The sequence below is a fragment of the Lissotriton helveticus genome, chromosome 12 (assembly GCF_964261635.1).
Source record: "Lissotriton helveticus chromosome 12, aLisHel1.1, whole genome shotgun sequence".
In the NCBI taxonomy this organism is placed as follows: domain Eukaryota; kingdom Metazoa; phylum Chordata; class Amphibia; order Caudata; family Salamandridae; genus Lissotriton; species Lissotriton helveticus.
Window position 1 is genome coordinate 910,006,609 of NC_136073.1, and position 288,358 is coordinate 910,294,966.

The 288,358-nt window shown below is 45.3% G+C and overlaps 1 protein-coding gene across 1 annotated transcript; it reads left to right on the forward strand.

Moving 5' to 3' along the window:
• The first annotated feature begins 63,626 nt into the window (after nucleotides 1-63,626).
• Nucleotides 63,627-191,986, forward strand: LOC144798201 (struthiocalcin-1-like). The gene is made up of 5 exons (XM_078668948.1): nucleotides 63,627-63,720; nucleotides 157,689-157,804; nucleotides 168,971-169,111; nucleotides 187,374-187,500; nucleotides 191,867-191,986. The coding sequence occupies exons 1-5, from the start codon at nucleotides 63,627-63,629 to the stop codon at nucleotides 191,935-191,937; spliced, it is 549 nt and encodes a 182-aa protein (XP_078525074.1). The 3' UTR covers nucleotides 191,938-191,986.
• Nucleotides 191,987-288,358: the final 96,372 nt, after the last annotated feature.

Genomic DNA, 288,358 nt, shown 5'->3' on the forward strand with positions numbered 1-288,358 from the left:
CCCCTTCGGGGCTGATGACGAGCTCAGCTCGTCATGGGCGTAACCTGCCGTACGCTGATGACGAGCTGAGCTCGTCACGTAACGCGGGTTTTTGCGAATCGCAGCGTGCAGCGGGAAAACCGCTAGCGCGCATGCGGTTAAACAAATAAATAAGGGGCTTATGGTCAGTGCAGACCTTGAAAGGTAGACCTTAAACAAAGCCACACAAATTACATGTCAGGAAATAAAGCTGCAGCATTATCTTTATCCGGAGGTGCCGTGGCAGTGCCGATGGCAGTCTGGGCTCCTTCATCCGTGGCATCTCAGAGTATAACGCTGCAGCATTATCTTTACCCGGAGGTGCAGAGGCAGTGCCCGCAGCAGTGTGGGCGCCTTCACCCATGGCATCTCTGGGTATAAGGCTGTAGCACTATCTTTACCCGGAGGTGCCCTGGCAGTGCCCACAGCAGGGGGGACTCCTTCACCAGTGACATCTCACCGTATAAGGCTGCAGCACTATCTTTCCGCAGCAGTGCCCTGGCTGTTTCCTATCCTTCTCTGGGGTCTCCTCTGGGCAGTGCTATGTACAGTGCAGTTGGGCTCCAGCAGTGTAGGGCATCTCTGAGCAGTGCCCTGCCCTGGCTACTCTACGTCTTCACACAGGGCTGTCTCCTGACAGTCACAGCAGTCCAAGATGTCCTGAGGTCAGGGGGTGTCTCATTCATTGCTTGACAGATCCCTGGATCTGTGATATAAACCCTGCAGCACCAGGGCCTGCCCCCCTCTGCATTCATTATCTGCACAGGCAAAGCGAAAGACACAAGCGCCTGAAAGTGTCGAGGAGCACACGACAAACCGGAGGAAGCTGGGAGATGCCGGTGTTAAACTCAATTGTCTGGATTACTTCCTACATGTTTCTAAACCTCTGCATCAATAATTTCAAAAGTATGCTTTCTTGGCTTTTACTCAGTTTTCTCTCCCCTCCCTCCCTGTACCACAGCTGACCTGTCAAAAGGGAGAGAGTGACAGTGACCTGGAGAAGGCAGAGAGTGGACAGTGACCTGTCGGAAGGCAGAGAGTGGACAGTGACCTGGAGAAGGCAGAGAGTGGACAGTGACCTGGAGGAAGGCAGAGAGTGGACAGTGACCTTGTGGAGGGCAGACAGTGACCTGGAGGAAGGCAAAGAGTGGACAGTGACCTGGAGAAGGCAGACAGTGGACAGTGACCTGGATGAAGGCAAAGAGTGGACAGTGACCTGGAGAAGGCAGACAGTGGACAGTGACCTGGAGGAAGGCAAAGAGTGGACAGTGACCTGGAGAAGGCAGAGAGTGGACAGTGACCTGGCAGAAGGTAGAGAGTGGACAGTGACCTTGTGGAGGGCAGACAGTGACCTGGAGGAAGGCAAAGAGTGGACAGTGACCTGGCGGAGGGCAGACAGTAACCTGGCAGAAGGCAGACAGTGGACAATGACCATATGGAAGGCAGAGAGTGGGCAGTGACTCGGTGGAAGGCAGAAGGTGGACAGTGACCTGGTGGAAGGCAGACAGTGGACAGTGACCTGACAGAAGGCAGACAGTAGACAGTGACCTAGCGGAAGGCAGACAGTGGACAGTGACCATGTGGAAGGCAGAGAGTGGACAGTGACCTTGTGGAGGGCAGACAGGGACTTGGCGGAAGGCAAAGAGTGGACTGTGACCATGTGGAAGGTAGACAGTGGACAGTGACCTGGCGGAAGGCAGACAGTGGACAATGACCATGTGGAAGGCAGCGAGTGAGCAGTGACCCGGTGGAAGGCAGATGGTGGACAGTGACCTGGTGAAAGGCAGACAGTGGACAGTGACCTGGCGGAAGGCAGTGAGTGGACAGTGACCTGGTGGAAGGCAGACAGTGGACAGTGACCTGGTGGAAGGCAGACAGTGGACAGTGACCTGGCGGAAGGCAGTGAGTGGACAGTGACCTGGCGGAAGGCAGACAGTGGACCTGGTGGAGGATAGAGAGTGGACAGTGACCCGGTGGAGGGCAGACAGTGGACAGTCATGTGGAGGAGGGCAGACAGTGGACAGTGACCTGGTGGAAGGCAGACAGTGGACAGTAATCTGGTGAAGGGCAGACAGTGGACAGTGACCTGGTGGATGTCGGACAGTGGACAGTGACCTGGAGGAAGGCAGAGAGTGGACAGTGACCTGGCAGAGGGCAGAGAGTGGACAGTGACCTGGCAGAGGACAGACAGTGGACAGTGACCTGGCGGAAGCCAGACAGTGGACAGTGACCTCACAGAAGGCAGACAGTGGACAGTGACCTGGCAGAAGGTAGAGTGGACAGTGACCACGTGGAAGGCAGACGGTGGACAGTGACCTGGTGGAGGGCAGACAGTGGACAGTGACCTGGTGAAAGGCATGCCCCACCCAGAGGAGATGTGTTTTCAAGCCAATAATCATAGACACAACAATGGAATTTTCAGTTCCATCTCTGCGTCTTTCAATGAAGCTAACACTAAAAGCTGCAACTCTTGCGGCAAATGTTTACCTTCTCTAGTGGGCACATTTTTTGGCACATGTTTACAATCTGTGATGGGCACCTTTTGTGACACAGCTTGGCATTCAAGGGGAGTCACCTGTTGAACAGGTTTGCATAGGCATCTCATGTGACACATGTTTACATTCTCTGGTGGGCACCTCTTGTGGCACATGTTCACATTCTCTCGTGGGCACCTCTTGTGGCACATGTTTACATTCTCTGGTGGGCTTCTTTTGTGGCACATGTTTACATTGTCTGGTTGGCTCCTCTTGTGGCGCATGTTTACATACTCTGGTGGGCACCTCTTGTGGCACAGCTTAGCACTCACGGGAGTCACCTGTTGAATGGGTTTGCAAAAGCATCTCTTGTGGAGCATGTATACATTCTCTGGTGGGCCCCACTTGTGGTGTCATGTATTCCTATAGGTTCTGAATCGATCCCCCTATTCCTGACCCTATTCTGGTTAAACAAACTAACAAGTTAACTAGCAGTCAGCCCATGAGGCAGAAAACCCCCATGATGCAGATACCGTTATCTGACGCAGTCACACTACAGCACAGGAACGTGTTATCTGATTAGGTCATAACGCTTGCGATCTAATTAGACAAGCGACATTCCTCCAGCCCCTGATAAGGCATACGGAGTTCTCATAACAAATCAAACCTATGACAACCTGGAAAATCCGTGCGGCCATTGTTTTGATTTCACAGAGAACTTCAGCAAAAGAATGTGCTAACGACCTGGTCGTATGACATCTTTATTGACGTATCTATGTCCATCCTTACGTCAATCTCGGCACCTTAAAGGTATAAATATTACCGATCTTGCCCTATGCAAACACATGGTGGTGACGAGACGGAGCAGCCATACTTGCCGAAAACCAGAGCAGAGCAGACCCCGCTGGCAACAGCCCCGCCTTCCTGACGCGCTGAGAACGAGACGCGCTGCTTTCTCCTGCCGAGAGACCCAGCACCGGCGCTTCCGGGTAGCCCTCGCAGGCAGCCTGGAATATCGAGACCAGAGAGAGAGATACCATCCCTCATTCATCCTAACTTCCAGGTACAGAACTGAATAACCCCTCACAGAGAATTCTTAAGTTAGTCACTTGGCAAAAACCAAACTTAACTTAAACTGTAACTTTCTATTCCCGCCCACGCATCAGGCTTAGGTCAGGTACACGGGGTAGGCGCATTTAGAAACACCAGTTGAGTACGTTTAGTCAAATGTATATGTGTATGTAATATATTTTATTCATTTTAAACATCATATGGCTTAGAAACCATATCAATGTTTTTACAGTATTATTTTATACTATTGCTTTTAATGTATGCACTTTACTTAACTATAAGTATTGCAATAATATCGATCCATTTCTCTTGTATGAGAAAAGAGACTGATCAATAAATAACACCTTTTTATTGAACACGCCCGTCTCTTCCTTTTCTCTACAATCTGATGAGACTAAGAATGCACGTACTGACTGAGTAAAATAAATTGCCTTTTGTTCACACGACTCTCGAGATATACTCTTGATTAGGGGAGAGCAAAGTTGTCATGTTCTATGGTTGTCAGAAACTAAATCCCTTCTTGTCTAATCAGGGAAGTTAAGTCCTACCTGAACATTCGAGAAAGTTTCTAGTGAACTCTGAGCTAAGCTGGCAAACCCAAAACTTTAAGTCTAATATCGACAGTAGTAGACCTAGTTAACGTCTGATCTAGGCCTTTACTATTGTAGGTATTATTCCAATGCGCAGAGCTGATGATGATAGGAACTACACTACATGGCACCCAACGCGTTTGGAAAGGGCGATAAAACTAACGTAAGACATTTAGAGTAACTCAGTCGTGCTTTCTCACTCAGACTCCTTTTCCCATAATACTCCAAAGACGTCTGGAGTGGGTGAAAGGTTATATCCTCCAAAACCTCCTCCAAAACCTCGCAGGAGGGAACTCCTATGTATGGTTTTTGGTATAGTCAACGTTGAAGGATACACTGTTCCAAATTATTGTGCATCTAATCCTTTGTTTCCATAAGAAACCTGATCTGCAAACAAAAGAAATAACCATCCTGTCGGTAAAATGGACAGTGATGAAGAAAGAGAGACAGTTAGAATAGCAACTGAACTCGCAGCAGCTGATGCTACTATGCAAGACGCAGACCCGGAGATAATACTCATCCCGGTCATCAAAAGGAAATCTATAACCATAAAACTTATAGAAAATGGACTGACACCTAGAGGTGGTACAGTCATATTCGTAATTGAGGCACACGAATATCGGCAGACAGAGGTATACTATTCATGGATAAATTTTCCAGCAGCAAATCCTGTAACAAAGTACTTCCACTATTACAAAATAGAGGAACCTCCTGAAACGTGCACTCCTTTCGAGGAGGTGGAAGTACCACTCAAATTTCAAGAGCATTTGCTCTTATTTGATGGCGCCCTAAAACATAATAATCACATCACCAGGCTCGGTCCTTTAGGTAGACCAGGAGCAACGTGGCCGGTCCTAGCCGGATACACACCACATCCAGACATCGAAAGAATGCCTGCACCAGAGCTTTTAACACAGCTAAAACAATTAATAAAAATACATAGACAATTAGTCCAGTATGTGATGCGGACTTCAACAATTCAGCCAGCAATTAAAATTCCACAGCTGACCCCTCACCAGGGGAACACAAATAAAATTACACCACAGAACATCCAATCCTGCCTAGGTAAAGTACCGGCTAAACGGGAACAAATACCATTCTGGTTGGCACAAAAAATCACCCAAATAGAGGCGGTGTTTCCAGACACCACCCCGCTAGAAAAACACAGGATTCTGACTATCTGTCTTCCAATGGGAATCGCACCACACATTGAGGACTGTGACACTTGGGGTACAGTCTTTGCTTCCATCTACACAAAAACGCACGGTGTTCCATCCATTTCGGTAATACCAGATGTGCTAAAACAAATTCAAGACGAATACGGTCCAGAACCTGCTTTAACTCTTGGTATGAAATTACTAAAAGACTTCAAGCAGATCTCGGCTATATTATTAGCCAACATAAAGGGAGAAGCAGCAAACGTGGCGATCCGCCAGAGGTTAAAAGAGACAGATATAGCAGACCAACCAGCTGAAATTGCCAGAATCATAGAAAAATCCTATGAGGAACTAGGTAGAGATAGTTTAGGTGGAATACCAGTAAAACCGCAACTGACTGAAAGTCCTGAAAAAATATTTTTTAATAATAATTCACCAAAAAAGAACTGGGATGGAAACAAACAATCCAATCCTAAAGAAAAGAAATTCCAGTCCAGGGGAAGGTCTCCTAGGCGAAGGGAGAAATCTCCGAACCAAAGACACAGGTCACCTCAGAGTGACCCCTCTGGGAAAAGATATAACCTTAGAAATAGGGATAATATAAAAAAGCCTGATAGATATCAAGACATTGATACACGTCCCTCTCAATCTTTTCAGACTTCCTCGCAGAAATCGGAAAGAAGAGGACGATCAGAACAAAGAGAAGAGCACGCCAAGTCCAAAGACAAGGAACCTGCTCAGCTAAAAAAGAAATTACAATTTCCAAAAAAGAAGGTAGCCAGCATTAAAATAGTTAACAATGCCGAGAATTCTGAGGACACAACTGAAAAACGGAGAATGGGCTCAGACAATGCTAGACAGCGCAGCAGAAGTGAGCATAGCTCGCAAAGTCCTTATGAATCATCTGGAGACAGTGGACACGAATGAATATCTTCAAGTGGAAACTGCAGACACCAGAGTTAGCAAACCTCACAAAATATACGAAATAACATTGCGTATAGAGGGGGATAAGACTAGAAAAATAAGGGGACTATTTTGGGATAATCTCTCCAAGGGCTATGACATCCTTCTAGCTGAAAAAGACTGGCCACCAGAGTTTGTCAGGGAGTGCCCTCATGGCGAAGAAATAATTATGCCTGCCTTCTCAAATCATATCCCAATTCATAAAAAATACACACTTGCTAGAAAGTGGGCAGTGGCTCTAGCTCCTGCTTTATATAAAAATCATGTAGGATGGGATGAGGACTCTCCTCCTCACAAAATCCAGTTAAAATCACAACCTGCTGCACAAAGGCAGTACCCAATTAAGCAAGAAGCTAAAAAACAGGTAAAAGAAATACTAGATCAGCTAGAATACCAGGGGGTGATTGAAACTTGCACCTCACAAATGAACAACCCTTTGTTTCCGGTCTCCAAACCAGACAGTTCATACCGTCTAGTTTTGGATTACCGACACCTTAACACATGTTGCAAAACTTTTGCAGTGCAAAACTCGCATAGTGCCGCACTAATGAATAAAATAGTGCGCAAAAAATACAAAACAACCTTAGACATCTCTAATGGATTCTTTTGTCAAAACATAGCACCGGAGAGCAGATATTTAACTGCATTCTCAATAAATGGCACTCAAAAACAATTCTGTCGGTTAGCCCAGGGGTACAAGAACAGCCCGGGAGTATTCTCAGCGAGAGTAATAGAATTACTACAAATATATGATGATGAAGCATTATCTTATGTCGATGACATTTACTTAACAGATGATGACTTGGATACTCACTTGAAGAGAGTGAACACCATAATACTTGGGTTCGCAGCAGAGGGTTACAAATTCAACTTTAAAAAATCCAGAATTGCCCATCTGACGGTCCTATTCTTAGGATATGAATTATCAAGTGAAGGCAAAAGCCTGGCGGACAATTTCCTAGAGAAATGTGCCGTAATCCAAGCACCTAGAACACTAAAAAACCTACAGTCAATTCTAGGCTTCCTAAATTTCGGAAGAACATACATTGCAAATTACGCAGAAAGGGTTAAACCCCTTTATGATCTGATAAAACCAGATTTTAAAAGATCCAATTGGACTCAAATACACACAGAAATTCTGAGATCCTTACAAACAGACATGCTAATTAAAACAAAATTAGAAACACGTGACAATACACGCAATCTTGTGATTCGAGTCATCCCAGGGAGATGCGGATTCACATACCTGACCTCTAATGAGGGAGATAAGGTACCAATTGCATTCAAATCACACTTGTACACTAAGGCTGAAATGAAATTTAGCCCAACGGAAAAAATTCTAACTGCAACACAGACAGCTATAGCAAAAGAACGAGCCCTGGCACAAGGTAAACGAATAATAATCGTGACACCTATACCAGCACTAGAGGCTGTAACAAAAGCAAGCATTCCAAATGCTAAAGCGCTCCATCCAAGATGGATACAATGGGCTAATTCTCTTGCTGCAACAGATGTGGCATATGAATTTGATCCTAACTTAAAAACACAAGAATTTCTCCAATATGAATTTGAATGTCCTCCGCCGACCGAAATTCTGCCTCTAGAACATTACGGCTGTATAATATATACAGACGGATCAGCACAACCCGCAGTAGGGGGTAAACAAGCTTACAGTGCTGCATGCGCGATTGTTAAAGGTTGTTGGCACGAAGGGAAATTTAAACCAACCCTCACTAAAACACAATCTCTAGGAGATTGTACAGCTCAGCGAGCTGAACTACTGGCATTCAAGATGGCGCTTGAAAATACCGATCGAGAATTCCCCACACTCATAGTGTGCGATTCGTATTATTGCGTTCAGTCTTATAATGAATACTTGCAGATCTGGCTTCAGAATGGTTTCAAGGATGCGAAAGGTGGCACAATCAAGCATAAAATGCTCTGGGAACAAGTAGTTCTTTTACAAAAAGAACTACCAAAGACTCACGTGATACATACACTGAGTCATCAACGTGACGGCGTTCACGTTGCAGGGAATTCATTGGCTGATGAGGCCGCGAAGGCAGCTGTGCAAACGGCTTCCGTAGCTGCCATCACCCGGTCAAAAACAAAAATAGACAGCGAAATATTACAAGCTGTCAGCGCTTCAGAAAAGGATTCGATAGAAACACTCCCGAAAGGCTTTCCAGTAAAATACTCATACATAACTGATGCAAACAATGTTCCTTTTGCTCGAATCCCTGGAGTGGGGGATAGGGCAATTCCAAACATGGAACATAGGTTAGGACTGATAATAGCGGCACATGAAGGGCTTGCTTCTATACATGCTGGCGTCTCAGCCACAGTATCATTATTAAAACAGAGATACTGGTGGCCACAAATGAGAAGACAAACAAGGAACTATGTTCTAGAGTGTGAGATATGTCAAAAAATGAAAGTATCAACGGTGAGACGTCCAGCTCAGACGCCCCTCCTAATCTCGGATAAACCATTAGCCTGTGTTTACCTAGACCACTGTGGTCCCTTACAAAGGGATGGTAACTATAAATATATCTTAGTTGCAGTGGACTCATGTACGAGATTCATATGGATGTGGCCCCAGCGAACGGCTGACGCCAGAACTGTTATAAAAGATTTGCGAGTCTTTATCGGCACATACGCAATTGGCGTGCTGCATTCAGACCACGGTCCTGCTTTTAGCTCTCGGGCTTATAAGGAGGCCATGGTCAGCATGGGCGTGCAATTGCGGTACTCTTGTCCATTTCACCCTGAGGGGAACGGAATTGTTGAAAGAAAAAACCGTGACATAAAGCAATCTATAACGGCAAAGGTATTAGGTTCGGGAGCTGGGTGGGTCAAACATCTAATAAGTGTCCAACGTAGTCTAAATAACTTGCCAAGAAATTCTCTGAAGGGATTCAGTGCGTACGAATTATTATTTGGAACTAGGATGTTGATCTCTGACATTGATAGTCAGACTTCAGTGGTGAAAGAAAAAAGCTTTGATATCAAAGACCGTTTGGCTATTTTACAGGACTTAAACAAAACAAGAAAAGACCTGAGCAACATAAAGTTGAAACAACAGCCAACAACCACTGAAGAACCACCACCTGTCCCAGCAAGACCTGTCTGGATTCCAAAAGTCGGGGATCTAGTCAGGGAAAAGATCGCGGTAAAGAAGGAATTTGGGCCTTCTTACAGAAAAGCAGTTCCTGTCTTGTCTGTCAACGGGACAAGATCAGTTGTACTACCGCCACTTGCTGGTAAAAAGGAGAACCGAGTTGTATCCATCGACCTGGTAAAACCACAATCATGTGGCCGATAACAAACAGTAGGCCAAGTGGACTCCCAATAAGTAGCAGTACACCAAGGTTTGCTACCAGTACAGAGGTCCTATCGAAGAGGCTCATCACATTCGAAACGCCTACAGAAGAACAACAAGGACTATGCAACAATGCAATAGAACTAAGACCTCTGAAAACCCAAATAAAAACATTTAGCAGAGACACACCAATCTATAATGAAGTACCGAGTGAAAACGCAAGAAACAGTAATCCTGAAGCAATTGGAACAATTGACAGAACTGCATCCGGCTACTTCATAAACTTCGATGATTCCTCTGAAAGCCTCAGTGAATCAAAGACACAGCCATCATCAAAATCCTTTAAAGATAAAGCTAAAGAACTTTTGAAACAACTAAAAGAAACATATCTGATTTCTCCATGGATTGAATTTTGGGTGGGTTTTGGTGCATTTATCCTCATACTTTGGCTCATCATGATACTAACTTTGGGACGCTTCATTGAGGGAAAATATGCTAAAATGGACACAGCAAGTCAGAAAATCAACTTGATCCTCAAACCACACACATCTTCACACGTCGAGAAAAGAGAACTTTCTTCAGTCAACTTCACAGCCAATCCGATACCGGGTGGGGTAGCATGGGACAACACTGACTACGAAATCTACGGTCCGGTGGAAATCCTGAAATATCCACACCAAATTAAGATCTCATTGAGTGACTTTGTAAAACCGAACTCATTTGCTGATGATTGGGACTTCGAAAGCATTAATAATATGATGTCTGACTTAGTAATGTCTTCTAAATTTACCAAACATGATTATTTGCAGGGTTCTACAAATTATGATAGTATGTATTGCTACAACCACTATGGTAACCATTTTTTACATAGATCTGCACAACCTAGAAATGTTTTAAATTATAATCAATGGGAACATTGTGCAACTCCTCCAAAAGGAAGCTCAAGAACCTTCTATGACAAATATTCATACTTTTCAGGTTTTAACACAAGTAATGCTGAAACATTTTATTTCAAATTGTCAAACAAGACAGGGACCAAGACCATGATAACCAACACAAAATTGATATATTCAGATTCATTCTTTGAAAAAATGAATACTTTTGGTTTTGATTATTGGGACAAAAATGTTGAATTGAAAAGTGTTTGGGGTACAAAAGATTGGCAAGTACAGGGTATAGAATCACTGTTTAGAGCCTGCATGATCCCAGAACAAATTATATTTTTAAATGACACTGTCCAACAAACCACCTGTCTTGGCTTAGCCAAAATCAAAGACTTAAATAAACCGTCTACTCCAAAGCCAACAACGTTCAGCAATAGCTCTGATACAGATGAAGAGATAGACGTAAACCATATATTAAACCAAAACAGAACACATCCAAATTGGAAACAGTGGTTGATCTGGCCCACAGATACAAATAACTGTCAAGACAGATTCCTGAACAAAACACAGGGGTTCAAAATGACCAGGCCAGACCCTAGATATCCCCAAAGACATCACCCAGGGATAATAACAACCTACAGTGTGGGCAAATTGTGCCTTCAATGGCTACAAACTTCCACACTGGCAGAAATTAAGCAACACCTAACTTTACTTACTGATGGTGCTGACTTGCGTGATTTCATTATGGGACCACGCAAACAGCGTCAAAAACGTTTCATAGCAGCCTCTGTATATGCAGCATACAATGAGGCCTGGAAGGTTACTCAAATTGAAACAGCAGAGAGAATACGGGAAATTGACCGTATTAATTTGGAAAAATCACTTTCTGTAGTGGACAATGGGTTAATGACTCTGTCCTCCAGAATTTTTTCTTTGGACAGCATTGTGTCTTCAGCAATCGACGTATTATCGCAAGACTTACTGTTGTTACAACACGGTCAGTCACAATTGCGTTCTATTGTACAGCTTGGCTGGACGTTACAAAATCTGCGTTCAGGCTATGTGCCTTGGCGTTTAATCAACACAACGTCATTATTCCAAATCTTTAACCTTACTGATAGACAAATCAGTATGGCCCAGAAGGGTGCTGATTATACAATCCTGAGCATTGAGAAACTTGAGAGATTACCAGTGACAATGTCAGAACGACCTGTCAGTGAATGGATAATACATGGGATAATAAATATTCCAATCTCAACCTTCAGGTTTCAATACTGCCAAAAATATATACAGGCTGGCATGTACGAAAAATTGGGAAAGGGGTACATTAAAACAACATGGAACCTGCCCTATTCACATGCATGTGTCAGTAATAAAGGACAGAAAGTGTTTCTTAGTGGCAATAATTGTGCGATGTCACTAAGCGGCACGCTTCTGTGTAACGGAATTAGTTTGCATGGAGCCTGTGAAGGGAATTCATACAACCTTTCATGTCACCAGCAAGGCGCACCTGCAACTGAGATAGAACCATTCTTTCAAAGACTCTATAATGGGAGTTACATTCTAATTGTAGACCGCAGATGCTGTAGTCTTATGCCCGGGACTCCTTATCTCGTAACTACGACTGCGAAGGTCAAGTGCTGCGGACGCTCATTGTTCCCCAGCTCCTTTCCAGACAGGGAGGCAAGGGCATGGCCCAATTTGAAAATTACTTCTATTCGAATAGATACTTTAAGCAGAATGAAAACAGTGCTTCTTCAGACGCCTACAAGGCTCACGTCATCAAAAGAAACGTATGATCTACAAGTCGCAAGGACGACTGCAGAGATACATTCATTGTTATCGACTAATTCCCCCATACATTTCGCGGAAATCCTTAATGAAATCTTAAATATTTCTGATACCACTGGGGTCTCAAAGGTATTTAAGACAGTATTTTCAATGGCATTAACACCATTCAAAGCCATACTGGGTATTTTTCCAGATTTCGTCCATTCGATTTTTGGCGGACTTCCCCTGATCCTGGGACTAATTGCAGGAATCCTATTCTTAGTCCTTATTTTTCGTTATGGCAACCCATGTCACAGACCAAACTCTCGCGACAATGGAAGAAACAATCCTAGCCATTGGATACCGGGACCGGATAACAAAAATCCTGGGACTTTCCCGGCTTAGAGACCTGAACATGACTTGGTTTCTATCATTTCGACCAATGTGGCAAAGATGTGTTTTACCTGTATTAAGGTGTCTGCGGAGAAGAATGCGCGTTAGACACATGTCTGACGCTACAATCGGATGCGCCAATGGATGCAGAAACATTGTTGAGCCCAATAAAGGTTCACGCTTTGTGCTGCCCTCAAAGGCTACCAATCCTGATGACGGCATTCGTGGAAGCTTCACCACTACGATTGATGGGTGATGAAGTTCAAGATGAAAGCAGCATCGATCAGGTACGACCTTCTGTCAGTAATGCAAATCAGAATGTCAATGGAGACAATCATGCGCACGAATGCATGGTTACACCTATTTCCGAGTTAGTGGAACTTTCCCATGAAACTGTTGACAGTTTTTTCGAAAGCCTAAATGCTATGATGTTCTCACCAGAGCAGAAATAGAGACTTTTGAGCAAACTCGCACACGGCGTTCCCTGAATTCGGCCTTCAACTTTAAAAACAAAGTCACATGAACTATTTTTTCTCCAGTTCACGGACAGCAATTTTTCAGCAGCCCCAAAATGTTTTTTACAATTTTTCGGGACACTTATCTTCTGCTTAAAGTAAGAAACTATTCCTAGAGAACTAAGATTTCTATTATTGAGTATTCTTTATAGACATTAGCTGCCCGCTGGTATGTTCATAAATATTTTATTATGTGATGGAATGGTCTCGAACCTTTTTTCTGTATTAAGAGCCATTTCATGTGTAATTTCTCATATACCAAATAGCATTAATGTATGAAAATGCGTAATTACTTTGGCATTATTCTACAGCTTAAGTGCATACAATACATATAACTGCAATTTTTCCGTATATTTGAAAGTTTCAAAATGCATTTATGTATTTTGGGGTGGTAAGGTATACACACTACTCTATAGTATGTTGTACTATGTTATACTATGCCTAGATTAGTAAATATGTCCATAGTTAGCGTGGAGTGGGTGTCATGTATTCCTATAGGTTCTGAATCGATCCCCCTATTCCTGACCCTATTCTGGTTAAACAAACTAACAAGTTAACTAGCAGTCAGCCCATGAGGCAGAAAACCCCCATGATGCAGATACCGTTATCTGACGCAGTCACACTACGGCACAGGAACGTGTTATCTGATTAGGTCATAACGCTTGCGATCTAATTAGACAAGCGACATTCCTCCAGCCCCTGATAAGGCATACGGAGTTCTCATAACAAATCAAACCTATGACAACCTGGAAAATCCGTGCGGCCATTGTTTTGATTTCACAGAGAACTTCAGCAAAAGAATGTGCTAACGACCTGGTCGTATGACATCTTTATTGACGTATCTATGTCCATCCTTACGTCAATCTCGGCACCTTAAAGGTATAAATATTACCGATCTTGCCCTATGCAAACACACGGTGGTGACGAGACGGAGCAGCCATACTTGCCGAAGCCCAGAGCAGAGCAGACCCCGCTGGCAACAGCCCCGCCTTCCTGACGCGCTGAGAACGAGACGCGCTGCTTTCTCCTGCCGAGAGACCCAGCACCGGCGCTTCCGGGTAGCCCTCGCAGGCAGCCTGGAATATCGAGACCAGAGAGAGAGATACCATCCCTCATTCATCCTAACTTCCAGGTACAGAACTGAATAACCCCTCACAGAGAATTCTTAAGTTAGTCACTTGGCAAAAACCAAACTTAACCTAAACTGTAACTTTCTATTCCCGCCCACGCATCAGGCTTAGGTCAGGTACACGGGGTAGGCGCATTTAGAAACACCAGTTGAGTACGTTTAGTCAAATGTATATGTGTATGTAATATATTTTATTCATTTTAAACATCATATGGCTTAGAAACCATATCAATGTTTTTACAGTATTATTTTATACTATTGCTTTTAATGTATGCACTTTACTTAACTATAAGTATTGCAATAATATCGATCCATTTCTCTTGTATGAGAAAAGAGACTGATCAATAAATAACACCTTTTTATTGAACACGCCCGTCTCTTCCTTTTCTCTACAATCTGATGAGACTAAGAATGCACGTACTGACTGAGTAAAATAAATTGCCTTTTGTTCACACGACTCTCGAGATATACTCTTGATTAGGGGAGAGCAAAGTTGTCATGTTCTATGGTTGTCAGAAACTAAATCCCTTCTTGTCTAATCAGGGAAGTTAAGTCCTACCTGAACATTCGAGAAAGTTTCTAGTGAACTCTGAGCTAAGCTGGCAAACCCAAAACTTTAAGTCTAATATCGACAGTAGTAGACCTAGTTAACGTCTGATCTAGGCCTTTACTATTGTAGGTATTATTCCAATGCGCAGAGCCTATTGGGATGATAGGAACTACACTACAGTGGCACATGTTTACATTCTCTAGTGGGCTTCTTTTGTGGCACTTGTTTACATTCTCTGGTGGGCGCCTTTTGTGGCACATGTTTACATTCTCTGGTGGGCGCCTCTTGTGGCACATGTTTACATTCTCAAGGGGACACCTTTTGTGGCACATGTTTACATTCTCTGGTGGGCACCTTTTCTGGTACATGTTTACATTCTCTGGTGGGCACCATTTCTGGTACATGTCTACATTCTCTGGTGAGCACCTCTTGTGGCGCATGTTTACATTCTCTGGTGGGCACCTCTTGTGGCACATGTTTACATTCTCTGGTTAGCGCCTCTTGTGGCGCATGTTTACATTCTCTGGTGGGCTCCTTTTGTGGCACATGTTTACATTCTCTAGTAGACACCTTTTGTGGCACATGTTTCCATTCTCTGGTGGGCATCTTTTGTGGCACATGTTTATATTCTCTGGTGGGCACCTTGTGTGGCAAAGCTTTACATTCTGTGTGATTCAACTCTGTGGAGCAGGGTGGCATTCTGAATGGGCACTTTGTGTGTCTTAGTTTCTGGGGGAGGGTTAGCTCTTGTGGCATAGGTTTGTACTGTGGTGTGGGCAAGTCCTGTAGACAGGTTTGCACAGGGGCGGGGGGGATTCTGCAACACAGTAGCTTTTGGGAGCGCTTTTATCCAGACATCTCTCTCTCCCTCTATCTCTCTCTCCCCCTTTCTTTTTCTCTCCCTCTCTCTCCCTCTATCTCTCTCCCATTCTCTCTCTCTTACACTCACTATCTCTATCTCTCTCTCTCCCCCACTCTCTCTCTTTCTGTCTCTCCCTCTATCTCTCTCTCTCTCTCTCTCCATCTCTCTCTCTCTCGCTCTCTTTCCATCTCTCTCTCTCTCTCTCTCTCCCTTTCTCTCTCTCTCTTTCTCTCTCTCACTTCCATCATCTATCTCTCTCTCTCCCCCTCTATCTCTCTCTCTCCCCACTCTATCTCTCTCTTTCTCTCACTCACTCTCCCTCCCCCTCACTCTCTCTCTCCCTCCCTCCCCCTCTCTCTCTCCCTCTATTTCTCTCTCTCCCCCATTTTTTCTCTCTCCCCCCTCTCTCTCTTCCTCTCGCTCTCCCTCTCTCTCTCTGTCTCTCTCTCTCTTTATCTCTCTCTCCCCCGCTCTCTCTCTCCCTCTCTCTCTCTGTCTCTCAATCTCTCTCGCTCTCTCTCTCTCTCTCTATATATATATATATATATATATATATATATATATATATATATATATATATATATTACCTACTGGCGGTCGCCAGTAGGTATATATAGTTAGGATTTTTTCTCTATGGGATTTTTGAAAATTCTATGTCTAATAACTTTGGCGTTTGTGGACGGAATTGGCTGAAATTTTCAGGAAAATGGAACATTTTGTTTCTGAGCAGCCCCTGAAAATTTGGGGGGGGGTTCGTCAAGGGGGGGCCGAGAAAAAAGGGGGGTCCCAAAACGCGTTTTTCCCATGTTAATTTCCATAGGGCGGTTGGCCTCACTTTTAGCCCGAACGGCTGAATGGATTTGCACGAAACTTGGCAAAATTGTAGGGACTGGTAGCCCGATGTGCCTTTGCTAGGTCTCAATATATGTGCTCCAGTGGATTTTGAGAAATTAACGTTCAAAAAAAGATATATATCTGTGACAGCGCTCCGGGCAGCGCTCCGCTTCGCGTACTTTTCGCGTTACGGAGCTTTGCGAAGCGAAGCTGATTGGCTCTCCCGCGTCTGTAAACATTCCAAACAGTCCGTAGCGGCCGCCATCTTGTCTCTCGGTAGGATCGAGAGACAAGAGGAGGCCAAAGCGAAGGGGCAAATGACCATAAGGGGGCATAGTAGATCCTCCCTGACCCCCTAGGTTTGATGTGGAGGTTTTAAAAGGGCCCCGCGGGGCAAAAAAAAAAAAAAAAAAAAAAAATCAAACGGGTGAATGGATTTGCATGAAACTTGGCAAAATTGTAGGGACCGGTAGCCCGATGTGCCTTTGCTGGGTCTCAATATATGTGCTGCAGTGGATTTTGAGAAATTAACGTTCAAAAAAAGATATATATCTGTGACAGCGTCCCGGGTAGCGATCCGGGTCGCGTACTTTTCGCGTTACGGAGCTTTGCGAAGCGAAGCTGATTGGCTCTCCGGTGTCTGTAAACATTCCAAACAGTACGGAGCGGCCGCCATCTTGTCTCTCGGTAGGATCGAGAGACAAGAGGAGGCCAAAGCGAAGGGGCAAATGACCATAAGGGGGCATAGTAGATCCTCCCTGACCCCATAGGTTTGATGTGGAGGCTTTAAAAGGGCTCCGCGGGGCAAAAAAAGAAAAAAAAAAAAAAAAAGAAAAAAAAAAAAATCTTTTTTGGTGGGGTGCGCCCGGTTAGCGTAACGGGAAGCGGACTGGGGAGCGTACTACAAGGAAACAAGAATGATTGACTTTTAACTTATTGTATGTTTATAGACTTTTTTGTAACTTTTTTTTCTGCTGAGTGACGTCTCGGCCTATCTCCACGGGATGCAGTCCCTACCATCTCGGCGTTTAAGCCCAGGGGGACCGGTAGTGTGGGAGAGATAACGTCTGTTAACGTTCGATTCGAAGGAAATCAGGAAGTGTTGAAAAAAATTGTCTGCGCCATCTTGCCTTTTTTCAAATGCCACACTTTTGTCGTGCACGGCAGCCATTTTAGATGCCTTGACCAGACCCACTCTCTGCACGCTGTCGATCCTTAGCATGGCTCCCCACCCTCGCAAGCATCTCCCCCAGGCACTGGTCACCCCCGCTCTCTGTCTTATGCATGGGCAATAAACCTCCCCCCATCTGCGCTGTTCTTCCCTGAGAATCACACTCTGTGCCCGCCCGACACCTCCCTTTCGCCCTATTCACTACCGCACCCTCTGACACTCCTCTTCCTCTGTGTCCGATTGTCCAGGCCGGTCCCAGGCTATCAGGTAGCCCTGCAGATGTATTTTATGGCCCCAGCTGTAAAGAATCACCCCTCTTCAAAGGAGTTACAGTAGATCAAGGCCCCCACCCGATGAGATCCGTTACACCACACATGTTCCTACTATCTGAAAACCATCCTGTATTGTGATTGGGGAGGGGACCGAGCCTGAAGCGGAAGATTCCAGGGATGCCTCTTTGTACATCAAAGTTTTTACAATTATGTGTCACATTAAAAATATATAGCACTCCAACAAAGTAGTAGGATTATAAAACTTTAATAACTTATAAATATAAACAACGCAACAAAAACAGTAAAAACATTTAAATATTTTTAGGAAAAAAGGAACAATGGTCAGTAGCGGTCGGTTGTGCGAATAGTCCCAAGGCAGCACAACGTTCTGAGTTCTGGACGGCACCCAGGTGATGTTGACTGGGTGCCGCACTGGTTTTGGGAATCCTACAATGCTGCTCCGAATAACGGCGTGGGGCATCCCGGGGGGTGGCTCGTCAGTAGCGGTCTGTTGTGCGAATAGTCCCAAGGCAGCAGAACGCGCTGAGATGTGGATGGCACCCAGGTGATGTCAAGTAAGTTGCCGCACTGGTTTTGTTATCCCACAATGCTGCTCCGAATAACGGCGTGGGGCGCCCCGGGGGGGGGGGGGGTGAGGCGGCGTGAACGGGCCTCCCCAGGTGGAGGCTCGTCTGCTGTAGTGGGGCGCCCCTTTACCGTTTCAGTTGCCATTCCGCCCGCTTTTGGTACACTGTGTCAAAATCCGCCATTCAGCTGAGTTGCGCCCGCTCTTGCGGTGCAGCGATAGGCGGCTGCCACAGGACTCTCAAAATGGCGGCAGGCTCTTTCCTTTTTGGGCCTGGTCCACTGAAATGACCCTGGGACACCTTGGAAATCGGACGCTTGTCTGCTAGGTCTTGGACCCCATTCTCGAAAGCGTCCCCTCAGCCTTGAGGATTCTACAAAAGTCTTGGGGGCCCCCGACTCCTGCAGGCTTCCGGTGGGGAGCGGCTGCCATGATTGCTCGCGGAATGATCACGACGGAGCCACGAGATGGTGGTGCTCTCATGCTGACGCCAGCTTCAGTCTGAAACATCCAGAAACAAGGTGGGGCTTTTCATCCAATGAAAAGTGTTGTTTTTAGGTCATATGATCAAGCCTTCCATCATTAGGAAACCAAAAGTAAAATGAACCAATGAAAACTTTTATAAACAAGTCACATGACCTGTTATGCGGCATAGGGTATAAAAAGCGTAGAAAATCCGTTGGCACGTGAGGCGGCGTCAGTAGCGGACCGATGTGCGAATAGGCCGAAGGCAGCACAACGCGCCAAGATCCGGATGGCACCGAGGTGGTGTCTAGCAAGTTGCCGCACTGGTGTGGCCATCCTACAATGTTGAAGGTCGGCGTGGGGCGCACCGTTGGCCTGTGAGTTCGCGTCAGTAGCGGACCGATGTGCGAATAGGCCGAAGGCAGCGCAACGCGCCAAGATCCGGATGGCAACGAGGTGGTGTCTAGCAAGTTGCCGCACTGGTGTGGCCATCCTACAATGCTGAAAGTCGGCGTGGGGCGCACCGTTGGCCTGTGAGATGGCGTCAGTAGCGGACCGATGTGCGAATAGGCTGAAGGCAGCACAACGCGCCAAGATCCGGATGGCACCGAGGTGGTGTCCAGCAAGTTGCCGCACTGGTGTGGCCATCCTACAATGCTGAAAGTCGGCGTGGGGCGCACCGTTGGCCTGTTAGATGGCGTCAGTAGCGGACCGATGTGCGAATAGGCCGAAGGCAGCACAACGCGCCAAGATCCGGATGGCACCGAGGTGGTGTCCAGCAAGTTGCCGCACTGGTGTGGCCATCCTACAATGCTGAAAGTCGGCGTGGGGCGCACCGTTGGCCTGTGAGATGGCGTCAGTAGCGGACCGATGTGCGAATAGGGCCAAAGGCAGCGCAACGCGCCAAGATCCGGATGGCAACGAGGTGGTGTCTAGCAAGTTGCCGCACTGGTGTGGCCATCCTACAATGCTGAAAGTCGGCGTGGGGCGCACCGTTGGCCTGTGAGATGGCGTCAGTAGCGGACCGATGTGCGAATAGGCCGAAGGCAGCGCAACGCGCCAAGATCCGGATGGCACCGAGGTGGTGTCTAGCAAGTTGCCGCACTGGTGTGGCCATCCTACAATGCTGCGCCGAAAGTCGGCGTGGGGCGCTCCGTTGGCCTGTGAGTTCGCGTCAGTCAGTGGGGGTTGTTTGAGGATCTGACTGCATTGGAAAGCAATGTGATGCTGTGCGTCGCCCCCAAGATGAAGGTTCCTCGGCTGCAGTGGGGCGCCCCTTGGTGTTTCACTCACTATGCAGCTGAGTTGCGTGCGCACTTGCGGCGAATAGGTCGAAGGCAGCACAACAATATTTTCTGAATAGAAGACACCACAAGGCGCTGAGATTCGGTTGGCACCGAGGTGGTGTCTAGCAAGTTGCCGCACTGGTGTGGCCATCCTACAATCCTGCTCCGAATAACGGCGTGGGGTGCCCGAAGGGGGGGGGGGGGGAGGAGGCGGCGTGAACGGGCCTTCCCAGGTGGAGGCTCGTCTGCTGTAGTGGGGCGCCCCTTTACCGTTTCAATTGCCATTCAGCTGAGTTTCGGCCGCTCTTGATGCTACAGCGACAGGCGGCTGCAACAGGACTCTCAAAATGGCGGCCTGTTCTTTGGATTTGGGCCTGGTCCACTAAAATGGCCCTGGGACACCTTAGAACTCGGACGCTCGAATTTTTTTTCCTTTCCTCTACATGCAAAAAAGGTAAATGCCCGGTACATTACCTGCCTCATCTGCCACGACGAACTCTCCAGAGGAACCGAAAAAAAATATAGTTATGGTAACTATACCATGCATCGTCATATGGAGAGGTGGCACCGATTAATTATAGTGCTGCATAAAAGAGAGATTTGGAGGAGAACCCCCGACCTGCCAGTACATTCACCAAAGAAGTGGCACTGACAGCATCAGAGGCAAGGGAAACGGTCCCAAATATTCAGAAGAACTTTGGAAAGATTAAAATGACATGTTTGGATTGTGGCAAATTAATTTCATGTGGACAGATGAGTGTTACTCTAATAAATACAGCATATGAACATCATCATAGTCGATGGTTGGTAGAGACATTTTGACTATATCCTGGACCTGCCCGTCCTCGCCCAAAAAGCGCCGGAATAAATGGGACTCGTAACTCCTTGTTGTGTACTGGTTGCAGAACCTTGAAATCACGAGATACGTATACAGTTTTGAAGCACATGGCGGGCGGGGACGAGAATTGATTGAATATTTCGACATCCCTATTGATATTAAGTTCTGATGTGTTATTGATTACTGTACTATTGAAAGTTCGAATTAACGTCACCCATGGTACTTGCCCGCAAATGTATATCTAGATAATTTTATTGTAACTGTCTCTGTCGTATTTTAATTATTAAATGTACGTCCACCGATTCCGCAACTGTTAGACACCTTAGTTCTTGCAACCTAATGGCCCGCCCGTTACGTTCCTCTACAGTGTAAATGTCTACTCATCATATACGATTACAGTTTGCTCCGTGGCCGGCCCACGTGGTTATAGGCCCGTATTTGTATACTGACGTTTTCACAATAAAGGTTTTTAAAAGAAAACATGGTAGTAGTTTTTACATTGGTAAAGTTTTTAATAATAGTCACTGTTTTAGAATCAGTAAAAGGCAAGTGAAATAAAGCAGTCCAATTACATGAAGGGTAAAAGGTATAATACGCAGGAACGCAGTAAAGATAAATGGTCAAGGGCTGTTGTGTTTTCTACTCCTGCAACATAAAGTGATCGATAAGAATCTGATATTCAGGCGTATCGGCGACTAAGACAGCAGGCCGAGCCTCTTTTGCTCAACGGCTCCGTCATGGGACGAAGAAACGCCCTTTTTCTCGAAAAAGGAATATATTTTACTTGCAGGACAGTTGTAAATTTTCCGGGAAAGTACATTAGCCTGGAACATTATAACATATGTTTAAGAAAAAATAATGTTCGAAAGTAATAAAAAGCGTAATTTTTAGGTCATATGACCAAGCCTTTCATCATTAGAATAAGAAAAGTAAAATGAACCAATGAAAAGTTTTATTAACAAGTCACATGACCTGTTATGCTTACGTTACGCGCTGCGCGCCGCGCCCCAGATCGCTTCCGGGAAGCTGCGCTTCGCGCACCGGAGCACTTCCGGGTGCCCTAACGCGGCGCGTCATATGACGCATTACGCGACAACGCAGGTCCAGAATATAGTCAAAATGTCTCCATCCAACCAGCGGTCGGAACACAACCCCTTTCAGCAGGCTAAATAGTTCTGTTAAATGACAACAGAAGGGACAGGCAACAAGAACCATCAGTCAAAGAGGGGAGGGGAAGTTCTTCTCTACCGGGTCACGTTGGGGCGCTACCGGAACTGATCGAATTGGTAGTCTACAGTGTTTCTGGATGTTTCAGACTGAAGCTGGCGTCAGCATGAGAGCACCACCATCTCGTAGCTCCGTCGTGGCCATTCCACGAGCAATCATGCTAGGCGCTCCCCACCAGAAGCCTGCGGGAGTCGGGGGCCCCCAAGACTTTTGTAGAATCTTCAAGGCTGAGGGGACGCTTTCGAGAATGGAGCCCAATCTCTAGCAGACAAGCGTCCGAGTTCCAAGGTGTCGCAGGCCCATTTTAGTGGACCACGCCCAAATCTGAAGAGCCGGCCGCCATTTTGAGAGTCCTGTGGCAGCCGCCTATCGCTGCACCGCAAGAGCGGGAGCAACTCAAGTACATGGTGAGCGAGACGCTGTAGTCGAAAGAGCGGGCGGTAAACAGCTGAATAGCGGAAGAGGCACAGTGTAGCAAAAGCGGGCTGAATGGCAACTGAAACGGAAAAGGGGCGCCCCACTACAGCGTGTCTTTAGGTGAAACGGATTGTGGGACAAGGTGAAGAATGGAAGAGTCACCAAAAGGCAAAAAGTTCCGCTTGACCCTGGGAGCCGGCCACCTATGTCGGGGGCGATCTCAGGCCACACCAGGGCAACACGACTTGGGGAGGGGGCCGGAGCCAAGCGCCCCCTCCGAGTCCGCGCCATGACACCGTCCCTCGGGGGCCTCCGTCAAGCGGTTCAGGGAGGCACCGCATCACATTGTTTTCAAATGCAGTCACGTCCTCAAACAGCCCCCACTTACATTAAGAATAGTGAAGCTGAAGCAAGTGCAAATAGGCTTCAGACAGTGTTACAAGCACTCCTCAAAACATTGAACCATCAGAGTGCATGAGTTTCATGCTCGATCGATTGAGCTAGCCGGATCGGGCAACAAAAAGTATAAAATAGTTATGTAAATAGTTATTTAATAAAATGTTTTACCCTGTTACTTTGCTGGTGTGTTGTATATATTTGTAATATTTGCATAGAGTTTATCGTTATTTTGGGCGGGGTGGGTGGCGGAGCCGAGCTGTCTTGCATACATCATGGTGTGGAGTTCAGTTCATGTCACTAGTTTCGTATTTCTCATGAGGGGTTGTTCCTAATGTTTCTATTTTAGCGAGGTCAAAAAGAGATCCCATTAGTGGCCTACTGATTTTGCTCGATTCCTTTTGTTTTTTTACATGATTTTTCGCTATCTGCAAAGACTAAACAGAGTATTGCGACTCTGTGCTTGTTTGTAAATAGAGAATGAACCAAAGAGAACCAATTCTAAAACAGTAAATGCTTGGATAACAATCAATCAAATGGAGAGAGAAGCAGGCACGACGGATTACAACGGGGGCAAAGGCCTGCGTTAACTACCCTTCACTATCTGCAAAGAGAGAGTACTCCTAATAGAAATGAGGGGGGGGGGGGCAGCATTCAAAGCAGATCAGTGTGCATAAACACGAAAAAAAAAATTCTTACCACCTACTTGACATTCGACAGCTTATGATATTTGCTATTAAAAAACCATTGAAATTCACTGAAAAAACCATAGGTTATAGACCATATATAGTTAGGAATTAGCATTTACAAAACCTTGAAAATTCACTGAAAAAAACATAGGTTATAGACCATATATAGTTAGGAATTAGCATTTAAAAAACCTTTTTTTACTCACACAAAACCATTGAAATTCCATATATAGTTAGTTGTACTAACTATATATCGCGCACCCGCAATCCACTGCTGATCATGTCACATATTACATCATTCATGACATGGTCAGTGACATCACTGATGACATCACTGATGACATCTCAAATGACATCACTGATGACATCACTAATGACATCTCAAATGACATTACTGATGACATCACTGATGACATCTCAAATGACATCACTGATGACATCACTGATGACATCTCATTTGACATTACTGATCACATCACTGATGACATCATTCATGTGATAATACGATGAACCTCTTCAGACTCTAATATAACCTTAGATACACTCAGTGTAAACAGACACTCACAGACTGTCACTCATCCATGGAGTTACTTATACACCTAGTCAGTCATACAAAGAATCAATCACACTTCCATTTCCTCAACTATACAGTTATACACACCTTACTTATTCAAACATATACTAACACATATGTACTCTCTTTTACAATCCCTGATACAAGTTCACAATCATCCATACAGCCACTCACACATTCACTGGCTCTTATGCACAGTTATTTATATATGCCAACTCTCACATGTACTGTGTTTTACATATGTACTTACTTTGACATGTAGCACTGAGATATCCATTCACTCACCAATACACTGATGCACACAGTCAACCACCCATACAGCTGTTTCCACGTGCACTTTTGAACTCATACATCTAGTGAATCAACTGCTCACACATCTATGCACAGAGTCATACACTTCCCAGCCACCCACACACACACTCAGTCTCCCATACAAATACTTGAGCAACCAATCAATAACCCATATACTTACTCATATAGCTACTGATCAACACATGCAGCAGTTTACAGTACAACAAACATAATGATGCACAAATTAACACAGTTCAGTCACTAACCCATGCACTCAGTGAGACACATTTAACCACTCACTCATACAGTCAGTCATGCACCTACTAAATCCTTCATCCAGACACTTCTACATCCACTCATTCTTCAATATGTAAGACATATTTTAACTTTACAGAAATACACAGTCACTGGATGTTGTCATCAGTGATGTCATTTGAGATGTCATCAGTGATGTCATCAGTGATGTCATTTGAGATGTCATCAGTGATGTCATTTGAGATGTCATCAGTGATGTCATCAGTGATGTCACTGACCATGTCATGAATGATGTAATATGTGACATGATCAGCAGTGGATTGCGGGTGCGCGATATATAGTTAGTACAACTAACTATATATGGAATTTCAATGGTTTTGTGTGAGTAAAAAAAGGTTTTTTAAATGCTAATTCCTAACTATATATGGTCTATAACCTATGGTTTTTTCAGTGAATATATATATATATGTATATATATATATATATATATATATATATATATATATATATATATATATATATATATATATATTAATACACATTTCTATCTACATTCAAAAAGAGAAATCAGGGCAGCATTGTATTAGATCACACACAGCTCCCACTATCATGGTTTATGCTTCGTGGCACTGCAAACAACCTCTGCTTATACCAGGTGCTAGGAACACACAAAGTAGCATTTTCAGTACTGAACAAACTATGCTCTTGCCCTCATGGGTGGAGAAGTGTGACTCACTGGTTAGAGGAGGCAGACCCTGAAGCAGAGGTCAGACCTAGGACCAGGGTTCAATTCCCGACGCGGCAGGGTCTTGAGCCCAAAATGTCCACGGACTTGATAATTCTCGCTTCAGTGCCTACTCGAATCGTGGGTTCACACTCTGCAACTCTGGGCATTAGCTTGCTTAATCTCCACTACGCCCCCCCCCTCCCGCGGCGAGATGCCTGGCTTTTACCTTGGGGATGCCCAGTAGGGGTTATCTCACAGGGAAAAAGCCAGGACGGGTTCCCAAAGCAAGCGCCTTGAGACCTTGCGGTGATAAGGCGCTATATAAGAACCTTTGACATGACATGACACATGCCCTGCACCAGTTCTCACCTCTCTCTCTCTTTACAGGGGTCCGCAGCTGGAAGTATTCCAGTGATCCAGATTCTTTCTACTACGTTTGCAAGGAAGGGCTATGAAGGAGTTTTGAACCAACAGGCGCGAGGAAGCTGAGCTCAGCCACTTTTAACTTGGTTTCTCTGTGTTTTAGGCTCCTTTTGTTGAATGTCAGCTGTGTTTTCATTTCTCTGTCTGTCCTGCACCAATGCAGGAACACTCTGTAATATTTCATGAATAGTGTGTAATCTGATATCAATTTAATTTATTGTGAAGTTAACTAGTTGGGCCAGGTGGAATAAAATAGATTTGCTGAATTGTGGCACTTGGGGGGGGGGGTTTAGGAGAATAGGTCAGGGGTGCAACTCAGCATCCTTTTTATATGGCAATCTAGGAGACCCCTATATTGTTGGGTTTTTCAAAATGTCAGACTGACTGGGTAGTGGAATTGGAACAGAGGGTTCAAGCAGTTATGGGGCGAAGTCGTTGTCGCTGTTGCGAAGATATACGGCACATCAACCAATATAAAGTTCTTCACAGTGCAGACGGGACTTTGATTAAGTGATGTCTCCTAGAAATAATTATAAGCCTGTGTAGTGGACTTTCCCGAAGACTCTACTAGAAGGAGTCCTCTTTGTTGTGGGCTAGATGCACAGACCACTGAGAAGCTGGTAAATCTTCACGGTGCTTCAAGTTTATCCAGATAGAACTCCTTGATGCTCTAGGAAGCGGTCAAGAGATCCATCCATGCAATTTGCATCATTAGTGGGCGGTGATTGGACGAATGACCACTCAGACCTAGATGCATGATAAGTTTGGTTTCTTCTGTAAGAATTAAGAGGGACTTCTTGATGGAATGTAGACTTCTTGATGGAATGTAGAGTTCTCGATGGACTATAGACTTCTTGGTGGAATCTAGAGTTCTTGATGGAATGTAGAATTCCTGATGGAATGTAGACTTCTTCATGGAATGTAGACTTCTTGGTGGAATGTTGAGTTGTTGATGGAGTGTAGAATTCTTCATGAAATGTAGACTTCTTGGTGGAAGTTAGGCTTCTTGGTGGAATGTAGACTTATTGATGGGATGTAGAGTTCTTGATGGAATGTTGAGTTGTTGGTGGAGTGTAGTCTTCCTGATGGAATGTAGACTTCTAGATGGAATATGGAGCATTCATTCTGTAATAGATGTTTCTTCAAAATGTACAAATACTTTTCTATCATTTCACAACTCCTTCAATGCTCTTTCGTGTAGAATATGTGACTTGGTTTGGAATGTATATGTCATATTTGTTACTTTAAATCATAGTGAACTAGAAAATGTCATGTATTTTTATTGCAGAAAATCAATAGATGCATTGAAAATAAGTTGTGTGCTGCTTTCATTCTTCCCATCTAAATGCTCTGACCTTCAGTATCAACTCAGAGGAATAGGGTGGAGTATTTACCACATGTGATAAATTCTATTACCCCAAGGTTTGATATTAATCTTATGTGGTAAATACCATCGTTTGGACTTTCCAGCATCAAAATGAGGCATACCATGCAGAACCTGTATTTACACACTGAACTCCACGCGTTTTGCCTTTTAATGGGCTTTATTACTTAATACCTTCCGGCAGCATGACCTGTCTAAATTTTTCAGGGAAAGCTGTGAGGATGTGATGATTACCTGACAAGAGGTCATTCCAAGCCATGTACAAACTTGTGCATATATATATATATATAAGTTTCCACACAAACAATCCCACTCTCCATGTCTTGCAGGGGATGTTGTGCCAATGGAAAACCACACATCCTTGTTCCCAGTAGAGCGCTGAGGAAATGGAACAATAGTCTCCTGTTCTGATTACCGCATATTTTCACCAGTTACATTGATTATGAATAATGCTGTAATACTGCACGGCTTCACCGAGTTACCACCAGTAACAGAGTGACGGTAGAGACTGCGCATGAATGAGATAAGATCTGCAACCAGTGTGTGTGGTATTTGCAACGTTGTTCTGCACGTTTACCCACGTTATTGTCCTCCGGAAATCAGGGACATCGTTATCAATATGTAAGGTAGCGCAATAAGACACTTTGCGGCATGACGGGTAAAGGGCAGGAATGCTCTATATTTAACATGATATGGCGTATTAAAGGACCGCCAGGATGCTCCTTTCAGAGTGGCAGTCAGCGCTTTATAAATACCACATTACATTACAAATTCCTGCTTTTTCCAAGCGTTGGCGCACAATGGGCTGCCTAGTGCCAATGCATTCACTCTTGTACCATACTGTACTATTCTAGTAGAGAGCATGGCAACCCGTAGGCATCCCGACCCTGTTACAGACATATTGTGAGCTAATCACACTAGTTACTCAGCATGGGTTAGTTCTTAAATTGCCATCTTTTGAGGAGTTTTCGGAAGGACAGCTCATTGTCTGTTGCCCGCAAGGCTGAGAAAGAGAGTTCCAAAGTTTGGCAACATCAAGGCTAAAGGACGTCCACCTCTTCTGGTTCTTCTAGAGGGGGAACAGGGGCCAGGTGTGCGTTGGTTGATCTAAGTGTCCTGTTAGGGGTATAGGGGGCAATGAGCTGGCATGAGGTAGGAGCTCCTTGTGAATGGAGGGCTCCATCATAGAGCACAAAGTCTTGAATTTTATTGTTTGGACAACTGGGAGCCAATGGAGATCTGCCATGCCTTTCCTGGCAGAGGTGTGTCTGGAATCCATAGCAACGTACCTGCCACTGCATTTTTCATGATCTCTAATTTACAAATAACTGCCTTGGGTGCACCTGGTAGAGCAAGTTGCCTTAGTCCAGGCGGTAGAGGATAAGTGTCTGGAGCACCAGCCTCCTTGAGGTCTGAGGGAGCAGGTTAGGTATCTTGCAGAGCATTCGCAGGATTCCGAAGCAACTTGCTGAGAGTTTGGTGGCCTGAGATCCCTTGATTTATCCAACCATACCCCCAAACCTGTTATAACCATTTTGGGGGTGTGGGTCGAGGCATTCCAGTCCACCCAGGGTCCACTGTGGAGATGTATTTCTTCCAAGTATCAAAAGGTTGGTCGTTGATCCGTTCAGCTTAAGACATGATTTGTTCTTCCAGCTGGCTACGAGCTCCAGACATGGTCCCAAGGAGGCGGCGGCAGCAGGATCCAGGTCTGAGGCGAGCAAGAATACCGGCTAGGTGCCATCTGCGTAGGATACTATGGAAATGCCAAAGGGAGTGACGAGGTCCGCTAGAGGTTGCAGGTAGAAATTAAAAAGCGTGGGACTTGTGGATGATCCCTGAGGGACTACAAAGATAAAAGGGATTATGTCAGAAAGCAAGACTTGTCAAGTACCCGGAAGGAACTGTGCTTCAAGAAGGAGCAGAGCAGAGCTGGTCCTGGGCTTTCCCTGACCTCCAGCCACATGGAACCTTTTTTAGAAGGATATTGTTGTTCATGGTGTTGAAGGAATGCGCTTAGTTCAAGAAGTATTATGGCTACCATGCCTTATTGTCTAGTCCCCTATTTGCATCCTCCACTACCGCTAGGAGGGCAGTTTCGGTGCTGTGTTTGGACAGAAAACACGTTTGAGTATGGCGTAGGAAGTTGTTGGCCTCGATGAAGTCTGACAGATGGCTATTGACTTGTTTTTCTAACACTTTGCTAATGCCTGGAAGGAGTGAAATTGGTTGGGAATTCACCAGACATGAGGAATCTAGGTTTGGCTTTTTGAGGATTGTTTTGACCATGGCATGTTTCCATGCCAGGGGTACCATTCCCTTCTCCAGGGACAGATTAACCCTGTCAAACAGAATGGGAAAAATCATTTTTGCCCTGAGGAATAAGATCCTGGAGGCAGGGGGATGGGGGTGCGGGATCTAGTGGGGATCCGGATTTAAATTTGCTAAAAAGGGTAGTGAAATTTCATATGTTAGTGGGAAAATTCTGAGAGGGCAGAAGAGCTACTTTTCTTACTCTTGTTAAAGGAATTAGCATTCAAGACTTCCCCCACCACTTGGCAGGAGAGGTAGATATCCAATATTTTATTTTGAAAAGAGGTGGCCAAATCTTTTCACCTATCGATTGAGGGCTTTGGTGGGTGGGCCATTGGCCATGTCTTCTAGCAATGGTTTGGTGATTTTAAACATCTCTCTAGGGGAGTTTGCTGCCACATTGATTATCTGGTTTCATCGTAGTCAGCCTGGGCAGTTTTTATCTCTGAGTGATAAGTCCTTACAGTTTCACAGTATTTTGTTTTGTTGTATTCTCCATAGTCCACAACCCATTCCCTTTCTGCAGTCTTGCACTTTCTTTTGAGTGCTCGTAGGTGGGGGGTAAACCAGGGGGGAGATTGACTTTTGTTTCTCAGAGTAAAAGTTTTCCTGGGAATAGATTGATCTAGAGAGTGGTTTTTCCACTCTGTAATCCTACCATTCGTGACGTGTGGGTCAGAACCCAGGAGGGGTGTGATTTTTCTCAGGAAAAGTTCCAATCTTTGTGGTTTTATCTGGAACCGGTGTCGGTCTTTCCAGACAAATGGCTTGTGGACTGCAGGTGGGCAAGGGATAGTGAGGACCACACGAATCAGGAAGTGGTTAGACCAGATCATGGGCAAAGGATCCAATACCTGTAACTAAAGGTTGTTGGTGAAAATTGGGTCTAACAGGTGAACCTCTGCATGAGTAGGACCCTGTACTCTTTAAGTGAGTTGGATGTTGGTGATGTGTTGCAGGAGACTGGCTGCTAGGGTGTTTGAGGGCTGATCAAGATGTGAATTTAGATCCCCCAGAGCTGTGAGATGGGTCTTCCTGATTGTAAAGCTGCCAAGGACTTCCGATAAGATCTAGGTGAATGGACTTGCAGTGTCAGGGAGCTTATAAATTAGGACTCCGGAGAATGTGAATGTGGGGGGCATGGAAATGGCGAATCTCAGACTTTCGCAATTGGAAGATGGCGGGGGTTCGGTTATACATGAGAGTGTTGCCTTTAGCATGACTGTGAGTCCTCCTCCCTTCCTGTTTTCTCTATCTCTACATGTGATATAATAGTCGGGGGTAGGTCCTGGACAATGTTTGCTCCAGAATCCTCTTGGAGCCTGGTTTCGGTCAGGAAGATCACATCAGGTTTTTCGTCTTCTAGGAATGAGAACATTTCTAGATTGCAGTGAGGAAGGGATCGACAATTTAACAGGAGCATTTTCTAGGCACGTTGAGAGGACTGGTGTTCTTGGATGTAGGTAAAGTAGGAGGAGTGTAGGCGCAGTACTTAAACTTTAGGTTTCCCCAGTCAGGTCAATAGAGTGGAGACATTTGTCATTGTCGACCCCTCCTAAGTCGACCAGTTGCTGTGTGGGGTAAGTGACCGTGTGGGCGCGGAAGGGTGTGGGGGGGGGGGCTTGCCTTTGGTGCACCTTCAGCGTGCCCACTGCCCTGCCATCATTTTAAGTTGTTGCTGATAGAACCACTAGAGCGCTGACCTGCCTGGCAGCTCTATGGTTTAGTATCCCAACACAAATCTAAGGTAAAGTGCTCAGTGCAATCTGACTCCCCCCCGTAATTCTAGGAGCAATTGGTGTAATTTCAGTCAGTTTTCACCCACAATAACCAAGGTTAAAAGCGAATTAAAAAAGAAGTTTAACTCCCCCACACTCCCCAACAATACTTGGTTCAGTTTGTGCAAACTCAGTCCATTTTCCCCCACAATAAAATGTTTTAAAGCGGAATAAAAACAGTTATGAAAAAACAGCATGATGCATTTTCCTCTTTCTATGTGTGCGGCAGAATACAGCACCCATAGAAAGAGGAAAAACAAGGAGAAATTAAGATATTACTCCTTGTTACGTCTTCCATGCGGTGGCGTAGCTTTATGGCACATTCACAGGTCTACCAGTAATGATACATCTTGGAATGCGTCAAAATTCATGGGTGTTGCGTTGGAACCCACAAACCACCCATGGAACGCCTCCCTGGGGCAGAGTGAGGCAATGCAGCAATTTTCACTACCTTACTCCAGACTGATCAAACCACTCGGCCATGCCAGGTGGCCTTGTGTGGCTTATAAATCACACTTAAGGGTTGCCTCACGCTTGCACCCTGTAGTGTGGTGCAAACGCCATGCAATCCTTTGATAAATAGTGCCCGTAGTATCCAGCGACAGCCCCACACCTATAGCATCCTGTTACGTTGCGACCACATTCGGTTACAACTCCGGATTTGTGGCCCACTTGCATGTATAAGCATAAGGACGCAGCAGAATATCTCTCTAAGAACTGCCAAGATATGCACTAGGCGGTGAGTGAACACGAGGACGTGGTACTAGATCTGATCCAGGACTGGATGTTCGGCTACACAAGGGGTGGAAAAGATCTGGATTATTTAATTAGCTACAGAGACCTTCTTCCTAGGGTGCCACTGCAGTGTATGTTGTCCTTTTCAGTTTCTCTACTGTAGCAAAGCCTGCTGTTGCAGCTGTAGATACTCTGTGGACCCCGCTAGGCCCGCTCTTGCTGGAATGGTGCCTGTGCGGTCGGTTCAAAGAAGAAATGCATTACAGGCTCTGCTAATATGATGCGACCGAACAGGGTTCGGTCGCACTCGTATGCTTCACATTGCAGGCATGCATTCCGAGCAGAATGCATGCCTGCATTGAGAAAAGCAGGGGTGCAGTTCATCCCTGCACCCTATGGCCGGCGCCCTAAGGTGCCTGCCACCGGGTGCAGGGATCCACAGAGGGGCACCATAGGTGCCCCCAGGCTGCCATTCGGCACCCCCCAAAGACAGTTTCCGACTATCTTTTCGTGCCGGACAGACCGGCACGAAAAGGCAGTGATAAACTGCCATCGTACTCCCTCGGTCGTAAAGAGGTGACTGGGGGAAGGATTTCCGATGGCAGACGGGCTCTCCGAGCCCGTCGTAGGCCATCCAAAATTCCAAGTCGAATTCCATTCTGACCAAGCCCATCGGAATGGCTCGGTCGGAATAGAATCCGGCCGGCACTGACCGATTCAGTCGGAAGGGCTCTGTTACCATTGGGGGTCTCTGGTTGGCACAGGTATGCACTTGTGACAAACAGGGACCCTCTCCTCTAGTCAGGGAAAGGGAACTACTCCTCAGAATAACCCCTGCTCACCCTCTAGGTTGGGTGGCGTGAGCAGACAAAGCTAATCCTCAGGGCGCTAAGTTAGTTAAGCATTTATGACCACATACAGCAAACATAATGACCCATCACAAATGGACACCAGGCATAAGATTTGTATGAAAAATACGTAGGCTTTATGTAAAAATAGGTTTCATATGTAGGCTTAATCACAAGACCAATATAACATTATGCAATTGAGGCCACAAGATCTAAAAGAGGCAACAGTTCTCTAGTATGGAAAGGAAATCTTTCAAGTTCTTGAATATTACTTAGTTAGCACAGTCCATTGGTTGGAACACGGTCCCCCCACTTACTCCAAGCGGGTCTTGACCTCGTAGCACAGTTCGGGCTGGTTTGGGCACTGCGAAGCGCGCTGGCGTACTCTGTGCTGGACAGAACAAGAAGGCCTATTAAAGCTCACGCGCCTTGCGGTACGGAGCGTACGACGCGGTAGCTTTAGAGCGAGGTACGAGTCGCAGGGCAGCCGTATGACTTGATCGTGATACAAACAGTGATGGGGGAAAACAGAACGTTGCGGACCCCGAGTCCGTGGCGAACTCCGGCAGAAATTGGAGTTCATTGGTGCTGTACCTGTGTGTTCGCGGCTTCTTGGACGCGACGTTCGCTCCCACACGGCCCTCCTCGCGGTGGGCGAGTCGTACTCCTACGTGACACGCCTGGGGGCGGACGACGATCTGGAGGCTGGTCTGGGGCGGGAAAGACAGGTGTAGAGGTGGCACCTAGCAGCGGGTACGGGACTTACCGGCGGCTCAACGGGTGCGGCGCGGCCTCAGCGGGGGCGTACGCTGTGAAGCAGCGCACATCAGGGGTACGAGCTGTACCTTCCGGCTTACGTAGTGTCGGACAATGCGAGTGATCTCCCCCAAGGTCGGAGCGGTGCGCGAGGCGGCCGGAGCGCTTTTCAGCGTGCGGGCGTTTCTCGCCTCCCAGAGGCTCCGGGCTAGGTTCTTGCGGCTGGGCGACCAAAGTGTGCGGCTCCAAAGGAGGAGGGGGAAGCAGGGTGCGGGCGGCCCAGCGGAGCGGGGCACGGCTCAGTGGCGAGCGGTGCGGCTCGAGGCAGGAGGGCGGCCAGGCACGAGTTGCAAGGGGGGTGAGCGAGGCACACTTTGGCGGGGCTCCAGCGGCTCGGGACGATCAGACAAGTCCCCACGACTTGGCAGGGAAGGCACAATAGAGTCCACTGTTCCTGGGACTCTGTTCAGGGGGCAAGCTCGAAATCAAGCCCTTGGAGATCGTTTCAGGCACAAATATAACAAAGTCCTTTCTGGTCTTTTCCTCTCCTTCCTCAGCAAGGCACCACTGCAGGTCAGTCCTTCAGGTCAGGGACAGTCTTTCCTCCTTCAGCTTCTCTTGGTCCTTCTAGTCGGGCAGAGGTTCTTCGTGGTGAAAACTGGATCTACTTTCTTAGGAGCAGGGCTCCTACATGTATACTGAAAATCCTTTGTTCTTGTAGGCCAGGGGGCCTGAGCCTAGTTCAGCCCAGTTTTGGAGCACTTTGTTTCGGTGACTCTGGATTCTTCTTTCAGGGTGCAGGGCAGGGACATCAGACGCTCCGCAGGAGGTGGAGCCAGCATTGTGGTGGCAGAACACAGCCCTAGTCAAGGGGCACTCCTCCCACCCATCCAGGGGGTAATTCCTCTATTCACCACCTGGCAGCCCAGACTGCCCCCTGGAATTCCCCAGCCCTGTCACTCACAGAAACCAGACAGCCAGATACACATCCTAGCAGAGGCGGGCTGAAATGGTCAGGCAAGCAAATGCTAACTTTCTAAAAGTAGCATTTGCAAACACAGGATATTAAAATAAACTTTACTAGAAGAGGTATTTTATTATTCTGAGTTCAGGCATACTAAACTAGACTTTCTACCATGTTCCCTGAGCCTGCTGGAATTATAGAGCGGAATAATTCCAGCAGCCCATTCTGGCCTATGAGAACAGGTAGCCTTACAATAGTGAAAAACGAAAATGACTGTAATTCACTATTAGGACATGCCACACACCTCAGGGCTTGTCCTACCTTATGCTTACAATGCACCCTGCCATAGGGCCTACCATAGGGGTGACTCACATGAAGTAAAGGGAAGGTTTTGGGGCTGGCAGGTGTGTGCACTTGCCCAGCCAGCATGACAGTACCAGACTGCACGCAGGTTCTGCAATGGCAGACCTTAGACACATTTTAAAAGGCTGCTTCTGTGGGTGGCGCAACCAGCGCTGCAGGCCCACTAGCAGTATTGGCATTCACAAGCCCTGGCACTCCTGGTGCACTTTACTGGGGACTGACAGTAAATCAAATGAGCCAATCATGGAAATCAATTACAGGTACACTTTACATTGGGAGCACTTGCACTGCGGCACGGATTGGCCGTGTCGCAGTGCCCTGACCAGCTAACACCAGCAAAACATCTGAGGCACATCAGCAAAAAGTGGAAAGGAGACTCACGCCAAGGTGCCAGGTCTAACAGGCTCCGAACATGGTTCGGAGCCCTTCCGACCCGAATCGGAATCGGCCCCATCGTATGATGCCAGAATATCCTAAGCAGCCCAATTGGAGTTAATAATAGAAGATCTACACCCAGTGGAGTGATAGTTGTGTAAACTATAGTTGAGACACAATTTCTTTCAGGCAACTTTTGTCAAGAATATTCAGAACTATCCAATGGTAAGAGGTAAAATAGAAAATTGTTTTGGAGTATTTATCAAATATGGAAACAGTGTGAAAGGTGCCCAAATTAGTACTAGGTCAACTCAACTCAGGTGAACTCAATTTACCTACACTTCAGAAGGATTCGAAGTTTGACAAACCTTTTTTATATTTGAGTTGAGATGGCGCTGATCGCCAAATCTGCCTTCTCAAGTTGGTAGGCATCCAAAACTCACATTTTAAGTCTAGCTGAAGACAGCTAGGCCAGCCCCCATCAGCCATTGTTGTATATGGGTCTGCCACTGGTTAAAGAAAATGTCACTCACATTTTGGAACAGCCATGGAAGGGCGGTTCCACAGAGGGGCGCGTGTACTGGTCTCTTCGATGTGGCCTGGTTCACAACTCTCTCTACTCCGGCAACCCTAGGACTCCACCCTCTCTCTGTGTGTCGTCCTCGTCACTCCTGCAGTAATGGACAAAGGGTCTATCAAGGATCCATGGTAACTCCAACGCATGCAAGCAGGGACTCTGATTGGCTACTACTGGGGAATAGTCCCCATCTGCGTAAGCATATCCTCTGTCACTTTATGTGCTGGTTTATAAAGCTCACTCACACTCATCCTGAAATGAGTCTCGTGGGGCAATCAAAACTAGAACAGGAAATACGTCACACACACAACAAATCAGGGGGCATATTACCAACAACTAGCGATAATTTTTGTCTCTAACTTGTTTAGAGACAAAAATTATCGCCGCACATCGGCGATTTTTATCGCAGATAAACCTTGCTATTAGCAAGGTTTATCGCAAATGCGATAAAAAACGGCCGCAATGCATGAATATCGCTGAAAAGTCAGCGATATTCATGCATTATCGAGCAAATGCTCTTAGCCACATTATCCACCACCCATTGGATAACATGGTGAAGAACTGCTCAGGGCAGGTGTTAGCTTTTGGAGATATTCGCGCTTAGCGCGAATATCTCCAAAAGTTGGTAATAGGAGATAGCGATGTTAGTGACTGTTTCCAGTCGCTAACATCTTGGCACGCCCACTTTGCATGTCATTAGTGATAAATATCACTGACATGCAAAGTGGGGCCCAAGATGGTCGCTATCTCCTATTAGCTGTCACTAACTGGTGTTAGCGACAGCTTGGTAATAGGGAGATAATTTTATCTCCGCTTTCTTGGCTTTTAAAGCCAAAAAAGCGGAGATAAACCCCCTTGATAATATGCCCCCAGATTCCTTTCCGAGTTTCAGCGGGAGGGAGTTTCTTCACCATATTTGATTAGTAAATTATATGGCAAGTGCAGGGTGACCAGGACATACTGCCTTCATTAAGGACAGCTAAGATACTCTTTCAAATTCATAGAAATAAGGTCAGAGTTCTTGACAGAGACCGGTCTGGCTGCTGCATTTTGGAATCTGCTGTTCTTTTGGGTTTGGCTTCTTTGGGAGACCCAGTTAGGTGAATTGCTGAAATCTGACTCGGAGGGTGTGCCCCTGAATATTGAATCAACAATATTGAAAATAAAATAGCAACAGATTAGTACATCTAGATTCTCCTCATTTAAATCCACATATATGTACCTACACAGTACATATATCTTCAAGGTACATAGATTAAGAGGTATGAATACTACTGTGTCCCTCAATATTCTCTCATTGGCGTTAATCCGGCACCATATTGTTGGTGTTGATACTCAGTAGTACGGTCAACTGGGAGTGCATAACACATTTAGTACCAGGATATTGAAAGAAGAGATTTGGAAAGCTATAATGCGTGAATGATTCATAGGTGGCGAGAAGAGGATGTTATGACTATGTGACGAGTCATTGATAGTTGGGAATCAAGATTCATATCTACATTTCTGGCCATGGTGACTGGGTTTGGACAGTTACCAATAAACGGTGGCCAGAGATTGGATTCTGAGCTACTCAGAGAATTGCTGGTCAACAACATTTCAAACCAATTAATATTCTTTCAACCAAAGACAATGTCCAGTGCTTACAGAAGAACCCCTGCTGTCCCACTCCCTTCACTCTTGATGCCAAACTGAACCTGGGTGTCATCCCCTTACCTGTAGAAGAATAAAGCTATCAATGTGCCAGAGGAGCTCAAGAGCAAAGGAGAAAGAGATGGTCTCTGGGAACCACTGCCCACAATGGCCTGGTCTGTGTCCTGAAGAATTATCTGAATCTGTTGGAAATAAATTATTGAATCCAGACAATGAAAGAGGCATTTTTACAACAGAATGGAGAAGCGTGGCGTTAAGCAAACATTGCTAATGCCACGCCTCTCCATTCTGAAAATGCAGGGATGCGCCAAATTCACAAGAATGCGGTGCACCCCTGCATTTCCCCTAGCTCTGGCGCTGAGTTCAGCTGCCAAGCGCCAATGTAGGCATCTTTGCACCATAGTGCAAGGGTGTCTGCGTTGGAGGAAATTATTGTTTATGTGCAAGAAGGGCTCCCTTCCTGCACATAACCAATCATTCATGGTGTTTTGAAACTTCTATATGTGCTGCTTAATGCAGCAGACATAGAAGTTACCAAATGTGTTTTTCTATTGTTTATGTGCTGGAAGGATCAATGGCAATTTGCTGTTTCTTTGTGCGCTGCACAAGGCAGATACCTCTCCAGATATCAAAACCATTATCAGCCAATTTTCCACAGTACTTACTGACAAAATAGGTTTTGAGCACCTAATTAGACTAAAGCCAAATGCTCAACCATACTAAATAAGGTTCAACCTTTACCCCTGAGTGTTAGGGGTGATTCAAAAGAAAGTTCTCAATGATCTCTGTTCAGAAAGAATCATTGTTCCATTTGATTCTTCCTCTTGGGTCCTTCCCATTGTTGTCATACGGAAAAAAATCTGGGGAAGTTAGACTTTGTGCTGACTTGTGCTCCTTAAATAGTAAAATAATTGTAGACTGTCATCCCCTCCCCAGCATTTATGACATTTTGGCTGGTCTTGGAGGTCCAAAATTATTTCCCTAATTGATTTGCACTGAGCCTATCATCAAATTCCCCTTAGCGCCGAGTCCAGGAGCTGACCATCTTCGTGACTCCATTTGGTGCATTCAAGTACCTCAGGCTTCTAATTGGCGTGGCATTCACTGCTAATGTTTCCAGAGATTTATGGAGACACTTTTTAAATAAATTCCTGGAGTCCAAGCTTACCAGGATGATATCCTTGTGCATACTAGCAGTCGTGAGGCCCACAATATCACTTGGTCCAGAGTTCTCTCTAAGCTCAGCACAGTGGGTATGATTATCAGACACAAGACATTCAAATTTTGTGTTCAAGAACTTGACTATTTAGGACACACATTGTTCTCAGAAGGTATCAAACCTAAATTTTGGTTAATCAAGGCTTTTCGAGATGATTTGCCACCCAAAGATAGGGATGCCTTACATTAATTTTAATGGTTAGCTGAATATTATGCTCGATTTGTGCACGGTTATGCTCAAATTGTGGAACCCTTGACAGCACTACTTAGGAAGGGTGCTAAATTCATATGGAATAAAGAGTTACACAGTGCTTTTGATAGGGTCAAAGTCATCATTGAGCAGGCTCCTGCATTACAACAATTTCAAGACGAATAAAAAAAAATTGATTGCAGATGCAAGTTTTTCTGGGTTGGGTGCTGTACTTAGGCAATGGGTGGGTGGCAAAGAACACACCATTGCATTTGCTTCTAAAACTTTACAACCTGCTGAAACACGTAACAGCACCATCGAAAAAGAAGTACTTGCTTGTGTTGGGCAATACATAAGTTCAAATCATACATTTGGGTGGCGAATATGATATTTTTACAGATCACAAACCACATATGCACATTCTCAGCGGTGGTGGAACAACGCTTTTACCACTCTAGTATGCTTAGTTTCTACATTACAAGAATATCATTTTATTATCAAAAATCTTCCTGGTGGGAAGAATTTCAGAGCAAACTGCTTATCTCGCATGTCTTTGGAGCGTGAAGAAAATGGTACAGAAGATACAGAATGTGTGTTTGCAGCCTTGGATGCTGTAATGGTATGTGCCCCCATCTCTGAATGCACATGGAGAGAGGACTATGATAAAGATCACATCCTTAATAAAGTCAAAGAATTCATTGTTGAAGGTTCGCCAGAGAGTAGAACACTTTCTGGTGAAATTAAACAAAAATTATTTCGTGGCCACTTAACATTTAGTTGCTGATGAGATGGTAATGTGTCATGATCTGTTCATTCCTCCAGAAAGTTTGCGTAAGGAAATTATCCAGACAGCTCATCATGGTCACCTTGGTAATAAGCCTGGGAGTAGCCGGCGTAGTGCCTCCAAGAGCATTTCCACAGAGTTTGAAAAAAACTCTCTGGAAATACTCCTCCCCCTCCCCCCTCCCAAATTAATTAAAAATGAAAAAAGAAGGCACTTACCTGCGTGGCTGCCTCTTGCTCTGCCTGACCGCTCTCCTTCCTGCTCCTCACTGTCCATCTCCTATGAAAAAACACTACATTGTGCGTCTTATGCTTGTGCATGGGCTCCGCCATGGAGGGGAATTTTGCCTAAACTCTGCGTTTGGAACAGAGCGCGGAGTAGGCAAAAATCTGCAAACTCCGTTGGCGGAGTGGAGTTACCCACCCAGGTTATGCAGAGAGCTTACTCTCTCACAAAAGGAGGCACTACAGGTCCAAAGCAGGCTCTGACCAGCAATTCCGGTCATTCCTTGCCACTTCTCAACCTTGAAGTAGCACATTTCTAAAACTAGCGTGTTTTGAGATGGGAATCCCCCACTCACACATAGAAAAACACTTTAGGGCGTGTATACACATAGTCTGAAGTATACACCCACTAGTTTTAACCACACACACGTATTTTATCCGTCCTGAAGAAAGCCAGCTTAGTCATAAGGCACTGGCTGAAACATGTTGACATATTCCAGGATGTGGGAGGTCGTAACCCGCCTCTAACATCCAACAGCCTTATTTTTAACCGCTGACGGTGACCCAGCTATTAAAGTATAATTTGCCTCCGGGTACTGGGATCCCCGCCAAGCCGTTTTTAAACTCACTTTTCATAACACTCTTCACCGCACACTCAGCGACATACCTGCTCCGCTGTAATCAGGCGTCGAAGCACACCCGGGACACGCTAGGTGTCACTGGGTGGGCCCGATGATGAAGCATGCCACCAACTAGGTTGGTGGGTGAGGGCTTCATGAGCACACCTACCAGGTGCCACTAACCCGTGACTAAGCATACTTGAGTCCTTGAACTAAAAATTAATTTAATTTTTGTTATCTTTACCTATTTCGAGCTAGTCTCTTTTTGATTAACTACAGACCATTACAACACCCTTACATCCTCTACCTGATGAAGTTGGGATGAAGTTGATTTTGACTTCTCTGGTCCTTAGGAAATCTTGTCTTCTGATAGCAAGTTTTTTTTTATTAGTAGATTATTTTTCAAAGTGTATGTTGTATTGGTTTTGTGATAGTCCCACTACCGACAAGGCCATAACATTTTTAGAACATATTTTCAAATTGGCTTTCCAGCAAAGTTGGCCAATAAGTTGAATCCATAAACGTAATTAGATCCAGGGTTGAGACTAAACAAAATAACATGAAACTTCATTTTGATTCTGGGAGACATTTTAAAAATATAAGATTGAAGGTGGATTATTGGGTTCTGGTCAAAAATCCTAAAAAAGTGATGAAAGGTGTGCCTAGGTACTCTTCCCATGCACTTGTCAGTCAGGTGAGCAAAGGTTCTGCTCTTTTAGACAACGGGTTGGTGGAACAAAAGGAATTTCCTTCTTGTCACTGATTCACAAGCAGACATCACCATGAGACATCACCAGTTGGTTACATGATACTGTTGCCCCAACCCTGTCGCAGGCCCTATGATGTCTAAAGATGTTTCTACTTCTCCCCAGGAAGTCCCGTTCCCTGAGACTTCCTTGAATGAAGTCACGACCAACAGAGAGAATGCTCGGTTGAGGAAATTACCTGGTAAACTCAAGGATGATGTGCTGAATTAACCACGTGCATTAGGTTGGAAAACAAATGCTACATTCTATGCTTTCCTGCTTGTATTCTGCATATCTCTGTAATGCATTGTTGAGTCTTACGGCCGCATGCGCAGGTGGTCTGAGCGCTGCGGCGTTATAGAGACTCGGGACACCAGTTTATGATTACCGCGTGGTCCGGACTGCTCTTGCCGGCCAAGCCTACTTTATTTTATACTCCCATGAGTGACGTAACACGCCACGCATACGAACCCTTACGTGCGCAGCTAACTAAACCGCTAACCACGGTCGCGAACATTACATTCCTTTTAACCTTTATTTAAACAAACAATAAGCATATCAGTCATTCGTGGTTACAGTAGGAAAAACCATTACTGGGCCATCCGGCCTTTTACCAGTCTGATGGGTCGAAAGTTCCTGATCAGCCCACGGCAAAATCCGCCAGTCGGGAGGACGGGGACGGATTTCTTCTTAGCCCGTATCCTGCTGCTTCTCCCCGGGACGGGACCCTCCGCGGGGTCTCTTGAGGGTATCCCCTTGCACCCCAGGGGTTTTCCGGGGACCGGGAACTGCTGGTTCTGGGAGTTTCCGTGATTGCGGGGCTCGCTGCCATGTCCTCACCCAGGGCATCACTTTCATCCCCTCCTGGACTGTTGGGTCCCTCGGGTTGGCTGGACATTTCTCTCTCTGGTTCCTGCCCTTGGGGGCTTGGGGAGTTCGGGGAGGCTTTCTTGAAGAAGGATATATTGCGTGTGACTGTTTCCGTTCCTCTTTGAGCTGTCACCATGGTGCCTGTGCGGCGCATGACTGTCCATGGTCGGGGGATCGAATGGGAGTCAGAACTTGCTTCCTGGATATCTGTCTTTCACGTAGACCTGGTCCTATTCTAGGATTGTCGGTTCTCTGGCCCCTCGACGAAAACTGGCATAGTTATTAGACCGGGTTCTGTTGGATAGAGTCTTCCTTGGGTCGACGTTGGTTGGGGTCCAGTTTGGGTTGCTGGGAATAGTGTCTCTGACTACCCGCCCCATTGCCGCGGGGCCTGGAGCTGCTTCTGTGGTGCGATGTGGAGTGAGCCGATACTCTCTCAGGAACGTGTAGATGGCTTTCTCCAGGGGGGCTTCCTCTGCATGGGCAATTCGGATCACTTTATTCAGCGTGCGCATGAACCTCTCTACCTCCCCGTTGGCTTGAGGCCAGCGGGGGGGTCACTTTCCGGTGATGGATTCCCCAGTCCTTTAGGTATTCTCCGAACTCTTGACTCTGAAACGGTGGCCCGTTATCCGTCTTGACTCACTCGAATATGCCGTGCGTGGCGATTGCCTTCTCAAATTTTGCAATGACCTCCTTGGCAGTGAGAGTTGTTACGACCCCCACCTCAGGGTATTTGGTGAAATCGTCTATGATGACGAGTATGTATCTTCCATCAGGGAGGTGCCCAAAATCTGCACTGACGCGTTCCCACGGTCTCTATGGGTTGTCTTCTGTGATGACCGGGGGCGGGCGTTCGGGTTGCCCTGCGGCCTGGCACCATCGGCATTCTTTGACTGTCTGTTCTACTCTGGTGTCCATGTCCGGAAACCACACTTTGGCTCGGAGCCTACTCTTGGTCTTCACTATGCCCTGGTGTCCACGGTGTGCTAGCTCGACTGATTGCTGGGTGAGGCTTTCCGGCATCACGATCCATGGTCTTCTCAGTAGGCACCCTTGGCTGTCGACTGACAGTTCGTCTTTAACCCTCAGGAATGTCTCCAGGGAGTTTCTTGCTTGTGGTGTCCTTTTGTTTAGGTAATCTTGAACAGCCTTCCAGTCGTTGGCTTGTAGGGCCTTCATCACCAGCTGGAGTACTTCATCATTGCGAGTTGCTTCAATGATCATTTCCAAACTCATCGGCAGGGGCCTTTCCAGCACGACTTTCACATATTCCTCCGTTTCTTCTGCGTCTGCCTTTTCCACGTTGGTGGCAGCTCGGGGATGCCTTGAGAGGTAGTCTGCCGGGTTTGTCGCGCCGGGTTTGTACTCTACTTGGTAATCATATTCCTGTAGTTGGAGAATCTACTTTTCAATTCAGGGCGGCGGTTTGGACACTGACCCTCGGAATAGTGGAATCAGAGGTTTGTGGTCGGTTGACACTGTGAATGGGTGTCCATATACGTAGACGTGGAAGTGTCTGCAGGCCCAGTGGATCGCAATCACCTCTCTCTCCATCTGGAAGTATCGTTGTTCTGTTTCGGTCAACGACCGACTGGCATAGGCGATGGGTGCCCAGTCATCCTCTCCTTGTCGTGTGTCAGCACGGCTCCCAGGCCGTAAGGGCTGGCATTCACGGCTATGTTGGTAGGCTTTGCGGGGTCAAAATATGACAGGGTTTTGTCTGCCGACAGCGCGGCATTTGTGTCCCGGAAGGCTGTGTCCTGTTCTTCGCCCCACTGCCAGGGGGTGGTGGCTTTGGTGAGCTCTCGGAGGGGTGAGGTGAGGTTTGACAAGTCCGGGATGAATCTCCCACAGAAATTCACCATCCCCAGGAAGCTTCTCACTTCTGATATGTTGGATGGAGCCGGGGCTTCCTGTACATCTCTCACCTTGTCTGGGTCGGGGGCTACTCCTTGATCCGAGAAGGTGTATCCGAAGAAGCTGATCTTGTTCTGGAGGAATTGACACTTCTCGCGGTGCATGGTCAGGCCCGAGTCCTGGATTCTCCGTAGCACGCCTCTCAACCTTTGGTGGTGTTCTTCCATTGAGTTTGCATATACCAGCAGGTCGTCGCTGACGTTCAGGACTCCCGGGAGCCCGCTCAGAACCTCTCGGATGGTGTTCTTGAAGACTTCCGCGGCACTGGAGATACCGAAGTTGAGACGTCGATACCGTCTGAGGCCCACATGGGTGGAGAAGGTGGTGATGTAGCGGGAGTCGGGATGAAGGGGAAGCTGGTGATAGCCTGACCTGAGGTCCATCTTGGAGAACCACTTTGCTCCGTTTAACTCCCCTAAGATGTCATCGATTGTGGGGGTAAGATGCCGTTCCCACTTGACTGCCGCATTGGGTAGGCGAATGTCCACACATATGCGGACCTGACCAGGCTGCTTGGGCTTGCGCGCCACCACGATTGGAGACACCCACGGGGTAGGCCCACTGACCTTTTCAATGATGCTCTGTCGTTCGAGGGCTTCTAGTTCTTCCTCGACCTTCTTTCTGAGGTGGAATGCTATTCTTCGAGGTCTGAGGGCGACAGGTTGGATGGACTGGTCAATGTGGAGTGACACCTCTTTCCCTTTGAGGCATCCGATGCCTCGGAACGTGTCTTCAAACTCTTCTAGTATCGTGTCTAACTCCTCTGCTAACACGGCCATCGCGAATGATATCAGTTGGAGTTCTTCTGCCACCTGCCCGCTGATGAGCATTCCACTGCCCTCCTTGGTGACATAGACGGTCGTCGGGACCTTCCTGTCTTGGTGTTGCAGTTCCGTTTGGAAGCAACCGATCAGGGGAATTGGGGTTTTCTGTCCGTATGCGAACACCCGGATCCTTGCTGCTTTCAGAGTCGGTTTGTCTCGTAGTTGGTTGTACACGTTCGCCGCCATGAGCTCAATCGAGGCTCCAGTGTCGATCGTAGCTCTTACTTCCTGCTGGTGTATCCTTATGCGACACTTTGGGAGGCGCCTCTTCCTTCTCTGCGGTTGGTCAATGGCGAACATTTAGTGGACCGGGTAGTCATTGGAATCATCGTCCATGTCTTCACTGTCCTGGCTTTCCCTTATGGCGTGAGCGGCCTCGTTCTTCGGCTTCGTGGATCTACACACCGCTGCAAAGTGGTTTATCCGTCCGCACGAGCTGCATCTGTTCCCGCGTGCTGGGCAGTCTTGAGCGCGGTGGGGCTGGCCTCCACAGTATCCGCATTCTTTGCGCTTTTCTTGTGGCTTTTTCCCTCCAAATTGACGTGACTTTGGTCGGACGACATTGACTTGTTCGGCCGTGTTGACCTGTTGCGCCTTGGCTGGCCAGTGGAGGGCCACCTCCATGTGTGACTCCCTCGCTTGCGACAGTTCTTTGGAGCGCCCAAGTTTCAGGATGTCTGCTAGCGGCTTTCCATCTTCCTGCAGGATCTTCACCCTCAGGTTTCATGAGTAGCACCCTTGTATTATTTGTCCTCGTATCTCCTCTTGCTCATCGCGAAACCCACAGGTGCTGGCGAGTTCTTTAAGCCTGCCGTGGAATGCGTCGATCGATTCTTCGGCTTCCTGTTTGGCCTGGCGGAATATGAACCGTTCATAGTCTTTGCTGGCCATGGGCTCGAATTGTGCATTGAGCGCATTGAGGAGCGTGACGTAGGTCTTTGGAGTGGCTTCCACTAGGGTCTTATAAATCCTGTGGATATCCTTCCCTCCCAGATGAAGGAGTAACGCCCTGCGGCGTTCCCTTGCAGTGCCTGCACCCTCAAAGTAGAACTGCAGACGCTCCGTCCAGTCCTTCCAGCGCGGCGCCAGGGACGCAGGTGCGCCGTCTACAACAAATGGCTCTATGGGGGAAATTGCTGCCATTTTGGCACGTAGAGCGGCCTAGCGTGGGGCCTAGGACAACTCTTGTCTGCCGCTCCGGTTCCGCCACGTGACTGGGCGGCCCCCTTCGTGTGCGTGCGGCTGGGTTGTCCACTCTGGGGCCTCACGCCCTGGTAACAGCCTCCTCCCCCAATTGTGCAGGGACTAAAGGTATTAGCATCACTCTGCAATTGCGCTGGGGGCGGTACTCACGCCACTTCCTCTTGGGCCAAGGCGCCAGCTGCGCTGCTCTGGGCACACCACGCCCATCGGCCGCCCTCTCTTCTGGCAGGAGCAAGACAAAATCCTAAGGTTACTACCATTCTGGTATTCACAGAAGGCACTTACTCATTCCCGTATTCACAGAAGTTAGGAGTCCTAACTTTAGGACCCCTAAATGCCTTCTGTGAATACCGAAAGTCTTAAAGTTAGACTTTACTACTCGAAAACTGAGAGAAATCCTAACTTTAAGACTTTCGGTATTCACAGAAAGCATTTAGGATTTTGTCTTAAGTTAGTTCTGTGAATCACGCCCACAGACACCAAATCAACAATAAGATCAAGGTGAAAGGCACGAAGCGCCAACTGCAGGCATCTGGTCTCACCTGAGTGGGATAAAGTCAGAAGTTCAGGCTGACCGGGGTGGAGCGCTGGTTGGGTAATGGACCAGGTGCGGATTGATGGGAGTTGTACCTTCTGTCCTTGGTGCGGGGCTGCACAGTGCTGAGAAGCGGAGCTCTGTGCCGCACTGTGTCCGGCCCTTTAAGCCGCCACTCAGGAGCTGCGCAGTGCTGCGATGCGTGGCCCTGCATTACGCTGTGCCATGCTGCATTGGATCGGTGAAGCGAGGTGCTGCGAAGCGAGTCACTGCATCGTTCTGCACTGTGCTGCATCAGATCTGGTGAAAGCTTCGGTTGAGCAGATCAAATCAATCCATCTAGGACCCTTGGAGTCCCTTCTGAGGTCCTGGGTTCATGACAAGCAGGCCCGGTCTTCCTTCTGCAGAAAGAAAGCAAGGGCAGCGCTCCCTCTGAACCTTCTCAGGATCAAGAGAGATCTGATGAGAAGTTCTCGGGTTCCCACTTTCATGCTCAGTGTTAGCCTGTGGTTGGGGAACACCCCCTTTGTCTAACCCTAAATTAGTTCTGTCCAGTTCTTCCTTTTCTCCTGGGTCTGGCTCCAACATGGCTACTGAAACAGAGAGCAGGCAGGGCAAGGTGTAAGTCAGAAAGCGGCGGGGTACAGTCCTCGGGCCACCCTTTGAGGGTCAGGAAGGGGCTGAGCACAACCACAGACCCTAAGGAGAGGAACACCCTTTCCCTGCACCCAGGGCTTTCATGTCCCCTATCTGGGAGGAAGACACACAACACCAGAGGAGAGCCAATGCCAGGCATGTGACCCTGGACACTGGCAGAAAGGCCCATTTGGTTTAGGCAGGAAAATTCCAACTTTCTAAATAGTAAGTGAAAATCTCACTTTACTATTAAAGAGATTTCAAATTACAATTCAAGTGAGCGGAAGAAGTATTTCTTTAGCTAAACTGAAGACATCACTGAATAAACGTATGAAGGTTACCCAGTGTTAGTGTATTAGGAGAGCTAGCCTTGCTACCGTGAAAAAAAACTTTGGGGGATTTTGACTGCCAGGATATACACAACTCAACTGCATGTGTGCTACCTGTTGAATACTACGCACCCTGCACTATGAGCCTTTAGACAATACTTTAGGAGTGACTTATAAGTATTAAAAAGAAAGGATTAAGCCTGGCTCAAAGGTTTATTTGGCCAGGTCGCAAGAACAGTTTTAAAGTTGCACCCACAGGCTGCAGGGAGAGGCTGAGACATGTTGTGCGGCGCTACTTTAGCGGGAGACACAATGATTGGTTCAGAGCACTAGTGTCATGTAATGTACAGGCCCTGGTGCATGTTGCACCACTTTACTAGGAATTTATACATACATTACAGATGCTGTTCAGATGCACACCAATTGTAGCATGTTTAGAAGAAAGAGCACAAGCAGCTTATCACAGGTTAGCCAGGTGTAGAGTCCAGGGACTTAACGCCAACAAAAATGGGTTCAGCAAAAAATAGGGTGGGGAAGGCAAAAATCTGGGGGAGTAAAGTGCAAAAGATAGTTCTTTCCAACAGCATGAAACCAGATAAGAACATGAATTTGCAAATCATTTTGGAAGAGGACTTGCTGCCTCTTCACCTGTTACAAGAATTCTTGCAGGGCACAGACCAGCAGGGGAGCTGGGTGGCTTACTAGCCAAGAGTAGTTTCTCAAACTCTTCTTACTCTAAAGATTTAAAAGTCGAAAAACTTGACACCCGTGCCAAGTAAAGTACAGGCAGATTAAAAGACTTGAGACCTAGTTCAGACGCAGAGGAGTCTTGAAAGCCTCGAACTTTGTCGGATAAATAACTAGATGCGCACAGGAGCTCTTGTGACACGTTGCCGCCTCCAGAATCTTGGGGCATATTACCAAGGAATAGTGATATTTATCGCAAAATGCCCTTAGCGCACTTTTTTTTATCGCTGCCTATCGCTGGATATGTTAGTGAAGAAAACATGCTATTAGCAACGTTTTTCTCCATTGTGCTAAAATCTCCAGCGATAGCGGCGAAATGCGTGAATATCGCTGAGAATACAGTATTCATATATAAATTTCACATATTAGCGACAAAATGCTCTTAGCACCTCTAATTGAATAACATGGCTAAGAACTGGTCTGGGCAGGTGTTAGTATTTTGAGATATTCACGCTTAGCGCGAATATTTCCATCGCTACGCCTGCCTTGCTAATAGGCGATAGCGACGTTAGCGACTGCTTTCAGTCGCTAACTGGTTGGGTACGCCCACTTTGCATGTCATTAGCAATAAACATCGCTGACATGCAAAGCGGGCCCCAAACCGCTTGCTATCGCCTAAATGCTGTTGCAAACATCAGTTAGCTTGCTAATAGGGCGATAGAATTAATTGCCTATCGCCCTGCTTGATAATATGCCCCCTTGTTTTCAAAATATGGGGGTAAAAGGTTTTTGAAGGGAGCACTTCCTTAACCTGACATCGCGACAGTCAAACAAGTCTTGTATTCTGACCGCCCCCCGCCTCCTCCCACCCCCATTGACACTCAGTCCTTCGCAGGGGTCTCAGTCCTGCAGGTGGCACTGCCTCCTCCCAGATCTGGACTCTGTTCAGTTTGTTCTCAATTCTGCAGAGGATGTGAGAGGCTTTCTCGTGCCTGCTGTTCGTGCACCAGGGGTCCAGGTCACTATATAACCATCCAGACCACAGGTGTTGTACACACACTGACCTCTGGCATCAGCAGGGGCACAGGAGACAGACTGGGTGGCTGCCAATCACGAACAAAGATAAGTGAGTCCCTCACGGAGAGCAAACACTGGACAGACATGAAGGACAGCAGCGCCTCCCTCCGAGTCTAGGCGCTGCTTGTATGCAGGTGTGAGCTCACGGTGGGGCACCTCTGCCCTTCATCCGAGCAGCGTCTCCTCTCGGATCCATGCTCACGGCCAGTGCTTGACATGGGCAGGTGCTATCAGGCACTCAGTACCTGCACTTCGTTAAGGTGAATTGGATAATACTGGCACTTCTCAGCACTTCTCCAACTCTTTTAATTGGCGAGTAGCAGCACTTCTCAACAGCAAACAGGAACTCTGGGACCCATCAGTAGCTGTACTTCTATATTTCCATTTAAATCGCTGCTCACTACTCGAGCCCAGCAGCAGCTTGCCAGGCACCGTGCCCTGGCACTGCCTTATGTCGTGGTGAGCCTCAGCAAGGCCAACCAGTGCTAGGGGTTCGCCCTTCTCTGCACAAGTCCTCAGACCAATAGAATAGAAGTTAGCACGGAAACTGGAATATAAAATAAAGAGTTTATTAAACCTCATGAGGTGGAACTACATTCACACAACACCCTTCGGTAGTGTATGAGGTAGCACACTGACTAGAAGGAGCTTGGTCATTTTATACCCACACAGGGGCTGAAAAGAAGGCGGTACAAGTATAGAAGAGAAGGTTTACATACATAAAAGGGCATACAGAAATGCACAGTCACCAGTTGGAAGGAGCTTAACAGTTTGCTAATAACTGTAAAAATACCCTGACAGTTACAGACTAAAACATGTGTGAACAGTTACCATGTCTTCTGCGCATATGCAGAGTAGCAGAGCCTAAGTATGGTCTGTCTATAAGCAGAGTACAAGGGTAAACAACAGCAAGGAAGGACAGAGCACATTGTGAGCACATGGCAGACAAGATGGCTGCCAAAAACAAAGATGGCTTCAGCTCAATGCTAACATCGATCGCTGCCAAATAACAACACTTATGCAAGACAGGCCTGTCATACAAATGCTACCCTGAGTGGAGCCTCGTGAGGCTGGCCTGGTCTCAGATCAGTAGAGCGAGTATATACTCTGTCAGTCGATCAGTAAAGAGTGGATTTGTTGTGAATCTATCTAGGACCCTAATTAAATATCCCCGATTTATGCCCTTACGTGGTTATAACAAAACATACCCTTCTAAAGGCATAAGAATCATGTCCATATTCAGGCATAGCCCATGCAGTCCAAATACGGCAAGGCTACTCCCATAGACTCCTAGAAAGCACAACGTGTTCTTTAAACAAACCAAGCCTCCAGCAGCCCGGGAATTCCCCCTGCTTTTGTTTTGATTTGCACAAGAACTCCTGGAGTCCAGAAAGAACTGTTAGTTCTTAGTGACGTCTTATGTCCAACCTTACGTCAAACACGGCACCTTTCAGGTATAAATATACCAAAGTTGCCTTAAGCAAACACACGGTGGTGGTTTGGAGCAGAGCGGCTATCTACTTGCCCGACGCCCAGCTGATGCGAGAGCCGAAGGAAGCCGACCCTCCCTTGACGCACTGAGAGAGACGCTGTCTTTTCTCTTGCCGAGAAATCCAGCTCCGGTGTTTCCAGTCACCTTTGGGGGTTGCTGGGTGATCGAGTCCTGAGAGAGAGATACAAGACCTCCTACAGTCTATAACCAAGGTACAGAGCTGACTAAACCCTTAAGAGAATTCTTGATTCAGATTCTTGGCAAAAAAAACAACTTAACTTCAACTGCAACTTACTTACTCCTTCCCACGTATTAGGCTTAGGTCAGGTACACCGGGGTAGGCGTATATTAGAAGCACCAGTTGAGTACGTTAGTCAATGTTTTTATGTATGTATATATTTTATGCGTTTTAAAGTATCATATGGCTAAGAAAAAAATATCAATGCTTTTACAGTATTATTTCATAATACTCCTTTTACTGTACGCACTTTACTTCATGATAAGTGTTGCAACTGTGGCAATTCATTTCTCTTGCATGAGAAAGAAGACTGCTCAATAAATAACACCTTTTATTGGAAACGCCTGCCTCTCTATTTCTCTGCACTCTGGTGAGACTAAGCATGCACGATTGACTGAGTGAAATAGTTGTCTATTGTTTTCACACGACTCTAGAGATACACTCTTTATTCTGAGGGAGCAAAGTTGTCATGTTTATGCGGTTGTCAGAAGCTAATCCCTTCTTGTCTAAATCAGGAGAGTTAACTCTTTCCTGAACATTCGAGAAAGTTTCTAGTGACCTCTGAGCTAGCTGGCAAACCAAATTAAGTCTAACATAGTCAGTAGAGACCTAGATGACCTCAGTCCTACGTCTAAACTGCTGTTTATGTTATTCCAATGCGCAGAGCCTATAGGGAAAATAGGAACTACACTACATGGCGCCCAACGTTTGGTAAGGCGATAATCTAATGCAAGACACTAGAGTAAGTCGTGCTTTTCACACGGACCCCTTTTTCCCGTAAATACACCAAAAGACGTTTGGAGTAGGTAAAAGGTTAATATCCGCCGGAACTTAGTAGGAAGTGATTCCTATGTATTAGTTTTTGGTCAACGTTGAAGGATACAGTGTTCCAAAATATTGTGCACCTAATCTTTGTTTCCCTTGAAACTTGATCTGCAACAAAAAACTTTCTGTTAGTAAAAATGACGGAAAGTGAAGACGAAAGGGAGGAAGCTAGATTAGCTGACCGAATGCCATAATTATTCTGGTAAATGTAAGAAAAACTATAACTAAAAAACTTATAGAAAATGGAGTATCATCACGAGGTGGTACAGTCATATTCGTGGTAGAGGCACATGAATATCGGCAGACAGAGGTATTCTATTCATGGATATAATTTTCCAGCAGCACACGCTGTGACACACGAATTCCACTATTACAAAATAGGGGAACCCCCGGATGAATACGCTCCTTTCGAGGACGTTGAAATTCCACTAACATACCAAGAGCACCTGCTCTGGTTTAATGGCACCCTAAAACATCAAAATCACATTACCAGGCTCGGTCCACTAGCTAGACCAGGAGCCACATGGCCGGTTCTAGCCAGCTACACACCACATCCCGACATTGAAAAAATTTCAAGCGAAGATCTTTTAGTTAAACTAAAAGAATTAACAAAGGCATATAGAAAATTAGTTCAATTGGCAATGGACGATATAACATACCTGCAAAAACTGAAAGAAACAGATATAGCAGAACAACCTTTTGAACTTGCCAGAATCATAGAAAAATCCTATGAAGAACTAGGTAGAGATAGTTTGGGTGGGAAACCAGTAAAACCCCAACTACTTGAAAATCCTGAAAAAACATTTATTAAAAATAATCTCAACACTCCAAAAAAGAGTTGGGAGGGTAATAAACAATCCACTCCCAGAGAAAAACGGTTCCAGTCCAGAGGAAGATCTCCTCAACGGAGAAATAGATCTCCAGAACAAGGAGGTAAGTCTCCCCAGAGGGAGCCCTCTGAGAAAAGATACAACCTTAGAGATAGGGGTAAATTGAGAAAACCTGACAGATATCAAGATATTGATACACGTCCCTCTCGATCTTTTCAGACTTCCTCACAGAAATCGGAAAAAAGAGGACGGTCAGAACACAAAGAAGAGCACGTCAAGTCCAAAGACAAGGAACTTGCTCATCAAAGTAAAAAAATACAATTTCCAAAGAAGAAGGTAGCTAGTATTAAAATAAAACATGCCGAGGATACTGAGGACACAACTGAAAAACGGAAAGTGGGCCCAGACATTGCTAGACAGCGCAGCAGAAGTAACCATAGCTCGCAAGATCCTGGTGAATCTCCTGGAGACAGTGGACACGAATGAATACATTCAAGTGGAAACTGCAGACACCAGAGTTAGCAAACCCCATGAATTATATGAAATAACATTGCGTATAGAGGGGACAAGACTAGGAAAGTAAGGGGTCTCTTTTGGGATAACCTTTCGAAAGGCTAAGACATCCTGTTAGCTGAGAAAGACTGGCCAACAGAGTTTGTCAGAGAGTGCCCTCATGGCAAAGGAATGATTATGCCTGCCTTCTCAAATCACATTCCAATTCATAAAAAATACACATTTGCTAGAAAATGGTCAGTGGCCCAAGCTCCTGCATTATATAAAAATCACGTAGGATGGGATGAGGATTCTCCTCACCATAAAATCCAGTTAAAAAATCAACCCACTGCACAAAGGCAGTATCCTGTTAAGCAAGAAGCTAAAAAACAAGTCAGGGAGATCTTAGATCAACTTGAATATCAGGGGGGTGATTGAAACATGCACCTCACAAATGAACAATCCTTTGTTTCCTGACTCCAAGCCAGACAATTCATATCGTCTAGTTTTGGACTACAGACACCTAAACTCCTGCTGCAAAACATTTGTAGTACAAAACTCACACAGTGCAGCACTAATGAATAACATCGTGCGCAAAAAATATAAAACAACATTAGATATCTCAAATGGTTTCTTTTGTCAAAACATTGCACCTGAAAGCAGGTATTTGACCGCTTTCTCCTGCATGGGGTCACAAAAAACAATTCTGTCGACTCCCACAGGGATTCAAGAATAGCCCAGGATTATTCTCAGCATGGGTAACAGAGTTACTACAAATGTATGATGATGAGGCATTATCATATGTCGATGACATCTATCTTACAGACGACGATCTGGAGACACACTTGAAAAGAGTGAACACCATAATACTTGGGTTCGCAGCTGAAGGGTACAAATTCAACTTTAAAAAGTCACGAATTGCTCATCTAACTGTCCTGTTTTTAGGAGATGAATTATCAAGTGAAGGCAAAAGCCTAGCAGACAACTTCTTAGAGAAGTGTGCTGTACTCCAAGCTTCAAAAACGCTGAAGAACTTACAATCAATACTAGGTTTCCTGAATTTCGGAAGAACATACATTCTAAATTATGCGGAGAGGGTTAAACCTCTCTATGAATTAATAAAACCTGATTTCAAACCAATTAATTGGAATCAGAAACACACAGAAATTTTAAGATCATTACAAACAGACATGTTAACTAAAACAAAACTGCAAACACGCGAAAACATACGCAACCTTGTAATCCGAGTCATCCCAGGAAGATGCGGATTCACGTACCTGACCTCAAATGAGGGAGATACGGTACCAATAGCTTACAAATGACATTTGTACACACAAGCTGAAATGAAATTCAGTTCAACTGAAAAAATTCTAACTGCGGTTCAAACTGCTGTAGCAAAAGAAAGAGCCCTGGCACAAGGTCAACGTATAATAATCGTTACACCAGTACCTGCTCTAGAAGCAGTAACAAGGGCAAGCATTCCAAATGCTAAAGCTCTACATCCGAGATGGATACAATGGGTTAATTCTCTTGCTGCACCAGACGTAGTATACAAATTCGATCCTAACTTAAAAACACAAGAATTTCTCCAATATGAATATGAATGTCCTCTGCCAGTTGACATTATGCCTCTAGAACATTACGGCTGTATAATATATACAGACGGATCAGCACAACCCGCAGTTGGGGGTAAACAAGCATATAGTGCTGCGTGCGCGATTGTTAAAGGTCGTTGGCACGAAGGAAAATTTAGACCAATGGTCACTAAAACCCAATCTCTAAGAGATTGTACAGCTCAGCGAGCTGAACTACTAGCATTCAAGATGGCGCTTGAAAATACCGATCGCGGATTCCCCACACTAATAGTGTGCGATTCATATTACTGCGTTCAGTCTTACAATGAAAACTTGCAGAACTGGGTTCAAAACGGCTTCAAAGATGCAAAAGGTGGCACAATCAAGCATAAAACGCTTTGGGAACAAGTAGTTCTTTCACAGAAAGAACTACAAAAGACTCACGTGATACACACACTGAGTCATCAACGTGATGGCGTTCACGTTGCGGGGAATTCATTGGCTGATGAGGCTGCGAAGGCTGCTGTGCAAACGGCTTCCGTAGCTGCCATCACCCGGTCAAAAACAAAAATAGACAGCGATATAATGCAAGCTGTCAGTGCTTCAGTAAAAGATGATAGAAAAACACTCCAGAAAGGCTTTCCAGTAAAGTACTCATACATAACTGATGCGAATAATGTTCCTTTTGCTCGAATCCCTGGAGTGGGGGATAGAGCAATTCCAAACATGGAACACAGGTTAGGACTAATTTTAGCGGCACACGAAGGGCTCGCTTCTGCACATGCTGGTGTTTCTGCCACAGTATCATTATTAAAACAGAGATATTGGTGGCCGCGCATGAGAAAACAAACTAGGAACTATGTTCTAGAATGTGAAATATGCCAAAGAATGAAAGTATCAACAGTGAAACGACCAGCACAGACGCCCCTTCTAATCTCAGATAAACCATTAGCATGTGTTTACCTGGACCACTGTGGTCCCTTACAAAGGGATGGCAACTATAAATATATCATGGCCGCAGTGGATTCCTGCACGAGATTCATTTGGATGTGGCCCCAGTGCTCGGCTGACGCCAGAACTGTTATAAAAGATTTGCGAGTCTTTATCGGCACATATGCAATTGGCATGCTACATTCTGACCAGGGTCCTGCGTTTAGCTCTCGAGCTTACAAAGAGGCCATGACCAGCATGGGCATTACATTGCGGTACTCTTCTCCCTTCCATCCTGAGGGATATGCGGTAGTGGAAAGAAAAAACCGTGACATAAAGCAATTTATAACGGCGAGGGTATTAGGTTCGGGTGATGGGTGGGTCAAACATTTAACAAGTGTCCAACGTAGTCTTAACAATCTGCCAAGAAATTCTCTAAAAGGTATCACTCCATATGAACTATTGTTCGGTACTAGAATGCACATCCAGGTCTTAGATTGTCAGACTTCAGTGGTAAAAGAAAAAACCTTTGATATCAAAGATCGTTTGGCTGTCTTACAGGATTTAAATGAAACAAGAAGAAGTCTAAGTAATGCAAAGTTAAAGCCAACAGCCAATGAAGCGAAACCACCTGTCACAGCAAGACCTGTCTGGATTCCAAAGATTGGGGATCTAGTCAGAGAAAAGATCGCGGTGAAGAAGGAATCTGGGCCTTCTTACAGAAAAGCAGTACCTGTCTTAGCTGTCAGCGGAACACGATCAGTAGTACTACCGCCCCTTGCTGGTAAAAAGGAGAACAGAGTTGTATCCATCGACCTGGTAAAACCACAATCATGTGGCCAATAATAAGTAGTAGGCCCAGTAGACTCCCAAGAAATAGCAGAAGACCAAATCTTGCTACAATCCAAAAGGTTCAAACTGAGAGACTAATCACCTTTGATAAACCTACAGTGAACAAAAAAGGACTATGCAACAAAGCCATGGAACTTGTGCCTCTTGAAACCCAAATTGCAACAGTTCGTCAAGAAACACCTGTCTACAACGATGTAGCCTCAGACTATGCTAATGAAACGAAGAAAAATGCAAAGACTAATGAAAATCCGGAAGCAATTCCAACAATTGACAGAACTGCATCTGGCTACTTCATCAATTTCGATGAATTTTCTGATGATCCAAGTGAGCATGAAGAAACACCAGCAACAAAAGCTTTCAAAGAAAAAATGACTGAACTTTTTCATCAACTAAAAGAAACATGTCTGTGTCCCAGGGGGGGTTCCTCTGGGGGTTGTAGCCCTTCTGTTCTATCAGCGGTAGGAGTAAAGACAAAGGTAGGGGCTTTAAGTAAAGACTTTAAAGATGGTTTTATTGGGATATAGGTCTTCCTCTGCATAACAGAAGCAATAGTCCGGTCTCGGAATCAGTCTTTCTAAGAGTTCATCGAAAACAAAGGTGGGGTTTGGGACGCATCCGTCGTTTACACCAGGGGGCTTCAGCCTTGTTTCTTCTCCGCTTTGCTGAATGGCGTAGTATGACAGGTCTACCGGCACCCAAAAGCAAAAAGACAGGCAAGAAGACTGGGGTTACTGGGACGTTCAATACGTACAGTTTTTAGGGAAGGGGAGTGAAGGAGTCAAGTGCTCGTGAATCACCCTAGCGTAGCGCAGTGCTCTTAGTGCTCGTGAGGGTAAGGGCACAAGGGATACAAGGCACTCCCCGAGGCGGTAACTATTCGGTAGGGACGCTACCACGTCCAACCCACCCTGCTACCCGGCCCCGTACCTTGTCAAGCCACGTTCCTCCCTTGGGACCGTGGCAGGGCGAAGCGCCGTAAAGTTGGCCTCCTGGCTTGTCGTCCACAGCGGGGCTCGTCTGGGGCTCGTCCTCCTTCCCTGTCTCGGTCGCGTTGCTCCTTCCGCTCTGCACCCCGTACTCCTCGAGGGAAACGCCGTCCGACGAGGATTCAGTACTTCCGCCTTTTGACGTTGCGCCGTATAGAAGGGGAGTGGCTGAAGTACTCGGCTCTTTCCAATTAAAGGAGCCGTGTCCCATTTCAGGAGGGGTCCAGTAGTCGTCTTTCTTTACGCTCCACTCGGTCTCAGGTAGCTGTGGGGATAATGGGCACGGTGAGAGGGGAGCGGCGGACCACCACTCCAGATCATTACGGGGCTCACCCAGCACCCCGTCACAGTCTGATTTCACCATGGATTGAATTTTGGATTGTGTTAGGTGTACTTTTCCTCCTACTTTGGCTCATCATGGTTCTATGTTTGGGAAAATTAATTGAAGGAAAATATAGTACAATAGACACAGCAAGTCAGAACATCAACTTGGTCCTAAAGCCTCACACATCCTCTCACATCGAGAAAAGAGAACTGTCGCCAGTGAACATCACAGCCAATCCAATACCCGGTGGGATAGCATGGGACAAAACGGATCATGAAATCTTATGCCCGATTGAGCTCTTGAAATATCCACATCAATTTAAGGTTTCCTTAAGTGACTTTGTGACACCAAGTACTTTCTCTGATGATTGGGACTTTGAAAATATTAATAATATGATGTCAGATTTAGTAATGTCAGCAAAATTTACAGAACATGATTATTTACAGGGTTCATCGAACTATGAAGAAATGTACTGTTTTAACCACTATGGTCATCACTATTTGCATAAATCTGCTCAACCTAGAAATGTTTTAAATTATAATCAATGGGAACATTGTCCAACACCGCCAAAAGGCAGTTTGAAAACATTTTATGAGAAATTCACATACTTCTCAGGGTTTAACAACAGTGATCCAGAAACGTTTTATTTTAGAATGTTAAATAAGACAGGAATGAAAACAATGTTGACAAATACTAAATTGATTTATTCTGAAAAATTTTATGATAAAATGTCTACATTTGGTTTTGAATTTGGGAAAAACAACATTGAAACAAAAACAATCTGGGGTACAAAAGACTGGCAGGTACAAGGTCTAGAAGCATTGTTTAGAGCCTGCATGATCCCAGAACAAATAATATTCCTGAATGACACCATTCAACAGACAATCTGTCTTGGTTTAGCCAAGATAAAAGACTTAAACAAACCGTCTATTCCAAAGCCCATACCTGATAGTAATAGTACTACAAATGTGGAGATAGACGTATCCCATATTTACACCAAAACAGAACAAATCCTGATTGGAGAAAATGGTTGATCTGGCCCACAGACACAAATAAATATCAAGATAGATTCCTGAACAAAACACAGGGGTTTAAACAGACCAGGCCAGACCCAAGATATTCCCAGAGGCAACATCCAGGGATAGTTACAACATACAGTGTAGGAAAACTCTGCCTTGAGTGGCTACAGAAATCCACACTGCCAGAAATTAAGCAACACTTGACTTTACTAAAAGAAGGTGCTGACTTGCGAGATTTCATACTGGGACCTCGCAAACAGCATCAAAAACGTTTCATATACGCCGGTATATACGCTGCTTACAACGAAGCTTGGAAAGTAACACAAATTGAAACAGCAGAAAAAATACGAGAAATTGATCGTATAAATTTGGAAAAATCACTTTCTGTAGTGGACAATGGGTTAACGACTTTGTCCTCCAGAATGTATTCACTGGACAGTATTGTATCATCTGCTATTGATATAATAGAGCAGGACTTACTAATGTTACAACATGGTCAGTCCCAATTACGTTCTATTGTACAGCTAGGCTGTACATTGCAAAACCTGCGTTCAGGCTACGTGCCATGGCGTCTAATCAACATAACGTCATTATTTTCTATCTTTAACCTTACTGATAAACAAATCAGTTTGGCGCAAAAAGGAGCAGACTATACGATTCTGAGCATTGAAAAACTTGAGAGATCACCATTGACAATGTCAGAGAGACCTGTCATTGAATGGATAATACACTGAACAATTACAATTCCGATAACAACTTTCCAGTTTAAGTATTGCCAAAAATATATACCAGCAGGCCTGTATGAAAGGTTGGGTAAAGGATACATCAAGTCAACATGGAATTTACCTTATAAACATAAATGTTATAGTGAAGGGAAGAAAGAGGTATTCCTTAGTGGTACACAATTGTAAAAAAATCACTAAGCGGTACACTCCTGTGTCAAGGTATTAACTTGCATGGAGCCTGCAAAGGGTCTTAAAATAACCTTTCATGTCACCTGCACGGCACTCCTGCAACACAGATAGAGCCATTTTTCAGACAACTTTCCAACGGCAGTTATGTTCTAATAAGTGACCACAGCTGTTGTGGTATGGTGCCAGGAAAAGCCTATCTCGTGAGCGTTAGTTCCATGGTCACTTGCTGTATGCAAGTATTGTATCCAAACAGCAATCCAGACATGGAGGCGGCAATATGGCCTTCTTTGAATATCTCTTCTATTCGAATTGATACTTTAAGCAGAATGAAGTCTGTTCTTTTACAGACAACTGTGCCTTTAACCTCGTCCAAAGAGACATATGATCTGCAAGTTGCAAGGACAGCAGCAGAGATACATTCCCTATTATCAACAAATTGCCCGGTGCATTTCATAGAAATGTTAAGCCAAATTTTAAACATGTCTGATACCAGTGGCATCGCACATGTATTTAAGACAATTTTTTCGGGACTGTTAGCACCCTTTGAAACAGGTCTGGGTATTTTCCTGAATTTTGTCCATTCTGTATTCGGCGGCCTGCCTCTTCTTTTGGGACTCGTAGCAGGAATTTTATTTTTGATCCTTCTGCTCCAATATGGCAAGCCAAGCCACAGACAAAACTCCAGCTACAATGGAAGAAACGATCCTAGCAATACGCTACCGGGACCGAATCACTGAAGTCCTCGGATGGCAAAGCTGAGAGATCTGAATACCACCTGGTTCCTTTCATTCAGACCAATCTGGCAAGATTGCATCTTACCTGTGCTTCGATGTCTGCTATGCGGAGAAGAAGGCGTGTTGGACGTCTGTCTTACACTACCATCAGCAGTACCAATGGATATCGATACTTTGCTAGGTCCGGTAACAACTCATGCAACGTGTTGTCCCCAGCTGCTACCTATTCTGGTGCCGGCACTCGTTGAGACTTCACCATTACGATTAGGTGGCGGTGGAGTACGAGATGAAAGCAGCACCAAACAGGTACAACCTTCTGTGAGCATTGCTGATCCAGACATCGATGATAGCAATAATTCTCACATATGCACAATTTCAGCATTTTCAAACTTGGTTGAACTTTCACCTGATGTTGTAGACCAATTTTTCGCAAGCCTGTCTGATATGATGTTCTCCCCAGAACAAAAAGAATAACTTTTAAAAACAACGAGCACACAGCGTTCCCTGAACTCTGAATTCGTCCATCAGGTTTTTTGATAAACGAGAAGTACTGAAAACAATTGGAACTATTTTTCCCCTGAAAACGAAATTCTTTTTTCCATTTCCAAAATATTTACCTATTTTTTGGCACATGGTACTCTGCATTAAGTAGAACTATTCTTAGAGAACAGAACTTCTATTTTTAGAGTTAATAGAGACAATATTTTACCTCAGCCTCTAGCACATGTACAGTATTGTATAAATATGTGATGAAATGGTCTCGGCCTTCTTTTCTGTATTCAGAGCCATTTCATGTGTAATTTTTGCAATTCATTCAGCCGATATTTATATATGCATTATCTGAATGATACAACTGCTTGAAAAACGTACAGTATAATACTCATTTTCGTGTATATACCATACACCATTTCAAATGCAATTTATGTATTTTGGGGTGGGTTGGAAAACACATGCATCGTTATATATTTACTATTGCTTAGTATTTTAGGAATGATTGGCATAATACGTGGAGTGGGTGTTGTGAATCTATCTAGGACCCTAATTAGATATCCCCGATTTATGCCCTTATGCGGTTATAACAAAACATACCCTTATAAAGGCATAAGAATCATGTCCATATTCAGGCATAGCCCATGCAGTCCAAATACGGCAAGGCTACTCCCATAGACTCCTAGAAAGCACAACGTGTTCTTTAAACAAACCAAGCCTCCAGCAGCCCGGGAATTCCCCCTGCTTTTGTTTTGATTTGCACAAGAACTCCTGGAGTCCAGAAAGAACTGTTAGTTCTTAGTGACGTCTTATGTCCAACCTTACGTCAAACACGGCACCTTTCAGGTATAAATATACCAACGTTGCCTTAAGCAAACACACGGTGGTGGTTTGAAGCAGAGGGGCTATCTACTTGCCCGACGCCCAGCTGATGCGAGAGCTGAAGGAAGCCGACCCTCCCTTGACGCACTGAGAGAGACGCTGTCTTTTCTCTTGCCGAGAAATCCAGCTCCTGTGTTTTCAGTCACCTTTGCGGGTTGCTGGGAGATCGAGTCCTGAGAGAGAGATACAAGACCTCCTACATTCTATAACCAAGGTACGGAGCTGACTAAAACCTTAAGAGAATTCTTGATTCAGATTCTTGGCAAAAAAAACAACTTAACTTAAACTGCAACTTACTTACTCCTTCCGACGTATTAGGCTTAGGTCAGGTACACCGGGGTAGGTATATATTAGAAGCACCAGTTGAGTACGTTAGTCATTGTTTTTATGTATGTTTATATTTTATCCGTTTTAAAGTATCATACGGCTAAGAAACCATATCAATGCTTTTACAGTATTATTTCATAATACTCCTTTTACTGTACGCACTTTACTTCATGATAAGTATTGCAACTGTGGCAATTAATTTCTCTTGCATGAGAAAGAAGACTGCTCAATAAATAACACCTTTTATTGAAAACGCCCGTCTCTCTATTTCTCTGCACTCTTATGAGACTAAGCATGCACGATTGACTGAGTGAAATAGTTGTCTATTGTTTTCACACGACTCTAGAGATACACTCTTATTCTGAGGGAGCATAGTTGTCATGTTTATGCGGTTGTCAGAAGCTAATCCCTTCTTGCCTAAATCAGGAGAGTTAACTCTTTCCTGAACATTCGAGAAAGTTTCTAGTGACCTCTGAGCTAGCTGGCAAACCTAATTAAGTCTAACATAGTCAGTAGAGACCTAGATGACCTCAGTCCCATGTCTAAACTGCTGCTTATGTTATTCCAATGCGCAGAGGCTATAGGGAATATAGGAACTACACTACAGGTTGACGAGGGAGCGTGCAGTGTACAGCCATTTCTTTATACTGAAAAACTAAGGCCCAGATTTACTAAGCCCTGGATGTGCCCTTGCATCACTCAAGGGGACTCAAGGCAACACAAAGGCTTATTTCAGATTTAGCATGTGACATAGGAGGCGGCTTGAGTTGGTTTCTTTGACTTACTTGGTGTAAATTCTGTGCTGCAGCTTGCTACATGATGCTTTAAATGATGTACGCAAGGTGGGTGTTCCCAAGTGTATCCCAACGCAGCAGTAATGCAGTGGGAATAACTAACATCACACTGCGTGACGCTACGTCATGCAGTGCAACGCAACAGTGGAATGTGTCAGAATGCTACGCATGGCCAGCGCAGTCACATGCGATGATGCAAGGCCATCAGCAGTAAAGGATCTTCCACCTAATGCACTCTGGCACGCTCTTCCAAGTCATGTTGGTAGGTATGTGCAACTGGGAGTTGGAGGGGGAAGTCAACAGTGACACAAAGGAGCAGATATTGCGACAAAGGTTCACCCGCATTGATCTCAAGGGGAGGGAGGCGATTTAACTGAAGAAGGAAAGTAGCCTGAAGTTGTTGAAGAGATAACTTCAAGTCTTCAACCAGCGATAGGACGGTCCAGCGCCATCCCACCACCCCTGAGACGGATGCCGGTTCGCCACATGTTTGCCTCTGGCTCTTTTCAGAAGACACAATCAGAAGCACAACTATTCCATCAATGTGCAGGCAATTGTTGACCAAGATGGAGTATTCACCAGTGGGGGAGCCAAGTACCCAGGAAGAGCCCATTTTTATACATTGTACCATAAATGAGTGCTTCCAAAGTGGAACGTGTTGAAATGGACTACTTATTGGTAAAAGCGTTTAGCTATTCTTTTCCATGTGGATGTGAAATACAATTGCAAACAACCAAATATAGTATCAATAAAGTCTTCCATTACCCACAGTAGATGTAATGAAACAAATGAGATACCAATTCCGTACCAGTGGTGGTCAATTGGACCATTATGTAATTCAACACAGGGAACCAAGCAAAGTTCATGCTCTCTGGTGCCTGAAAGGAAGATTGCGGAAATGCGCCAAATGTCTAAGAAATGGAGCATTTCTACTCTGTTGTTGCACGGGGGCACTGCGTGCAGCCTAGCACCACCACAGGCACACTTGCACCGTATGTATGGACTCAGAGGGGTATGCAATCATGTAAAGACCATCTGATCTTTTTAAAATTGTTTCAAAAGTGTATGCAATCTAAAACAGCAAAAATATAGGAAACTATTTAGTGAACCATGCAGAGGCAGTTTGTGTGTCTATTCATGTTTAAACGTATGTGTGTCTATGCACGCTGCTTCCACGGTTCTTCTTGCAATGGGAAGGCCTTGCATTGCAGGACAGTGGGTGTGTCCACACATCCATACATCCATGACATCTATTTGTCCACATTCATACTCACATCCCATAACTTTAGATTAATTAGACTATTAAAAAGAAAACATGATGTGTGCCCGGGTCTGCGGATATGCTTAACAAGAATTGTTACAAGTGCAAGTTCCACACTCAATACATTATTATTATAGGTCATGACATGTGCACTGAACCATATAAATGTACTGGAAAGCAACCACACCTCACAGCGTGTGTCTAAATGAATGTGTTACACACTGTTGTGATCTGCGCACACGGATAGATCACAGTTGATGTACAGTCTGGTAAGGTAGATAATGTGAAAATTGTCAGCCAAATAAACTGTGTAGGTAAAGGGAATTTTCATCATGCCATCAACATCTTTCTTAGGGTTGTCATACATGTACGTAGGGGTGTGATACAAATGTAGATTACCTCACAACAGTGCATGTCTCTGAGGTGTCTGTATGTTCGGTTGGATCAGACACATCACTGGGGACAAGAACACACCTATAAATAACACAAAGGGGAGTGTGTGCTGTTGAAGGAACACAAACTGGAGAAAGTAATCTCATCTTTCAACATGAATGACAGTTGTGGTAGCATTAATGTATACACTGCAAATATACACAAAACAGAAGAATCCATACGTGTCCTGTGTACTGATATGTCACACAGTGCTGTGTAGCTACGCAACTTGCAGAAATGTGTTGGGTTATTGCTTACAAAGTTGTGAAACTTACATCTGATGTAAAAGATATGCACTGTAAGAATAATCATAAATGAATTGCGAGCGATTATGTGTCAAACCATGAAATAAATCCATGATTATGACGTATGTTACATTATATCAGTACAACGAATGCACGAATGCACGAAAGCCAGTTTACTTCATCAAACTTCACATTTAACCCAGACGACCCACAGATTGTATGTAACATGTCCTGCTACCTCCAGCTCCAGAGGCACCACAAGTCTGACACATGCAAAACTACTTTCTGCCAGAGGAACAGAATTTGGCGGACGGAGTGTTGCAGCATGCTCGCCGGGAGGAGATACTTGTATATTGTGCCTCATTGCACTTGTGGCGGCAGAAGTGGATAGGCTTGACTGATATGGCCAGGATCACAAAGTATGTGTGGGTGTTAGTGCAGTAGTAACCCTATTAATGCACCCAGCTCTCTCATCTCAAAAAATATCAACACAAAACATACCTGACATAGGGCCTGATTTAGAGTTTGTGTAATGGATATCAAGTCCACCATATTACAACTGCCATAGGATATAATGCACCTGTAACACGTCGGAAAGGATATCCGTCGCAACAGTCCACCATATTACCATGGCCGTAGGATATAATGCACCTGTAACACAGCAGACGGGATATCTGTCACAACCGTCTGCCGTATTACAATGGCCGTAGGATTTAATGCACCTGTAACACATCAGATGGGATAATTGCTGTGAGAAGTTGGCCTGATATATGATGCTCACTAGTTCTAGTGATCACCTTGTATCAGTCCAAACAACCCTTATGGTGATTGGTTGTAAGTCAACCTTATAGACCAGCTATCCTAATGGTAGCATGGACAAAGCAATCTTAGGCTAAACTCTTTTGGCATGTGAAGCCAGCTGTTTTACCACAATATAACCCCTTGAATACCAGATGAAAGGACACCACACAGGTTGTTATGAAAATAAACAGTATATTTATTAGTAACAACACCTCTGAACTCTTTATGAGGTCAGAGGGCTAAGCACATGACAATCTCTTACGAAAAATACGACAAGTTGCACAAAATTACAATGGTGCCCTAGGGGCACGACAAACCATATACTAAGTAAGTGGAATGTGAAAGTCGATAAAAGGAATGGAGCTGTCCAGAGGCTGTAGGATCGATGGGACCACGCTGCACTAACCTCAGGTAAGTAATAGGAGGCCCACGGGATGCGTGTGCAGAGTGTGAACTCACACGCGAGATGCGTAACAACGACTATGGACAGTACAGTTCAAGTTAAAAGGTAAGTACGGACAATCCTGACTAGGTAGGACTAAAACGACTGTGGAACTGGACACTAGGACAGTTAGACTACCCTTGAGCACCGAAATGCTCTCGTTACCTCACCCACGGGCTGCGGGTGCATAGGTGCCAAAGATGTCCGGTGCGATCCAAGGGTGGATCAGTGAAGAAGAGGACCTGAAAGCAGAGGGGACAGTGTTCAAAGTCACTAGCCAGTGACCTGTGTGGAACCAGGAAGGAACAAGGTGCTGTTGTCGCGATCAGGTAAAGAGTGGACGCTTGACTCTGCAGCCACGTGGACCAGTAGGTGTCTTCGCGACCAGGATGGAGGCACGAGCTGTCCCACACAGGCTCTCGCTGTCGGCGGTGTCGGATCCGGAATTGGAGTCAACAGGCCTTGGCAAAGGCAACCCACGCGGTGAAGGAAAAAGACGTCTGGTGCGGACTAGGACAGTCCGGGGTGCCCCTCTTTTGGAAGGGAGCAAGGGCCAGTCTGGAGCAACCAGACCAGCAGCAAAGATTCAAAGGTTCGTACTCTAGGAGGCCACTAGCCAGCCGGCAAGTGACCAGACAACGTGTCAAGCAGCAAACAAGCAGAAGGGCCCCACGCAGATCTCGTGGAGGCTGGAGGGCTGATCTTCGGTGCAGGAGCTGCTCGGGGCTGGGGCTTCTCAGTCCCCAAAGCACTTAGTCGAGTTTACCTCGGGAGTTGTGCTGGAAGCGAAGTGCAGTTTCTTTCAAGATGGCCGGTCCCACGTGTCTCGTCGCACCCACGGATCTCAGCTGTGCTGCAGATGTAGGTTGAGGTCTAGGAGGTCTGGGAATCCGGGTCTCGTCGGGCTCTGAAGTCTGGATCCTGGAAGGAAGACGACAAAGGGAAGCCGCTGGACGCTTGATGGTGCCTGCAGTTGCAGGGTGGACACTCCTTGCCCACAAGGGAGATTTCTTCAGTCTTCTGTGGAGCAGAACGTCAAAGTCCAGAGTTTCTTCTTGTAGAGTAGTTCAGGATTAATCTAATTTGGAATGGGACCAGCTCCTACCTTTATCCTGCTAAAGGGGGCTGCACTACTGACTAGGTCCCTCCCCTGGGTGGGACCAGGAAGGGGGGTGGTTACACCCCCTAACCTTTGTCTGGTTTCGTGCCAGAGCTGGGGCAGGGATGCCCCAGCAACTGGTTTGAACCGGTGTATGCACAGGACACCTTGTGTGCCCCAGGCATGTCTCATTCCTTTCAGGCCTCCCTACCTCAATACACAAAATCCTGTCTGGGGTGGTGCTAGCACCTCCCCAGGCAGGAAACCATTTGTCCAAGTCTCCCTCGCTGGAAGGACTCCCAGCAGCAGGAGGTCAGACTTGTGTCTGTGGTGGCAGCATCCATTTTGTGATGCCAAGGCTCGAGTTAACTTTAACCAGGTTCACAGTTACATACATGTCGTGCCCCTCTAGAAGGGTGGAATGCTACCCCCGTCGCCAGAATTGGCAAGGGGGCAGTATTCCAATTCGTATGACACCTTACTCGACATGTTTTGATAATGTTATACCAGAGTTAGCATTTACTCGCGAGGTTGATAATGCACTTAAGAGTATATGGTATAGCATTATCATGGAAACAACTACAGGACTTGGTTCCGAAAGCTGTAGACAGGCTCAGCTCATGCTAGAGCACCATCTCACATAATTCCAAGCACTCTGCCTTCAGGATTGATAAGGCCTGCCATAGGAGTGACTGATAGGAGGATATGTGTCCATTTTAGGGTTAGATATAGGTATACTATATCTACAGCAAAGGGTGTTTACACCACCTTGCCCCAGCCGTCGTGCAGCCAGTTGTGTCAGTTTTAAATGGCCAGCCAGGGGTGGCATAATACATGCTTCAGCCCCTGGTAGGCCCTGGGTACACCTATGCCCTGGATACCTAAGGTATACTGTACAGGGTCTGATAAGGTGGCCCAGTACCAATTGGTAAATGCACCTAAAGTACATGGTTGTCAAATTAGAGAGAGAACAGCTAGGCTGTGGGTCTGATTAGCAGGCCCACAGCCAGGGAAAGTCATAAACCAGTGAAGCAAAAAGCAAAAATCCGGGGTGACCATAGGATTGCAGACCCCACTCTCCTACAATTGCCCCAAGAGTCCGCTGTATTACAACAGCTGTAGGATATAATGCACCTGCAACACAGCAGATCGGATATCCACCACAAGCGTCTGCCGTATTACAATGGCCATAGGATATAATGCACCTGCAACACAACAGACGGGATATCCGCCACAACCGGCCTCCATATTACAATGGCCGTAGGATTTAATGCACCTGTAACACATCAGATGGGATATCGGCCCCAAGCATCCGCCGTATCACAATGGCCGCAGGATATAATGCACATGTAAAACGGCAGACGGGATATCCGTCACAAGCGTCCACAGTATTACAACGGCCATTGGATATAATGCACCTGTAACACAGCAGATGGGATATCCGTCGCAAGTGTCTGCTGTCCTACAATGGCCGTAAGATATAATGCACCTGTAACACAGCAGACGGGATATCTGTCACAAGCATCTGCCGTATATTACAACGGCTGTGGGATATAATGCACCTGTAACATGGCAGATGGGACATCCATCACAAGCGTCTGCCGTATTACAATAGGATATAATGCACCTGTAACACGGCAAACAGGATATCCGCCACAAGCGTCTGCCATATTACAGCTGCAGTAGGATATAATGCACCTGTAAAAGAGCGGACGGGATATCTGTCACGTTTGTGATGGAGTATTCTGTGCACAGAAATGAAGATAATGAAGAAGACACAAAGGATATATAATTGCCATGCTGCCTCATATAAACTTAAATGTATGTGAACACAGATATTCTAATCAAGCGAGTACAAATATGCAAATCAAAGCACATTTACATATCTACGTCAATACACTCTAATATACAAATGCCTATCTGCAGCCATTCACAGGCTCACTTCAAGCAGGGCACTATCACCTGCCTTTGGGGTCCTTGGGGTCTACAGTGCAGTTGCATTGAGCGGCGCTCTCTTTGGGGAGGAGCTCTGGGGCTACAGTGACACCAGCTTATTACCAAGAACAGAAAACAGGTTCCGAAGGTCACTATTCCATTTTCCCAGTAGCACCTGTCTGCTTCCTCTGAGGCTGGATCTGAATATTTAGAGGGTGAGAATCCTAAAGTGTTGGATTAGTCTATGGACAACCCCTGGGTTGGCTTCTTACAGAACGGCCATTAACGAGGTGATTGCTCTTGACAAGAACTGTTCCATGCCTTGGCTTCAGGCGGTTAAAGAGCTCCGCCTTAGTTAGCACCTGTCTGAGGTGTGGAAAGACTTAGGGCCTTATTTTTGAGGCTTCGCGTCAGTTTTGCTCTGCTGTTGTGTCAGTTTTTGTGACGCAACGGCGACGTAAAACATACTCCCTGTTGCGTCCTATTTACAAAGTGACGCATCTAAGGAGATGCGTTACTTTGTAAACCCCTGTGCTACATTATACCTGCGCAAGGTATAATGTATGCAGGGTGGGCGTTCCCACGTAAGTAAGCCTCATTGAAGAGACACCAACCCAACCCAACACCAACGACATCCCACCGTCACAAGACCTGTGCGACTCACTGGCCACCTTCTTCTATCGCAAGATCGCAGACATTCACGACAACTTCAACGCCGTCATCACCCCGACAACTGCAGGCACCACGCCCCCACGGCCACCACCCACAACAACCGCATGCTCGCCTGGACCAACATCAACAATGACGGCACCATCAAGATCATGAACACCGTCCACTTCGGATCCCCAGAAGACCCCTGCCCACACCACATCTTCAACAAAGCCAGCAGCACCATAGCACCCCATCTCCGGACAACCATCAACATCTCCTTCAAGACAGCGACCTTCCCTGAGACCTGGAAACACGCAGAGATCAAAGCCTTACTCAAGAAACCCAAGGCGGATCCCAAGAACCTAAAGAACTTCCGACCCATCTCCCTGCTCCCGTTCCTGGCAAAGGTCATGGAAAAGGCCGTTAACAAACAACTGACTGCACACTAAAAGCACGCCTCCATGACGCCAGAATCCAAGAGAAGGCCTTGGACTGGACCACCTCCTTCCTCACCGGGAGAACCCTGAGCGTCCGCATCCCCCCCCTTCCTCTCCAAAGCCACCAAAATCATCTGCGGCGTACCCCAAGGAACATCCCTCAGCCCAACGTTGTTCAACGTATACACGGCACCGCTTGCCCACGTCGCCTGACGGCACAACCTAAACATCATCTCCTACGCTGATGACTCCCAGCTGATCCTCTCGCTCACCTAGGACCCCCACACCGCCAAAACCAACCTTCAAGAAGGAATGAAGGCCAACGCCGACTGGATGAGGAACAGCCGTCTGAAGCTGAACCTGGACAAGACGGAGGTCCTCATCCTCGCTTCCACCCCCTCAGCCTGGGACGACTCCTGGTGGCCGACGGCACTAGAAGCACCCTCTACACCCTCCGACCACGCACAAAACCTGGGGTCATCCTCGACTCCACCCTCTCCATGACAAAGCACATCAACGCCGTCTCCTCCTCCTGCTTTAACACCCTCTGCATGCTTCGCAGGATCTTCAAGTGGATCCCCACCACAACTAGAAAGACTAGAAGGACGGTCACCCAGGCCCTCGTCAGCAGCAGACTGGACTACGGCAACGCACTCTACACAGGAGTCCCGGCCAAACTCCTGAAACGGCTCCAACGCATCCAGAACGCCTCTGCACTCCTGATCCTCGACATCCCGCGCCGCAGCCACATCACCCCTGTAGGAGAGTGGGGTCTGCAATCCTATGGTCACCCCAGATTTATGCTTTTTGCTTCACTGGTTTACGACTTTCCCTGGCTGTGGGCCTGCTAATCAGACCCACAGCCTAGCTGTTCTCTCTCTAAATTGACATCCATGTACTTTAGGTGCATTTACCAATTGGTACTGGGCCACCTTATCAGTCCCTGTACCCAGGGCCTAGGTGTACCCAGGGCCTACCAGGGGCTGAAGCATGTATTATGCCACCCCTGGCTGGCCATCTAAATCTGACACAACTGGCTACATGACAACTGGGGCAAGGTGGTGTAAACACCCTTTGCTGTAGATATAGTATACCTATATCTAACCCTAAAATGGACACATATATTCCTATCAGTCACTCCTATGGAAGGCCTTATCAATCCTGAAGGCAGAGAGCTTGGAATTATGTGAGATGGTGCTCTGGCATGAGCTGAGCCCGTTTTCAGCTTGCGGAACCAAGTCCTAATAGCTGTTCCATGATAACGCTATACCATATACTCTTAAGTGCATTATCAACCTCGCGGTTAAATGCTAACTCTGGTATAACATTATCAAAACATGTCGAGTAAGGTGTCATACGATTTGGAATACTACCCCCTCGCCAATTCTGGCGACGGGGGTAGCATTCCACCCTTCTAGAGGGACACAACATGTATGTAACTGTGAACCCCGGTTAAAGTTAACTCGAGCCTCAGCATCACAAAATGGATGCTGCCACCACAGACACAAGTCTGACCTACTGCTGCTGGGAGTCCTTCCAGCGAGGATGGCCTGGACACAGGGTTTCCTGCCTTGGGAGGTGCTAGCACCACCCCAGACAGGATTTTTTTTTGAGGTAGGGAGGCCTGAAAGGAATGAGACATGCCTGGGGCACACAAGGTGCCCTGTGCATACACCGGTTCAAACCAGTTGCTGGGGCATCCCAGCCCCAGCTCTGGAGGGAAACAGGACAAAGGATAGGGGGTGTAACCACCCCCCTTCCTGGTCCCACCCAGGGGAGGGACCTAGTCTGTAGTGCAGCCCCCTTTAGGAGAATAAAGGTAGGAGCTGGTCCCATTCCAAATTAGATTATCCTGAACTATTCAACAAGAAGAAACTCTGGCCTTCGACGTTCTGCTCTACAGAAGACTGAAGAATCTCCCTTGTGGACAAGGAGTGTCCACTCTGCAACTGCAGGCACCATCAAGCATCCAGCGGCTTCACTTTGTCGTCTTCCCTCGAGGATCCAGACTTCAGAGCCCGACGAGACCTGGATTCCCAGACCTCTCCAACTTCTACCTACATCTGCTTCAAAGCTGAGACCCGTGGGTGTGACGAAACACGTGGGACCGGCCATCTTGAACGAACCTGCACTTCGCTTCCAGCACGACTCCCGAGGTAAACTCGACCAAGTGCTTTGGGGACTGAGAAGCCCCAGCCCCGAGCAGCCCCTGCACCGAAGATCAGCCCTCCAGCATCCACGAGATCTGCGTGGGGCCCTTCTGCTTTGTTGCTGCTCGACGCATTGTCTGGTCACTTGCCAGCTGGCTAGTGGCCTCCTAGACGACGAACCTTTGAATCTTCACTGCTGTCCTGGTTGCTCCAGACTGGCCCTTGCTCCCTTCCAAAAGAGGGGCACCCCGGACTCTCCTAGTCCGCACCAGACGCCTTTTCCCTTCACCGCGTGGGTTGCCTTTGCCAAGGCCTGTTGAGTTCAATCCCGGATCTGACACCGCGGACAGCGAGAGCCTGCGTGGGACAGCTCGTGCCTCCATCCTGGTCATCGAAGACGCCTCCTGGTCCACGTGGCTGCAGAGTCAAGCGTCCACTCTTCACCTGATTGCGACGGCGACATCTGGTTCCTTCCTGGTTCCACTCCAGTCACTGGCTAGTGACTGTGAACATTGTCCCCTCTGCTTTCAGGTCTCCTTCTTCAACAATCCACCCTTGGATTGCACCGGACATCTTCCTCCTGGTCGCCTGCAGCATCTTTTCTTTCAGGCTCCATTGACTTCAACACGAGAACCCAACGCACTTTGACACCTGTGCACCCGCGGCCCGTGGGTGAGGTAACAAGAGCATTTCGGTGCTCAAGGGTAGTTTAACTGTCCTAGTGTCCAGTTCCACAGTCGTTTTAGTCCTACCTCGTCAGGATTGTCCGTACTCACCTTTAACTTGAACTGCACTGTCCATAGACGTTGTTACGCATCTTGCGTGTGAGTTCACACTCTGCACACGCGTTCCGTGGGCCTCCTATTACTTACCTGAAGTTAGTATAGCGTGGTCCCTTCGATCCTACAGCCTCTGGACAGCTCCATTGCTATTATCGACTTTCACATTCCACTTACTTAGTATATGGTTTGTCGTGCCCCTAGGGCACCATTGTAATTTTGTGCGACTTGTAGTATTTTTCGTAAGGGATTGTCATGTGCTTAGCCCTCTGACCTCATAAAGAGTTCAGAGGTGTTGTTATTAATAAATATACTGTTTATTTTCATAACAACCGTGTGATGTCCTTTCACTTGGTATTCAAGGGGTTATATTGTGGTAAAACAGCTGGCTTCACATGCCAAAAGAGTTTAGCCTAAGACTGCTTTGTCCATGCTACCATTAGGATAGCTGGTCTATAAGGTTGACTTACAACCAATCACCATAAGGGTTGTTTGGACTGATACAAGGTGATCACTAGAACTAGTGAGCATCATATATCAGGCCAACTTCTCACATTGTTGCAGCGGTGGGATTTGAGCTTGCTGTTGTTTTTACCACATATAATCTTGAAATATCATTTGAAAGATCACATAAGGTACCTAGGTACATATAACAAGCTTAGAAATACTCTGAGTTCTACTGAACCATCTGTTGTAGTAGAAAGGGCCTAGCACACCCTGACTACAACTCTTAGCAAGGGATCAGTAGGAAAACCCATAGTGTAGGTAGGTGCATCACTTACACCTCACTAGAAAGCATGTCTACCCATGGAGAGACTTCAGAGAGTCCCCTAGTGGTTAGTGACCCTCCACTGGTCCTTTCCAGATATGCAGCTCTCAGTTTCTAGGAGATGAGACAATTGTGTACCTCCAGGAAATTGAAACAGGGTTCTAACTTAACACTCCCTTTCTGTTAGGTCTCTTAGAGACATATGATGCTAGAAAGGCTTCTAACACAGATGGGAGCATGCCAGCCTTAGAAGGTACTCTTGGAGATCCAGACCTCCCTGAAACAGAGAATGTAGAAGAGGAGGAGGAAGAAGAGGACCAGTCTGGGGATGAGGCAGACAATGGCTCTGTGATAGTCAGCAGATTCACAAGGGCCAACTTAGACCTACATAGGGAAGGATCTGGGGGACCCCCAGTACTGACCCTGAGCAGGCCTAACTTTGGAGTTAGGAGAGATAGATCTCATTCTAGGGACTCCAATAGATCTGTGCACTCTCATGCCTCTGCTCAGAGGAGAATGACTTCCCCTCAGAGGAGAGAGCATGAAGCAAGGATGAAGCAGGCTAATCTGAGGATCCAGAGGGAAGAACTTGCCCTTGCCAAAGAGAAGCTTGCCTTGCTAGAGAGCAACAGTTGAGTGGGGTAGTCCCCACTGGTGGCAGCAATATCCCTAGGAATAGAGACAGGAGTTTTGATAATAGACACCTGAGTAAAATAGTGCCCCCCTATAAGACAGGGGATGATATCCACAAGTGAATAACTGCTTTGGAGAGGGCCTGCAAAGTACAGCAGGTACCCCAGAGTCAGTGGGCAGCTATTTTGTGGCTCTCCTTTGAAGGTAAAGGTAGAGACAAACTCCTCACTGTTAGAGATGAGGATGCAAATGATTACCAAGTCTTGAAAACTGCTCTGATTGATGGGTTTGGCTTAACCACTGAACAGTACAGGTTGATGTTCAGGGATACCCAGAAAACTCAGGCTCAAGATTGGACTGACTTTGTGGATTGTGCCACTAAGGCTCTGGAGGGCTGGTTACTGGGAAGTAAAGTTACTGATTACACAGGATTGTATAATCTAATTATGAGAGAGAAAATCTTAAATAATTGTCAGAACCAGTTGTTGCATCAGCACTTGATTGACTCAGATCTGACCTCTCCCCAAGAATTGGGAAAGAAGGCAGACAGATGGGTCAGGACAAGGGTCAAGCAGCAGAACCAGAACCAGGGTGGTGGCCAGAAGAAAGCAGACCAGAAGGGTAATGAGAATAAGCAAAAGGACCAGAAGTCTTCAACAGGGCCCCAACAACCTAAGGAGGGTGGGTCCCAAACTTCCCAAAAGAAGAAGAATGATGGTCCTAAGAAGCCATGGTGCCAATACTGTAAAAGTAAGACTCACTGGTTTAGTGAGTGCACCAAGAAAGGCCAAACTCCTACCACTACTGTCCCTAAAACACCTGCACCCCTTAGTACAGTTAGTAGTGGTACTGTACCTCCCAAGGGTATAGCTGGGTTAACCCTGGGAACTGAGGTGGGTTCTGACTTAGTTAGAATTCCTACTCAGGCAGTTCTTGTTTGTACTGGGGACATGGATGTGACCCCTACTGTAAGTCCTAGTACTCTGGGCAAATACAGACAAACACCTTTAATTAATGGAAAAATGGCTCAGGCCTACAGGGACACATGTGCCAGTGTCACCATGGTGACACCAACATTTGTGGACCCTGACCAGATCATGCTAGGTTCAGATTACCTAGTGACCAATGCTAGCAATGTCACTACCAATCACAGTATGGCAGTTGTTAATTTCTCCTGGCGAGGGGTAACTGGCTCAAAAGGGTTGTAGTTAGTTCAGACCTCCCAGTAGATTGTCTTTTGGGCAATGATTTGGAATCCTCACTGTGGTCAGATGTGGAGTACAGGACTCATGTAGAAATGCTAGGTCTCTCCTCACATGTCCTTGCTGTGACTAGGTCACAGGCCAAGAAATGCCCAGCTGAACAAGTGCTGGATCCTAGAAGAATGGACCAGACACTACCCAAGAGAAGGAATGGTACGGTTAAGGCAGAGCCTTCCCCCCTGCCTCAGGTTGAGTTTCTTGGGACAGGGGGACCTTCCAGGGCAGACTTGAGGCAGGCCCAATTAGATTGTTCCTCTCTTGAACCCCTCAGACAGCAGGCTGCTGCTGAGGCTGCAGGGAATGCTACAGGTGCCCATAAGGTATATTGGGAAGATGGACTCCTATACTCTGAGGCAAGAGACCCCAAGCCTGGTGCTACCAGGAGGCTGGTCATCCCCTTGTCTCTTAGAGGTTTCCTTCTCACCTTAGCCCCTGAGATTCCCCTTGCAGGTCACTTAGGCCAGAACAAGACTTGGGACAGGCTTGCCCCACACTTTCACTGGCCTCATATGTCTGAAGACACTAAAGAGTTTTGTCGCTCATGTGTCACCTGCCAAGCCAGTGGCAAATCAGGTGGCACAACAAAGGCCCCCCTCATACCACTACCTGTGGTGGGGGTTCCCTTTGAAAGAGTGGGGATTGACATTGTTGGACCAATGGACCCCCCAACAGCATCTGGGCACAGGTTTATACTGGTGGTAGTGGATCATGCCACCAGGTATCCAGAAGCTATTCCCCTTAGGACCACTACAGCTCCTGTTGTGGCCAGGGCCCTACTTGGAGTTTTCTCCAGAGTGAGGTTTCCTAAGGAGGTTGTCTCTGACAGAGGTGCAAACTTCATGTCAGGATACTTGACTGCAATGTGGAAGGAGTGTGGTGTCAATTATAAATTCACCACACCATATTACCCACAGTGCAATGGGCTTGTTGAGAGATTCAACCAGACCCTCAAAGGGATGATAAAAGGGTTACCTGAAAAGCTCAGGCGAAGATGGGACATCCTTTTACCCTGCCTCCTGTTTGCTTACAGAGAGGTCCCACAGAAGGGGGTTGGTTACAGCCCTTTTGAGCTTCTGTTTGGGCATCCTGTAAGAGGATCCCTATGTCTGGTGAAGGAAGGATGGGAGTTACCTCTCAAAAAGCCTAAGCTTGACATAGTGGACTATGTACTTGGTCTCCGCTCCAGGATGGCAGAGTACATGGAGAAGGCATCTAAAAACCTTGAGGCCAGCCAAGAACTTCAAAAAGCTTGGCATGACCAAAAGGCTGTCCTAACTGTGTATCATGCAGGACAGAAGGTGTGGGTGTTGGAGCCAGTGGCCCCAGCAGCTCTCCAAGACAAATGGTCTGGACCCCATACCATCATTGAGAAAAAGGGAGAGGTCACCTACTTGGTGGACAAGGGAACTCCCAGGAGCCCCCACAGGGTGCTTCATGTAAACAGGCTCAAAGCATTTGTCAACAGGGAGGACATGGGCTTGCTCATGGCCACAGATGAGGGGCAGGAGGAAGAGAGTGACCCTCCCCCAGACCTGCTCACTCAGAACCCTGATGATGGATCAGTAGATGGTGTAGTCTTTTCTGACAGCCTCTCTGCCCATCAACAAGAGGATTGTAAACAGGTTCTTCAATCCTTCAGGCAAATGTTTTCACTGACCCCCAGTCAGACAAACTGGTGCACCCATGGGGTGGACACTGGTGACAGTCTGCCTGTCAAGAGTAAAATCTACAGGCAACCTGACCACGTCAGGGACTGCATAAAGAAAGAAGTCCAAAAGATGTTGGAATTGGGAGTCATTGAACCCTCAGAGAGCCCTTGGGCTAGTCCTGTAGTTCTAGTGCCTAAACCTCACACCCAGGATGGTAAGAGGAGATGAGGTTTTGTGTAGACTACAGGGGTCTCAATGCTGTCACTAAGACAGATGCCCATCCAATACCTAGGGCAGATGAACTGATAGACAAGTTGGCTTCTGCAACTTTCTTAAGTACATTTGACCTAACAGCTGGTTATTGGCAGATCAGGTTAGCTGAGGATGCCAAGGCCAAAACAGCATTTTCTACCCCAGGAGGTCATTACCAGTTTGTGGTGATGCCCTTTGGTTTGAAAAATGCACCTGCCACTTTTCAAAGGTTGGTGAACCAAGTTCTCACTGGGTTGGATGACTTCTGTGCAGCATATCTAGATGATATTGCTGTCTTTAGCTCCACCTGGGAGGATCACCTGATCCACCTGAGGAAAGTTTTGGAGGCCCTGCAAAAGGCAGGCCTCACTATCAAGGCTACTAAGTGCCAGATAGGGCAGAGTCAGGTTGTGTACCTGGGCCACCTTGTGGGGGGAGGCCAGGTTCAACCACTGGAGAGCAAGATACAGGCCAAAAAGGACTGGGCTCCTCCAACCACCCAGACACAGGTCAGAGCTTTCTTGGGCCTGTCTGGTTACTATAGGAAGTTTGTTAAAAATTATGGGTCCATTGTGACACCACTTAATGACTTGACAAGCAAGAAAATGCCAAAGAAAGTTCAGTGGACAGTTAGCTGTCAGAAGGCATTTGATGACCTAAAGCAGGCCATGTGTACTGCACCTATTCTCAAGAGTCCTGACTACTCCAAAACCTTCATTGTCCAAACAGATGCATCTGAGTTGGGTGTGGGAGCTGTTCTTTCTCAACTGAATATTGATGGTCATGACCAGCCCATTGCTTTTATAAGCAGAAGGCTGACCCCTAGAGAGAAACGTTCGTCAGCTATAGAGAGGGAGGCCTTTGCTGTGGTTTGGGCCCTGAAGAAGTTGAGACCATACTTGTTTGGAACTCACTTCAAGATTCAGACCGACCATAAGCCCCTCTTATGGCTAAATCAGATGAAGGGTGAAAACCCCAAACTTCTTAGGTGGTCCATTTCCCTACAGGGGATGGACTTTACGGTGGAGCACAGACCAGGGACTGACCATGGCAATGCAGATAGTTTCTCCAGGTATTTCCACTTAGAACAGGAAGACTCACCTGGTCAAGGTTAGTTTAATGTCCCTAAGTTTGGGGGGGGGTTATGTAGGAGAGTGGGGTCTGCAATCCTATGGTCACCCCAGATTTTTGCTTTTTGCTTCACTGGTTTATGACTTTCCCTGGCTGTGGGCCTGCTAATCAGACCCACAGCCTAGCTGTTCTCTCTCTAAATTGACATCCATGTACTTTAGGTGCATTTACCAATTGGTACAGGGCCACCTTATCAGTCCCTGTACCCAGGGCATAGGTGTACCCAGGGCCTACCAGGGGCTGACGCATGTATTATGCCACCCCTGGCTGGCCATCTAAATCTGACACAACTGGCTGCATGACAGCTGGGGCAAGGTGGTGTAAACACCCTTTGCTGTAGATATAGTATACCTATATCTAACCCTAAAATGGACACATATATTCCTATCAGTCACTCCTATGGAAGGCCTTATCAATCCTGAAGGCAGAGTGCTTGGAATTATGTGAGATGGTGCTCTGGCATGAGCTGAGCCCGTTTGCAGCTTGCGGAATCAAGTCCTAATAGCTGTTCCATGATAACGCTATACCATATACTCTTAAGTGCATTATCAACCTCGCGGTTAAATAATAACTCTGGTATAACATTACCAAAACATGTCGAGTAAGGTGTCATACGATTTGGAATACTACCCCCTCGCCAATTCTGGCGACGGGGGTAGCATTCCACCCTACTAGAGGGACACGACATGTATGTAACTGTGAACCCCGGTTAAAGTTAACTCGAGCCTCAGCATCACAAAATGGATGCTGCCACCACAGACACAAGTCTGACCTCCTGCTGCTGGGAGTCCTTCCAGCGAGGATGGCCTGGACAAAGGGTTTCCTGCCTTGGGAGGTGCTAGCACCACCCCAGACAGGATTTTGTGTATTGAGGTAGGGAGGCCTGAAAGGAATGAGACATGCCTGGGGCACACAAGGTGCCCTGTGCATACACCGGTTCAAACCAGTTGCTGGGGCATCCCAGCCCCAGCTCTGGCGGGAAACCGGACAAAGGATAGGGGGTGTAACCACCCCCCTTCCTGATCCCACCCAGGGGAGGGACCTAGTCAGTAGTGCAGCCCCCTTTAGGAGAATAAAGGTAGGAGCTGGTCCCATTCCAAATTAGATTATCCTGAACTATTCAACAAGAAGAAATTCTGGCCTTCGACGTTCTGCTCCACAGAAGACTGAAGAATCTCCCTTGTGGACAAGGAGTGTCCACCCTGCAACTGCAGGCACCATCAAGCGTCCAGTGGCTTCACTTTGTCGTCTTCCCTCGAGGATCCGGACTTCAGAGCCCGACGAGACCCGGATTCCCAGACCTCTCCGACCTCTACCTACATCTGCAGCAAAGCTGAGACCCGTGGGTGTGACGAGACACGTGGGACCGGCCATCTTGAACGAACCTGCACTTCGCTTCCAGCATGACTCCCGAGGTAAACTAGACCAAGTGCTTTGGGGACTGAGAATCCCCAGCCCCGAGCAGCCCTTGCACCGAAGATCAGCCCTCCAGCATCCACGAGATCTACTTGGGGCCCTTCGGCTTTGTTGCTGCTCGACGCGTTGTCTGGTCACTTGCCGGATGGCTAGTGGCCTCCTAGACGACGAACCTTTGAATCTTCAGTGCTGGTCTGGTTGCTCCAGACTGGCCCTTGCTCCCTTCCAAAAGAGGGGCACACCGAACTCTCCTAGTTCGCACCAGACGCCTTTTCCCTTCACCGTGTGGGTTGCCTTTGCCAAGGCCTGTTGAGTCCAATCCCAGATCCGACACTGCCGACCGCGAGAGCCTGCGTGGGACAGCTCGTGCCTCCATCCTGGTTGTCAAAGACGTCTCCTGGTCCACGTGGCTGCAGAGTCAAGCCTCCACTCTTCACCTGATCACGACGACGACATCTGGTTCCTTCCTGGTTCTACTCCAGTCACTGGCTAGTGACTTTGAATACTGTCCCCTCTGCTTTCAGGTCCTCTTCTTCACCGATCCACCCTTGGATTGCACCGGACATCTTCCTCCTGGTCGCCTGCAGCATCTTTTCTTTCAGGCTCCATTGACTTCAACGAGAGAACCCGACGCACTTTGACACCTGTGCACCCGCGGCCCGTGGGTGAGGTAACAAGAGCATTTCGGTGCTCAAGGGTAGTCTAACTGTCCTAGTGTCCAGTTCCACAGTCATTTTAGTCCTACCTAGTCAGGATTGTCCGTACTCACCTTTAACTTGAACTGCACTGTCCATAGACGTTGTTACGCATCTCGCGTGTGAGTTCACACTCTGCACACGCGTTCCGTGGGCCTCCTATTACTTACCTGAAGTTAGTATAGCGTGGTCCCTTCGATCTTACAGCCTCTGGACAGCTCCATTGCTATTATCGACTTTCACATTCCACTTACTTAGTATATGGTTTGTCTTGCCCCTAGGGCACCATTGTAATTTTGTGCGACTTGTAGTATTTTTCGTAAGAGATTGTCATGTGCTTAGCCCTCTGACCTCATAAAGAGTTCAGAGGTGTTGTTATTAATAAATATACTGTTTATTTTCATAACAACCTGTGTGGTGTCCTTTCACTTGGTATTCAAGGGGTTATATTGTGGTAAAACAGCTGGCTTCACACTATAAGGTTGACTTACAACCAATCACCATAAGGGTTGTTTGGACTGATACAAGGTGATCACTAGAACTAGTGAGCATCATATATCAGGCCAACTTCTCACAACCCCCCACCTGAGAGACCTGCACTGGCTCAGGGTCAACAAGAGGATCACCTTCAGACTCCTCACCCATGCACACAAGGCTCTCCACGACCTGGGCCCCAAGTACCTCAACAGCCGACTCAGCCTCTACACCCCATCCCGCCAGCTCCGCTCTACTGACTGCCCCCTTGCCACCGTCCCCCGCATCCGAAGAGTGAGAGCCGGCGGCAGATCATTCTCCCACCTCGCCACCAAGACGTGGAACACCCTCCCCATCCCCCTACGGCAGACCGAAGACCTCCTAACCTTCAGGATACTCCTCAAGACCTGGCTCTTCAAACAGTAGCAGCTCCCCCACCCCTAGCGCCTTGAGACCCTCACGGGTATGTAGTGCGCTTTACAAATGCTATGATTGATTGATTTATTGAAGAGATGCAGGGAAATCTATGAGATTTCATTGCGTCACTTCTAGGATGCCATTGCGTTAATATCTTACGCCTACCTCACAGCAGGTGTAAGACTGACGCAGGCCCTTTCACATGGGGCTTGCCCTATGTGAAAGGACACATTGCTGGAGTTGCGTCACTTTCGTGACACACTCCCGCAATGCGTCACTTTGGGGCCTACAGATATGTCAGAAAGACTGACGTATCTGTAACTCCTTGCGACATGATGCGTCATACTGTAAATATGACGCACCCAGCATGTCACAAGGAGGGCGAAATAATAAGAGACGCATCGCTGTTTTCACGCAGCAATGCGTCACTTTTCATAAATGAGGCCCTGAGAATGTATGACAAGATATGTAGGCGCTCAGATCAAGCGCCTCGAGTGGGACCCCATGCTTTCAGGAGTCTGGCGTGAACTTCGTTCGGAGGGTCTTCCCGACAAGCTTTTAACCCACAAGTGTTCACCCAAATATGACATATTTATGGATAGGATTATTCCGCATGCTGCTAAACCTTTTTAATTTTGCTTTAGAATTGTCTGCCTTCCCCTGAACATGCTGACGCCGAATGGAAGAGGAGAGAGGTGTCAGGGGGGTTTGTCCCTCCTGGATGGTGCTCAGGGGAGCGGTGATCCAGGCTATATTTTTCTGCCCAATGCACACTTCACCACGCACCGAGGAGGTTAATCCAATCTGTCATCACCTTGGTGTTGGGACCTGCACAGAGGCCTTGGGTATTCTTAGACATGAGACGCATGAACTTGGGGCCATATTATCAAGAAAGGGCAATACATTATCGCCTCTTTTATAGGCAGGAAACTGCCGCTAAAGCGGCGATAATGGGCTTGATAATAGGCCCTTGTGAATTCCCATTGAAGCCCAGGTTAACACCAGACCCTGGGCTTCAATGGGAATTTACAAGGGCCTATTATCAAGCCTGTTATCGCCGATTTAGCGGCATTTTTCTGCGCTAAAAGGCGGTATAATGTATCATCCTTTCTTGATAATATGGCCCTAGAAGTCTTAACTAGATTATCTATTATCGCCTCAAACCCACCTGTACCATCGGCGGGGACATTAATATGATGTTTCAGCCTCAGACGGAAATTACTTTTTTACCTTTGAGGTACCTATAGGTGGAGATTTGTCACTTTCTATTGCCTGTCTTAACTAAGAGGGTTTCTTACATATGTCATCCGATGACATTTTCTCACCAGGAGAAAGCAGGCGCCATGTTTTCATAAGGGTATTTATTATGACTGAGTTTCCTTGTTTCATTATTAGAGTAAATTGTGATATTTGAACATTTTAAATGTGTCTCCTGGTTATGGAAACCTTTCGAGCTCTTGCCAAGGTGTGCTCTCGAAAAGAGGTTTTTTTTTTATATATGGGCTCATGTATCTTTTATTTCAGGTGCAGCAGGGCTCACTGCAATATGATTCCATGACCATCCGTATGTAACGTTGGGTCATTACAGTATCATTCGATTCTCTACATGCTCTAGTTTTCTATGGAAATGTTGTGTTTAAATCCGGCTCAGCCCAGTCTATATAACTCCCCTGCAAGCTGCATGCTGTGTCACTATAATCTTTATTGTTTTTGGAAATCCTTTCAGCTTTCGATCAAAGTAACAGTGTTTTTTTTTTTTAGCTATGTGCCTTAACGTAATGTTATTCCAGGTTAAAGCACAAGGAACTTTGATATGATTCGTTGTTCGGTGTTATGTAACGTTGGGTTATTTTAGTAGCATTTGATTTTCTAAATGCTGCATTTATTTATGGACATACCTTGTTGTTTCACCCGGCCAAGCCCTGTGTATTTAATCCCCATCGATAGCCGCATGTTTTGTTTGTACAATACGTTTTATGGTGCTGCGTTTTTGTTGTGTTTTTGTGTGATTTTGTTTTACTGTATTTCTAAATGTACTTTTATGGTTATAGCTGTGTGACCAAATAAAGTTATAATTACTTAAGTAAATCAAAAAACAATAACAATATTGCCATTTGTTCAATTCTACGTCAATAACACATAAAATGTCAATGCATGATTCCTAATGATTTCTTAAAACTAAATTACAAGTGCCTTTGAATTATTAACATATACCAACAACAAGAGAGAGAGGGAAAGAGGCACTCAACATTCGGGCCAAGGAGGACACCGTGCGGTTTACAGCGGGAGTGTGCGCGTATAGAAATCCTATCAGCACACGATTTCCCCTCCCCTTGGACCCATGATGCATAACGCATTGCGTTTGCAAGCTCTAGTGGTCTAGGAAATCCCAGGAGGCCACATTGGAAGAACCGTGAGTTTTACCACCATCACTGTTCCACACGTCAGGGTGCGCCTTAGGGTCCTGATGAATGCTTAGCAAATTGTAATTATAAGCCGAAACATGTCAACCAATTCTGTTCACCATTTCGCGTAAATCGAATGGCTCTGTATCCGTTTCACTTGTTTTAACGGTCACAAGTTTGCCTTAAATAAATTAGTTTTCAGGTTAAAACCGGCTACCTTTTAAAATTGCACCACCTATCACTTTCACTTCCACCCCCACAAAAAACCTGCTCTGCTGTAATTCAGGCATCGTAGCACACCAGAGAGGCACTGGGCCTCTCTGGTGTGATCCTACAGTCACTCTTTTGTTGTTTCTAGTATAGTTGTATTATTAACACCAAAAACCATTAAACTGTGACGTTGACGTTAGTGTTTAATATCAGTAAAGTGTTGCTGTGCTTCTAAAACCTAAAACATTATTTACACTTATTAAGAAATTAGTTTGAATGTCCCGTATGTTAGAATGTCTTATAGCAGTAGCACCGCATTTAAACAGTTTGTCACTTAAAATCAAGAATTTCATAAATTTACGGTTGATCTGAGGATCAGATGGATTACAGCGTTTTGTTAGAGCCATCCTGCAGGTTCTGATGCTTCTGTCAGTAGTAATGTTTTTCAAAAGTAAAACGCGATGTACATATACAGACCAGGTGGACAATACCCTCCTTTACCTCACCGCATAGTCTGCATGACTGGCCGCTGTATTTCCAGGTTGGTTGGTCGTCCAGCGAAGGCACTGTACCACAACGGGCGACCATCCTTTTCTTCTTGAGGTGCACCGAGTATGTTCTGCGTAGATATGCTGCTGGTTTCAAGATGTTATAAGATTGTAGTACCATCCAAGGGTATTCAGACAAAAAATCGAGTCAGTAACATCGACTAACACAATTATCAAGATAGAAATATCGTGACACAGATATATCGGGAGAAAGAATCTCGTGGTCAAGAGTATCGATTTTACGGTAAGTAATATCGATTTTTTAAAATACAGAAGACATTAATATTGTTTGCAAAAATATAGTTTAAAATATTGTTATTAATTAGTGTTATGTATTTTAGTATATATTTTAAATGTATGTTATGTGATTTTTTTGTATAAGTATTGTTTATGTTTTAATACATGTGTTACCTTTTTTTTAGTATTAAATTTAATCTAATTACATTTTGTGTTTTTTTGTTCCGTAGCGGGTTGTGGGTTTATAGGGGTATAAGTGGGTGGAGTCGAAGATTTCTGTTGCCGTAGTATGGAGATTTTAGCTGTGGTTAGGGCGATTTATAAAAGAGGGCATTGTGGTTTGGAAAGGTGTGGTAAAGTTCGTAAATCATGCAGAAGAATGATCGCTGTTGTTAACGGTAAATCCAAAGGCAGAGTGTGTTGTAAAACCTGACCTATGTAGGACCAATAGGATTGGATGATAGGGCAAGAAGAGAGGATGTGGACTATGTCACAACCAGAAATAGCACATATCCAATAATTAGTATGACCAATGCCAGTCATGTAAAATATTAAATAAGCAACATTTCTGTCGTGCTTCTCTGACTCCTCTGGTTAAAGTTTCCAAAAGAGTAAGCCAGTCTTCATCGTTATATGTAAGCGAAAGGCGTGTTTGCCATTTGAGACGAAGAGCACATGATAAGGGTTGGGAGAATAAATGAAATGTGAATTTTGTATATAAACCAGAAATGACTCCTTTATGAGTCCTCCAAGAATATAGATAGAATAGGATTGGTGAAGTTTGGAGAGACCATGGGCATGCCCCCAAGGCTTTGGTAAGACAGAGATGAAGTTGAGTATAAATCATGAATTGATGCGATGGAAGACCAAATTCTCCAGCTAATTGGGTAAAGGGTTTAAGCTCACTAGTATGTATAAGTTGATCTACAGTAGAAATACCATCCTGTTTCCATTGGGGCCAGGAAATGGTTTTGCCCTTGACACGTATGGCAGTATTGTTCCATATTGGAGCTTTACTATGAATACGTGGGTTACAGCCTAAGAGGCGATGAGCTCTCTGCCACGTTTTACGCATTGAAGCCAATAGTGGATTTGCGAGGGTCTTGGCGACTAGTACCTATGGTATAAAGAACTGAGAGACCAGGTGCAGCGGATAGTAAATGACGCTCTACGTGCACCCATTGTGTTGTATGAAAATTATCTTGCAGCATGTATATGATGTGGGATATTTGTAAAGCCAAATGGTATTGTTCTATGGATGGGAGACTTAGACCTCCATGGGAATGATGTACTTTCAGTTTTTGTATAGCTAGACGGGGTTTAAAAAGAGCCCCAGATAAAGAATTTAATTTTAGAATCTATAAGGCGTTGGGAAGATAAAGGTATGTGAAGGGCAAGCATACCAAGAGTATAGAGAAAACGGGGAAGTGTGACCATCTTTACAGCTTGAACCCGTTCCCACATAGATAATCCTAATATTTTCCATTTGTCAAAATCCTGCTGCATCTGTGTGATCAGAGGACCGAGATTATCTGCAACCATTCCAATCGTTCCCTTGTTTACCAGGATACCAAGGTATTTTACTTGTGAGCGTTTCCAGTGGAAGGGAAATTCCTGAATGGCTGATTTAGTTGTACCATCGGATATTGGAAGTGCTTCACTCTTATCCCAGTTAATTTTATAACCAGAGAAAGAGGAGAATTCTTCTATGATTTGAAGCACTGAGGGCAGAGAACGTGGTAAATCAGTAATAGTGAGTAATATGTCATCAGCATATAGGTACATTTTCTAGTTTCCCACCGGAAGAGAGATGCCTACAATATCAATTGATTGACGAATTGCTGCTGCTAAAATTTCTAAAGCAAGAAGGAATAAAAGCGGAGATAGGGGACAACATTGACTTGTTCCCCTCGAAATTGGAAAGGGGTCTAAAAGGAAACCTCCACAATTCACTTGAGCGGTAGGGTGTTGTTATAATAACTGTACTTTTTGTATAAATTGGGACCCTAAACCAAATGTGTACACATATATTGTAGCAGGGTTTCTGTTCTCCCACAGAACTGTGCACAGAGGATTGGAACCTTAGCGAATTAGGGTGACCCAAAACTCACCTTAGTACCCAACAAACCCCTTACCGACCTAGCTACAGTGTCTCATTGGTCATAACCAACTCCCAATGTTTAGACAAACCAGATCATGAACTTACAAACCTCAGGTTATGTGGAACACATGAGCACTCTTTCGTTATACAATCATTTCAAACCAGAACATGGAGTAAAGAAGAACACGTGAGCATTTGAAATGTTTATTTACTAATGCCGTCTTCTCAGGCGCAGTATCTTAGATAATACAAGTAAACATATTATCAGAAACAAGGTTACAAGCATAGTTACTAGTCCATAGAAAGCGAACGGTGACAACATGTTACCATGCTGTAAATTAATAAGGGTTAACAACACCTATTTCTCACCCTCCCTAACTCGCATATTATATTATTAGCTAAGAAGGTCTCTTTGGGTTGAATTAGGGTGGGCCCATACCTCAGGATCCTAGATTGAAGAGATCACATCAGCATACACCAGCTCTCTCTGCATGCGAACAGCATCAAGTGTGTTTTTGTGCCTTAAGCAAAGCAATATAAAACCCGCCTCAAACCCAAAGTTGGCAGAAGCTGCACTTATGTTATGTCTATGAAGGCGCGAAGATCAGACCTCATAACAATTCTGTATCGTGTTGTTCCTGAAGCTTCAGCACTCTCTGTACAGACATAGTTTATTAAGCAAAGCTGATATCAGAGTAATAACATATTATTCTCATGTAAACCACAACGAACTACTAGGTTGAAAGCTAAATCAACAATTAAGTGTCGTGTGCAGAAGCAGCAAAAGGAAAAATGGCGTTTAAACATTTAATGAGCCTATGCTAACTTAACACATTATAAAGATATACAGTAGCTATATGACACCCCCCCATGATCCGAGGACGGATAAGATAAGATAAGGGCAACTTCATGAAAGCAGAGTTCAAGAACTGCGAGCCATGAAAATACTTTAAAAAATGTTAATATTTTGCTCAAGTCAATAGGTCTGGGAAATTAATCAATGTACTAAAAATCGCAAAAATATGTAAGCTGAAAGTCAAATGTCCGGAATTAAACCATGGAAACGTTTTTAGGACAAGACCGTATAAGCAAAATATGCAGCAACAGCCTCCAGCATGAAATCACCGTCTTCATCCGAAAACAGTTCAGCCATCCAATTCAAAAGTGGAAAAGAACATACGTGTTCCTCAAGTATAGGAGCCTCTATTACCATCAGAGGACAACTCAGTGGGTTCTCAAGAAAGCTCAGTTCCAAGAAATCCTGCGCTGCTGCGAATAAGTCCCAGGGACCCATTAGTCCATGCACCGCTGCTAAGGCCATAATCCTTTCGTCAGAACAAACCAACTCGTGAGTAGTGATAGGACTCATCAGCTGATTAAAATCGACGTCAGGAGAAACCGGTCCGCAGAGACACAAATCAATGGCCCAATCAAAATCACAACTCAGGCAGTGAAACACTGGTTGGACACAGGTGAAGTAGGAAAATCGAAACGATAATCCATATGCCGTGCTCAAAATCGCAAGTGGCAGTGTGCCAAAATATTCAAGCATCCGGTTGCGAAACAGCGGCAGCAGGGGCTGGGCGGCTTCTTCCACATGTGGGGCATCCATATTTAAGGAAGCAAAGTACAATTAGGACGCCTGCCGCTAGTGCCAGTAAAACCGGGAATCCACCAAACAGACTCGAAAAAATGGAATGAAAGAAACTAGGGATCACTCCAAATATCTTCTCAAATGAAGTCACAAGGCCGCTGCTAACAGTTTTAAAAAAAATGTGCTAGCCCAGATGTCGAGGACGCGTTAAAGATAGAATGTATCATTTCGCCAAAATGCAACGGTAAATCAGTATTTAAAAGGGCCTGAACCTCAGTCCGGGTGTTAGCTATGTGAAGCACGAAAGTTTCCCGAGCCGAACTCAAGACCACTTCTTTCTGGGACAATAGAGCCCTTAGTCTAGTCATGCCGTTGAACTCTGCCTTCAAGGTTGGTATGCGTGGCCAAATGGAAACCTCCCTATTTTCATGTGTGGGTGGGTACAGAACATTTCTGCAGCAAACGACACGTTCACTTACTGTTACCACATAAGCTACACCTTTAATTAACCCGCAACAATCTTCATTATTCAAAAGTAAATAACTCCCATTCTCCAACAAGGTGAAAGTCGGGGTGATTGCTGGTACAGGAGTGCCTTTTAAAACACAAGCCAAGTTTGGCCGGTCCTGGTTGCAAGAACCGTGTAATTGTTTGTGCCTACACATTAACGAGTGATCTGGAGTTTCTGTACATTCCTCCCCATTTAGATAAACTTCCTGGCCGTCCTTCAAACATCTATAAGTGAAAGGAAGGGACCATACTTCATGGAGAAAACCACTACCCAAAGGTTCATAACGACCTATGGCAACATATTTCATACAGTTAGTAAATTTATACAAAGCAAAAGGTAATGTTATCAGACCGTGGATAAGCCACGTTGCAGCTGAGGCCTCTGCCACAGAAAAAGGCAAGGACTCCAATTTCTCAATATGTAACATAGAAAAAGAAGCATCTCGCATAGAAAGCAAGCGTTGTTTGTCAGTTAAATTAAAGGGGGCAAAAAGAGAAGAAACATTCATGTAGCTCCATGGCACCTTGCCAGATTTAAGCGTTTGCAGGGTCCATGCAAACTGCATGATAGAACGCAATTGATTCTGACCATGGTACAACACAGATACTTCATCATGCACAATATCCACTACAGAAGACACAATGTTATCTAAAGTGTAAATGCGGGAAGAAAGCATGTTAATACTATTGTCTACCACTGCAAGCACTTTCTCTAGATTTGCTTGATCTATAGCCCTAAGTCGTGTTGCTGCCTCAATCTGTGATGTTTTCCAGATTTCATTGTAGACAGCATATATCCATCTTTTCGACCTACCACTAGCCGGGCCTTTTATGAAATCATTTAAATCTACATCATCATTTATTTTTGCAAGATGTAATTTAACTGCAGATAATTTAGAATGTTTCAGCCACGTTTGACATAATTTACCCACAGAGTAAGTTGTGACAGAATGCTCAGTTTCAAAACGTGAATCTGGTTTAACTTGAGCAAAGCCGTCAGACAAACCCAGAAAACGGCGCTGACAAGAATCAGCACTCTTGTGCCACACCAGCCAACCTTTTGGGTCTATACTGGATATGTTAAAGGAAGAATTCAGCAATAGGGTCTGTAAGTCCCTAATGGAAAATTGAGTATAATTACTCCAGCCTGAATATTCCTCTAACTCGGGGATAGAAGGAAAATTTAGTTTTTTAGCAGTAGCCAATCCAAAGCATGTCGTTTGTGAAATAGTAGAATTCAAAAACAAAATCTGATTTGAGATGAGACATGCACGGTGCAAAGCCTCAGCGCCTTGTACCTGCCAGTCTTTAGAACCCCAAACTGATTTTAGGTCAATTGTTTCCTTTCATAATTCATAACCGCCAACAGCTAGCTGATCAAGAAAGGACTTCGAATACAATAGTTTGGTATCGGTAAGTCTAACCTTGGACATAGGCTTCTGCGTCATTTTGAAATAAAAGGACTCGGGATTAGACTGATTGAAGTCAGTAAAATATGTGTACTTTTTCAAAAAAGTACTTGAACTGCCTTGTATAGGAGCCGGACAATGCTCCCATTGTGTATAATTCACAGTATTCCTTCTGGATGTTGTTTTATGCAAGAAGTGATTGCCAAAATGTTGAAAGCAAAACAAATCACCATAATTAGCAGATTCTAAATATAAATCTTCAGCATCAAAGGCAGCATAGTATTTCAAATCAGAAAACAAAGACTCTACGGCCTGAACATCCCAATCATCAGAACGTATGTTTTGTTTCACCACATCCCCCATATTAACTCTAAGCACGTTAGGGACATTAACAACTTCCGTAGAGCCATGAATTTGAAATCGAACGGCATCCCACACGATCCCATCAAGGACAGGCCAAGCAGTGATGTTAACAAATGTCAAGTCTCTTCTCAGTCTATGTGCAGAATGCGATGAGGAAAGGGGGGCCAAAGTTCCATTGAGATGGCGAATGCATGTTCTTTCCTCGACATAGTGTCCATTTACCAACCGGAAAAAATAAAATACAAAACCAATTGACATAAAAAGATATATCGAAAAAAGCACCAGCCAAATATATGTCCAAGGGGGAATCAAAAAATGTTTATTAAACAAGCTGGCATAAACTGCAAAACGAGAGGGTTTCTTCGAGGCAAGGGAAACAGAGTCAAATGAAAATCTGGATTCCGTGGCTAAACGTGCTTGCAGGTCAGGCATGGATAAATCAGTGGGATATGTATAGTCTATTTCATTTTGATCTGCACCGGGTAAAGTACTTAATAAAGGACTGGAAATCGCAGGTAATTCAATGACTACTTCAGTTTCATGATTAGAAGCAGTGGGCAAAACTGAATTTCTCACAATGGAAGGACAGGAAACAGCCGGTGTCATGCTAAGAAGAATCGGCCACTCTGTGTATCTTGACATTGTCAATTGAAATAAACCTGTTTTCCTTACGACCAGGAAGAGGTGGTAATACGACTGTTCTTGTGCCCTTCACTCCAAGCACTGGAACCGGAGCCCGATAGGAAGGACCAAATTCTTTCTTGTTATCGATCTTCTCACGAACCAGTTCTCCAACTTGGGGTAGCCAGCCGACTACCGGGATCTGCAATGCAACATCCGACGTGGAGGGCAAATGTTCCTTTGCAAGACTGTCTCTGGTCTTTTGTAGATTCTGTAAAACATTGCAATGTTCATCTGCGTCAAAGGAAGTGGCGCGAACCACACAGTCTAGACCGTCAAGGTCAGGGACGTACATCTTGATGCCAAAGAGCATTTCGTATGGGGTCCGCCTACCCAGAGACCTTCTAGGGAGATTATTAAGCGCACGCTGCACGCCATAGAGGTGGGTCAGCCAGTTTCTGCCAGTGCCTATAACTCGAGCTGTCAAAGATTGCTTTAAATCACGGTTCATTCGCTCCACTACACTGTTACCCTCAGGTCTGTAGGGAGACGAAAACTTGACTTGGACTCCCAACGAAGTCATGGCGTCCTTATACGCCTTAGAGGCAAAAGCCGGACCCTGATCCGAATGGAAGGTACCACAGGCAAAAATCCCTACAAAGACACGCAAATCTCTAATGACAGTACGTGAATCAGCGCTGCGATGGGGCCATACCCACACAAAGCGTGTGCATGAATCAACTGCTACTAAGATGTACTTATACGCAGTATCAGATGAAAAAGGACCGCAGTGATCTAAATAAACACAACCCAGTGGTTTATTAGAAATGTACAACTGTGTCTGTGGCGGACGCGTGGCAGTTGAAGGTTTAATCTGCTGGCAAATGTCACAAAGAAGGACATAATCACGCGTCTGTTTGTACAGTCCCCGCCACCAGAAGCGTTGTTGTAATTGAGTTACAGTGGCCGAGACGCCCACATGCGCAGACGCCACACCTTCATGTGCCGCTGTAATCAAGTCAGCCCTGCGATCCGAGTTGGGAATCAAACGTTCTCCAACATCAGGAATTTTTACAAAAGGAACCTTTTCGGGACTTAAGTGGTATGTGTACTTTGAAGGGAAACCCGTAGGATGTTTACCTCCCTTCTCAGTGGCAGCAACAGCCGCCAAGATGTCACTATCAATCTTAGTGCTGGACCTAGTAACAGCTGCAACTGAGTATGTAGACACTGCTGATTTCGCTGCCTCATCAGCAAGCGAGTTACCGACAGCGTGAACCCCAACACGCTGGTGGCCGAGAGTATGAATCACAAAAACGAGCGGCAACTTAGCCTTAAGTTCTGCTGATAGAGCGCGCGAGGCCACCCGACCAATATTTTTCGCCGTTTCCGGCTTCAGGGCCCATATACTTTCAAATCACCATATACATCGATCAGGTGACTTCACGAGCTCTACCAAGTTGATGTGTGTGTGTTCCCTGCTAATAATTTTCAGTGCACCCGACTTACCATCCACCGATGCGGGTACCTAATGACCACAATGAATCAGGGAGCTAGCTGTAAAAGAAAGGCAGCAAAATACAAACCCAAACAATAACATTCAAATACTGTTTAAATGACCACGGACAACTGGAAGTTTAAAATGTTTATCTAAAATTCATTATTTTCTTGCATGAGATACAGTAAAATAAGGCAATCAATAACCAAGATAACGTAAATTATATAGGCATAAAGAAATAATGACAGGGTAATCATTCAAATGTAATATGAAATGCAGATGGAAAATACTATAAAATCTCAGAAATGTTTAAGCATGGACAGTTTATGCATGAATAACTATGGGAGGGCCTATAAAGAGTAACACGCTTCACTTAAGGTGAATGGGCCTTTGAACAATCTAGGCAATGAAGTTCTAGACCATATCATAAAGTTACAAACTGCAATGCAAAATATAATTTCTAACCAGTGAGAAGACATAGGAACAAAATCTTTGAAAAATATGTAATTGACTTTCAATAGTTGCGGAAAAGCATGGAAAATGTAACATATGCAATGATGAACTTTATTAAAGCAAAAGTTAGAAATTCAGAAGGTGCAAGATTTAAGAGTTTCAGAGCAATATTTACCTAGAAAGGTGTGGAAACCAAACCCTGGCCACGGGTCAGTTAAGGACAGGAAACCCTCAAGGAAGGATACCCCTCAAAGGACAGCAGGTGCAGAATGGACACCCAGGACAGAACAGGATACCCTCGGAATAGGAATCAGGACAGGACCCTCAGGACAGGACAGCAAACCCTCAGGACAGGACCCTCTTTCAGGACCGGACCGGAACCCACAGTTCGGAAGCAACGCCTGCGCTCCACCCGCTCTGCAGCTATCGATCAAGACCCCGATTGGGTCAGCGAACTCCCAGCTAAGTGCTTTGCCAGCACTTTAAGGTTCAGTAGAACCTCAGTCTATGGTCAAATTCGGACAGAGTGCTTCGCAGCGCTCTGTATCTTCAGTCACCTATTGAGTGCGTTGGGTCAGTGACAGGTCAGCTAAACCAGACAAGTCGGACGGTTCACTAGGTGAACCCAGGGTAGATATACAGTTTGGGGTCAGTGTACCACCCCCCAATGTTGCAAAGTGTCAGAATCCTTCAATTTGGATTGGTCCTAAGGTAGGATTTGGGTAACACACCAATCACGACATAGAGTTTCAAGCCTACATTTGCATAATAGGGTACCGCCTAACTAGATTGGGGTTCTCATGAGAACTGGTGCAGAAATACAATGGCAACTTTAACATTGTTGCTCTGTGAGCACATATGATTGGTTCAGCCGAGTTTTCGGGTCGTTCTCAGGAGCATCTTGCTCATCACTGCCAACTGGCTGAGTTCCATCATTCAAGGTCTGGCTCTGCCTTGGCAGGTCGCGCAGGCGCAGAAGGACCTCCAAAATGGTTCTCGGCACAGACAAACCCCATTCCCCGCGGTACATAAAAAGTAAGCGAAAAACAAATTAATACATAATAATGTCATTATGAAAATACATCACAGGATTTGTACTTTTGACTCATCATCAAGAAATAAAACTATTGCATTTAAATGTTAGCTACATTGACACGGTCACAAGAGCAGTGGCACGAGCAGTACCACATGATAAGCACAGCTATGAATTACGCATGCGCATAATTTTCCCTCCACTTCTGCAGACGCGTCAGGACACGTGAGTGTGGCTGACACATGCGCAGTAACTAAATACAAGCGGCGGCCATTTTTATCAACACGAATTAATATAGTTAGAAAAACACATAGGCAAGCGTCATAAACTTCACTCAAACTTAATATAAATGTTAGTAAAACGTACATTGATTACCTGGTTATACATAAACGAGGTTCTTGACTTCGGCAAGCCGCAAAATATGCGAAGCTTTGCTTCATCAATCCCCTCTTTGATGATATTTACTATCATCACAAATTATAATGGAACCAGATGCCAACTTTCTTTCACACTTTATAAAGTTCTATCTCTTCCAGCAACCGTTCTAACTTTTCTCTCTCAGTTTTAGTAGGGTGAGAAGTCTTCACCTTTTTGTATATCTGATCATTCACTTCCTCTAATTCAATCTCATCCACACTTCGTTTCACTCCTCTGGCATTTACCTCGTGCTTTTTGGTGCGCTTGCGGTATTTACAGCATAAGAAAATGGAAAGTATAATAAGACCTATAATACCAATTGGCATCAGAATTTTGAACAATAAGCTTTTACCTATGCTAGCAAGCCAATGACCTACATTTGAGAGACCATCTACCAGTCTCTTCCAGGCACTATCAACCTCGAGTGGTTTGAGTTCCTTTGCCAAATTAGTAATGTTTTTCACATATCTTTTGATCTGTACGCTTTTATCCGGAATATAAGTGCAACAATGTTGCGCCTTCAACATCCGGCAGACTCCGCCCTCTTTCGCTAATAAGGTGTCAAGAGCAAGTCGATTCTGCAAAACCATTGATCTGATCGCAACCATTTCAGTATTGACCAGCAGAAATCCATGAGCTGTTTCAGTAGACAGCACATCCACTATAGTAGACAATTTGCAAATTCTGTGAGTGTTCAGAACCACTCCCACTCCAGGTATCAGTGCACTGAAAATACTACCCATAATTTCACCTATACTTTCTCTTTTACTACGCACTAAGCCATTAGTATCTTCATTGCTTCCAGCTTTCCCATTCACATGGTATATTTTCGGGAAGACAATGCCAAAGTAGCAGCTTCCATACCAGTGATCCGGCAATTTGAAATAAGCCTTGTCCCCACAAATATAATAAATTCCAGGAAACACAGGCTCTGACCCATTTTTGAAACCCCATCCTCCAATTACCTTGTAATTATGTTCGCATTCACTGGAACCAATGAAAACATTATTATAATAGCTAGTCTTCTCGCGGTGAAGACATAGCTTGCCTTTCTTTTCAAAATCCAGCAACAGAGCAGGACCCGCTCCACCAGATGAGGTGCCTTCCATGTTCTCTGCCCACTTTGGCTTTTTCTGACTTTCGTCATTAGCCTTCTTTTGAATTTTAATTCTTCTTTTCTCTGCCATGTTCAGGAACATCTTTTCCTGCTCACGCAAAGAACAAGTCAAGTTATCTCTGTGTGCGTCTGCTATGTCAATGTTACCTATAGTCAGAAAGTAGTCTCCCATATATCTTATGGTGTCACTTTTGGTATGTACAGGATTCAAGTTCCCACGTATAGGAAGTTCAGAAAAGATCACGTCATTGTTAGAGTAATAGTACTGTAACGGTCCTCTTTTGTAAAATAAACTAGCTAAAATGCTACAGGAGATTCCATATGTCAATGGCAGGTGATGGTATGTCACGCCTTCAGCCACAGAAGTAGGTAGCTTCATGCAGACATAGCAATCTTCAATTTCCATAGTCTCTACATAGTGTATTAACAAGTTTGCGAAAACATTTAAGTGTGTTTTGTTCTTAACTCCATGATAATGTAGTCCTCCCTCATCTGATGCTTCTAAGTTAAGTTTTGTTTGTCTCAGGGCTCTTTCATGTCTTGCTACACTCTGTGTTGTTAGCTCCTCACTGTCAGTATTTACAACTTCAGTAGGGACAATGTTAGTATCTTTACTTACAGCAAAGGGAATGAAAATTGTTAATCCTATCCAGATAACTATCAGTACTACTACACTACATATACACACCTTGCAACACGTCTTAAAACGGCTGCAACTAGGTCTACCATTCACTGTTGAATCAGACATTTTGGCTCAGAAGGAGTTTCTCGTCCCCTCTTTTTTGGCTTTACACAACTAGCTTACTTTGTGCAAATTCACGGTGGTTCGTCTTCTTCTTCAGCTGAGTACTCAGGGACGGGCTCTCCGTCGCTCACGTCAGTTATATCAAGATCTTCAAGTTCTTCCAAAACCAGTGTCCATTCTGGAGACTTGTACTTTTTGTTTTGTCTTTTTATTCGTTCACTCCTTCTTTTGGAAGAGTCTTCTTCTTGCTCTGCTATCCGAGCACTTCTTCTTGCTTCTGCACGTTTTTCTTCCACTGTTTTTATCCTTAGTCTCAATCTTTTTACAAACCTAGGCTCACGGTTGTTTCTTTTCTTTAGTCTCTTAGTCGGTACTTGGACTTCACTTTCTTCTCTTATTCTCTTGTTCTCTTTATCTTGTGGCAATTCTTCTCTACTTTCTTCTTCTACTTCCCCTATCTGGCTAGTTCCAGGGCTAGCATCAAATTCTTCTGCCTGGTTGCTAATCTGGCCTTGTTCAGGAATATTTTGTTTTTGGCTTTCGATTGTCTTGGTTTCTGTTTCTGTTTCCTGAACCCGTTCTTCTAACCCTCTCTGATCCTGTTCAAGCACTTCGATCTCTTGATTTTCTTCTGCTCGAACTATCACTCTATTTCTAGTCTCTCCTTTTTCTGCATCAGGTGTTAGCGGGGGTGTATCGAACACCTGCTCTGTCCCTGTCTGACCTTCTCCTTCCTCAGTTTTGATGTGAATCTCAAGCGGCTGAGGTTCTTCGCCTGTGCCTTGCTTTTCCTGACTAGTCCACTCTCTACCTTCACTAAGTCGCTCTCTTGTTCTGATAGGATCTTCGGTCAGATCAATCATCGGTATCCATTCTTCTGGCCATATGCTTGGCAGCTCGTCTTCAGCTACTCCTGGCTCAGTTTCCTGGACCTCTTCAGCAGGCTGGATTCTTGGCAGTTCGTAGTCAACTACTCCTGGGCCAACGTCTGCTGTTCCTGCAACCTGACTGGTGCTGGGCTGCTCGTTGCCAGCTGCTTCTGGACTGGCTCCTGCAGGGTCCTCTGCTGGTTGCCCTTCTTCTGCAAATTCTTTGTCTGGTAATACCTTCTGGGTGTGTCCAGCGTGGATCCACTGGGGAACACCTGCGACCTTCACTGCAGTGGTTGTTACCAGGATTACTTGGCGTTTCTTTCCCCACCTTGGTGCCAGACAATTGGATCGAGTGTGCTTCTTTATTTTGACCCAGTCTCCTGGAACCAAGTTGTGGAGAGGAGTCGTTGGATTGAGGATGCCGTCGTCTCCAATCTGGCGAGAGATAGAACGCACTTGGTCACCCAATCTTCTGCAGTATTCAAGCACCAAATCATCAGTAATACTCAACAGTTTGCTTCCTGGCACCCATGCTTGTCTCATCACTCTTCCCATAATGATTTCATGGGGACTTAGGCCTGTCTTGCGGTCAGGAACACTTCTCAGTCCCATTAGGACCAGAGGCAGGGCCTTCACCCAGGTCATGCCAGTAGCATCTGTCAGCTTTGCTAGTCTGTTTTTTATAGTTCCATTTACTTGTTCCACTATTCCAGAAGCCTCTGGGTGGTATGCACAATGGAGTTTCTGCCTTATTCCAAAGGCCTTACAGAGTTCAGCCAGTATTTCATTCTGGAAATGTCCACCCTTATCTGATTCAATAATGTATGGTATTCCGAATCTAGGTATCAGTTCTTTTAGTAAACACTTCGCTACTGTCAGTGCGTCACTTTGGGGAGTAGGGTAAGCTTCTACCCATTTTGAAAATACGCAAACAATGACAAGGACATATCGTTTCCCTTCACAACGGGGCATGGTGATGAAATCAATCTGTATCCTTACAAAGGGACCCCCTGATCTCCCTATCTTGCTCAGTTCAACCATTGTCCTCTTGCCTGGGTTCATCTGTTGACATGACAGGCACCTCTGGCAGAGGGACTCTGCTACCTTCCTGAACTTCTTACTGTACCAAGTCTGTTGAAATACCAGAATCATGGCATCCCTACCAATGTGTGATCCTTCATGTATTAATCTTGCCATTGTGCCAAGCAAGTGTCGGGGTAACACAGGCATACCAGTTGGGCCCAAAATCACACCATCCACACGTCTCGGTCTACACCCATCCTCCTTCCATTTCTCTCTTTCTTGCCAAGGAGCCGATTCCTGCCACTCTTTCACTTCATCCCATGTAGGCACTTCTTCAAACACCTGAAGCTGGCAGCTGGTTCCTGGCCCCCCTCGTTTTGGATTTACAATATATCGATCTTTGGCACACCATTGGGCCACTCGATCAGCATAATCGTTTCCCAGTGATACTTTGTCCATGCTCTTTTTATGAGCAGCACATTTTACCACTGCCAGTTCTTTGGGCAACTGGATGGCCTCTAAAAGGTCATGAACAACCTTTGCATTCCGAATGGGAGTACCTGAAGAAGTCATGAATTCCCTCTGTAGCCACAATTGGCCAAAGTCATGCACAACTCCATAACAGTACTGACTGTCAGTATACACTGTTATGCGTAAGTCCTTCCCAATTTTGCAAGCTTTTATCATAGCTATCAATTCGGCTACTTGTGCAGACTTGATGTTATATAGGTAACCTGCTTCTTCAATTTTTGTGAAAGACACTACTGCATAAGCAGCACTCAGGCCTCCTAGTTCATGTCTTAGACAGGAACCATCCACAAATAGTTCTTTATCATGTTCAGGCAATGGCACTTCTTTTATGTCTGGGCGTGGTTTAGTACTGAACTCTGTCAGGTCAATGCAGTCATGTTCATCATCATCCCCACCTTCTATTTCCAAGGGGTCGGGGAGTAAAGTGGCAGGGTTCAGAATACCGCACCTAACAATGCTTACATTTGCTGCACCCACAAGAATCCTCTCGTATTTAGTCAGCCGACTAGGGGTGAGATACTGTGTTTTAGTTCTGGTCAATAGAATTACCACTCCATGTGAAACATACACGGTCACAGGATGTCCCATGACAATGGACTCACTCTGTTCCAAACTTGCACAGGTAGCAGCTACTGCTTTCAGACAGCCTGGTAACCCAGCAGCTACTGGGTCCAAAGTGGCAGAGAAATAGGCCACAGGCCTTCTGGTCGTGCCATGTTCTTGAGTTAGGACTGACAATGCGCAATTATCGCGAGTGTCACAGAATAAGGCAAATTCTTTGGAATAATCTGGCATTCCCAGCGCAGGGGCTGTACACAGACAGTTTTTCAGTCTTGTGAAAGCCATTAGGCTTTCATCGTCCCATTCTACAATGTCTGGCATTCCTCTCGTGGTCATTTTTATCAAAGGCCTGGCTAAGACTGCAAATCCCAGAATCCATTGCCTGCAGTACCCTAATACACCCAGGAACATTCTGACATCTTTTTGAGTACGGGGCAACTGCATCTTTTGAATTATTCTCACTCTTTCTGAGGTGACTTTTCTGACACCCTTTTCTATTTGGTGTCCTAGATATTTCACTGATTTCGCACAGAACTGTAGTTTGTCAGGGGCCACTTTATGCCCTTTCTCACACAGATGATTTAGGAGGGCAATGGTGTCAACTACACAGTCCCTATGACTTTTAGACGCCAGTAGAAGGTCGTCTATGTACTGCACTAACACAGAGTTCCCAGGTAAGATTAGAGTCTCTAGACATTTTTTCAAGATCTGATTAAAGATAGAGGGGCTCTCTGTATACCCTTGAGGGACCCGGTTCCAACAATACACGTGACCCTCGAAGGCAAAAGAGAAAAGAAATTTGCTGTCGGGGTGCAGGGGTATCGAAAAGAATGCATGACATAAATCAATCACAGTGAACCATTCAGCATCCCAAGGAATCTGGTACAATATCACTGCAGGGTTCGGGACAATAGGGCAGCAAGGAACTACAATTTTGTTAACCTTTCTCAGGTCTTGCACTACCCTATACTTGCCACTAGGCTTTTTGATGCCCATAATCGGTGAGTTGCATGGGCTGCTCATCACTTCCTGTATGATGTCTCCTTCTAATAATTTTTGTATTTCCAGAGTGACACCTGCTTTCACTTCAGCATTCATTCGGTAGGGCCTAGTGTTAGGATATACTGCATTGTCCTTGATGGCTATCTGTATGGGGTCCACATCTTTCATCAACCCCACATCTTTTCCAGTGAAATCCCACACCTCTGGCTTTACGGCTTCCTGGAGTTCTTGGGGCAAGTCCTGCAGGGTCAATCTTTTAATTTCTGAGTCAGGTCTAAGTAACAATAATTTATAAATGCCATCTTCATCTGGGGTCTGTATTTCAACACCTTTTGGTGTGCAAAAGATGGTACAGTTCATTTTGCACAGCAAATCATGACCCAGTAGATTCACTGGACTGGTGTCACAGACGACAAATCTATGCATCTGTTTAAAATTTCCAATTGAAATCTCCATTGGTTCGGTAACAGGAGTACTAATCAATTGATTAGATACACCCACTACTTGGATATTTTCTCCCGAGAGGGGTAGGTTTGGAACGTCCACTGTTCTTACAGTAGAACGGGTAGCGCCAGTGTCCAACAGAAAGGTGACATCATTTCCGTCAACCTTTCCTTCAATATATGGTCCAGACTGGTCTACCGGCAAGGAAGCGCCAAGTACGCACTCCTCGTCCTCCCCTCTCAGGCCCCGTCAGTCCTGATCATTACAAAGGAAGGTATCATTTAGCAGATACTGCGAAGTTGCTGTATTTCTGTTCTCCCCGCTTTCCCAAACTTCTATCTCTTCACCCTCTGCCTGTCTTCCCCTGTATACCTGTTTAGGTGCTCGAGGCACCTGGACTGTTTTTACCTAGGGTTGAGTCTTTCTTGGTCTTTCTTTCTGCGTCTGTGGAGTTAAATCAGGAGTTTTTGCATTATCGTCTAATAATTGGGGACACTCGTTTCGCCAGTGTCCAATTTCGCCGCACTGATGGCAGGGAAATTTCTTCATAGCCTCTTCCCTGCTAAATTTGGGCCGGGGCTTTCCTCCACCCCCTCCCCCAGGACCTTTGTTCTCAGCATTTTTAACCATGTTACTCAATTGTTTTTCCTGCTGTTCTGCGAGCTTCACCTGAGCCCACATAACCTTTTCCTTAAGGGCCTTTTTCTTTTCTGCCATCTCGTCCTCGCAGTACTTAGCGTACCGCAGGACCTCATCCATTTTCTTAGTATGCCAACAGATTTTATTATCTTTTATCCACTGACAAATTTCAGGTCTTAAACCATTTACAAACCTGTAAATAAAGTGCGTCATGTCCTTCAAATCGATGTTATCAATACCACTGTATGTTTTAAATACCTGCAATAACCTCTCATAGAAGGAGTGCACTGTCTCGTCCCTTTCCTGTGTTGTTCTATCTATTTTTGTCCAATCAGTTTCTTTTGCGGGCACCTTTTCTTTCAAATGCTGAATTACCTGCTCATATTTTCGCATGACATCCTTTGATGGCTCCCCTGTTTCCTTATTTCTTGGGTACTCCTCACTGGGCCAGTCTATGGCTATTTTACACTGGGTCCATAAATCTACTGGAACCACAATGTCGAAAAACCCATCCAGGTCTTTCCACAGACATTTCTGTACCTTCACGAACCTCTCCACCTGCCTGTACCAGTCGACTGGTTTCTCTCGTAATTTTGGAAAATCGTTCGTAAAGGACACAATATCCTGCCTAGACCAGGGGACATGCACATATTTCCCTCCTGGAACTTCGCGCATGGGGCATAACTGCTCAGGTTTTTCTACCTCCCTTAAAGCAAACTCAGGAGTCGCTTGTCGAGAGCGAACCTCTTCCCTCTTTTTCGCCCACCTGCTTCTCCATCTTTCCACATCTCCCCATTTCTGCAGTACCCCCATTAGTTCTTTAATCTGCAACTTCTTCCCCGCCACATTCAAGTGCTCTATATCCTTGTCTGAGAAGTCTGCTCTGTACGGTTTCTGTAAGGGCTTGGATTTTGAGATATCTACCCCCATACTAACTGCTGTTTCGGTCAGTTTTTCGTGGAGCACTCTGGTGTTCCTTGTAAAGCTTTTACATATGAACGACAATTCTTCTTCAGAGTAGGTATTCAATCGATCCAACCCCACATTTCCTGCCATTAATTCTTCTATTTCGACCCTCAGTTTGTAGAGGTCTAAAGGTTTCGTTTGCGGAGTCTGTTTCTCTAATTCACGACTCCAACTCTCAATTTCATCCGGAGTTACCAGAGAGACATTCCTAGTACCTGTTGCTGACTCTAATTTAATTTCTTTTGTATTAAAAGGGTTATGCCTCTGCTGTATTCCCTTTCCGGTCGGTTTGTTTGGCAAGTCCAAGAACGCAACTTCAGACTCGCACTCACTAGACTGATCATCTATGATGATCGGTTCCTGTCTCGGGGTTGCCATGACTGGGGTCATAACTGGAGTAATCGGATTTCCCTGACCATTTCCGTATAACGGGACCACCGGTCCAATAGTTACTGGAATAGTCAATGCCTCAGGACTGGTATTTAACTGGGAAATTTTCTGAATTATTTCTGTCCTTTGTCTAGCTAGAGCCTCTTGCTCCTTTTCCACTAGTACCCTTCTTAAAGTTGTGTCATGTAATATCTGTGGGGTCAATGGAGGAGTAAAACTCGGGGCAGTAGGATGCGTTTCACTTGGTCCTCCCCCATAATTTGGTTTCGGGAATAAAGTTCCAGTATTAAAGGACCTGCGCTCTTCCCCATATGGAGGTTGAACAAAAGGCAGTCCTGAATTCGATGGTTTCTCTTCGCTTTCATACAAGGGTCTGGGAAAAAAGATTTTCGTACGTGAATATTTTTCTTCCTGGCTCGCGGGCACTTTGGGATATATATCCCTTGTTTCCGCCGGTTCGGGTTTTTCAGGATAGGGCAATACTTGACCACCCCCTCCCAGTCCCAGGGACCTGTCTTCTTCCTTTAGGAAGTGGCGTCGGGGAGCATCTCCTACACTGGAAGGTCGGGTTCCCTCATTGTAAGGTGGCGGACTTCTGGTACAGATGTCATCTATTAGTTCATCATCTGATTCCCCCAGGGCCCCCCAATGCTTACATTTTTCAGTACTTTTCTCACCCGCTCCAATGTTATGACATGCCGGCATCATGGGAAACAGACCCTCAACAATCATGCTCTGCCTCCACTGTTTCATCCTTTTATCCCTGGACTCCTGTTTCTGCCTGGGGTACCACTTGGTCAAACCCTTGTCCATTCGGGGTCTTTCTCTTTCAAAAGCCTCAATCTCCCATTCCTCTAATGCCTCATACTGCGTTAGTCTCGGTCTGGGATGCAATTCGTTCATCCGAGTCCTTAAATTAAATAGGATCCTACCATTGAAAGTACCATCTAACGGAAAAGCCAATACTCCGTCATCTTTTGTGTATTTCACCCAATTCTCCAACCACACACAGGTATTGTACCCTCGGTCAAACATCATGAATGAGGCAGGAGTATTAGGTGGTGGGACAAGAACACCTTCTCTAGATTTAATCGGTTTGTCCGTTTTAAAATAATTTTTCACTTTACTTATAAGGGACATTTTTCTCTTTGTTCCGTACATAATATCGTATCTATTAGTTTTCCACTGATCCCTTTCAAACCCTAGGTGCCTTGGATCAGGTCGAGTTCCTGTAGTCTGCGAGTGCCACATACGACTTCTACGCTAAACTTTGTTTACAAACTACCTCCAATCAGAACGCGCTTCAGAAATTCGTGGAACCAATGGGTGCGCGACTCTAAATAATCTCGGCCAATGGGTGCGCGGCACTAAATAAGCTCCGCCAATGGGTGCGCGGCCCCTTCGTGAGACAGTTCCCACGCTCCGGCGCTCACCCCTCCTTTACAATTCCAGCTCCGCTACCCGCCCGCTGCTTCTACCAATCCCAGCGCGGCACAGAGTGACGTCAGAGGCGCTTCGCGACTGACTCCCTCCCTTCACAAGGTAACGGAAACTTTCTTTCTTTTAAAGTGCTCAGTGCTTGGTTATTTTACAACAAATACACATCTGCCACAGTGCTCAAGTGTCTAGACAGAGAAAGAATTGTTTTACTGCAAGTAAACTACTTCCATTTACTTTTCACTTCCTGCGGGCAGATCCCTTCCGCCTACCCTTCACTCTAGCATCGGTGAACCTGTTATTCCCCTAAACTCATCCACTTCTTTCCGGGATATATTCCGAGTTTAAGGTTTCTCAGCGGACCCCTCTGCTTTCACGCTAGCTCCGAGGAACCTGCTACTCTTCCGATGTGACCCTTACTAGGTTACGCCACTATGGGAATTTTGCCAATGAACCCCGTTACTGTCATTTATTCACACATGTATTCAGAAAACCCTAGTTAGTGCTTCCCGGTTATCCTAACCTGCACCTAACTTTCCTCGAACCTGTGACCTCAGGACAATGGATTCTATTCACCACTTGCCCTTTCAATTCCCCGGGGAGTTTGGACAACACGGAACTAAACGGTTGACAAACGCATGGATTAATACATATAACAATATAAGAACAAGAATAATAAAAAGGCAAAAATTCATGAGTTTCAGCAGCGTATTCACAAGAGAATGATCAGGTCTCTTAGAACAGCCGCTCTTCTAGCAGCATCAATATACTAGCAGCTTCCGACTCAACTAGTCCAACTAATCCCTGCCTTACTCTCAACTAGTCCCTAACCATCCTCTAGCTACCAGAAAACTGATAGAGCGCGCGAGGCCACCCGACCAATATTTTTCGCCGTTTCCGGCTTCAGGGCCCATATACTTTCAAATCACCATATACATCGATCAGGTGACTTCACGAGCTCTACCAAGTTGATGTGTGTGTGTTCCCTGCTAATAATTTTCAGTGCACCCGACTTACCATCCACCGATGCGGGTACCTAATGACCACAATGAATCAGGGAGCTAGCTGTAAAAGAAAGGCAGCAAAATACAAACCCAAACAATAACATTCAAATACTGTTTAAATGACCACGGACAACTGGAAGTTTAAAATGTTTATCTAAAATTCATTATTTTCTTGCATGAGATACAGTAAAATAAGGCAATCAATAACCAAGATAACGTAAATTATATAGGCATAAAGAAATAATGACAGGGTAATCATTCAAATGTAATATGAAATGCAGATGGAAAATACTATAAAATCTCAGAAATGTTTAAGCATGGACAGTTTATGCATGAATAACTATGGGAGGGCCTATAAAGAGTAACACGCTTCACTTAAGGTGAATGGGCCTTTGAACAATCTAGGCAATGAAGTTCTAGACCATATCATAAAGTTACAAACTGCAATGCAAAATATAATTTCTAACCAGTGAGAAGACATAGGAACAAAATCTTTGAAAAATATGTAATTGACTTTCAATAGTTGCGGAAAAGCATGGAAAATGTAACATATGCAATGATGAACTTTATTAAAGCAAAAGTTAGAAATTCAGAAGGTGCAAGATTTAAGAGTTTCAGAGCAATATTTACCTAGAAAGGTGTGGAAACCAAACCCTGGCCACGGGTCAGTTAAGGACAGGAAACCCTCAAGGAAGGATACCCCTCAAAGGACAGCAGGTGCAGAATGGACACCCAGGACAGAACAGGATACCCTCGGAATAGGAATCAGGACAGGACCCTCAGGACAGGACAGCAAACCCTCAGGACAGGACCCTCTTTCAGGACCGGACCGGAACCCACAGTTCGGAAGCAACGCCTGCGCTCCACCCGCTCTGCAGCTATCGATCAAGACCCCGATTGGGTCAGCGAACTCCCAGCTAAGTGCTTTGCCAGCACTTTAAGGTTCAGTAGAACCTCAGTCTATGGTCAAATTCGGACAGAGTGCTTCGCAGCGCTCTGTATCTTCAGTCACCTATTGAGTGCGTTGGGTCAGTGACAGGTCAGCTAAACCAGACAAGTCGGACGGTTCACTAGGTGAACCCAGGGTAGATATACAGTTTGGGGTCAGTGTACCACCCCCCAATGTTGCAAAGTGTCAGAATCCTTCAATTTGGATTGGTCCTAAGGTAGGATTTGGGTAACACACCAATCACGACATAGAGTTTCAAGCCTACATTTGCATAATAGGGTACCGCCTAACTAGATTGGGGTTCTCATGAGAACTGGTGCAGAAATACAATGGCAACTTTAACATTGTTGCTCTGTGAGCACATATGATTGGTTCAGCCGAGTTTTCGGGTCGTTCTCAGGAGCATCTTGCTCATCACTGCCAACTGGCTGAGTTCCATCATTCAAGGTCTGGCTCTGCCTTGGCAGGTCGCGCAGGCGCAGAAGGACCTCCAAAATGGTTCTCGGCACAGACAAACCCCATTCCCCGCGGTACATAAAAAGTAAGCGAAAAACAAATTAATACATAATAATGTCATTATGAAAATACATCACAGGATTTGTACTTTTGACTCATCATCAAGAAATAAAACTATTGCATTTAAATGTTAGCTACATTGACACGGTCACAAGAGCAGTGGCACGAGCAGTACCACATGATAAGCACAGCTATGAATTACGCATGCGCATAACTTTCCCTCCACTTCTGCAGACGCGTCAGGACACGTGAGTGTGGCTGACACATGCGCAGTAACTAAATACAAGCGGCGGCCATTTTTATCAACACGAATTAATATAGTTAGAAAAACACATAGGCAAGCGTCATAAACTTCACTCAAACTTAATATAAATGTTAGTAAAACGTACATTGATTACCTGGTTATACATAAACGAGGTTCTTGACTTCGGCAAGCCGCAAAATATGCGAAGCTTTGCTTCATCACTGCCACTCGAACCCAGATCAGCTTGTGTTTTATTGTGCTACCCTTGGAATCACGAAAGTCATTCTGAATCCAAAAGAACAAGTTTTCATTGTAAGACTGGACACAGTAGAAAGAATCACTTACAATAAGAGTAGTAACACTAGGATCAGCGTACTCCAACGCTAGTAAGAGAGCACGAAGCTCTGCCAATTGTGCGGTGCAATCGCCCAGTGGCAATGTGTGCACTTCTCTGGAAATGAACTCATCGTCCAACATAGCACCGACCACAATGGCGCAAGCGGAAACGTAGGCGTGTTTAGAGCCATGCGCAACCTGCGCCGAGCCATCAGTGTAAATGATGCAATGGAAGTCCTCCAAAGGTCGCATAGCCAGAGGAGCAGGATGAACAAACTCATACTGCAAGTACTCTTGCGACCGTAATGAGGCGTCAAAAATAAACGTGACATCTGTGGACGTCAAGGACGCAGCCCATTGAATCCACCGAGGGTGTAAAGCTTTTGAATTTGGTACACTGGCTTTCGTGACTGCCTCCAAATGAGGACAGGGTGTTACAACCAACATGCGTTTCCCCTGTGACAGAGCGCGTTCCTTAAGAATCGCCATCTGCACAGCCGTTAAAACCTTTTCCACAGTGGGAAACCGCATTTCAGCCGAAGTGTACAAGTGTGACTTGTAAGCAATAGGTACTGTGTCTCCTTCATTAAAAGTGAGGTACGTGAAACCCACTGTCCCAGGAACAATTCTTATCACCAGGTTTGTGTGGTTATCACGAGTCAGTAAGAATTTAGAAGCGAGCAGATCAGCCTGCAAGGACTGCAAGATGGCTGAATGCTCTGGCAGCCAGCATGATTTTGAAAAAGTAGGTTGTATCAGAGCATACAAAGGCTTGATACGCTGGGCATATTCCGGAATGTATGTCCTCCCGAAATTTAAAAAACCCAGTACAGACTGTAACTTTTTCAGTGTTGTTGGAGCGCGCAACAGAGCGCATTTCTCCAAGAAGTGAGGAGCTAAACCTCTACCTTCATTGTTGAGCTCATAGCCCAGGAACAACACTGTGTACTCAGCAATGTGCGATTTTGCAAAGTTAAATTTGTAACCCATGTCTGCAAAGTTACAAATAATTTAATTTACTCGACACAGATGCATCCAAATTTCGTCGTCTGTGAGATAGATGTCATCCACATACGAGCAAGCATCTGTGTCGATACTCTCCAAAAGGGAGACTATGCGTGCGGTAGAAAATACCTGGACTATTCTTATAGCCCATTGGGAGACGCCGGAATTGTTTTTGGACCCCAGCGCACGTAAAACTGGTCCGTTGGGAGCTGAAGCTATCCAATCTATGGGCATAGAAACCGTTGGAAATGTCAAGCGTTGTTTTAAAACGCTTACGCACTAGACTATCCACTAGGGCAGAGCCGTGTGTATTCTGTACTGCACAGTTACGGCAATGCGAGTTTAAATGCCGGTAATCCAATACCAAACGATATGATCCATCAGGCTTGGTCACAGTAAAAAGAGGGTTATTCATCGGTGACACACATGTTTCAATAACTCCCTGATATTCCAATTGTTCAAGGATTTCCGCGACGGAAGATTTTGCTTCACGCCGAAGGGGATATTGAGGTTGAGGCTGCGGCTGAGACCGCAACGGAATTTCGTGGCAAGGAGACAATTTATCCCAACCACATTGGTTACGGTACAGAGCCGGTGCGAGAGCCCGAGCCCACTCTTCTGCAAAATGCTGCGCATGCTCTTTCGAGACAGTGTTCGCGAAACTGGGGAGGATTACCTCCTCCCCTCGCGGCGCCGCGAGCACAAATGGTGGGGGCCAGTCAGCCTCCGAAAGCAAAATATCATATGTAGACGAAAGACTTTCCCAAAACACCCCTTTTACAGTACGCTGTATGTCACCTTCAATTAACAGGACAATTTCATAAAGTCTCTCAGGGGGAGCAAGTCTCGTGTCTGCTGTTTCAATTACAACGTAGACATCAGTCGCTGTCACCCTCAGTAGTGGACGCAGCGCCTCTCTGACGATGGTAATCTCCGCCGCGCTGTCCAGCAAGGTCAGAGCCCACGTCAGATTCCGAAGCCGCGTTCTCACTATCTGTGGCATATCGATGCGCTGTTAAGGCTGCGACTTTCTTTTTCGCAAACTGCGGTCTCTTCGGCGTAGAATCTTCCTGCTTTGCTGCGCCGTCAGTCTGGCGGGGCTGGCCACGTCCCTGTTGGCCACCACGTCCCCTACCGCCTCCTCCTCCACCGGTCTTCGGGGCCGATGAGTCCTAAAAGGAACGAGGAGAGTGTTGATCAGAAACCTGAAATCGATCAGGTGATTTAATCATCGCGCGATCGCGCAAATCATAAACTTTTTCTGTCGGCGCAGGAACTTGTGGTGCAGGATAAGAATCCTGAGTCTGCTTTTGTTGCTTCCCCTGTGTCTGTTTTTTAGGCCAATTTTGTTTTTTGGACTTGGGTTGGACATCCGCCGCAGCAGACTGTCCTTGTGGTTGTTTTTTCTCCTTGACTGGAAAATATTTCAGACCTCTACTTGTGCGGCCAATAGTTTTATATGCAGCCACAACTATCTTAGCGAACTGTCAGGGTTTATCGGCATCGGGCAGAGCAGCCAAAGCATTCGACACCTGAAAGTTCACCGCATCTCCTTTAATATTGGAGAGTATGAGATCGCTTAAAATCTCAAAAGAACCACACAGGCGCATACCCAATTCAACCGCTGCCTCCGGTCCGTGATCATCCTGAACACGCTTAACGATCTCAGGCAGTGCGGACATGGACGGGGTGCCGAAACACCTCGTATAAACGGCCGCAAAAGTTTTTCCCCAGCTTTCACAGTCAACGAGCTCAGGAGTTAAATCCTTTGGTAAAGTGATCGTCAACATTCTATGTTTATCAGCAGGAGTAGAATTCGGAAACACAGCCTCCAGTTGGTCAAACTTCTCTGCAAGCCAGAAAGGGAAGTCATCGTTATCAACGGGACGCTGACCAAAAACCGAATTTACCATAACCGGATTCAGGCGTAAACTGCCACGGTCCGTTTGAACGGCCGCACCCCCCTGGGGACCTCCCGGGAGATGTCGACCTATGTATTGCACTAATGCACGAATCACAGCAATCGAGACAACGTGTAGTCTACGAATATCCACAAGGGGACAAGCGCCATGATTCGGGTGCGGGGTGAATCCACCCAAAGCAGGCCAATTTGTACCTGGAATGGAAAGTGGACCCAACCTCGCAGCTGACAAAGAGTGGGGGAGGGCGCCATCAAACCAAACGCGATGCTGCCAATGATTAATAGGTATCTCCAGTGCCCTGTACGGTGTATATTCAGCCGGTACAGGGGAGGGTGTGTAGGCGTGGAACAAACCAGAAGTTGCGTCCACTGCCGGAAACGTTACCCATGAGTAAAACAGTTCGAATGGGTACGCCGGATCTGCACACACCACTAAAATCACAGCCATGCCCTCCAACGGGACCTGGTATGTCTGTAGATGGGTGCGCACCGCAATGCGACTATGCTGCGCAATGGCCACAGCCACAGCCATGATTTCACCAGAACTACTGAAAAACAATGTTAACTTCGTAGCACAACTGGGTAGTAATTCAAGGAAACCGTTTAGAAAGATTCAAGCTTGAAAAAGACCTATTACAAAAAACAGGTAGGTTTCACCGACACCACCGTTTTCCGGAAACGACAGTGAAGGGGTTAAGGTTTGAATGATATACTACTCGAGTGCCATGATATAAGACCACCAACGGTTGGGCGCCATGTAGCAGGGTTTCTGTTCTCCCACAGAACTGTGAACAGAGGATTGGAACCGTAGCGAATTAGGGTGACCCAAAACTCACCTTAGTACCCAACAAACCCCTTACCGAGCTAGCTACAGTGTCTCATTGGTCATAACCAACTCCCAATGTTTTGACAAACCAGAACATGAACTTACAAACCTCAGGTTACATGGAACACATGAGCACTCTTTCGTTATACAATCATTTCAAACCAGAACATGGAGTAAAGAAGAACACGTGAGCATTTGAAATGTTTATTTACTAATGCCGTCTTCTCAGGCGCAGTATCTTAGATAATACAAGTAAACATATTATCAGAAACAAGGTTACACGCATAGTTACTAGTCCATAGAAAGCGAACGGTGACAACATGTTACCATGCTGTAAATTAATAAGGGTTAACAACACTTATTTCTCACCCTCCCTAACTCGCATATTATATTATTAGCTAAAAAGGTCTCTTTGGGTTGAATTTGGGCGGGCCCATACCTCAGGATCCTAGATTGAAGAGATCACATCAGCATACACCAGCTCTCTCTGCATGCGAACAGCATCAAGTGTGTTTTTGTGCCTTAAGCAAAGCAATATAAAACCCGCCTCAAACCCAAAGTTGGCAGAAGCTGCACTTATGTTATGTCTATGAAGGCGCGAAGATCAGACCTCATAACAATTCTGTATCGTGTTGTTCCTGAAGCTTCAGCACTCTCTGTACAGACATAGTTTATTAAGCAAAGCTGATATCAGAGTAATAACATATTATTCTCATGTAAACCACAACGAACTACTAGGTTGAAAGCTAAATCAACAATTAAGTGTTGTGTGCAGAAGCAGCAAAAGGAAAAATGGTGTTTAAACATTTAATGAGCCTATGCTAACTTAACACATTATAAAGATATACAGTAGCTATATGACAATATGAAAAAGATATGGCCATTCCACTCGATCAATTGCCTTTTCTGCATCAAGAGACAGAGCCAATGCATCATTCTGAAGAGATTTGGCGGAGTGGAGCGTATGTGCCAAGGTACGCAGATGGTGTTTAGAGGAACGTCCAGGTACAAATCCCACTTGGGTATGATGAATTAAAGAAGGCTAAAGTTTACGCAAGCGAGATGCGAGGATACTAGCTAGTATTTTGATACCAAAAGTCAGAAGAGATATGAGTCTATAGCTACTACATATTAATGGATCTTTGCCCGGTTTTGGGAGGACTGCAATGATCGCTTTATTAGATATACATCTGGTTGCTTCCTGAAAAGCTGTATAGAGACTGTCAATTATTTGTTCATATGACCAGCGATAGAATTCTGCAGGGAAACCATCTTCTCCCGGGGCTTTGTGATATGGGAGCTTAGTAATTGCTTGTAAAATTTCTTCTTTACTAATTTCCCCTTCAAGAAGTGCTCTGTCTTCGTCAGACAGAGAAGGGAGATTTACTTGGGAAAGAAAAGAAAGCATTTTGTTGTGGTCTGTTTGTGCGTCTGGGGTATATAATGATTGATAGTAAGAAGCAAATTCATTGACAATATCCTGTGGATGAGTTAATATATTTCCCCCAGATGTTTTAATGGCTGGGATAGCCATTGCAACCTCTTCTTGTCACAATTGGGCCGCTAGGATTTGCCCTCCCTTTTCCCCATGTTCATAATGACGTCCTTTCATCTTTTGTAAAGCATACTCAGCTTTGGATGTAAAAAGGCTGTTCAATGCGATACGTGCCTGCTCTAGGGACTTGCAATGTTGTAAGAGAGGTATTTTAATATATAATTGAGTGAACGTTTCAATATCCTGTTCTAACTCTTTCAGTCGCATAGGATTTTGTCTATTGGCCTGTGCCGCATCTTTCGTAAGTTGACCCCTGATGGTAGCTTTGACTGCAGCCCATAGGGTTCTGCTTGAATGCACATATCCCTGATTAAGGGAAAGATATATTTGAAGATGGGTTTGAAGCTGTGTTTCACAGAGAGGAGTTTTATAGCGCTGAATATTCATTCTCCAAGGTTTGCGTCTCGGTGTTGTCAGGCCTGTCTGAAGGGAGAATAAAACTGGAGAATGATCAGAGATTGATGCTTCTAAGATTTGAGATTCATGGACTAACTGAACAACTCTTTGTGAGATAAAGAAATAATCCAGTCTGGAGAAGGTACCATGAGTGAGAGAAAGAAAGGAATAGTAGCAGTGGATGTGAAAGGCGCCAATGATTAATCAGACCTTGATCTTCAATAATATCGCCCATAAGATCTCTGTCCGCTGCATTATTCTTGTCAAGAGGACCTGTTTTGTCGAGCACTGGATCTCTGACTAGGTTCCAATCCCCGCCTATCAGGTATAGGAAGCACCAATCTCGGACAAAATGCGATTTAATTGAAGAAGAAATACATTTTTTGTACCTGTTGGGGCGTGAACGGATCCTATGCAAAGGTGTGTATCTCCGATACGCAGTTTGACAAACACATATCTGCCATATGGATGTTCCCATGTTTTTGAGATTGTAACTGGTAAAGATTTACAGATGAAAATTGCCACTCCACATTTACGAATGGGGGTAGTGTCTGAGGATCTGTCTGTATGAATGCTGCTGTGATAGACTTTACCCACCCATTCTCTGCGTAATGTTTCAGATTCTGATGCTTCAAGATGAGTTTCCTGAAGGAGAGCCACATCTACTCCTATTGAATTTAGATAGGAAAGAACTTTTTTCCTTTTTATATGGTGTGTTAAACCATTTACGTTCCATGTTATAACCCGCAGAGAATGAGTAGTAGTCATACTTCAATTGGAAATCTAAACGCTTGAAAAAGTTAAGAAAGTAATTAACTAAGATGAAGGTAGAAATGAAGTACAGAGCAAGTGCAAGATTTAGTGAGTGAGTAATCCAAGGTATAGTGTAAAAAAAAAAAAAGGAGGGGGAGGGAAGGAAAAGGGAAAGAGAGAGAGTATTAATAGGATAACGTGTAGTATAAGGAAATCTAGTAGGAGAAAGGAATCTAAAGAAAAAAGATGTCAGAAATAAGAAAAATAAATGTAAAAGATAAAAGTATGAAAAACTAAATCAAAATGAAAGGAAAAAGAAGAACTTTAGCCGTGGGTCTGGGCTCACTAGAGCACCGCCGCGGGTAGGGCCCCCGCCAAGAGGGTTGAAACATGGTGAGGACTATGTAGGAGAAACAAAAGAATCTGAGCAGCCAAGTGTGTGTAAAGAAGAGAGAAAGAGCCAAGTATATAGAAAAGTGAGTGCTGAAAGGGAAGAGACGTACCCCCAGATTCATCAAAGTCCAGTTTTGCGAGTCCTTAATAGCGATTATTAAGGAATCTCTATTAAAGACTCGCAAAACGGGATGCATGTACAAATCGCAAAATTTATAGCGATTTCTACATCTTCCTTATTTGCGATTCGCTAATTGCTAATCGCAAATAAGGAATGACTCCCCATTCATTCCTATGGGCCAAAGTCCCATAGGAATGAATGGGAAGTCATTCCTTATTTGCGATTAGCAATTAGCGAATCGCAAATAAGGATGCGAATTCAAGGGTGCCAGGGGTGTCCAAAGGACACCCTGTAGCACCCCTGATATGTAAATGTAGACTGATGTTGCGCATATTTATACAAATAACAATCCTAGGCAACTATGGGGTCCTTAAGGATATTAGGTACAATGGCACAAAAAAAATACAGACACAACACAATTAGACTAATGCAGTGTACAGGAGAAATTAACAAAAACAGCATGAAGATAAGTATTAATCATTTATTTTAAAATATACATGACATGAAAAAAGGGATTAAAAATCACAAGTATATCACAGTTATAATCATAGAAAGTTTCAACATATCCATTCATATTCTAAATCAATAATCATGTGTAGATAAAAACAAATACAGTCATAAAAAACAACCAAGTGGGTTAATTAATAATCTCTACGCGTGTTTCGGCGTGACACACACCTTCTTCGGGAGAACCACTTGAAGATTCTAAAAATTCGTGGGGAAATGCTTGGGATACTAAGGAGCAAGTAAAATTATATGTAATGCAGGATCGGAACAAGGTCCTATCAGAAAGCTACTGTTTGAGTCAAAAATACTTGGTGGTCTGGTAAAGTGCTCGAAGTGAATTGGATTAGGATTGTTTTCACTACGCCCTCCAAGACCAGGTGAAACCTTATTGAGTGTCCGGTATAGGACTATCAGGAACAATAGTTTCGACAGCTATGGAACTAAAATACGGCTAAATATGTAAAAAAAACAGGTAATAGATACTTAGTCTGTGACGTAATAATATCGCCTCGAAAGAACCTTAGTAGGATGTAGGTTCTATTTCACATTATGGGTATGAAGGGCATGGATGGCCACATAAACCCAGTGAAGGTAATGTTCGCCTGAAGCACACGGAGTGTCTAAAGGGGTTCCGGTAGAGATCTCGACTGATGTTGCGCACACACATGTCCAAAGGACATGTGTTTGTGTAACATCCAACTTAGAAAAATGCACTAAAGTGCATTTTTCTGAGTGACCGCTATTTACCACGAAGTTACACTTCGCGGTAAATAGCGGCCCAATATTGCGATTTTGCAATTTTTAAAAGGTTCATGAATAGCATTTAAGGAATCTCTAATTGAGATTCATTAAATGCGATCGCAATTTGAGAAATCGCAATTATTTGCGATTTTTCAAATTGCGAGTTTATTATCCATTGATGAATCTCAAATGCCATTTTTGCGGGTTCAAACGGCCGAATTTTGCGATTCGCACCGTTTGCGCTCGCAAAAATGCTTGATGAATCTACCTGATAGATTGATAGAGTACAAAAGATATATAAAAATATATACATGAATACAATATCGCCTAAATACAAGCCAAAATGCAGAATAAGCTATTGATTATTAATAACTGTAATTAATATTTATTAAAGAATAAATATGCACATATGAAATAGAGTAAACTAAAACTGATATAAATATATGTATATAAAAGACGTATCATATTAGAAAAAATCTGTAGCATAAACTTGTATATGCACAGAAGTATAGATATTATAAGAGTGGAATATCTATAATTTAAGAATATAGAAAAGATTGAGGAAGAACTAATAAAAGGGAAATATATATATTAAATTATGTATTCATCCATGAATGTAGAAGTATATAAAAAGATGCAGTAATCCATGGATTTATAAGTAAAGGCATAATATGTGCAACTATTAATTGATAGGTAACAATATATGCGTAAATAGATATGTATATCAATAAATAGGTAACATTTAAGAACCAAATGTAGTTATAAACATAGATGTTATCTATACTAATATAATAAAGAGAGAGCCCAAACCTTTGAGGCAGGTAATCTCAGGAACCCCACCACCAATCACAACACCCAATACAGCGTTGGAAAGGGCAGTTGCAGCAGAAGGACATAGGCTATGCAGACGCCAACCATATACATTTAAAAGGTAAAAGAACCGTGCCAGCAAAGTAGTCCCTTGTGGGCGTGTCTGCGTTGTGCTGTGGGCGTGTGCTGGGGGCGTGACAAACGTTGGGGGCGTGTGGTACGTTCCGCCCTTCATGCCATGTCTCATATTGTGTGCTAATCCCACCCTACTCCCTTTAACTCCTTCCATGCTCATGACGGAATGGTACCGTCATGAGCATCGGTGCTCCTGTGCTGATGACGGAACCATTCCGTCATGAGGCCAGGGGCACGAAATCCCTCTGCTGCAGACAGCAGAGGGATTTTCTTTTCACCCCTTAGGAGCTGGGGAAGAGCTTCCCCAGCTCCCGAGGCCCCCTCCCTGGTTTCTGTTCAATGACGATCATTGAACACAAACCAAAACTAAAATGAGCCTTTAGGCTCATTTCAGTTTCGCTTTCTAAATGCTCAGTTGGCTATCTCAGCCCCCTGAGCACGTAGAAAGACAGGAGAGGTATCACCTTTCCAATGGTACCCCTCCCGAGTGGATCCCTGCTTGGGGATCGCCCCAGGAGGGCGATCCCCAAGCAGGGATCCACCCACTAGACACCAGGGAGGGGGGAGCGGCCTCTTGGGCAAGGGCCTTCACTCCCCCCATAAATAAATGTATAGTATTTAGTCTTTCTGCCCCCCCTGGGGGGCATATGGGGCAATAGCCCCCCAATCTGCCCCCCCCCGGGTGGGGCAGAAAGCCCACTATACACCAGGGAATTTTTTTGGTGGCACTTTTTTTAGGGTGCGGGCTGCACGAAATGGGCGCGCCAATGCCCCCACCCCCCGGCACCATTACAGCCTTTCTGCCACCCTGGGGGGCAAATGGGAGCAGTAGCCCCCAATTTGCCCCCCGGGGGGGCAGAAAGCCCACTATGCACCAGGGATTTTATTTTGTGCACTTTTTTTAGGGTGGGGGCTGCCCGAAACTGGCATGCCAATGCCCCCACCCTCCCACCACCATTACAGACTTTCTGCCCCCCCCTGGGGGACAGATGGGGGCAGTAGCCCTCAATCTGCCCCCCCGGGGGGGCAGAAATCCCACTATGCACCAGGGATTTTTTTGTGTGCACTTGTTTTTTAGGGTTGGGGCTGCCCAAAACGGGCACGCCAATGCCCCCACCCCCGCCACCAGTACAGACTTTCTGCCCCCCCCTGGGGGACAGATGGGGGCAGTAGCTCCCAATTTGCCCCCCCGGGGGGGGGGGGCAGAAAGCCCACTAGACGCCAGAGATTTTTTTGCGGGCAAATTTGAATTTGGATGGGCTGCCCAAAACGGGCATGCCTATGCCCCCCCCACAAAAATAACAGCCTTCCTGCCCCCCCTGGGGGCTGATGGGGCAGTAGCCTCTAATCTGCCCCCCCTGGGGGGGGGCAAAAAGCCCACTAGACAACAGGGATTTTTTAAAGCAAATTTTTATTAGGGTGGGGGCATTGACATGCCCGTCTTGGGCAGACCCCACCCTAATCAAAATTTGCCCCAAAAACTCCCTAACGTCTAGTGAACTTTCTGCCCACCCTGGGGGGCAGTTGGGGGCATTAGCCCCCAATCTGCCCCACCAGGGGGGGCAAAAAGCCCACTAGACGCCAGGGATTTTTTGAGGGGGCAAATATGAAATAGTGTGTGGCTGCCCAAAACAGGCATGCCCATGCCCCCACCCCCTCCCCGCAACAATTACAGCCTTCCTGCCCCCCCTGGGGGGCAGATGGGGTAGTAGCCCACAATCTGCCCCCCAGGGGGGCAAAAAGCCCACTAGACACCAGGGATTTTTTTTGGCAAATTTTTATTAAGTTGGGGGCATTGGCATGCCCGTTTTGGGCAGACTCCACCCTAATTAAAATTTACCCAAAAAACTCCCTGGCGTCTAGTGGTCTTTCCGACCCCCCTGGGGGGCATATGGGGGCATTACCCCCCAATCTGCCCGGCGGGGGGGGCAAATAGCCCACTAGATGCCAGGGATTCTTTTGCGGGCAAATTTAAATTTCGATGGGCTGCCCAAAACAGGTATGCCTATGCCCCCACCCCCTTCCCCACAAAAATAACAACCTTCCTGCCCCCCCTGGGGGCTGATGGGGCAGTAGCCTCCAATCTGCCCCCTTGGGGGGGCAAAAAGTCCACTAGACACCAGGGATTTTTTAGGTAAATTTTTATTAGGGTGGGGGCATTGGCATGCCCGTCTTGGGCGGACCCCACCCTAATTAAAATTTACCCCCAAAACTCCCTGGCGTCTAGTGGTCTTTCTGACCCCCCCTGAGGGGCATATGGGGGCATTACCCCCTAATCTGCCCCGCTGGGGGGGGGGGGGCAAAAAGCCCACTAGGCACCAGGGATTTTTTTAGGCAAATTTTTATTAGGGTGGGGGCATTGGCATGCCCGTCTTGGGCAGACCCCACCTTGCAAAACCAGATTGGTTAGTGATAGGTTATTTTGATGTCGCCTCCTTCGGGTTTGGGGCCCTAGACTGTCGCGGGTCCTTGAGCCACCCACGCAAGTGAGGTACCATTTTTATCAGGTGACCTGGGGGGACACTGGGCGGGAGGAAATTTGTGTGAGCCCAGTGGTGCCACGCATTCCCACACATAAAGGTGTGATAAAAATGTTTTTTTCAGCAAAAAATTGAGGTTTGCAAGGGATTCTGGGTAAGAGAACGTTGGGGGATCCATGCAAGCCATAGCTCCTTGAAAGCCCCCGGGTGTCTACTTTGTACAAATGTGTGGTTTTGGTAGGTTTTCCTAGATGTCCATCTAGCACGGGGCCAAATACCCAGATGACCACACTTTCAAAAGCTGGTGGGTTTGACAGAGTCAATGTTGAAGTCGCCTATGTCAAAACCTCCAGCTTTTGCTAGTGGGGACATCTGCGTTTTTGGCCCCATGCTAGACGGCCATCTAGGGAAACCTATCAAACCCACACATTTCTACAAAGTAGACACCCGGGGGCTTTCAAGGAGCTATGGCTTGCGTGGATCCCCCAATGTTCTCTTACCCAGAATCCCTTGCAAAGCTCATTTGTTGCTGAAATAAATCATTTTTTTCACACATTTTTGTGTGGAAATGCGTTACACCACTGGGCTCACACAACTTTCCTCCCACCCAGTGTTCCCCCAGGTCTCCCGATAAAAATGGTACCTCACTTGCGTGGGTGGCTCAAGGGCCCGCGACAGGCAAGGGCCCCAAACCTAAGGAGGCGGCATCAAAATAACCAAACACTAACCAACCTGTTTTTGAAAGGGGGATCCCATGAGTTTTTGGCCCGGGGCTCTGCGGTCATCTAGGGAAACCTACCTAACCAACACATTTCTTGAAACTACACACCCGGGGGAGTCCAGCGAGGTATGGCATGCGTGGGTCCCCCAAGGTTTTCCTACCATAATTCCCTGCAAACCCTAAAATTTGGTAAAAAAACCCACTTTTTCATACATTTTTGCATGGGATCTCCGTGCCGGTACAAATGTCCTACCGCCCAGTGTTCCAAAGGCCTGTGACTAAGGTGAGGTTACTGCCCAGTGTTCCCCTTGTTCTCCCGAGTAAAATGATACCTCATTTGTGTAGGTGGGCCAAAGGCCTGTGACTAAGGTGAGGTGCTTAATTTGTCAATCCCAAACACTACAATTTTTAAAAATTCATTTTTAGCCTGTTCTGCTTTGAGGCACCCACACAAGTGAGGTATCATTTTACTCGGGAGAACAAGGGGAACACTGGGCTGTAGGACATTTGTGCCGGCACGGAGATCCCACGCAAAAATGTATGAAACAGTGTTTTTTTACCTAATTGTAAGGTTTGCAGGGAATTCTGGGTAGGTAAACCTTGGGGGACCCATGAATGCCATACCTCGCTAAACTCCCCCGGGTGTCTAGTTTCCAGAAATGTGTGGGTTAGGTAGGTTTCCCTACATGGCCGCCGAGCCCCGGGCCAAAAACTCATGGGAACCCCCTTGCAAAACCAGGTTGGTTATTGATAGGTTATTTTGCTGTCGCCTCCTTAGGTTTGGAGCCCTTGCCTGTCGCGGGTCCTTGAGCCACCCACGCAAGTGAGGTACCATTTTTATCAGGAGACCTGGGGGGACACTGGGTGGGAGAAAATTTGTGTGAGCCCAGTGGTGCCACGCATTCCCACACAAAAATGTGTGAAAACAATGATTTTTTTCAGCAACAAATGAGGTTTGCAAGGGATTCTGGGTAAGAGAACGTTGGGGTATCCACCCAAGCAATAGCTCCTTGGAAGCCCCCGGGTGTCTACATTATAGAAATGTGTGGGTTTGGTAGGTTTCCCTAGATGGCCGCTGAGCCCCGGACCAAAAACTCATTGGAACCCCCTTGCAAAACCAGGTTGGTTAGTGATAGGTTATTTTGATGTTGCCTCATTAGGTTTGGGGCCCTTGCCTGTTGCGGGTCCTTGAGCCACCCACGCAAGTGAGGTACCATTTTTTCAGGGAGACCTGAGGGAACGCTGGGTGGGTGGAAATTTGTGGATCCACGCAGATTCCAGAACTTTCCACCACAGAAATGTGAGGAAAATGCATTTTTTTAGCTTTGCAAGGGATTCTGGGTTACAGAACCTGGTAGGAGGCAGTCGAGTCACCCTATCCTGAATTTCCCTGGGTGTCTAGTTTTCAAAAATGTATAGGTTTGCTAGGTTTCCCTAGGTGCCGGCAGAGCTAGGGTTCAAAAACAAAAGGTATTCTCTTGGCCAAAAAAGGGCACGATTTCACTGCGAAATTGAGTTGCGACCACGTTGTGTTTTGCTCTATTTCCTGTCGCAGGCACTAGGCAGACCCAGGCAAGTGAGGTACCATTTTTTTTGGGAGACCCAGGGAAATGCTGGGTGGGTGGAAATTTGTTGATCCACGCAGATTCCAGAACTTTCCACCACAGAAATGTGAGGAAAATGCTTTTTTTTGGTCAATTTCTTAGCTTTGCAAGTGATTCTGGGTAACAGAACCTTGTGGTAGGCAGTCGAGTCACCCCATCCTGAATTCCCCTGGGTGTCTAGTTTTTTAAAATGTATAGGTTTGCTAGGTTTCTCTATGTGCCGGCAGAGCTAGGGTTCAAAAACAAAAGGTAGGCTCTTTGCCAAAAATGGGCACGATTTCACTGCGAAAGTGAGGTGCGACCACATTGCGTTTTGCGCTTTTTCCTGTCGCAGGCACTAGGCAGACCCAGGCAAGTGAGGTACCCTTTTTTTTTAGAGACCCGGGGAAACGCTGGGTAGCTGGAAATTTGTTGATCCACGCAGATTCCAGAACTTTCCACCACAGAAATGTGAGGAAAATGCGTTTTATTTGCCAATTTCTTAGCTTTGCAAGGGATTCTGGGTAACAGAACCTGGTGGTAGGCAGTCGAGTCACCCCTTCCTGAATTCCCCTGGGTGTCTAGGTTTTACAAATGTATAGGTTTGCTAGGTTTCCCTAGGTGCCGGCACAGCTAGGGTTCAAAAACAAAAGGTAGGCTTTTTGCCAAAAAAGGGCACGATTTCACTGCGAAATTGAGGTGCGACCACGTTGCGTTTTGCGCTGTTTCCTGTCGCAGGCACTAGGCAGACCCAGGCAAGTGAGGTACCATTGTTTTCAGGAGACCCGGGGGAATGCTGGGTGGGTGGAAATTTGCTGATCCGCGCAGATTCCAAAACTTTCCACTACAGAAATGTGAGGAAAATGCGTTTTGTTTGTTAATTTCTTAGCTTTGCAAGGGATTCTGGATAACAGAATCTGGTGGTAGGCAGTCGAGTCACCCCTTCCTGAATTTCTCTGGGTGTCTAGTTTTTAAAAATGTATAGGTTTGCTAGGTTTCCCTAGGTGCCGGCAGAGCTAGGGTTCAAAAACGAAAGGTAGGCTCTTTGCCAAAAAAGGGCAGATTTTCACTGCGAAATTGCGGTGCGACCATGTTGCGTTTTGCGCTGTTTCCTGTCGCAGGCACTAGGCAGACCCAAGCAAGTGAGGTACTATTTTTTTTGGGAGACCCGGGGGAGCGCTGGGTGGGTAGAAATTTGTTGATCCACGCAGATTCCAGAACTTTCCACCACAGAAATGTGAGGAAAATTCATTTTTTTGTCAATTTCTTAGCTTTGCAAGGGATTCTGGGTAACAGAACCTGGTGGTAGGCAGTTGAGTCACCCCATCCTGAATTCCCCTGGGTGTCTAGTTTTCAAAAATGTATAGGTATGGTAGGTTTCCCTAGGTGCCGGCAGAGCTAGGGTTCAAAAACTAAAGGTAGGCTCGTTGCCAAAAAAGGGCACGTTTTCACTGCGAAATTGAGGTGCGACCACGTTGCGTTTTGCGCTGTTTCCTGTCGCAGGCACTAGGCAGACCCAGGCAAGTGAGGTAAAAAATTTTACGAGAGACCTGGGGAAACGCTGGGTGGGTGGAAATTTGTTGATCCACGCAGATTCCAGAACTTTCCACCACAGAAATGTGAGGAAAATGCGTTTTTTTGTCAATTTCTTAGCTTTGCAAGGGATTCTGGGTAACAGAACCTGGTGGTAGGCAGTCGAGTCACCCCATCCTGAATTTCCCAGGGTGTCTACTTTTCAAAAATGTATAGGTTGGCTAGGTTTCCCTAGGTGCCGGCAGAGCTAGGGTTCAAAAACAAAAGGTAGGCTCTTTGCCAAAAAAGGGCACATTTTCACTGCGAAATTGTGGTGCGACCACGTTGCGTTTTGTGCTGATTCCTGTCGCAGGCACTAGGCAGACCCAGGCAAGTGAGGTACCATTTTTTTCGGGAGACCTGGGGGAACGCTGGGTGGGTGGAAATTTGTTGATTCACACAGATTCCAGAACTTTCCACCACAGAAATGTGAGGAAAATGCGTTTTTTTGTCAATTGTTTAGCTTTGCAAGGGATTCTGGGTAACAGAACCTGGTAGGAGGCAGTCGAGTCACCCCATCCTAAATTCCCCGGGTGTGTAGTTTTCAAAAATGTATAGGTTTGCTAGGTTTCCCTAGGTGCCGGCAAAGCTAGGGTGCAAAAACTACAGCTAGGCACTTTGCCATAAAAGGGTCCATTTTTAACTGCAAAATTGAGGTGTGACCACGTTGCATTTTGCACCGTTTCCTGTCGCAGGCACAAGGCCGACCCACACAAGTGAGGTACCGTTTTTATCGGGAGACTTAGGGTAATTCAGATTTGTAAATCAACTGTTATTACCTATTGAGCTTTTATGCACTTCTCCCTTCCCAATGAAAGACATTGTGTAAAAAAAAAATCTTTTTGAAAAATGACCAATAATTCTCATGCTAGTATGAGTATTCCCAATTTTGAATATGTGCAAATATATACTGTTTCTAAACTCTATAATTTGTACCCAATTCAGAAATACATAGGTGTTTTTCATACCGATTTTTCCATGTATACATTTTCCAAGAATAAGTGCTCTATACCCAGTAAATAATAAAATACCATTGCAAGTTGCTGCTCAGTTTTTGGATCTGGGATCGTCGGGTTCTTGTTGAAACTACAAGTCCTATATATACCCACAACCAGGACGGTCTAACGGATGTAATGGTATATTGCTTTCCAAGAGCTGTCAAAATTACAAGAAGTTATAGGTGAAAACGTTGAGACAAAAGGCTGTTTTTTTCAACAAATGTTCAATTATTTAAATATTTAACTATTAGTTTCTATAAAGAAACCTTCATGGATTTAGACAAATGACCCCTTTCTGAATTCAGAATGTTGTCTACTTTTCGAAAATGTATAGCTTTCCAGGATCCATTATTGCTTTCAAACTCATTTCTACCATTAACTGGAAAGAGGTTGAAAGCTCTAAAAATAGCACAAATAGGCTATGTCCCAGAAAAATGCCAAAACTGTGTGAAAAATGTTGGTTCTCTGACAAAAGACTGTCATTCCCTAAAAGCTGAGAAAATGGAGATTTCAGCCCCACAAACTCTTTTTTGATACCATTTGCAGGGAAAAACCCAGACGCTTTCATTTGCAGCCCGTTTTTCCCATTTTTCTGAAAAAAACTAAAATGTCACTGTATTTTGCTTAATTTCTGGGACCCCTCCAAGGGAATCCACAAACCCTGGGCACCTTTAGAATCCACATGATGTTGGAAGAAAAGGACACAAATTTGGCGTGGATACCTTATGTGGTCAAAAAGTTACAGGGGCCTAAGGGCGCACTATCCCAAATCGCCCCAAAAAGGCTTAGCACAGGAGGGGAAAAGGCCTAGCAGCGAAGGGGTTAAATACCCCTGCACCCCATAATCATAACCCACCCTTACTCCTTAAAATACCCCAACACCCTTAAACACTAACCCATCTTAACCCTATAAATATACCCTGTACCCCAAAACCCAAACCTATCCCTAAACCCTAAAAATACCCCTGTACCCCAAAACCCAAACCTAGCCCTGAACCCTTCTAATACCCCTGTACTTCAAAATCCAAACCTACCCCTGAACCCTAAAAAGACCCCTGTATCCCAAAATCCAAACCTAGCCCTGAACCCTAAAAATACCACTGTACCCCAAAACCACCCCTGAACCCTTAAAATACCCCTGTACCCCAAAACCCAAACCTAGACCTGAACCCTTAAAATACCCCTGTACCCAAACCTACCCCTGAACCCTAAAAATACCCCTGTACCCCAAAACCCAAACCTAGCCCTGAACCCTAAAAATAACCCTGTACCCCAAAACCCAAACCTCCCCCTGAACCTTCAAATACCCCTGTACCCCAAAACCCAAACCTAGCCCTGAACCCTAAAAACACCCCTGTGCCCCAAAACCCAAACCTAGCCCTGAACCCTAAAATTACCACTGTACCCCAAAACCACCCCTGAACCCTAAAATACCCCTGTACCCCAAAATCCAAACCTAGCCATGAACCCTTAAAATACCCCTGTACCCCAAAACCCAAACCTACCCCTGAACCCTAAAAATACCCCAGTACCCCAAAACCCAAACCTTGCCCCGAACACTAAAAATAACCCTGTACCCCAAAACCCAAACCTACCCCTGAACCTTAAAATACCCCTGTACCCCAAAACCCAAACCTAGCCCTGAACCCTAAAAACACCCCTGTACCCCAAAACCCAAACCTAGCCCTGAACCCTAAAAATACCCCTGTATCCCATAACCCAAAACTATATCTGAACCCTTAAAATACCCAAACACCCCAAAACATATATCTCAGTACCCCAAAAAATATACCCCTATACCCATACTTACCTTATCCAAACATTAAAAAAAAACATGCTTTTACCATTCATGCATTTACAATGAATTTCGTTGTAAATGTATGCGCGGTAAAAGCATATAAAAATGTAATGCCATGCGTTATAATGGCATTGCGGAGTCATGGTACTTTCGTAATGAAAGTATGCAGAGTGATGGTATGCAGAAAGAAAGTTGCGGAATAATGGGTGTATACCCTCCTCCGGTAAGTACATTGGTGCACTGCGGCCCACATCTCCAGCAACATACTCATATTTTTTCACCACCCATTTGAAAAATGCACAGGTCTCTCTCATTGATGGCCAGCACCGACATACACTTTTAGACACACCTCCCGCCACAAGTTCTAGAATTGCGAACTTTAGAGCTGGGAAGCTACGTTCGAATCTCGGCATCAGCTCAACATCCTGTGATTCCAGGCAAATCGCTTTGTCTCCCCGTGCCTACCACAAATGAATGTGTTCTTCTGTAATGTAAATTGTGCTCATGCCATGTTGTCGAGTTCGCGCTATATAATATTGCAAGGAAAAATAAAGTAGGGAAACTCGAGTTCACACGCTACTGAACGCGCACTCTTAAGTGCATCAGCAGTGCACTGTGAATCGGAGCGTTTCACAGGCCTGTCACAGATAAGAAATGCTATCAAAACGAAATCCTACAAAACAATATACTACTGGCTGGCAGCAATTCATACCCGGACAACGTCGGGATGGGCTGCTAGTCTAATATATATTAATAACATAGCTAGTAATAAATAGTAAAAGGAAAAAGTGAAGCTAAGAAGATGTGAAGGGACATAGTAAAATATCTATAATTCTAACTTACAGAGAAAAGTACGTAAACTACAATTGTGCAGAGAAGACAGATAGCCCCCGTTATAGAAGGTAGACTCTCTTTTTTGTGTAAAGAAGATATGAGTTATCAATCACATCATTATGAGCCAAAGTATGCAATATCAAAGAAAATAAATGTTATGCAAGGTAAAATCTGAACTATCGATTACATAGACCGTAAATATAAATATTAGCACAGTCATTCTTCATCCTAGGCAGATTTTAAGGGAGATCTAGATTTGTCTCAATGGAGATCTTGCGTAAAAGTAGATACTATTTGAAGGGCAGAGATTTTGTCTTCATGAATACGAATTGATCTTTTAATACCTCTACCACGAGGTCGAGTTTCGCTAATGGTACGTCATCAAGCATCAACTAGTGGTGGAGGATGATGAGAATCTTGAAGTAACTGTTCAATAGATGTATGTTGTATGTCCATGTCCTGAATATGCAGTTCATCTATAAAGTGTTGTACATCAGCTGGGTTGTAAAAGTCTCTGGATTCACCATTTTTGGTAATGCAGAAACAAGCAGGATCAAATAAACCATACTTGATGTCCATTTTCCGTAATTGGGGCCTCATAGAGAGAAAAGCCTTTCTCCGTTCATTGGTATCTCGGGAAAAGTCAGATGAAATACGGATTTCATGGCCAGCATAGATGTAGGAGCCTTGCGTGCGTGCTGCCAGTAGTATTTGGCGTACTTGTTCATGCCGTAAAAAGCAAGCAATTAGGGGTCGTGGTCGAGAATCTGAGGCAGCACGCCGAGGACCGATACGATGAGCACGCTGAATTTCAAGCAGTGAAGTGAAGGAGATATCCAGCAATTTGGGAAGGACATTGCATAGGAAGGTCTAACATTTTTGACCTTCAATCTTTTCAGGGAAGCCGAAAAAACTAATTTTATCTCGTCGACTGCGATCTTCCAGACCAACGAGCTGACTACAGAGAAGTAAGAGTTGTTGATCTCTGCTTTGCATAGAATCCATCTTGGTTTCCACTGCTGTTAGTCGTTGGCCCAATCCATCTGTTTTAGCATTGAATTGTACAAACTCATCTCTGATTGATTTGGTCTCTGTGGTGAGAGAGGAGATATTAATGTCTAAATCTGTCAAACGGCAGCTGATAGTTGAGAGTTCTTGTAAAATGCGATCCATAGTTGCCCCTGACATTGAAGAGGAGGTAGCCGTGGATGGGTTAAATACTGGTGAGGTTAGATCCTTTCGCAGACATACTTTGGGGTTGTTTGGTTACTTCTGTGAAAAGAGGCTGCTTAGAGTTCTTACTCACGTTTTTGAAATTAGGCATTTGGATATTGTCTGTGGAATAGTAAAAAAGTACAAATAACAGTAGCACGAGACCACTTATTTAAATGGTAGTGGGGAGGAAGTTTAGCAGAGGAAATAGTTGTAATGAGGAAAAATCAATAGCGAAACAATAATGAAACTGTGGTTGAGGCGGAATCAGTCAACCATGACAATGATAGACAAGGGTATCTGCCCTATATTTTTGGTAGACACTGCACTTCCGTAGCGACGAGACCACTTATTGTTGCAGTAACGTAGTTAGTGCAAAAGGTACATACCAGAAGGAGATGAGTGTGGAGATTGGCCCTGGCTTGTGTATATGATACATACTGCACTGCCCCTTCCATAAAATTATTGTCGTAGTAGCAATGGAGTGAATGTAAAATGACAGTCAGAAGGAGCTTAATTTGTAGGGCTGAGGTGGCCTGAATTGAACGATGAATGGCAGCACTAAGATAATAGGTTTTGAAACGGAGTTATAGGATTCTATTATGAAAAAAATGCTGAATGAAATGCTCTGTGTTTTAATTGCCTCTTTTGTATGTAAGTAAAATTATTGCTCTTGAGTAAGTTAGTTTATGTAGTAAAAATTGAAAGGCTACAAAACAGCATGTACTCTAACGAAAGTGTTCTGTGTTAACAGCTGCAAGCAAAAGGTGAGTCAGTAAGGCATTGTTAAAATAGAATAAAGAATTGGTATTAAAGACCCTACCAATTTGCCATAAAGGAGCGGAAAGAAAGGCGAATGTTATTATTACCACTCCATTCTTCACGTGTTAAGGTAAACTGTACATGTGGGAGAAGCGGCAAGTAGCAGTTACGGAAGAGCCTGGAATTTGCTCTGCATCGCAATGCCCGATGCACCTTCACTGAGGGAAAGACTGTTGCGCCAGGTACATTCACAGCGCAAAGGCAGAGGTATCCAAAAGAAACCCAGCTGGCCGCTGCTGTCACACTTAGTTGACTGAAAATGTTTCCGCCAGGGTCTCATTCGTGCTAGTGAGAGTGATTCTTTCCCGTTGGAATTGCCATAAAAAATAAATAGAAAAAAATACTGAGCAAAATAGTTTAAAAAATGCTTTGTTGTTATTATCTCCCTTTGGTACAAAAGGGCGCTCTCAAGCAATTCAATCTAGGCATGAAAGTAAGGGCTAGATGTAGGTAATTTGGATTTACCGATTCAGAGATACCGAATTTTACCGATTCAGTATTTACCGATTTGGTATTTGCCATTGATTCCTATGGGCCTGTAGGCCCATAGGAATGAATGTCAATTACTGAATCGGTAATTACCGAAAAATTCAAGGGTGGCAGGATGTCACTTTGACACCCTGTTGCACCCCTGATTAGGGCTTGTGTGCCACATGTCACAGTTGTAAATGCACATATATGCATTTGCATAGGAATTCGTTATTTACCATCAACTAATAGTTGGTGGTAAATAACGAACAGTGCTACCTACATATCAAAATGCAGATTCGGTAATTTTACCGAATCGGTAATTTTACCGATTCGGTAAAATTACCGAATCTGCATTTTCTTATGCCCCTACATCTCAGTATCCAAATACTGGTCTGTAACAGCCGAAAATCGTTATTTTCGGCCGTTACCGACCGGTATTTGGATACCTACATCTAGCCCTAGTCTCTAGCAATGCAGGCACTCTAACTGAGGTGCTCCCTCGTCACAGCTGTTGGCAAATGAAAGGGTAATGAGTCATCATTAGAATAGAACACATAATGGTCACACTAGCTGCTACAGAAGAGCAGGAGGCAGAGAGTGTTATATGTACAGCTCCACAGCTAGGCGAGAATCCAGGATGCTAATAATTGACAAGCAAGAGCTGTGCTTGTCAGCGGTGTTTTGTTTTGAAACCAGAAGGTGGCAGTAGAATTCTTTGAAATCTTCTTGGTGAAGCTGCCTGTGTAACAGAAGGTGGGTTTTGTTTTGTTTCTGTGGAAAGGAATGCTCCCTCTTCTCTGCCAGAGGTAGATAGAGAGGAGGGGGCAGCTTGGCTCCGGGCAGATGGCAGCACATAGCACATAATTCCCCTCACAACCTCTTCCCTGGAGCCAGGCTGTCTGGCACTTCAAAAACGAACAACGCGAAGGCAAAATGGTGACAGATATCACGTCAGCTGATTCCTTCTAATGACAGCGGGGCAGATGTACAAGCCCCTTGCGCCTCTTTTATGCTGCCGTTGCATCACTTTTGTGACGCAGCAGCGGCGCAAAGCCAGCGCCATGCTGCGGGGTATTTTTTACAATTTGACGCATCTGGGAGATGCGTCACGTTGTAAAGCCCTGCGCCACATGTAGGCGTTCCGGCTCAGGGGGGGCGTTCCGGCGCAGGAACGCCTCCTAAAAGTGGCTCAGTCACTTTTGAGGCTATGCTGCATGAAAACCCTGCGCCTGCTTGAAGCAGGTGTAAGGATTGACGTAGCATGCTACGGATAGAGCACCCCCGAGCCTTGCTGGAGATGCATCTCGCTTGCGACGCAACTCTAGCAAAGCGCCGCCTTTTTGACGGGGGATGCGACACGCATCTGCCCATCCATGCGCCACGGTGCGCTGCATTGTAAATGCGGCACATCAGTGGTGGCGCACGGGTGGGCAGATGCGTCGCTACTCTTCTGGCGCATCTCTGCTGATTAGCAGAGATGCCCCAGAAGCAATAAACCTGCCCCAGCGTGCTCATAAGCCATTATTCATGCAAGCGAGAAGTTGCTCCCCTAATAGCCTTCCAGTGCGATCACGCTCCTCCTCTGGATAGTTTGTATGTCCTGAGGCAGGTGTTTGAGATAAGCCTTACATGTGAAGGGAGCGGTCGCACCTGGTACAGGAGAGTCGCAGGGATTGGTGCTGCGGCGAAAGGCCCGACGCACGTCTTCTGAGGGAAATATGAGACGGTCAAAAAGAGCACAAAGGAAAGGCAGAGGCATCTAATAAATTGCCCACCCACTGCCGCTTCACTTAGCTTGCAAAAAATTTTGGCACTGAAGTCCTAGGCGCGTTGGGAAGAGAAGTCCCCCCCCCAAGCGGAGCTTGGTGTTCAGGCGGCCATCCTCCTGCGAGGCCAGACCACGCCCCCCCCCATAGATATTCCCTCAAATGCACACATTTTCATATCAAGTACACACTTTTCAATTTAGCATGCATAGATTAATTCAACCAAACAAAAGCTCCTAATTTAGCAGGCTGAACTGGACACACAAGAGCTACTCACAGGTAGCTCGAGAGCTCCCAGTAACTCATGAGCTACTCGTTGGAGAAGCCTGGGTGAGACTATGCTGCTCCACAGTCATTAGTGTCACCAGTCTCTAAGCTAATGGAGAGGGAACAAGTAGGGAATTTAAAAGAGACTGTCATAGACAGAGAAGGAAGGACAGGTTCCAAACAATTTTTTAAAGGTGGAGAAGTGGCTTACTACTGCAACAATCTGTGAGTTAAACATTTTAATAGGGGAACAATTAGAAAACTCTTGTCTGATAGGAGTACTTTAATGCTATTGAAAGTCATACTAAACATTTCTGAATTAAAAAACTGAATAATTTTAAGTAAACCTTCATTTGAATGGTTGGAAATGAAAGGTGAGTTACTTATTGTTCACCCTACGGCTCATCTTCCGAGGCCAGTGCACTGGACACACGGCCAGGGGCGTGCAGATGGAAACATGGGGGCTTGTTTATCAGTTATCGATACTTTTCCTGTTGGGAATATGTTCCAGGCTCTAGGGAGCAAAATGCACTAGTACGAGGCATGTCTGGTGGGCTGAGGAATAGTAAAAAGAAAGAAAATCTGGATGCCTGGCTGGGAGAGCATTTCCTTAGGGAGTCCCAGCAAAGAAGGAACTTTAGTGACCAGACCTCAAAACCAGTGATCTCTTTAAGACATGGAACACCCACTGAAATGGCCCCCTGTACATGAGACAGGCAGGGAGACGCTCATGTCAACGAAAGACTGGAGACAAAAGGCTGCGCTGTTGCATGCTGGGATTTCTGCACCTCTGATAGCCAGAAACCGGTCCTTGGATGCTTGATTCAGGTCTGGAAAAGACATGGCTTGGTAGTTCGGACTGGACTGTTCCCATGAGGCACAGGGTCAGAGCTGATTTGCATATAGCCAGTGTCTAACCCAGGGTGGTGTGGAGTGCAAAAAACGATGGATTTAGTCCCAGATCCTTGTACTGGGGTGAATGTATGACATTGTTCTACATTCTGTCCATCAACTGTGTTTTTTGCAATTTTCACCCAGAGTGGGCTGGGTATGCTCAGACGTGAGTCCCAGGCTCTCCACACCACTGGAGTCAAGCTATCCAGGCTGATGAAGGCTAATAGCCAGAAACCGGTCCTTGGATGCTTGATTCCGGTCTGGAAAAGACATGGCTTGGTAGTTCGGACTGGACTGTTCCCATGAGGCACAGGGTCAGAGCTGATTTGCATATAGCCAGTGTCTAACCCAGGGTGGTGTGGAGTGCAAAAAACGATGGATTTAGTCCCAGATCCTTGTACTGGGATGAATGTATGACATTGTTCTACATTCTGTCCATCAACTGTGTTTTTTGCAATTTCACCCCGAGTGGGCTGGGGATGCTCAGACGTGAGTACCAGGCTCTCCACACCACTGGAGTCAAGCTATCCAGGCTGATGAAGGCTGATAGCCAGAAACTGGTCTTTGGATGCTTGATTCCGGTCTGGGAAAGGCATGGCTTGGTAGTTCGGACTGGACTGTTCCCATGAGGGACAGGGTCAGAGCTGATTTGCATATAGCCAGTGTCTAACCCAGGGTGGTGTGGAGTGAAAAAAACCGATGGATTTAGGCCCAGATCCTTGTACTGGGGTGAATGTATGACATTGTTCTGCATTCTGTCCATCAATTGTTGTTTTTGCATGTACTTCTTCAGTGGAATCAAGTTAACTTCATGGATGCCACTTCATAAATCATGTCACAGGATGTATATTTCTGCCTAGGGATGAAAGGGCAGCCGGCGCCCAGCTGTTTGTTCTCGTGGTGCACACATGGAGCTCGGCTTCTGCTGTGCAGAGCGTGGCCACTCACAAAGGAAGGATGGAAACCACACCACACAGCAGGTGGCATTCCTTCTACTGCAGACACAGCTGCCCAGGGGGCTTTGTTCATCCCACAACCTGCGCCATCTCCGCTCACAAGCTCTAATCTCAGCTCTGTTTGAACAGGCTTTGCTTTGGCGGGTCCAAACCTTCCACGAACACTATTGACCTGTGGACTAACTATAGTCTTTGAGCACGTCCGGCACTGCTCCTGTTACAAACACATGGTCAACAAACACAGGGTGCTATATATATATATATATATATATTATCAGACAGTCAGTGCAGTGCCTTTCTCCTCCAGGAGCAGCACTGTGCAAGCAGCTCCGGATCTGCTCACAGGTATCTCTTGTTTTGTGTTTTGTGTTTGGGGGTTCAGTGAAGTTTGTCTTTGTTGATCGAAAGAGTTTTATATCCGAGTGAATTCTCATCCCTGTGTGATCCTGGGCAACCTTGCATGTTCATGTCCAGTGACATGGAAAGGGGTTGAGTGTTTGTTATGTTATTGACAAATGCATGCTCGTCTGCTGGCGCTTGTGACATCTTGTGTCCAGTTGACAGTGGCCAAAGTTGTGATGTGTGTTGTATGCATTTACATATTGCAAACCTAGCCAAAAATCAGCAGACTGTACAAGGCGAAGACATAGTGTAAGAGTGGTTGGTGGAGTAGCTGGTTCGGATGCATGACGTTACAACGCAGGCTATTACAACGCCTACCTTTACAACGCGGTTTTTACATCGCATACCATTACAACGCATAGCGCTTTTGGGTGTTGGATAGTGAATAGTTTAATTTACTATTCCAACTCTAGTCCCCGTGGACACTAGGGAAGGTTATTGGATAGTAAATTAACCTATTTCCTATCCTAGAGCGCCCCCCAGCGCAATGCGTTGTAATAGTTTGCGTTGTAATGACCGCGTTGTAATGGTAGTGCGTTGTAAAAGTTTCGTTGTAAGTGATGTTTACCAGCTGGTTCCTAAGAGTGAAAGTGGACTGTTATTTGATCATGATGGAGTGTTCTTTAAAGGCGTCTCTTCAGCTGTTTCCCGAATTGGAGCAGTGCTGAGGCATCTTGATGGAGGCAAGTATATGGTTCCACATCCCTGTGGGGCAGATTCATGGGGATTGGATGTAGGGCAGCACAGCGAGTCACCGTGCTGTGCTGCCCTCCATCAAATAAAACAGGAAGGAATTTATATTTATCTAATGCTGTGCATTCCTGTTCTTTGTCCTTGCGCTGGCACCCTTTCAGCAGCCTAGCAGCAAAGCAGGCACCCTTGCACCATGGCGCAAGGTTTCCTCTGTTGCAGGCAGGATTGCTTTTCTGCAGGAAGGGGCACATTCCTGCACAAAAAGTCCTGGGAGGCAGAATGCAGGCAGACACAGAAAGGAAAAAATAAGGGGGGGAGGCTTAAGATTTTTTGAATCCCCAGGTTTACAATGGCTCGTAAATCTTGGGGAGCATCAAAACTCATGGGTGGCGCGTGGGAACACCCACCGCAACGCCCATGGAATGTCTCCGAGGCGCAGAGTAGGATGTATGACGTTACAACGCAGGCTATTACAACGCCTGCCTTTACAACGCGGTTTTTACATCGCATACCATTACAACGCATAGCGCTTTTGGGTGTTGGATAGTGAATAGTTTAATTTACTATTCCAACTCCAGTCCCTGTGGACACTAGGGAAGGTTATTGGATAGTAAATTAACCTATTCCCTATCCTAGAGCGCCCCCCAGCGCAATGCGTTGTAATAGTTTGCGTTGTAATGACCGCGTTGTAATGGTAGTGCGTTGTAAAAGTTTCGTTGTAAAGGTTGTTTACCCGCGCTGCCTCACCGTACTTCATATCTACAGGCCATTCAAAGACACGCAAAGTGGCTTTGTGTGGTCTCATAACTATGATTTTGTGGCTTGCCCCACCAGACCGTCACAAACAGTGACACTACGGGGGCCCGAGTGGCTCATATATATGCCCCTGTGTGCATAGAGGAACGTTTGTTGCCCTGATTATTCCTTTTTTGCACCTCTTCGTCCTCAGTCTGGCAGTATCTTGGCTGCGGGTCTACAGATAGCCACTTAACATGGTCAGTTTGTCCGTCTGGTAGGCAGCGGTGTCCGTCATGCTGGCTTTGTAGATGATGCAGCTGGTTTTGAAGATGGTGCGGACTGGCGAGGGGAGCCAAAGGAGTTCCACCAAGGTGGGGGGGAAGTGGATATACTTCTTAAGGTTCCTCAATCAAGTAAGTGATGCTGCATGAAGGATGCCCTGGGGACCAGTGTGGAGTCTGGGAGGAAGCAGGACATTACCACCGTCCAATTGTGAAAGACTGAGGGCCTGGATGCACTACTGGAGTTAGTTCCTGAAAATGATTTTACTTAATTTTGGAAGAGCTGGTAGGAGGCATTCATAGGGTGAGTTCAGTATCCAGGGTGGATCTGAGAGATGTGGCATCAGATCTTTTCCAGTTCATGTCACTGATTCTGTTGCTTGCAGTTCTTGGCAAACAGCAGGAAATCTGTTTTCGGTGGGTTTAAGCCTCCGCTGGCACCGGACATCCAGGTCTGGGCGAGGTGCAAGCAGTGTTTTCTGTTTTGGATGTCTGGAGCAGAGAAATGTTGTGGTCCTGGGGCACTGGACCAAGGCAGCTTAATTTGAGGTGGTGCTTCTACAAAATATGAGAAAATACACATGTAAACATTTATAGTTGAATCAGGTTTGCTTGCACTTTATTACATGTAAACCACTCCGAGCCTGGAGTGAAAAAGGAAACACATTGAGGGCAACAACGAAAAGCTGTGTCTAAGCAAAGACAGAATGAATCACAATGCATGTTAAAAGTATGACATGAGCATGTAATGAGAGGCTTCAATGCAATATTAAGAGAAAAATAGCATTCTGGTTTATATGAAAGGAGAACACTTTTAAAACATTATGGGAGAAATATATCCCTGGTTAAAATGCAGTGAGAAAATCATGCATTAGATTATATATGGAGCAAAATGCATTAAAATGAATGCGCAGAAAAATGCTATCTAAAAATACATTTGCAAATACTGAATATTTAAAACAAGAATTTTATAAAGTACACTGACGATCGGCCGGTCGAATTGGGAACGGCCCACTTGTGTCTCATCAACACAGTAAGGCAAATCCCACGAGTGGACAGTGGTCAGATGTTTTATGTTGTACAAGTTCATATTTTAACATCTCACATATGTCAAAGGTACGTCAATGATACGCACATCCTGTCTCTATTTAGACATTGTTTATCGAAATCGTTTATTATCATTTCTCAGAATCCTTAAAAAAAGGCAGAACACGTTTAAAAAATATGCAGGTGTTATTGGCACGCTGCTGTCGTAAGTTTCGATAAGGGAAGCTGGCGAAAACAATTATGATCAATTGAGAAATTTAGACGACGTGAAAGCAGACTGTTGCCCCACGTTTTCCTCCTGCGCTATTAAGTTCCTATGTTCTTGTGGCTTCTGTGGGTAAGCGCAGGACATGAGAGGGGATTTTTGGCCAGTTGTTGACCAAGATGAGTTGGTTGGTACAACGAGGGGGCGGAGGCAGGCATGGGGGAGCTGCGCCTCGCTGAGGAGATGTCTTGTGAGAGAAACACTTTGGGGCCTAGCAAGAAAAAGAACAGCTGGGACAGTTTGGTCAACTTAATAGACTGTCAGGTGTAGCCTACACGTGGGTCTCATGTTTCTGATGTGGCAAGGTGGGCCTATTGTTGTCAGGGACTGTCCGGGACTATGTGGGGAACACAGTCAGGGACTTGGGCAAGAATTGGGCACTGGGTAGAAAACTTACACAGGAAGAGGAGTACAGCGCTGCCCAGGATCATACAGGGAGTCAGAGGAGAAGGAGGGATCCAAAGGGGAAGCCTGTACAAGTGAACAAGATGGGTAAGACTCAGAAAGGAAGGACACTCACAAGGCAATTTAGCATTCAGACTAACTACACCCAGGACGAACGTGCAAGACATATATATGAAACAACATTAACAATAAAGGGGTGTGGGGTAAAGCACTCTGGAGCTCCACGCGGTAAGACTGAAGCTCAGTAAGTTTCTTACCCACAATTGCTGTTACAGATACTGACTGCAAATACCCACATGTAGGATATGCATGCAAAGCCAGGGTCTGTGTAGCTTATACCTATAGTGATGTTATAAATGTAACTCAAAGACAATACTCACAGTGAACAAGAAACACCACCTAGGTAGTCAGCTGTGCCCACGGATCCTGGCGATCAAACAGGAACGCGCAAGGCAGTAACAGCAAAGGGGTAGAACTAAACACAAGCACAATAAACAAGGAGCTAGCAAGGAGGAGTGATTAACAGGAAAGGAAGGGAATGACAGGGCACACGTGGCAGAAAGCAGGTAACAAACATACAAGGTAACAGAAGCAAGACAGCAGAATAGAAAGACAGAAAACTAGAACTGGAACCAAGGAAATGGGAAGAAAGGCAGGGACTGAAAAGGGATATACAGAAGGGAAGGCTACAAGGGTACACTAGAATCGTGCAGGTTAAGGAATCAAGAAAACAAAGAAGCATAGAAGGCAGTGCTGGGGCAGGAACAAGAAGTGAGCTAAGGCTCAGGAGTCAAGGTATCACTGCAGACAGCGCCGGTTCAGGAACAGGGAATTACCAAAGCTTCAGGAGTCAAGGTATCACTGCAGGCAGTGCTAGTTCAGGAACAGGGAAATTACTAGAGCTTAGGAGTCAAGGTAGCACTGCAGGCAGTGCCGGTTCAGGAAACAGGGAAATTACTTTAGCTCAGGAGTCAAGGTAGCACTACAGGTAATGCTAGTTCAAGAAACAGGACATAGTTACAGCTCAAGAGTTAAGGAGTCAAGAGAACACTGCAAGCAGTGCAAATCAGGAACAAGAAATAGCTGAAGCCCAGGAACAGGAACAAAGAACGGCTATAGCTCAGGAACTCAGGAAACAAGAGCACTGCAGGCAGTGCTAATTCAGGCACAAGGAATAGCTATAGCTCAGGAACTCAGGAAACAAGGAAGCACTGGAGGCAGTGCTAATTCAGGAGAAGGGAAACCGCTGCAGTTCAGGAACAAGCAATACTAAGGCTCAGGGGTCAGGGTGGCCCTGCAGGCAGTGCTAATTCGAAACAGGGACAACAGTTGCAGGTCAGGAACAAGGCATAACTAAAGCTCAGGAAACAAGAATAGCAAAAGCTCAGGAGCACTGGAAACAAGGATTGGTCTCACCGGTAAACAATGACCAACCTTGGCCTGAAGGGAGCTGGGGCTTAAAAGAGCTCACAGTAATCATATGCATCAGGTGTGAGCAGGCTAGCAGCAGCCAGCCAAAGGTGAGCTGAATTCCTCCACCGATCCTTGGCCTGCAGGGGTGGAGACACAGCAGTGAGCAGGGAATTCTAGGTAATGTAGTTTCAGGCATGAGTAGGCTGGCTTCAGGTATAAGCAGGCTGGCTTTCACAGAACCCGGCATGGATTGGGAATGGATGCCAATTCCTAAAAAGTGTCCAAATGCCTGGAAGTCAGGATATGCATGCAGGTGAGTGTCTGGAGGTATATTAGAACACTGTAAAGCCCCACAATTCGGCCCCCTGGTGGTGGGCACGAGAGCACAGGGAGGGAATCGTGACAATTGTGTTCGATATGGTGCTTCAGGACCCTTCTTCAGTCGTCAGCGTGTTGGTGGCTTTTGATGCTGTTGTAGTGAATAGAGCCGGAGACTCATTGGTGAGTCTACATAAGTGTCTTAATGAAACTATTTTGTGGAACATCAGAATATCTCTAGAATAATTAGTGGGATCACCGGCCTTCGTATTAGGACTCTCTTTCAATAATTTGGAAAATCTCGCAATTCCTTGGTCTGGAACATTTATGGATTCAACGGAGCAACAAAGTTGGTTACTTGAATGTTTTTATTACAAAACTGAATTTAACACTCCAAGAGAAATGGTTTTGTGAGGCACCATGAATATATGTTTTTCTCTCTGTCACTCTTGAAGCTTCTGATCTCATTGGTGGCTGACCCTCAAGGGGCCTTGTATTTTTATTTCATATTGATCATGTTTTATTGCCATACAAAATGAATTAGGATACATTTCCAACTCTCAATGCATAAAATGCAGAGCCAGCAGTTCAGACCAATGAAGAGAAATCTTTTCATGTCAAAAGATGGCCTTGTGGAGGTCTAGCAAAATGCAAAAATATAAGGGAGAAGCCCTAATGCTAAGAAAAGGGACAGGTTTGTCAAGCGCAAAAACAAAGAAACCCCTTTTCAGCTACAATGATTGTAACCGCGATGGATATACGAGTAAATATTATAACCTTCTTCAGATGCGGATCATGGTACTTGTCATACATATGAGCAAGCAATAGCATCTATAATTAATGCAAAGAATTGAGAGAAAATAATGAGTGTTGAGGTAGTTGAGACTTTATAGCAGTAATTCCAAACAAGCAATTACCTAAAGGACAATAAACAATAAGCAATAATTTGCATCAATTCCAATTATTTTATTTAAACACTATTGGTTGTAAACCAGACATTTAAAACACAACGATTAAAAACATTTAAAACAGTGATTTCATTACCAATTACATCTCTGTACCTTTATCTGTAATATTGTATCCAAAGGTAAATTACAAATACAGAAAGATTTTTTTTAAACACAAAATCACAAAATACAAGTATTATAAACAGAAAAACTGTCAAAAACTGTCAGTTTTTCTGTTTATATAATACTTTTTTGTTTTTAAATCTCTCATAAATTCCACAGCAGCATAAATATGTTGCTGTGCCCTCTAGACAAGAGATGCTGTTCTGGTGCTCTTGTACCAGCTCAGCCGAGGCTTCCCCCATTTGAAAGACACACATGAATTTATGAGCAATAACACTTGCGTCGAAGCCAGGCCCCCTGTGAGTACCAGTACTCTCCTTCTCTGAGGAAAAGCTCCGGGACTCAAGTGGAGAAAATAAAAAAGTGCCATACTGGTGAGTACCGGTCCATTTAAAGCACTGGTCCAGACCTAGTCTCCTGCTCCGCGGATTCTTTACTGTCTGACACTACACACCCTAGCCCTTCTCTTTTGCACCAGGGGTTCTTTACAGTCTTACACTACGCACCCAAGCCATACTCTCTGCTCCAGGGGTTCTTTACTCTGTGACACTACACACTCCAGCCCTACTCTCCTGCTCCTGTGGCTCTTTACTTTATGACACCGAAACACTCCAGCCCTCTCACTACATCAGGCCGAGGAGGTGACACATACACTACATTTACCTCTTGTGTTGCTGATTCTCTGCCTCCCTGATGCAAATAACTTTCTGGACTTCTTTAACCCCTTGTATGCTGATGACGGCCCCCATCCGTCATACACTACGGCGCTCGTGTGCTGATGACGGCTGGGGGCCGTCTTAAACCAGCCCACTCGCAATTTTGCCACACAGGCGCAGAATCGCGGCAGCATGCAAGGGGTTAACTGCTTGTAATAATATTAACCTTCACAGTTAAACTGTGAGGGACACTTACATCTCTAATAAAGACGCGGAAGAGCAAACCCTACATAATCCATCTATGTTATCAACACATATTTACAGTAACTGGATTCTCTCCACCACTGTACTGTCCTTCATGACAACCAATGACGGTTGTTGATGCTCAGAGTGGGAAATATCCACTATGACTCTACATTATTAGCACTTCAGGATTGCCATAAAAATAAGCATCAAAAGTGCTTCTTGAATGTGGGTGTTATCATTTGTGGTGAAGTGTAAAATGAACCCCTTGTTGAAAAGCTTCTTGCTGTTAAGAATGTTCTATTAATAGAGTGAAGATCAGTTTAAAGTAATCTGCTGCTCTCTAGTGGGATTTTCATTGTGAGTACTTTTATACTTCTAATACCGCGAGGATTCCGCTAGAAAGAACACCGCGGGGTACGTTGGTTGTATTTAATACATGTATGCAGCGTATGTCCAGACGAGACGTTCACCACGTATTGGTAATATTATTGCTGTTGGTATTATTATTATTAGCCAGTTTATAAAGTTCTTTGTCTCTGGGACAATAATTCTTCCTCTAAGATCCTTTTAGTTACCTATAATGCTAACGTTTTCCTGTTTAAAAAATCAAACAGAATCATTCCAGTGTGTTCATAGCACCACTTTAATTGGATCAGTAACAGCCAACACGTGTTTCACCCCCTCGGGTTATTGAGCCTGGAGCTTTCTAAAGGCTTTCAATATTGTCACAGAATAATCAATTTCCATCTAAGTAATTTTTGCATCACTGGTGTTTGAATATCTCTTACAATGGAGTAAATCCCTACTTCAAATACGGACGGTGTTCTGTCACCGCTCAACGTTGATTCTAAATCAACATGGCTCGGTCACAGAACGCAGTCCGTATTTGAAGACGGGATCTACCCCATTGTAAGAGATATGATTCTAGATTTTTTAAATGGGAAAACAAGTTCTACAGTAGTATCATAATATGGGGAAGTCATGGGTCTATACCATCAGTTAAACACCCGCCTCTAAAAGAAGGGATTGCTTCAGGCAGGCAGAGGGTATCGACCCTTTTCCTTGTCCATCTGAAACCAGACCCTAGTTTGATGGATTTTGAAAACAGCCTCAGGATTGTCTTGAAAGTAGACTTATAATGCCAACCTTAGTTTATAGGATATGAACCTTGCAGGTAGAAGAGGTTTCATATTTTTGTGATATCTGCTGCAGTGATATGAAGCGACTCTTCGATGAGGGGTCAGAACAAAGATTGCTCTAGAGACCAGACACTCTGGGGCCAATTACGATGTCGATCGGAAAGGCTCTGAACGGGATTCAGTTTATTCAAATCTGATTTGGGACCCGCGTTTCCGACCGACTCTGAAACACATCCGACCAAACGATTACGATAGTCTGAACCCGTTCGGTTGTTGTGACTGGCATTCAGAGAAACCGAGTCAGTCGGAGCGAAATCGTACAGGTCTATGGACCGTGTTTCCAACCGACGCATTACGATGTCGGATCTGGACAGCCTTTCTGAATCGATTTGACCAATATGGATTGGCTGTCGGAATCTGACATTGTAGGCCTGTAGTAGGCGCCCCTTCACCCTGGGGCCTCTGGTTCGGTCTCCTCTTTTGAACCATACATGGCGTGGCAGGCACCAAAAGGGGTGTGTGCTACAGGGTGTAAGGATTTCCGAGAACATTTAAATGGGAGCCTGTGTTGCCGGTCGGAACACAGACTCCCATTGAAGTCAAAGGGAGTCCGACTAAACAGTGTTTGGAAACATCATAATCGGTTGGTCGGACTCCCTGAATTCGATTCGGTCGGAAACCATTCAGACACAAGCCGGTCAGAATGCTTTCCGTTCATAATGAGGCCCTTTGTGTTTCCCTGCTCTTGTGATGTCTTAGGGAAAGGGACCCAGTGTGAATGACCAAAGCATCGCTTTGCTTGGTGATGAATTGATTGAAACTGATGTTCAGTTGTAGCTCAACAGCAGCATTGACTTTAATAGAGTCACCTTTCAGGTCACCGCAATGGACCCACTGACATTAATGGAATAATATCCCTGGGGCTGTACTACAGAGAGTGCCCCGGGGGCGCAATGGGCATTTCATGGTATGTCTTCCCTGCTTTGGCACTGCCCTAGGGGTGCATTTATCACTATCTCTGCACACGTTTTGCAGGGAACAGTTTGGGGGTTCACCTGGTAATCAAGGGTATTGTCTGCTGTTACGCATGAATACAAACATCTGTTTTCACTGCTGAAGTTGCTTTGTAAATGTTTTAACTGCTGGAGGTAAAGCTGTGTTTCTTTTTCAGACAGGTTCACTCTGAGCATCTTCCTCAGCAGCCGCCATGCTTGGTATCCTCCTCCTAGCTCTGAGCATCTCAGCCTCCACCCCAGGTGAGATTTGTGTCTCTTCTGAGTATTGTCCCTGGGGTGAGCAGTCCACTGAGCAGCTGCAGGAGAAAGGGATTGAAGATCTGTGTCATTGATTTCACGTTTTAAGTCTTTTCTCTGACACAGCCTAGCTTTTTCATCTGATAGTAGTTTTGCAAATAAAATCACACATAATATAACATACATACAGGAGCTTTAGGGCACCATTTTCATTCATTGGTTTGTTAAATTGTCAATCATATTTGGCCTCCGCCCACCAAAACATAGGGTTAAAGGGTAACCTCACATCAGTCCCTGACTCTTTAATTTCAGAGACTGGCTTCTGCTTGTGCACAATGTGCACATCTGCCTTAAAGGTAGTCTCTCTCTGTCACTTAGGAAATTCGAATTACTAAATATACGTGTTATTACAAGGCCTTGGAGAGCCATCTTGCGCGCCTTTTCATGGCCTTGTAAATATGGCCCCTTTCGTGCATTACTCTGCGTGAAAGGAGCGTTCCGTGGGTGTTGCTTTGGGAGTTCCCACGCAACATCCATGGAACCTGACACATCCCAGGTTTACAGTGTCATAAACCCGGGAATGAGTCAGATTCTAACCGCTCCCCAGGGGAGGAGCAAGGGAGGCACAACGAGGAGAAATACCTTTATTTCTTCTCTTTTACCTTTCCTATGTGTGCTGCATTCTGCCGCACACATCGAAAGAGGAAAACTCCTCTGGTGATTGTTTTTGTGCAGGAAGGTGTCCTTTCCTGCACAAAAACATTCCTGCATACAACGCACACACCCTGAGCTGCTGTGCGTCAAAATATTATAAATGAGGCCCACAAAACTTGACACAAGCATGAGAGTGAAAGTGTGTGAGCATAGGTGTGTGTGTGCGTGCACATGTGTGAAGCATGCATCTGATAGTTACCTGCGTTAGGGCTGCAGCTCGCCCTCTTTATAGTGCATTAGCAGCTCTTTTCACACAAAGAATGGCTTTTTTTTTGTTCTAGTGTGTTATTGTGTCAGGTGCCACCTCCACGTGTTTCTAACAAGTTCATCCCAGCATGGACAGCCCTGTGACCCCTTCTCCTCTACCAGGTCTCCTCGGCACCTTGGAGATTTCATTTTGGATTTTTTTGCTGCACCTGTGTTTATTTTATGGATCTGGCAACAGACCGTCAGAAGTATTACTTTCACAATCTCATTTCTCACATTCTCTCAAATGCACTCACTCATTGCTTTGAGCCCTCCGGCCCTCATTTTGTGGATGATGGCGTAGGGAAGCGCAGGAACGCACCTTGATGCATTACCCAATGCCAAAGTGAAAGGGCAGGAAGGCACCGTATTTATGCAATACGGTGCATTCCTCCCCTTTCACCCTTCGCTGGCACCATTTCAGCAGCCCAGCACCAATCTAGGCACCCTTCCACCATGGTGCAAGGGGGCCTCCGTTCAAGCCAGGATTGTTTTTGTGCACAAAGGGGTATCTTCCTGCACACAAACAATCTGGGTGGTAAATTCCGTTCCGTTTGCAGAATTTGCGGAATTTGGGTAATGTCGCGTTCCGAGTTTTGCTTGTTCGCGTTCTTAAAATGCGTGTTCGGGAGATATTTCCCCCCGAGCATACAAACAGCGATTGCGAACAGTAAAAAAGCGTAGCGAACAAGCAATTCCACGTGTTTGAGGAATTTCTACGTGTTCGCGGAGATTTTTTACCGTTTCGCAGAGACTTGCGTAACGCGATTACGCAAATTCCGCCCACCTCTACTTTCAATGTAAAATTCAGCACACAGGGAGAGAGGAAATTATTTGGCAAAATATACGTATTTCTCCTCATTACGCCTTCAGAGGTGTGCAGATTTGTCGATTCCCCAGGGATACATGATTTTGTAAATTTAGGGCAGCATCAAAATCAATTGGTGTTGCGTGGGAAAACCCACCGCAATGCCCATGGAACGCCTCCCAGGTGCAGAGTAAGGGAACGCAGCGATCTGTGCTGCGTCGCCTTACACATGATTTATGAGGCCAATCAAAGCCACGCAGGGTGGCTTTGCGTGGCTTCATGAATCAGATTGCAAGCCCCGTCACACATGTACCACTTTACGTGCTGCAAAAGTGACGCAGGGCCCCTCAGTGCTTCAGCCTCCCACTCTCTGTTGAATGCACACTGTGTGTAGTCATTCACTCACTACTGCCACAGTCATTCACTCTTGTATACTCAATTATTCATTTTTTTTATCTTACTTATTCCGTGCTGCAGTCATTCACTCCTGAACACTCCTCTGCACTCATTAATTCTTGTACGCACATTCACTGTTGTAGTCACTCACTCATTTTCTACTCCACTCATTCAGCCCTGTACATTCACACACTCATTCCTCTACTCATTCTTTCTCTGCTGCACTCATTCAATTCTGCACATTCAATCATTCATTCCTGAGTCAAACACCACATTCATTGCCTGTTCCACACATTTGCTACTGCTCGCTCTCTGATTTATTTCCTGCACACATTTATTCATGTAATTCCTAAGTGTATTTCTGTACTGAGGGCTGCATTCCAATGAGTGCATGGATGGATGAAAGTGAAAAATGAGTCACTATGCTGATCAATGACTGCACTACGCACCCATGCATTTATCAACTCATCAACTCATTTGAACATTCACCTAGACACAGACTAAAATCACCAGTCAATGCAGAAACACCTATAGATATAAAATGGCAGGTCTATGTGCTTTGCAAATACAAGGAGATGATGGACGGAGTGCTGAAACTTATCAAACACTCACCCCCAGTCACAGATCTGGGTTTAATCCATTATTGTTTTTTAGCTCACTTCTCCACCCCACTTCATACCCAGCTATATGCAAATCAGTCTTAAACCTGTGCCTCATGGGAACAGTCCAGTCTGAACTGCCAAGCCATGTCTTCCCTGGACCGGAAACAAGCATCCTGGGTCCGGTTTCAGGGTAACACCCTTCATCAGCCAGGCTAGCTTGATTCCAGTGGCAAAGTGAGCAAGGGGCCCATGTCTGGTCATACCCTGCCAACTTAGGGCGAGCAATGCAAACACAAGGAGATGATGGACGGAGTGCTGAAACTTATCAAACACTCACCCTCAGTCACAGATCTGGGTTGAATCCACCATCGTTGTTTAGCTCACTTTGAATATGCAAATCAGTCTTGACCCTGTGCCTCATGGGAACAGTCGACCCGAACTGCCAAGCTATATCTTCCCTGTATCCGAAACAAGCATCCTGGGTCCGGTTTCAGGGTAACACCCTTCATCAGCCAGGCTAGCTTGATTCCAGTGGCAAAGTGAGCAAGGGGCCCATGTCTGGTCATACCCTGCCAACTTAGGGCGAGCAATGCAAACACAAGGAGATGATGGACGGAGTGCTGAAACTTATCAAACACTCACCCTCAGTCACAGATCTCGGTTGAATCCACCATCGTTGTTTAGCTCACTTTGAATATGCAAATCAGTCTTGACCCTGTGCCTCATGGGAACAGTCGACCCGAACTGCCAAGCTATATCTTCCCTGTATCCGAAACAAGCATCCTGGGTCCGGTTTCAGGGTAACACCCTTCATCAGCCAGGCTAGCTTGATTCCAGTGGCAAAGTGAGCAAGGGACCCATGTCTGGTCAAACCCTGCCAACTTAGGGCGAGCAATGCAAACACAAGGAGATGATGGACGGAGTGCTGAAACTTATCAAACACTCACCCTCAGTCACAGATCTCGGTTGAATCCACCATCGTTGTTTAGCTCACTTTGAATATGCAAATCAGTCTTGACCCTGTGCCTCATGGGAACAGTCGAGCCCGAACTGCCAAGCCAGGTCCTCACTGTACCGGAAACAAGCATCCTGGGACCGGTTTCAGGGTATGTCAACTTTCATCTGCCAGGCTAGCTTGGATCCAGTGTCAAAGGGAGCAAGGGACCCACATCTGGGCATACCCTGCCATCTTAGGGCAAACAATGCAAACAGATAGAACAGTAAGTGACTGAGTGTTAAGAAGTACTTTTGATGCTTCAAGAAGTTTACATCTTCGTCTTTATTCAACCAACATGTAGCAGAACCTGCTCAGCTCTTTGCCCTTCAACCAACTCTCCGCTAAGTGGTCCGTTATCATCATGGTAGAATGATGACTTCACATGGAATGAAAGTGAGTCATGATTCTTTGACAAAGTGAGTTAAAACACATCTCCCCTTATCAACTGTACAACAGAAATGTGAATTACACAATGGAGAACTCTGCAATCACCCCTCAAATATGTGGACAAAAAATTGACTATGAAAATATTAACAAAACGAAAACGAAGAAAATTGGAAAATAAATAAATGACATATTTACATTACAATACTGGAGGAACCTACCAAAGAAAGATAAAACTGATAATGAAAACAAATAGCATAGTGTTAAAATGATCACGCTATGCAGGTGAGGTTGGTTTAATTTATTTCAGCAAACACATGTCCAGCATTAGGAGCGGCATGGCATACAGCTTTACTCCTTCTCCACACTTCCCAAACGCCAACCTCCAACAGTCTCTCATTCTATGTTCTCCTCCCAATGTTCCTTCACCGTACCACACATAGCACCAAAATAGAACACTATATAGTTCTTAAACAAACAGCCAGCAGCATCAATAATATACACTGAGTAAAACATCATCGTCAGTCTAACACAAATCAATTAAATGCAGATGTAACTATGAACCATCGTGAAACCGTGCAAGACCCAACTGCCACCTCGCCTCAGACATAGTTCTTCAAATGAACAGGTTTCTTCTTGAGTCAATGACCACAAGGAACACCACCTTGACTCTGTACATTATCCTCTACATTGCCCTCTACAACACTCTGCCCTTCGCTGATACAGTAGGAAATCGCGTGTATGCCAAATTTGCATTTCTCCCTTTCTAGTGTGAGGCCTCTCTTCCTCAGTCTTGCTGGCACCTGCCTGAGGACAAGATCATGACTCTGTGTGTCCCTTCCGTATACCAAGATGTCGCCTTGGAAAAAAGCCACAGAGTCAATCCCTTTAAGTACATTCTCCATGAGACATTGAAAAGACACTGCAGCTAAAGCTAAGCCAAAAGGCAGTCTCACAAACCTGAATGCCCCTAGTGGTGTCACAAAGGATGTCAGTGCCTTGTAGTCCTCATGGAACTGTACTTGATGGTTGGCAGCCAATAGGTCTATCACACTGAATACTCCTGCATCCTTAAGTAATGCTAAAACCTCAGCTATGTTGGGCAGAGGCTGATGATCCACACAAATACATTGATAAAGGTCTCCCAGGTCGACACATATACTGATCTTGCTCTCACTGCCCTTAGGAGCCAACACAATGGGAACCAACCACGTCAATGATTCAATCTCCTCGATCACCCCCAAGGACAAAGTTTTTTCAGTGTCTTCAATGGCAATGGCTTCAACATCAAATTGGGACCCTTCTCATTCTTTGCACTATAGGCCTGGCCTTGTTTTTCAAAATTATTGTGTGCTGGAAATCTTTTAATAAACCCAGCTCATCTCTGAACGCATCCTGAAATTCTTGTAAAACTTCCTAACTTTCCGCCACTATGGCAGCAAGTAGGACCTGTTCTTCACAGTTGGGATTAGGAATAATACCCAAGCCTCTCTGGTGCGGCCACCTTAAGAGGATGTCTCCACGTTTGGCCACAAAAACTTTGCCTACTGTCTGTCTACCCTAAAATGCGATGTGCATGACAGTAAAACCAATCAGATCAATGCTCACACCCCCGTAACCCTCTGAGTTAATGTCTGGGGGTAGCAAATGTATATTTCCTTTCCCTTAAATCATTTCCTAACTCTTATCTCCTATGAGTGTGTAGGGAGAACCCGAATCGGCAAGGACCATGTGCTGCTTCCCACCAATGGTCATTTCACACTCAGGCATTCTGATCTGTCCGACATCAACATCCACTTCCACTTTGTTGACACCTTTCACTGAGCTCTTCACTTGTAATGTAACCTTTTGACAACCCTCATGTAATTCATACAAATCATGCACCCTAGTGTTTTTACACATGCAAGCATAGCAGACTCTCTTTCCACAGTTCCTACAGACTACATCGCATGCAAAACAATTAGTACTATTAAACAAGTGGTTAAGGCTAAACATTTGCTCCTGGAATCTTTATCTTGAACCTTCCCCTTAGTCTGTGTGGGTTCTTTAATGCTTTTTTTGCTGTCTTCACTTATCTCCTTCCCTACAATGGCTTTAGACACTCTCTCCACCATTGTAGGAGGTGTGCTCCTCATCTCCTTGACTCAACAGGAGGTGCTTTTTATTCCTTCCATTATGTCTGCTGCCTCCTTCGATTATGGATTCTTAGTCAAGAGTGTTTCCTTAGTATAAACCCTTGTGTCATTAGTATAACGCTCAAGCTGATCCTTTATAAGTAAGTCTGACAGGTTACCAAATTTGCATGTTCCCACTAAACTTTTCAGGGATGCTATATAATTGCGCGCTTTCTCAGATTTTGTTTGAACTCTAGAAAATAACTTGTGTCTCTCCATGACAACATTGATGCGTGGACCAAAGTGCTGTTCTAACATTTTAAGGGTCATATCCTAAATATCTCTTGGTTGGCCCTTGTCATGGCCAAGTCCAATTTCATTCAGACTTTCATATATATTGCAATAAAAGTCCCTGTTTCCTGCCTCTGAGAGCTTTTTATTCCCTAAGGGAAGTAGATATGAGTCAAAAAGTTTTTTCCACTTCTTCCAGGGTAGAAGTGGCTTACCACAGTCTGATAAAAACTGTGGAGGCTGTGATATGCCTGTTACGACCATGTTAACCTGTAAGTAAGTACAAACAGTAAACTAAAATAAAAGATCAAAAGAATTAGCTAAAATAAAAACTCAAATACCAGGCTAAAATATTAACTCCTCAAGTAACAAAGTAAAATAAAACTCTGCACATAATAGACTAACATAATAATTTAAAATAAAAATACTGGAGCTAGGCGATGTTGGAAGTCACCAGAAATCCACAAGCATCCAGAATATTGATGCGACATTCAGTTAAATTACTGGGCATCTCAAGCAGCAGCCTCAGTAGGATGCGTCCCGCCCACATGACCTGGAATCCTCCCCAAGGTACACACTGTGGTTCTCTCACGTCAGGAATTACTTGAAAGCACCCCCAGGTATGTGCTTGAGAAGGAGATAATGTCCTGCGTGTGACCTGCTCCCATTAAAGAATCCGAGGCGCGCGAGAGCAGCACGCAGTTGGCGTAACTGTCATTGTGGTGAATTAATAAAAAATTTCACTGAACCTACTAACAAGTCAGCTAAACCGCATAACTATCAGGATACTCATGGTGTCCACACAACTTCAATAGGAACTCTTGAAAATGATTGAAGGTTGGTATTGGAAATGCTGAAAGAGGCCGAGTTCAAATGAAGCTTCTGAGGGGTGCTGGTGGACGTCTTGCCCCTCACAGGTAACTTGTTATCAATGTTAAGAAGTTCTTCTGAGGCCACAAGAAGTCTATATCAACTTTATTCCACCAACGTGTAGCACAACCTGCTCAGCTCTTTGTCCTTTAACCAACTTTCTACTCAGTGCTCTGTTATCACCAGGGTAGAATCATGACTGCACATGAAATGTAAGTGAGCCATGATTCTTTGACAAAGAAAGTTACAACATTGAGCTTCTGCACAGAAGAATGCGTGCATAAACTCTACCAGCATCATTGAACAGAATATCCACCCCTTTGAACAGATGAGGTGCTACCTAATCTACAATATATTATCCTACAGGTGTCTTCTCCAAACTGTTAGATGTTTGACAGATTACCCCAATAATGAAAAAGCCTAACTTGACCCCAGTCTTAATTAATGACCCAACTTGTCTTCCTTCAGTAGACACTACTATTCCTAATTGAACGTCATTTAGTCTAATTCTCAAAGTGGTGCTCGTCTCTGCAAACCTGGCTTAGCTTGTTCATCCCAGGCAACGCGCTTCTTACACCAACCCTGGAGGTTGCAAGTTTTTTCACCCCCTCCCTCCATCAACCGGACCTCCTTCTACCTTATACATAACATCATAGGCAGTGTTTGCGGTTATCACCTCTGAACTAACTTCAAGGTATAGTTGCTCCAATTGTAAAGCGTTTTAATAACACCAGGTGCAGTTGTGTTATATAAACAAATCCACATAAATACACAAATCTTCTGTCATGTTTTGGTTTGCAGCTGTGTTGTTAGGTCACTTTAGTGTTGAAATGTTGGCTTGAGCGCTCTTTGGTGAGGCTTCCAGGAGCTGGAGTGGTCATCAGGGAATGCTGTGTGCTATCCATTATGTTCTGGGAATAACTCCTCTGCTGTTCTCTTGATCATTGCTCTGCCTGTGTTTATGGACATAACATCTTCTCTCTAACTTCAAACCTATGTAAAACCATAGAGACCTGCATCTCCGACCAACTAATCAGTTTCAGTTATCTAATCAGTTGCAGCGCCTTGAGACCCTCATGGGAGATTAGCGCGCTTTATAAACCCCCTGATTGAATGAGTTATATTGTTTAAAGTCATAGCCAGGAATATAAATGACAAGAAATACCTCACAAGTATATACCTAAAATACTTTAGTAAAAAAAAGAATAAACGTGCTGAATTCAATCACCAATCTACATTACAAATTGATCATAATAGTTTATCCACTATGGTCTGCTCTCCTGAGACCAAATTTATTGGATCATACTTGCATTCTGTATCCCTTTTTGAAGTTTCACAGATATTTTAGCATCTATATTTAAGTTGGATTATACCCAAGTGCTACTATTACCTTGAGCAGTGACGAGGTGAGCCTCACCGTGCCTATTATCCAGAACATGTTGAAATTTAGTGAGAAATTTAATGAAGCGACAATTCAGAATCAGATCACCATGATTTAAACAAGCAATAATGGCCTTATCAATCAATCAATCTTTTATAAAACGCACTATATACCTGTGAGGGTCTCAAGGTGCCTGGGGGGAGGGGAGGGGAGGCGCTACTGATCGAACAGCCAGGTCTTGAGTATCCTCCTGAAGGTCAGCAGGTCTTGGGTCTGTCATAGGCTCAGTGGGAGGGTGTTCCATGTCTTGGCGGCGAGCTGGGAGAAGGATCTCCCGCCTGTGGTTGTTCTTTGGATGGGCGGGACGGTGGCGAGTGAGAGGTCGGCGGAGCGTAGCTGGCGGTTGGGGATGTAGAAGGAGAGCCGTCTGTTGAGGTAAGCTGGGCCAGTCTTGTGGAGTGTCTTGTGTGCGTGGGTGAGGAGCTTGAAGGATATCCTCATGTTGACGGGGAGCCAGTGCAGGTTTCTCAGGTGGGGGTGTTGTGGCCGTGGCATGGTAGGTTGAGGATCAGTCGTGCCGAGGCGTTTTGGATGCGTTGTAGTCGTTTGAAAAGCTTAGTCGGGCCTCCCGCGTAGAGGGTGTTTCCGTAGTCGAGTCTGCTGCTGACGAGGGCCTGGGTGACTGTCTTTCCTGTATCTGTCGGGATCCATCTGTAGATCTTGCGGAGCATGCGGTGGTTGTTAAAGCAGGAGGAGGAGACGGCGTTGACTTGCTTGGTCATTAAGAGCGTTGAGTCGAGGATGATTCTCAGGTTGCGTGCATGGTCGGTGGGTGTCAGGGCTGCCCCTAGTGCCGTCAGCCACCAGGAGTTGTCCCAGGCTGAAGGGTTGGAGCCACGGATGAGGACCTCCGTGCATGCAGGTTCAAATACCTCTTGAATTGAAGACCTTTTTCAATACGTCTTGCATTGATCCCAGTGCTGGGACGCCCCTTTGCCGGGGCAGCTATGCGCTACATATATAACCGCAAAGCATAGCATAGAATAGCATTCCTTTAAGTACAGGAAAATAATGACCAGTGGAAGAAGGTCTTCTTTTGGCGCCCCACAAAGACGACGGCTCAGACAAGCTTTTAAGATTCCAGAAAATGTGTCACTGGCACAGATTCATTTAGAATTTGGACTCACAAAGCAAACAATAGCCAGATAATGTGCCTTCATATGAGCTGGTATAGATTGAAGCATTCAACTAAAATCCCCCTTAATAAAATACTCTGGTCAACAATAGCTCTTCCGCAATGCCTTTTAAATCTTTCTTGGAAAGTTCTATACTTATAATGCAAGCACAAGCTTTATGGAATCAGTTACTACCTCATTAAATCTTTTAAAAAGTTCTAAACAAATGCATGAACAAATGCTAGATGCTTAAAAGGAAATCTGTGTGATAGGCTTGTAGGCTCTACCTGACTAAAGTCAATGTGGAGGGGGTGCTTGAGAAGTAAGCAGTAGGAGGATAAAAAGTAGGAGAATAAGGGCCAAATTCTGGACTACTAGAAGGGCTAGGATGACCAGAGCCACGAGGACCACAACATGAAGGACAAGGCCCAGGGAAACCTAATCTAATAGGACCGGGGTCACCAAAGCCGGAGGGGACCAGGAACAAATAGACGATGAGGAACAGGACAATGAAGAGCAGCGCAGGGAAACTGGGACCAGGGTATGACGGATCAGGTGGGCCAGGAGGATGTGGAACAGGGGGATATGAACCCAGCTGACAAGGGCCCGAAGAAACACAGGGGCTTATTTATGGGCCCTTGCGTCACTTTTGCGCCGCTGGTGCGTCACTTTTTGTGACGCACCAGCGGTGTAAAAACTGCACCTTGTTGCGCCATATTTACAAAGTGACACATCTAGGTAGATGCATCACTTTGTAAACCCCTGCGCCACATTATACCTGTCCAGAAAAAAAAGGGAGTGACCCACCAACCAAGGGACTGGGTATTGATATAATCAACAAAGGAAAGGGCCCCTTGGAGAATATTTTAGTGATAATGTACTAATTCAAACACCCTTCAATCACACTAGTGTCAGAGATCAGAATGCTCCTAAACCATACATGACAAAACCAAAATTAAAATTATTATATGAAAAACGAAATAATACAAGATCTATTAAAAATGTATTGTACAATTATAACATCAAATATTTAAAAGTGCATAAAATCACAATATTAAAAAGAATATATACTCATAAACATACTTGATATACCAATAAAGTATACATAAGAGACAAAAGAGAAAGTGAATCATTTAGAAAACATCTTGAATTAATAATCCGATTTGAATCAATACATTCGGTGCCAATAATATCAGCTGATAGCACCATTAATAGTTCCTCTGATTTAATGTTGGGTTATATGCGTCGACGCGTTTCGGTGTTGACTTGTGACTTGATATGCATCACCTTTTTCAAGACGAGATAATACGTTGTCTCTTATTCAAGTTATATTAACTCCTAAAATAGAGGTACTCCGACCAAAACTTGATATGGGTCCCCACTAAACTGTCCCTGTATCGGACTCTGTATAAATCAGTATGCGTGTTAAATCTGTGAATTCTTCCAAACGACTGGCCTCAGGGAATTAACTTCCTGTGTTGTATAGCCCTTTATTGTATAACTTGCCAAGACAATAAGATTAATTTATTTAAAAGTCTTGGATCCTTTATTCAATGGTTGCTCATCTTGATCAAATGCGTCGAGGTTCAAATTATTCAACCGCCGTGGGCAGGCAATTGTTTTGATTGCCTGCTAGGTGGAACTCGGGCCTCATATGGTGGCGGTGTCATATCAGAATGCCTGGCGGAGAAGGCTTTTCCATGGCTGCGATGTCGCATGGAAAGACATACGGGAATTGCTTTGAGGTGCGTTGCAGGCCCCTGAGGGGTGGGGGGCTGCACTTGGTACCCCCCTACATTGGCATGCACAAGGTGGCATGCACTGAGCGGTGCCTGTCACGTTGTGCATGCCAATGCACAACATGCACATTTAACCTTGTGACGGGTGCTGCTTACAGCACCGCCCGCCACAATGTTAAATGTGCAGGATGCAACCGCCAGGGTGGCCACCGCATCCTAATGGGCACAGCAAGACCGCCGCACCTCTGGAGGCGGTCCCGTTCACCGTTACGGCCGCCATCGTAATGGGCCCCTATATGCCTCTATGTTACTTGGGTATGCTTTCATTTCTGATTTTTGCTTTGACAAATCTTTGTTTTAAGGTATTTTAGACAGATTTTTTTATTGAACTGAACCTGAATGTTTAATTGCAGAATTCTGCAGACAAGGAGGTGTTCTCATAACATAGCGCCTTTTGGTAATCCCTTATGTGGCCCGTGTACATTCCCAGGGCTCTTTGAATTAGAGTGAGTACATAGCTTTAGAAGAGTAAACAGCTTTAACTAGTTTTACTAAGGTTCCTCTCATCCTTATCATTAGTTACATCTACAGGTAAATCCAAAGGAATAGGAGCATTTGTAAAGCACGAGGCAGCTTCGTAAAAGGGCCTCCCAAGATACTATGGGGCCCATTAGGATGATGGGCGGACTTAGTCCGCACGCCATCTCATCGTGGAAAGGGGCCGCCCGCCATAAGGGCGGGGGTCCCGTGGGGGTAATTAGGATGCGCCCGCCACAGTGGCGGGCGCATCCTGTATGTTTACCATTGCGGCGGGCGGTGCTCAAAGCACCGCCCGCCGCCATGGTAAAATTACATGTGGTGCATTTCAAAGCACAATGTGACAGGCACCGCGCGGTGCCTGCCACGTTCTTCTTTGAAATGCAGGGTGGTACCATAGGTACCCCGCATGTGCAACCCTCACCCCCCGGGAATCCCTGGGGGGCCGCAACAGGCCCCCGCAGGTAGCCTCCGCATGCCTTTCTGTGGCGGCAATGCCGCCACGGAAAGGCATTGGAAAATGCCCATTGTGATATGGCTGGCGGTGTCTAATAGACACCGCCACCATATAGAACGCTTTTCCGGTCTTTCCATCTGCTGCGTACCCCCCAGCCATGATAATATGGTGGGGGGTCATTCCGACACGGATGGCGGTGGCTACCGACGGCCTGGCGGGGGCGATCCGCCCCCCATCCTAATGGACCCCTATGTCTTGGACCTGGGTGTAATGGAGAGGCTGTCTGTGCCATGGCTGTCAAAATGACTTGGAAACATTAAAAAATTTGGGATCTTTAAACCTATAAGTTAGTGCCTGCAGCTAGGCCAGTTTTAGCAAGAAGAGCCGCATGTCCCAAAATCACAAGGGTTGTGACCAGAAAAGTACTTATTATTATGTGCTTTTTATAAGTTGGAAATTTCTTTAGACTAGTAAAAGGATTTTTGTGAATGTTACTGAAATGCAAATAGCAGGGGTTATGAAAGGCGTTTTTTCCTTCCCTTTCCAATTCAAAAAGGAGTTTATTGATATGTTGTGAGTGCAATTGCTGTCCCAAACCATCGCAGAGCTAACAACCCCCAAGCTGGGATGGCAACTCATTTCCAAGCGGGCTCCCTTAGCACAGGATGATGGAAGCCTGGAGGGTGGGCGGTAAATTTCCAAAAACTGCTGGCCAAATAGTGCAGAATCTCTACTATTTAGACAGGAATCGAGTAAGTAGTGATGTTTTTCTGCTATTTGCAAGGCCAATGGTCAAATACTAAATACTTTGAACTATTTAGCCAGTGGCCAAGAAAACAGTAGAAAAAATTCACTATTTACCCCGGGTAAATAGATGCTACTTTCTTCAAATGAATCAGTACTGAAGTTCATTTCTAAGCTGAAACCTTCCTTTTATCACGTTATTTTCAGCTCTGCCTCAGGAACACTGCTTGTGCTACCAGGGGTGCTGTGACGACGGCTGGGTTCAGCACCGGGACTCGTGTTACAAGCCTTTCATCGGCCCGGTCAACTGGAAAGACGGAGAGGTAATTCAGTTCACAGTCATTTAATGGAAAACTGGAAAGGTTATAATTAGAGAAAGGGTGGTGAGGGCATTAATGACCCATAATGACCAGCAATGGCCAGTGGACTGAATGTGGGCGCAGCCTTATATTCCATCTCCTGGTCGTTCAACCTACATTGAACGCGTGTGGATGTCAGTCCAGTTGTGATCCACAGTTTCAGAGCACATCTTGTGATGACAAAAGCATCCCTTCCTAGGCTCCTCTGTGTCTTTTTACCACTGGAAGCAAGTCTGAGAAGGGTAAGGAGTGCATTGAAGCAATGAAAACCAGAGCAACAGAGTAATAAATGAAGAGCAACAAAGGCAAAAGGAAAGGGGATCATGAAGGAATAAACCAGTTTTATAGGAATATGGGATGTAAATGTAAATGTGTGTATACTTGTAAAGCGCACTGCCGCCCCATCTCGGGGCATCCTGGCGCTGTATACCGCTGTGGAACCCTTCCTGGCTTTCCCTGTGAGATGCCCCCTCCTGGGCACCGTCAAGGTGGAGGCCAGGCATCCTAGCGCTGCTGGGGCCGTTGTGGAGATTAAGCAAGCTATTGCCCAGAGGTGCAGAGTGGGACTCCATGATTGGAATAGGCACCGAGGCGAGAATTATGGAGTCCACGGACATTGAGCCCAAGACCCGCCGAGGCGGGAATTGAACCCTGGTCCTGGGTCTGACCTCTGCTTTAGGGTCTGCCGCTTCTAACCAGTGAGCCACAACTTCTCCACTAGATCTGATGATAACTTAGGACAGGGAGGTGATTCAGTCCATGATGTGTGTCCTGCCTTTTTACAATGATGACTCAACAGGGCTGAAGACGGCTGAAATGCCAGAAACCGGTCCTCGGAAGCTTGTTTCCGGTCCAGGGAAGGCATGGCTTGGCAGTTCGGGCTGGACTGTTCCCATGAGGCACAGGGTCAGACTGATTTGCATATAGCCATGTCTGAACTGGGGTGGGCTAAAGAACGGTGATGAATTAAACCCAGATCAGTTGACTGGGGGTGATTGTTTGTATTGTCAACGCTCCGTCCATCATTTCCTTTGGTTTTTCAACTGGGTTTACAGCACTGACACGTTTCTACACCTGATCCAACAGGATTTACAGCAATGAGAAGTACAGTCCTGTTTTTACCACTTCTCAGGATGCTCTTCACAGCTTGTGAAAGTATATTTTCAATTGTTGGACCAGAGGCCCCTCTATTCTGCCACTCTGGGTCAGAGTAGGGCACCGCACAGTAATATACCATCCAAGAGGGAGGCTGTGGGGTTTTTGTTAGACATGCCTGAGCTGCCACATCATTTGAATACATTAGTACCTAAAAGTAAAAGCAGGGTTCAGTGAGGGATCCTGGACTCTTTCTTCATATCTAGGCAGAGCCAGCAAGGCCTTACTCAGTGAAAAGTACACACGGCACACACAAAGTGACCTCAAAACTAGATTACAGGTATGACATTCTCAAAACATCATTTATAAAAAATAAAAAAAACTACTCATTCATTTGACACAAAAAATAGACAAATATCATAGGATGTATGTCGTTACTACGCATGCTTTTACAACGCATGCCTTTACCACGCAACTTTTACAGCGCAAGTCGTTACAACAACTTGCGTTGGGGGGCGCTGGATAGTGAATAGTTTAATTTACTATTCCAACTCCAGTCGCCGTGGATAGTAGGGAAGGTTTTGGATAGTAAATTAAACTATTCCCTATCGTACAGCGCCCCCCAACGCAAGTCGTTGTAACGACTTGCGTTGTAAAAGTTGCATGGTAAAGGTAGTGCATGGTAAAAATTGCGTTGTAAACGCTGTTTACCAATATCCTATGTTTCAGTGATATTCAAAAGGAATCTTGGGATTTTTTTTCATGAAAGACACTTTTTGGAATTAAAACAGTAACCTCTTTACTGCCCTGCCCTCATATCGCCTTACTAAGACCAGATACTTTCTGGCATTTTTGGCGCTGCCTCAGTCTTGAAATTCAGAGGTATCATCAAAAAGCAATGGGTTTTGTGGTGGAACGCCCCCTGCACCACCCATTGCACGCCCCTTTGCCGCAGAGGACTACAGCGGAAAAGCGCATATTTACCAGGTGGCGTTAAGCCACATTAAGTAAATATGGGAAATGGCGCTACGCCACAGGAGCCTCAGAAAAAGTGACGCTCCAGTGGCAAAAGGGGCTTGTAAATATGCACCCTGGGCTGCTCCTGGGTCTCTCGTCTTCCTGTGGGCTCTGTGGCTCTAACAGAAACCTTTAGAGTCAGAGATTCAAAGGGAATCAGGGAGAGTCTTCAGTCCATCCCAGGCAGACAGGAGTTATTCTTTTTCTTGTCGTCTTGGAGTCGAACAGCTCTCTAACTTGCTAGTGATGGTTGAGGTGCCTTATAAGTTTTCCAATTTACGCTCAGATTAATAATCTAAGCAAATTATATCAAAATTCCAAAGCCATCTTCAGCTGCCTTTCAACAGTCTGATATTATTACTATGACTTCTGGTTGGAAACATACACACTAGGCCACACCACACATCTCATAACAAATAAACTTAATTAAAAAATATAAACACTCAAACATTTGTACATATACATACATTGACTTAATTACATTTTATTACCTATTATCTTTATTTATTTTATAAACTTATTAAATTATATAAAAATAAAATATATACATATATCACTAATTTTAAATAAAATAAAACATCCTATAATTAATTAATACATTAAACTATAAAAAAAACATACAATTCTCAACACAATAATTACTTAGCAGGGAAAATGTTGGATAGCGGAGGGGTCAAAATTACTATTCCCACTCTAGTGAGTGCAAAAGCAAGGAAAATGTTTGATAGCGGAGGGGTAAAAATTACTATTCCCACTCCAGTGAGGGCAACAGTAGGGAAAATGTTGGATAACGGAGGGGTAAAAATTACTATTCCCACTCCAGTAAGTGCAACAGTAGGGAAAGTGTTGGATAGCAGAGGGGTAAAAATGACTATTCCCACTCCAGTGAGTGAAAAACAGGGAAAGTGTTGGATAGTGGAGGGGTAAAAATTACTATTCCCACTCCAGTGAGTCTTAACAGTAGGGAAAGTGTTTGATAGCAGAGGGGTAAAAATGACTATTCCCACTCCAGTGAGTGAAAAACAGGGAAAGTGTTGGATAGTGGAGGGGTAAAAATTACTATTCCCACTCCAGTGAGTCTTAACAGTAGGGAAAGTGTTTGATAGCGGAGGGGTAAAAATGACTATTCCCACTCCAGTGAGTGCAAAGTAGGGAAAGTGTTTGGTAGCGGAGGGGTAAAAATTACTATTCCCACTCCAGTGAGTCTTAACAGTAGGGAAAGTGTTTGATAGCGGAGGGGTAAAAATTACTATTCCCACTCCAGTGAGGGCAACAGTAGGGAAAATGTTGGATAACGGAGGGGTAAAAATTACTATTCCCACTCCAGTAAGTGCAACAGTAGGGAAAGTGTTGGATAGCAGAGGGGTAAAAATGACTATTCTCACTCCAGTGAATGAAAAACAGGGAAAGTGTTCGATAGTGGAGGGGTAAAAATTACTATTCCCACTCCAGTGAGTGCAAAGTAGGGAAAGTGTTTGGTAGCGGAGGGGTAAAAGTTACTATTCCCACTCCAGTAAGTCTTAACAGTAGGGAAAGTGTTTGATAGCGGAGGGGTAAAAATTACTATTCCCACTCCAGTGAGGGCAACAGTAGGGAAAATGTTGGATAACGGAGGGGTAAAAATTACTATTCCCACTCCAGTAAGTGCAACAGTAGGGAAAGTGTTTGATAGCGGAGGGGTAAAAATTACTATTCCCACTCCAGTGAGTGCAAAGTAGGGAAAGTGTTTGATAGCGGAGGGGTAAAAATTACTATTCCCACTCCAGTGAGTCTTAACAGTAGGGAAAGTGTTTGATAGCGGAGGGGTAAAAATTACTATTCCCACTTCAGTGAGGGCAACAGTGGGGAAAGTGTTGGATAGTGGAGGGGTATAAATTACTATTCCCACTCCAGTGAGCGAAAAGTAGGGAAAGTGTTGGATAGCGGAGGGGTAAAAATTACTATTCCCACTCCAGCGAGTTCAACAGTAGGGAAAGTGCTGGATACTACACCAATAAAAAAAATCAACATTTTTAATACATTTTATTTCCATTATTAACATAAATATTATTGAAATTTAAATATATTATTATTAAAAAAGATAATAAACATTCATTAATTATACATTGTTTAACACTATAATATCCACAAAACACACCTAAAATTATTTACACACTTATATTTATTAATTACTAATTAATTATGCAAATGAATTAATAAACAATTAATAATTCATCAATAAAAAATACATTACTTCCCATCATTTACACCTATAAACACCACAACACACACCTAAAGTGAATTTAACAATTACCATAATTAATTAATAAGTAATTAATTTAAATTATTTAAAAAACAAATTATCAAACACTTATTAATAAATTAATGTTCACATTTAACTCTATAACATCACAATTATACAGTTATTAATAAATATAAATGATTGAATAAATGTAATATAATTAAATTACTTCCCACCCTATTCCCCTATAATCCCACTACCCGCTACGGAACTTAAAACGCAAAATTCAATAAAAAAATAATTAACTACTATAAATAATAAATACAATCTATATAATGAAATTACTTCCCACCCTATTCCCCTATAAACCCACAACCCGCTACGGAACTAAAAATGCAAAATTGTATTTAAAAAGAAAATATTAACTACTGAAATGTTAACACATATACAAAAAATACAAACAATTCTCTTACAAAATACTAAAATACATAACATTAATAATAAATTGATATTTTTAGCAACTATATTTCTGTAAATGATATTTAACACTTTGATATTTTTGCAATCGATATTACTTACCTAACAATCTATATTCTTGATAACAATATATTTTCCATTGATATTTTGACCTCGATATTTCTGTATATCAATATTTATACATCGATATTCTAGCTCTGCACCATCTGGGGGATTTGGCCGGGCTGTAGAATCAAACTTCCTCTGATATTGGTGTCCCAAATCAGCGGTCATTTCTTTGTCTATTCAGCCTTTTCATTAATGTTGTGCCATTCTGTTTCTGGCAGAGGCTGTCAAATCTAAGGATACCCTTTGTCCTGGGAAATCTCAGCTCTGTGACCTATTTACAGATTTTTTACTTCTCTTCTAGCAGAAACAAAGGTGTGAGAGTCTCTAATTGAGGCTTTTCTGGTGGAAGGTCAGCCAGGCAGAAGTTGCCAGACAACAGGGAGTACATTGGATCCTGGGTGACAGTTATCTAATACCTTAAAAATAATCATTATTGTGATGCATCAATCAAAATAAACTATGTGGACCAATGCTTTTATTTTAAATAGTTGTCCATTTCTAAGCCAAATAAAAAAAAAAGTATAGTTTAAAATTCTGCAGACTTTACCACTGTACCAAGCTGTTGAAGTTTCAAACTGTAAGGTTGTAGTTAGCCCCTGTTCCCCCTTCAAACATGCACGTGAGACCCAATTGTGTTTTTTAACATCACCTGCTGGAGTTTGCTTATTCAACTTGTTCTACCTAGCGCACCTAGGGGCATATTACCAAGGAAGGGCATAGGCGAATATCGCCGCGTTAGCGGCCGTTTTCGGCCGCTAAGCGGCGATAATTCTATCGCCCTATTCACAAGCTGTCGCTAACAGCAGTTAGCGACAGCTTGTAGGCGATAGCGAGCGGTTTGGGGCCCGCTTTGCATGTCAGCGATATTTATCTATAATGACATGCAAAGTGGGCGTATCCAACCAGTTAGCGACTGAAAGCAGTCGATAACGACGCTATCGCCTATTAGCAAGGCAGGCGTAGTGATGGAAATATTCGCGCTAAGCTCGAATATCTCCAAAAACTAAGGCATGCTCAGACCAGTTCTTAGCCGTTATATCCAATGGGAGGTGGATATAATGTCTAAGAGCCTGTTAGCGATAATGCGTGAATATCGCTGTATTCTCAGTGATATTCACGCATTTCGCTGCTATCGCCTGGATTTTTATTGCTTTTGAGATAAACCTTGCTAATAGCACGTTATCTCAGCGATAAAAAACTGTGATGCGCGGCGATAGAAATATTGCCGCTAAGCCTACTTAGCGATAAATATCGCTATTTGTTGGTAATATGCCCCCTAATGCCTGGAGTTCCTCTTGGCTTCTGGTCTGTCCGTTTGATAGATTTATGTCCCACATGTGGGTGATGAAAGTCTAATTGTCAACACGTGGTGCTTGAAGTTTAAGCGGCCGTCGTATTTTGTGTACACCTATGGTTGGCTTACAGAAAAGTGAAACTTACCAATTAATTTAATGAAATTGATTACCATGCTTGGGAATGGCACAGGCAGCAGAGTGCTCCTTAGCAGCAGCTCACTGCCTTGTCGTCAAACACACTAACAATATAGATCCTAAAAAATAAAAATAAATCCTGAGGCATGCACACAAAAGATGGGTTTTCCACTGGTCACATTGCAAAAGCACAGGTCCTGAAGTGCACTGCTGGAAGAAAACATGCAAAGAGCTTTTGGGCATATTATCAAGGACCGGTGTTAAAATTATCGCCATTTTATCGGCAGGAAACTGCAGACAAAACGGTGATAATGGGCTTGATAATACTCCCTTGTTAATTCCCATAGAAGCCCATGTTAACATCAGAACATGACCTTCTATGGGAATTAACAAGGCGTATTATCAAGCCCATTATCGCCGTTTTATTGGCAGTTTCCTACCGATAAAACGGCGATAATTTTAACACCGGTCCTTGATAATATGCCCCTATGTTCCACAGTTAGAGCGACCTCTTCAAATGATGTTGAGGGGATTACATGCATTAATTCTACTCTTCCTCAGTGGTAATGGGACACTTGCCACCACAGGGGCGAGTTACAGAAATGTAGTGCATGCTTTATAAATTCAATCAGTCAATGCAAGTAATGAATCAGTTAATCAATCAAGCAACCAATCAATTGTTCAGTCAATCAGTGAATCCATCAATTGATCAATCTATGTATAGCGCTGACTGAAAAATCCTTAGTGCTTTTTTCATCTGAGCAAAGCGTTATTCTATTCTATTCTACTCTAGTCTATTCTATTCTGTTCGGTTTGGTTCTGTTCTATTCGTTCTATTCCATTCTATTCCATTTTATTCTATTCCTTCTATTCTATTCTTTTCCATTCTATTCTATTTTATTCTATTCTATTCTGTTCAATTCTATTCCTTCTATTCTATTCTATTCTATTCCATTCCATTGTATTGTATTGTATTGTATTGAATTCTATTCTATTCTATTCTATTCTATTTCATTCTATTCTATTCTGTTCTTTTCTATTCATTCTATTCTATTCCATTCCATTGTATTGTATTGTATTGTATTCTATACTATTCTATTCTATTCTATTTTATTCTATTCTATTTCATTTTATTCTATTCTGTTCTTTTCTATTAATTCTATTCTATTCCATTCCATTGTATTGTATTGTATTGTATTCTATACTATTCTATTCAGTTCTAATCTATTCTTCTATTCTATTCAGCATTTATAGAGCATGCAGCTACCCGTGGGCATCCCGGCACTATCAGTACAACACAGTCTAAACCAAGTACTCTAGAGAGATATGATTTCAAATAGGAAGGTTTTCAAAAGTTTCTAGGCAATTCATCGTTAGTTGTTTGCAAAGTGTGAGGGAGGGCATTCCATAGCTTGGCCACATTATAGCTGAAGGACCTTCCCCTACTTCTCACCTTCTTTATGATGGGAGGCCACTGCCTGTCGGGCGTTAGAAGATCAAAGGGTTCTACCAAGAGTGTAGTAGCAGATCAGAGGCAGAGAAACAGCGGGGGGCCGTTATTTGACAAGGCACTGTGGAATATGCAGAGGGCATTGAATTTCTTCCTCTGAGCAAATGGGAACCAGTGGTTGGATGCTAAGGCCTATTGGGCTGAGTTGTGTCTGTGAATATTCAACAGGATCTGGGCTGCAGAGTTCTGTACCACTTGGAGTTGGCTGGTGACAAATTTTGGAGCTCTTAGGTTGAGTGAATTTCCATAGTCCAGATGGGAAAGAATCCACGCCTGGACCACAGGCTTTCTGGAGTGTAGGGGGAGTAAGTACAGGGTTTTACGGAGCATTCCAAGGATAGCTGGCTGAGAGCTTTATAGCCTGGGCTTCCATGGACCAAGATGTGTTTAGCCATACTCCCAGACTTTTATAGCTGTCTTGGGGGCGGGAGGTGAACCCAGGCATTCTGACCAGCCCAGTCTCAAGTGAGGATTGAAACTGTTTCCTAGTATCATCAGCTAAGTCTTATCCCCGTTTAGCTTGAGACAGGATTTGTTCCTCCACCTGGCAACTCTCTCTAGACAGGGGCCCAAATTGGGAGATTGGGGATCCTGTTTGGAAGTAAGAGAGAAAACCAGTTGGGGGTAATCAGTGTAAGAGATTATGGAGAACCCAAATGTCTACCAGCGGGCAGATATAGGTTAAATAGCGTGGGGCTTAGTGAGGAGCCCTGCGGTACTCCACAGCTCAGAGGGAGTATGTCGGAATTGCAGGGACCATCGAAGACCTGGAAGGTTCTGTCTCCCAGGTTAGAGTTGAGCGAGTTCAGGGCAGGTCCTGAGAATCCTGCACTGGAAGATCTTTCGATAAGATTGTTGTGGTTTACAGTATCAAATAGGGTTCTTAGGTCAGGGAGGATGAGGGCTGCAGAGCCTCCCTGATCCAGCAGCCTCTTTGATTCCTCCATTACCTCCGAGAGGGTGGTTTCCGTGTTATGCTGAGGTCGAAACACTGCTTGTGTTGGATGTAGAATAATATTAAATTCTAGGAATTCTGAAAGGGATTAATTAACATGTGTTCAAGTTCAGACAAGGAAGCAACGAGATGGGTCTGTAATCTTCTGGATGTAGGGGGTCCAGTGTAGGCTTTTTTAATGAAGCTTTTGCCATGGTTTGTTTCCATGCCAAGGGTACAATTCCCTTTGCTAATGAGAGATTGAGCATTAGTAAAGAAGGTGTGTTCTGCCGCTTTAGAAAGGATATGTGGTGGGACAGGATCTATTGGGGAACCCGATATTTCTTTGCCAAAAAGAGCTGCAAAGAATTCTAATGCTCATGTTGCTTGTTTCTCTTGGGAGTGGGGTTTAAGTATTTGGCAGATTCTTGGAAAGTTTGGAAGATGTTTGTGATTTTTTGGGGACAAAATCTGGTAAGATCATTACACCAGGGTACTCACTGTTCATGGGTGGAGCCGTTGGATGTGGGCCCCAGTAATGCCTTGATGACCTGAAATATTTCACGTGGAGAGTTGGTTGATTTTATCATCATGATCGGCAACTTGAGCAGATTAGATTTCAGAATGGTAGCTCCTTTTTAAGTCTCACTAATATGAATTGCTACTTTCGCTATAGTCTTTCCTCCATTTCCTCTCAGCTTTTTTGCATACTTGTTTTAGCGTCCGTAAGTCAGGAGTATGCAAAGGGGCGGGTTTATCTTTGTCGGCATTTCGTTTGGGTTTTTATGGGAATGCTTTGATCGAGTGCTTGTGTAATCCACTTTGAGACTGGCATTTGCAAATGGGTTTCAGGGCCCAAGTCGCGGCTCTAAGTGTTAAGAGCCTGTATCCAAGATTGATCATCCAATATGGCACATCTCCGGTATCTCCAGTTATTTGTTTTGGGGATTGGGGGAGGGCTTTGAGTGTTCTGACCAGAGGGGTCATGAAATGGTCACGCCAAATCACAAGGAGCAGCCGGTCCAGCACATTTAAGGGAGGGTTGTTCGTAAAGATAGGGTCAAGCAAGTGGCATTTGGGTGAGTTGGATGGCGGGGAGGTCTTGCATGAGCCTGGATCTTCCATGTGTGAAGTTAGCCTTTTGTTTGCCAAATTGGATTTTGCGTCGGGCAGGGCCTGGATGAAATGTCCGCTTGAGCAAGGGGGCCATAATAGAAATGGCCCTGATGGGGTATATGTGGTGTAAAATGAGATAGCGAAGATCATGCTTTCACAGTCTGGGAGTGCAAGGCATTCCTGGAGACATCTAAAGGTTTTCTTAAGTATTGTGGACATTTTCCCACCCTACTTGTTTTCTATGTCTTTCTGACAAAATGTAGTAGTCAGAGGGCAGAACTTGGGTGAGGTCAGGCACTGACTCTGCGTGGAGCCAGGTTTCTGGTAGAAAGATTACATCCGGTTTTCCTTTCAATTTGTGGTGTGGAAGGGACCCACAATTGATCAAAAACGTGTGCCAGCTAGACGCAGCAGTGTTGAGGACCTCAGGACTGTGGGTGCAATGGAGCGGCCTAAAGCAGTTTTTGCAATAAAATTCCCCCTTAAACAAATTGACTGAATGAATGGAGACAGTTGTCCTTGATGGATCCCGGAGGGCTTGTAGATGAGGAATAAGTTATCTTATTGAGATGGGTTGGGGCAGAGATCCTGGCCTCTAGTCCCATTTGGGCGTGGACGGGCACAGATGGGTTTCCTTTGGCGCGTCTTTGGTTCACCAGCATTGCGCTCGCAGGCGTGTGACTTCTGTGTGACCTCAACACGGGCTTCATTATATGGTTCCGGCTGGGAATGACTAGACTAGACTAGGAAGGTGTCTCTCAATGTCATGGTTTTCCCCCAAAACACTGCCTCCCTCTTTGTAGAGTGCAAGGTTTAAAGTGCAAATGCAGATTAAAATATCTCAGTTTATTGAGAAAAAAAACCAGATTCAAGTATTTCAGTTTTTAGAAACGTATTGCAAAATGTAGCTTTTAAAACATGTCTGTCAGAGTTTGCAAAACACACTTCTAAAAGCAGTGGTGCCCCCCCCCACGAAGCGCGTGGGGGCAGCACGTTGCACTAACATTAATCTCCTACACTGAACTGTAGAGGTATGGTGGAGGTGAAGGCAGCTCACTCTGAGCTGAGGGCACTATGGCAGAGGGTGTTTAGGGGTTCATCTTCTCCAAAGACACAAGAGTGACGCATTGTAATGTATACGTGTGTAGACTAGATGTGAAATAGCAACTGGATGGTATATTCATCCTCTGCCCCACAAACTAATCTCTTTCTCCCCTTCAAGGAAAATTGTAAAAATGTTGGGGCTCATCTTGCATCCATCCACAGCGAAGAAGAGAATCACTTCATATACCTTCTGATGGGAAGATTACACGACTATAGAAATAGTGAGGCCTACTGGATTGGAGGAGTGGCAAATGATAAGGTACGACCCTGGGTATATTTTACAGTCACACTGACAAATCACAAGGTACGACCCTGGGTATATTGTACAGTCACACTAGCAAACAATAAGGTACGACCCTGGGTATATTGTACAGTCACACTGTCCAACAATACGGTAGGACCCTGGGTATATTGGAAAGTCACACTGACAAATGATAAGGTACAACCCTGGGTCACTGGCAAATGATAAGGTACGACCCTGGGTATATTGTACAGTCACATTGACAAATCATAAGGTACGACCCTGGGTATATTGTACAGTCACACTGGCAAATGATAAGGTACGACCCTGGGTATATTGTAGTCACACTGGCAAACAATAAGGTACAACCCTGGGTATATTGTACAGTCACACTGTCAAATGATAAGGTACGACCCTGAGTATATTGTACAGTCACACTGACAAATCATAAGGTACGACCCTGGGTATATTGTACAGTCACACTGACAAACGGTAAGGTACGAGCCTGGGTATATTGTACAGTCACACTGGCAAACAATAAGGTACGACCCTGGGTATATTGTACAGTCACACTGTCAAACGATAAGGTACGACCCTGAGTATATTGTACAGTCACACTGTCAAATGATAACGTACGACCCTTGGTATATTGTACAGTCACACTGTCAAACAATAAGGTACGACCCTGGGTATATTGTACAGTCACACTGTCAAATGATAACGTACGACCCTTGGTATATTGTACAGTCACACTGTCAAACAATAAGGTACGACCCTGGGTATATTGTACAGTCACACTGTCAAATGATAACATACGACCCTTGGTATATTGTACCATCACACCTCAAGGACCAAGGGGCGAGTGTGAAAGAATCTGCAGGACTGAGAATTACATTACAGGGCCAGCGTCCAATGAACTGCCGTGGTTATGCTTGTCATTTTATACTCACAAAGACAGCGGAACCTGACATATACACAACAGGCTTGGGGCAGACTCGATAAGGGTCAGCTAAGGAAATGAGAAATGATCACATTTAGGGTGTTCTCTTACATCGCTCCTAGAGCGTGGAACAGCTCCTCGCTCCACAGCAGAGACTCCTCCTCTCGTCTGGAGTTCTGCAAGAAGTGGAAGACCTGGCTTTTAAAGTAGGCAGGGCTAGACTCAGCACCAGGATATCTTTGCGGCTGATAGTACGCTTTACAAATACACATAACATAACACTTAGACGTTAGCCTATGCAGTAGGGCTCTCAGAGGACATCCTGCTGCTGTGGTCTGCTGGTACTTGAGAACAGGAACTTGCTACATCTGGACAGACTGCTTTGCTGCCTGAGGTCTGCCTAAAACTCTTTACAGGCCTGCCCTGCTGGTTGAGCCCAGTTTCATCATCTGCACCCAGGACTACTAGAGTGACTGGTTTGCTTGCCTCCTGTTCAGAGCCTCAGTGGCAGAAAGGGCTCCCATGGTCTTGAACCCTCACCTAGCCCTGCCAGAGTGAGTCCTAACTGCTCAAGTGGTGGTGTTAAAGGTGCCCAGATAGGTAAAATTCAAAACTTGGGACTTGGAAAATGTATGGTTAAATACTGCTCTAAGAACCGAGAGAAGACCAGGACACACCTGCTGCTCTATCCACCCAAGGTTCATCGCTGGTCAACCTGACTGCGAGGCAGCTCCCACTATGTTCTTCTCAGAGGCAGCAAATCCTGTTCAGTGGTCCTTCACCAAAGGGGTATCCGGCCTCCTGGAACTTCGTCTAAAGCCCCTTGAATCTTCCTGCTGGAGATTTTTGACTTTAAAAAAAATGACTAAGTCCAAATGTAGAAATCTTCACTGCAACCTCTCCCAGCAGCTCCCTGATGATGACGTTCCCTCCTTGGACACAGCCCCGCTGAACTTTACCTTCTCAGAACAATCTCTTCATAATTTTTCTAAGGCCAAAGATAAGCGACAACGGGCCCAGTCATTCTTGTATCCAACCAACGCTCCATTGCAGTCAGACATATTTTTCGACTTTGACCCAATCTTATGCAACACAATGTCTGGGGTTTAGCTTCGATCTTTTAGATGATGCAGCTTTCTGGTTCAGATACAATTGGCCTTTCCCCTCGATCGTTGACTACCTCACCTACCTAAGGGGAATTTGAACTTGAATTTTTGGGAAATGCTTTAATAATCATACACACCCAAACTGCTTCAAAAAGCCCTATTTTCACTGGCTCCTCTAAAACAGCTCATGAGGCAACATTATGCCAGGGGCCTTGTCTTCTGTGCCACAGTGTGATCTCTCCGCTTCACTCAAAACCTAGCTGACATTGAAGAAGGGGGTGCTCCCAGAGTCCTAAACCATCGTCTGCCAAAGCCTGTGGGTTGGAATTTGATGTTAGGGGAACTTTAGTACAAACACTGTCACATTGATGTTTCTTCCTAAACAAGGTAATGATGAACTGCTAATAGCTGCTAAGGAATGTCTGTCTGAGCTGTGGAAGCATGAAAAGGGGTAATTGGGTCAACATGACATAAGTGAGTTGGGTCAGTCAGTAAATGTCTTGGAAGGAAATATCTTTCTATGTCGGATTAAAAGCTATAATGAATATATAGGCCTCCAGTCCTTTTCTACGGTTACTTGAACTTTGTAACAAAGAAGACGCATTGGGCCTCTGCTTGGGTGAAAAGGCGATCCAGGTAAGTCCTCTCATCTAGGTATTGAATTTGATTTATTTTGTATTTGTATTTTTGAGGTAGCGGCAAGAACATTTAATCAAGAAGTGTTGAGCACCACAACAGTTCCTTGGCGGATAAGCAGTTATTGGAGGTTATAGAGTAGCTTATGGAAGGAATGTATGGGAGAAGGTTGTCACAGCCCTGATGTCGCTCACAAGTATCCCATGTATACGTATGCAAGGTGGCAAGTGTAGTGTTCAACCGAGGTGAGCATTAAGGATTCTTCTTACACAAGGAGATCCTGGGAGATAGGACTCTTGAAGGATGTTGGAGGACCATAGAACGCTCCTGAGCTGGAAGAGCATCAAGGACAGGGAGCCAAGGATGCTGAAGGACCAACATCCGGACGCTGCGCTCAAAGATTCAGGTGCGACCAGGAGGTTAAGGTCATCGGAGAGCAGCTTACAAGTTGGGGCGTATTCCCTCAAGATTGAGGAGAGGTCATTAGGAGCGGAGTTAGAGTCATTGCTAATCTTCCCATGAGGGCTCACAGGAGTCCTGAGAGTACAGAGGGGGGTGATGATGCAGGTTACTCTAGGTTAAACAGGTCAGAGACAGTACTTCATCTGCTATTTATTTTCTGAACCACGTATGATGTTCCTGAAGCGAGTAGTTTTGGAAGAGCAGGATAGATCAGAGATGGAAGCCCTTGGCCTACAGTTCAGTGGAGGTCAACAAAGCTGATGTGGTTCTGGCATGTTTGACAGTAGTAGAGAAGCTCACAGTCTGTTGCCTCTGTGACTTACATTACAGGAGCTCACTGGTTAACAATAGTACAGGAGCTCACAGGTTGGTGCCTCCTTGACATGTTTACAGTAGCACAGGAGCTCACAGGTTGGTGCATCTGTGACTTGTTTACAGTAGTACAAGAACTCACAGTCTGGGGCCTCTGTGACTTGTTTACAGTAGTACAGGAGCTCACAGGTTGACAGTAGTACAGGAGCCCAAAGTTTGGTGCATCTGTGGCTTGTTTACAATGTGTACAATAGTACAGGTGCCCACAGGTTGGTGCATCTAGGACTTGTTTACAGTAGTACAGGAGCCCACAGGTTGGTGCGTCTGTGTCTTGTTTACAGTAGTACAGTAGCTCACAGGTTGGTGCCTCCCTGACTTATTTACAGTAGTACAAGAACTCACAGTCTGGGGCCTCTGTGACTTGTTTACTGTAGTACAGGAGCTCACAGGTTGACAGTAGTACAGGAGCCCAAAGTTTGGTGCATCTGTGGCTTGTTTACAATAGTACAGGTGCCCACAGGTTGGTGCGTCTGGGACTTGTTTACAGTAGTACAGGAGCCCACAGGTTGGTGCATCTGTGTCTTGTTTACAGTAGTACAGGAGATCACAAGTTGGTGCTTCTGTGACTTGTTTGCAGTAGTACAGGAGCTCACAGGCTGGTGCCTCTGTGACTTGTTTACAGTAGTACAGGAGCTCACAAGTTGGTGCCTCTGTGACTTGTTTACAGTAGTACAGGAGCTCACAGGCTGGTGCCTCTGTGACTTGTTTACAGTAGTACAGGATCTTCCAGGTTGGTGCCTCTGTGACTTGTTTACAGCAGGAGCTCACAGGTTGGTGCTTCTGTGACTTGTTTGCAGTAGTACAGGAGCTCATATGCTGGTGCCTCTGTGACTTGTTTGCAGTAGTACAGGAGCTCACAGGTCGGTGCCTCTGTGACGTATTTACAGTAGTACAGAAACTCACAGTCTTTTGCTTCTGTGACTTACATTACAGGAGCTCAGGGGTGAACAATAGTACAGGAGCTCATGGGTTGGTGCCTCCCTGACTTGTTTACAGTAGTACAAGAACTCACCGGCTGGGGCCTCTGTGACTTGTTTACAGTAGTACATGAGCTCACAGGTTGACAGTAGTACAGGAGCTCCCAGTTTGGTGCATCTGTGACTTGTTTACAGTAGTACAGGAGCTCACAGGCTGACAGTAGTAAAGGAGCTCACAGTTTGGTGCCTCTGTGACTTGTTTACAGTAGTACAGGATCTTCCAGGTTGGTGACTCTGTGACTTGTTTACAGTAGTACAGGATCTTCCAGGTTGGTGCCTCTGTGACATGTTTGCAGTAGTACAGGAGCTCACAGGCTGGTGCCTCTGTGACTTGTTTGCAGTAGTTCAGGAGCTCACAGGTCAGTGCCTCTGTGACTTGTTTACAGTAGTACAGGATCTCACAGGTCGGTGCCTCTGTGACTTGTTTACAGTAGTACAGAAGCTCACAGGCTGGTGCCTCTGTGACTTGTTTACAGTAGTACAGGAGCTCACAGGTTGGTGCCTCTGTGACTTGTTTTCAGTAGTAACCACCCCTAAACCGGTGACTGCGCCTCCCAATATTGAACTCTGCGAATCCCTGGCTAATTTCTTCCTGAACAAAGTTCAAGCAATTTTTACGACATTAGAACCGCAGGTGGCTCAGAGTCTCTCGGAGAGGCCTCATAGGGCTCCTCTTGCCGTTTCTTCGGGGATTAAATTCTTGGCTTTCGAGCCAGTACGCTCCGAGGACGTTCTAAAATTACTGATGGCAACCAAGTTGGGTTCTCCCCATGATCCCTGCCCCACGTCAATTGCAAAGCTGGCAGCACTTCCAATAGCGAATACTCTAGCCAACCTCTTCAATTTGATGTTTGAGAAGGGTGACTTTCCCAATGTCTGGAAGCGGGCATCAATTTCCCCACTACTCAAGAAATCCTCACTGGATATTACGGACCCCAATAGTTATAGGTCCATAGCTAGACTGCCGATGCCGGCAAAACTTATCGAGGAAGCCATGAATCTCCAGCTCTGCTCATTTCTGCGTACCTCGAAGGGTCTGGACCCAGCCCAACATGGGTTTAGAGAAGGACACAGCACTGAGACCGCTCTGATTAAGTCCACATAGGAGGTCCGGAAGGTGCTGGACGATGGGGGCCAGGCAGTGCTGATACTACTGGATCTGTCTGCGGCCTTCGATACGGTCCACCATGCTATTCTGGTGGACCGATTGGAGTCCTGCGGGGTCCAGGGTCAAGCTCTGAGCATTCTGAAAGCCTTCCTTAAAGACCGGGTTCAAGTGGTGGCAATGGGAGACTTCAAATCAAGACCTTTCGAACTCCCTGGGTGTGTCCCTCAGGGACCCTCCCTATGCCCCACTTTATTCAACATCTACGTATCCTCTCTCGCCCTGGTGATCCGAGCTTTTGTGTTCGAGTTAACATCTTATGCAGATGATATCCAGATTGTGGTGTCTGTGCTTCCGGGGAAAGAGCTGGGTGTAGCAGCCAGGTTTCAGCACTGCATGTCAGCAGTCAGTTCATGGATGGCAAAGAGTTGCTTAAAATTGAACTCCTCGAACACCGAGGTGCTTATCTTCGGGTCGAACGCTAACCTTTGGAGCTCTAAGTGGTGGCCGGCAGATATGGGAGCCCCGCCATCTCCGGCTCCAAAGGTGAAGAATTTAGGAGTTGTCATTGATAATCAGCTCTGTTTTAAACCTCAAGTCAAGGCGATTACCTCTTCCACCCTGGACTTTGAAAATCATCAGGAAGGTTCTCCCCTTCCTACCGGGGGGGAGCAGAAAGACGGTGGTGACGGCACTTGTGCTGTCGCGCCTCGACTACTGTAATGGCCTTCTTTTTGTAGGCCCAACAGGGGTTGCTCAACAAACTCCAGGTTCTACAAAATGCGGCCGCCTGCCTTATAGGGGGCCTTCCCAAGTTCTCCTCGGTCACCAGAGAACTGGAGAAGCTGCACTGGCTCCCGGTGCGGAAGCGGATTCTGTTTAAAGCCCTATGCATTGCCTTCAAGGCACTACATGGTTAGGGCCCCGTGTTCCTCCAGGAGCTCTTCCAATGGTAAAGACCTGGCAGACAACTAAGGTCGGCCAGTATGGGGCTGATTAAAACAGCCTGTATCAGGAAGGTGCGCTGGGGGGGCAGAGGTTTTGTCAGGGGAGCAGCAAAGGCGTGGAATGCCCTTCCTCTAGCCCTCAAACACCATAGGAACTTGTTGGCTTTCAGGAAAAATCTGAAAACATGGCTCTTCACCCTCTAGTTCGGAAGGCTAAATCTCAGGGAGGTACCACTTCAGCGCCAGGACACCGATTGGTATTAGCGTGCTTTACAAGTGTTATAAATAAATAAATAAATAAATAAATAAATAGTACAGGAGCTCACAGGCTGGTGCTTCTGTGACTTGTTTACAGTAGTACAGGAGCTCACTAGTTGGTGCGTCTGTGACTTGTTTGCAGTAGTACAGGAGCTCACAGGCTGGTGCCTCTGTGACTTGTTTACAGTAGCACAGGTGCTCATAGGTCGGTGTCTCTGTGACTTGTTTACAGTAGTACAGGAGCTCACAGGTCGGTGCCTCTGTGACTTGTTTACAGTAGTACAGGAGCTCACAGGCTGGTGCCTCTGTGACTTGTTTACAGTAGTACAGGAGCTCACAGGTCGGTGCCTCTGTGACTTGTTTACAGTAGTACAGGATCTTCCAGGTAGTTGCCTCTGTGACTTGTTTTCAGTAGTACAGGAGCTCACAGGCTGGTGCCTCTGTGACTTGTTTACAGTAGTACAGGAGCTCACTGGTTGGTGCGTCTGTGACTTGTTTGCAGTAGTACAAGAGCTCACAGGCTGGTGCCACTGTGACTTGTTTACAGTAGCACAGGTGCTTATAGGTCGGTGCCTCTTGATTACAGTAGTACAGGAGCTAACAGGTTGGTGCCTCTGTGACTTGTTTACAGTAGTACAGGAGCTCTGGAGTTCTGGACTTTTTGGTTCCGTCCAGAGGTGTCAGGGACAACACCCGAAGACCCCGGAGTTCAACCTGTCTCGGTGCACAAACAAACAGAAACACGGGCTTCTCGATGGTGGCGACAAAGACCAAAGGTTTATTACTGCAGGGACACAGAAGTCACAGAAACTGCACACGGGCAGTGTCTAGGAGCCTGTTCAATTTGTACAAAGAGGGTTGTTCCTTATATACTAAATATTCTGCTCGGGGCAAATTCTTTACATGTTACCACAGTTCTAAACATTCGTGTCTTTAAACAATAAATATTTGGCGTTGCACAGGAATCGTCAACAGTATCTGATGTCAAAACATTACGAATGAGGGGTTCCCACTAGTCCATCATAATCCCATGTCAATTCTTCATTCAAGACCCGGACCGCCTCATCGTAAATTTCGTTACCTCCCCCTAATAAAGGCCCAGAAGGAAAGGAGCAGAGCCAGGTGTGGAAGATAGAAAGACAGGATAAGAGATGTTTGTGGGTCGTAAATGGGCACGGTTACCAGCTTCGGCCGCCTAATCATGATCAGGCCAACGAACACAAGAACCAGTATAGCAGGACTGGCCTCAGGCTGGGGAGGCAGTTCTTGCCGAGTCATGCTGCCACAGCGTTGCTGGCCTAAGGTGCACGTGTCACTCGCAAGGTGAATCGCCGGCTAAAGCCTACGTGTCCTTAAATGAAAAGAGGTCATTGTGTGGCCATTGACTATGTGAGGGCAAGGAGTACAAAATGGCTTCCGTGTCTAAGATGGATGCCATGGGTAGAACAGAAATGTGTTTGTAACAGGAGTGCTCTTGCTCGTAGCATAGCGAAAACACCAGGATATACTAAATGGATCATTTGCGGTTCACTGATACCAAAATTATGTATTTACGACAATGTTACAAACACGAACAAAATCGTCACGGAACCTCAGACCCTCCTTTTGCCCTTACATAGGCAATTCCTCAGTCTATATCAGAGTCAGAATCTAATTCTATGCTCATTAGGTCAGTGACATGTTGTTGTATCATCATCCTGTCTCGTGCCTTTTCTCCTAATGCAGGTGGTTTTCTGAAACAGGTTGCAGCACAGAGACTACACAGAGCGGGACCACATTGGATAATAAGACAGCACGAGAACAGAAATACTAGGATGACACCAATGACCATCAGAACCTTCCATCCCCACGCTGATACCAGAGTCCAAAACCACTCCATGAAGGACCAGTTTCCCTTATCTACGTGTATAGAGTCGGAAATCTTGTGAAGCTTAGAGATCGCTTCATAGACTGTTGGAGCATTATTTGGAATAAAGACACAGCAGCTCGATTGGATCATTCTGCATACCCCACCTCGATCTGCAAGTATTACGTCTAGAACCATACGGTTCTGCAACGTCATGAGACGATCCGCCTGAAGCTCAGCTGTTAAGTTACTAAGGGCACCAGCAGTTTCTGTAATAGTAGATTCAACTACCCGTGTTAGTTGACGTAGATTTCTACTATTGGCCATAGGTCCCCAAAACGGAAGGAAACCTTTGAAAAAGTCTCCAGCTTCTTGACCAGCGGTATCTTCCTTGCTGAAGACACCTCTTGCTACTCTGGTCTTGTGATAATCTGAAGAAGCAGTGTATGTCGGAGGTAACAATCGAGCAATATAACATGAACCTGAAAAGTCAGCAGGCAGCCATGTATATGCTCTGTCCTGACAGATGAAGTAGGTACCCCTAGCAGTCAGGAAGGCAGGGGAGGAGTTAGACGGAAATACGTAAGTCTCAACGCACTCACTCCTCCCTAGCTGAGCTCTCAGATTTCTCCCATTTCCTTGTAAGCAGACCTGACCTCGGTGAGGCACGACCCAAACTGAAGTGGAGCTTTTACGCTTGCTTTCTCCCAAACTAAGGCGATACTCTGTAGAGTTCCAACTCAAATACACCCGTAATTCATCTCTAGGGTAAGATGGAGTATTATTGACGTCTTTAATCATGTCAATGATTCCCTGGACTAAAGCTTTGTTGGCTGAGTTGTATTTAGTGGACCGTGGTGGACGCGGAGGATAGGTCTCAAGGGCATATGAAAAAATGGTCTGAAAGGCCTGAAATGATCCATTGTAGCTAAAAGGCAAGACTAGATAGGGAATGCCTTTATCCATAGTGTGAGGTATCAAGCCACACACCCAGCAGTCTGTAGTATTAACTACCAGTTGGTGTTGATGCAAGAGCTGTACAAATGTATTGTTAATAAATTCTGAGCGTCGAGCTTGTTCGTGTTCAGGAAATGAGTGAAAAGAATGCATAGAAGAAACCGTAGAAGTAGTAGGATCAAGGGGAGGTACTGTAGTTACTGGCATAAAAATCAAATGTACACCAAAGACGATTCCACCCACCAACATTATCAAAACAATTAAAAATGTAACTGCACATTGCATTAGAAAGCATTTGCTGTGAAGTATTCTGTACAGTCTATTTCTACGAACATAAATTACATTTTCTCGTTGCAGCTCAGGAAGCTCCATCTTCTACGACCGTTCGCGACCACTGATGATGTGTACGTAGATGAAAATGCCTCTATCAGCCCTGGGAGTTCCCAGAACTAACAGAAAGATCGACCTTGTGTCTGACCCCCGCAGATTCAACTAGGCACACAGCCACGACCCTACGGCTACCCAGACGGCAAGGCAATTTTTAAAACAAAAAGAAACAATACAAAGTTTTAGCAAACTTCCTGGCTGGAGGCAATGTATAGGAAATTCAAATCTGAAAATAGGCAGTTTCCTGCTTTATTTGTCCATATTGCGAGAACGTAAGTTGTATCTCAGTTTTGCAGGAGCTGTCTGGTCTGGAAACAATGTATTTTCAGCCGACGTTGCAATGTTCACGTTTTCAGATGACAAATGTTCTTTTGGTGCAGATGGCAAATGTTCGTTGGGTGTGGATGACAAATGTTCAGGGTTCAAAAGAGCAGTTTCAGGAGGAGAGTCAGAATTTGGTGAATCAGTGATCAGTTCTGCATCGCTGAAAGGTATGAACCTGGGGACTTGTCCCGTTTCAGAGGCACCGATTCCTTTCTTTACCCAGTTGTCGTAAGGAAGTGGCAGAGGCACACGTTTGGCATGTGTCGTATGGATCCAGTTTTTCCTTCCGGCCACACGAATAGCAGTTCTCGTTACTAGTAGGACTTGGAAAGGGCCAATGAATCTGGGCTGAAGATTTTTCGTTCTTGCAAAATTTTTAATGACCACCTGATCACCTGGTTTCAGCTGATGGCCTGGACTCTCCGGTGGCTTTGGCAATGCATCGAAAACCTGTTGGTGAATAAGACTCAATTTAGCAGTCAAGTCGAAAAGGTAATCAATTAACATTGGGTATTCCAGCTGCTTGAATTCTTTTGGTCTAGGTACCCCCCAAACATTTGCAGGACGACCAAAAACTATTTCATAAGGACTAAGCCCTACTCTAGAATGTACAGTTGCTCTTGTTGATAGCAAAGCCAAAGGCAATGCGTCTGGCCAGGACAAACCCGTGGATGCTTGTATCTTAGCAAGTTTCAGTTTAAGGGTGCCATTGTAACCCTCGACTAAACCCGCGGACTGGGGATGGTTCGCACTATGAAACTTCTGTCTAATCCCTAGACCGGCACACACACTCTGCATAACTTTCCCTACGAACTCACTTCCGTTATCTGACCATACAATCCGTGGCATTCCGTATCTGGGGAAGTATTCTTTAAGAAGAATTTTGGCAGTGGATAAGGCAGTATTGTCCTTTAGCGGGTATGCTTCGATCCATCTGGAGAAAGCACAAACTACCACTAGGACGTATTTCAGGTTATTACAACGATCCATGTGAATGAAGTCTAGCTGGATCACTTCGAAGGGGCAGGAAGGAGGAGCGAAGTGACCTACAGGTGTGGGGATTCCCTTGCCAGGATTATGCATCAAGCATACCATACAATTTCTCACCACTCTCTCTGCACACTTACTAATCCCATCATTCTTCCAGACCGGAGCCAACATCTTACAAATCCCTTTTGAACTGATGTGCGCTGTTCCATGTGCCATCGTTACTACTGCAAGCACATACGCATCAGGCAACATCCAACGCTGTTGTTCTGACAAGTCAATCCAACACCCACTCGAGTCCAATTTACCCGTGCTCTCTTTCCATGCAAGTTTTTCCTCCTCAGTCGCCTCTTTCTGAATTTATTTCACGCTTTCCACTGTGTCTTCACACATTCCAGACTCAGAAATCCATCTTGCAGACGTTGCAACATACATTCTACTCATCATATTTCTAGCTGTCTGTTTTGCAGTCTCATCAGCAAAAGCATTCCCACGACCAACATCATCCGTGATTGCTTTATGAGCACTGCATTTCACAATCGCAACTTCAGTCGGCAAGGTTAGAGATTCCAACAAGTCATTAACTAGCTGACCATGTTGAATCTTAGTCCCATGGGACGTAATGAAACCTCTCTCTTTCCACAAACGGCCAAAACTATGGGCCACGCCGAACGCGTACTGACTATCTGTGAACACATTCACTCTCTTTCCCTTAGCTAAAACACACGCTCTTGTTAGCGCGATCAATTCTGCAGCCTGGGCAGAATTCTGACTCACTCTTGCAGTCTCCACAATCGTACTCAAGGTCGTTACTGCATAAGCAGCAGTCACATCACCATTCTCCAATTTGAAGCAAGACCCATCAACATACAGCGTGCCATCTGGATCTGACAACGGAGTGTTTTTTAGATCAATTCGTCCTTTTGTTTCTTCCTCAGTTTTGAAATAACAGTCGTGTGGTTCGGAATCACTCGACTCTTGGCTAGTCGGCAACAATGTTGCTGGATTCAATACATTGCATCTTTTGATCTGAATATGACTAGCTAACAGTGTCAGTTCATAACCTGATAATCTAGCACTGGTAAGGTGTTGCGTCTTGGTTCGGTTCATGAGTGTATCCACCGCATGAGGAACCATAACCACTAGCATGTTGTTCATTACTAAACCAGCAGATTGTCGAATGGAAGCTGCAGCTGCGGCTGTAGCTCTCAAGCAACTAGGCAACGCTCTAGCTACTGGATCTAATGTTGATGAAAAATACGCACAAGGGCGTTGTTTATCACCAAATTTCTGCGTCAACACACTCAATGCACAACCTTCTCTCTCGTGGACATAGAGCGTGAATGGCTTACTGTAGTCGGGTGTACCCAATACAGGTGCTGAACACAGTGCATTTCGCAATTCAGAAAAACTCTGTTGACATTCTGCAGACCATGGTACCGGACTCGGAACACCTTTCCCAGTCAAGGCTACCAATGGTTTTGCTAAAAGAGAAAAATTCGGGATCCATTGCCTACAATATGAGGTAATACCTAAAAAGGCACGTACTTCTCTCTGAGTGCTAGGAACATTCATCTGTGTAATTGCTTTTATTCTCTCTGGGGTCAACTTCCTTCCCTCCTTTGACAAGAGATGACCTAGGTAGGTCACTTCTTGGCAGCAGTATTGCATTTTTGAAGGTGACACCTTGTGATTCAAATCTGACAAGTGATACAATAAAGAAATCGTAGCTGTTTTGCAAGTTTCCTTGTCATCAGCAGCCACTAGAAGATCATCGACATATTGTATTAAAGCAGAACCAAGAGGAAGTACGAAGGAATCTAACTGGCTTTTTAATGCTTGACTGTAAATGGATGGGCTTTCACAATAGCCTTGTGGAGCGCGTTTAAACCTAAAGCTTCGTCCTCCTAGAGAGAAACCGAAGATATCTCTGCTTTCTTCGGCTATCGGAATGCTGAAAAAGGCATTTTTCAAGTCGACAACCGAAAACCATGCTGCTGTAGCAGGAATCAACGTTAACAATGCAGTAATGTCTGGAACCACAGGAAACTGTGGAATCACAATTTTATTAACCTCTCTGAGATCAATTACAAACCTATATATTGGAGGTTTTGTAGGGTCAGTTCGTTTCAAAATAGGCAGTACAGGACTATTACAGACATTACCTCTAGTTTCTTCTATAACGTCTTTCTCAATCAGATCATGCACTATCAGTAGGAGCGCACGCTCACCTTCACTAGAGATTCTGTATTGTGGAATTCGTGGAAGTTTGACATTTGCTTTCAAAGTTACTACATAGGGTGGAATTTCCAATAGACCTACATCATTAGGACCAGTCGCCCAAAGAGTATCAGGGAGTGAACGCAGCTCTGGTGGGAGCGCATCCATCGACAAGTACATCGGAGAGATTATTCTTTTACCCAACGTAAGCTGTACTCCTGCTGGAGAACAGTACAATGTCGCGTACAGGCGTTTTAACAAGTCTAAACCAAGCAGATTTTCATTACAACCTGTCGTCAAAATCAGGGGTGCTTTCAATTGACGGGGTCCAACAGAAATAGACAAAGGACCAGAAACAGGGTTATGAACAGGGGCGCCCGAAAAACCTACTGAAACGTTTGTTGAGCCAGACAAAGGTGCGCCAGGGAGTTTCGCATGTATGATAGAACTTTTTGCTGCACCAGTATCCAACAGAAACGGTTCGACTATACCTGATGTTGCTACTGCGACATAAGGCCCACTTTGATCTACTGGAACTGATACTACTCCCTCTCTTTGTCCATGGCTGTCCTAGTACTCACTTTGCTGACCTTCCTCACTAGCTTCATAATAGTCTTCAACATGATATTGTGGAGACCTATTCTGTTGGGCAGATTGTCCATTTCGCTGGTCGAAATAATTAGAAGGGCGATCACTCGTCTGCGGAGGCATAGCACCTCGTCCTCGACCTCTAGAGTTTTGCATAGAACTACCACGACCTCTCTGAGCTGCCGCAGCATTATTTTGTGCCCGAACTGGACACTCATTTTTGTAATGACCTTCCACTTTGCAATAAGCACATTGATTCCATTGGTATTGTGGTCTTTGAAAATTATATTCCGTTCTTTGATATGACCCTTGCTGCATATTAGTCTGATTAGTGCGAGGCGGATAAGCTTGCTGTAAAAGTACTTTAGTTTTTAAATCTTTCGTCTTTTTATCTGATTTTTCCTTCTCTTCTTTATCCCTATTTTCATAGTACTGGGCAGTCGCAAGTATTTGCGCAGTCGTAGAGACAGCCCACGCACTTTCAGAATTCTTTAATTTACCACTAAGTTCTGGCAACAGATTGTGCACAAATTTATCAACAAATAATCTCTGGCCTCCTTCTGTGCTCATATCCTGACCACTATGATCCACGAAAGTCTCCTCGAATCTTGTGAAAAAGTCGGAGACGCTTTCGTTTTTCTTCTGTTTGCACGCGGACAATTTGTCCCAGTTAACGCGTAATGCTGGCATCAAGGTTTTCATTAAATCGATTATTCTACCAGGCAAATTAGCAATTAGGGGTTCTGGTTTGGAACCATCTATTTGTTGACCATCCGCTGCAATTATAGCTGCCCAGTCACCACCTAGGGCAACTGGATGATTCTCTTTACGAATTTTAGCCCAAATTGGTTGCGGTACTACATTACCAAATAGCAGATCTATGTCAGCAAGATTCAATACACAAGCGTCAACTGTTTGAGCCAACTCTTTGTAGTACCCTGCAGGATTTTTACGCGGATCTGGCAAGGCCTGTTTCACTGCTAATACTTCAGCTCGCTTCCATGGAATATGTATCCATACTCTCTGGAATTGTGCCGGAGCGGCCGCAATACCAAGCGGTGCATTAGCTTGCACAGCTTCACGCCAAATTGGTGGAACCTCTCTCATTGGGTATTGACGATTTTGTTTTGTACTGCGTTTCCCTAACTCTCTCGGTGAACGAAGGGATGAGTCGGTCCTATAACTTAGAACCAGTTCCATCGCTTCTTTTATATTTTGACCGACTATCATACCTGCAGCAAACTCTTTCTGAACATTAATTAATTCTCCTAGATTTGATTCAGGGTCATCCTCTTCCAATTCCTCACGTAGAAGGAAACACATTTCATCGAACACATATCGTTGTGTCGGTTCATTCCATTGCATAAATGTATCTAATACATCTTGTACATTATATCTTCCAACTTTTGAAACCCATCTAAAAGCAGTGGAATCTAATATTCCTCTTTCTTCAGTACTGGGAAGCTGACTACGCCTCTGTACAGAGTCAGAGGTAGGAGTCTTAATCAGAGTTTTATAGAAGGGAGATAGAATATTGGAGACAGAATCAGTGATTCTCCGACGAACAGAAAGTGGAGTCATAATATTAGCAGAAGCAGTAAATAGAGTAGCAGTTGGAACAGATAGATTAGGAACAGTAGGAGTAGCAGGAAAAATAGCTTGTGAAGTAGCAGGTGTGAGTGACACAGGCATAGGTAAAGAAGACGGCAACCCTGGAAGAGGGGTTGTCGAAGGAACATTAATATTGACCACAGGAGGTACTGGAACTTGATTCAGGGGAGCGGGAACAGGGACACCGTGTTGTCCAGCAACCGGTAATTGAACATTCGGTATAGGTGGAGCCGTAGCACCCTGTGCATACGGTGGGGGTGATCGTAACAAGTAAGACAACAGGGGATCCTTTTCAGGGTCCTCTACTATCTTAGCCGTACTCGATGGTAAAGCAGGATAGCACTTGTCTATCGCTAAATTACGCTCTCTATTGGCCACCTCCATCGCTTTTTCAGACTCGTTGAGTTGCAGCTGCCTAGCAGACTGTTCTAAAGTCAACTCTTGCTCTTTCTGTTCTTTCTTCAACTTTTTAATTTCTCTCTGTTTAGATTCTTTTCGCCAATAACGGAAAGAATCAAACATCGCCGGCCGGGCTTTCTTCTTAAACAACCTTCTTTCTAGATTATCGAGAACTTCAGGTTCAAAACTACCATGTAGTGGCCAACTAAGGACACCATCTTTCTCTGTGAAGCGGATCCATACCTCGTTATAAGAGATAGGGCCCACACCAAATTTGCAATATAGATCATAAAGGGGAGTTCCAATCGGAGGAACCAAACACGAGTCCTCCAACTGGGAATCACTGTTGCAACTAAAACAAGACAACATACAATTTTTCCGACTTACCATTTTATAATCCGGAACACAAAACAAACAAAACACAAACAGAAAAGATGCGCACTCGAACCAAGAACTTAGGCCTACCAGAACTGACAAATGTATCGATACCTGAACTGAACAGAATGATTATCGTAACCAGAATAACCAGTGATAATCTTACAGAACTGAACTGAACTGAGAACTAAAAGGATTATCCAAACAGGAGCAACCCTCACAAAATACTTAACTGAGGTACTGAAGACGTCACCAAGGAGAAACCCGTCACGTCTCGCCGTACTAAGGACTGCACCTCGGGTCCAAGACAGGGCGACGGTCAAGGCAACGGACCACTGCAGCCGTCTGAACGGGAACCCTCGCGGAAGAGAACGTCGGGGCCACTTTTGCGATATGCCGGGATCGATGAAGTGGGGCGCCTCCCTCTGAAATCTTCACACGAAGCTCCTCGAACTCTTCAGGCTTTTGGACCGGTACCGAATGACGTCGCCCCACGTTGGGCGCCAATTGGAGTTCTGGACTTTTTGGTTCCGTCCAGAGGTGTCAGGGACAACACCCGAAGACCCCGGAGTTCAACCTGTCTCGGTGCACAAACAAACAGAAACACGGGCTTCTCGATGGTGGCGTCAAAGACCAAAGGTTTATTACTGCAGGGACACAGAAGTCACAGAAACTGCACACGGGCAGTGTCTAGGAGCCTGTTCAATTTGTACAAAGAGGGTTGTTCCTTATATACTAAATATTCTGCTCGGGGCAAATTCTTTACATGTTACCACAGTTCTAAACATTCGTGTCTTTAAACAATAAATATTTGGCGTTGCACAGGAATCGTCAACAGTATCTGATGTCAAAACATTACGAATGAGGGGTTCCCACTAGTCCATCATAATCCCATGTCAATTCTTCATTCAAGACCCGGACCGCCTCATCGTAAATTTCGTTACCTCCCCCTAATAAAGGCCCAGAAGGAAAGGAGCAGAGCCAGGTGTGGAAGATAGAAAGACAGGATAAGAGATGTTTGTGGGTCGTAAATGGGCACGGTTACCAGCTTCGGCCGCCTAATCATGATCAGGCCAACAAACACAAGAACCAGTATAGCAGGACTGGCCTCAGGCTGGGGAGGCAGTTCTTGCCGAGTCATGCTGCCACAGCGTTGCTGGCCTAAGGTGCACGTGTCACTCGCAAGGTGAATCGCCGGCTAAAGCCTACGTGTCCTTAAATGAAAAGAGGTCATTGTGTGGCCATTGACTATGTGAGGGCAAGGAGTACAAAATGGCTTCCGTGTCTAAGATGGATGCCATGGGTAGAACAGAAATGTGTTTGTAACAGGAGTGCTCTTGCTCGTAGCATAGCGAAAACACCAGGATATACTAAAAGGATCATTTGCGGTTCACTGATACCAAAATTATGTATTTACGACAATGTTACAAACACGAACAAAATCGTCACGGAACCTCAGCTCACAGGTCGGTGCCTCTGTGACTTGTTTACAGTAGTACAGGAGCTCACAGTTTGGTGCCTCTGTGACTTGTTTACAGTAGTACAGGAGCTCACAGGCTGGAGCCTCTGCGACTTGTTTACAGTAGTACAGGAGCTCAAAGGCTGGTGCCTCTGTGACTTGTTTACAGTAGTACAGGAGCTCACAGTTTGGTGCCTCTGTGACTTGTTTACAGTAGTACAGGAGCTCACAGGCTGGTGCCTCTGTGACTTGTTTACAGTAGTACAGGAGCTTACAGGCTGGTGCCTCTGTGACTTGTTTGACCTGTTGTTTTCTTTTTTTCAGAATAATAGCATTCCGGACAAGGGGAGATGGACGGATGGAACTGCTTGGGACTTTGATCACTTTGGACCTGGGCAGCCTGATTTATTACCAAATGAATATTATATTGGATCTTGGCAGGAGATAGATGGTGAGTGAGAAGACAATGGTCAGAGTAATATGGTACAGAAGATGTATGGTTCTGTATCAGCCCAAAAAATGTTTCTTTATTTTGCAAACTTTTAGTGGCACATGGTTGTTATCCTAACTGGCCAGTCCTGCTGTGCATTTTGGACATTTTCAAAAGTTACACACAGTTTGCGTCCACCACAACTGCCATATCAAAGTATATGTGTCTTCTCTAATATAGGAAATGGGGAAAAGGGAAAGAGGAGCAGAACCATGTGCCAATTCCTTATGAAGATAGTCTAGGTAGCAAAGGCTTATCTTGATGGACCAAGAGATCGGCCACAGAAACATCACAAATAGTGCACCAACATTTTGCGACCTGTCTCTGATTTTGAGATGCATCCTGTGCGCTAATAGGATGTGCTGCAAAATCTTCATTTGCAAAGGGTTGCAGGACAATCTGTCTAATTATTATTAATTAGGTAGGATGCTCTTTGCCACTCTCCTCAACCTCCCTAATGAATATTAATGAGTCAAGACGCAACACCCTGTGATTGACTACACTTGAAGACATGTGGCCCAGTTAGAACAGTGAACCACTATTGTTGTATTTGCATTTCCAATTGGGAAACCTTTTCTTTTTTTTAAACAGCTCTTGGGCCAGATGTTCTACCGATTTTGCAGTTGCAAATGGGAAATTGGCCTGTTTGTGACCGCAAAATGGGTCTGCCCTATTTACAAACCCTATTTTGCGAGTTGGTAACCTATTACCGACTTACAAAATATTGTTTGCGACTCGCTATTAGGAAGGTGTGTGCCAAGGGCATCCCTTCCTAATAGTGACTCACACTTCAATGTAAGATTGTTTTGCGGCTGCAATATTGGCTGCAAAACACTCGCAGTTTACCAACCACAAGTCGTTTTCCCCCAAATTAATAAGTAGTACATTAGGGCATGGCTTAGAAGATCATAACTAGTTTAACAGCGGCAACAATTGACCCCAACGCATGCCACTTTTTCCCCACCAATCAATCTTGATGTCCTAGGTTAAGTCCATTATGGTTTTGTTCAGCCTGTTTGGCTGCCGACTTAATAAAGGAGTGTCCGACGATCCAGATGCTTGCCATGGTTGCAGTTGGGTCAACAGGGTAGTTAAAGAGAAAAAGATTTTAGGAAGACCAAAACAGATCTATAACTCGTCTAAATCTCTAACATACTTTCAACAGCAATTAGATGACTAGCAGCCTAAATATTTAATCTATTGCAGCTTAAAACCCCCTCTAACAGCTTCTGAGGCCGCGCCTATTCTAAATGAATGTGTACCAAATTCCGTAGGGTTGAGACCTAAGATACGTAAAGCTTTCCATAAGACTGCTAACATTTGGGAAGCTCTTAAAACTGAACCATCCTGGTGGTGAAAAACAAATTCTCGTGAATAGGCGTTCGATGCTCGAAATTGGGCAAAGCGTGCCGCTGAGCTTCCGCAATACCGCAGTAGTCCCTTTACCTTTTTGATCTGTTTTTGAGGATTCTAATAAAATACGCAGAGACTGTTTTGTGCTTATGACATTAGAGGCTTTTAGCTCCTGAGAGGGTGACTTACCCAATAACTCTGAGATCCTAAAGGCCCCAAAAAATAACCATAACATGCAAAGTTTTAATAACAAAAATTCCAAATGGGAATAGCAAATATTTCGTAAAATTGTTATTATATTGCCCAGCATGGAAAGAGATATAGGCTTTCTCAATACAGTACAGCGCTTCTTTATTTTAGACCAACCTTGTAAAATTCTCCTACCCATTTCTCCTAAAAAGGGATCATACCCCCAAAAACACTTACCATAGTAAGAAACGCCTGACAGTTTTCCAGGAATTGTAGTGGCTGATATTTTCCTATCAACACTGTCCAAAACGAACCTTAAAATATCATTGTTATGATTTCCCTACTGTTACACTAACTGGACTGGGAATAGTAATTTTTACCTCTCTACTATCCAACACTCTCACCAATAAAGTACTCCCCGTAATTAACACTATCACATCTCAATTAAATAAATATTGTTAGATAAAAAAATAGCATTAATTTACCATAATTAAATTACTTTCCACCCTATTCCCGTATAAACACACAACCCACTATGGTACTAAAAAACACAAAATTGAATTAAAATAAAATTGATAACTAATAAAAATGTAACACATACATTAATAAACATAAACAATACAAATACAAAAAAACACCTCACATACATTTAAAATATATACTAAAATTCATAACACTAATTAAAAATATTTTAATCAACTATATTTTTGCAAACAATATTATTGACTTTTATATTTTAAAAAATAAAATGTCTTAACTTCAAAACGATATTCTTGACTGCGATATTCGTGCTGCCGATATTTTGCACTGATGATATTTAGGAGTCGATATATCTGAAGTTCAAAATTTCCAACTCAATATTTTGTCTGCACACCCCACAGGACTTGGTAAAACTACTTAAGGGGTGTATACCAAATCTAAATTTGATATATAAAAACGTAACTATTTAGGGTTTGCTAAAAATCTAAATAAGGCTTGAATCATGGTGCTCATTTTATTAACAGAAATGTCACTGTTAACTTCCCTCTGATGGCAATTGTGAAATGATTAATATGTGCCCAGTTGCTAAAGGTCAGCTTAGAAAAACTCAGACGAAAGGGTAAGTTCACTGCTGGGCTGGAAAAAGCCACGTTTCTAGTAATCCTCAGAATTTAGACCGAACCGATTGAGATCTAATATCCAAGGGCGGCCTGATCCGGAGTTTGGGAGCCAGGTAGGAGAGGCAACTACTGCCCAATCTGGCCTTCCTCCATTTTCTCTTATTCCCTCTTTCTTTATTCCCCCTTCCTCTTGCCATTGTTCCCTCTTCCTGTTTATTTTGACTTCCTCTTTCCCATATTTCCTCTTCCTGTGTCTCTTATTCCCTCTTCTAGTTTCCTTTATCTCTACTTCCTCTTTCCCTTATTTACTCTTCCTGTTTCTCTCATTCCCTCTTCCTGTTTCCCTTGTTCCTCCCATCTCCTTTCCTTATGTTCCCTTCCTCTTTACCTGTTTGCTTTATTCTCCCTTTCTCTTTCCCTTATTTCCCCTTTTCCTTTTTTTCCTTTTTCCCATGTTTATACTTCTTCTTTCCCTTAGTTCCCCTTTCATTTTCCTGTATTTCGTGTTTCTCTTTCTCATATTTCTACTTCCTCTTTCCCTTATTTCCTCTATTTTTTTCCCTTATTCCCCCTTTCTCTTTCCTTTATTTCTACTTTCTTTTTCCCAGTGCACCACCTACCTCTGCGCCCACATCTATGGTACGGCGCAGACGCACCTTGATTCCCTTGCCTTCTTAGGATGGCACTGGTGCTACATGTGTGCCAGTGCTTTCAGTATTACAGAAGGGGCCGCCCAAGCATCTGAGGCACTTTTTGTAATACAAGAGTGCCCGGGGCACTCAAAGCAGCGTACTTGCTCATTGAGCCCCTGGGGTACTTTCCGTAAAACAGCCCCTGGTGTTTAGAAGAAGGATTGCTCCAATAGCTAAGCTTTGCCACCTTGCTCTATTTAACATTTTCACTTCCTGGGTTTTATCTGACAACATAATTCAATTCAATAAATCTTTATTCGGATATAAAATATCCATAAAAGAACAACCTAATGCATTCTGGGTATTGTAGCCATGGGTTTCTGCCATTGAAATAACTGCATTGACATTTCTGCTATTTTTTTTTTATTTAGAACAGAAAAACCTAGGATTACAAACATGGAGCTCTGATGTCATTGAGAAAGATGGAAACCCCAGTGAACAGGGGTGTGGGAAAAATGCACAGTGTGTGCAGTGGAGAGATAATTCAGTCTGGCTCAGACCTGTTGCTGAGTAAAGCCCTTCTGGGACTCCAAGCACGTCCACTGCTGGACACCAACAGTAGGGTCCCATCCCAGTGAGACTCTACCACAGACCAGTTCTCAGCTCTTGTTAGATGATGGGAGGGGGAGGGGTGCACACAGTAAGAATGTTGAGTTCTATAATTAGTCTTAGATTATTTTCTTTGCTGGTCTGACTTGCACAAAATGTTTTACAAGCAAATACAGATTTTAAAATAAAAATGTGTATTTGACCTTTGTCATACCAAACCTGAAACTACTTATGACAAATGTATACAGTGCAGAATGTTATGTTTCTAATGCAAAGATATTCATGCATTTTCATGTTCTTAGCAGATGGTCCCAACAGTTTGCAATGTATGGCATAAAGTCTTAGACTGTGGCGGGGTCTTCGTTACTTAAGGATCAGGTTAATGTACACATAGAGCCGCACCCGAGGTGAAGGCACTGACTTCCTTCTTCTTTTCTTTCCCAGGACACATCACCTGGAATGACTACAGCAATAATTACAGATTCCAGTACATCTGCAAGAAGGACCTATCATGAGACCAGTTTCATTTCATATATCAATGCTGTGGAAGAAGCATGATGCTGATTGGTTTCCATTGCTGTCCTTGTATTTTTTTTTTTAATCTCAGAGAGTTTTGTAGGTGTGTGCTCACTGCTTACAGGCGTTGTCCTGTAGTATGGCTTGCGGCCTGCTTTGCGTGCATGTAATGTTAGCATGGCTTGTTAGATGTTTAAACGCCATTTTACCTTTTGCTGCTTTTGCACACGACACTGCATAGCTGTTTTTGTAGGTTAGCCTTCACGAAGGTCTTCGCATGAGAAAAGGTTTTGTCTTCAACATCTCCAGACTTACATTGTGCCTTTTGTCTGCACAGTTAGTGCTGAAGCAGTCAAGGTTATCTAAACATGGTGGCTGTTTTTCGGCATAGTCGAGTTACGTTTTCTAGACACAACAATTTGGCAGCTGTGAGCCAACTATGATTCTGGCGCCCTTACTATTACACACTCGCCAGGATTTCACACACTTGGAAGATTGTCGTTCCAGGGATGGAGAGAGCCTAAGCTGATCCAGATGTAATTTACTCTTACTGTGCAGACAGGTAATGGGGTCCCCCAAAATAAGCCCAAGAGACCTTCTTTAGTTTATAATACATAGTTCCTATATAGGGAGGGCGATAAAACTAGGCATTATAGGACCTGTTTTCACCTGCATTATAATATGCTTTCTCCTTTTGTGTTTTATGGAGTTGTAACCATGCTGACCATATTATTTTTAATCATATGTCTGCTTATGTTGGCTTAGACACTGCACATGAGATCACGTCGTTAAAATAAATATTTTAACCTTACCGTGTCTCTTCTTTACTCTTGTTGTGGACTGGTTGAGAGTATAACAAAAGAGTGTTCTCACTTCCCACCATTCCTGAGTTTGTACTAAGTCGCATGTTCTGGGTTGTCTAATCATTGGTTCCTTTGCTGCAGGACGAAGAGCTAATGAGAGACTGATGCTAGCTGGTTGGGGTTCTATAGGTACGGAGGTGAGTTTCTGGTACACCACAGTTCACTGATGTCCTAGGTCTTTGTGCACAGTTCTGTCTAGGAACAGAATCCTCACAACAGTTCATTTCTAATCAACAGTCAACAAGTTGAGACCTTATATGAATCTATTGGAATAATTATCTGCCCTGCCTTGTATGTCCACGCTGAAGCATCCTTGATGTCCTGCTTGCAGTGGTGTCTTCACATCCATCTTTCAGTGGTGCAATAAAGCTGGTTGCAAATGATGTATTTTTGTCCCTCAAATGTCCTTGAGCCATCTTGTGGGTTTGCCATGCTGCTCGGCACAGTCGTGGGGGCACCTTGTTCACGACCGACACAACCACATTATGTAAAGTGGTGAGACACAGACAGGCAGCTGTCACGTGTCTCAGGTGAGACTGCGTTACAGGAGCTGCTGGGATGCGGGTGAAGGGGAAGGGGACCTTGTCGGGGCTCCATACCTTCTTCAGTGAGCCGCTCTTACTCTGTGCTTTCCAACTTCAGGGGAGTGTGCAGTGCCTGCTGGGCCTGCTGTGCCTGCTGAGTCTGCTGTGCCTGCTGAGTCTGCTGTACCTCCTGTGCCTCCTGAGCCTGCTGTACCTCATGTGCCTGTTTACTCTACTCTGCTGTGCCTGCTGTACCTGCTGAGCCTGCTGTACCTCCTTTGCTTGCTGTACCTGCTGTGCTTGCTGAACCTGCTGTACCTGCTGGGCGTACTGTTCCTGCTGTGCTTTTTTACTCAGCTGTGCCTACAGCACCAGCTGTGCCTGCTGACCCTGCAGTGCCTGCTGTGTCTGCTGTGCCTGCCATTCCTTCTGACTCTGCTGTGCCTGACATACTTACTGTGCCTGCTGTATTTGCTGCACCTGCAGCAACTGCTGTGCCTGCTGTACTTGATATACCTGTTGAGCCTAACTGTGCCTGCTGTTCCTGCAGTACCTGCTTTGCAAGCTGTGTATGCTGTGCCTGCTCAGTGTCCATTGTCTCTGTGCCTGCTGTACCTGCTCTATCTGCTCTGCATGCGGTGCTTGCTGTGCTTGCTAAGCTTGCTGTGTCGGCTGTGCTTGATATACCTGCTGATCCCAGCTGTGCCTGCTCTACCTGCTGTGCTGCCTGCACCTGCTGACAGGTTGCTGTTCCTCCTTGTATGATGCTCTCCTCAGAAGGTGAGCCAGACTGCTCCTGAAGGTTTGCACCTTCTGGTAGACTGGGCACGAGGCTTGAAATCCCGTTCCCTTCCCTTGTGGATTCTAGAGAAGACCTCCAGGTCCTACTGTGCCAGATCTCTGTTATTGCCTGGTGAAGCAGGTTATGTCTGATTGCACAGTGCACAGTGCCCATGGGTGACAGCTCCTCCTTTCGTCTTCAGACACTGCAGCCTTCTGTCCAGCTGCTTGGATGTTTATGTGGATGTGATTGAGTGTTTTGACTCTTCCCTTTGCCAGGTGAAGGGCAACTTGGAGTCAAAATGCACAACATTGTGGGGAGCCTTTCAAGGGGGTAGAATGGGGAGCAGGGGGCAGTAAAGAATGATCATCCTATCAAGGACTGCCATTTCCACCCCCAAATCTCTGCGATGGGATCCTAATGAGTGTGACCCCCAGTCAGTGTTAAAAATGTTGATGCGAGATCAAGCGTTACCATCATCATCATCGTCATCATCGGATATTCTATCCCTGTGAGACATGACCCACCTGGAGCAGGCTCAGCATCTCATCTTCATGAAAGATGGAAGGAAAAGGGGCAGAAGCTGAGCCTCTCCATGCTCATATCCACCTTCAAAGGTGAAAACCAACAGTACTTTCCATAGCACCGCTGAGGACGTTACCGGTTGTTAATGCCCTCTGCCCCTCCACTGTCTTCACTAGTCTTCCCAATATTTCGCTGGTCCAGTATAAACAAGTTTATTTTCATAATGGGCGTTATCATTAACTTGAACAATATTTCACGGCGGTGTCAGCACCTTCTCCAGTGAATGGAAATTTGTTTGTACGTCAGAAGCGATATTGATGTAGAGATGAATTTATTGCCTGTTTCCAAGATAGTCCAAACAGATGAATATGCATGATGGCCACAACTGATGTAAATCCTCTTGATAGGTTTAGTATTTGATGACAGGGGGGAGGCAGGAAGGACTGTGGGAGGGGCTTCCCCCTCTCATACCAAGTGCAGATCTGGGAGGTGGTCAAATAGGGAAAACACCCCCTTAGATCGCTGGCGTTAAGGAAGGTAGAACTATAGGAGACGGTGGGAGCATTCTTGTCTATTCTCTCTCCTTATCCCTGACTCAGTAATACCCGAAGGATCAGGTTGGGAATAGGGATGGGATGTAAAGAGTGAATATGAGGGAGTGAGAGAGAGAGTGAGTCACAGTAGCCCCTTACATGTAGTACAATCCAGGTCTGATGTCAGCAGTGGAAGAATAAATCAACCAATAAAAACACAGTGAGAATGAAGTGCTACTTTGTGAGAAAACACACAAATAGGGAGGAAATCCATTGAATTACAAAGTTAGATCAACAACAAAGCAATCAAATCAAGATCAAGGGGATGAACCATTTACCACTAAAAGTGAATAGCAATGCACTGGAAACCACAGGTCCCCAACAGACAGCTAAAGGTGTCTGTAGCCAAGACCTAGAAATACCTGGTGCAGAAGGGGCACATGCCTCCTGTCTTGAGCGTAAAGAGATGGAGGGCCTTGCCACGCCCCCTTCCACAGCACCACTGACAGCTGGAGGTCCCCGAATACTGGGGGTGGGTGAAATTGGCGTAATTAGTTCTAGCGTTATTTGCACAAAATTTCCCCAAAGTAAACGTTAATGTGTGAGAAGCATAATCCCGCATCTAGCACTACTTTCTCCAAAATGCTCTGAGGGTGCCTTTTGAGCAAAGAAACTAGCACTAAATTCTACAGGACACGGAGAGCAGGAACCAGCTGCAACTTTCTCTCACTTGGTCCATCGGTGCTCTGCTCCCGTTGGAGGATTGTTGCCCCCGAATTACTCTTTATTGCGCATGCTGGTGGAATTGTGCAATTTTGGTAATTTACATCACACAAAGAATGCGTAATTACTTAGTCCAGTTACTTCATCATAGTTAATATTTGTTTCAGGGATAACTGAGATGATGTTTGAAGAAAGTAGCAAATAAACAGTATTGTGAAAAAAAACAATATTGTCTCAAGGATATCATGATGTCAAAAATTTGTGGACAGAAATAGCAAAGATTATATATAATATTTTTAGGGCTTATTAAGTATGTTTTCGTAGTATTTAATTTGTGTTCTATGTTAATTTGTGTGTTACATTTATGTTTTGCATTTATGTCATTTGCAAATACAAATACTTTTTAAAGTATTAATTAGATTTTATATTTATTTGTATGTTTTATTTTTATATAAAAGGGAGTGTTGGGTTTATAGAGAAAAAGGTTGGGGAGATTTTTAAAATACGTTTCTTTCAATTTTTTTAATTTGCTGTATGGGCAATAGTATGATGTTTTGGTAATTATACATTTCATATTTTCATTTTATGGGAACATTGTTACAATTAATTGATTTAAAAAAATATATTAACTTTAATATTAATTTTTACTTATTTTTTAAAATGTATTTCATTGTTTTGATACATTTTATAGATACTTTATTAAACATATTACAATTTATATTTTTTAATTTATGTTGACAATATTACAGATATTTTTTATTAATAACTTATTGCAAAATTCTAACTTTTAGAGTTTATTCTTTCATGTATTTTAGTAGAAATGTTTAAATTTATGGTTTAATGTTACATTTAATTTTTTCTTTTAATAAGTAGTAATTGTAATTATTTTAAATCTTAATTTTTTTTAATTGATATTTAGAATGATATATTTTAGGTATACAACACTTACAATGTTTAATTTGCTTGAATTCATTTTCAGTTATTTCCTCTTTTCCTTATTTCTGCTTCCTCTTTTCAATATTTCTACTTCCTTTTCCCCTTCTTTCCCCTTAATCTTTTCATTATTTCCTCTTCCTGTTTCCCTTATTTCCTCTTCCCTATATTCCCCCTTTCTCCTACCCTTGTTTCTACGTCCTCTTACTCTTAGTCCCCCGCTCGTTTCCCCTTATTTCCTCTATTCTATATCTCTACTTCCTCTTTCATTTATTTCCCCTTCCTCTTTTAATTTTTCCCTTCTGCCATATTTCGACTTACTCTTTCCCTTATTTCCTCTTCTCTTTATTCCCCCTTTCTTTTTCCTTTATTTCTACTACCTCTTTCCCTTATTTCGTCTCCCTGTTTCCTTTATTCCCCCTTTGTCCTTGACTTATTTGCTGTATGAGTGGTTGTATCAGTATATAAATGAGTGTGTGACTGGGTGTGTGAGTGCCTGTGTGGATCTGTGAGTGGGTTTATGAGTGGTTCTCTGAGTCTCTGAGTGGATGTATAAGTGAATTTTTGGAGGTATGGGAGGGTGTATGAGTGGCTGTATAGATGCGTGACTGGATGTGTGAGAGTATACATGGGTATGTGAATGGCTCTATGGGTTTTAAGTGGGTGTGTGAGTGGCTGTGTGGATCTGTGAGTGGGTTTATGAGTGGTTCTCTGAGTGGATATATAACTGACGTTTTGGAGGTGTGGGAGGGTGTATGAGTGGCTGTATAGATGCGTGACTGGATGTGTGAGAGTCTATATGGGTATGTGAATGGCTCTATGGGGTTTTAAGTGGGTGTGTGAGTGGCTGTGTTGGTGTGTAAGTGGATGTGTGAGTGCCTGTTTGAGTATCTGGGTGGGCATGTGAGAGGCTGTATGGGTCTGTGAGTGGGTGTATGAGTGGTTCACTGGGTCAGTAAGTGGGTGTGTAAGAGGCTTCATGAGTATGCAAATGGGTATATGGTTGTTGTTTCAGGTCTCTCAGTGGGTGTGTGAGTGCTGTAGGGTATGTGAGTAGATGTCTGAGTGATTGTGTGGGTATGTTAGTGGGTGTGTGAGTGTGTTATGGGTGGGTATGTGAGGTTGTGTGTAAGTGGCTGCGTGAGTCTTGGAGTGGTGGATGATAGGCTGTACGGGTGTGTGAGTTACTGTATGGGTGTGTCAGTGGGTGCTTGAGTGGGTGTATGGATGCCTGACTGGATGTGTGAGAGTATACATGGGTATGTGAATGGCTCTATGGGTTTTTAAGTGGGTGTGTGAGTGGCTGTGTTGGTGTGTAAGTGGATGTGTGAGTGCCTGTTTGAGTATCTGGGTGGGCATGTGAGAGGCTGCATGGGTCTGTGAGTGGGTGTATGAGTGGTTCACTGGGTCAGTAAGTGGGTGTGTAAGAGGCTTCATGAGTATGCAAATGGGTGTATGGTTGGTTATTCAGGTCTCTCAGTGGGTGTGTGAGTGCTGTAGGGTATGTGAGTAGATGTCTGAGTGATTGTGGGGTATGTTAGTGGGTGTGTGAGTTTGTTATGGGTGGGTATGTGAGGTTGTGTGTAAGTGGCTGCGTGAGTCTTGGAGTGGTGGATGATAGGCTGTACGGGTGTGTGAGTGACTGTATGGGTGTGTCAGTGGGGGCTTGAGTGGGTGTATGGATATATCAGTGAATGTGTGAGTGGTTGTATGGGAGTCTGAGAGAGTGTGTGAGTGGGTCTGAGAGTGGTTGTATGTGTTTTTAAATTGGGTCCTGGATCTGCTACACAGCAACATACACAAAAAACATTTAGAGCAATTTCTTCCCCATGAGGGGTTCCTCATCGACACCTCCATCAAGATACTTCTATTCTGACCCCTTATATCCAATTTCTACTTTCTTATCCCCCTCCGGGACCCATGTCCTGATTCACAAAATGTTGGCTGCAACATTTCTCTCAGATTGTGGCCAGCCAATCAGGGCATTGCTGTTGGTGCGTTGATCTGCGGATCCACTGCAGGGAATCCACCGTAAATCTACATCTCTAGATATACATACATCTTTTTTCTTTAATAAGTTCAAAACTACTCAACAGATGTACCAAAAGTACACATGCACTCTCTCTGGACCAAGATCTAGCTTTCTGCTAAATTTGGTGTATTTCCGTTCAGCGGCTCGGGTTGTAGTTGTGTCTTAAATCTGTATGAGAAACTGCATGGGGAAAATTAGTTTTGAGACCCCCCCCCCATTTTCTAGGCCCCTGCTTGACGATTCGCCCTAAAACTTTCCACACAGCAACTGGAATGAGTGGCAAACTAGTTCTATATATTTAATGAAGATTTGTCAAATGGCGCCAAAGTTGTTAGCAAACAAAACATGCTTTTATACATAGCAAGATAGTGATTTCAAAAGGTAGTTTGATATTGAAATGGTTTTACATTTCTATCATGTACAACACATTGACTTATGGACAATATTGCAATAGATATTATACAGCACTTCTCTTACACTTCTAGTCATTATTGGCTTGAAATGTCAATTGTAGATACACCACTGAAAGCTTCTAGTTGAAATGCTGTTGCAATTAGCTCTTCCATCGCAGTAGGTAGAGTTTTGGTACTCTGTCCACCTCCAGTCGCAGTTGCCTCCCTTCACCTTGATATTAACTTCTCCTTCGCTCATAATCGGAGGCCATGCCACCTCTTTCTCACTTCGTAAGATGTATGGTTTGTGACTCCAGCTGCATTAATACAATTCTTGTTTTGTGCCAAAATAATTTTTGGGGGTAGACTCTGGGGCATTGAATGAGACCTTTCCAAAAATGATTTCCTTTTCAGCCACTCACTCCTCAACTAGTATTTCAGGTTCAGCATTGCTGAGCTTGTCCTTCCTTTTTCTGTTGGCATCCTGGGCACCTTCCTGGCAGTGTTTACACCTACTGCACATATATCCCAGCTCCTCTGCTGCAAGCACAGGCACACTACCTTTTTACTTCTTGGTTTGCTTATGTTATCATGGATGGACATGGTAACATTCACAATATGCGACTGCTATTCACAATTTTCGATTCCCTTGAGGGGACAAAAGAGTGTCGGTGGGCAGAAAAGAGCACCTGTGATGCCCAGTGACTACCACTGGCTCAAAATAAGCACTGAGCCAATCTTCCCACTGGTCACTGCCTGTTCTAACTCATACCTCATTTATAAGCTCTGTTACAACATCGGATGGTTCTTTTAGGAAGTTCCTTGTGTCATGTCAGACTCCACAAGGTCGAAGATATGTTTTCTCTCTGCGGAAGGTGCTTTACTCTCTGTGTTGTGCCCACTTTGGTAAGTCCAGGGGTTGTATTATGTAAATGGGGTGCAATAGGTGTGTGCACCTGATTTCTGTCCACCAGGGGTATTTTGGTGTTACATACACATCTGCAGCCCCTTCTGTAATACAGATATCAAAGGTACACGTTACACTGGTGCGATCCTTATTGCTGGTCCCTCATTTGTGTGTGGGCGTGACTCCATGCAAATATTGGAAACGCTTTGCCTCTGGGCCTGTTCTGTGTTATTAACGTGGGCACGGAGGTCTCCAGCTGGCGCGCTTACTGTAAGGGAGAAAAGGGGTCCCGTGGTTACCTCAGCCATTTATTTATTTATTTTTATTTATTAAGGAGTTTTATACAGCGCTAGCCTGACCCGAGGGTATCGGAGCGCTTCACAACAGCTTTTGAGCAAGATTCAAACAATAAGCAGTATTCTACATATAAGTTCGGAAGTCCAAGTGTGCTGAACAGCATTGAGATAGTACATGAGTCCTGAGATAACCTCATAGAGTGCACGTTGTTATACAATAAAGCAGGGTTCTACATAATAGGTTCGGAAATCCAAGTGTGCTGAGCAGCATTGAGGTAGTTCGTGAGTCCTGAGATAACCTCAGAGAGTGCACGTTAAATTGGGGTTGAACCAATTAAGGGGGGAGGAGCAGTTGGGGGTCAAATAACAGGGAGGAGGTAAGTCTTAGAGCTACAATATCAGGAAGAGATGACGAGCAGGGGATTGCGTTTTGATAGCGGTTATCCATTCGGGAGCTAGGAGGTGGAGATTGGAGACGGGTCTGAAGTTATTCAGTTCCTTGGAGTCTAGGCCTGTTTTTTTTAGTAGTGGCGTGACTTGGCCAACTTTGCGGCATTCAGGTATAATGCTGGTTCTCAGGGAGCTGTTAATGATCTTGCACCAGAACGGGGCTGTGGAGAGACTCACTTTTTTGGTCAGTTCGGTGGGAATCAGTTCAAGGACGTGAGAGGCTGGCTTGGAGGTAGAGATCAGTTTGAGGATCTCGGTTTCCGGGATGGGGTTGAAGGACTTCCAGGTTTTTGTGGGGTGCTTGGGTGAGCTTTCTACTGTCACTGGAGGCAAGTTATCCCAAGCAGGTATGCCCTGTTACTCACTGCACCCACCTGCAGGAGAATCTCTGTCGCTCTTGAAAGTGCAGGCTGGGTGCCGTCTATACTGTGAAAGCGGGACTGCCTGCTTCAATCAGCCAGTCCATCTTTCCCTAACACAGTGCCCTGAGGCCAACGCTTTATCGTTCATAGAGTGCCCTGTTCCTTTGTTTGCACAGCGCATCTAGCTGAAGGTGATCCGTGGCACACACTGGGACTGTTCGCCTTTACTGCAAAACAGCCCTGGCCTCTGCCTGTGTAATGAATGCTTAAAGAGCAGCCTTTGGTCTTGGTGTGTGGAGCTGAGCTCTCACTTTTAATTATTGTTCAGACTGAGAGTCTCCAGTGTGAGGTGTCTGTGCTTGGTTGGCATACGGGTGTTTCCATACGGGCTGTAGGTACCAGTTTACTTTTGGTTTCTGCCTCCAGATGAATGTGTTCTGTATTTGGGGTGCCAAACAGGAGGGTATGGCAGTCTCTTTCGGTCAGCCGTGGCTCTCACCGGTAAATGCTGTGGGGCGGTGAGGCGGGGCTGGGGCGGGGAGGGGGTTGCTGGATCCATCATGTGATGGAAATGTAAAAACTAACTAAATAAATAAATAACACCCCTTACATTGCAAACAACTAAATAAAAACCCTTACATTGCGCTCACCCCATGACAGACTTCGGCCATGCCGTGAGTACAAGGTAAGTGGTTTTATTTATTTAGTTCATTTTCTCATTGCCCTCGCATGTTGGATCCCACTTGACCCCCCTGCCCCGCCCCCACCCCCCCTCACTGCCCCACAGCATTTACCTGTGGGGGCTGCGGCTGCTTTCTGTACTGCTCAGTTCTAGGAAGAGGTCCTCTGTCCACATGTCCCCTCTTTAATAAACATGCTTAGTGGCACCTAGAAGAGGTCTCGTCATCTCCACTGAGCCCCCTGAAGCTTAGCCACACCTCCCCCCTCTTACACCCACTCCTTGAGACATACAGAATGAGTGGTCTGGAGGTCTCTGCTGGAGCGGTCACTGAGAGGGGCAGGCAGGGGGTTGCCACTTGTTCTGAGCTCATTCTCTGCACAGTGACAGCTTCTGTCCATGCTTCCTTGCCTCCCAGGCCCTGGGGGGACCTGAACCATGTGCCCTGCAGAGGTTTGCTTGCCAAGGGGGTGAGGCTGCACATCACACATTGATCTGTAACTTGACTAAGTATTCACTAAGGTGTGACTTGTAGTTAGTGCAAGATTTTCAAATACTGAATATTTTTTTGCAGGAACCCTTGAAGGATGGGTGCTCCGGCTCCATCGTCCAAGAATAAACTAAAGTATTATGCTAATGACAAAACTTGAAGGCAGTTTTAGATTTCAGAATCAGGTGTAGCTTGATGCTTTTGTTGACAGGCATGTTTTGATGGGTTTTACTGTTGTATTCAATGTATTGAGCCTTCACACCTGCAGTCTTTCTCTCTGTACTCCATACTTTCAACTGCTGTCTGCTGCTGCCAGGCCCTCCAGCCATGGGGACTGCTCCTGCTATGGATGACTAAAGATGGGCTGGCCACACCTCTCCATGAGCCGCAGGCTCTCCCTGCAGTTGGGTTTTTGCGTTCAGCATGAGTGTTCTTCCTTACTGGAGACAAGTGGGGCAAATCATCCTTAGGGGGTGAGCCACACATCATGGAGGTCCGCACCCTCAAATCAAGCTGTAACATGTTTGTATTAACCCTTGTCTCTGTGTGCTTTACTATAGCCTTATAGATGGCTGTCAAGGGCTCTATGGGTTGTTAAAGGCCCTGAGCCATAGGTATGAGCCACATGCGAAGGCCTATAACAAGAGAGAAGGCCTTTACCAGCCAGTAGAGGTGGATGGCTTTAAGGCTATTAGAGCATTCCCCCCACTGAGGATAGAATGTTCTGAATTTAAAAGGAAGAAAGAGAGGGACAAACATTGGGACATTGAAGCACAAGGATTTTACCAGCCATTAGAAGCCCTGAGCCACTTCATTGTCTTCAATGGAGCTCTCAACATTCCAATGTTCTAATAAAATATATGCCATGTACTTCTTTAGTGGCATTAAGTTAACTTTATGGATGCCACTTCATGAATCATGCAAAAAACACAGTTGATGGACAGAATGTAGAACAATGTCATACATTCACCCCAGTACAAGGATCTGGGCCTAAATCCATCGTTTTTTTGCACTCCACACCACCCTGGGTTAGACACTGGCTATATGCAAATCAGCTCTGACCCTGTCTCTCATGGGAACAGTCCAGTCCGAACTACCAAGCCATGTCTTTCCCAGACCGGAATCAAGCATCCAAGGACCGGTTTCTGGCTATCAGCCTTCATCAGCCTGGATAGCTTGACTCCAGTGGTGTGGAGAGCCTGGGACTCACGTCTGAGCATACCCAGCCCACTCGGGGTGAAAATTGCAAAAAACACAGTTGATGGACAGAATGTAGAACAATGTCATACATTCACCCCAGTACAAGGATCTGGGCCTAAATCCATCGTTTTTTTGCACTCCACACCACCCTGGGTTAGACACTGGCTATATGCAAATCAGCTCTGACCCTGTGCCTCATGGGAACAGTCCAGTCCGAACTACCAAGCCATGTCTTTCCCAGACCGTCCATCATCCCCTTTTGTATCGCTTTGTTCGCCCTAAGTTGGCAGGGTATACTCAGACGTGAGTCCCTTGTTCACTTGGCCACTGGATTCAAGATAGCCTGGCTGATGAGGATTATGAATCCGAAACCGGTCCCAGGATGCTTGTTTCCGGTCCAGGGAAGACATGGCTTGGCAGTTCGGGCTGGACTGTTCCCATAAGGCAAAGGGTCAGACTGATTTGCATATAGCCATGTCTGAACTGGGGTGACTGAGTGAACTAAAGAATGGAGATGGATTAAACCCAGATCAGGTGACTGGGGGTGAGTGTTTGATTTGTTCAAACGCTCCGTCCATCATACCCTTTTGTATCACTTCATGAATCATGTCACAGGATGTTTATGTCTGCCTAGGGATGAAAGGGCAGCCGGCACCCAGCTGTTTGTTCTCGTGGTGCTCACATGTTGTGCACACATGGAGCTTGGCTTCTGCTGTGCAGAGCGTGGCCACTCACAAAGGAGGGATGGAAACCACACCACACAGCAGGTGGCATTCCTTCTACCGCAGACACAGCTGCCCAGGAAGCTTTGTCCATCCCACATCCTGGGCCTTCTCCGCTCGCAAGCTCTAATCTCAGCTCTGTTTGAACAGGCTTTGCTTTGACGGGTCCAAACCTTCCACGAACACGATTGACCTGCGGACTAACTATAGTCTTTGAGCACGTCCGGCACTTCTCCTGTTACAAACACATGGTCAACAAGCACAGGGTGCTATAGACATATATATTATCACACAGTCAGCGCAGTGCTTTTCTCCTCCAGGAGCAGCACTGTGCAAGCAGCTCCAGATCTGATCACAGGTATCTCTTGTTTTGTGTTTTGTGTTTGGGGGTTCAGTGAAGTTTGTCTTTGTTGATCGAAAGAGTTTTATATCTGAGTGATTTCTCTTCCCTGTGTGACCCTGGGCAGAGTTGCATGTTCATGTCCAGTGACTCATAAAGGGGTTGGGTGTTTGTTATGTTATTGACAAATGCATGCTCGTCTGCTGGCGCTTGTGACATCTTGTGCTCTGTTGATAGCAGCCAAAGTGGTGATGTGAGTTGAATGCATTTACATATTGCAAACCTAGCCAAAAATCAGCAGACTGTACAAGGCAAAGACATAGTCTATGGGCCTGATTACGATGGCAGGGGGACTGCCACCGTCATGCCATACTTGGCGGTCCCACCGTCATCTGCCCCTGCAGGACTGCCCACGCATTAGGATGGTGGGCGGATGGTGGGCTGTTGGAGACACCGTCTGCCACACATCCGACGGGCATAAGGGGCCCGTTGGACCGTCAGATGAATTGCAATCCCTATAATAGTGGTGATACCACCTCAGGCACTGCCGTAGGGATAACAATGTCCCTTTGCGCCGGCCATTTCATTGCTGTCCGCATGCCATGAAAAGACATATAGAAATTGACTTTTGGGGCCCCTAGCAGGACCCACTTCCCCCTGCTGGCACTCATCGATGGGTTCTGTGCCCCCCTAAACATCCCAGCGCTGTGTGGCAGTCACTGCATGGTGCCTATCACAAGGTGCATGGATGTTCACAAACAAGCCTCTTAACAGTGAGGCTTGTGCTGCAGCCCTTTTTTGGGCCGCAGCACAAGCCTCAATCCTAAGAGCCATGTTTCTGACCGCCTGCACTGCGGTCGGATCGTAATCTGTCTGGCGAGACTGCCGACTCCCTTTCGGCCAGAACCGTTCCTCACAGGATAACCACCATCATAATTAGGCCCTAAGTGTGGTTGGTGGAGTAGCTGGTTTCTAAGAGTGAAAGTGGACTGTTATTTCATCATGATGTGATGTTCTTTATGGACGTGTCTCGACAGCTATTTCCTGAATTGGAACAGGGTTGGGGCATTTGGATGGCTGCAAGCATATGATTCCAGACACTGGAGTACGGATTGATGGAGATTTGGTGTAGGGCAGCACAGCAAGTCATCTTGCTGTGCTGTGCTACGGCAACGTGAAAGGGCAGGAATGCACTGTATTTATCTAATACAGTGGATATCTGTAATTTCCCCCAGCACTGGCACCCTTTCGGCATCCTGGGAGTGATTGTACCATCGTATGTATGGGTCAGTACAGGGTTGAGTTTGTGTTTGTTTTGAGGGGTGGGATTGTACCATCGTATGTATAGATCAGTATAGGGTTGAGTTTGTGTTTGTTTTGAGGAGGGATTGTACCATCGTATGTATGGGTTAGTACAGGGTTGAGTTTGTTTTTGTTTTCGGGATGGGATTGTACCATCGTATGCATAGATCAGTATAGGGTTGAATTTGTGTTTGTTTTGAGGAGGGATTATACAATCGTATGTATGGGTCAGTACAGGGTTGGGTTTGTGTTTGTTTTGAGGAGGGATTGTACCATCGTATGTATGGGTCAGTAAAGGGTGGAGATTGTGTTTCTTTTGAGAAGGGATTGTACCATCCTATATATGGGTCCATACAGGGTTGAGTTTGTGTTTCTTTTGAGGAGGGATTGTACCATCATATGTATGGGTTAGTACAGGGTTGAGTTTGTTTTTGTTTTCAGGATGGGATTGTACCATCGTATGTCTAGATCAGTATAGGGTTGAGTTTGTGTTTGTTTTGAGGAGGGATTGTACCATCGTATGAATGGGTTAGTACAGGGTTGAGTTTGTGTTTGTTTTGAGGAGGGATTGTACCATCGTATGTATGGGTCAGTAAAGGGTGGAGATTGTGTTTCTTTTGAGAAGGGATTGTACCATCCTATATATGGGTCCATACAGGGTTGAGTTTGTGTTTCTTTTGAGGAGGGATTGTACCATCCTATGTGTGGGTCAGTACATGGTTACGTGTGTGCTTTGTTTCGAGGATGGTATTGTACCAGTGTATGTATCGGTCAGTACAGGGTTGAGTTTGTGTTTGTTTTGAAGAGGGATTGTACCGTCGTATGTTTGCCTCAATACAGGATTGAGTTTGTGTTTGTTTTGAGGAGGGATTGTACAATCGTATGTTTGGGTCAATACAGGGTTGAGTTTGCGTTTGTTTTGAGGAGGGGTTGTACCATCCTATGTGTGGGTCAGTACAGGGTTGAGTTTGTGCTTTGTTTTGAGGAGGGATTGTACCATTTGATGTATGGGTCAGCATAGGGTAAAGTTTGTGCTTTGTTTTGCGGGTGAGATTGTACCATTGTATGTATGGGTTAGTACAGAGCTGAGTTTGTGTTTGTTTTCAGGAAGGGATTGTACCATTGTATGTATAGGTCGGTATAGGGTTGAGTTTGTGTTTGTTTTGAGGAGGGAGTGTACCATCCTATGTGTGGGTCAGTACAGGGTTACTAGCAACCAAACACTACAGCATTGTGCTTTGTTTTGAGGAAGGGGTTGTACCATTGTATGTATCGGTCAGTACAGGGTTAAGTTTGTGTTTGTTTTGAGGAGGGAGTGTACCATCCTATGTGTGGGTCATTACAGGGTTAAGTTTGTTCTTTGTTTTGAGGATGGGATTGTTCCATTGTATGGATGGATCAATACAGGGTTACTAGCATCCAAGCACTACAGCATTGTGCTTTGTTGTGAGGATGGGATTGTACCATCGTATGTATGGGTCAGTACAGGGTTGAGTTTGTGTTTGTTTTGAGGAGGGAGTGTACCATTGTATGGATGGGTCACTACAGGGTTACTAGCATCCAATCACTACAGCATTGTGCTTTGTTTTGAGGATGGGATTGTACCATCATATGTATCGGTCAGTGCAGGATTGAGTTTGTGTTTGTTTTGAGGAGGGAGTGTACCATCCTAGGTGTGGGTCAGTACAGGGTTAAATTTGTGCTTTGTTTTGAGGATGGGATTGTACCATCGTATGTATGGGTCAGTACATGGTTGAGTTTGTGTTTGTTTTGAGGAGGGATTGTACCATTGTATGTATCGGTCAGTACAGGGTTGAGTTTGTGTTTGTTTTGAGGAGGGAGTGTACCATCCTATGTGTGGGTCAGTACAGGGTTACGTTTGTGCTTTGTCAATACAGGGTTACGTTTGTGTTTGTTTTGAGGAGGGATTGTACCTATGTATGTATGGATCAGTACAGGTTTGAGTTAGAGTTTGTTTTGAGGAGGGATTGTACCATCGTATGTATGGGTCGAGGGTCTTGTCTTGAATCTCTGCGTTGTGGAGTCTGCGTATTAGGGTACGGTGAGAGACTGTGTCGAACGCCGCTGAGAGGTCGAGGAGGATGAGGGCTGCTGTTTCTCCTTTGTCCAGTAGGGTGCAGATGTCGTCTGTTGCGGCGAGGAGAGCGGTTTCTTTGCTGTGGTTTTTTCTGACCTTCACCAAGGTATCGACTCCGGCTGTGGGTGTTTTACATTTCAAGGTTTCTCAGTATTTCCTTACCTTGATGATTGTTGAATCTGTGCTTCCTCTCTTCCTAAGTCTCTGACAGCAGTGGAGGCAATGATTGGGCTATTTCAACAATTGGGATTCAGTCTGAACTTTGTGAAGTCGCACCTAACCCCTGTCTAATGGTTGCAGTTTATCAGGGCGACACACAGACAGGGGCAGTTTTTCTGCCTTCTTGAAGGGGTTTCAGTGGTATCAGAAGTACAGGGTTGGTTCCTCTAATTGGAGGAATTTGGTAGTGATTTGGGGCGTAGTTCAGATCTTTCAGTCGCATTTGTTGGGTGAGAATCTGCTGATTCGTACTGACAATCAGATGTTGCGTTGCTATTTGAACTGTGCCACTCTCAATCATCTAGCCACCCTGATTGTTGTTGTGAGAGACTCATCTCATTGCCATGAGGACCATTTACATCCAAGATCAGCTCAATTATCATGCCGACAGTTTGCGCTGCAATCTGCCCTCCTCGATCCTATACCATATGTCAAGGACCCTCTTCCACAACATTTATCTCCTGATCGGGGAGCCATGAATCAACCTTTTTTCCTCTTTCCACAATGCCCTCCTAGAGAGGTTTTGTCCAGAGGTGATTTGTCCACGGGATTGGGCAGTGGATGACCCTTTGATTCCTTTGCCTTTGGGGCTTCTGCAGGTGTTCCCTCTGGTTCCCCTCCTCCCCATGGTGCTGCCGAAGATTCGGGCGGAGAAGGTGCTGATGATCTTGATATCCCCCTTTTAGCCTCATCGCCTTTGGTTCCCTCTGTTGCTTCATTTATCCCCGGGCACTTTTGTCAGGTTGCCGGTGATTCTGCATCAATACAACAATAACCCTGTCCTCTTGGTGATTTATATATCAGTACTTCATAAAAAGCAGATTGAATATCTTATACTTATTTCCTCTGCTATAGCCCCTCACTTCTCATTAACTAGGGGATTACAAACTGTATATCACCAACCATTTAAAAATTTCAAAATATTCACAATTCCTAAATGTGATTCTGTCCCTGCTATAGTTCCAGTTCTGTCAGTCCCCCGTCTCCGTCAACTGAAATTGATGGCTTGTCTGTTGAGCGATTAACACTTGAGACTTTAGGGTGCCCTTCTCTGTTGTCAGTGGATATTCAAAAGTCCTGTAAGTAATCCACTCTTAAAGTCCTAAACTAGGGCTCCTTTGCTAAGTGGCGTGTGGTTCACAGGGTGGACCCGGTGAAGGGGGTCCGGTTCAGATTCTTGAATTTCTGAGGGATTTTTGTTACAGAATTTGACCCCTTCTACTTTGGCTGCTCAGTGGCCAGCCATTAGAGCCTGTAGGGGAGCTGGGAAGGATCTGGAATGCATTGTTCCTTCAGTGGTCCACCTTTTAAAGAGTATTTGGCTTCAGCACCCAAAGCAATTGTTCCTTCATGGGACAAAACTAATGTTCTTCAGAGTATACAATTGCCCCCTTTTGAACCTTTACTAGAGGCAGACTTGATTTATTTATTGGCTAAAATGGCCTTTCTTTTAACCTTTACTTTGGCCCAGAGGTTGGGGGAGTTGGGGCTTCATTGATGTCCTATACCTATTTGCAAATCCTGCCTGATAAGGTTATACTCAGGTTGGATCCGGCATTTCTTCCTAAGATGTCTTCCCGGTTCCAGTTACAGCAGGAGGTTATTCTCCCACATTTTCCTGAGGGTGGTGATGATCAAGGGCCATATGTACAAAAGCTTTTTGTATTTCCTAATGGGCCGAATCGCAATATCGTCCCTTTAAGAAATGCAAAATGGCCTTCCCTGATTTACAAAGATAGGGAGTCACTCAATGCTATTTCTACCAGGTAGAATAACAATTAGGGTTTTCCTATTTGCCATTTCCTAAGCACATGTTTAAAGCATTTCCTGTGGACTTCAAGTTGATGGTAACCATGTACAATTTCTAAAAAAGCACCTCAAAAAGCTTTTTTTAAAGTGCCATAAAGCGCACACTTGCCCCTAGGGCATATGTGCACTTTATATGTGCACCACTTTGTCTGCGGTTGCATCAAGGGGGGGTGGGGGTTTATGCTAATAAGCACCCTTTGTTTTGCATTTCCAAATTTGCAATTTCCTATTAGGAAATCAAAAATTAAGAAATGCAAAACCATTCGTACCCATTGAACTTTTTTTTGTCAATAGGAACGAATGGTGTAGCATTTCCTAAATAGCTATTTCCTAATGAAATTTCCTTCTTTTACTAGCAAGCATGGAGTTGGGTAGGGGGGGGGCTTTATTCATCAAAAAGAATACTAGCATGTTGGAGAGCCTGTCAGGAGGTGGGACAGCCTTATATAGTAACGAATGGGACGAGGAGGACCTTAATCGGGGTAATGAAGATTACCGGTAAGTAGCGGTCCATTCACCTCTCTCCCCTCTAAGTAAAGTAGCACGCTCAATGGAGCCTTATCACGAGAGGCCGGGTAGTTCTGATGGGGCTGTAACACGCGTTAATGGCCTCTTATGCAGTAACTCTAGAGAAAAGCCACAGTTCTGGGGGGGAAGAGCCAGGTGGATGAAAGGTGGACTGGAATAACCCGCAAAACTGAGTTTTTTGTTACTTATTTGCCCGGGTGCCTGGTGATTACACCCCTCCCCCACTGCAGCCACACGTACCCCCAATACAGCTAACTTTGGGGGTGCCAGAGACTCCTTAGTGCAGACGATTTTTACGTCAAGGAGTCAGATGGTCTAGATAGAAAACTGCAAGGAATCCCCTTGGCCTTCTTGCATGTCTTCCCTGGTTTGTTCACTGCCCTAGAAGTGCATTTCTCACTATCTCTGCATACGTTTTGCATGGAACAGTTTGGGGGTTCACCTAGGCGAACAAGGGTATTGTCTGCTGTTGCGGATGAATACAAACATCCGTTTTCACTGCTGAAGTTGCTTTGTAAATGTTTTAACTGCTGGAGGTAAAGCTGTGTTTCTTTTTCAGACAGGTTCACTCTGAGCATCTTCCTCAGCAGCCGCCATGCTTGGAATCCTCCTCCTAGCTCTGAGCATCTCAGCCTTCACCCCAGGTGAGATTTGTGTCTTTTCTGAGTATTGTCCCTGGGGTGAGCAGTCCACTGAGCAGCTGCAGGAGAAATGATTTGCAGATCTGTGTCATTGATTTCATGTTTTAAGTCTTTCCTCTGACACAGCCTAGATTTTTTGTATGATATTACTTTTGCAAATAAAATCACACAATATATCATACATACAGGAGCTTCAGGGCGCCATTTTCATTCATTGGTTTGTTAAATTGTCAATCATATTTGGCCTCTGCCCACCAAAACATATGGTAAATGGGTAACCTCACATCAGACCCTGGCTCTTTCGTTTCAGAGACTGAATTTGGCTTAAAAGTAGTCCCTTTCAATTAGGAAATTTGAGTTACTAAATATACGTGTTATTAGAACATTGGAATGTTGGGAGCACCATTGAAAACAATGGAGTGCTCCGGGCTTGTAATGGCTGGTATAAGCCTCGAGCTCCAACATTCCAATGTTTCTTTGTTCACAGCTCTGGCTGTGAACAAAGGCTTCAGGGAGCCCGAAGGGATTCAATCCCCTCACGCTCCCATAAGGCTTTGTTCTTTTTTGTTAGAACATTCTGCCCTCTAGTGGCAGAATGTCCTAATAGCCTTATAGCCCTTCGTAGCTGGGCTACACCGGCTATTAAAGTCCCTCTCCCCTGTTAAAGGCCCTCGCCTTCGGCTCGGGGCCTTTAACGCCGAAGAGGGCCTTTAATAGCTGGTATAGCCCTCTACGGCGGGCTATAAGGCTATATTAAACCTGGGTGGAGTAAAACTCTCCATGCACCTTTTGTTACGTGGTGTGCTGTTATCAACATTTTTGCACCCTAACAGTTGAACCAATGGTTCATGGTTCATCCCCCAAAATGAACTGCTTACCCCACAGACTGGTGCACTGCCTACTTAAACATGAATGCCTCTCACTCTATCCCTGAATATCTCCCATCGACCCCACTCAGGGAGCGGAAGGCATAGGCCACCGTCTTTTCTTCTCCATCCATTATTTGGGACAGCACCGCTCCCAATCCTTTCATACTTGCAATCATGGTGAGGATGGTTCTTTTAGTTTAATCGCATTGTGCCAAGCTAGTCATCTTAGCTATACTGTCCTTGACTAAACCAAAAGCATCTCCGCAATCAGACCAATCAAAACCTACCCATTTCTTGAGGAGTACTCTGATTGGTTGTATCACACTGACACAATTTAGAATGAATTTGGCACAGTACTCCACGAGACCCATGAAAGGCCTGATCTAGTCCTTATTGGTGGGAGTAGGTGATTCCAAAATGGACTTGACTAGATCCAAATTGGGACTGATCCCCTCCCCGTAAATGTTATGGCACAAGTAGGAAACCAAAATTATACTAAATTTGCATTTCTCCCTTTTTAGTGTGAGGTCTCTGTCCCGCAGTTGTGCTAGCACCTGCCTTAGGACAAGATCATGACTCTATGTGTCCCTTTTGCATACCAAGATGTCATCTTGGAAAAAAGCCACAGAGTCAATCCCTTTAAAAACATTTTTCATGAGACGTTGAAAACATGCTGCAGCTGAGGCTAAGCCAAAAGGCAATCTCACAAACCTGAATGCCGTAGTGGTGTCACAAAGGATGTCAGTGCCTTGGAGTCCTCATGCAGCTGCACTTGATTGTGCGCAGCCAATAGGCGTATCACACTAAATACTCTTACATCCTTAAGTAGTACTAAAACCTCTGCTATGTTGGGCAGAGGCTGACGATCCACCCAAATACATTGATTTGGGTCTCTTAGCTCCACACGCATCCTGATCTTGAACTCATTGTCCTTAGGAGCCATCACAATGGGAGCCAACCACTTTGATAAATCAATCTCCTCGATCACCCCAGTAACAACAGTTTATCAATCTTCTCTTACAGTGGCTTCAACATCAAATTGGGACCCTTCTCATTCTTTGCACTACAGGCCTGGCATTGTTTCTCTAAACTATTTTGTACTGGAAATCTTTAAATAAACCCACCTTATCTCTAACCACATACTGAAATTCTTGTAAAACATCCAAACTTTCTGCCACCATGGCAGCTAGTAGGACCTGTTCTTCACAGATAGGACTAAGAATAATAACCCGGCCTCTCTGGTGCAGCCACCATAAGAGGGTGTCCCACGTTTGGCCATATAAACGTTGCCTACTGTCTACCCTTAAATTCAATGTCCAAGACAGTAAAATCAATCAGATCAATCCTCACACCCCGGTAGCTCTCCTTATGATTGTCTGGCGGTAGCAACTCGGAATTTCCTTTCCCATAAATCATTTCCCAATTCTTATCTTTTATGAGTGTGTAAGGAGAATCAGAATCGGCAAGGACCATGAGATTCTTCCCAACAATGGTCATTTCACACTCAGGCATTCTGATTCGTCCAACATCAACATCCACTTCTACTTTGTCGACACCTTTCACTGAGCTCTTCACATGTAATATAACCTTTTCATAACCCTCATGTACTTCATACACATCATGCACCCTAGTGTTCTTACACATGCGAGCATAATGGACACTCTTTCCACAGTTCCTATAGACTACATCGCATGCAAAACAATCAGTACTATTAAACGTGTGGTTAGGGCTTCCACACTTGAAACATTTGAACCTAGAATTTCTTTTACCACCATGTGGGATTTTAATGCTTTTTTGTTGTTGTCTTCACTTGTCTTCTTTCCTACAGTGGTGTTGTACACTCTCTCCACCATTGTAGGAAATATGCTCCTAATCTGCTTGACCCATCCAGAGGTATTTGCCCTTTGTCTACCACCTCCTTCAATGATGGATTCTGACACAAGAGTTTTGCCCGAACACTAGTGTCATTAAATGAATGCACAAACTGATCCTTTTTAAGCGAGTCTGATGGGTCACCAAATTCTTATGTTTTCACTAAACCTTCCAGGAACGCTATGTAATTGCCCACTTTCTCAGATTTTGCTTGAACTGTGTGATAGATGCGGGGACCAAATCGCTTTTTCAACATTTTAAGGGACATATCATAAATCTCTTTCGGTTGGCCCTCATCATTGCCAAGTTCAATTACATCCAGATGTTTGTATATATTGCAATAAAATCCCCTGTTTCCTGGCCTCTGAGAAGTTGTCACCCTCTAAGGCATTTAGGGCCATATGTATCAAGCTGCAGTTTTGCAATTCTGAATTAGCGAGTTTTTGCGAATCGCAAAAAAATCAGAATCGCAAGACGGTATGTATGAAATTAATCTGCGATGTCCGAAATTGCGATTCCTTAATGGGAAAAATCGCAAAATAGCGAATTTCGCAAACCTGAGAATCGGAAACTCAGGTGCAGCTTGATGACATCACAACCAGGAAGTGTGACTACCCATGCTGCACCTGAGTTTCTGATTCACAGAGAGGAGTGTTGGAGAGGGAGCTCCAGCCAGGACACCCCCCAGCAGCAGCAGGCTGACAACCAGAAGAAAAGAAAACAGAAATTCTCTGAGGCTGAGCTGGAAGTGCTTATTCAAGAGATGGTCACAAGCCATGAAATGCTGTTTGGGAAAAAATCTCTCAGGTGCCTGAGACAAGGAAGAGGCGCATTTCGGCAGACATCCAACAAAAAGGTGAATGCTGTTGGGGTAACACACAGGTGGGTGGAAGATTTAAGGAAGTACTGGTACGATATGCGCCAGCGCTCCAAGGAGAAGGTGGCTGCCAGGTTGGGTGAAGCCAGGAAGACTGGCGGAGGGACCTCCACTGCCACTGACTCAACACATTTGGAGGAACTGGTGGAGGGAACCCTACTTCCAGAAAGCGTCATGGGCGTGGCCGACCTGGACAGCTCCGACCCCCGGGACCAGGACAAGGTAAGAGGCATGCCATCACACCCCTGACACCCCCCAACTACCCCCACACACCCAGCAGTGACCCAGGAGCAGAACAAAACTAGAAGGCCAGTGCAGGTACACAAGCACACACTGCAATGCATTATGGGAGATGTAGTCACATGCACATTACAGTGGTGCATTTACACCAAGCCAATCCCCAAATGCTTGTGCACATCATGAAAGGAAAAAACACGATACATGTAACCCCAAATAGTGATATTTAATATTTTACAAGTGCAAGTCGGAACAGAAAATAAATGTGTGCTTTTACGTCCACAGCATCAACTGTAACACTGCCAACAGCAAGTGTGAGACAGGGCAATTCCCCTACAAGACCAGCGGCTACGCAGGAGGATGAATCTGAGGACGAGTATAGCCCAGTGAACCCACCTAAGCGCCGCAGGCGGAATGTTGTGCGCCCACTACCCCCTTTGGAGGACGAGGGCCAGGACACTGATGGTGATGGCCAAACTGATACCACACAGCTAGAACCACAACAGCGCCCACGTGCAGAACCAATTGCAGCTGGTCCAATCAGGCGCAGGTCCCATGCTCCCAGCAGTGGTGCGGATCCAGGGGATGGGTCCGTGTTTGCTGGCCTGGAGCTCAACATGTTGCAGGTACAGCGCCTGCAAGCAAAAAACATCAAGTCACACCAAAGGGAAGTCAGGGCAGGCTTCAGGAACATGACATGTGCCATGGAGGCACTGTGTGCCGAACTCAGGGCCGACCGTGCAGCTCGGCATAGGGAGATGCAGTGCCTGGACTTGTATACCCGGGCTGTGAACCGCCTGTCCTCTGCCACCAGTGTATTAGCTAGGCGCATCATCTGCATGCAGCGTGAGGTGGCGCGCAATAGCCAGGAAGTGGCAAGGGCCCTACTCCAGGTCACCACGGCTGTGGATGAACTGCGCGCAGTACGCACTACTGGGCCAGGAGTTCTGACCCCCACTGATGAGGACGCCCTATCAGTATGGAGCAGCACCACCCCCCCACCCACCATGGAGCGGCGCCGTAGTGGCCGTAACACCAGGCCTAGTGGCCCTAGTGAGGGAGGCACTGTGCATCCCGATACAGGGGCTTCCTCCCACCACCGCCGTTAGTGAGGAGATGTACATGGGACCACAGGATGGGTGCAGCTACCCACTGCACATGGACACTTTCCCCTGATGTGATATTTGCACTGTGCAGGAACATGTGCAGGACATTCTGAAGGACATTGTGTATCACTTAGCCTGTGTGACGTTAATAATCCTGATGTTAAGGAATAAAAAACACAGTCTGACAGCTGATATATAGCATTGTGTCATTTTGTCTTACCTAAAAATAGTTACGTGTGATCTCATCCCGCCTCTGGTGCCCAGCAGCTGCACCATGTAAACCGGCTGGCATAGGTCCTGGAGCAGGCCCCTCCACATCTGATGTGTCAGATTCACTGAGCTCCACCGGTGTGCCTTTCCTGTTGGTGGTGTTGTGCAGCATGGCACATGATACCACTATCTTGCAACAGGTCTGTGGGCTGTATTGTAGTGCCCCTCCACTTTTGTGAAGGCATCTGAATCTGCTTTTCAATATCCCAAATGTCCTCTCAATGGTTGCTCTTGTTGCGATGTGGGCGCTGTTGTACCGCCGCTCCACTGCATTGGTCGGATTCAGGTAGGGCGGCAGTATGAAGTCACGGACCGCATACGCACTGTCACCTGTGGGGTGGGAGGTATATGGTTAAACACTGTCATGCGCATGCTATCCTTACCAAGTGTCAAAAAACACAAAGGGCCTTGACTCACAACTCAGCAAGGCTGAGCCTACAATACTATAATTAAACAAAACCGATGCCAATACTGAGCGAATTATTTTCAAACCTTACCAGGTCTCTGAAACAATTGTTATGAAATATAACATAAACAATTTGCATCAAAAAATTGCAGCATATAAATTTATTAATACTTCTTATTGAATTATTTCACTTTTTAAACATAAATCTTCACACATGGAAAATACAAAGCTTTTATATACAGACTATATACAAAAAATATACAAAAACGAATATCAGCATAAAAATTGACTTATACACACTTCACACATTCTTGGCCGTGCAATCAACAAAACCATTCATACAACACACGAAAACAGTAGTTGGTCTTGGTGTCAAAATAAACTATAGTTGTAAACTCCAGGTATTAATCCTTCTTATCGTTCTATAATGTCAACGTTTTTAATGGAACAACTCAAATGAGTGGCAGAGAGCTTGTATTCTTCACTAACAGCCGTTGTGAAAAAACGCTTTTTTTCTAACAATGACCCAAGACCACATGTGACGCTTAATTCCTTTGTTTCAAAATCCTCATTTAACCAAGATGTATTTCCAAGGATAGTGCACACGGGTGCTGCTTGCTTAGCCAAGGGCGTCTGGTTCGCCGTGGGATCGTTCTCGTAATCCACCTTCGCTCACTGCAGCGAGCGAAGGTGGATTAAGCAGCCCTCCCGCCCGAAGTGTGCACCCCGTGATTCCAGCGGAGTGACTCGGCCACCCGCCCCGGCGCCGGCAACGAGAACGAGAACGAATTAAGCGTTATTTGTGGTCCTGATGAGAACCCCGGCACTTTGCGGGGTTTGAAACGCGTCGACCCATGTGGTCTTGGGTCATTGTTAGAAAAAAGCGTTTTTTCACAACGGCTGTTAGTGAAGAATACAAGCTCTCTGCCACTCATTTGAGTTGTTCCATTAAAAACGTTGACATTATAGAACGATAAGGATTAATACCTGGAGTTTACAACTATAGTTTATTTTGACACCAAGACCAACTACTGTTTTCGTGTGTTGTATGAATGGTTTTGTTGATTGCACGGCCAAGAATGTGTGAAGTGTGTATAGGTCAATTTTTATGCTGATATTCGTTTTTGTATATTTTTTGTATATAGTCTGTATATAAAAGCTTTGTATTTTCCATGTAAGAAGATTTATGTTTAAAAAGTGAAATAATTCAATAAGAAGTATTAATAAATTTATATGCTGCAATTTTTTAATGCAAATTGTTAATGTTATATTTCATAACAATTGTTTCAAAGACCTGGTAAGGTTTGAAAATAATTCGCTCAGTATTGGCATCGGTTTTGTTTAATTATCCTTACCAAGTGTGGCCTCTGTTCAAATGTATTTACCTAGTAGATAGCCCTCACCAAACTCCCCACTAGTGAGTCTACGGTGTATCCCACTGTGGCGGAAGATGAAAGAGTCGTGAGTGCTGCCAGGGAATTTGGCGACAATGTCCGTGATGATGTGTTGGCATCACACACTACCTGTATGTTCAGGGAATGGTAGGATTTGCGATTCCTGAACACGTACTCATTCTGGGAGGGGGGGATATTGCAATGTGTGTCCCATCTATGCATCCTATGACGTGGGGAAATTGGGCTATTTGATAAAAGTCCTGTTTGGTCTGGTCTAGTGCCTGTGGTGTGCTTGGGAAGTGAATGTGGTGATGCAGCCTCTGTACCATGGCATCAAGGAATGCGTGGAAAAAGCACGAAAGTGCACTCTGTGACACCCCTCCTGCTGAGGCTATCACCCCCTGGAAGCTACCTGATGCCAAGAGGTGCAGTGTGCACAGGACCTGGATGTGGGTGGGGATGGAGTGTGTCCTGCATGTGGGGTGTTCAAGAAAGGGTTTGAGTTCCTCAATTAAATCAAGGATGCTCTCTTCATCCAGCCTGTAGTGTGTATGGATGTCCTCCTCAGTGCGCTGGAAGATGGTAATGTGCGCTCGGAATATCCTCTCCTGGCATCTCCTTCTCTGTGCAGCTGCTCTGAGTCGCAGCCTCCTGGCTATCTCATTAGAGATGCAAAACGAGGCATCGGGAAAACAGGCGCTAACGCGCTAATGCATGTTAGCACCCACTTGTAAATAGGGCGATAGTTTTATCTCCATTTATTTGGCTTTTAAAGCCTAGCTGCTTGATTTTGTACAAGTTGCAGGCGGTGGAGTTGGTATGATGGAATGCCGACATACAAAACATTCGCATAGTCGATGCGAGAGGTGACAAGGGCCATGATGACAAGGATAAGAGCTTCTTTAGTTAGGAATCTACTGATTTTGCGGATTCTGCGAAGGTGGAAGAAGCAGGAGGAGACTATTGTGTTTATATGGGGCTTAAGCGATAGGTCGCTGCAGATTGTTACTCCGAGACTCTTCACAGAGTTGACAGGGTTGGGAGCGGAGCCTAATGAGGGCGGCCAGAAGCTGGGGTTCCAAGGGTGATGGGGACCTCCAATTAAGACCAACTCGGTTTTATCTGGATTTAGTTTAAGTTGACTGTGGTACATCCATTCACTGATAAAAGTCATGGTGGTTTGGAAATCAGTGACGGAAGTATCTTTTACCATACCATTTACCATACCAATAGATAAAACCTCCCAGGGGCAGACAGGTTCATGAATCCAGACCAGGAGAGAAGTACCCTAGATAATGATGAGGAATACGTATTCACTAATTTCACCGCACTACTAGTGAGCAACGTCAGGATGCTGTTCCTCATGTGCACAGTAGCTATAGGCGCTGTACCAGTATTGGCCCTGATAGATACCGGTGCCTCAGTGAATGTCCTGGACATGTCCTAATTTCTCAAACCAAAGCCCCGTCTCAGCCAAACACGATGCCACCCACAGTCTTTGCATAGGGCTGTCGACTCTCGCTCCCGCCAGCAGGTAACACTGAGCAAGTGATAACTCAAAAATGACCTGAATGTGTGGGCCCGTTTCCATATCACCAAAGAGAGAACAGGTACCATTATCAGTTGCCACACGCTGAAGACCTGGGCTTGGGGTTCTTTGCCTGAAACATTTAGGACACCCTACTGGATGCAATCCTGAAAGACTTTCTGACAAAGTTTCAGGGCCTTAGGTCCCTGAGAGGTGTGAAAGTCAACCTCCACATTGACCAAGTGGCCCGCCTTGTGGCACTGTGACACAGAAGAGTCCCCTTCCACCTGAGGCCACTGGTAGAGAAGGATAGCAGAAGAGCAATTGGATGTGATAGAAGAAGTCATGGGGTACAATCCATGGTTTCCCCACTTGCCGTAGTGCCTAAGCCCATACAGCCAGGGGCAGCCCACCTTTGGGTGGATATGCACTGACTGAACGCTGCTATTCAATAGGAACATCACCTAACAACCACCGTAGATGACGTATTATCTGATTTGAATCTCCCCTTTCCAAGGGTACACATCCCAAGTGGATTCCTGCTTATGGATCACTGTGGGAGGATGATCCCCAAGCAGGGATCCACCACTAGACACCAGGGAGGGGGGAGTGGGCAAGGGCCTTAGCTCCCCCCAATATTTTTGGGCATAATCAGTCTTTTTGCCCCCGGGGAGGGGGCAGAAAGCACACTTGGCACCAGGGATTTTTGTAAAACATAGGGGTGGGGGCTGCCGAAAATGGGCATGTTAATGCCTCCACCACCCAAAAAACCCAAAGGACAGTGTTTCTGCCCCCCAGATTATTGTTTTTTATATAAAAGAGAGAGGTGGGGACTGCCCACAATGGGCATGCCAATGACCCCACCACCACGGTCCGTAATAATACCAGTCTTTCTGCCCCCAAGGGGAGCAGATGGGTGTTATTACCCCTGACCTGCCGAGGCAGAAAACCTACTAAGAACCAGGGATTATTATTTCTTGAAAGCGTGAGGGTGGAGGCTGCCTAAAATGGCATTTTAGTTGTTTTGGCTGACTCTGCTTTGGACACCCACGCAAGTGAGTTATCATTTTACTCAGGAGACCGAGGGAAATGATGGGTGGTAACACATTTGTGCCAGTGTGGTGATCCCAAACAGAAATGTGAGAAAAAGATTTTTTTTGGTGCTAAATTTGAGATTTTCTTTAAGGGATGCTGGGTAGGAAAACTTTGGGGTATCCACGCAAGCCTCGCCTCCCTGGACTTCCCCTGGTGTCTAGTTTTCAGAACTGTCTGGGTTTTCTAGGTTTCCCTAGATAGCCACCGAGCCTGGGACTAAAAACGCTAGTGACCCTTTTGCAAAACCAGTTTTTTTGTGATAGATATTTCTGATGTCTCTACAAAACGTTTTGGAACCTTCCTGGTTACGGGTACTTGGTTCACCCACACAAGTGAGGTAGCATTTTTATTGGGGGCCTGGGGGAAAGCTGGCTGCCATGAAATTTGCGTCAGCCTGGTGATCCCAAAACTTTCCCATATAGTAATGTGAGGAAAATGTGATTTTTTTGGGCCAAAATTTTAGGTTTGCAGGGGATTCTGTGTAGGAAAATGTTGAGGGACCCACGCAAGCCATACCTCCTTGGACTCCCCCAGTGTGTTGTTTTCAGAACTGTCTGGGTTTGGTAGGTTTCCCTTGATGGCCGCCAAGCCCGGCACCAAAAATGCAGGTGCCCCCTTTGCAAAAACAGGTTGTTTTGTGGTAGATAATTCTGATGTCTCCACCAAATGTTTTGGGCCCTTCCCTGTCGTGGTTAATTGGCCCACCCACACAAGTGAGGTAGCATTTGTATAGGGAGACCTGGGGCAACACTAGGTGATAGGAACTTTGTGTTGGCCTGGTGATCCCACAACATTCTCACACAGAAATGTGAGAATTTGTTTTTTACCTAGATTTGAGGTTTGCAAAGGATTCTGGGTAGGAACAAGTTAAGCAATCCATGTAAGCCACACCTCTCTGGACTCCCCTGGGTTTCTAGTTTTCTGAAAAGTCTAGTTTTGGTAGGTTTCCCTAGAACCCCACAGAGCTTGGGACCAAAAAGAAAGATTACACCCTTTCAAAACTAAGTCTTTTTTGTGATCAATAATTTTGAAGTCTCCATAGTCTGTTTAGGACCATATACTGTTTCGGGCCTACCCACAGAAGTGAGGTACTATTTTTACCTGGAGTCTTGGTAGAATTCTTGGTGTGTGGAAGTTTGTGGCTCCCCACAGATTCCAGAACTTTCCTTCACAGAAATGTGAGGAAAATGTGTTTATTACAAAGTTTGAAGTTTGTAAGGGATTCTGTATAACAGTACCTGGTGGGAGCCACACAAGTCAGCCCCTTCTGGATTCCCCTGGGTGTCTAGTTTTCAAAACTGCCCAGGTTTGCTAGGTTTCCCTAGTTGCCAGCTGAGCTAGGCTCCAAAATCACAGCTAGACAACTAGCAAAAATGGGCCCGTTTTCACTGGCAAAATGTGATGGGTCCACTTTGTGTTTCGGGGTGTTTCCTGTCGCGGGCACTAGGACTAACCACACAAGTGAGGTACTATTCTTATTAGAAGACTTAGGGGAATGCTGGGTGGGTCGAAGTTTGTACCTCCCCACAGATTCCAGAACGTTCTATCAAAGAAATGTGAGAAAAAGTAGTTTTTTTTTATAAAGCTTGAAGTTTGCAAGGGACTCTGGGTAACAGAACCCGGAGAGAGCCACACAAGTCACCACATCCTGGATTCCCCTTGGTGCCTAGTTTTCAAAACTATACAGGTTTGCTAGGTTTTCCAAGCTAACAACTTAGCTAGGGTTATAAATCCACAGTTAGGCACATTACAAAAAGGGTCCGTTTTTACTGGAAAACTGTGATGTGTTCATGTTGCATTTTGAGCCATTTCCTGTTGCAGGCACTAGGCCTACCCACACAAAAGAGGTACCATTGTTAACGGGAGACTTGTGGAAGTCCTGGGTGGGTGGAAGTGTGTTGCTCCCCACAGATTCCAGAACTTTCCATCACAGAAATGGGAGAAAAATGTGTTGTTTTTTTTTTTTACAAAGTTTGAGGTTTGCAAGAGTCAAGGGTTTTTGGGTAACAAAACCTGATGAGAGCCCATCCTCCATTCCCTGGGCTGAGTAGAGTTCAAAATCCACAGCTAAGCACATCCCCAAAAAGGGTCAGCTTTCACTGGAAATATATGACGTGTCCATGTTGGGTTTGGGGCTGTTTCCTGTCACGGGCGCTAGGCCTACCTACACAAGTGAGATAACATTTTTATCGGGAGACTCTGGAGAATGTTGGGTGGGTGGAAGTTTGTGGCTCCCCACAGATTGCAGAACTTTCATTCACAGAAATTCTAGGAAATATTTTTTTTTGCAGTTGCAAGGGATGCTGGGTAACAGTACCCGGTGGAAGCCACATCCTGTGTTCTCCTGGGTATCTAGGTTTCAAAAATGTATAGTTTTGCTAGGTTTCCCTAGGTGCCAGCTGAGAGCTACAACTATGATTCAGAAAAGGGGGTGGTGATGAACAGAGTGCCTGAATTAAGCAGACCACTCTTACCCAGTCCAAAGATCAGGGCTTGATCCATCACCGTTTTTTAGCTCACTGCACCATCCCAGCTCAGAACTTGGCTATATGCAAATTAGTCTGTTCCTGTCCCAGTGCATGATGGGAACAGGGCAAACCAAACTACCAAGCCAATTCTTGTACTGGGAAGGAAACAAGCTTCCGGGGACCGGTTTCTGCCATTTCAGGCGTCGTCGGCCCGGCTTGCTTGAATCCTGATGGTGCAATGAGCAAGGGACTCACATCTGAGTATACCCTTCCACGCTTATGGTGGACAAAATGATTCAGAAAAGGGGGTGGTGATGAACAGAGTGCCTGAATTAAGCAGACCACTCTTACCCAGTCCAAAGATCAGGGCTTGATCCATCACCGTTTTTTAGCTCACTGCACCATCCCAGCTCAGAACTTGGCTATATGCAAATTAGTCTGTTCCTGTCCCAGTGCATGATGGGAACAGGGCAAACCAAACTACCAAGCCAATTCTTGTACTGGGAAGGAAACAAGCTTCCGGGGACCGGTTTCTGCCATTTCAGGCGTCGTCGGCCCGGCTTGCTTGAATCCTGATGGTGCAATGAGCAAGGGACTCACATCTGAGTATACCCTTCCACGCTTATGGTGGACAAAATGATTCAGAAAAGGGGGTGGTGATGAACAGAGTGCCTGAATTAAGCAGACCACTCTTACCCAGTCCAAAGATCAGGGCTTGATCCATCACCGTTTTTTAGCTCACTGCACCATCCCAGCTCAGAACTTGGCTATATGCAAATTAGTCTGTTCCTGTCCCAGTGCATGATGGGAACAGGGCAAACCAAACTACCAAGCCAATTCTTGTACTGGGAAGGAAACAAGCTTCCGGGGACCGGTTTCTGCCATTTCAGGCGTCGTCGGCCCGGCTTGCTTGAATCCTGATGGTGCAATGAGCAAGGGACTCACATCTGAGTATACCCTTCCACGCTTATGGTGGACAAAATGATTCAGAAAAGGGGGTGGTGATGAACAGAGTGCCTGAATTAAGCAGACCACTCTTACCCAGTCCAAAGATCAGGGCTTGATCCATCACCGTTTTTTAGCTCACTGCACCATCCCAGCTCAGAACTTGGCTATATGCAAATTAGTCTGTTCCTGTCCCAGTGCATGATGGGAACAGGGCAAACCAAACTACCAAGCCAATTCTTGTACTGGGAAGGAAACAAGCTTCCGGGGACCGGTTTCTGCCATTTCAGGCGTCGTCGGCCCGGCTTGCTTGAATCCTGATGGTGCAATGAGCAAGGGACTCACATCTGAGTATACCCTTCCACGCTTATGGTGGACAAAATGATTCAGAAAAGGGGGTGGTGATTGTTAGAAACGGGACCCTGGCCGGCCAAGACTCGCGTCGAGGTCAGTCAGGGATCACCATTTCTAAGGTCAGGGCAAGGGAGTCACACACCAAGATAACCCCCGCTCACCCTCTAGGTAACGTGGCGCGAGCAGCACGGCTAATCTCAGAGGCGATGTGTAAAGCGTTTGCGCGCGCACCCCAGCGACAACAACCAAAGGCCCACCACAAAGGAAACTCCACACAAGGTTATATCAAAAATAGCCTTTGTATTATAATAATAAAAACACATTAGATAACACACACACTTTACAATGTGCCAACAGGCACGGGCAAGATTTACAAGGGATTATGTACAGGACAGGGCCACCTGGACCACTGTCAGGGGTATGCACTTGTTAGAAATAATACTGGTAGGTATAACACTTTAGCACATCAACATATAATGACTGTAACACAGAAGTAGTAAATGTAGCATACAACCAGTAACTACTGGTAAAGAGAAAATACCTCCTACGCCACCCTAGTCTCTGTAGGGAAATCACGCAGGGAGCTAGGACCTATGGAAGGAAAACCTATCACCTACTACGCCACCCTAGTCTCTGTAGGGAAATCACGCAGGGAGCTAGGACCTTATCATCAGGACCTATGGAAGGAAAACCTATCACCTCCTACGCCACCCTAGTCTCTGTAGGGAAATCACGCAGGGAGAAGGAAACCTATGGAAGGAAAACCTATCACCTCCTACGCCACCCTAGTCTCTGTAGGGAAATCACGCAGGGGGAAGGAAACCTAAAATAATCACCTAGGCAAGTAACATTTAGCAAAGGCAATCAAACATCAACATTCCTCTAAGCAGGTTACTTTTAGCAAAGGGGAATAAAAGAACAAGGCATTACCTAAGCAGGTCACTTTTAGCAAAGGTAATAATAAACAAGAATTGCACATGTAACATTAAAACACATTCAGAGGTGCAGGTTAGAACTTTTGCGCAAGAATCATATAGCAAAGAAATCACAATGCGCAGGGTGCATGTAGCACAACACTCAAAATGTCCCTCAGGCCAACTGGCCTCGAAAGGGGCGGAATGCCCTGAGTCTCAAAGTCAGGGGTCTGCGCAGGCAGCACAGACACAAAAGCCTAAACGTAGCAACTGTCCACTAAGTGCTGGACAGTTGTAAATAGCGAGTAGGCAACGTTGGAGCCAGGTGGGCTCAAGAACAATGGTGGGGAGACACAGCGTGGGAGCCTCGGGGCTGCTACCAACTAGCTGCCTGTGTCCCCCTAGAGCCTCTGTGGCTCGCAAAACAAATGCGCAATTAGAGCTTCTGCGCTCTTAAAATCATAAGAATGCCCCCAGAGCCTCTCTGGCTCGCAATCAATGAGGGCGATGAGCCTCGCTGGGCTCGAAGAACCACTGTGCCCCCCACGAGCTCCTCTGGCTCGTAAATCCTCTATGGCTGGGGCGGGAGCCTTCCTGGGGCTCAATAAATCAATCACATGCCCCTCAGAGCCTCGGGGCTCACTCGAATGCCACAGAGCCTCTCTGGGCTCGGACACAGCTAGGGCCTCACTCGGCCCGCACACAGAAGGGGAGGGGCGGGCACCGACAACGTGCCCCGACGCCCTCCTCCCTTCCTCTACTCTCCCGCCTCACTCACCGGCTGGGTCGCTGGGCGGCTCGGGGCTCCTCTGCCACTCCGGGGCTCTCCTCTCGATCGGGAGCCTCGGGACGACGCGCCGGCCGCTTCCTGCTCCTTTGGCCTGGCTGGATGACGCGGCGGAAGGCTCGGCCGGCTGGGCCAATCCCAGCGCGGCCGGGCTGTGACGTCAGCGGCTGCTTCCTTGCATCCCCGGGCTGCGGCGGTGATCACGGGCGATGCCGGGTGGGCTCCGGCTCGCAATCAAATAAAAGAACACGGGGCAATGCCGGGTGGCACCGGCTCCCCAATTAAAAGATAAAGCGAGGTGGCACTCGCTACGCCGAAAATCGGCGAAAGTCAGCGAGGTGGGCACTCGCTAGGCAGGCAAAGCGCTCCACAGCGCTAGAATCAAAATACAGCGCGCCCAGCGCTTAGGGGTAAAAATAAAGCGCTCCACAGCGCTAGTGGGCAAATAAGCGCTCCCAAGCGCTAAGAGCAAAGCAAAGGCTCCAGCAGGGTCTGGAGGCAGGCAGGGGGGCAAGGCAGGGCCAGAGCCAGCACACTGGGTCTCCAGGCAGGGAGACAAGCCAAGTGGCGGTCCTCCTGGCCCCAGCAGCAGCAACAGCCCCCTCTGGCAAGGATCCACAAGTAGAACCATTTCTGGGGGGACACAGCCCCATATTTATACAGGGAAATCCTTTGTTAGGAGGTGCAGGGTGGGGGGAAACCAGTTGCAGCTGGCTTGGGAGTACCCTTGATGGCCCAACCACCCCTTTCATTCACTGGGGAGGCTTGGGTCATTAGACAAACCACAGGGGGGCGGAGCCAGCATTGTGTGGGGAAAAACCCAGCCCATCCAGGACACAGATCTACTCCTCCCACACATCACTCATGCTGATCTCTCACTCACCACCGGGCAGACCCATCCAGACTTCCTGGAGCCTGGCATGCCAGCCAGCTCCAGCCAATCACGCTCCAGTATCCTCACTGCACACATACATCAATGTCCAGAAGTAGCACTTCCCTTCTAGACACATACAAGCCGCACATACCATTGCGCAGCATTCACTCTCACGAGTTCATACATACTAAACTCGAGCCTGCACTCCCCACACATCAGGAACTACCAGGGCACACACATTCCCCATGCATTCCTATGGGAGAGCAGGCCAGCCATACTACACGCACGCACTTTCACTCTGGGACACAGGGAAAAAGTGCGCCAAGACCCAAAAATCACTACACAGGGTCACAAATAAAGGCAAAAAGATTAGGGGTGAACCTGCCCTAAGGCCCAAGTCTAACACGACCCCCTTCCAGCCAAAACGCAGGGCAGACCGATCACCACCGTGATGGGCTTCCCTGCTTGGGGCGATAAAACAAGGACGCGGGCCCACAACTGCAGGGACACCCTCCTGTTTTACGCCACGGTGAACCCCTAGGGTTCCTTCTAAAACTACTGTAGGGACTAACTGGGGTACCCCACTGATACTCTCCAGCTGCCCTCGGCCAGGACCAGGCCCTAGGCCATCCAGGTACCACTGGATCCTGCCTACTCATAAAGTGGGGGGTAATAACCCCTGGCACATAATAGCCATGCTCCACTCTTCCTGTCTGCAGGACAGGGCTAGACTGCCACTGGTTCTCCAGCCTAGGGTCTACAACCTCAGGCGGACCAGGAGTCTCAGGGAAGGCTCTCCTCCCCTTACCTCTTCTCCTAGGGTTCCTCCTCCTCCTGCGAGGGGTTCCCTCTAAACAACATTCTCCCAACCTAGGGTTTAACCCCTCAGGTGGTACCGGGGTCAGAGGTGGGCTCTCCCACCCTCTGCACCCCCTTCCAGAGTCCTGCTCCCTCCCAACCGGGGCGGTACCTCTGGAGAAAGAACTGGTTAGGACACTGATTACAGTAGTCCCACCCTTCAGGTCAGGCTGATCCTGAACCTGGCCATCCAACCTCTGGTCTAAAACCTTCGGTGGAACCAATGCCTGGCACTCCAGGACTTCTGGGGACTCACCCACCATCCCCCTGAGGCTAGCAAATGACACATATGTTGGGTGACTGTCTGCCTGGCGCAGATCTCCCGCCTCCTGTCCACCTGACAGTGCGCAAAGATCCCCCAGCACAGAAGTGGTGTCACCATGGTCACTACACGGGATCCTAGCCCCACTGGGTAGTCCCTGACCCACTGGTTCTTCCACTGGGGAACTCCCCCAATCACTCCTCACGCTGGACTCCGGTACTCTCCCTACTGGAGCAGTACTGCCAGACTCTATAACCATGGAAGCTCCGCTTACAGATGCTCCAGGTTCTCTACCCACTAGGAGATCTCCCTCAAGTGAACTAACAGGCAAGTCTAGGTTCCCTTCCTGGTGTTCCCTAAAGGAACCATCCAGACTCTGTGACAAGGCTTCGGGCGTTTGGGGACTCTCGGTCACACACTCACTCCCGCTCCACTGAGACAGGCAGTCAGCCCCTACACCCTCCTCACTAACCAAGGACCTAGCTGGGCTACTCTCACCCTCCTCCACCACACTGGGCTGGAAGACACCTGACCCACTATTGTTGGAATCACTCACTAGTGACTCAGAAGAACCTCTCGCACTGTCCCATCGCTCTGCTTCCGCTGCCAGCTCACATGCGCCAGACAATCCACACCCCGACAGGTGTGTGCGCAACCCTGGTGAACAACAACTGAGCAGGTGCTCTTTGACAATCAAATCAAAAAAGATGTCAAAATCATCTTCCGTGTGAACCCTTACCCAATCAAACAGTGTCCCACAACATTCGTCCTCAAAATCTTCCCAAGACTGGTGAGGCAGTTTTCTAAGATTCCTGAATCTCAACCTTAACTCCTCTTCTGGGAAAACAGGCACCATACTCGGGGAACTGAGAGTGGGACTGTCTACACTTATATTTAAAAAGCTGCCACCACTGGACTCCACCCTCTCTGGGGAATCCAGACAATTACAACTGTGCGCAGGGGAGAGTCTATCCTCTAGGGCTGCTCTCTCACGGATGATGGCCCTTCTCTCCACCTCTATCCTCTCCTGCGCTAAGAGTCTTTCGATCTCTAGCTGCGCCATAGCCTGGGCATGCTCTAACATGAGCTGTTCCATCGCTAACTGGTGCTCCCTTTCTTTCTCCCTATCTTCCCACTCTTCTGGGGACAGGACAAGGGATGGGGCGCTGGTACTGACACTGGGCCCAGCAAGGGACTCCCTACCTATGGGGTCCTCACTATCTGCTGGGGCCCAACCACTGTCATCATCCAACTCACATTCTTCATCAGAATCTTCAGGGCTCCCCACAGACTCACCACCCTCATGGCATGTGGCCTGGTCCCTTTCCTCGCTGCGCTCAAGATCCCTTTGATCCTTATACCATTGGATCAGGTGGTTCCTAAGTTGGTTCTCAGTATCTGACTCATCCACCCCTATGTGTCTCTCTCTACAGAACCTTTCCAACTCCTGCATACTGTACCAAACTAGATCACTGAGATCAAAAACAGGCTCCATTTTGGCAGACGTTCTAGAGATGAGATCACACAGGGAACCTGGGGGTCTGAGCTAAACAGGAGTATACAATCAACAAAATTCAGCAAGATTCCTATCTCAGAACTTGCACTCCACTGTCCAGTGTAACACACCACTCATTCACACACACCCTCCCCTCGGACCGGTAAGGCAGTTTCTACCACCCCTGATTATCTCAACCTGACCACTAGCGACACAGGTACCAAACTCTGGGAGCAGGGCGGGGAACAAGGTACTGGACAAAATACAAATGACACCTTTCAGGAGAAGCAAAACTGAACTTCCCTAAAAAACAATAATCCCAAAAATGTGGTTATCTAAAATTGCAGAGTTTTGAAGTGTGGCCTGTCGCCACTGTGGTACAACGCAAACGCAAGTCCAATCCCACCGCTGCCACCAATGTTAGAAACGGGACCCTGGCCGGCCAAGACTCGCGTCGAGGTCAGTCAGGGATCACCATTTCTAAGGTCAGGGCAAGGGAGTCACACACCAAGATAACCCCCGCTCACCCTCTAGGTAACGTGGCGCGAGCAGCACGGCTAATCTCAGAGGCGATGTGTAAAGCGTTTGCGCGCGCACCCCAGCGACAACAACCAAAGGCCCACCACAAAGGAAACTCCACACAAGGTTATATCAAAAATAGCCTTTGTATTATAATAATAAAAACACATTAGATAACACACACACTTTACAATGTGCCAACAGGCACGGGCAAGATTTACAAGGGATTATGTACAGGACAGGGCCACCTGGACCACTGTCAGGGGTATGCACTTGTTAGAAATAATACTGGTAGGTATAACACTTTAGCACATCAACATATAATGACTGTAACACAGAAGTAGTAAATGTAGCATACAACCAGTAACTACTGGTAAAGAGAAAATACCTCCTACGCCACCCTAGTCTCTGTAGGGAAATCACGCAGGGAGCTAGGACCTATGGAAGGAAAACCTATCACCTACTACGCCACCCTAGTCTCTGTAGGGAAATCACGCAGGGAGCTAGGACCTTATCATCAGGACCTATGGAAGGAAAACCTATCACCTCCTACGCCACCCTAGTCTCTGTAGGGAAATCACGCAGGGAGAAGGAAACCTATGGAAGGAAAACCTATCACCTCCTACGCCACCCTAGTCTCTGTAGGGAAATCACGCAGGGGGAAGGAAACCTAAAATAATCACCTAGGCAAGTAACATTTAGCAAAGGCAATCAAACATCAACATTCCTCTAAGCAGGTTACTTTTAGCAAAGGGGAATAAAAGAACAAGGCATTACCTAAGCAGGTCACTTTTAGCAAAGGTAATAATAAACAAGAATTGCACATGTAACATTAAAACACATTCAGAGGTGCAGGTTAGAACTTTTGCGCAAGAATCATATAGCAAAGAAATCACAATGCGCAGGGTGCATGTAGCACAACACTCAAAATGTCCCTCAGGCCAACTGGCCTCGAAAGGGGCGGAATGCCCTGAGTCTCAAAGTCAGGGGTCTGCGCAGGCAGCACAGACACAAAAGCCTAAACGTAGCAACTGTCCACTAAGTGCTGGACAGTTGTAAATAGCGAGTAGGCAACGTTGGAGCCAGGTGGGCTCAAGAACAATGGTGGGGAGACACAGCGTGGGAGCCTCGGGGCTGCTACCAACTAGCTGCCTGTGTCCCCCTAGAGCCTCTGTGGCTCGCAAAACAAATGCGCAATTAGAGCTTCTGCGCTCTTAAAATCATAAGAATGCCCCCAGAGCCTCTCTGGCTCGCAATCAATGAGGGCGATGAGCCTCGCTGGGCTCGAAGAACCACTGTGCCCCCCACGAGCTCCTCTGGCTCGTAAATCCTCTATGGCTGGGGCGGGAGCCTTCCTGGGGCTCAATAAATCAATCACATGCCCCTCAGAGCCTCGGGGCTCACTCGAATGCCACAGAGCCTCTCTGGGCTCGGACACAGCTAGGGCCTCACTCGGCCCGCACACAGAAGGGGAGGGGCGGGCACCGACAACGTGCCCCGACGCCCTCCTCCCTTCCTCTACTCTCCCGCCTCACTCACCGGCTGGGTCGCTGGGCGGCTCGGGGCTCCTCTGCCACTCCGGGGCTCTCCTCTCGATCGGGAGCCTCGGGACGACGCGCCGGCCGCTTCCTGCTCCTTTGGCCTGGCTGGATGACGCGGCGGAAGGCTCGGCCGGCTGGGCCAATCCCAGCGCGGCCGGGCTGTGACGTCAGCGGCTGCTTCCTTGCATCCCCGGGCTGCGGCGGTGATCACGGGCGATGCCGGGTGGGCTCCGGCTCGCAATCAAATAAAAGAACACGGGGCAATGCCGGGTGGCACCGGCTCCCCAATTAAAAGATAAAGCGAGGTGGCACTCGCTACGCCGAAAATCGGCGAAAGTCAGCGAGGTGGGCACTCGCTAGGCAGGCAAAGCGCTCCACAGCGCTAGAATCAAAATACAGCGCGCCCAGCGCTTAGGGGTAAAAATAAAGCGCTCCACAGCGCTAGTGGGCAAATAAGCGCTCCCAAGCGCTAAGAGCAAAGCAAAGGCTCCAGCAGGGTCTGGAGGCAGGCAGGGGGGCAAGGCAGGGCCAGAGCCAGCACACTGGGTCTCCAGGCAGGGAGACAAGCCAAGTGGCGGTCCTCCTGGCCCCAGCAGCAGCAACAGCCCCCTCTGGCAAGGATCCACAAGTAGAACCATTTCTGGGGGGACACAGCCCCATATTTATACAGGGAAATCCTTTGTTAGGAGGTGCAGGGTGGGGGGAAACCAGTTGCAGCTGGCTTGGGAGTACCCTTGATGGCCCAACCACCCCTTTCATTCACTGGGGAGGCTTGGGTCATTAGACAAACCACAGGGGGGCGGAGCCAGCATTGTGTGGGGAAAAACCCAGCCCATCCAGGACACAGATCTACTCCTCCCACACATCACTCATGCTGATCTCTCACTCACCACCGGGCAGACCCATCCAGACTTCCTGGAGCCTGGCATGCCAGCCAGCTCCAGCCAATCACGCTCCAGTATCCTCACTGCACACATACATCAATGTCCAGAAGTAGCACTTCCCTTCTAGACACATACAAGCCGCACATACCATTGCGCAGCATTCACTCTCACGAGTTCATACATACTAAACTCGAGCCTGCACTCCCCACACATCAGGAACTACCAGGGCACACACATTCCCCATGCATTCCTATGGGAGAGCAGGCCAGCCATACTACACGCACGCACTTTCACTCTGGGACACAGGGAAAAAGTGCGCCAAGACCCAAAAATCACTACACAGGGTCACAAATAAAGGCAAAAAGATTAGGGGTGAACCTGCCCTAAGGCCCAAGTCTAACAGTGATGAACAGAGTGCCTGAATTAAGCAGACCACTCTTACCCAGTCCAAAGATCAGGGCTTGATCCATCACCGTTTTTTAGCTCACTGCACCATCCCAGCTCAGAACTTGGCTATATGCAAATTAGTCTGTTCCTGTCCCAGTGCATGATGGGAACAGGGCAAACCAAACTACCAAGCCAATTCTTGTACTGGGAAGGAAACAAGCTTCCGGGGACCGGTTTCTGCCATTTGAGGCGTCGTCGGCCCGGCTTGCTTGAATCCTGATGGTGCAATGAGCAAGGGACTCACATCTGAGTATACCCTTCCACGCTTATGGTGGACAAAATGATTCAGAAAAGGGGGTGGTGATGAACAGAGTGCCTGAATTAAGCAGACCACTCTTACCCAGTCCAAAGATCAGGGCTTGATCCATCACCGTTTTTTAGCTCACTGCACCATCCCAGCTCAGAACTTGGCTATATGCAAATTAGTCTGTTCCTGTCCCAGTGCATGATGGGAACAGGGCAAACCAAACTACCAAGCCAATTCTTGTACTGGGAAGGAAACAAGCTTCCGGGGACCGGTTTCTGCCATTTCAGGCGTCGTCGGCCCGGCTTGCTTGAATCCTGATGGTGCAATGAGCAAGGGACTCACATCTGAGTATACCCTTCCACGCTTATGGTGGACAAAATGATTCAGAAAAGGGGGTGGTGATGAACAGAGTGCCTGAATTAAGCAGACCACTCTTACCCAGTCCAAAGATCAGGGCTTGATCCATCACCGTTTTTTAGCTCACTGCACCATCCCAGCTCAGAACTTGGCTATATGCAAATTAGTCTGTTCCTGTCCCAGTGCATGATGGGAACAGGGCAAACCAAACTACCAAGCCAATTCTTGTACTGGGAAGGAAACAAGCTTCCGGGGACCGGTTTCTGCCATTTCAGGCGTCGTCGGCCCGGCTTGCTTGAATCCCTTTCTCACTGCTCCATCAGGATTCAAGCAAGCCGGGCCGAAGAGGCTGAAATGCCAGAAACCGGTCCCCGGTAGCTTGTCTCCTTTCTGGTGAAGAATTGGCTTGGTAGTTTGGTCTGCCCTGTTCCCATGATGCACTGGGCCAGGGACAGACTAATTTGCATATAGCCAGGTTCTGAGCTGGGATGGGGCAGTGAGATAAATAACGGTGATGGATCAAGCCCTGATCTTTGGACTGGGTAAGAGTGGTCTGCTTAATTCAGACACTCTGTTCATCACCACCCCCTTTTCTGAATCGTTTTTGGCCACTATAGGTGTGGCAGGGTATACTCAGACATGAGTCCCTTTCTCACTGCTCCATCAGGATTCAAGCAAGCCGGGCCGAAGAGGCTGAAATGCCAGAAACCGGTCCCCGGTAGCTTGTCTCCTTTCTGGTGAAGAATTGGCTTGGTAGTTTGGTCTGCCCTGTTCCCATGATGCACTGGGCCAGGGACAGACTAATTTGCATATAGCCAGGTTCTGAGCTGGGATGGGGCAGTGAGATAAATAACGGTGATGGATCAAGCCCTGATCTTTGGACTGGGTAAGAGTGGTCTGCTTAATTCAGACACTCTGTTCATCACCACCCCCTTTTCTGAATCGTTTTTGGCCACTATAGGTGTGGCAGGGTATACTCAGACATGAGTCCCTTTCTCACTGCTCCATCAGGATTCAAGCAAGCCGGGCCGAAGAGGCTGAAATGCCAGAAACCGGTCCCCGGTAGCTTGTCTCCTTTCTGGTGAAGAATTGGCTTGGTAGTTTGGTCTGCCCTGTTCCCATGATGCACTGGGCCAGGGACAGACTAATTTGCATATAGCCAGGTTCTGAGCTGGGATGGGGCAGTGAGATAAATAACGGTGATGGATCAAGCCCTGATCTTTGGACTGGGTAAGAGTGGTCTGCTTAATTCAGACACTCTGTTCATCACCACCCCCTTTTCTGAATCGTTTTTGGCCACTATAGGTGTGGCAGGGTATACTCAGACATGAGTCCCTTTCTCACTGCTCCATCAGGATTCAAGCAAGCCGGGCCGAAGAGGCTGAAATGCCAGAAACCGGTCCCCGGTAGCTTGTCTCCTTTCTGGTGAAGAATTGGCTTGGTAGTTTGGTCTGCCCTGTTCCCATGATGCACTGGGCCAGGGACAGACTAATTTGCATATAGCCAGGTTCTGAGCTGGGATGGGGCAGTGAGATAAATAACGGTGATGGATCAAGCCCTGATCTTTGGACTGGGTAAGAGTGGTCTGCTTAATTCAGACACTCTGTTCATCACCACCCCCTTTTCTGAATCGTTTTTGGCCACTATAGGTGTGGCAGGGTATACTCAGACATGAGTCCCTTTCTCACTGCTCCATCAGGATTCAAGCAAGCCGGGCCGAAGAGGCTGAAATGCCAGAAACCGGTCCCCGGTAGCTTGTCTCCTTTCTGGTGAAGAATTGGCTTGGTAGTTTGGTCTGCCCTGTTCCCATGATGCACTGGGCCAGGGACAGACTAATTTGCATATAGCCAGGTTCTGAGCTGGGATGGGGCAGTGAGATAAATAACGGTGATGGATCAAGCCCTGATCTTTGGACTGGGTAAGAGTGGTCTGCTTAATTCAGACACTCTGTTCATCACCACCCCCTTTTCTGAATCGTTTTTGGCCACTATAGGTGTGGCAGGGTATACTCAGACATGAGTCCCTTTCTCACTGCTCCATCAGGATTCAAGCAAGCCGGGCCGAAGAGGCTGAAATGCCAGAAACCGGTCCCCGGTAGCTTGTCTCCTTTCTGGTGAAGAATTGGCTTGGTAGTTTGGTCTGCCCTGTTCCCATGATGCACTGGGCCAGGGACAAACTAATTTGCATATAGCCAGGTTCTGAGCTGGGATGGGGCAGTGAGATAAATAACGGTGATGGATCAAGCCCTGATCTTTGGACTGGGTAAGAGTGGTCTGCTTAATTCAGACACTCTGTTCATCACCACCCCCTTTTCTGAATCGTTTTTGGCCACTATAGGTGTGGCAGGGTATACTCAGACATGAGTCCCTTTCTCACTGCTCCATCAGGATTCAAGCAAGCCGGGCCGAAGAGGCTGAAATGCCAGACACCGGTCCCCGGTAGCTTGTCTCCTTTCTGGTGAAGAATTGGCTTGGTAGTTTGGTCTGCCCTGTTCCCATGATGCACTGGGCCAGGGACAGACTAATTTGCATATAGCCAGGTTCTGAGCTGGGATGGGGCAGTGAGATAAATAACGGTGATGGATCAAGCCCTGATCTTTGGACTGGGTAAGAGTGGTCTGCTTAATTCAGACACTCTGTTCATCACCACCCCCTTTTCTGAATCGTTTTTGGCCACTATAGGTGTGGCAGGGTATACTCAGACATGAGTCCCTTTCTCACTGCTCCATCAGGATTCAAGCAAGCCGGGCCGAAGAGGCTGAAATGCCAGAAACCGGTCCCCGGTAGCTTGTCTCCTTTCTGGTGAAGAATTGGCTTGGTAGTTTGGTCTGCCCTGTTCCCATGATGCACTGGGCCAGGGACAGACTAATTTGCATATAGCCAGGTTCTGAGCTGGGATGGGGCAGTGAGATAAATAACGGTGATGGATCAAGCCCTGATCTTTGGACTGGGTAAGAGTGGTCTGCTTAATTCAGACACTCTGTTCATCACCACCCCCTTTTCTGAATCGTTTTTGGCCACTATAGGTGTGGCAGGGTATACTCAGACATGAGTCCCTTTCTCACTGCTCCATCAGGATTCAAGCAAGCCGGGCCGAAGAGGCTGAAATGCCAGAAACCGGTCCCCGGTAGCTTGTCTCCTTTCTGGTGAAGAATTGGCTTGGTAGTTTGGTCTGCCCTGTTCCCATGATGCACTGGGCCAGGGACAGACTAATTTGCATATAGCCAGGTTCTGAGCTGGGATGGGGCAGTGAGATAAATAACGGTGATGGATCAAGCCCTGATCTTTGGACTGGGTAAGAGTGGTCTGCTTAATTCAGACACTCTGTTCATCACCACCCCCTTTTCTGAATCGTTTTTGGCCACTATAGGTGTGGCAGGGTATACTCAGACATGAGTCCCTTTCTCACTGCTCCATCAGGATTCAAGCAAGCCGGGCCGAAGAGGCTGAAATGCCAGAAACCGGTCCCCGGTAGCTTGTCTCCTTTCTGGTGAAGAATTGGCTTGGTAGTTTGGTCTGCCCTGTTCCCATGATGCACTGGGCCAGGGACAGACTAATTTGCATATAGCCAGGTTCTGAGCTGGGATGGGGCAGTGAGATAAATAACGGTGATGGATCAAGCCCTGATCTTTGGACTGGGTAAGAGTGGTCTGCTTAATTCAGACACTCTGTTCATCACCACCCCCTTTTCTGAATCGTTTTTGGCCACTATAGGTGTGGCAGGGTATACTCAGACATGAGTCCCTTTCTCACTGCTCCATCAGGATTCAAGCAAGCCGGGCCGAAGAGGCTGAAATGCCAGAAACCGGTCCCCGGTAGCTTGTCTCCTTTCTGGTGAAGAATTGGCTTGGTAGTTTGGTCTGCCCTGTTCCCATGATGCACTGGGCCAGGGACAGACTAATTTGCATATAGCCAGGTTCTGAGCTGGGATGGGGCAGTGAGATAAATAACGGTGATGGATCAAGCCCTGATCTTTGGACTGGGTAAGAGTGGTCTGCTTAATTCAGACACTCTGTTCATCACCACCCCCTTTTCTGAATCGTTTTTGGCCACTATAGGTGTGGCAGGGTATACTCAGACATGAGTCCCTTTCTCACTGCTCCATCAGGATTCAAGCAAGCCGGGCCGAAGAGGCTGAAATGCCAGAAACCGGTCCCCGGTAGCTTGTCTCCTTTCTGGTGAAGAATTGGCTTGGTAGTTTGGTCTGCCCTGTTCCCATGATGCACTGGGCCAGGGACAGACTAATTTGCATATAGCCAGGTTCTGAGCTGGGATGGGGCAGTGAGATAAATAACGGTGATGGATCAAGCCCTGATCTTTGGACTGGGTAAGAGTGGTCTGCTTAATTCAGACACTCTGTTCATCACCACCCCCTTTTCTGAATCGTTTTTGGCCACTATAGGTGTGGCAGGGTATACTCAGACATGAGTCCCTTTCTCACTGCTCCATCAGGATTCAAGCAAGCCGGGCCGAAGAGGCTGAAATGCCAGAAACCGGTCCCCGGTAGCTTGTCTCCTTTCTGGTGAAGAATTGGCTTGGTAGTTTGGTCTGCCCTGTTCCCATGATGCACTGGGCCAGGGACAGACTAATTTGCATATAGCCAGGTTCTGAGCTGGGATGGGGCAGTGAGATAAATAACGGTGATGGATCAAGCCCTGCTCTTTGGACTGGGTAAGAGTGGTCTGCTTAATTCAGACACTCTGTTCATCACCACCCCCTTTTCTGAATCGTTTTTGGCCACTATAGGTGTGGCAGGGTATACTCAGACATGAGTCCCTTTCTCACTGCTCCATCAGGATTCAAGCAAGCCGGGCCGAAGAGGCTGAAATGCCAGAAACCGGTCCCCTGTAGCTTGTCTCCTTTCTGGTGAAGAATTGGCTTGGTAGTTTGGTCTGCCCTGTTCCCATGATGCACTGGGCCAGGGACAGACTAATTTGCATATAGCCAGGTTCTGAGCTGGGATGGGGCAGTGAGATAAATAACGGTGATGGATCAAGCCCTGATCTTTGGACTGGGTAAGAGTGGTCTGCTTAATTCAGACACTCTGTTCATCACCACCCCCTTTTCTGAATCGTTTTTGGCCACTATAGGTGTGGCAGGGTATACTCAGACATGAGTCCCTTTCTCACTGCTCCATCAGGATTCAAGCAAGCCGGGCCGAAGAGGCTGAAATGCCAGAAACCGGTCCCCGGTAGCTTGTCTCCTTTCTGGTGAAGAATTGGCTTGGTAGTTTGGTCTGCCCTGTTCCCATGATGCACTGGGCCAGGGACAGACTAATTTGCATATAGCCAGGTTCTGAGCTGGGATGGGGCAGTGAGATAAATAACGGTGATGGATCAAGCCCTGATCTTTGGACTGGGTAAGAGTGGTCTGCTTAATTCAGACACTCTGTTCATCACCACCCCCTTTTCTGAATCGTTTTTGGCCACTATAGGTGTGGCAGGGTATACTCAGACATGAGTCCCTTTCTCACTGCTCCATCAGGATTCAAGCAAGCCGGGCCGAAGAGGCTGAAATGCCAGAAACCGGTCCCCGGTAGCTTGTCTCCTTTCTGGTGAAGAATTGGCTTGGTAGTTTGGTCTGCCCTGTTCCCATGATGCACTGGGCCAGGGACAGACTAATTTGCATATAGCCAGGTTCTGAGCTGGGATGGGGCAGTGAGATAAATAACGGTGATGGATCAAGCCCTGATCTTTGGACTGGGTAAGAGTGGTCTGCTTAATTCAGACACTCTGTTCATCACCACCCCCTTTTCTGAATCGTTTTTGGCCACTATAGGTGTGGCAGGGTATACTCAGACATGAGTCCCTTTCTCACTGCTCCATCAGGATTCAAGCAAGCCGGGCCGAAGAGGCTGAAATGCCAGAAACCGGTCCCCGGTAGCTTGTCTCCTTTCTGGTGAAGAATTGGCTTGGTAGTTTGGTCTGCCCTGTTCCCATGATGCACTGGGCCAGGGACAGACTAATTTGCATATAGCCAGGTTCTGAGCTGGGATGGGGCAGTGAGATAAATAACGGTGATGGATCAAGCCCTGATCTTTGGACTGGGTAAGAGTGGTCTGCTTAATTCAGACACTCTGTTCATCACCACCCCCTTTTCTGAATCGTTTTTGGCCACTATAGGTGTGGCAGGGTATACTCAGACATGAGTCCCTTTCTCACTGCTCCATCAGGATTCAAGCAAGCCGGGCCGAAGAGGCTGAAATGCCAGAAACCGGTCCCCGGTAGCTTGTCTCCTTTCTGGTGAAGAATTGGCTTGGTAGTTTGGTCTGCCCTGTTCCCATGATGCACTGGGCCAGGGACAGACTAATTTGCATATAGCCAGGTTCTGAGCTGGGATGGGGCAGTGAGATAAATAACGGTGATGGATCAAGCCCTGATCTTTGGACTGGGTAAGAGTGGTCTGCTTAATTCAGACACTCTGTTCATCACCACCCCCTTTTCTGAATCGAGAGCTACAACTAGGTACATTACAAAAAGGGGTCAGTTTTCACTGGAAAGATGTAATGTGTCCACGCTGCGTTTTGGGTCATTCATGCCACTGGCACTAGGCCTTCCCACACAAGTGATCTAATTTTTATCTGGAGGCTTAGGGGAACATAGAACAGCAGGACAAGTCTTCTTACATATTGCCTTTTTATGCACTCTAATTCACATGCTAGTATGTGTACCAACAATTTCTAATCTCCATATTTTGGTCCCATTTCCGAAATACATTGGTTTCCTTGAAACCTATTTTTAACTCTTTATATTTTACCAAATGAATTGCTATATACAGAAATGGGAGGAAAATTAGTTTTTTTTACAAAGTTGGAGGTTTGCAAGGGATTCTGTGTAACAAAACCTGATGAGACCCACACAAGTCACCCCATCCTGGATTTCCCTGGGTGTCTAGTTTTAGAAAATGTACAGGTTTCCTAGGTTTCCCTGGTCGCCGGCTGAGCTAGAGTTCAAAATCCACAGCTAAACACATCTCAAAAAAGGGTCAAATACCCAGACACAATGAAAACCCCTTGCAAGGCGCAGCTCAGATATTGGCTCATAGTACCTCAGGTTTTTGGTGAACCTACAAGTCCTGTATATCCCCCCCAACCAAAAAGATGCTTTAAAAAATCTGCCATACTTAGACGAAGTTACAGGTGAAAACCAAGGCACAAGTGGCTGTTTTTTTTACTCAATTTATATGCTTTTTAGATCAACTGTTAGGTTGTATAGGAAAACCTTGAACGATCTACACAAATGACCTCTTGCTGAATTCAGAATCGCGTCTAGTTATCAGAAATGTATAGATTTCTGAGATTCATTATTGGTTTCACACCCATTTCTAGCAGGAGGTTGAAAGTACCAAAAATAGGAAAATAGGCTATGCCCCAGTACAATGCCCAAACTGTTTACAAAATGTTGGTTTTCTGACAAAAGTCTGCCTGTTCCTCAAAGCTGGGAAGATGCTGATTTTAGCACCACAAATCCTTTATTACGATTTGCAGAAAAAAACAGACGCTTTCTTCTGCAGTTTTTTTTCCCCTATTTTCCCCCAAAATACCTAAAATGTTGCTGTATTTTGGCTAATTTCGGGGTCCTCTCAAGGAGAATCTACAAACCTTGGGTAACTTTAGAGGCCTTAAGATGCTGGGAGAAAAGGCCGCAAATTTGATGTGGGTATCTTATGTGGACAAAATGGTACGGGGGCCTAAGCGCAAACTACCCTAAATAGCCAAAAAAGCTAAGCACAGGGGGGGGGGGAGGCCTTAGAAATCAAACAGAACCATCAGGATATGTATAGTTTTAAAGAATCTTCCATAAATGTTTAATTCATTAATGAGAATACATTGCTTTTTAATCTTCGTAACGGTTTTTGAGAGCTGGCCTCTTCTTAGGCTCCTAATGGAATGCCGCGTGCTAGCTTTAGAATTCTGTTTAGGGTGAACTGTACTTGCTTAGTATTTCAAATCTAACAACACAACAGCAGTCAACAAGCAGATGCCAACAGGGAATGCAGACAGATAGGTTTGATCTGGACTCTAGAAAGAGGTACATATGCAGTAGGTAATTGGTTATTTGGGGAGCGATGGTTTGAGGAACTTGTGGGAGGTAAATTGAGTGAAACAGTGTAATATGGCTTCTGTGGAAAAGGAAAGTGAAATTAGGAGACAGGTTAGTAATGTGTCTGGGCAATTCAAAGGAGATGTTCACTCAGCTGCCTGCTGAAGAAACACATTTTTAAAACTATTCACCCAGCAGAGTAGGTTTAGGGCCTTGATGCTTATTGGTTGCATGTCATGAGCTGCCCCTTCAGCTACATTGCCATTTTAGTCGCCTGTACAATGCATCTTGGGAATGGTAGTTGTGATTTTTTGTCTCAGCAAAAGAAATCTGGAAGCCAAAAAAAATCTGTGGCATAGGCTTTGAGGCTTTGAGGCTGTACCTGACTAAAATCAATGTGGAGGGGGTGCTGGAGAAGTAAGTAGGAGGAGGATGGAAAGAAGGAAAATAAGGGCCGAGAGGTTGACCACTACGAGGGCTAGGATGACCAAAGCCACGAGGACCAGGATGAGAAGAACCAGTCCCTGGAAACCTAATATATTAGGAAGGGAGTTACCAATGCCACAGGGGACCAGGACAATGAAAGGCAGCTCTAGGGAAACTGGGACCAGGGTAAGAAGAAACATGTGGGCCAGGAGGATGTTGAACAGGGGGATTGGGCCCCAGTTGACAAGGGCCCGAAGAAACAGAATAACCAAAGGTAGAAGGAACAGAATGCCCTGACCATAATAGCAAGATGGGCTAGGGGGGTGTTTGCACACCAACCAGGACCAGGGGAACAAGGATAACCAGGGCAGGAGTAGAAGACCGACGTAGACAGACCAAAGAGAACCAACACCAGGAGACCAATGGAGAGAAGGACCAGTGGCAGGAGGAACAGGACCACAGACATCAGATCAAGGAGGACAAAGAGGCCAGAAGCAGAAAGATCAGGACTAGGTAAACCACAACCAGAAAGGACCATGGTTCGCAAGACGGGGAGACCCTAGATTAGAATGACCAGGGGGTTACAAAGGACGAGAAAGTGTAGGTCAAGTGGGACCAAGATCAAAAGGTCCAAGAGTGTCCGACTCAGGGTCATCCTATTCTAGGGTGACAAGAACAACATGAACCAGGGTGACCCACAGCATAGGAACTAAGAGTACCAGTGCCAGAGGGCCGAAGAAGAAAAGTCTCCCTAGCTGCCTGCTGAACAGTTCAGAATCTCTACTGTTCAACCAGCGGCTGGGGAAATAGTAGCACTTTTCTGCTATTTGCATGGCCGCCGGCCAAACAGTACAGCATCTCTACTATTTACCACACAGCTGGATAACTAATGATGTTTTTCCACTATTTACACAGCTGCCAGCCAATCCATGCAGAACTTCTACTACTTAGTCAAAGGCCGGATGAATAATGACGTTTCTCTGCTATTTTCAAGGCTGATGGCCAAATAGTAAATCATTTCGACTATCTAGCCAGTGGCCAGGTAAACGACAGAAACGATTCACTTTTAACCCGGCGGCCTGGTAAAAAGACAATACTTTCTTCAAATGAATCAGTACTGAAGTTAATTTTTAAGCTGAAGCCTTCCTTTTATCACGTTATTTTCAGCTCTGCCTCAGGAACACTGCTTGTGCTACCAGGGGTGCTGTGACGACGGCTGGGTTCAGTACCGGGACTCGTGCTACAAGCCTTTCATCGGCCCGGTCAGCTGGAAAAACGGTGAGGTAATTCAGTTCACAGTCATTTAGCGAGAAACTGAAAATGTTCTAATTAGAAAAAGAAAGGCGAGCGCATTAATGACCAATAAGGGAAACATCCTTTAGAACGAAACTTTCACAACGCGGTACCATTAACACGCAGGTTTTACAACACAAGTCGTTACAACCACTTGCACTGGAGGGCGCTGTAGGATAGGGAATAGTTTAATTTACTATCCAACACCTTCCCTACTATCCACGGGGACTGGAGTTGGAATAGTAAATTAAACTATTCACTATCCAACGCCCCCCAATGCAAGTCGTTGTAATGACTTGCGTTGTAAAACCTGCGTGGTAACGGTACGCGTTGTGAAAGCACGCGTTGTACTGTCATACATCCGACCAATAATGACGAACAACGGCCAGTGGACTGAATGTGAGTGCAGCCTTACATTCCATCTCCAGGTCGTTCAGCCTACTTTGAATGAGTTTGGATGTCAGTCCAATTGTGATCCATAGTTTCAGAGCACATCTTGTAATGACAAAAGCATCCCTTCCTAGACTCCTCTGTGTCTTTTGAACACTGGATGTTAGTTAGAAGAGAAGAATAAGGAGTGCATCAAAGCAATGAAAACCTGAGCTACAGACAGAGTAGTAAATGAAGAGCAACAAAGGTGAAAGGAAAGGAAATCATGAATGAATAAACCAGTTTATAGGAATATAGGGTCCAATGGAAACTTAGGACCAGCAGGCGATTCAGTCCATGATGTGTGTCCTGCCTTTTCACAATGATGCAATGGTGTAGCAAGGGGGAGTGGGCGGACGGTCCTCCCTGGGTGGAACATGTTTTGGGGGCAGCCTCCCCCCGCTCTCACCTGCGTCCGTTGCAATAATCGCCAGCACCCCTCCACCCTCAAGTACAGAACTGTTTCTATCACTTAATACAACAGGGTTTACAGCAATAAAAAGTACACAGTGCTGTTCCTATCACTTCTCAGTACGCTCTTCACGGCCCGTGACAGTATATTTTCATCTGTTGGCCCTGATGCCCCTCCACTCTGCCACAGTGAGTCAGTGTGGGGCACTGCTCTGTACTATACTATCCAGGAAGGGGGCTGTAGGGTTTTTGTGAGATCTGGGTTTCTCTGCCATGCATTAAATAGGCCGGTTACGGAAGGGGGTGGATTGGCAGTTATTTACCATAGCTCTATTAAAGCTGTATTCCTGCCCATTTCAACTACAGCTTGTGAGGCTTTGTCTTTTAATTTCAGCCTATCCGACCATCATACCTATAAAGGTATTTTATTGTACAATCCACCAGAAGCTAGAAACTCGTCTGCTGTTCCTCTTGGTAATTTGTTGGAAGAGGGTCTTTGTTGTAACACCTATACTATTTTGGGAGATTTTAACTTTTATTTAGAGCTCTCTACTGACCCTCACACTGCAATACTGATGGACATGATGCATAGTGCCGATCTTAAGCAACATGCTAGGGTACCGACACATGTAGCAGGACACACCCTGGATGGTATTTTTTATAACCATCTAGTTCTGTCGTTTACAGGATTATTACCACTTGGGTGGTGTGACCATGCTGCTGTCCAATTCAAACTAACTATTGCGGCTCAGCATGAGAGGAGTAATTATCCCAAAGGACAGATAGAGACTAGAGTCTCGAAGAGAGTCGATAGGATTGTTTTACAGGAGCTTCTTAGTACCACAGTAAGTCATTTACCGCAGGGTATAGAGGAGGCGACCTCCATTTACACCAATTGGCTTGCACAAGCATGTGATAAAATAGCTCCACTAAAAACTGTTTACCCCAAAAGATCACATCCCTCCGCTCCATGGTGTACAGAGAAGGTGAGAAATCTAAAACGGATCTGTTAACACTGTGAACATAATTGGAGGAAAGGCTACAAGGAAGCAGTGACGAAATTGTATAAATCTAGCCTTCATATTGATAAACAAGCTATTTTCTCAGCGAAACAAAACTTCTATTCGACCCAAATTGATTTGGCGAAGAACTCAGCCAAAGAGTTGTTTAGAACTGTCTCCAGCCTGGCTTCCTTGAGCCCAGTTAGAGTTCAGTCTAGTCAGGAACTATGTAAGGAGATTGCCAAATTCTTCCTAAATAAAGTGGAGAGCATATTCTCAGTCTTCAGCAGGCCCAATGATGCTGGGCTGAACATGGCGAAGAAGGTTTCTAAGCCCAAGAGGATTCCCCTCTTGCCTTGGACAAATTTGCACCACTGACTGTAAACGATACTCTTATTTATTTTTATTTACTCTTGAGCTCCTAATGGGAGCCAAATCGGGCTCACGTTTGGTCCATGCCCGGTGACGGTTGCAGATTTGGCCCCGGTCCGATCACTCTTTCTCTTGCATCCATTATTAATGGCATGTTTGAAACAGGACAGTTCCCCAAGCTTTGGAAGTTGGCCTCAATATTGCCCCTTCTGAAAAAGCCAAACCTGGGCTCTAAGGATTCCAACAACTTCCACCCGATCTCTCGTCTTCCTCTCCCTGCAAAAATGGTAAAAAAAATTGTGAATCATCAAGTCAGTACTTTTTGGGGGGGGAAGTCCAAGCTTTGGATCCCTGCCAATATGGCTTCAGAGAGGGACACAGCACTTAGTTGGCTCTCATTAAGGCCACAGAGGAGATCAGGGAAACAGTGGATCGAGGAGGCAGGGCAACCCTGATCTTATTGGATCTGTCCGCGGCATTTGATACGGTCCATCATGACATTTTGATGAACCGTCTCAAGGACTGTGGGGTCCAGGGGAAAGCTTGGAGTCTTCTTAAATCTTTTCTATCAGACAAGAGGACAGATTGTTTCCCGAAGTAATTTCAGTCCAAACCCTTTTCACTGCCTTGTGGTGCACCGCAGGGGTCCTCACTGAGCCCCACACTCTTCAATGTGTATGTCTCGTCATTGGCTCTCATATCAGTGCATTCGGGTTTGGGATCACGTCCTATGCTGATGACACTCAAATTGTGGTGTCTCTGTTACCTGCCAAGAGTTGGGAATAGATAAACGTTTTCAAGCCTGCATGGAATCGGTTGGGAGATGATGGCAGACAATTGCCTAAAGCTTAATCCAGGTAAATCGGAGGTAATGCTGTTTGGGAATGATCTAAACTTCTGGATGCCTAATTGGTGGCCTGCCTCCATGGGGTCACTCCCTACACCTTCGAAAAAGGTGAAAACGTGGGAATACTACTACGTGAGAAACTCTCTTTCGGGGCCCAAGTAAATGCAGTAACTTCAATAATAGCGCATGTCCTGAGAACTGTTAAGAAGGTATTGCAGCTTTTACCTTTGGGGAGCCGGCAAACAGAGGTTACAGTATTGGTCATGGCGAGGATAGATTACTGTAACAGCCTCTATCTAAATATACAACAAAAACATCTGTATAAACTCCAGCTGCTACACAATGCCGCGGCCAGATTACTTACGGGCACATCCAAGTTCTCCCCAATTTCCAAAGAGATAAAAAAATTGCACTGGCTCCTGGTGAGGAGCGGGTGCATTTTTAATCTCTTTGCATAGTCTTTAAAGCACTTCAAGGTCTGGGACCAGACCATTTAAGGTGCCAGTTTCAATGGTATAGACCAACAAGACCTCTTGGATCTCTGGGAGCCAAATTAGTCGTAGTCCCACCAACAAAAAAAGCTCAGTGGGGCAGCAGAAGTTATCTTCATGTGCAGCAAAAGCCTGGAACGACTTGCCATTCCATTTGAGAAAGGCCACCAATCTTCCAGCTTTCAGGAAAGGGTTGAAGACCTGGCTTTTTGATAATTAAACCCTCTTTTTTCTAGCTCTGCATTAAGGAGAAGTAACTAGCGCCAGGACACCTCCGGGTAATCGTGCGCTCTAAAAGTTTCCATAACATTGCATAACATATGCTTGAGCTGCCACATAGATTAAATAAATTAGTACCTAAAAGTAAAAGCAGGTTTCAGTGGGGAATCCTGGGGCCTCATTTATGAGGCCGTGCGTCACTTTTACGCTGCCGGGCACCAGCAGCGTAAGAAATGTGCCTTGTTGCACCATATTTAGAAAGTGACGCATCTAGGTAGAGGCGTCACTTTGTAAACCCCTGCGCTACATTATACCTGCGCCAGGTATAATGTATGCAGGGGGGGCGTTCTGACGCAAAACAGGGTCATAGAAGTGAAGCAGTGAAATCTATAGGATTTCACTGCGCCACTTCTAGGACACAAATGCGTCAATTTCTTACGCCTGCCTCACAGCAGGCGTAAGACTGACGCAGGCCCTTGAAAGGACACATTGCTGGAGTTGCATCACTTTTGGGACACACTGCAGCAATGCGTCACTTTTGCGCCATACAGATACATCAGAAATACTGACGCATCTGTAACTCCTTGCGCCATGATGCGTCATACTGTAAATATGACGCATCATTGGTCTCGCAAGGAGGGCGCAGTGAAAAGTGACGCATCACTGTTTTCACGCAGCGATGCGTCACTTTTCATAAATGAGGCCCCTGGACTCTTCTTTCATGTCTAGGCACAGCCAGCAAGGGGCCTTCTTCAGTGAAAAGTACTCATGGCATACGCAAAGCAATATCGTAACTAGATTACAGGTATGAAATAAATAAAATAACATTCTCAAAACATTATTAAAAAAACTTGCAGATTAAAATGACACAAAAATTAGACAAATATCCTATGATGTTGGGTTAAGTGATAATAAAAATTAAAATTGGGATTTGTTTTAATGAAAGACACTTTTTGGAATTAAAACAGTAACCTCTTCACTGCCCTGGCAGTAATGTTGTACCAAGGGGCAGCATTGCATTTGTTTTTGGACCCTATAACAAAGCAACAATCACAATTAAAAAATATTTTGGGAATATGTCTCTTTTCAAATACACACTTCCACTAACTCCTAGCAACAAATGTCCTTTTATGAAAAAGTCTGAAAAAAAAATACTTAGCACTTCAAAACTTTTAGCAAAAGGTCAATACCTGCATTTAATTTGCTTTAGATATACCTGAATCTTACGGGGCTGCTCCTTGAGTACCAGCCCATGGGTTCAAATGTGAGAAAAGCTTTTTCTGAACTTCAGTCAGGACCACATTCAAAGATCAAGTCATCGCTGTTCCCGCTGATTATTCTCCAGGCGAATGTAGCGGACTCGGGGGTATATTCTCAAGAACGTGTTATAATCATCACAAAAGTAACTTAAAGCAACCAACAACATTGCAGTCCATCGCGGGAAATTTACACTGTGTCAATCAAGTATTCACAACATGGCAGTACCATGCGATAGTCACCAGACAACGTGTCAAATGGGCGTGTTAAAATCAACGCCACACCGCTAAAGTGCAAAATGCGAAACACGAACGCAAAAAAAGATGCGATGAGGCCAATCGCGATACAAAAATCAGCGAAAACCAGCCACAGGCCTGCAATCCACATGTGTCAGGCGGGGACAATCACCATAAAAGGTGAAAAAAAACAGACAAACAAATGCCAAACAACAGCGAAGAACCATGGATGTTGCTGGAGCAAGTAAGGAGGAGAACCAGAACCCTATAAGCCCCCCGGAGGACCTGCCTGAGACCTCGGGGTCAGGGAAGGCCAAGGAGAAGAAGAGTAGGAAGAAGCGCTTCAGTCAGCAGGTGGTGGTCGAACACCATCAACACCTGCTCGTCATCTCCACTGTGTCATTGGCGACAAACAAAATTGACTATGGCAGGCCATTGTGGACAAGGTGAATGCAGTTGGAATGCTGAAGAGGACAATGGACGAGGTCAAGAGGCGCTGAAATTACATCAATCGCAAAACCAAGCTGAAACTCGACAACAACCGGAAGGCAGCAATGCAGACTGGAGGTGGCAGTCCTGCGCCACAGGAGGAGCTGGACGACATGGAGGAAATGGTGTCCACAGTCATCAGTGGGAGACAGTGGCAGGAGTTGGGGGACCGGACACTGCTCAACAGGACCGGACACAACAGCAACAGGGTGAGTAACGACCAGGGACTGGGGGGACGGGGAGATGGGCACAATGGCACACATGTCCAATTTAGTCGAGCACATCTGCAGACAATTCATGGCCCAGACCCCAAATCCCACCAAGATAAAGATGTACCCAAGGATGCAACCTTTCATTTCAGCACTGCATAAGCAAAGAAGTCAGAGGCACACCTCATGTAAGGGATAAGGGGCAGCCAAATAAAAGGTGCTGGGGTGACTCCCCAAAAATGCGGCACACACACATCACGTGCACAACACATCAACATTGACAACGAAGTGGCACAAATCACAACACGTTCATCACAGATCAGAGGACACAACTGGTGCCAACTGGGTGTAGAAACTGCCCAATCACAAGTGGCATTGCAGAGAAATCTGAGTTGATAATGTACAAGTACAAACACACAGCTGTGATGTTGTCAAAATGTCCACTGTCCCACAGCAAACGGGCAGCCCCTCCGAAACAGCCACGATGTACACAGTCATGCAGTCTGCATGTAAACATGTACACATGTACAGTGCGACAACACACATGTGAACACATTGTTAAACTGCATCTCCCATTCACATTGCAGAGGGACGATCACCACCTCCTGCAGAGCAGTCCCAACCTCTCTTCTCTGATGATGAAGAGGACCATGACACCTTTGACTCCGAAACCCTCTGAGAGTTCATTGATAATCTCCGCAGCCCACCTTTAGGAGCAGGGCAGCCCAGCTGCCACGAGGAGAACCCACCCCCTGTACAGACCACACTGCAGGCAGCACTCACCACCACGGCTGCCTCCAAGGACCCGCACGAAGAACAAAAGGCCTTCCAATGCCGTGTGTTGGGATGCCAGGAGCAGCGGGCTGAACAGGTGCGGGTGGGCTTCGACCACATGGCAGACAAACTAGATGCCATACGTGGATGTCTAAGTCCCATCAGGGATCACTCACAGTCCCTAACGGATACCCACAGTCCACTCCATGCCCTCCAACGAACCATGGCTGACATCGCTAGAGACTGTGAGACAAGAATGACTGTCTAGTCAAAGTGGCTCCAGTGAGCTCGCCCGGGAGTTGGGACTCATGCAGAGGCTCATGGAGAACATGGAGCGCGCCAATGCGGAAAGAGTGGCTGCCACGTCTGCACACCGGCGAAAGGTAGCTGGGTTCCACAATAACCTCAAAACAATCCTCATGGCATTGCTGCCACAAGGCCTGGCGCAGATGCATGCTACTGCTACCACTGCATCCACATCTCAGCCCTGTGAAGTGTCAGTGCCACACAGTGCGGCAGACATTCCACCACTGGCCCCTGAGGTGTCACCGCCACACAGTGCTGCGGAAAAGCCAGCACCACCACATGAGGCACATGGAACAGCAGAGGACGTAGATGAGTATGAATCTGCTCTCATGGTCAGAAGGAAGCAGTAGCATCCATCTCCAACTCATGGCCGGTTTCAGCTTGGTTCTGCCCTCTGCATCATCACCTTCCACTGTCCCCCGATACACTCTGCGACACTCACCTTGGACCTCGACATGGACTGCCATAATCTATTTGATCGCCAATGACACAGCTATCAGACTGCGGACTGAACTCTTCCACTTCTTTGGACTTGTCATTCCCTGAATGACTCTGGCTGGCCCTCCACGGGCCAACATTTGAATATGGGGTTTGCATGGCCCTGTACTGCTCCAGATGCAACACTCTAATGAATGTGAAATAAACACTCTGAATCACACAGATGTGTTGTCTCAATGGTCTTTCAAGTGTTGTAGTATGGGTGAATGTAGGGTCAGTGAATTCCTTTTATGTCCATGTGACTCATTGCCTATTGTCGTCTGGGTTGCACTGACGTAAGAACAACGACACACGCATTTGTTACTTCCTTGCCCAGCCCCGTACGGAACCACGCACAGAGCCCTGGGGTCATTGTTCAAACCCTTACGCTGGAGTGGCATACATCAGTTCAGCTCACTACGCTTATGCTGACAAGCGTGGGACAAGAAAGCCACATGTGCCAAGACTCCCCTGTAGTGATCTGCTGCTCACAGGTCTAGTTGTCAGCATGCCACGGCCACTACCTCACGGCTGGTTTACACCCACACTACACCCATCCAGCACATGCGTCACAGCACATGTGACCTCGCCAACAAAAAGGGCTAGGCGCACGGGCACAACGCCATTTCCAACCTCTCTTTGGGTGTATCCGTGTGGTGTGCATGTAGGCATGGGGGCCTAGGGGCCTGCCACATCACATACTGCATGCCTGGATGGGAAATGATGGCATCCTCACCATGATACCCAATCATAGAGGGTCCATGACTGTGGAGGCACAGATTTGGTGGCACTAGATACACAGCGGCCCGCCCCGGGACGGTGACTTTTGGTGCATTGAGGTAGGGGCACCTTAAGTGCTGAGCAGGTGTGCAGCCTGTGATGATGCACAGTCCTGGCGGTCTGGACGGCTCAGGTTTTGTGTGCCCTGCTGGACCGCAGTGTAGGCCTGAGCCAGCGGGCAGTGCGGGCCTACCTCCATGTGGCGTCATATCCTGGATCACAGAGTTAGTGGCTCCTATGAGGCTGAGCAGATGTGCAGCCTGCGATGAGGCCGGGTGCACTGGTATGTCCTCTGCCATGGAGTAATCCTGCTGAGCGGGGCTGCACGATGTGGAGGGTGCCATGTCGTGGACCCCGGGCTTGTGGCTTGCAGCAGCGCATGGGTGGCCCTCTTTTCTACACGTCGATTGCAGAAGGTGAGCAGTGGGGCCTGGGTGCGTAGGGGCGGGCATACACTGCTGGGAGGCGAAGGCGCTGGGGTGCAGCTGCCTGGGTGCGCAGAGGCGTTCAGGTGATGATGTCTTGTGCAATTGTATGTACGTTGCCATTCAGGTATCTGGACGCTGTGTTAGATGACGGGTCTGTCTCAGATGTGGGACCTGGTGAACTGCACTACATACCGGCACGTGGTTGGAGACACACCGGTGGCAGCAGGTTAGCAGTGTGGCCTGGGTGTGCAGTGTCAGCTTACTCTCTCCCTCTCTTCTTTTCTCAATCTCTCTCTCCCCTTTTCTGTCAGTCTATCTCTCACCCCCTCTCTGTCCGTCTATCTCTCTCTCTCCCTCCTTCTCTTTCTCTCTCTCTCTCTTTCACTCTATCTCTGTCCCTTGATGTGTGCAGGACACACCTTATGATCATGATGTTTGCATTGCAGTCTGTGACCTACGGATTGTCCCGAGGGCTGCTGTCATGTGTCTTCATTTCTGTGTTTATTTTAATAAATTATCATTTGTTGCTTCGAAGGTGAATGTGTGATGCTCATTTTTGTGACGACACATGCATGTCACCAGATGTGATTGTGCGACATCATGCAGGTTATTTGGTACATGATTCCGTGTATTTGATGTGCATGTCTTTGACCGGGGTGGGTGGGCCGGGGAGGAGGGTTGTTGGGGGTGGGTGGTGTGGCCCTCTTGGGTGTCCGGAACGCATGTTCCGTGGCTCCATGGCATCTGTTGTTCTTCAGGTGTGGCTCTGGGTTGGACTCTCTTTTCTGGTACAGGTTTTTGTCTGACTTTGCACCAGGTCAGAGCAGGTGTTAGTTTTCTGGTGCTAACGCGCCATATTGCGTGTTTTGTGATCTTATCGCCGATCAGGCTGGTCGTTGAGAATGTAGAGGTGTGGTGTTTTTGCGGGTATTTGCAAGGGAACGCCTACTCTGCATCTCATTAGCAATAGTTGCGGGGGTCATCTGTGGTGATTTTTTTGCGGCTGCTAGTTCTGGAAAACTGGTGACATCAGCTGTTTGCACCAGCTTGTGAATGGGGCGGTAAACTTATCCTGACTTTTGCTGTGATAAAGTGCAGATAACTTGAGAATATGCCCCTCTGTTCCTTGGCAGATCTCCTCTACCACGTTAGAAAAGGAAAAGACGCACCTAGGGACATATTTACTAAAAAATATCAGAGTGCGGTGTTACACCAAATCTGGCAACGCACCGCTCAGATTTATGATTTCACATGATTTCACTGGGGCAGTTTCAAAAAGCCCTTGATGTGGCTGGGAACGTCCCCAGCAACATCCAATGCACGCCAATTTTTTGCAGAAAGCTGAGTCAAAGGGAACTATATTTACGAGGCAGGATTAAGCCAAACAAAGTGGCTTAGTGCTGCCTTGTAAATGTGGAGCAGGCTTCTGCACCATAGAATGTCCCAAAACGTGATGTTCCTTCAGTGCAAGGGACCTCATAAATGAGGCTCTAAGTTTGTTAACCTTCTGTACTGGAGTTTGCGTACCTGATGCCTGGAGTCCACATGTGGGGGATGAAAGTCTAATTGTTAATTTGTGGTGCTTGACTTTTATGCTGCAATTGTATTTTGTGTACGCCTAGGGTTGGCTTTCAGAAAAGTGAAACTTCCCAATTAGTTTAATGAAATTAATTACCATGTTTAGGAATAGCACAAGCAGCAGAGTGCTCCGCAGCCACTCACTGCCTTGTGGCCAAAAACACTAGCAATATAGACCCTAAAAAATAAAAATGAATCCTGAGACAGACACACACAAGAGGGATTTTCCACTAGACACAGTGGAAAAGCAAAGGTCCTGAAGCTCACTGCTGGAAGAAAAGGTGCAAAACGCTTCATTCCACGGTTTAAAAAAACCTTCATATGATATTGAGGGGATTACATGCATTACTTATGCTCTTCTTCAGCGTTGCGGGCACCTTGCCACCATAGTGGCGAGTTACAGAACTGTAGCGCATGCTTTTCAAATTCGATCAGTCAATCAATCAGTCATTTAGTCAGTTAATCAATCAATCAGTCAATGCAAGTAATGAATCAGTCAATCGATAGACCAATCAAACAATTAGTCAATCAATCACCAAATCAATCAATGAATCCCTCAATTGATCCATCTTGAGTCAATTAATCAATCAATGCAATAAATCAGTCAATTAAACTATCAATGAGTAAATCCATTAACCCCTTCCACGCGGGGCTAATTCCCCCACGGTGCACGGGGGAGGGGCTGCGCGCGGCGCCGCGGTACTCATGGCGAGTCCAGCTCGTCATGCTGCAGAGTGGAGCAGTGCTCATGACGAGCTGGACTCGTCATGACTCCACCTACTACAATAGAACACCAGCACAGGCGGGGAATTAGCCGCGCGTGGGCGGGCAGCGGCAGTTATGACGAGCTCAGCTCGTCATGAGCACAGCTCCACTGTCATAAGCATGCAAGGGGTTAATCTGTCAGTCAATCAAATGAATCAATCAATGGTGAGAGCAGTCAGGGGGTGGGGTGAGATTCAAGAGTGACTAAGAAGGAAAGCAGAGGAGGGAAGAAACAGAAGAGAAGACAGAGAGGCAGGACTGAGACATGAGAGAAGACACACACCCCGTGAGAGATAGAGACACTGAGGGGCAACGTTTACTTTTACCGACGTCCCGGTGGTGCAATTTCCTGCTCCAAATTTAAAATTGAAGTTAAACCACTTAGCTTGGCTTAATGACGCCTTGTAAATATGCTACCCTCTCACACAGATATCTGCATGAAAGGGGTGGGCAATGGGTGTTGCTGTGGGCGTTCCACCAAATCACCCATTGCTTTTTTACCCTGCACCAGATTTACAAGGATTTGTTTAAAGGTGTGGCAGCACCACAACTAACGCCATTCAAAAACAGATTAGACTGATGCAGCACGGAGAAATGCTTGTTTTTTCTCTTATTATGTGTGCTGCATTCTGAAGCACGCATAGAAAGAGCTGGATGCCTTTAAAGATTGTTTACCTTCCTGAACATAACCAATAATTCACTGCAATACAGATACCCTTGCACCCTAGTGCAAGGGTGCACCATAGTGCAAGGGTGCACCATAGAGCAAGGGTGCACCATAGAGCAAGGGTGCACCCTAGTGCAAGGGTGCACCATAGTGCAAGGGTGCACCATAGAGCAAGGGTGCACCATAGAGCAAGGGTGCACCATAGTGCAAGGGTGCACCATAGAGCAAGGGTGCACCATAGAGCAAGGGTGCACCCTAGTGCAAGGGTGCACCCTAGTGCAAGGGTGTCTGCCTTGCAGGGATGATTCCCTGCAACGCAGCCACACTTGCATTAGGGAACAAAGGTGCCTCTGTTTCAGCAAATCATCCCTGCAATGCAGGCATCCTTGCACTGTGTCTGTGTTGGCACTAGGCAGCTTTTTTTAGTGCGAGGGAAAACACAGGGGTGCGCCGTATTCTTGTAAATGATGCAGCGTTGCGCTGCAGAATTGTTCGCAGCGCCACGCTGCGCTATTTCCTTGTGGTTTTGGCAAGCTTTTGCTGAAAGACCCTGTTTTACTTTGTCAATAAAGTTCAACAGAGCACCTGGATAGCTGGGCTTTCATTTGTTATGCCAGCTTCTACTGTATACACACTTAATAGCGTGTGCAACACCAACACCAAATGCAACATACAATCATATTCTATCCAAATATTGAATACAGAAATATTCCACTTCTATGTTCACTATGTAACACATTTAATTATCAACGACAACAAAATTATGTGCTAGTATATCGAGAGGACAATATAATGGCGCATAACAAGATCGAGAACTACAATATCGTAAGCAACACAAATATTGAGAACTACAAGAGACGTATAGTAAAGTATATAAAAAAATAAACATAGGAACATCTCTGATGAGGGACTACTTTGCCATCTTGTTGGCAACGCCCCCAGTAAAGTAAGTCAACTTAATAGTGTAATTAAGTTAATAAATTAACTGATAAAAGGCAATATAAAAGAAATTATGCACAGAGCAAATTCAAATTCCCCCAATTTACAACCACACGTAACAAAGTAACAATATTTAAATTAAGTTAATGCAAATAATGAAAAAAGGGTTATGGTTTTTACCACTGAATTCAATTTCCAAATAATTCAAAATGGCCAAAATAGGTAATAAATCATCTTTTTAAATAATATTCCTCCTATTCCTCATATTTATACCATCCATGACCACTAATTTGACACCAATAATAAACACACAATAAAAAAACAAGCAAACCCTCATCTACACTCAACTCATTCAATTTATCCACACCAGAGCCAAGAATGCAGCCCCAAAAAACATTCATAAATTTTGAGTTGCCGTTGCATTTCCTGTTATAGAAAAGTTCTCCACTCACACAAATTCAGGGATTCATTTCCATTTTAATCAAGCTTCATGAAAAACCCCCTAAAAAAAGCTATTAGTGCAAAATTATTCATCAACAGTAAATTTCTGTTTGAAATTTAAAAAAATGAATTCTCCTTACAGTCACAGCAGCCACAATAAAGAGGTGGTGGAGTGGGTGGAGGGGGTGTGGGTGAGCGTGGGATGGAAAGCACGCTGAGGGGTTTATCAAAAAAATACATTTAAATAATAAATTACCTGGAGCTGACTCCAGCGTCACACTCGGCACAGTCCTTCTTGGTCCCAGCAAGCACTGGGACCGTGTCCCAGATTCCCTGAAATCTCTGCGCTGCTCTCACATAATAGCAGGGCGGGGATTGGTCTGAGCGGGGAGGAAAGATGCCCTGCTCGGACCAGGGAGTCTCTGGGGTTTCTCCAGCCCAGCTGCTCAATGCAACTGGGCTGGAGAAAACCTAAGTGCGCATGTATGTTTTAGTCGGCCTGAGACACTTAGGGAGCGGGGTGTATGTTGCACTCCTCCTCCCAATGCCCACCCCTCCCTTCACAAGCTGGCTCAGAACCGGAAAATGAAAATTTAAACAATGACATTGTTTTATTTTTCATTTACTGACTCTGAGCCAGGCAGTGGGGCGATGCTCCTCCACCATTGCAGAGGAGCCGACACTGCCTCCTTATATGTATCCATCCACAAAAAGTCATAAACCATGATTATCTACTGACAAATCCATTTTTGTAAAACTGACATCGCCTTCCATCCCCATAATTAGATTATTTTGAATGAGCCTGTATAGGCCACATACCCCACTGCAGATACTGGTGAATCCCCAGGTTTAAAAGTGGCAGGACTGTTATGAAAGCATCTTAAAAAAGGAAGCAAAAAACAACAATGCAACTGAAAGTTGGGACACATTTTTCCAAACTACAATTTGCAAATAACACCCCTCTCAAGCAGTTCAATACAATTTTTAAAAAGGGGAAATGTTTCAAGAGCTACAACAAAATAGCTGTCACTATATCTCTACCCTAATTTGTCAAAAAAGAACAGGCAAATGTAAGCTATGTTCTATAAAGAGTTTACATCCTTTAGAAACTATTGCCTACACTCTATGGAATATTTAACACAATTTAAAAATATATGTTACAACACAAGCAAAACATAAATTAAAAGACCGGCATCCAGTACTAAAATTACCAAAATTCAACAATTCCTGTCCCATACAAAACATATAATCAATCATAGAAATCACAATTCACATTATTACCCAAAAATAGAAAATAAAAGGTACTAACAGTTTAGATGACATGCAGCATATATTTCAATCCTTTATACAAAATAGCCATTGTTGACAAGTTATGAAATAAAAAAATAGGAAACATGCCAATAAGAAATATATGTATGTATGTATGAGGTATTTGTAGAGCGCAACTGTCACTCCGAGGAGTATCATGGCGCTATGGTGAGCCCATTCACAAGATTCAGCGTGTGTCCTGCAAAATCAGATAAGTGAAAAAACTTGGGCATCTGAGGCTCCGAAGATCCAGGTTTTCAGGGATTTCCTGAAAATTTGTTCTGTCTGATAAGCAGAGAATTCCAGGCTTTAGTCCCTAGGGCTGCCACTGATTTGCAGCCTTTTGAGATGAACCTATTTATTTAGGCTGCACAAAGGGATGGATAGAGAAGGTCCCGAGTTGACTAAGTCAACCGTGAGAGCTCATCAGTTAGTAGTAACAACAGATTATGACCTAGAACCGTATCTGAAGGTTGTTAACAATGCTAACCACAGATATCTACTAACTAAGTTTAGGCTGAACAAACTTCATCTCCTTCTCTCTGGGCGCCCATGCTGGACCAAGGCATCAGAATTAGAACTGTGTACTTGTGATGGATTTTCGATAATGGACACTGCTCACTTCATGTTCTTCTGTGGTTATTTTACGGACATTCGGAAAAAATTCATTGTACCCCTACTAAAAGATGAAGGGTTTAGACAAGGGTAACCGGCCTTAATGCATCTTCAGTTACTGTCCAATATGTGGGAAATCATTAATGTTGCAACATTTTTAACCATAGCCATGAGACTAAGGAAAAAACTATTCAGCTCTAGTTAAAAGTCTTGCATGGTCTATTTTTAGAGTTTGTAAATAATGACTTTTAAGTAAATTGGAGGATCTGTGTATGCTTTTTAAATCTGCATATGAATTCTACATATATTTTGTACAGTTTTTATCTTTTTTATATTTCTTGCTGTCTGTTGACCATATTGTAATTTGGTACCTTGGCCCTCCGTTTTTTTCTGTATACTTTTGTGGTTTTTGTAATGAACCGAATAAAGTATTTCTGACTGACTGAGATGAACCTAAAGCTGAGAGGCTGATGAGGATCTGAGGGGCGATGCATCACATACGGTTTGACTCTCGCCCTCAGATACCTAGGTCCTGAAGATCTACAGCTCTGTAGGTGATAACCAGGATCTTAAAAAGGACTATGTTAGAACTATTTCTGAATTTTTTCTATCCCCCATGCACATGCAAGTGCTTCCTTTTTTGTTGTGCTATATTTCCTTTCGGTGGAAGATAAAGCTCTTGAAGCAAAAGCTACTGTAGCTTCTGCGGATTAGGTCTTCTGAGTTCTCACACAATACTGCGCCTAAGCCCACTGAGGTGGCTTTTACTGTTCTAATGCACTTGTGACCACTTACATATGTTTTTAAAGCAAGGGCATGAGTTAAGATTTCTTTGAAATCCTAAAAAACAGTTTGTTCTTTTGGACTCCCACAAAATGTATCTTTTTTTTAAACATTCTGTTAAAAGATTCCATAAGGGTGGCATACCCACAAACAAATCTGGCGTAACCTCGTTACTGGGTGCCGGTGCTTCGTTGAGAGCCCTGATCAGATCTTTCTTTAGGTTTAATTTCTTGTGCAGTGATACATTGTCCTAAATATACGTTATCTTTGTTATCTGTTAAGAATCTACATTTGTCTTTTAAAACAGTCATGACTCATGTCATGTTTGGGCAAAATTTATAAAACTTTGTCTAGTTTACCATTGTAGGGGCTCTCCACCATGCCCAGATTGTACAATACTCTTCTGCGCAGCTTTACAGCCTCCAAGGCCCTTGGCCTTTGGATGACCTTGTGATTTCGCACATCGGCAGACTGGGATTGACAGCTTCGTGTCCTCTCCCTTCTCTCTCGTCCTCACCTTTCCTCCCCCCTGCTCCCCTTATGCCCACCACCTTATCCGTCTTTTATCTTAACACTAGGTCAGCAGTTAAGCACTGTCATGAACTTTTCGTTCTATTGGACTCGCACAAACCGGATCTCTTATTTCTTACAGAGACTTGGTTTTGCGACAACTCCCTCCCTTCTCTGTTAGCTACCCTCCCTGCCTCATACTATGCTCTGCGCGGAGTCCATGGTGTTATCGGTCCTTGACAACCTCAGAGAGGGCATGGACACTAACCACCCCCAGGCCCTGGTCCTCCTCGACCTATCCGCCGCTTTGGACACGGTTGATTATTCCATTTTAATGTCTTGTGTCAGAGCGGCGGGGATTGGAGGCTCGGCCTTGGTCTGGCTGTCCTCCTTCCTGAGGGACCGCACCCAGGCAGTACGCCTAGGTGACTTCTCGGCTGACCTCCGGAAAGTACAATGCGGGGTCCCCCAGGGCTCCTCCCTTTCCCCTCTTTTATTTAATCTATACATTGCCCCTCTTATTTTTGCCCTTCAGCAAATGGAGGTCTCCGTCTACAAGTATGCGGAAGACCTTCAGCTTATTTTCACCTTGTCCCCTTCCCCTGAGTCTATGGTGAAGTTCCAGTCTGTTATGATCTTTATCCGGGACTGGAGTAATCACAACCACCTGAAGTTAAACCCAGACAAAACTGAGCTGGTTTTGACAGGTGGTTGCTCCAGTCCCTGGACTTCTCTCTTCTGGCCCCCCTCTCTAGGTCCCCCCCTTCTCCATCTTCCTCTGTGAAAACACTCGGGATTAAGTTGAACGACCAACTCACTCTGCACTCCCAGGTCAGCTTTGTGGTGTCCTCTTCTTTTCTCTCACTCCGCACTATCCGTAAAGTTTCCCGTTTCTTCTCTTTCTCTGCCTTAAAACTCATTGTCCTGGCAATGGTAATCTCTCGCCTAGACTATGGCAACGCCCTATACTGCGGCATGCCCGCTTATAGTATGCGGCGATTACAGCTAGTCCAAAACCAGGCTGCCCGCCTGGTCTACAACCTGGCCAAATCCCACCATGTCACTCCGCTCCTCAAGTCCTTGCACTGGCTCCCTATTCGAGAACGAGCTCTGTTCAAGATGGGCTATATCACTTTTCAGGCTCGGGTCGGCGCAGCCCCTGCCTTCATCTCCTCGGAAATCAAAGCCTACGCCCCCGTCAGGGAACTACGCTCATCCTCCCAACAACTGCTGACAGTCCCCCTCTTTAGATGTAAAAAGTGGGGGGGCACGAAATTTTCCACACTCGCCCCCGCCTTTTGGAACTCTCTCCCCGGCCACCTCAGATCTTCCTCTCAATACTCACTCTTCCGAAAGGCGCTAAAAACCTTTCTTTTCTCACAAGCCTTCCCATGATAACTGTCTTATTCTCCCCCTCCTTCCTGATCTTCCTGCCCTCTTGGGCTCAGTATACTACAGCGCCATGAAAACGCCAGGTGAACGTGCGCTTTATAAATGCTTTAAACTCAAACTCAAACTGATTGTGCTCTAATACATCCTTAGCAAATATCAAGGTGTGTCCTGGAATGCCAAGACACCAGATGCATCCTTAAATAACGTGAACATCATTTTCTGAAATCTGCTTGCCGCCGACGCAAGGCCGAACTGCAACCGTAAGTACTCAAATGCTCCAAAAGGAGTGATAAAAGTACGTAGGGAATGAGGCTCTATTTTATGTAAAATCTGAAGCTATGCTGCCTTTACTGGGGATTTTGGCTCCTTCCAAGGTGGAAATTAACTCATTAATTTTAGAAAGAGGGTGACAATCAATTATAATATTTTTGTTTAAGGAGTGCAAATCTGCACGCAAGTGGATTTTCCATCCTTTTTTTGCGATTACAATGGCACTGACCCATTCATCAGCACTAACAAGTTCAATGGTTTTCTCAGCACATAATTGATCTAAATGTCATAAATCTTTCCTGACAGCAAGTGGGACATCTCTAACTTTGTGCTTGACCCGGTTTCAAAATTATTTCATGCTCAAAATCTTTGACAGTTCTGATAGATTCAGAAAAAACAGAAGCATATTTTTGCAAAATACTATCAACACCAGCATAATTCTTCTCCACGAACATAACAGTGGTTCCAGTTCTTAACACTATGCCAAGTCTACCTTGGTCAATCCAACCTATCATATCATGACCATTGGTAGCAATATAAATCTTTGTAGAGATGGATCTCCCGAAAAATTGTAAGGTGTCCACATAATGCCCTCTGGTGATGATAATCTCTGATTCACCATAAGCTGCAGTTTTAATGTCAGGTGTCTCAAGCAACTGTGAACTCCAATGTCACCTAAATGTTTCTTCAGACAACATAGTGACAGGTGATCCAGAATCCACCATGATCTGCAGATTCACCAAACTAATCTGAACTATGCAATACAGTCCTTTGTTCTTAGCAATGTTGCCAGCATCAGAGTTGACAGTAACACATCTTCTGGACAATTAACTTCTAAAGTTAAAATAGTTACAGTATTAATACTATTTTCCTCCTCGAGTAAGTACTGCTGTGTAACCTAGGTATACAATTGACTTTTAACAGTACTGGAACTCCTGCACACTTTCATAACATGATCAATTTTTCTGCACCTATTACATTTGTTTCCTAGTGCTGGACAGGTGGTACTGTTACCCAAGTTTTCATGTGCCCAAAACCTGTAACATGGATTAGTTTGGCTGAATTTACTACCTTTTAATACTTTTTATTGCATTCACATTTGTATTGGAAACAGAATTTTGCTGGTGTTGATAGTATTTTACAGGAAGTGTTGATCTCTCAATCCCTTTGGCAATTTTAACAGTCTCTTCTAAAGCTGGGTTCATGCAACATAGTAAATGTTCCTGTACATTTTTAAAATAACAATTAAGCAAAATTTGAACCCTCAAATATTGATCTTTTACATTTTCAAAGTAACATGAGCTAGCTAGAACACGTAAGGCAGCTACATATTGATCAATACTCTCATCACAATTCTGTTTCCTTGAGTAAAAGTTAAACCATTCTAAAACAACAGTAGGGTCTTTTGTAAATTGTTTCTGTAATCTATTTGCAGCTTCAATACACACATTCCATTCATCTCCTGCCTCCCCACCTGGAGTAGGAATTTAATGCAAATTATGAAGTACTTTTTCTAGCGGAACTATAACCTAATTGGCTTAACAGTTCGGTCTGGATTGTTCCCATGAGGCACAGGGTCAAGACTGATTTGCATATGGCCATGTCTGAACTGGGGTGGCGGAGTGAGTAAAATAACGATGGATTAAACTCAGATCTGTGACTGGGGGTGAATGTTTTGCCATTGTGCAACATTCCATCCATCATCTTGTGTCTTTTGCTGTTCACCCTATGTGGGAAGGGTATGCCCAGATGTGGGTCCCATGCTCACTAGGCCACTGGAGTCAAGCTATCCTGGCTGATGACGGCTGATAGCCAGAAACCGGTCCTAGGATGCGTGATTCCGGTCCAGGGACGACATGGCTTGGCAGTTCGGTCTGGACTGTTCCCATGAGGCACAGGGTCAAGACTGATTTGTATATGGCCATGTCTGAACTGGGGTGGCGTGGTGAGCAAAATAATGATGGATCAAACCCAGATCTGTGACTGGGGGTGAATGTTTTGCCAATGTGCAACATTCCGTCCATCACCTTGTGTGTTGAAGTATAACCTACACCATTTATAGCCACTAAGAAATTTTTAAAGACTCTTAACTAATGCTGCCACTCTAATTTAGGTTTGCTGGGAACATCTAGGAAAAGTGGTGGTTGTTGTTGTGCAGTACTTCTCCCAACTTTTTATCAAATTCCAATTTTGATATTGAACACATACACTGGTGACGGAAATATAATCAAGAAGGTCCCTCAGTCACTTACAGTTCCAGTAAGAAGATGAAAATAAAGAAAAAAGCAAAGAACACGATCAAAATCACACACATTTTTGCACCTCAATTATAAAAATATAGTCTCACCAGCTTACAATCCTGTTCCAAAACTTTTGTGAATTCCACATGAAAACACAGTCTCACCAGCTTAAAAGCGTGCCAAGAGATTGTAAAGACTGAAATTTTCTCAGATTACTGCTTGCTCAGCATGACGATCAGTGAGCAATAATGGGCCACAGCATTTCCTGCACTTTTCGTATGCGTCAGTTCACATAGCACATCAAGTACATTTCATTGAGAAATGTACTTGTTTGTGCTATGTGAATTGACGCATCAAAACTGACACTTCAGTCGTTGCTGACAAACTAGATGTACGCCAAGTGAGGTGGGCTCCGAGTTTCCAATTAACTAATAGAAACACTAGAAATCATCCTCGTCGCCAAATTTATGTTGTAAGGAGGTAGCAATGAAGAAAGTATTCCATAAGTTTATGAATATCCTTTGAAACTTTGGGGCATATTACCAACAAATAGCGATATTTATCGCTACGTAGGGTTAGCGGCAATTTTTTTATCGCCGCGCATCACAGGATTTTATCGCTGAGATAATGTGCTATTAGCAACGTTTATCTCAAAAGCGATAAAATCCCCGGCGATAGCGGCAAAATCCGTGAATATCGGTGAGAATACAGCGATATTCACGCATTATCGCTAACAGGGTCTTAGCCATTATTTCCACCTCCCATTGGATATAATGGCTAAGAACTGGTCTGAGCAGGTGTTAGTTTTTGGAGATATTCGCGCTTAGCGTGAATATTTCCATCGCTACGCCTGTGTTGGTGATAGGCGATAGCGATGTTAGCGACTGCTTTCAGTCCCTAACAGGTTGGCTATGCCCACTTTGCATGTCATTAGCGATAAATATCGCTGACATGCAAAGCGGGCCCCAAACCGCTCGCTATCGCCTACAAGCTGTCGCTAACTGCTGTTAGCGACAGCTTGCTAATAGGGCGATAGTATTATCGCCGTTAGCGGCCAAAAACGGCAGCTAAAGCGGCGAAAATTGCCTATTGCCCCCTTGATAATATGCCCCTTTATTCTTCTTCATTCCTTGCATGGAGCCCATCCTCCGATGCTGCGATCCGTTAACTGGCTCAGCCAAGAAACTGACGATCACTATGTTGAACAGCAGACTGTGTAATGTCTGTCAGAAAATGGGGGTTTAGATTTGAGATAGTAAAGGCTACACCGAACGGCAACAAGTGAGTGCAATATAGTACATGTTAAGAATTCCATACAACACAACTATCTCCAGACGGGCCCAAAGTGGTGGATTGGGGATCCTGTTTAGGAGTAAGAGGGAAAACCAGTTGGATATCTTGGCATAAGAGATTATGGAGATCCCAATTGGAGATACAATGTCTGCCAGTGGGTGCATATAGGTTGAATAGCGTGGGGCTTAGTGAGGAGCCCTGCGGTACTCCACAGCTCAGAGGGAGTGTGTCAGAGGTACAGGGTGGTACACAGACATAATATCGACTCCAAAATATCGTTTGGACATAATATCGACAGCCAAAATATCGTTTTTAAGGTAAGTGAAGTAATATCGTTTTTAAGGTAAGTGAAGTAATATCGTTTTTATTTTTAGAGTTCAGGGTCAGTTTTGGGTTTTTGGGTAAAGGGGTATTTTTAGGGTTCAGGGTTAGTTTTGGGTTTTTGGGTAAAGGGGTATTTTTAGGGTTCAGAGTCAGTTTTGGGTTTTTGGGTAAAGGGGTATTTTTAGGGTTCAGGGCCAGTTTTCAGTTTTTGGGCAAAGGGGTATTTTTAGGGTTCAGGGTCAGTTTTCAGTTTTTGGGTAAAGGGGTATTTTTAGGGTTCAGGGTCAGTGTTCAGTTTTTGGGTAAAGGGGTATTTTTAGGGTTCAGGGTCAGTTTTCAGTTTTTGGGTAAAGGGGTATTTTTAGGGTTCAGGGTCAGTTTTCAGTTTTTGGGTAAAGGGGTATTTTTAGGGTTCAGGGTCAGTTTTCAGTTTTTGGGTATTATTTTATTATATTTTATTACTATATATATATGTTTAATAAATATGAAATAAAAAAATATTTATTTAACTTTCATTAATTATTTAATTATTATAAGTTAATTTAAGTAATTTTAAGTATATTTTAGTAATTCATTATTAATATTAATTTAATTTAACACTGTTTTTAGTAAATACGATATTTTTTACAACTATATTTTTGTAAACGATATTTTTAACTCGATATTTTTGTACTTACCTGTTTGTAGATAGAAACTCGATATTTTGACTGTCGATATTTTCTCAACGATATTTTTGATGGTCGATATTCTTTCAGTCGATATTCTTTCAGTGATCCGTACAGGGTCCATCGAAGACCTGGAAGGTTCTGTCTCTCAGGAAAGAGTTGAGCGCGTTCAGGGCAGGTCCTGAGAGTCCACCACTGGAAATTCTTTCGATAAGATTGTTGTGGTTTACAGTATCAAAGAGGGTGCTTAGGTCAAGGAGGATGAGGGCTGCAGAGCCTCCCCGATCCAGCAGCCTCTTTGATTCCTCCACTACCTCCGAGAGGGCGGTTTCCGTGTTATGCTGAGGTCGAAACACTGCTTGGGTTGGATGTAGAATATTATTAAATTCTAGGAATTCTGAAAGGTACTGATTAACAGGTTTTTTAAGTATTTTGCTCAGACCAGAAAGCAGTGAGATGGGTCTGTAATCTTCTGGATGGAGGGGGTCCAGTGTAGGCTTTTTTAATAAAGCTTTTGCCATGGTTTGTTTCCATGCCAATGGTGTGATTCCTTTTGCTAATGAGAGATTTAGCATTAGTAGAGAAGATGTCTTCTGCTCCTTTAGCAAGGATATTTGGTGGGGTAGGATCTAGTGGAGTACACGATATCACTTTGCCAAAAAGAGCCGCAAAGCATTCTAATGTCACATTGGATATTAATGAAAGGCCAGTATTCCTTTCTTCCTGCTTGTTTCTCTTGGGAGTGGGGTTTATATCCTTGGAAGATTCTTGGAAAGTTAGGAAGATGTCTGTGATTTTTTGGGTAAAAAATCTGGCAAGTTCATTGCACCTGGGTACTGACTGTTCATGGGTGGAGCCGTTAGAGGCAGGCTCCAGGAATGCCTCGATGAACTGAAATATTTTGGATCACTGACAAAAGATCGACCTAGAAAATATCGACTTACAGGAATATCGATGCAGAAATATCGAAGGCAAGAATATCGACATCCTATCTACAACATGGTAAGTACAAAAATATCGAAGTTAAAAATATCGTTTTTTTCTGTAAAAAAATTATTGTAAAATGAAGTAAATAACACTAATAAATAAAATAAACATAATTAAAAATATCTAATAATGTTTAAAATTAATACATAATACATATATAATAATAACACATTAATTAAACATATACAGAAAATATATATTATATACATACCGAACAATAAGTAGTAATCATTATTTTAATAATGTATAAATTAATAAAAAAATTATACATTACAAATACATTTACAAACATAAAACAAAAACATAAATAAAAAGTAAAGAATTACGTTTAATAACTTAAAAAAATTAAATATACCTTTAATATTTTTAAAATAAATTATATACTACATTATCTAAATGTATTAAAAAAAATTAAATAGCTAAATACATAAAAAAACTATTAAAAATCCATAAGTTAAAAAAAATACAGTAATAAAAATGTTGGATAGCATAGAAATTAAAATTACCATTCTCACTCCAGAGAGCGCAACAGTAGAGAAACCGTTGTATAGCTTAGAGGTAAAAATTACTATTCCAGCTCCAGAGAGTGCAACAGTTGTGAAAACATTGGATAGCGTAGGGGTAAAAATTACTATTCCAACTCCAAAAAGTGCAACAGTAGGGAAAGCGTTGGATAGCGTAGGGTTACAATTACTATTCCAACTCCAAAAAGTGCAACAGTTTTGAAAGCGCTGGATAGCGTAGAGGTAACAATTACTATTCCAACTCCAGAGAGTGCAACAGTAGGGAAAGCGTTGGATAGCGTAGGGGTAAAAATTACTATTCCAACTACAGAAAGTGCAACAGTAGGGAAAACATTGGATAGCGTAGGAGTAAAAATTACTATTCCAACTCCAGAGAGTGCAACAGTAGGGAAAGTGTTGGATAGCATAGGGGTAAAAATTACTATTCCAACTCCAGAGAGTGCAACAGTAGGGAAAGCATTAGATAGCGTAGGGGTAAAAATTACTATTCCAACTCCAGAGAGTGAAACAGTAGGGAAAATGTTGGATAGAGCAGGGGTAAAAATTATTATTCCATCTCCAAAAAGTGCAACAGTAGGGAAAGCGTTGGATAGCGTAGGGGTAAAACAGTAGGGAAAACTTTGGATAGCGTAGGGGTAAAAATTACTATTCAAACTCCAGAGAGTGCAACAGTAAGGAAAGCGTTGGATAGTGTAGGGGTAAAAATTACTATTCCCACTCCAGAGAGTGCAACAGTAGGGAAAGCAGTGAATAGCATAGGGGTAAAAATTACTATCCCCACTCCAGAGAGTGCAACAGTAAGGAAAGCGTTGGATAGTGTAGGGGTAAAAATTACTATTCCCACTCCAGAGAGTGTAACAGTAGGGAAAGCATTGGATAGCGTAGAAGTTAAATATAGCATACTTATAAATAATTGTTGTAAATAAAATAATTAAAAATTTACTTTTTAAATAACTCTACATCATTTGCAAATACCCATTAATAATTACTAAAAACATAATTACAATTGAATAATTAATTAACAATACATTAACAAAAAATACTAATAAATATTCATTAATAAATATAAATGACCAAATAATAAATATTGAACAATAAAATATTTTTCAAGACAAAAAACATATTGATAATTAAAAATTGATTAACAATTAAAAAATGGTAAACAATAAATTTATTTTTAAATAAAAAAAGTTTTTTATGAAAACGTTAATTACCAATTAATAAAATAAATTTCCAATTAATAAAAAGTAATTAACAATTAAAAATATCAATTACCAATTGTAAAAAATGAATTACCAATTAAACAAATTCATTACCAATTAATAAAATGTAATTACCAATTACAAACCTTAATTACCAATTAAAAAAATAATTGCCAATTACAAAATGTAATGACCAATTACAAACCTTAATTACCAATTAAAAAATTTAATTAGCAATTAAAATAATTAATTACCAATTAATAATTAATTAGAAATAAAAAAATTATCAATACCAATAAAAAATAAATAATTACTTCATTACAATTAAATTACTTCCCACCCAATTCCCCTAGAAACCCACAACCCGCTACAGAACTTAAACGTAAATATTAATTAAAATTAATTTACAATTACTAAAAAATAATAATTAATTTACTATAATTAAATTACTTTCCACCCTATTCCCTATAAACCCACAACCCACTCCAGTACTAAAACATAAAATTAAATTAAAAATAACATTTTTAATATACAAAAAATAGTACACATATTATTTAAAACAAATAACATACTTAAAAAACACATATAACACATACATATAAAATACATAATAAAATACATAACAACAAACAAATATGGATATTAGTAACATCGAAATTAGTAACATAGATATAATTGATATTGATATTACTAACTTCGATATTATTTACATCGATATAAAAAAATTTGATATTACTTACCTTAGGGTCGATATTCTGTCCAACGATATTCTTGACCTCGATATTCTTCACCTTCGATATTTTCAACTCGATATTAATGTAGTTCGATAATTAGGAATCGATATTTTGACTGTGCACCAAATATTTCATGTGGGGAGTTGAGGCTTTGTTGATTTTAGCATCATAATAAGCAACTTCAGCAGTTTTGATTCCAGAATGGTACTTCCTTATCAATTCTCAATATCTGATTTGCTAGTTTCATTTTAGTCTTTCCTCCATTTCCTCCCAGCTTTTTGCATTCTTGTTTTAGTGTGCAAAATTGGGGAGTAAACAAAGGAGTAAATTTGTCTTTGGAGCATATGGTATGGGTTTTTATGGGCATGATTTGATCGAGCGCTCGTGTAATCCACTAAGAGACCTTAGCATTTGCAATTGGGGATCAGTGCCCAAGTTGGGGCTCGAAGTGTCAAGATCAGGCCTGGGCATAGTTTGGGGAGTTCCGCGTAACTCTGCAAACTGACAAAATACTCAGCGGAGTTCTGCAAGTGCTGGAGTGCAGTACGAACTGCCATTTGTGCTGATCTTCCTGACGCTCGGGTAGAAACTCTACCCGAGTGGCTGGTCACGTTTGCCAACTTACCGTTCACAAGTACGAGCAGGGAAAAAATTATGCTGAGTTTTCTGCACTTTGCAAGCTCAACGGAGTGCAGAAAACTCAGTAAACTCCGCAAACAGAGTCCTAGTCAAGAGTCTGCATCCAAGTTTCATTATGCAAATTATCCCAGATGCAGTCTCTCCAGGTACTTGGATTGGGGGCGGTGAGAGAGCTTCAAGTGTTGAGGACCATAGGGGTCATGAAATGGTCAGGCCACATCACTGGGAGAAGGTTCAGCACATTGTGTTGTTTGGAAAGTTAGGGTCAAGCAAGTGGCATTTTTGCATAAGTGGAACCAGGGTGAGTTGAATGGCGGAGAGGTCTTGCATGAGCTAGGAAACGTGTGGGCCCACCGGCTCTTCCATGTGATTATGAAGGTTTCTCCATATGGTAAAGCTGGCTTTGTGCTTGCCAAATTAGATATTGTGTGGGGCAGGACCTAGGTGAAACGTCCGCTCGGGCCAGGAGGCTGGTAAAGAAGTGCCTCTGAAAAGGTATATGTGGGGTACAATGAGATTTTCGAAGATCATGCTTTCACAGTTCAGAAGCGGAAGTGGTTCCTGGAAACATCTAAAGGCTTCCTTAAGTATTGTGGGATGTCCCCCGCCCTTCTTGTTTTCTCGGTCTTTCTAACAAATCTAGTAGTCCAAGGGCAATGCGTGGTCAAGGTTAGGCCCTGACTCTGTGTGGAGCCAGGTTTCTGTATCACATCAGGTTTTAATTCTTCTAGAAATGAGAACGGTTCCAATTTGTGGTGTGGACGACTTCTACAATTGATAAATAATATGAACTAGCTACACAGCAGTATTGCGGACTTAAGGACTGTGGGTGCAGTGGAGACGTTTTAAGCAGTTTTTGCAATAAGATTCCTCCTTAAACAAATTGACTGAATGGAGACAGTTATCCTTGATGGACCCCCAGAGGCCTAGTAGTTGTGATGAGGAATACATTAACTTATTTAGATGGGTTGGAGCAGGGATCCTGGCCTCTAGTCCCATTTGGACATCGACAGGCACAGATGGGCTTCCTTTGGCGCGTCTTTGGTTCACCAACATTGTGCTCACTGCAAACGTTCACTCCGTGACCTCAACACGGGCTTAATATTATGGTGCTGGCCAGGAATGATTAGCGTGCCGACCAGGAAGGTGTCTCACAACATCATAGCTTTCCCCCTCAACACCACCTTCCTCTTTGCAGAGTTCAATGTTTAAAGTGCAAATCCAGATTAAAATATCTCTGCTTTAAAAAAAACAGATTTAAGTATTTCAGTTTCAATATATGGATTGCAGTATTTAGCTTTTAAAAGATGCCAGAGTTCACAAAACAGACATCTAAATACAGTGGTGCCTCAAAGCGCATGGTGACAGTGCATCACGCCAACAAAGCGACCACCCCAGGATTCGCTTTATGGTGCCGGGTGGGAACAACTAGAGCGCTGACCAGGAAGGTGTCTCTCAATGTCATGGTTTTCCCCAAAACACTGCCTCCCTCTTTGTAGAGTGCAAGGTTTAAAGTGCAAATGCAGATTAAAATATCTCAGCTCCTACCCTGAACTGAAGAGGTATGGTAGGGCTGAAGGCAGCTCACTCTGAGCTGAGGGCACTATGGCAGAGGGTGTTTAGGGGTTCATCTTCTCCAAAGACACAAGAGTTAGGCATTATAATTTATACCTGTATGGACCTGATGTGAAATAGCAACTGAATGGTAGGTTCATCCTCTGCCCCACAAACTAATCTCTTTCTCTCCTTCAAGGAAAATTGTAAAAATGTTGGGGCTCATCTTGCATCCATCCACAGCGAAGAAGAGAATCACTTCATATACCTTCTGATGGGAAGATTACACGACTATAGAAATAGTGAGGCCTACTGGATTGGAGCACTGTCAAATCATGAGGTACGACCCTGGGTATATTGTACAGTCACACTGTCAAATGATAAGGTACGACCCAGGGTATATTGTACAGTCACACTGGCAAATGATAAGATACGACCCAGGGTATATTATACAGTCACACTGGCAAATGATAAGGTACGACCCGGGGTATATTGTACAGTCACACTGGCAAATGATAAGATACGACCCAGGGTATATTGTACAGTCACACTGGCAAATGATAAGGTACGACCCGGGGTATATTGTACAGTCACACTGGCAAATGATAAGATACGACCCAGGGTATATTATACAGTCACACTGGCAAACGATAAGGTATGACCCTGGCAATATTGTACAGTCACACTTGAAAGACCAAGGGCTGAGTGTGAGATATTCTGCTGGACTGAGAATGAAATCACAGGGCCAGTGGTCCAATGAACTGCTGTGGTTATGCTTGTCATGTTATACTCACAAAGGCAGCAGAACCTGACATATACACACAGGGGTTAGACTCGATAAGGGTCAGTTAAGGAAATGAGAAATGATCACATCTAGGGTAATCGTTCTCCTACATTGCTCTTAGAGCATGGAAGAGCCTCTCGCTCCACAGCAGAGCTGCCTCCTCTTGTCGTGAATTCTGCAAGAAGCTGTAGACCTGTCTTTTAAATTACCCAACCTACCATAGGCAGGGCTAAGCTTCGCACTGGTTCACTGACAAAATATCAAAACCACAAATATTGTGGGACATAAATATTGTGACAAAGATATTGAGTACTAAAATATCGTTATCCTATACTTATAATGTAAATAACAAAAATATTGAGAAAAAATATTGTTATACACTAATATTGAGCACAAAAATATTGTTTTTTTAATATAAACATAGTAAACATTAATATATTTAAATAATTTTAAATTATCTATACATGATTTTGCACATATTTTTCAAATCATATTTATGTTTATCTTTAGTTAAACATCTATAAGTTAAAACTATTATTAAAATAGTTAAAATGTATGTTACAAATTACAAATGCTTTGTAAACTCCATAAGAAATAACAAAATATATACTTCAGAGGGGCACAAATTACTATTCCCTCTCCATTCAGTGTACCAGTAGGGAAAGGGTTTTCCTGTCTTTGCAAAACTAGAGAAAGCTTTCAATAGTCGAGGGGTAGAATTTAATATTCCCACTTCAGTCTGTGCAACAGTAGGGCAATAGTTGGACTCAGGAGGGGTAATATTTACTATTGTTACTACTATATTGTGCAACGATAGAGAGAGTATAGTTCAAACAAATAAAATATTTCAACAACTACAATAAATATCAAGAAATATAAGTATTCAAATTTAAAATATGTAAATAGTTTTTATTGAAAAAATTGCATATATATTACAATATTTTTTAAATATTGTACATTTAAAAAAAATCATATAATTACAATGCCACACGATATTTTCACAATCATAGCAATTAACAAATATAACATTATTTACAATTATTAGCATAACACAATTAGAAATTATTATACAAACACAACACTATAATTTCTTTCTTAAATATCGTACCATATACTCCCACAAAGTAAACAAAGCACACCAAAATGATATCTTGAAATTATAATAATTCCAAATTTTACATAGTTCATTATCAATTAAACAATTAAGATTGATTAATAATAAAATAATTATATTTATTTAAGTTTCAAAACTGTATCCCTAGAAACCCAACAAAGTGCACCTAATATATATAAAAAACCTTAATAACATAATATACATAATAAGTTATCAATTAAACAATTATTAACAATCATCAAATAATAAATTAATTATATTCAATACACTCTACACGCTTTACCCCTATAAGCACAACCCATACCTCATATATAACTTTAAAAAAAGATTAATTATACAGTTTACATAAGCAATAATCAATTACATTATTATTGATAATCAACTTTAATTATTATAATGAATTTCCTTCACACCCTTCACCCCTGCAAAAACCACAAACAACACCTAAAAGATTATGACAATATAAATTAATTACACAATTTACATAATTATCAATTAAATAATGAACAATTTACAATTTATTAGATAGTTATAATTAAATAACTTCCCATCCTATACCCCTTCTAACCCCACAACCCACACTTTAAAGTTAATGTAATAAAAAAGAATTACACAATTAAAATAATTATCAATGGAATTTTTATTATTAATTTAAAATTGATTAATTTACTTCCCACCCTGTATCCCTATAAACCACCCAAACCCGCTACAGCACTAAAAATACCAATAAACTCTTGAATTAAACTTAAAAACATTTAAAAACCATTAAATATAATTATACAAATAATTTCTACATATACACTTAAAATATATACTAAAATACATAAAAATAATTATAAAACGAGATTGTTAACAACAATATTTTTGTAAATAATATGAACATAGATATTTTTTAACAAAGATATTTGTGCATCATGATATTTCAAACTCGATATATCTGCTCCTCGATATTTTGTTTTCAATATTTTATCTGAATAGCCTCAGCACCAGGAAATCCTTGCGGTAGATAGTGCCCTTTACAAACACATGTAACATAACATATCATCTAGAGCTGCTAAGGCTATGTGGTAGGAGTCTCAGAGGACTTCCTGCTGTTCTGGCCTGCTTGGTGATTATGAACACAACACTGCCTTGCTGCACCTAGAATGACTGCTTTGTCTCCTGATATCTGCCTAAAAACCCTCAGGGGCATGCCCTGCTGGTTGAGCCCTACTTCATCGCCTGCACCCGGGACTGCTAGAGTGACACCAAGGGCTAGTTTGGAAGCCTCCTGGTTAGAGCCTTGGGACAGAAAAGGTTCCACAATCTGGAATCCTCACCTGGTCCTAGCCAGAGTGAGTTCTAACATCTCAACTGGTGGTGCTATATCTACCCAAATGGCCAAAATCCAAAACTTGAGACTTGGAAAATATTTGGCTACTGGGACACACCTGCGGTTCTATCTGCTCAAGGTGTATCGCCATTCCACCTGACTGCAAGGCACCTTCCACTATGTTCTCTCTGCAGCAGCAAATTCTGTCCAGTAGTCCTTTACCAAAGGGGCACACGGCCTCCTGGAACTTTCATTTACTACAGCCCCCTGCCTCAGCCCGCTGGAGATTTTCGACTTCCAAAAAAGTGACTAAGGGTCTGATTAGTAGTTTGGGGGTCTTGTAGCAGGCCACAATGCCAGACCTGCTGTGAGACCGCCAAACACGTAGTCAGACTGCCTGCTGGATTAAGAGTTTAATTCTGGCAGGCAGTCCTGTGGAAGCCGTCCCAATGCTGAGCCTTTGTAAGGCTCAAAGGAGAGCCATAAAAAAGTCAGCTCCAAGGGAGTGTTGTAGCACATTCCTACATAGAGAGAAAAGCACCATGTCATGCAATTCTACTTGTGCAGAAATTGGGTGTACAAACATGCAGGGGGCACAACATTTCCCCCCCCTGCATGCATCCCCCTTTACAGACATAACACTGGCCCCCTGAGTTGCCTCACCACCACTCTTTCCATGGCGGGCACACCACAGTGGATCGGGAGGGAGTGATGCAACTTGTAATGTGCTCGGTGGTGCCATATTAGCACTAAGTATGGGCGAATTTTGCTGATCTGCGGTCCGCGAATTCACGCGAAACCGCAACCAAAATCTGCGAACTCGCGGATTTATTTGCGATTTGCACTCTACTCAACTGGGGTACTTTCTACTGGCTAATCAGTAAGTGCTACCTCGTTGGGTAAATGTATAGTGCTTTTCCTACACTGCAGTTGCGTAAAGGGCCAGAAGATTTGTCTCCACTGACCATGTGTGCCTGTAACTTTGCCACCGCGCCAAAAGGCGCCGAGGTCCCTTGAGTGAGCTGTCCATCATAGTTGGGAAACGGCGGGAAGACGGTTGATACCGCTAGTGTGTGGTGCAGGGCCAAACGGGCAGGGCGTCTATGCATGTTCACATGCCTCCTCTGTATAAGGTCAGAGAGCGAGCAGGGCAGCAGGTGAGGAGAAAGCAGCCTCCTGGTCACAGGAACTACACGGGGGTTGTGCTCGAGAAACTCAGGGATGCAAAGACCTCCCTCGAGTATTACAGCTAATTTCCGACGGCAGATATGGGGTTAAAGCACACTTGCCCAGCCTCGACCGTGCCCACTAATGTTTTGGGCTGATTAAAACGTTACTGAATTTGAGCTTCAATTCGGGCACTTGCTTTATTTATATCTGTAAGTGCTTCCTGTTGAAGTTTAATTTTGGTGACAGGAGCCTCGTGCCAGAATGAATCCTGCCCTGCATAGTTATCCACCGAGATGCCACCGTTTTGTGCAATACCTCTACTCAACTGGAGTACTTTCTACTGGCTAATCAGTAAGCTGCAGCTGCCAGAAGATTTGTCTCCACTGACCATGTGTGCCTGTAACTTGCCACCGCGCCAAAATGCGCCGAGGTCCCTTGAGTGAGCTGTCAGTCATAGTTGTGATTGGAAAAGGGCGGGAAGACTTTTGATACCGCTAGTGTGCTCACAGGCTGGAGCCTTTGTGACTTGTTTACAGTAGTTCAGGAGCTCACAGGTTGGTGCCTCTGTGACTTGTTTACAGTAGTACAGGAGCTCACAGGTTGGTGCCTCTGTGACTTGTTTACAGTAGTACATGAGCTCACAGGCTGGTGCCTTTGTGACTTGTTTACAGTAGCACAAGAGCTCACAGGCTGGTGCCTCTGTGACTTACAGTAGTACAGGTGCTCACAGGTTTGTGCCCCTGTGACCTGTTTACAGTAGTCTAGGAGCTCAATGGTTGGTGCCTCTGTGACTTGTATACAGTAGTACATGAGCTTACAGGCTGGTGACTTTGTGACTTGTTTACAGTAGTACAGGAGCTCACAGGTTGGTGCCTATGTGACTTGTATACAGTAATACAGTAATACAGGAGCTCACAGGTTGGTGCCTCTGTAACTTGTTTACAGTAGTGCAGGAGCTCACAGGTTGCTGCCTTTGTAACTATTTTACAGTAGTACAGGAGCACGTCAGACAACCATGCTGCCCACAAGGACGCCATTCGCAGACACCACCAACTTATCAGAACAACCAAGAGCTCCTCCTTCAAAGCTCGCCTGGACAACAATGCACTTGATTGCAAAGAACTCTTCAGCATCGTGAAGGTACTCTCCAACCCCAGCGCCAACACCAACGACATCCCGCCCTCGCAAAGACTGTGCGATTCACTGGCCACCTTCTTCCACCGCAAGATCATCGACATCCACGACAGTTTCAACGCAACGCCAGCCCCGACCACGACAGACCCCACCCAGAACGCCACCTGCACCAACCAGCTGACCTCCTGGGCCCACATCAATGACGACGAGACACGAAAGATCATGAACTCCATCCACTCGGGATCACCAGCAGACCCCTATCCAGACCACGTGTTCAACAAAGCAGACGCCACCATCGCACCCCAACTACGAAAGGTCATCAACATCTCCTTCGACTCAGCGACATTCCTGGAAAGCTGGAAGCACGCCGAAATCAACGCCCTCCTCAAGAAGCCCAAGGCGGACCCCAAGGACCTCAAGAACTTCCGCCCCATCTCCCTGCTCCCCTTCCCGGCGAAGGTCATTGAGAAAATCACCAACATACAGCTGACCCGCCACCTCGAGGACAACAACAACCTAGACCTGTCGCAATCCGGATTCAGACAGAACCACAGCACCGAGACCGCCCTCATTGCCGCCACAGACGACATCCGACGCCAACTAGACAACGGCAAAACCTCAGCCCTCATCCTCCTGGACCTGTCAGCCACCTTCGACATGGTCTGCCACCACACACTAAGAACACACCTCCAAGAAGCCGGAATTCGGGAGAAAGCTCTGGACTGGACCACTTCCTTCCTCTCTGGCAGAACCCAGAGTGTCCGCCTCCCACCCTACCGATCCAAAGCAACCAACCTCCTCTGCGGCGTACCCCAGGGCTCATCCCTCAGCCCGACGCTGTTCAACATCTACATGGCGCCCCTCGCACAAGTGGCCCGCCAACACGACCTGAACATCATCTCCTACGCCGACGACACCCAGCTCATCCTCTCCCTTACCAAGGACCCACATACCACCAAAATAACCTCCACAAGGGTATGAAGGCCGTCGCCGAGTGGATGAGGAGCAGCCGCCTGACGCTGAACTCGGACAAGACAGAAGTCCTCATCCTCGGCCCTATCCCTTCTGCCTGGGATGACTCTTGGTTGCCGACAACACTAGGAACAGCACCGACGCCCGGGGACCACGCACGCAACTTAGGATTCATCCTCGACTCCTCCCTCTCCATGTCCATGCAGGTCAGCGCCGTCTCCTCTTCCTGCTACAACACCCTCCGCATGCTTCGCAGGATCTACAAGTGGATCCCGATCGAAACCAGAAGAACGGTGACCCAAGCCCTCATCAGCAGCCGGCTGGACTACGGCAATGCACTCTACGTAGGAATCCTGACCTAACACCTACAGCGACTACAACGCATCCAGAACGCCTCGGCCTGCCTGATCGTCAATCTCCCCCGATGCAGCCAGATCACTCCCCACCTCAGAGAACTTCATCGGCTCCCCATCAACAAGAGGATCATCTTCAAGCTCCTCACGCACGCACACAAAGCACTCCACAACTCCGGACCTGCCTACCTGAACAACAGACTCAACTTCTACAAACCCGCCCGCCAGCTCTGCTCCCCCATCCTCGCCCTCGCCGCCGTCCCACGAATCCAACATACCACCTCCGGAGGCAGATCCTTCTCCTTCCTCGCTGCCAAGACCTGGAACTCCCTCCCCACCCATCTGCGGCAGACCCAGGACCTGCTCACCTTTAGGAAGCTCCTCAAGACCTGGCTCTTCGAGCAGTAGCAGCAGCCCCCCCCCCCCCCCCCCTCCCCCAGCGCCCTGAGAAGTGTGGCTCACTGGTTAGAGGAGGCAGACCTGGAAGCAGAGGTCAGCCCGGGACCAGGGTTCAATTCCCGGCTCGGCGGGGTCTTGAATCCTAAAATGTCCATGGACTCGACAATTCTCGCTCCGGTGCCTACTCGATTCACGGGTTCACACTCTGCGACTCTGGGCAATAGCTTGCTTAATCTCCACAACGGCCCCTCGCGGCGGGATGCCTGGCTTTCACCTTGCGAATACCCTGCCGGGGTTATCTCACAGGGGAATACCAGGACGGGTTCCCTAAGCAAGCGCTTAGAAACCGCTTGGTGATTTGCGCTATATAAATTCCTGTACATTTACATTTACATTTACATTTACATTTACATTTACATTTACCCTCACGGGTGAGTAGTGCGCTTTACAAGTTCAGTGATTGATTGATTGATTGACAGGTTGGTGCCTCTGTGACTCGTTTACAGTAGTACAAGATCTCACAGGTCGGTGCCTCTTTGACTTGTTTATAGTATGTTAGATCTGGCACCATTGGCGTGGGTCTCCCTTCCATTTTTGCTGTTGCCTTATGTGTTTTTTCTGGTGTTAGTTGCTTTGGGCACTGTGCCACTGCTGTCCAGTGCCACAGTGGGAGTGCTCCCTACTGTAAATTGATGCATTGATTAGTGGTTCCATGATTGGATATTTGGTTTACTTGTCAGTCCCTAGTACAGTGCACTGAGTGTGCCCACGGCGTGTAAATTCAAAAGCTGCTGGTGGACTTGAAGCACTGGTTGTGCCACCCACGGAAGCGGCCTGATAAAATGTGTCTAAGGTCTGCCATTGCAGAGCCTGCGTGCAGTCTAGTACTGTCATGCTGACTGGGCAAGTGCCCCCACTTGCAAGTCCCTAAACCTTCCCTTGACTTCATATTAGTCACCCATATGGTAGGCCCATGAACTGGGTGCATTGTAAGTACAAGGTAGGACAAGCCCTGATGTGTGTGGCATGTCCTAATAGTGAATTACAGCCATGTTAGTCTTTCACTATTGCAAGGCTACCTGTTCTCCATAGGCCAGAATGGGCTACTGGATTGTTACATGATTATAATCCTAGCAGACTCAGAGAACGTGGAAGAAATGTGAGTTTAGTATGCCTGGACTGAATAATAAAATACATCTTTTAGTGAAGTTTATTTTAATATTCTGTGTTTGCAAATACCACTTTTAGAAAGTAGGTATTTGCTTGCCTAACCATTGGAGCCCACCTCTGCGAGGTTGTGTATTCCTTCGTCTGGTTTATGTGAGTGACAGCGCTGGGGATTCCAAGAGACAGGCTTGGGCAACCCGGTGGTGAATAGAGAGATCTGCATCTATATGGGAGGGAGGAGTTGCACCTGGGACCTGAATATGGCTGAGCCTTCCCTCTACAATGCCGGCTTCACCCCCTGTGGTGCGTCTGATGGCTCTGCCCTGCACACTGGAAGAAGAGAAGGAAGACTGTCAACAAAGTGCCCCAGGACTGTACTTTCCTTCCACAATGCTGGCTCCACCTCCTGTGGAGCGTCTGATGTGCCTGCCCTGCGCCGTGTAAGGAAAGGAGAAGTCTGGTAAACAGAATGCTTCAGAACTGGCTCGAACTGGGCACAGGCCCCTCTCCCCTCAGAGAACAAAGCATTTAGGGGTATAAGTATTGGGACCCTGATCCCATGAAATTAGATCACCTCTGGATTTACAAGACGAAATCTCTGCTGAGGAGAAGGAACCTGAAGAAACTGATAAGAGACTATCCCCAAGCTGAAGTGCCGCTTATGGGCTTGGCCTGCAGCGGCTGCCTGACTGCCTAAGAGAGGAGAAAGCACTTCATGGACTTTATTTTCACCTTCTGCAAAAGATCTCCAAAGGCTTGGAAGAGAACTTGCCCCCTGACCGAAGTCCCAGGACCAGTGGACTTCACCAGCCTTTGTGAATTGCTGCTGGAAAGAAGTGACTACAGAGGCAGGGCGCTGTGACCGACACTCACGACCGGCCTGGTGTCCTGTAGGCACCGTACCAAGCAACGTCCGCCTCGAACAACGCAAGCTCTGAGCTCACCGACTCCGTCCTGATGCTGTCAACGAGCCGTAGCCTGCACCGCTACTGGAAGGACTCCGCGATGTGCAATGCCTCGCTACGACGAATCAAACTGGTCTGACCGACGCGGTCACTGCTGCTGACTTCGAGTTCTTGGACTGCACCGGAGTTGGGCACCGCCTCGCACGCTTTGCGACGCACTGCCCGACTCGCGCCGGTGTCCGGACTGATCAACGCCAGCTCCCGAACTGCTGCTCGTTCGTCGCACCACAAGATAACATCGCATCGAAGCACCGTCTCGCCCTGCAACGCAAGCCTTGGCTCCACCGACTCTGTCAACGGGCCGCTGCCTGCACCGCATTGAGGGACAACGCGTCCTGCAACGCTTCCTTTCTGCACCGCGACGATCGCCGGAAGCGGCTCGCACATCCGTGCCGGCCCCCCCCAAGTAACAGGTACTGTGACTGAGTCTGTCGACATTTGAGTGGGCCCGTACCGGCGTGGTCCGCTGGATTTGCTAGACTCTGTTATCTTCAACAACGCTGTAGCCCGACCAGGATACCGTCCCGCACAGAATCTTGATTTAAGCCTTTTAGCAAGAACTCTTGAAATCTAATAGTACTGTGGATTCTTTTTGTTGTTTATTGGTCTTGTGGTAATCTATATAAAATATAGTTATTTTTGATATAAAACCTTGTGTGGTGTCCATTTGTAGTGTTGTCACTGGGTTACTGTATGTGGTCACAACTGCTTAACTTACACAGCCTCTGAAATAAGCATTGACTGCTCGTGCAACGCTACCTAGAGGGTGAGCAGGGGTTATTTTAGGAGTGTAATCCCCCTTACTCTGACTAGAGGAGAGGGTTCCTATTTGTCACAAGTACCTACCTGTGCCAACTAGAGACCCCCAATTCTAATACAGTAGTACAGGAGCTCACAGACTGGTGCCCCTGTGACTTGTTTACAGTAGTAAATGAGGTCACAGGCTGGTGCCTCTGTGACTTACAGTAGGGTATACAGTAATAATATCGAGTAAAAAATATTGAATGGGCAAAATATCGAGTTAAAAATATAGAATGGGCAAAATATCGAATGGACAGAATATAGAGTACAAAAATATTGAATAGAATAGCAGTAATATCGAATCCAAAATATAGAATGGACAAAATATCGAATGGACAGAATATAGACAACAAAAATATTGATGGACAGAATATAGACAACAAAAATATCGATTTTAGGTAAGTAAGTTATATTTATATTTTTAATAATATGTAAGTGTTTTTTATGTTAGTATATGTGTTAAAAGTGTATTTTTATTTTATTATTTTTTTAATTAATTAATTTTATGGTATTTATTTTTTGCGTAATATGATTCTGGAGCGGGTTGTGGGTTTATAGGGGAATAGGGTGGGAAGTAATTTAAATATAACTAATTAAATATTTTAATTTATTTATTGTTATTTATTTTGAATTATTTGTTAATTAATTTTTAATTGGTAATTCATTAAAATATAATTGGTAATTCATTTTTATTAATTTATTAATTGATAATTATGTTCATTTTATTAATGTATTTTCTGTAGCGGGTTGTGTGTTTGAAGGGGAATTGGGAGGGAAGTAATTTAATTGTTATTAATTAATTTTTTTTATTTATTAATTGGTATTTTTGGGGAATTAATTGTTAATTATTTTTCAATTGTTACTTAATTAATTGTTATTGGTAATTAATTTGTATTAATAGGTAATTTTTTTTTATTATTATTTTTAATTGATTAATTATTATAATATATTAAATTGGTAATTATTTTTAATTAATTTGTAATTGGTATTAATATTTAATTTATTTTTAATGATATATGAATTATTTACTTTCCCTAATGTTGCCCTCCCTGGAGTGGGAATAGTAATTTTTACCCCTACGCTATCCAACGCTTTCCCTACTGTTGCACTCATTGGAGTGGGAATAGTAATTTTTATCCCTACGCTATCCAACGCTTTCCCTACTGTTGCACTCTTTGAAGTGGGAATAGTAATTTTTACCTTCCCGCTATCCAACACTTTCTCTACTGTTGCACTCACTGGAGTGGTATTAGTAATTTTTACCCCTACGCTATCCAACGCTTACCCTACTGTTGCACTCCCTGGAGTGAGAATAGTAATTTTTACCCCTCCGCTTTCCAACGCTTTCCCTGCTGTTGCACTCTCTGGAGTGGGAATAGTAATTTTTACCCCTACGCTATCCAACGCTTACCCTACTGTTGCACTCTCTGGAGTGGGAATAGTAATTTTTACCCTCCCGCTATCCAACGCTTTCCCTACTGTTGCACTCACTGGAGTGGGAATAGTCATTTTTACCCCTACTCTATCCAACGCTTTCTCTACTGTTGCACTCAGTGGAGTGGTAATAGTAAATTTTACTGTCCCGCTAATCTACGGTAAAAATATTGTATATTTTGTATTAATTTTATGTTTATATATATATGTATTTATTTAAAAATTAAATTGTATGTTTATTTTTTTTAACTTAAATTAATTATGTATTCATTTTAAGGTTATTTAAGTATTTTAACTATGTTTAAGTTAATTATATTTAATATTTTATTATTTTTCAATTACTTTTAAGACGTTTAAAAAAATCGATATTTTGACTATCTATATTTTTTACAACGATATTTTTGATTCGATTTTTTTGCACTTACCTGTTTGGAGATAGGAGTTTGATATTTTTGTATTCTATATTTTTTACTCGATATTTTGCTACATCGATATTTGTGTTATTGATATTATGTCAGTGATCCTTACAGTAGTACAGGAGCTCACAGGTTGGTGCCCCTGTGACTTGTTTACAGTAGGACAAGAGCTGACAGGTTGGTGCCTCTGTGACTTTTTTACAGTAGTACATGTGCTTACAGGCTGATGCCTTTGTGACTTGTTTACAGTAGTAGAGGAGCTCACAGGTTGGTGCCTCTGTGACTTGTATACAGTAATACAGGAGCTCACAGGTTGGTGCCTCTGTGACATGTTTACAGTAGTACAGGAGCTCACAGGTTGGTGCCTCTGTGACTTGTTTACAGTAGTACAGGAGCTCACAGGTTGGTGCCTCTGTGACTTGTTTACAGTAGTACAGGAGCTCACAGGTTGGTGCCTCTGTGACTTGTAAACAGTAATACAGGAGCTCACAGGTTGGTGCCTCTGTGACTTGTATACAGTAATACAGGAGCTCACAGGTTGGTGCCTCTATAACATTTTTGATCTATTTTTTTAGAATAACAACAATCCGGACATAGGGAGCTGGACGGATGGAACTGCTTGGGACTTTGATCACTTTGGACCTGGGCAGCCTGATGGCTTAGCACATGAATATTATATTGGATCATTTCAGGAGATAGATGGTGAGTGGGGAGACAGTGGTCAGAAAAATATGGTACAAAAGATGTATGGTGCTGTACCAGGCCTAAAAATGTTTCTTTATTTTGCAAACTTTTAGTGCCACATGGTTGTTGTCCTAACCGGCCAGTCCTGCTGTGCATTTTGAATATTCTCAAAAGTTACACACAGTTTGCGTCCATCAGCACTGCCATAGCAAAGTACACGTGTCTTCTCTGATACAATTTCAAATCTTTATTTCGATCTGGTGATTATAAAAGATATACAAAATATCACATCGTTAAAATTCCAAAGTATCAGTGTAACATTAGTATTAATACATAAGGAAGTAGTAAAACAGGAATAATAATAAAACAAGGGCAGGGAGTTTCAAGGGTCTCTTGCCATCTTAATGTGTCGGATTCGGACATGCCACATTGCAGTTAGAAATTTGGCCATGGCAAACACAGTTGGCGGTGATAAATCTGTCTTTAGAACTGTAAATGCAGGTTGAAATGTTCTAAATCCCAGGTTTTTAAGGATGGGGATAAGCCAAAATTTCCTGCTTTTTTTATAAGCTTGGCAGATAAAATCACATGTGCTTCATTCTCCTTAGTGTGAGCACATGCAGGGCACGTCTCTGTGGGGGACCCGGAGGACCATGCTTTAGTAAAGGACCTCAGAGGAAGGGTCCCATACCTCCATTGCAGAAATAGTTTTCTTGTTAAGACAGGAGTCATGCCATCCAAGACACTTTCAAGGTAGTACGAGTCTTTGATTGTGATAAAACGATGTGTCAGAGATCCCTCTCGTACACTGTCCAGGGCTCGGTGAAGCATTTTGTCGTAATATGCTCTGGAGAGCACTTTCCTTGGAATCATGGTACTTGTACTTTCTGGATGTGACCATAGTTCTGGTAATCCAAGGGTCTCACAAGTTCTCCTGATATTATTTATCCAAGGGATCTTGGTGGCGTTAGGGAGAGATAAGAATTCTTGTAACTCAGATCTGTAGGAGGTAAGATCTTGGCTGCTCCAAATGCGACGCCAGAATGTTAATGGTTTGAGCCCTAATTCCTCCGTAATAGGCCTCAGACCCAAGTCCAGTCTCAGGGGCAGGAGTGGGGTACTTGGCGGGAGGGCGGTCAGCTGCCTTAGGAATTTGTTTTCTGTGGTCAGCAAATTAGATGATAAATTGTGACCCCATATCTCTCCCCCATAGGTAACTCCACCCCGCGCCTGGGCTTTATATATTTGAATAGCAGGGCTAAGAGGGCGATATGTTGACTTAGTCGTAATCCTCATGATACCACCCACCCTCTGGGCCAGCTTCATATTCGCTTTGATCTGGTGAGCCCCCCACGTGAGGTTTTGGTTTAGGGTTATCCCCAAATACTCTATTGTGTGGACCCTTTCCAAACGCACTGTGCCAAGCAGAGGATTTGACCGCTTGAAGGACATAGGGTTTAATATCATAAATTTCGTTTTCTGGGGGTTGATTTCGAGTTCCCTTTCTGTGCAAAATTCCAGAAAGGCGTCTAACACCCGCTGTATGCCCATCGGGGATTTGGACAGGAGCAGGGTGTCATCCGCAAACATAATTGCGGGCACCCTGCTACCGGTCAATTTTGGGGCATCGGTGTTGGCAATCCCAGTCAGGTGCTTGATTACCCCGTTCACAAAGAGGCAGAACAGGGTCGGTGCGAGCACACAACCCTGTCTTACCCCTCTGCGAACGGGGAATCTTTCAGTTAGATTACCATTTCTCCCGCACCTGACCCGTGCGAAGTTGTTTAAATGTAGTTTCATCAGGATTGCAAGGATGTCTTTCGCAACGCCTAGCTCTCCCATTTAGATCTTGGTACTAGATCGAAGGCGGCACGTAGGTCCACAAAGACCGTGTATAAGGTGCCGCCCTCGATCAACGCAGTCCTCCAGTACATAAGATTTAATATTTGGTCAACTGTGGAGACCCCCCTCCTAAAACCTGCCTGGTATGGGCTAAGAGTGTCTGTTTCCTCTAACCAGTTCTGCAACCAATCCAATATTAGCCTACCGAAAAGCTTCTGCGAAACATCGATGAGGCTTATTGGGCGGTAGTTGGCTGGGAGCAGAGGGGGTCCCTTTTTAAATATTGGGACCACCTCCGCGCCCAGCCAAGTGTCGGGAACCTCTATACCCCTGAGAACCGCATTGAATATCAGCAGGAGATAGGGAGCCCATATCCCTGGCTCCTGCTTATAAAGGTCTCCTGGCACCCCATCGAGGCCTGGGGCTTTCCCTCCTGCCAACCCTGCAATTGCAGCGCGGACTTCTTTTTCCGTATAAGGTTCACCCTCTTGGTTGCTCTGAATAGTACAATGGGGAGTACCTTCCAACGGATCCTCCATTGCATATAAGGATTGATAATGCTCTTGCCATGTACTCGGGGCAATGTTGGGTTTGATTGCTGAGGGGAGGTCTTCTGACCCATTATTAACTTGCCGCCAAAATTTACGAGAGTCTTTCGTGGCTAGCGCGCTAGAAAGTTCCTCCCAGTGTTTTTGGTCCCATTCGGCCTTAGCATTTGCCAACAATGTCTTGTAAGCACGTCTTCTTGTTTTTATCTCCTCCCCGGATCTACGCGCTTTTATTGCGAGAAGAAGTTCTCGTTTTGAGTCCCGGCATGTGGCGTTATACCAGGACTTTTTGTATGTCCCACTATTTCTACCTACTCCATTAACAAATAGATCTGACTCCAGGGTGTTAATCAGATCTTCGTGGATTCGCCATAACTGCTCTCTATTTTCCCCATTATCTAATTCCTTTGCAAGAGCAAATGCCTTTTCCAGCACTGGGGTAATTCTGGCGTAGAGACTAGGTAGTTTATCGCCACTAGTGGCCAGTTTTCCCCACCTAACTCTTCTCCTGTTATTCTCCAGAAGTAACCCTGTCGCTGCATTTTCTTTATCCGGTCTCATGTCCTCGATGCCTGGCATGGCATATTCGAGTGCGAGGGCATTGTGGTCACTGTCCTCTCTATCCAGAACCCTGAAGTCGATAATTCGTGACCAACATGAGAGTTGGACCAGAACATAGTCTAGTCTGGATTCACTTCCTATTTTATTGAAAGTGCATTTGCTTGGGTTGTCTGATTTGGTGCGGCCATTGCAAGCCCTTAAACCATGGTTAAGGGTGAGTGCGGTTAACTGGAGTGCAAGGGGGGTCCAAGCTCTTGGTGGGGGTGCCACCGTGGCGGGTATCAGCCATCTTAAATCCTCCTCTAAGGAGGGTCCATCAAGAAGGCCAGGAAGTGGCTCATAGTGTGAGTTCAGGTCCCCTGCAACCACGTAAGAACAATCCCTTGGGATTTCGCTCAGGAAAACCGAGAGTTCTTCGATGGTATTTGATTCGGATGATATGGCAGTGGGTCTCGAATAGACGTTTATTATCACCAGTTTTGCGGAATTTGGCCATTCTAGCAGGACAGGTAAGATGTCTTCAGAGTCGACAGTTAAGCACCTGGCCTGGCAGCCTAGATGGGAGGCGACCAAAGTTGCCAGCCCACCTGACGGTCGTCCCCTTCCCCCCCATTTGGCGTATTTGGAGAACCCTGCGAACCCTGGGCATGTGTAATCCTCTCTTGCCCAGGTTTCCTGGAAGAGGCAGATACTTTTTGAGCTGATGAAAGACTGCCACTCCGGGCAATCCATTTTGTTGCCAAGCCCAGCTACATTCCATGAAATCATGTTGAATGTTGGAGGACTTAGGGGTAGTGTCTCAGTATTAGAGTGGCTGTTTTCTTTTGCGGCAGAATTTACCGTTGGGTGTTGTAATAATTCCCCCTGGGCAGCCCCTAAATTACTACTAATTC

Excerpts from the sequence above, each read along its gene's own strand:
- LOC144798201 (XM_078668948.1), top strand. The coding sequence starts at position 63,627 with ATGGCCAGCGCAGTCACATGCGATGATGCAAGGCCATCAGCAGTAAAG. Across the intron at positions 63,721-157,688 it reads CGCTCTTCCAAGTCATGTTG|CTCTGCCTCAGGAACACTGC; the intron begins GTAGGTATGTGC and ends CGTTATTTTCAG. Across the intron at positions 169,112-187,373 it reads GAGGAGTGGCAAATGATAAG|AATAATAGCATTCCGGACAA; the intron begins GTACGACCCTGG and ends TCTTTTTTTCAG.